This window comes from Lepidochelys olivacea (genome assembly GCF_965140295.1).
Source record: "Lepidochelys olivacea isolate rLepOli2 genome assembly, chromosome: 8".
NCBI classification, from domain to species: Eukaryota; Metazoa; Chordata; order Testudines; family Cheloniidae; genus Lepidochelys; species Lepidochelys olivacea.
The window spans coordinates 12,727,624-13,015,981 of NC_140418.1; the positions used below are offsets into that span (position 1 = coordinate 12,727,624).

At 42.3% G+C, this 288,358-nt stretch overlaps 3 protein-coding genes across 8 annotated transcripts; 2 read left to right on the forward strand and 1 right to left on the reverse strand.

The window, feature by feature from the left end:
* The first annotated feature begins 12,450 nt into the window (after window positions 1-12,450).
* On the forward strand, window positions 12,451-36,591 carry PPP2CA (protein phosphatase 2 catalytic subunit alpha). Its single transcript, XM_084636768.1, has 7 exons — window positions 12,451-12,783; window positions 30,340-30,549; window positions 32,639-32,812; window positions 33,039-33,128; window positions 33,608-33,769; window positions 34,316-34,434; window positions 35,854-36,591. Exons 1-7 carry the CDS (start codon window positions 12,682-12,684, stop codon window positions 35,924-35,926), a joined length of 930 nt encoding a protein of 309 aa, XP_084492894.1. The 5' UTR covers window positions 12,451-12,681; the 3' UTR covers window positions 35,927-36,591.
* Window positions 36,592-57,321: 20,730 nt separating this feature from the next.
* Window positions 57,322-78,392, forward strand: SKP1 (S-phase kinase associated protein 1). The gene is made up of 6 exons (XM_084637266.1): window positions 57,322-57,456; window positions 61,315-61,411; window positions 71,563-71,636; window positions 73,260-73,403; window positions 74,118-74,258; window positions 77,141-78,392. The coding sequence occupies exons 2-6, from the start codon at window positions 61,315-61,317 to the stop codon at window positions 77,174-77,176; spliced, it is 492 nt and encodes a 163-aa protein (XP_084493392.1). The 5' UTR covers window positions 57,322-57,456; the 3' UTR covers window positions 77,177-78,392.
* Window positions 78,393-84,854: 6,462 nt separating this feature from the next.
* Window positions 84,855-210,211, reverse strand: TCF7 (transcription factor 7). 6 transcript variants are annotated; one of them, XM_084637260.1, is made up of 13 exons: window positions 209,982-210,211; window positions 209,788-209,854; window positions 209,007-209,113; window positions 117,599-117,731; window positions 113,841-113,931; window positions 109,293-109,379; window positions 106,489-106,599; window positions 105,921-106,083; window positions 104,903-105,010; window positions 98,985-99,074; window positions 95,991-96,039; window positions 94,065-94,137; window positions 84,855-86,505 (listed from the first exon to the last, which is right to left on the reverse strand). In XM_084637260.1, exons 1-13 carry the CDS (start codon window positions 210,177-210,179, stop codon window positions 86,172-86,174), a joined length of 1,611 nt encoding a protein of 536 aa, XP_084493386.1. In that variant the 5' UTR covers window positions 210,180-210,211; the 3' UTR covers window positions 84,855-86,171. The 6 variants fall into 6 exon arrangements, with proteins under 6 accessions (XP_084493386.1, XP_084493388.1, XP_084493387.1 ...); XM_084637262.1 differs by lacking the exon at window positions 98,985-99,074 and having other exon boundaries at window positions 84,856-86,505; XM_084637261.1 differs by lacking the exon at window positions 109,293-109,379 and having other exon boundaries at window positions 84,857-86,505.
* Window positions 210,212-288,358: the final 78,147 nt, after the last annotated feature.

Consider the following 288,358-nt stretch of genomic DNA (forward strand, 5'->3'; position numbering starts at 1 on the left):
TTATCCAACATTTCCCAGGAAAGGGGGAGTGCAAGTGTTGGGAGGATTGTTCATTGTTCTTAAGATCCAAGGGTCTGGGTCTGTAGTCACCTAGGCGAATTGGTGAGGCTTTTTACCAAACCTTGTCCAGGAAGTGGGGTGCAAGGTTTTGGGAAGTATTTTGGGGGGAAGGACGCGTCCAAACAGCTCTTCCCCAGTAACCAGTATTAGTTTGGTGGTGGTAGCGGCCATTCCAAGGATAACGGGGGTAATATTTTGTACCTTGGGGAAGTTTTAACCTAAGCTGGTAAGGATAAGCTTAGGAGGTTTTTCATGCAGGTCCCCACATCTGTACCCTAGAGTTCAGAGTGGGGGAGGAACCTTGACATGGTGGCACAGTGGTGGGATTAACCTGAAATCATTTTGAGATCCAGTTGAGATTTTTTGAACTAGAAATACAGATTTTAAAAAGGAATTTTTAGGAAGTCCAGAAGGCAGCTTTGAAACTGAAAGCAGCTTGGTTTCTCTCTGCTTTGTGGCCAAGCAGAGACAAAAGGGGATTATCTTGTGAATTGCAGGTTTTCTTGCCTGGAGGCAGGGTACTTAACTCCTGCAGGGAAATTCACAGTCTTCCAACCCAGAGGTTTTTTTTTTTTCTTTTCTTCCTAAAAGTAAATAGGGGGTGTGTGCTCTACCCATTTGCCTGGAGACAAAAGTGGCAGGGTTTTTTTTTAGGATTTTGATTTTTTTTTTTTTGTTTTACAAGGAGCACAGGTTTGAAAAGAAATTTTTTTTTTTCTTTGGGCTGGGTAAGCAGTTTTCCAAGTAGTTGGAGGTTTTTTGCTTTAATTTGGGCCCAGAGCAGAGACAAGGGAATTGTCTTTTTCTGTAGGCTGACAATCACTATCAGAGAATAGGTACTCTATTCCAGCACAGCAAAAGTTTACAGCCAAGTTTTGTTTGTTTATTTCTAAACCTCGGGTGTAAAGTTAGTTAAAAACAGAGAGGTTAGAATGGCCAAATCCTCAGCTCGACTACAGCTGGAATTAGCCAAATTTCAGGCTGAGGAAAAACAAAGGGAACATGAAAGACAGATAGAACTCATGCGGCTGGAGAAGGAGGTACAGGAGGCTGCCCACAAGAGGGAAATGGAGGCAAGGAAGCATGTGGAGGAGATGGAGAGGATAAAGGCCCAGCAGAATATACCAACAAACCCTAGCAATCCTTCTCCAGGTACCACTTCCCATCCCAGAAAGTTCCCCACCTACAAGGCAGGTGATGATACTGAGGCCTTCTTAGAAAACTTCGAAAGGGCCTGCCTTGGGTACAACATCTCTACTGACCAATACATGGTAGAGCTGAGGCCGCAGCTCAGTGGACCCTTAGCTGAGGTGGCAGCTGAAATGCCTAAAGAACACATGAACAAGTATGAACTGTTTAAATCCAAGGCGAGAGTCAGAATGGGGATAACACCCGAGCAGTCTCGTCGGAGGTTCAGAGCCCTAAGGTGGAAACCAGACATGTCATTTACCCGACATGCCTACCACATTGTAAAACATTGGGATGCCTGGATATCAGGAGCAAGTGTTGAATCTCCAGTAAATTTGCCCTTCCTAATGCAAATGGAACAATTCTTAGAGGGTGTTCCTGAGGAAATAGAAAGATACATCCTAGATGGGAAACCCAAAACTGTAATTGAGGCAGGAGAGATTGGAGCCAGATGGGTGGAGGTGGCAGAGAAGAAGAAAACTGGTCGCAGTTGGAGCGGAGACCAGAAGGGACCACCCCAGACCACACCCTATTACCGGGGGCCGCCCAAAGCCCCACCTACCTCCCAAAGAACCCTCCAGACCCCTTATCGTCCCACCACCCCGTTCTCCAGCAACCCACCTCGCCCCGGTGACCCGTCAGCTGGACGATGTTTTAAATGTAACGAGCTGGGGCATGTAAAGGCCAACTGCCCCAAGAACCCCAACAGGTTACAGTTCATTGCACCGGAATCACACCAGAGGTCCACAGGCCCAGATACCTCCCAGATACCCTTGGAGCGGAGGGAAACTGTGAGTGTGGGTGGGAAGAAGGTCACCGCGTGGAGGGACACCGGAGCACAAGTGTCAGCTATCCATGCTTCCTTAGTGGACCCCAATTTAATCAACCTAGAGATCCAAGTGACGATTCAACCCTTCAAGTCCAACTCTTTCAATTTGCCTACAGCCAAGTTGCCTGTCCAGTACAAGGGCTGGTCAGGAATGTGGACTTTTGCAGTCTATGATGATTATCCCATCCCCATGCTGTTGGGGGAAGACTTGGCCAATCATGTGAAGCAGGCCAAGAGGGTGGGAATGGTCACCCGCAACCAGGCTAAACAAGCCGTGAGGCCTAGCTCTGTTCCGGAAACTTCTATCAGGACCCAGTCAGAGGTGATGGACCTGGACCCCAGGCCAATGTCTGCAACAGCAGTAGTGGATCCAGTCCCAGAGACCCAGACGGAACCAGTCCCAGAACCGGAACCAGCCAAACAACCAACACCAGACCCCGTGTCAGCACTGAATCCAGTACTTGCAACCTCAACACCAGAGGGCCCCACCGAACCTGAACTGGCAGCAGCCGATAACCCTACACAAGAGGCTCAGCCGGAGCCTGAATCCCAACATAGTGCACCAGCGGAGAGCGGTTCACAGTCAACAGAAACAGCTCCATCCCCTATATCGCTTCCAGAGGGACCAAGCCTAGGTCCACAATCCCATGAGGAACTGATGTCTCCAGCATCAAGGGAACAGTTCCAGACCGAACAGGAAGCAGATGAAAGCCTCCAGAGAGCTTGGACGGCGGCACGGAGCAACCCACCGCCTCTCAGCTCTTCTAATAGATCCAGGTTTGTTGTAGAAAGAGGACTTTTATACAAGGAAACTCTTTCTGGGGGACACCAGGAAGACTGGCATCCTCAGAGACAGTTGGTAGTTCCAACTAAATACCGGGCCAAGCTCTTGAGCTTAGCCCATGATCACCCTAGTGGCCATGCTGGGGTGAACAGGACCAAAGACCGTTTGGGGGGGTCATTCCACTGGGAGGGAATGGGCAAGGATGTTTCTACCTATGTCCAGTCTTGTGAGGTGTGCCAAAGAGTGGGAAAACCCCAAGACCAGGTCAAAGCTCCTCTCCAGCCACTCCCCATCATTGAAGTTCCATTTCAGCGAGTAGCTGTGGATATTCTGGGTCCTTTTCCGAAAAAGACACCCAGAGGAAAGCAGTACATACTGACTTTCATGGATTTTGCCACCCGATGGCCGGAAGCAGTAGCTCTAAGCAACACCAGGGCTAAAAGTGTGTGCCAGGCACTAGCAGACATTTTTGCCAGGGTAGGTTGGCCCTCCGACATCCTCACAGATGCAGGGACTAATTTCCTGGCAGGAACTATGAAAAACCTTTGGGAAGCTCATGGGGTAAATCACTTGGTTGCCACTCCTTACCATCATCAAACAAATGGCATGGTGGAGAAGTTTAATGGAACTTTGGGGGCCATGATACGTAAATTCGTAAATGAGCACTCCAATGATTGGGACCTAGTATTGCAGCAGTTGCTCTTTGCCTACAGAGCTGTACCACATCCCAGTTTAGGGTTTTCTCCATTTGAACTTGTATATGGCCGTGAGGTTAAGGGGCCATTGCAGTTGGTGAAGCAGCAATGGGAGGGATTTACACCTTCTCCAGGAACTAACATTCTGGACTTTGTAACCAACCTACAAAACACCCTCCGAACCTCTTTAGCCTTGCTAGAGAAAACTTACAGGATGCTCAAAAAGAGCAAAAAGCCTGGTATGATAAACATGCCAGAGAGCGTTCCTTCAAAGTAGGAGACCAGGTCATGGTCTTAAAGGCGCTCCAGGCCCATAAAATGGAAGCATCGTGGGAAGGGCCATTCGTGGTCCAGGAGCGCCTGGGAGCTGTTAATTATCTCATAGCATTCCCCACCTCCAACCGAAAGCCTAAGGTGTATCATATTAATTCTCTAAAGCCCTTTTATTCCAGAGAATTAAAGGTTTGTCAGTTTACAGCCCAGGGAGGAGACGACGCTGAGTGGCCTGAAGGTGTCTACTACGAAGGGAAATGTGCTGGTGGTGTGGAAGAGGTGAACCTCTCCATGACCCTTGGGCGTATGCAGCGACAGCAGATCCAGGAGCTGTGCACTAGCTACGCGCCAACGTTCTCAGCCACCCCAGGACTGACTGAACGGGCATACCACTCCATTGACACAGGTAATGCTCACCCAATTAGGGTCCAACCTTACCGGGTGTCTCCTCAAGCTAAAACTGCTATAGAACGGGAGATCCAGGATATGTTACAGATGGGTGTAATCCGCCCCTCTGAAAGTGCATGGGCATCTCCAGTGGTTCTAGTTCCCAAACCAGATGGGGAAATACGTTTTTGCGTGGACTACCGTAAGCTAAATGCTGTAACTCGCCCAGACAACTATCCCATGCCACGCACAGATGAACTATTAGAGAAACTGGGAAGGGCCCAGTTCATCTCTACCTTGGACTTAACCAAGGGGTACTGGCAGGTACCGCTAGATGAATCTGCCAAGGAAAGGTCAGCCTTCATCACACATCTCGGGCTGTATGAATTTAATGTACTCCCTTTCGGGCTGCGAAATGCACCCGCCACTTTCCAAAGACTTGTAGATGGTCTCCTAGCGGGATTAGGAGAATATGCAGTCGCCTACCTTGACGATGTGGCCATATTTTCGGATTCCTGGGCAGACCACCTGGAACATCTACAAAAAGTCCTTGAGCGCATAAGGGAGGCAGGACTAACTGTTAAGGCTAAGAAGTGTCAAATAGGCCTAAACAGAGTGACTTACCTTGGACACCAGGTGGGTCAAGGAACTATCAGCCCCCTACAGGCCAAAGTGGATGCTATCCAAAAGTGGCCTGTCCCAAAGTCAAAGAAACAGGTTCAATCCTTCTTAGGCTTGGCCGGTTATTACAGACGATTTGTACCGCACTACAGCCAAATCGCTGCCCCACTGACAGACCTAACCAAAAAGAAACAGCCAAATGCTGTTCAGTGGACCGGAAAGTGTCAGAAGGCCTTTAACAAGCTTAAAGCGACACTCATGTCTGACCCTGTACTAAGGGCCCCAGACTTTGACAAACCGTTCCTAGTAACCACAGATGCATCCGAGCGTGGTGTGGGAGCAGTTTTAATGCAGAAAGGACCTGATCAAGAATTCCACCCTGTAGTGTTTCTCAGCAAAAAACTGTCTGAGAGGGAAAGCAACTGGTCAGTCACTGAAAAAGAATGTTATGCCATTGTCTACGCTCTGGAAAAGCTACGCCCATATGTTTGGGGACGGCGTTTCCACCTGCAAACCGACCATGCTGCACTAAAGTGGCTTCACACCGTCAAAGAAACTAACAAAAAACTTCTTCGGTGGAGTTTAGCTCTCCAAGATTTTGATTTCGACATCCAACACATCTCAGGAGCTTCTAACAAAGTGGCTGATGCACTCTCCCGTGAAAGTTTCCCAGAATCAACTGGTTAAAATCGTCCTTGAGATGTGGAAAATATTGTTAGTCTTTATGTACTTGGTAGTATATTTAGAGATGCATGTGTCTTATTAACTCTGTTTTCCTAGAGCTCCAGGAAGAAATCCCAGCCAGTGTTTCACCCTAGCTGAGATTTGGGGGGCGTGTCATAAATATAAAGGGAAGGGTAAACCCCTTTGAAATCCCTCCTGGCCAGGGGAAAGCTCCTCTCACCTGTAAAGGGTTAAGAAGCTAAAGGTAACCTCGCTGGCACCTGACCAAAATGACCAATGAGGAGACAAGATACTTTCAAAAGCTGGGAGGAGGGAGAGAAACAAAGGGTTTGTGTGTCTGTCTGTAGTCGTCTTGGCCGGGGACAGAACAGGAATGGAGTCTTAGAACTTTTAGTAAGTAATCTAGCTAGGTATGTGTTAGATTATGATTTCTTTAAATGGCTGAGAAAAGAATTGTGCTGAATAGAATAACTATTTCTGTCTGTGTATCTTTTTTGTAACTTAAGGTTTTGCCTAGAGGGGTTCTCTATGTTTTTGAATCTAATTACCCTGTAAGATATATACTATCCTGATTTTACAGGGGGGATTTCTTTATTTCTATTTACTTCTATTTTTTATTAAAAGTCTTCTTGTAAAACACTGAATGCTTTTTCATTGTTCTCAGATCCAAGGGTTTGGGTCTGTGGTCACCTATGCAAATTGGTGAGGCTTTTTATCCAACATTTCCCAGGAAAGGGGGAGTGCAAGTGTTGGGAGGATTGTTCATTGTTCTTAAGATCCAAGGGTCTGGGTCTGTAGTCACCTAGGCGAATTGGTGAGGCTTTTTACCAAACCTTGTCCAGGAAGTGGGGTGCAAGGTTTTGGGAAGTATTTTGGGGGGAAGGACGCGTCCAAACAGCTCTTCCCCAGTAACCAGTATTAGTTTGGTGGTGGTAGCGGCCATTCCAAGGATAACGGGGGTAATATTTTGTACCTTGGGGAAGTTTTAACCTAAGCTGGTAAGGATAAGCTTAGGAGGTTTTTCATGCAGGTCCCCACATCTGTACCCTAGAGTTCAGAGTGGGGGAGGAACCTTGACAAGGAGTTACAGCTCACAAATAGAAGTAAAATCATGTATTGTCTTGGCTAAATTGTGTCTTGCTCCTCTCTGTTGCCCTTGGAGCTGGGCTATAGAAGCATAGCTATATAAGAAAGGTGCACTGGTGTTTTGGATCTGTAAAGAGCAGATCCAGGTAGAAGGCCTGTGGGACTACAGGGGGAAGGGCAGTGCTTTGCATTCTTTATATTTGCTGATGAAAGGTGCAGCATATGCTCGTCCTGGGTTTATAAAATGGTAGGGGGAAGGAATCCTGGTCTCTTTGCCAATTTAGCTGGCTCCTTAGGTCTATGAGGCATGCCTGATTGCATTAGCCAGCTGCCCTCTATGTGGGCAGGAATCACTAATGCCTGTGTTTTGCCTCAACCCTGTTCACTGGGATAGGAAAAGAAGATACTTTCTGCTCCTGCACAGGTCTAGCTAGAATTTAGACCTTACATTTTGTTTGAGGTTGACTTTAAAGGAAGTGAAGACCACAGCCATTTAGCTACGGTAGATACATTTAAATCCTACATAATTTGGATTTCTGTAGTTGGCTGTTTCAGTTAGAAACAGTTGTCATTCCTTTATATGTGGGCAGGAAGAGCAGAGAAGAGATTCCATCCAGCGCACAAGAAAGATTAGGTGGGATTTATGTCTGTACAATGCATGTGGTAGGTGCCAAGTGTATGTTCCTTGCCATAAAAACCTGTAACATATTACTTCCATGACAACTGGCTGTTTATGATCTTTTCCATGTTCCAAGAGTTTAAAAGAAGCTTCTGGAAATGATCATCAGGCAACAGGAAAGCATTTATTGAGAGAACTGGTGGTGTGAAGTATGTTGATGTGAGCATGTCAGCAAACCTAAAGCGGTGTGAGACTGATTCAGCAGAACACTTAAGCATGATGTGCTTAAGTTTTTTGCTGAACTGGAGCCTCTAAACCCACCACTGTTGCTGACTCCCCCTGTGGCAAGATACTTACAGAGAAGGAAACTGAGATAGAGAGGGTAACATAGGGAAGTAAGCATTATTACCTTATCTCAGAGTTGCTGCAAGATTAATGAGAGAATGTCTGTAAAGTGTTTTGAAGATTCAAAGTGTTAAGTAAATGCTAAGAATATTATATTCAGACCCAGCTGTGTGTTCTGCAAATAATTAGGGGAACACCTTGAACACAACCTGGCATGTTTTCTTGTGATGAAATAAAAAATATGGGGGTGAGGGAGTGCAACACTGAATAACAAAAGTATGTGATTTGAGAGATTTACTGTTGAAAGGACTAACTTCATTTGGAAGAAAATGTGGGTGCTATGTGATTTTGAAACTCAGATCCACTGTTTCTCAGGTTGGGGACGCAAAATTTGAAGTTGAAAATGTTGGGCCTATGATTTTGCCTAAAGGGGGGGATATATTTATACTTGACTTTGTCCTGGGTTGTGTGTGTGCGTATGAGGGGGTTGTTTAGATTTTGTTCTATTTGGTTTTATGTTTGGATGTGCACAAACACAAAGAAATTGTTGTATTTTTGAAAAATAAAGGAATAGGGCCACCCTCTCCTTGCTTTCTGGCCAGATTAACCAAAAAGCTCATATTTAAAGTGTCCTAAACATACTGATATTTTCAGAGTAACATTTTTTTAATAAAGTGTTTAGGTTCTTCACAAAAGGGTTTATATAGGAATGTAACATTAGCCAGACCAGATCTTGCCTCCTGCAGTAATCCATGCCTGCTGCTTCAGAGTAAGGCAAACATCCCCTTTAATGCTCCCCGTTTGCTGTATGCACTCTTCTCTACCGCTTGATACTTTGTCATACTTTGCAGGCCCTTATTTCTGCTTACTGTTGGCTGGAAGGATCTGGTGGTAGCAGATTCATCACTCTTATCAACAGCTGTGGTCATGAGGCCTAAAATTATTTTTAATATAACTCTTTGGACTATGATGGAGATATACCCAGGAAGAATTTGGCCTTGCATTCATAATAGGGGGAGCCATGTTGACATTGTCCCTTTTGTGATGCTCATCAGTGAGGATTTGCTGCTCTATTTTTGCTGCTCTTCTCTGATACTTTTTTCCAAAGATGCTTATATCCTCATTATGGGGTGAATCAGATAGCTCATAAAGTTTGCAGTGCCCTGCCGGTGACTAGTGACCACAATGGCAATTTTTTTAACATTAATTATGATGCATTTAGGCATTTTTACAATACCACTGTTGGAAACATCCTCTCCCAACTCTAATATTAGAGCCCTGGAGGTGTCACTGTAGGTCATGTGTTAATTAAGTTGAAAGATGGGCACTGTCACCCATTAGAGGAGCAGGTAATTTACACTTATAAATGCTACATTTATTGTATTTTCCCATGATAGATTTTGTTCCAGTATGAAGAAAACAACAAACCCCTCCCATGACCTGTTTAATAAAAAACTTTAATTTTCTTCCTAGGCAATACTAATGGGGGGGGGGGGGGCGAAACCCAAACTCTCACAATTAATATCACCTTCCAAATAAGACTTTCTAATAATGGCAGCGGTGACCTGAGTGCAAGCAAAGCTATGTCCGGCAATCAGTTGGCTCAGCTTGACTCAAATACTACTACTTCAGTGTTGTCCTGAAACTTGTGAAGTCATTTAAATCAGTCTAAAGTGAGCATAAAATATGTTGGCTCATATTAAAGAAGTTCTGTATTAAAATCACAAATGAGTTTGATTCCCCATAGTTTAAATTCCAGGGTATTACTAATTAAGAGGTCTTTTGGTTTTTGGTACTGTTTCTCTCCCTCTATGTGTGAAACTTGCAAGCTGCTAATTGTGTTAGTACATTCTAAGACAGAGTCTGTTCTCAAAGCAATTCTTTGTAACAACTACTCACACAGAGAGAGACTCAAAGCAATACTCTGTAACAACAGAAACAGCACCCAAAGACTCCCCGCCCTTTTGTTGTATTCATCTTGCTTTGTTAACAATTGTGATTAAAATAGAGATAGAGGATGTATGTGGATGGATGCTTGGTGTGGATAATAACTGAATGATCAGGGAGGTGCCAGCCTAAGAATGCAGTGTCCATCGGCTGAAGAAGGCGTCAAGTGGAAATAACCAGAGGACCCCCGGAGGGCAGACTGGAATCCACCCAACAGCCTCAAGGATGGGAGAACCAAAGAACAAGATAACATCTGGCAGCACGGAGCCGTCAGGAATGTGCCATCTGCTGATTGATTCAGCAACAGCATGACGAAGCAATTCCCATAGACTGGCATAGGAAGAAATTCCTATAAAAATAGACTCTAAAAAGTGAGAACTTTGGGGTCTGATTCTGCAAACCAACTTCCAGGAGCATTGATGAGCATCTGACAAGGCCCTGCTCCCCCCTCATGTCCAGGCCACCTGGCCAGTGGCTTGGCATGAGCAACTCTAAAGCTGGTAACTATGATAACAACCTTGCAGAACCTGTGTGTGTATGAATGAATGTGTGAATAAATATGAAATTGAATGTAATGTTATAGCTATAACTAACTGCTTACTATGATTCTTTCTGTATTCACAATAAATGCGGCACTTTGCCTTTTCCCCTTTAATAAGATCCTGCTGGTTTTTATTTTATTGGTATAACAAATACAGTTATCACTGTAGGCTGCACCAATTTTAGCCTTTCTGTGGACATTTCATGCATCCTCAGCTAGAGTGTTATAGCAGTCTAATTCAGTGGCTCTTAACCTTTCCAGGCTATTGTACCCCTTTCACGAGTCTAATTTATCTTGCATACCCACAACTTACACCTCACTTAAAAACTACTTGCTTACAAAATCAGGCCTAAAAATGTAAAAGTGTCACAGCACATTACTGAAAAACTGCTTATTCTCTCTTTTTACCATATAAATTATAAAATAAATCAATTAGAATAAAAATATTGTACTTACATTTCAGTGTATAGGATATAGAGCAGTATAAACAAGTAATTGTCTGTATAAAATTTTAGTTTGTACTGCCTTCACTAGTGCTTTTTTTGTAGCCTGTTATAAAACTAGGCAAATATCTAGATGAATTGATGTACCCCCTGGAAGACCTCTGTGTACCCCCGGGGTACACATACCCCTGGTTGAGAACCACTGGTCTAATTCAGAGATGATGAAAGTTAAAGAAGGACTCACAGTGACTAGATTCTTACCTGAGAGTAAGGGGCACAATTTTGTTGCCAAATTAAAATGAGAATAACATCTTCATAACAAGTACTATATATAATAGTACTAATGATTGAAGATGGCTCAAAGGCTTTTCAGAAGCTTTATTCTATGGTCTTATTCCCCCGATCATGGGTGAGGCTAAACTACTGGCAATTTCTTCTAAGTGGTTCCTACTAAAACCAATCTTGGTTTACACTTGGGCCATCAGCTCCTCATCCATCTGCAGACAGTGAGACACCTTGCTGATGATGAAAGCTACATCAATGGAGATATACAGTTGGAATAATATTCTCATTAAGGGCACATGAATCTGTGCAATCTTACCTTGAAGTGTTATAAAGGTGGTAGGAGAAGGGATAGAGTACTGAGCCAGGGGGGTCTCTGTAAGAGTGACTTTGCTAACAAGGACCATGTGCCCACCACAGCCCTCTGTGACTTCTCTACTAGAAATGAGTGGATCCAGCAAAGGGCAGACCATTCACTCCCGCGGGATCTCATACATGTCATTAACACTGTATGATCAACAGCATGAAATGCCCCAGCAAGGTCGAAGAGGATGAACGTAGAGACGGGCTCGATCTCCTCGGCCAGGAGCAGGTCACTTTAGTCCTAGCTTTCCCTCTCCTAGACAAAAGAATGCTTTTCGCTACGTCTCACTGGGCATGCTGACCCTTCCTTGTAAACTGAAAGCTTCATACCGCTTCCAGCTCATCAGCAACTTTACCCTTCTGTTGTGTCATGGTGACTCATATCAGCTGCATATCTGATGCTCTCAGGAAAACCACATAGCTGATGACAGGTTTCAGAGCAGCAGCCGTGTTAGTCTGTATTCGCAAAAAGAAAAGGAGGACTTGTGGCACCGCAGAGACTCACCAATTTATTTGCGCATAAGCTTTCGAGCTACAGCTCACTTCATCGGATGCATAAAAGTGGAAAATGCAGTGAGGAGATTTATATACACACAGACCATGAAAAAATGGGTGTTTATCACTTCAAAAGGTTTTCTCTCCCCCCACCCCACTCTCCTGCTGGTAACAGCTTATCTGAAGTGATCGCTCTCCTTACAGTGTGGATGATAATCAAGGTGGGCCATTTCCACCTTGCTATCCTACGGGCCAGGTGAGGAACAGACACCAACGTACGGGCTCCCTGGAGCGGCTGCGGAGGGAGTACCCTGCTGGGGGAGGGCGGAGTTGGGCCGGTTGCCTGGAGTCAGGGGCGGCACCCTCTCGCGAGGGACGCCTAACACCGCTCTAGTCTGGATCCCGGACTCCGCGTGGGAGCCCGACTACAGCACCTCCAGCTGTACTGCGCATGCTCTGATCGTCTCCAGTCGCTCAGTTCAGGCACCTTCACCCGTCGCTTCGTTATGGGTGCTGCGCATGCGTCCCTCTGCTCTCCTCTTCCTTTTGCTCCAGCGGTGCACATGCGTCCTTCCATTCGTCCGCACCTCGCTGTGAGCATTGCGCATGCGCTAATCCTGACATCGCTTCGGCGTTGAAGTAAGCGTGCGCTGATATTTCGGGCTTCGTCCCTGTGCTACGATCATTACGCATGCGCTGTCTCTTTTCGGCCGGCCCCGCCCCCTCACTGTAGGTATCACGCATGCGCTGCCTTCCCGTCCACTTCTGTGCATGCGCTGCGTTACCCCTCCCCCTCCGAAATGAAAGCAGAGGGGGTGACGTCAGGGCGCGGCGGCCATTACACGGAGGGGAGCGGAGAACGAGTGAACGCTGGAAGCGCTGCCGGGAGCCGGACTCGAGCTGTGGAAGCTGCTAGCGCCTCCCGCCGCCGCGCCTCCCCTGTGTCCTGTGAGGCCGCGGCCGCTGCCTGGAGCGGATCGTAGGGGGTGGCGTGGCAGAGCCCAGCGGCAGGAGCCGGTGAGGAGAGCGAGCGGTCGGTATGGAGGAGAAGGTCTTCACCAAGGAGCTGGACCAGTGGGTGGAGCAGCTCAACGAGTGCAAGCAGCTGTCCGAGGGGCAGGTGAAGAGCCTCTGCGAGAAGGTGAGTGGAGGTGGGGGCCGGGGAGGCAGGGAAGAGCGAACCTCTGCGGTGAGGCGAGACCTGGGAGAGGGAGTCTGGGCTGGGGGCGCGAAGCGGAGGGGGCGAGCAAATGGAGCGCCTCTGACCGGGTGAGGGGAAGGAGGGGGCTGGGGAACAGCTTGTGGGAGGGGAGGGGGGGGTTGGCCTCTCCGAGGGGCAGCTACGGGAGTCCCTGTGGAGCACGGCAGAGTCGGGGAAGCGGTGTTGGCCGGGGGGGGGGGGGGGCTCCGTGGATGAATCTCCTCCGGCGGGGCCGATGTTTTCTAGCGCCGCTGCGGCTGCCTGAAGCTGTCTCACCCCGCGGGGATAGCGGGTCCAGGAGCTCCGGGGCGGGCGGGCGGGCGCGGGGTATCCTCCTCCCGGGCAGCTCTGCGCCTCCTGTCGCTCCGCTCGGAGACTGACTCCTTCGGCTGCTCTTCGCTGCCGCCTAAAATGGCGCCTCTCGCCGTGATCCTCCGGGCGAAGCGACTCCTGTGTACATCAGCCATCCTCGGCGCTCAGGGTATTTCGCTCTCGGTGTCATCGCCTACCTCTCATTGGCTCCGTGCTAGACGTACGAAGGCAAAAAATCCGAAAAGCCACCTTTGCACGTCGTCCAAACGCTAGCCCTCTTCTCCCCAGTGCCCCAGCCCCGCTTTCCATTTTAAAAACGTGTTTGAAATATCTTTGGAATTGCTCAATTGTATGTCCAGAAGATGGGAGCGTTGTGGCCACAAATTTGTGTCTTCTGGGTTATGATGCTAATCTCCAACCCATTCTGTAATTGTTGCCATGTTGGAGCACCTGGGAACAAGATGCCAGTCCCCTTGGGGCAGTTAATACATGTTTGTTTTTCTTGTAACAGTCTGTCAAAATAGCAGGAATTATAATGGAAGTGGAAATTTTATTTTAAGGTGGTAATGTAACTGTTCCCATCCCCCAAAAGTAATTTGAATTTGGGATTTTCTGACTCCTTCATTGCATTCATTTTTATTTTTAACTTCATTATGTGTTTGGAATGGCCTTTAAAATGTAGCTGGGAATTAGATTAATTTGAGGTATTGGTTTCTGGTTGTAGGAGTTTCTAAATTTTGTCTAAAGTAAACTTAAATTTAAGAAGTAACAAATTTACTTCTTGTTTTGTAACTGGAGTTGTTATGGGTGTTGAGGATTGGATGTTATAATCTATTTTGCAGGTTGTTCCTATGCTCATGGTTTTCATAAGTTTAGAAAAGCCCTGCAAAATTTACCTAGAGAATAATCATTTAATACTCTACTTTAAAAAAAAACAAAACAAAACAAAAAAAACCTAGTGGTTGGACAGGTACATTTTCATGACATTTTTGTAAAGTTGTTAGAGGATGTACAATTTCTTGCTTTTTATTTCCCCTTCAAAGTGTGCATTAATGCCAGAAGGTGAAAAATTTATGCTAGTGCAAATTATTTTGGTTTTTCTTAAACCAGTCTATTTCAGTGCAGTGGCTTTCTGACGTGTTGTCACCAAAATCTTACATGTGTGCAAATACAGTAACTCCTCACTTAACGTTGTAGTTATGTTCCTGAAAAATGCAACTTTAAGTGAAATGATGTTAAACTAATCCAATTTTCCCATAAGATTGAATGTAAATGTGGGGGGTTAGGTTCCAAGGAAATTTTTGGGGGGCAGACAAGGCATTATATACTGAACTGTACTGTGGTTGGGAGGTGCCCCTAGCTTACTCCACACAGGCACAGTCCACTGCAGACGGTGAGGCAGGCAAGGATGCTAGGAAGCATCTTTGGGCAGCGGCAGCTTCTCCCCAGAAGAACAGGCACCGACTTTGCTGGGGGATGCTCCAGGCCCACTTCTTCCCACCCCCACTCTATGTCCTCCCCGGAGCACACCGTGTCCCCGCTCTTCCCCCTCCCTCCCAGTGCTTCCTGAGGAGCAGTGGTGCTCCTTCCTCTCAGAAAGTCCTAAGCGCTGCCAAACAGCTGTTTGGCGGCAGGGGTAGTGCTGGGAGGGAGGAGGAGGTGGCAGAGAAGAGGAACTTGTGCAATGCTCCCTTTACACACAACTTTAAACGAGCATGTTCCCTAATGGAGCAGTGACGTAACTTCGAAACAATGTTAAGTGAGGAGTTACTGTAGGTAACTCTTAAGTAAATGGAAACCTGCACAATGGTAAGATCACTTGGAGCAATTAATGATGAGGCATTCTCATTCCTGGGTTTTAGAAACACTTTTTGTGTAGGTCACAGTACCCTCTGCTTTAATACCGACCTGCCTTTCACAAATGGCGTTCTAATTTTGAATACTGATCAAGTTATGTTGACTTACAATCAAAAAGTTTTTATGGCTTAGCATAAGGATGTGCATGTAATTCTAGTGTGGGGGAAATATTTGCGGAGTGTGAGAGACATCACTGATCACCTACTGTAAATACTCTTACTTTATCACTAATACTGAAGAACTACAGTGTGTTGTTTGAATCTGCTTCTTTCCAGAGGATTCTTTGTGATCTTGATAGTCACTGAAAAGAACTTTAATGTGCACTTGTCTATTAATGTACTGAGTCCAAACTTTACAACTGTGAAGTATTCCAACGCTTTAATTTTGTTCAAATAATGGCACATATTTAATTCTCTGAATTATAATGTTTCAAATAGGTAATAAGACATATGTGCAAAAATTAATTTTAGTCATATGATGCTTGAACACAATATACTAATCTTTTTCTTAAATTAATCTTCCAAGTGATGTATAAAGTGGTATCCTGGTAAGTGAGTTGATGCCTGTACCTATGCTTTAATACTTGTTAAAATAATGCATAATGTTTTACAAATACACAAGACTAGTTAAATTAAACACCATGACAGTACCTGAGTTTATCCATCTTGCTGCCAAATGGAATCCACATCCCTGAGTTAAATGCCCAAGCTTCCCTGTATGATGCATGGGGAGAGCTAGGTGCTTAAGAATGGAATCCATAGAAGCCGGCAAGTTGAGCATAGAAATGCCATACCTCCCCCGGCATGAGTCCCACTCCTCAAAGGGAGTTATTTGCCAAACTCATTTTTGGGGCTCACAGCCATGAACTCTCTCCTAGAGTTAAACACCCTAAGCCAGGGGTGGGCAAACTACGGCCCTACAGCCATTTTAATCTGGCCCTTGATCTCCCACTGGGGAGTGGGGTCTGGGGCTTTCCCTGCTCTGGCGCTCCAGCCAGGGAGCAGGGATGGGGGGCTGCTCTGCGTGGCTCCCAGAAGCAGCGGCCTTTCCCCCCTCCTGCTCCTATGCATTGGGGCAGCCAGGGGACTGCACGCTGCCCCAGCAGCTCCCATTGGCCGGAAACTGCAGCCAGTGGGAGCTGCAGGGGTGGCACCTGCTGAAGGGGCAGTGTGTAGCAGAGCCACCTGGCTGCATAGGAGTGGGGGGGCATGCTGCTTTTTCTGGGAGCCACTTGAGGTAGGCGCCACCCAGAGCCTTCACCCCTGAGTCCCAGTCCCAGTCCTGGTCCCACCCTGGAGCACCCTTCTACACCCCAAACCCCTCATCGCTAGCCTGACCCCAGAACCTGTACCCCCAGCCTGGGCCCCAACCCCCTGCTTCAGCCCTGATCCCCCTCCTACCCTCTGAACCCCTCGGTCCCACCCTACTACACCCCAAACCCCCTAGCTCCACACCAGAGCCTGCACCCCCACCTGGAGCCCACACTCCCCCACTCAGCCTGGAGCCCCCTCCCGCACCCTGAACTCCTCATTTCTGGCCACACTCCGGAGCCTGCACCCCCAGCCAGAGACCTCTCCCACACCCCAACCCCAATTTTGTGAGCATTCATGGCCCACCATACAATTTCTATACCCAGATGTGGCCCTTGGGCCAAAAAGTTTGCTCACCCTTGCCCTTAGCCATTTCTTGCCTCCTCCCTCAAAAAAACAAACTGAGGAGGAGATGGTAGTGCCCCCTTATAACCTTTAGCCTGGTGGTTAGCGCCCTCACGATGTGGTGGACAATAGGTTCAGATCTCCTTCCCATCTGATTTGTACCAGAGATTTGAACCTGTCTCCTGCCTCTCAGCAGAATGCCCTAGCCACTGGGCTAAGTGGTATTCTGGGGTTGGTATTTCAGTATCTTCCATTGAAGCTGTTCCACTATAGATAAATTAAATATTAATTGGGCCGGAGAAAGTGACTATAGTTCAGTGGGTAGGCCATTCTCCTGTTGGGTGGGAGATATGGGTGCAAATCAGAGGAAGGAATTGAACTCAGGTCTCCCGCATCCTTGCAGAGTGCTATAACCACTTTTTTAAAGGTTATATGGGGTGAGCACCATTATCTTTCTGTGGGGTTCTGTATGGGGCCTGATCCAGTAGATGTGCTTTAAGGCTAATTCTAATAATGCCTACTGGATTGGGCCCCTCAGGGAAGGTAGTGGTGGGAGAACACCTCCTTTAAGGTCCTGCTGGGGCTTTAGGCATGAGAGAGTCCTCTGGAGTCAGGACTGAAGCAATATTTCCCTGTTTGCTGGTAGGTTTTTAGGTGCTGCTGGGACTTCACGAAAATAAACGTATGGACCTATGGTATTAGGCGGAGCTGCTGAATGGGTGTTTTGAGGATCTAAATTTTGGACTTAGGTGGCCAGAGTGGCAGTTAGATACATTATTTCTTCCTTTATGGATCTTTCCCACAGTGCTTATGTATAATGGTGATGAAATACCTCTTATACTGCTGGTAGGAAAGATGACATGCTCAAAAAGGTACTCAGTACATGTTGATGTAGTCCTGTTGGAAAGAATACTGTGTTAACATGCACTACGAATCTTTTAGAGTGCATCAACAGGGCCTACATAAGTCAGGTAGAATTCTTCCGTCGACCTAACGCTGTCTACATGGCTGGGGTTTGATTGGCTTAACTGTGTTGCTCAGGGGTGTGGATTTTCCCTATGTCTGAGTGACTTAGCTGGGTCTACCCAACTTTTTAGTATAGACCAGGCCCTACTGACTCTAAAGGTAGTTTCAGTGAGAGATTGGAGTGGAAATGAAGCTTCCTGGTGGTTCCAAGACATGAATAGAAGGCTGGAGAGGGAGGGAATAATTGAAAATTGAATGGGATTAAGGGAGGGTTTATTAACAAAATGGGATGCTTGAAAGTGGGAGCTGAATTAAATAATAATTTAATTATGTCCCTTTTAAAGGGGAATGGTAGTATTGACTGTATAGTATGTTTTACAGACTTCTTTTAGTGCTGTGGTTAGAAAAATCAGTTTAGAATGGATTCTTGTATATTTTGTCCATAGCTTATATCTGATAAGGATCTTCAGACTTTGAACTCTGCCATCCAAGAAGTTGTATGCATTGTAAATTGGAGCTAGTGAAATAGAAATAAGCCTAAGAGTTCTGTTCTTTCCTTCTTCAGCTCTCCTGGTTAAGAATACATGTCTGTTTGCATTATTCCATGCTGCAATATGATGACTCTGATCTAGTTGCTCCATTAATATACCACTTCATAGTATTGTGCCTGGTCATATGGCTAATGGTGACTATGCTATAACTTGGCAAAATGTCCACTGGATGTGTGAAAGAAATAACTCCTTGAGTAGTACCAGCTTCAAAAAAAAAGTTTAAATTAAAAATACAACTTCAGTAATGAATGGTGATCAGATTTTTTCAACAGTTGATATTTATTCTGAGATGAGTGGTTTCTTAGTGTATAACTGACACATTTTACAGATGTTGCTTTGCATAAGTATTCCATAGGCTTGAATTCTTAACAATATATTAAAAATTTGGACACATCACTTAAACCATAGGTTGTTGCTTTTTGGATGGCTATGCTGCTAATGTTAATTTTGATAACATTGCGTTGGGTGAAAATTCCTTAATGTGTTTATGTATTGAGGGCAGTATAAATCCCCCATGATCAGGTTTAGACCAGCTCTTACGTGAGTATGCAATGAAGGGGAAAGCAAGGCATAAATTAAGTTCTGGAACATGAGCTGATTTTCATACTCCTTGGTGTCCACAGTGCGTTACTGGGAGAAGGGGCAATGGTCTGGTTGCCCCCTGGCCTGTCGCAGACAAAGTATGCTGAAAAGAGATGTTGCAGGGGTGTGTTGTGTAGCTTCAGGAGGTAGGATGCCACCTTATAGATACATTAAGGGCTGAATTATAATACTATAGTTTCTAGAAACACCAGTCAGTATCTTGTTTATATGACAACTAGCACAAAATAGGTATGGTCCCTGCCCTGGAGATCTTACGGTTTATAATTTGGCTACTCTTTAGATTTTTTTTTTTAAGGGGGGAGTCCATTATGTAGGAAAATCTTTTCTTAAAGGGTAGTTGTAACTGCTTTTGTTCTACCTCTGTATTTCTGTTGCTAGCAAAATTAACTAGTAATGAATAGGTACAGTTAAACCAGTACTGAACATGGATTAACTGCAGGTGTGGCAAGAGCAAACCGCATTCAGCACTCTTTCAGAAACTTTGGTTCAAACCTGCTCTTACCATAGTTTCGGAAACAGTTTGGAACACTCTGTCCTTGGCAACACTTCTACTTAACCCATGTTCAGCACTTGTCAGCAATAGATAACTTTCCTAGTGTAAACAGGTTTATAAAGCCATATGAACTCAATTGAACATACTTTTGTAATTAATGGCATAATTTACTTGTTACAAACTTTTTCATTGAGTCAACTCTTCATAGCAATCTAAATTTGAAACCTAATGTGTACTTCTAGTTTAGTTTCTGACACTATTTACAATTGAGAACAAACCTAGAAAGCAGGTAATTTATGCCCATTGTTAGACCTCTGAACTTGACTGTCCACTCAGCTTTAATTGAAGTGGTGGTGGTGTAGGTTGAAAGCACAATCCGTAGCAACAAAGCTTGCTTATGGATCCTGAAGGCTAATTTAATTTGATTCAGGAATGCCAGGCCACACATCTTGTATCTTAACTTTATGCAAAACTGGGTAGCTCATCAAATTGTCTGAGAGCTCTGTAAAAATGAGCTTGCTTTGTTTGAACTTACTGCAGGCAGCTGAAAAACTGTGCTAAAGGGGCAGCCGGGGATTCCTTAGTGTAGGTGGCAAGCCAGCTTTACGTTCTTTCCCTTCTTGTGGGGCTCACTACAAGAGCACACCTTGAGCTTTGGAAGCTTGGGGGAGTCTGTTTAGCTATTTCAAGAGAAATGGAAAAGGTGATTAAGCGCTATCCTTGCCTCTGCCCCCTTGAGCTTGGTACAGCTGAGGACTGAGTCATTGATGTGGAGGGCATACTGTCACAGCTTGCACTTTTAAATAACTGTTGGTGCTTTGTGGAAACCATTTGATAACTAAAAATGCCCTGCTTTATTCGGCACTGGTGAGGCCTCAGATGGAGTACTGTGTCCAGTTCTGGGTGCCTCACTTTAAGATCTGGACAAATTGGCAAGAGTCCAGAGGAGAGTGCACACACACACAAAATTAAAGGTTTAGAAAACCTGATCTGTGAGGACAGGTTTAAAAAAAGTGGGCATGTTTAGTCTTGAGAAAAAAAGCCTATGGGGGTACCTGATAAGTCTTCAAATATTGTATAGGCTGTTATAAAGAGGACGGTGATCATGTTCTCCATGTCCGCTGAAGGTAGGCAGTAGGACATAAATCTGCTTAATCTGCAGCAAGGAAGATTGAGGGTAGATGCTAGGAAAAGCTTTCTAACTGTAAGGGTATTTAAGTTCTGGGAGTTTTACAAACTGGTTGGACAAACATCTGTTAGAGGTGGTCTTGGTTTACTTGGTCCTGCCTCAGTCCAGGGCTGGATTTGATGATTTTTCGAGATCCCTTCCAGCTCTGTATTCCTATGATTAAACACTTTTTTACGAAAACTATCTTTTCACTCTTTAAAGTAATCTTAGTTCTTATGAAAAATAGTGGTTGCTAATATAATGCTGAAATCCTATATCCACAGAACAGGTATGTGACAGCCAGCAGCAGTGTTGGCTTACCCACAATGTCCTTGCCATGTACTTCAACCCTGATCTTGGGTGTGAGTTATTGTGCTTCAAGCATTTAACAGGCAGGACTGAACTGCTGATTCCAGTGGCCATATTACCAAATCAGTGTTCTGCTGAGAACTAACCTTAGGGCTCATCTACATATGACAGTTGCACTGGTTGAACTAAAGGTTTGACTTTTAACTAGTAAAATTGTGTGGAAATGCTTATTCTGATTTACTTAAGGTGAATTAGGAATTGGTTTAAGATAAATAAAAATAAGCCATCTTAAACTGAAAAAAGCATCCATGCAGAGGTTTGCAGTGATTTAACTAAATGTTTAAAAGTCGACTTAAGTTGAAGCAATATAACACTTTCATGTAGACAAGACCTGAATAGTTGGCTTCATGTACTACCAATCTGTTTTTGAACCAGTCATCTAAGGATGAAGGGGTTGTTTACTTAATTACCTGAGCCATCCATTCTGTTGTGACTCTTGTGTTAAGATTTCATAAACTTGAGTTCAAGGATGGGGAAAAGCAGCATGACCTTTGCATGGTGGAAAACATAGTGACAGTTGCTTCAGAGGAGCCTGTTCTATTGACATTTCTGGACAGGTCAGCTGTTGATGTTAAGGGAATGTGTTTCTTCCCACCCCCACCCAAAGTCTTTAATTTAGTCTAGTAACTAAAATGAATATTTTAGCAGGATGATGATGTTTCTGTGATTTCCAGAAGGGGAGGAGACAGAAATACATTAAAACTATTTGCAACCTGGATTAAATCTATTGCTTGGAGTTAAAAATAAAGGGTGGAGAGTGCTTTGGCAGAATTGAGCTTGAAAGCACTGTAGAAGCTTTTTTCCTTCAGAGGGGGGAAAGTCTTCCAAAGCATGAGGAGTGAAAAATAAATTGCCTACCTATATTGTAGAGTATATTCGCTTGATTTTATTTTCTAGTTAACATTCTTATGAATGAGTTGTTTGTTAACCTTGCTTCTATCAGTGCAGTCAGGTTGGTTCAGTCGTGCCCTCTGTTACTCAAGCAAGTAGCAATCTGTGGGCAGGGAAGTGTTTGTATCCTTCAAGATTGAGGATTGCTACTCACTTCAGGCAGCTCTATATTTTGTTACCGTGCCTTCAATTGGAATGGTCAGCCTCTGGGTAAAGCTTTTGAACTCCAGTAGTGGTTCAGTTTACTCATATTTAAAGTTAACCTACTATCCATATCCTTTTTACAGCTTTTGTTTTTGTTTTCACCCTAACAATAAAACCATAGGTTGCATGTAACTGTTTTGATCCTCTTTGGCACCTTTCTCCATGTCCCTGGCAATCATTAAAAGAAAGGGCAGCAAGTACACTGTATGGCTGTACTGTGTATTGTTGTACCAATAAAATAAAAACCAGCAGGATCTTATTAAAGGGAAAGGCAAAATACCACATTTATTGTGAATACAGAAAGAATCATAGTAAGCAGTTAGTTATAGCTATAACATTCCATTCAATCTCATATTTATTCACACATTCATTCATACACACACACACACATACACACCCACACACACAGGTTCTGCAAGGTTGTTATCATAGTTACCAGCCTTAGAGTTGCTCATGCCAAGCCACTGGCCAGGTGGCCTGGACATGAGGAGGGAGCAGGGCCTTGTCAGATGCTCATCTGATGCTCCTGGAAGTTGGTTTGCAGAATCAGACCCCAAAGTTCTCACTTTTTAGAGTCTATTTTTATAGGAATTTCTTATGTCAGTCTATGGGAATTGCTTCATCATGCTGTTGCTGGATCAATCAGCAGATAGCACATTCCTGATGGCTCCAAGATGTTATCTTGTTCTTTGGTTCTCCCATCCTTGAGGCTGTTGGGTGGATTCCAGTCTGCCCTCGGGGGGGGGGGGGGGTCTCGTCTGGTTATTTCCACTTGACGCCTTCTTCAGCCGATGGACACTGGATTCTTAGGCTGGCACCTCCCTGATCATTCAGTTATTATCCACACCAAGTATCCATCCACATACATCCTCTATCTCTATTTTAATAACAATTGTTAATAAAACAAAAGGGCGGGGAGTCTCTGGCTGTTGTTTCTGTTGTTCGAGTATTGCTTTGAGTCTCTCTCTCTGTGAATTGCTTTGAGAACAGACTCTGTCTTAGAATGTACTAACACAATTAGCAGCTTGCAAGTTTCACACATAGAGGGAGAGAAACAGTACCAAAAACCAAGAGACCTCTTAATTAGTAATACCCTGGAATTTAAACTCTGGGGAATCAAACTCATTTGTGATTTTAATACAGAACTTCTTTAATATGATCCAACAGTATCGATAGCATGTGTATTGAAGGGCCAGGCTTGCATTGTTTCATTAAGCCCTAAATATTCACCATAGCTGGAACTGAGAACATCTGGAAGTTCAGGAAGCTCACAATATCAAGGAGAGGCCAGAACAGAGTATTTTCAGTTCCAAGTAGTAGCCTGGCCAAATTGCTATTCCTCCCTCTGGATGGGCGTCTACTTCCAACTTAAAAGCTAAAATATGAACTAAAAGGCAAAAACCCCCTGGGGAGAGCCTTATCTCTTGATCTGACTCCTGCACATACCCACAACTTTCTCATCAGCAGTTTCTAAGGTTCAACATAGGTCACAATTGGCTTGTTAGGCTAAATGGCAGAAGAGGCCAACATCTGCATTCTAAGAATGTTCATAGAAGTGCAATTTTTTCAACGGACTCAGGTATTTATTATGTAGTCAAAAGATCCTCACAGCTTTTAAAATCCCCCTGATCAAAACTTACTTTTCCTTTCTCCTCTCCCACCCCCTGTGCTGAAACGTACAAATAAGGAATCTTTGCACACAAAGAAAAGAAATAATGTCCATCAGTGAATGGCCTTGCTTGGAATTGTGGTCTAGTACCAGGACCTGAAGCTGTGAGCCAAGGCCAGTCTTTATTCCATTCAGCTGATCATTTTGGCTTTAGTCATATCCTGTGTAGCCAATCTAGGGGAGGAAGTTGGAGGAATGGGTGGTGTCTTCAGCCTGGTCAGAGCATCCTCTTTCCTGGTGACTGAAAACAGCACATTATAGAAGAGCTGTTACTGCTGAAACCAGTCTCCATCTTGCAAGACATGCCAGTTTAACATGCTGGGGGCATCCAGGGGAGCAAAAGCAGCTCAAAGATTTGGTCTCCTAAAGGAGAAAAAAAAACAAATATGCTAAACTGCTACACATGGAACAGGCCTACAGAGGAAATATCTTATTACTACTCAATGTATGCAACTTGGGGTTTGTGCTTGCATGAATAGCTCTGACTTCTGTGCAAAGATTGGGTATGCATGTTGACTTGAAATCATGTCTGTTAGGGATCTAAGAGGCTGTGATTTCTTCAGAATAAGATGATGTATGCAGATCATTTTAAATAAAACTTAAGATCCAAGCTCCTAGTTGATGTTTCTGTTACCTGTTGTTTCTTCGTGGCGTACACTGTGCTGTATGGGGTTTTTTGGGTTTTCTGCATCTACAAAATTCAAAGTAGTTCCTGCATTATTCTGTTTCATATTTGTATTGGGCATTTAGTCTTCAAGTTTCTCAGAGCAGGGATCCTATTTTGTCTGCAACGTTTGAGCTGTTGTAAAGTGCTACGCTTACTAAATGATATTATAACTGATCAAATGCATTGGCTAGGAACTTCTGACTGGAAAACCATGAAAGGACCTGCAGAAGGAAATCCAGGAATGATTGAAAAATGATTGTGCCTGACTGGAGCACTCTGGCAGTGTAAAAAGGCTGAAAAACAGGTGAATCTAGGGAAATTCTCAGATGGCCAGAAAAGAGAAGCTCTGCTGGAGCAAGGCTGATATACACCTATGTCAAATTCATGTGGCCCCAGCATAGAGAGGTGGTAAATGGGGCAAAGCTGGAATGCAGTGTGCCCCAGCTACGCCCAGCTGATGTATTTTTAGAGGAGCTCCTGGGTGTTTTGGACTTTGGCAGGGCTATATCTGCTGAAAATCTACCCTGAGAATCAGGAAGCTGTAAGAAATGCATGCCAGTATGTATACATACACATGATCCTTCCACACCCATGTCTGTTGCATCAAGTAGAAATTCTGTGCACCAAAGAATGTGGGCCACAGCCTATGACTCTTGCTAAGTGAAACTATCTAGCTGCTTTTTAATAGCGGTGGCAGGTGCAGTTGACCCATCTTAAAACCAAATTGACTATTGGTAATAGTTACTGAAGGTCAGTAGACCCATAATTTGCTCTGTGCCTTAAAAAAATGACCTCCAACAAAATATTTGCACTGTGTATTTAAAATGATTGTTTTTGCAGAAAAGTGATCTGTATTCAAAAGCAAATCTAAAGAATAGTACTTCATATTTTTGTCTTCTTCCTAGGTACTGAGAGCTCATTACAAACTGCATAGAGTAGGGTGAGCAATAATCCAATAGTGTGTTAAAAAATACCATGTTAAATTTTCCTCTGATCATACTTGTACTACAGCATGTTGCAAACCAAATTCCTATTTTTGACTAAACCAATTTTGAGTCTCTTCCATTTGTAGTCTGAGGGCTTACTCTGTCATTGTCAAATTGCTTTTGAGAAAACTGGCTGGGTAAGCAGACAACTCAAATGCCAATTGTAAATGAACTTTAGTCACAGTATGACTAATCTGAAGTGTATTTGATAAGTGCTGCTTATGTCTTGAGCTTTTGGATTGCCCTGCTGAGTAAAACGGGTGGAATTCTCCATTAACAGCCTACATTACATCATGTTTTGGTGACTTCTCCCTCTGCCTCTTCTCTTTAAAGTGGAAATACAAATTTTTCTGTAGCAGTGTACTTCTGTCCAAGACTATTGCTTCAGCATAGGTTTTTCATAAAATCTGTGTTCATCTTGAAATCTTTAATTCTTTTCATATTCTTGAAATCTGTACCTCTGTGTTGTGGCTTTAAGACTGGAAAACATAGCTATTGTTAAAGTATGGGTATGTGCTCTTAAGATTAAACAAATATGGGTCTTGGAAAAGCTGACTAAGGGTGAGTTTAATATTTGAAAGTGATTTTTATCTCAAAGATAGGGACAACAAAGAGGTATGTGCAACTTTGATGTAAAGTGATGTTAACCTTGGATGAAAAGTTCTTAGCAGGATCTTCTTTGTAGCACTTGTGCTATTTTTGCGTAAAACTGCTTACACATTCTATTACAGCTGAAATTATTCCTAAGGACATTTAGTGGCAAATTTGTGCACCTTAACACATTTTTGTTCTTACAATGTTAACTTTAAACTCTAGTCAGGAAAAGAGATGTTTAACATAATGGTGAAGGTAATGTTTTTGAGAGTGAGGTTAGCAAGGCTTGATGGAAATATGCTCTCTTTTTAATGAAGAAATCCAGTTAGTAGAGAGACACCATAGGGAGTGTTTGAACTAATAACATTCTCAATACTCAAATTAACAATTGTGACAACTTCCTTGAGTTTGATCCTGTTTGTTGTGCATGATTATGCATAATCAGTTACTTTTGGAAAAGACAAATGAGCCACTTCTGAATGAAAATTTTTTTGTCATATTAAACATTTCATATTAAAGAACTGAATTAAATATGAAAACAATATTTGGCAACTAGCATTTTTGAAACATTGACTAAAATCTGTGCTCTGAGTTAAAGTAACTTAAGCCAATATTCTGTCCTAAAGTTCCCATACCAGTAAGTAGCCACCGCCAGCCTTGTGTGACTTCAGTCTTGGACACAGCATGAGTAGATGCCACCAGCTGACCCAGGTTTCTTTTATGTCCGTTTGAATGTCTGCAAACTGGATTAATTTCATGATATGGATGTGTTATTTTCTAAGGACAAAGAATTCTGTCCCTCAGGTGAGCTTTGTGTATTCCGGGATACCTATCACCTTTTTGCCTTTAACTACTTTCCAGGTTTAGATGAGATCTGGTGAGTTAGATCTTCCTTTAATATTTAGTTAAAGTTTAATCCTCTCTGGCATTGCTTTGTTTAAAACTCTGTTTTATAGGTAATCAGCTGGATGGTGACTAACCTGAAATGTTATCTCAATGTTCCTGGATATTATCCAGTCTAGCAGCTATGGTAACAATGTGGAAACTTGGATATACAGAAGCATATTTCATATCAATGTTTCTGAATATAAACAGTACATTAAATGAAGGTTGTTGACTTGAGAAAATGTCTCTAGTTCCCTAAACTTTAAATCTAATGCTCTTTAAATGGACACAAATTAGTTCTACCTACCATGCTTTCAGAAGACTTCTTTGTGCTTGACAAAATAAAGTAAACTGGCACATGGGTCTAGATTGTCAGATTTTCTGTTTAGGACTTCAAACTGACCCTAAAGTGTAGGTGAGCTATTAGAGTTGAAACAGACTGTTCACGGACAACTTGAAGTATAAACTAATATCATTATATTTATATTTTAAGTAATCCGTGAACAGAGTTGAAACAGAGCTGGTGTACAGATATGTCACCGCTAGTTAGGCTATTCTTGTAAGCCTATTTATTGTTTCAGAACTGTAAAGCAAGATACAGATTGGTCATTGTAGCTCTACATTTCTGATTAGTTGTAGTGATGCATCATATTAAATAAGTATATTGGAGCTACAGAAGTTAAACTGAAATATCAGGGAGGTCTTTTGTAGAGAAGTATCTTGTTTATATTGCACATATCCCCTTGGCTTGGGAAGTAAAAAAAATTTTTTGGCATATATCCTGTGCCCAAAATGAGGACAAACTATGACAGCTGGCAGCAAGATCTCATTAAACTAATGCAAGGAATTGAATGCTTTAAGATTTTCTGTGCTATATTTTACTACTTTTCATATGAACTGATGTCGTCTTGTATGAAGCCTTTATGTAGGGCATACAAATGGCAGACCTAATACCTATGATACTGACATAACATTCTGTTCCTCCTAGTTTCCATACAGTAATGCTGCTTTTTTAAATTTTATTTTATTATTTTTGATGGAGAAGGAATCATTCCTTTATTTCACTGTGGGGTATTGCTTGACATCCTTTCCCCTAAGAGATCAGAGTAATGCATTTCTATTTAAATAGTCTCCACTGTGGAAAGAGTTGGGTTTTCCCCTCACAACCAGGAAGGAAAAATAGAATTCTGGGTCATATTTTTTTAAATTTTAGGTCTGTAGCCAAGAATCTTTGTCCTGTGCAGTACATTAGATCTAAAGTATAAAGCGGAGAACCTAGATCTACCTTCATCTGTCTTTATTGCCACTGAGTAATTGAATGTGGAGGTTTTGGAGGGGGGATCTGAAAATTGTTTAACATATTTACACACTGCACAAAATTTAAAAGAATACTGTGTCAAGAGAGTAGGATATTGTTTTCTATGATGCTCAGAAAAGTTTGGGGGTGGCTTTAGTTTTTGGTATTGGCAAAGGGATGCATTTCTTTTGGGGGGGGGGACAAAAAGGGTAGAGATTACTTTAAAGTTAGAGAGGGTTATGAATTTATCTGCTAAGCCCAGCAACCATTAACACCAAGTAGCTGCCCCAGTCTCCCACAGCATCCAACAATGATTGATTAAGCTTAATGTTTCTGCTAAATGATGAGTAATAAAGTAACTGACAATTACAGTATGAATATTTTAGTGTATCTGCACTAACCCATTGAGATAAATAGTTTGTGTTTCTCTGAGCTGTTGTTCTAGGCTGTCTGTGGACATTGCTCTGCACCATGTAAAGGTCTCCAGTGGCACACTTACTTGCATGATGTCAGTCTTAATATTTCACAGTAGTCAATTGAAAACTTCTCCTTTGATCATTGTGGTGGTATACGTAGTGATTGAGTGGGATGAAGCCAATGATGTTACATGACAGGGAATCACTTTTCAGAATCTTCTTTTGAGCTCGTGACTTAAATTGGAAATTAAGCCAGAAATAAGTCTTTGATTCCAGTTTCCCCTAGTTGTAAGTAATATTGGGATTGATTAAATCAATCCGTTATCACAAATTTGGTGTGTTTCCATAAACTACTTCTAAAAACTAAAGTATTACATTTTGCAGAACACGTTAGAGTATATTTCTAGTTAGAAATCTTTCTAAATGCAAAAAAAAATTGTTCTTGAATCTGCAGGCAGTCTGAAACAATGATGTGTTACCCATTTATGTTGATATATCTCTGAAACCCGATAATGACATCAGAAATGTTAGAGAGCTTTTTCATGGCTCATGATCTCTGTAGAAAAAGGTGGTGTGTTTTACCCAGTATCTGGATTTGTTTAGAAAGATGTCTGACAGGAAAATGGTTGCAAATTGTAAAGGTTGAACCAATTGACTTTTTTCAAATATTTGATTTTTATGTCTTCAACATAGGAGTACAGGAGGGTGTGGAAGTAGATTAATTCTAAATGCATTGGAAGATCTGTGGGATGAATAAAATCTTGTGTATAGCGGAACCATTTTGACTTAAATATTAGAGTGAATAGTTTTGTGTTCAGTGAATTTATTCTAAATTCCTTGATATCCATAAAGATTTTTCCAAATTAGACACAACTTAGATTTTCAGTGGCCATAGTATGGTAGCCTTGTTGTGAGAAATAGTGTTAATATGATATGCTTTTAACTTGACCCACGTTTTATTTCTTTAGAAAGCCACCAACCTTCTCACTTCTAGGGTAGTACTAAAATAAAACTGCTTTTTTTAAAAATTGCCAAAGCATTCCAAGAAGGTTCAAGTCGATAATAAACAGGAATCGATTAATTCACTAGTGCAGGGGTTCTCAAACTTCATTGTACCGTGACCCACTTCTGACAACAAAAATTACTATATGACCACGGGAGGAGGGACAAAGCCTGAGCATCACTGCCCCGGTGAGGGGTCCAAAGGAGAAGCCCAAGGGCTTCCACCCCAGGGAGGTGACCTATAACTTGAGACCCGCCACCCAGGGCTGAAGCGCAGGCTTCAGCTTTCGGCCTGAGCTCCAGCATGTCTAAGCCAGCCTGGCAACCCCATTAAAATGGGGTCACGACCCACTTTTGGGGTCACGACCCAGAGCTTGAGAACTGTTACACTAGTGACATTGTCTTCACGGGGGCAGAATACATGAGCTACTTACCAGTGCGAATCAATACTGAACAATTTGAAAGCAACAAGGGAAGAATACCGTCTCAGAATCTTGAAATTACACTGCATGTTAGGCAGAATCCAGACTCCTTGATACTAGACCAGTAATAGCAGTGATAATGCTGCTATACTTGTAAAAGGTGCTATGGTATAGTAGGACCAATTAGTTTTCAGGCATAAACTGCTGGAACAGGCTTAATGTCTGCTTTCAAACCCCCCCTCCCACCCCCCACAACAACACAGTATTAAGCAGAATGACATACTTTGAGTTGAGTTATTTTAAAACTACTTTAAAAATAGTAAAGCAAGAATATGCACTTAACAAAATATTTGGGGTAAGACAGATCAGCCTTGAAAAGGCCTCGCAAAAGTACTTGAAGGGAGCATACAGTAAATGATCTGGGAATGGTAGAGCAGAGCTTTAATATCATGGCTGTTTGTAGACAATTTCTTAACTATTCTATTCCAGGCTAAAGAAATTTTGACAAAAGAATCCAATGTACAAGAAGTGCGATGTCCGGTCACAGTCTGTGGAGATGTCCACGGGCAATTTCACGACCTCATGGAACTCTTCAGAATTGGAGGCAAATCACCGGACACAAATTACTTGTTTATGGGGGACTATGTTGACAGAGGATATTACTCAGTTGAAACAGTCACACTGCTTGTAGCTCTTAAGGTAACATTTCCCCCCCTCAAGTTTATTCTGTATTTATGACTATATTTAACTTACTAAAACTGTTTTTATAATGTATACTTTTTGTGCTCTCTACATCTAACACTCTTGATAGATGTTACCTCTGTTTTATAGATGTAGAAACTGACACTGACTAAATGACTTTCTTAAAACCACAGTTTGTCACCAGCAGAGCTGGAACTCCTGAATCCCAGTTCTTTGCTCAGACTAGACTATTCTTCCTCAGCAAAAGTTGTGATTTCTAAGAATATTTTCTTGAAAACCAGTGCTGTATTAATTAACTAGAGTAACTTGCACTTCATGTTTGAAAGGGTTGGTTTTATAATTGTCAGTTTTCTCAAGTGTGTGGGTCTTGCACTGCTGGGCAACGACTGGGGATGAATTAAGAGGGTTGGAGAGACTATCTACAGGTAGAGGAGAAAACTTGGTGTTTCAGGCCTGACTAAAGTATCTTTAGGCTCTCCCTTTTAAGTTTAATAAAAAGAAAAGGAGTACTTGTGGCACCTTAGAGACTAACAAATTTATCTGAGCTAAACTTTCGTGAGTTTCAGCTCACTTCATCGGATGCATTCAGTGGAAAATACAGTGGGGAGATTTATATACATAGAGAACATGAAACAATGGGTGTTGCCATACGCACTGTATTGAGAGTGATCACTTAAGATGAGCTATTACCAGCAGGAAAGCCGGGCCGGGGGGGGGGGGGGTGTCACTCTCACAGATCTTGGGAGACAGGCCAGCCCTTGCTTACAGACAGCCCCCCCAACTTGAAGCAAATACTCACCAGCAATCACACACCACACAACAGAACTACTAACCCAGGAACCTATCCTTGCAACAAAGCCCATTGCAAACTGTGTCCACATATGTATTCAGGGGATACCATCATAGGGCCTAATCACATCAGCTCACTATCAGAGGCTCATTCACCTGCACATCTACCAATGTGGTATATGCCATCATGTGCCAGCAATACCTCTCTGCCATGTACATTAGCCAAACTGGACAGTCTCTCTACGTAAAAGAATAAATGGGCACAAATCGGACGTCAAGAATTATAACATTCAAAAACCAGTCGGAGAACACTTCAGTCTCTCTGGTCACTCGATTACAGACCTAAAAGTTGCAATTCTTCAACAAAAAAAACTTCAAAACCAGACTCCAGCGAGAGACTGCTGAATTGGAATTAATTTGCAAACTGGATACAATTAACTTAAGGCTTGAATAGAGACTGAGAGTGGATGGGTCATTACACAAAGTAAAACTATTTCCCCATGTTTATTTTCCCCTGCCTCCCCCCCCTCCTCAGACGTTCTTGTCAACTGCTGGAAATGGCCCACCTTGATTATAACTACAAAAGGTGTTGTCCCCATCTCTTCTCCCCCCCCCCCCCCCCCCCGCGCTCTCCTGCTGGTGATAGCTCACCTTAAGTGATCACTCTGGTTACAGTGTGTATGGTAACACCCATTGTTTCATGTTCTCTATGTATATAAATCTCCCCACTGTATTTTCCACTGAATGCATCCGATGAAGTGAGCTGTAGCTCACAAAAGGTTATGCTCAGATAAATTGGTTAGTCTCTAAGGTGCCACAAGTACTCCTTTTTCTTTTTGCGAATACAGACTAACACGGCTACTACTCTGAAACTTTTAAAGTTTAATGAGTCAGGGTTAAACTAATTGGTTATAAATCTTCTGAAAATAGTATACTAAACTGAAAGCTACTAGGAGAAAGCAACTGAGAGCAGATAAAAGCTTATGTGAAATCCATGAATGGTAGTGGCCACAGATCTTATCTCAGCTCAGTTTGGGCCCATAGTAGGTCTTTGGCAGCTCAAGGTCTTTTATTAATACATCTTCTGCTTAAATGTTTTTACTCTTAGCTTTCTGCAGATTACGTCTGAAGAAATAGAACTGGTCTAGATAACTCTCTTCTGTTGGGCATTTCATGAAAAATATAATCTAGCCCTGTTCTCCCTTGGTTCTGACTTTTCCTTCTGGGAAGACTGACTTTTTTTTTTTTAAGGGAGGGAGTGATACTTGATAGTCATAATAAATGCTTTGTGTTGTAGGTCCGTTACCGTGAACGCATCACAATTCTTCGGGGGAACCATGAAAGCAGGCAGATAACACAAGTATATGGTTTCTACGATGAATGTTTAAGGAAATATGGAAATGCAAATGTTTGGAAGTACTTCACAGACCTTTTTGACTATCTTCCTCTAACTGCCTTGGTGGATGGTCAGGTATGTTGAAATTAGTCAGACAGTTTTTAAAAAAAGCTGGGTTTTTTGTTTCTTTTAAGAGTTGCTTTCAAGAGGTGTAGAGTCGAGATTAAATCTCAGAGCTCTTTCCTTACTGCTCATTTCTCTGTTGCAGTCTTGCTGCCTATTATATTTTACTAGCATGTTTATTAATATAAAATACTCGCAAATCAATTGGATGATTCTAACAGATGTACAACTCTTCCAGATCTTTTGCCTACATGGTGGCCTCTCACCATCCATAGATACACTGGATCACATCAGAGCACTTGATCGCCTGCAAGAAGTGCCCCACGAGGTATTGATAGATCTATTATCAAAATGTGCTGTTTGGACACAAGTCTTTCCATTTCAGCATACTTTCTTTATATCCTTGTGTACTTATATAAACAGTTCAAGAATGAAGTTCATGACAGACGCATGTTATTCATAGTGTGACGATGTCTGTGTCCCTGCAGACTGTCTGAAGGAAGGTAGTGGTACGCATACATTATTCTTGCCCGTGGTTTAGAGAATAAATTGGAGAAGGAGATCATACTACCATGCTGTCATAGCAAGCCCTTTTAATCTGAGGTCTCCAGTCTCTTCTTAGAGCAATTCCATTCCTCACAAAGATTCTTCACTTACTGTAATCAGTTGCCAGGGTTTCCCAAGTGTCAACTATGCGGTTAGTACATTTAAGTGAACACTTGAGTCTGATAGATATACACACAGATAGATAGATATCCCCCATAGGTCATATGGCTGAAAACTCATGACTTTAAAAATGTGTTACAGGGTCCGATGTGTGATTTGCTGTGGTCAGATCCAGATGATCGTGGTGGTTGGGGCATTTCTCCTCGTGGTGCCGGTTATACATTTGGGCAAGATATTTCAGAAACTTTTAATCATGCCAATGGCCTTACGTTGGTTTCAAGAGCGCATCAGCTGGTAATGGAGGTAAGTATTGTGCAGTTTTGTTTTAAATACCCACAATTTGAGCAGTTGATACTTAGATGCCATTATCCTAGTGCTTCTGTTTCAGAATGGGCTTCTATGGCAATACGCCGTCCTCCTCCGATAGGAGAAAGTAAAGACACCCAGAAGCTTCATCCTGAAATTGGAAGAGCATTAAACTTCTGTGTAATAGTTAATGTATCTAAAGTCAAATGCATTGCAACTACTAATCTTCTGCCTTGCTTTTGAGAATTCATTGCAGTTTTACAAAATTAAGATTTTTGCAGTTGACATGAGTAAATGTCACACAATAAAATCAATTACCTATGTCTGTTGCTGAATCTGTATTGATTAACTACTTCTTCTGATTCCTCACTGCTTAGATTTTAATGTCCTTAGATGTTCTACCTAGAAGGGTTCAATGAGCCATAATCTGTGAACCACTGAGACTGTCTAGTTCTTACAGCTGCATACAGAGAGAAAAAACAATGGATGTTTGAAGGACACCTTAATAAAGACTTATTTGATTTTTGTATTTTCCCTCTTTAGGGGTACAACTGGTGCCATGATCGGAATGTAGTAACAATTTTCAGTGCTCCAAACTATTGTTACCGTTGTGGCAACCAGGCTGCAATCATGGAACTTGATGATACCCTAAAATACTCCTTGTAAGTATTTAAATATCAGATTCTCATTAAGCAATGTAGTTAAGAAAACAGTTGTAAAAATAGATCCCTTTATATTGCTGTGGGGGAGAGGAGTATGGTAACTGTTAAGACTAATATCAAATGCCAAATCTAAAAAGGGCATAGTGAATGGTGGCTGTCCAGGCATCAAGTAGAGTTAATTCTTAACTGCAATTCTGAAACTCTTTAAAGATAAAATTAAACTTCAGTAGCTCTACAGAGCTGTACAAATAGAAAGCACTTATATGAATGTTGAATATTAAGACTAGATAATTTGAATGTGGAAGGAGAAGGATTGTTAAACACTGATTCCGGAAGTTACATTTCAGACATGACTGAATTAAACACTTCATATTGCAGCCTCTCTCTCTATATAAAAAACGTGACTTGATATTTACTATTTTAAACTATTTTTTTTGTTTGGTTGGTTTTTAGAATATTAGCCCTTTTTCTTATAAAGCTGTCGTTGAAGCTCAGCTCAGATCTCTTCTCTGATAGTTCTAAATTCAGAAAGTATATTTCTTCCAATGTTTGCCCCACATCAGAGGTTATTAGAGTTCTTCATACGTTTGATTTCTGTAGGGTGGGGTTATACATTGAAAGCATTTAGTTATAACAGTGGTTTTCAACCCGGGGTCTGTGGACTATATATCAGGGGTCTGCAAAAGGTGACTCTGACAGTAAAGCTTCAGATCCAAGAAGAGGCATTCCAGTTTTCTGCTCAATCAAAAGTATGTGAATACCCCCACTTACAGGTCAAAATCCAGAAGTGGGTGGTGTTACCAGAGAAGCCCACAGGTTAGCGCCCTTCCTCATGTTGCATCAAATGCCGTGCTGAGCATACACAACATTTATAGTTCAATTCTGTTCAGTCAGTCTAAGACTTCCATGGTAGGGATCCGTGAACCATAGGTTGAATTTCCAACCTCTGTTCAAAATTTATTAGGGGTCCCCAAAATGAAAAAATGTTGAAAAGCACTGAATGCTTGGAATATGAAAGACAAGTGAGAACCTGGAAGTGTGGCATACTGCAGCAATGATGTTGGTACCTTGTAGACTTCCTAAATGCACCCTGGTTTGTGGGTATTGTAGAGAATACATTTTAGTGGCAGCCTTGGATTTTTTTCACCAGTCCTCAGTTCATATTGACTGTAGAAAAAACCCATTTAAGCTATGGGCTCCAACTTTGGGTTTAATATTGAAGAAAAGGGTACTTGAATATAATGTAAAAACACTTCAGAAGACCTTCATAGCTTGAATAAGCAATTCTTTAAGAAACACACACACCACCAGTCCCAGAATTCTTATGGGGAAGACAGCTAATCTGGTATACATATGGTAATTATGAATTCAAGTCAACAAAATCTGTAGCAATTTGAATAAAAACGTGTTTTCTTTCAGCTTGCAGTTTGATCCAGCACCACGCAGAGGTGAACCACATGTTACTCGTCGCACCCCAGACTACTTCCTGTAAAGATTTTACACTTGTACAGTATTGCCATGAACCATATGTTGACCTAAAGGAAATGGGAAGAGCAACAGTAACTCCAAAGTGTCAGAAAATATTTAACATTCAAACTCGTTTTCACATGGACCAAAAGATGTGCCATAATAAAATACAAAGCCTCTTGTCAACAACCGTGACCACTTTAGAATGAACCAGTTCATTGCATGCTGAAGCAACATTGTCGGTCAAGAAACCCGTTTCTGGCATAGCACTATTTGTAGTTACTTTTGCTTTCTTTGAGAGACTGCAAATATTAAGATGTAGACATTAACACCTCGTGAATACATTTAACTTTCCATTTAGCTATAGCTTTATTCAGCATGACTGTAGATAAGGATAGCAGCAAACAATCATTGAAGCTTAATGAACATTTTTAAAATAAGTACCAAGCCCGCCTCTTATTTGTGTTCTGAATCTGTTCTGATTTGTTTTTTCAGGGAATACTGTTTAATTTAATTGTATTGATTTTTGTCTCACTCATTTTTTCCTTCCCCATTCTGCCTCTCCTTCATTGTCCCTTGTAATTGTCCAAGCATAGTGAGTTATTTTGAACAGAACTGTTTTTTTCTGTAAAATGATGTTACTGCAGGAGAACATTGCAGTGTTTTTTCATAATAAACTTGTGAACTAAGTATCTCAGGTCAACTCTGTGCTGGTTTTCGTAAAAGGTTGATTAGCATGATGTGTTTTAAGTAGCATCAGGGTAGAAGCATGTTCTGCAGTGCTCTTTAATCCATAAATAGAGAGGGGTTATTGAGCCATGCTTTAGTTCAATATCAGTTTTTTGGGGGTTTTTTTTGCTTTGCAGTTTAATAGGGATTTTTACAAGTAGCTTGTACTCTGAATTGCTTTTGCTCTCCTTCCTGTCCCATGTTTGTAAACACTGGTCTATGGAGTGAACTTGCTACCTGATCTTAACTGACAACATTCCCTGCTGTCTCACCAGTCCTTCCTTGTTACGTAAATAGGCATGTTGGATTTTCTGTTTCAAGGAGGTGCAAGGCAGCCTGTGCAGAAGCATGTGAACAGAGCAGGTAACTTGGTGACATTCTATCTGCAAATACACAAAAGCAGCTCTCACGTAAAGTCAATGGGTGCTGCATAAATAGATCTAAGCACAGAATCTGAACTAAAATAGTTTTTTGCTTTTCTCCCTTTGCATAATCATCCAGATCTTTCTCTAAGGCCTTTCTCTAGTTTCTCTGCATAATCTGTCCTGATTTTAATTACTTGGAAAACCAAGGAGAATGTAATGTGTGTTTCAAGATTCCATGAACATGTTAGAATTGGTCTTCATAATGGGGTGGTTTAATTGAAAATTGGTGAGCTACATGGCATCATTAACCATTTAAAAAACCTGTTCAAAAGATTCCAAAGGAAGAAGTGCTTGCCTATTTAAAAATGTAAATATCGCTATTAAGTTACCTTCCTACAAGTTTGACAAATAGAAGCAATTGGACAGTTGTGTTACTTAGCACCAGAGAAACTGACAATTCCCATAAACAAAACTTAGATTAATTTTGAAGCTGAGTTGTCACTTGCTTTGGCAGAGTAAGTAATGTAAGAAATGAGCTGCACACCACATTTAAGGTGGTAGGAATTACCGTGTGTTTCAGTTACATACAGACAAACTATGACTTCCTGTTTCTCCTTTCATAGAATCGTAAAGGTTTGATTTTTTGCAGCTCACATTACGAGTTAGTGCATGAGAACCAGAAAGAATCTGAATAGTCTATTACCATGAGTAAAGTGTTCTGAGTTAAAACTTTCAGTTTTAGTAACTTAAGACACTAGGAGCACCAAAGTCTTGTAGCCCTGGTCTATGCTCAGAACGTAGGTCAGTCTAGCAACACCATTCAAAAGTGTGTGAAATTCATGCCTCTAAAATGTAGTTAAGCCAACATAAGCCTGGTGTAGATATCAGTAGGTCGACAGAAGAATTCTTCCCTCAACCTAGCTACAGCCTGTGAATGGGGTGGATTTACTACAGCAACAGAAAACCTCTTCTGTCACTGTAGTAAATATTTTCACTACAGTGGTGCAGGTGCAGTGCTTACCTGTTGCGATTAGTGTAGACATTACAGGGACTTTTAACAGAATAAAGGGCTGTCTGTGAAGCACTATCACGTCATTGCCTTTTTTTCCTCCATTACTAATTGTGTAGTACTAGCAGCATACTTGTTGCTTTAGACAGGTGTGAAGAGAAGATCTCTAGAGCTTAACATACTGCTAAAGCTGGGTGAAACCTCTTTATGGGTAGAGTTAAAGCTTCATGAGACTGATAGTGTGAACTCAGCCTTCAATTAACATAACTGTCAGACTACATTAATCATAACCCCTTTGTCCTAGGCAGTGAAACTGTCCGGGAGTTTGGACTGAGTGGGCAGAGGGCTGCTGCTGCATATTTAGTATTTGTGTGTGCCTGTATAGATGAACGTCAAGACAGAACACACAGGACAGAAAAGAACAGAGAGCTAGAGGCAAGAAAGCCTGTACGCACAGTGTGACCCTGGGAAAAGCTAGAAAGCTTTTGGGTCTGTTGGCTAAAAAGGCTTGGGTCTAAGAAACTGTTCCTTTTATGGAAGGAACAAAGAACATTTGGAGAAGTAGCATTTTGTACAGTTCTTTGTACAGTTCAATAAACAAGATTGCATCAAAGAAAATACCAGACTCCATCAACCTCTACTCCCAACTGGAACATCCCCAATGCCCGAATTTTTGGTTAGCCACTTAGTTAGAGAGGGACAACACTGTGAGAGAAGTGGGGTTCGAGTTTCCAGGGAGCAAGACTGAGTACAGTATTCCTGTTGAACCAAGATGAAACAAATTAGAAATGCTTGTAAATATCAAAAACATTCAACCAAGGTTTAAATGAGGAGCTCAAGACTTTGCAAAAGGAATTAAGATTACCTACAACAAGCTGAAAGTTTCCCAGAAAGGACTCTGACTTGCAGGCTGAAATGAGATCCCTGTTGGAGCAGCAACTACAAAGTGATAGGACAGATTTGGAAATCCAGCAACACAACCAGGCTGGAATAGTAAAACAGATGGAGGTGACCAACAACATGAGTTCCATAGTCCAGAACATTTTCCACAAAACAGAGACCAAGCAACCTTTTGCCAACTTAGAACTTGCTAATAGATGAGCTGCAGCAAGGACTTAAGGAGCTGAAAATTCAGCTCCAAAAGGAGATCAAAGTATCACAGATCATAGTGGAAGGCAACCTCTTGGATGAGGAACTGAGTCAGCCGGAGGACTTGGGTAAGAGCAGACATTTACAACAGTTTTTGTACCCTGTTTGTAGTTGAGAAGAGAGGTTTGGCTGTCCCATCCCAAATGATGCAAAAGACCACTAGCTTTTGAGAGGAAAAAGTCCTTGAGAGGCTTATTTGGCTCAATTCAACATTAGAGATCAAATGCAGTGGGGAGCTGAGAGATCCTCTGGGGCTGTGGCCCCCTCCCTTTTTGCTATAACTAACCACTGAGTATACTGAACAAATGGCTTATATTCCTAGACGTTTGTTATAGCAAGGGTGTACTGTATTAATTTGTCAAAATTGAACGAACTCATCCGATCTTGTGATACTTACGTTGCTAGGAGACAAACAGTTGTTTACACACAGTACAGTACTTCCATGAGTTTAAGCAAATGGCAAATCCCAAGACTCAAACTGCAAAAATAAATAAAATCAGTGCCTTTGATTGTGCAGAGCAGCATCCCAAGCAATGCTATGCTGATGGAGGAAAGTTGCAACATCACATTAGATCACACATGTGAGTCAAATACTGATGCTCTTAAATTCTGATCGGCATCATAATGCCCAACACAAAGTAGAGGCAGATCTGACATCAAAAGCAAAACCTCAGACAACTGCCATATCTTTTTAATGGCAGTACCAAGAGTCGTGATGCTCAAAATGTGGCATATATTGAACTTGTCGAGGCATTCTCAAGTGCAAATATACCTATCCCATTGGAGAAACTGGATAGCCCAGTCTTAAGGGAGTTTTTTCAGAAACAAATTCCAAACACGGGTTCTCTTCCTTCTGCTAATAAGCACCACCAAGATTACTTACCCAAGATGTTTGAAGTACACAGAAAGGAGCTGAAAGAGCATATGAAAAAAGCTGATTCTATGTGCACCGTTTGACAAGTCAACAGATGACAAAGATAATTATGTACTGCATATCATTGCTGTACCCCAAATGAGTGGCTCAGAAAAGCTACAATCATTTCTTTTGGACAGTTCTGTTCTTAATCTGGTAAATTATTCACCTTTGTCACAAGCTGTCACCAAACTGCCTGACGAATTTTTATTAGACTTTAAGGTGTCTGGGATAGTAACAGACAGTGCAACGTACTGTACTTGAGCATATACTCAGGTTCAACAGGGCCTGCTTCCTAATATGGTGCATGTAATGTGCAATGCATATATTGTAAGTCTGACTAGCAATCAGCATTATGTTCATTTTTTCTAAAATTGACTCATTGCTCCAATGAAGAAAGTGTTTAAACATTGCCCAGCTCACAAACTGTGTTTCAGGGCTTTCTTTGCAGGAAAAAAAAGCTTAATCCTGACCAAATGCTTGTGTCCAGAACTAGTCGTGACACAGTGAAATTCACGGTTTGAAGCAGTTAAGCAGTTCTTACCATGCTGAACATGTGATTACCATGAGTTCATTGAAAGTGAAATGGAGATTTCACCTGACATTCAGGTAATGGACACACTGATCTTACTTTTAAATGACATGACCTTGCCACTTCACATAGTAATTGCTTGGAATGCCAAATCATTGATGAAAATCATTAAATCTTTTGAGATGTTCTGTTTCTATCCATCAGTCGTACAACACTGTAATGGATTTGATGCACTGGGCAGACTCCAATGCAAAAGAAAAGGACAGTGAAGATGCAGAACAGAATGCATTCTTAAAAGGAGTGTTCACGAAAATGGCAGACAAACCTGAAGGATTACTACTGCAACACAAGAGAATGTTGCCAGACCAGCTCGACAAGGACCAAGGTTCATGCAGCCTGGACAGTCATTTATGAAAGCAGTTTGGGTATTTGATGTGAAACAAGTGCATATATTATCAGAGCAGGCACTCCCTCTGCAGACAACACCTATGTTTGGCCATGAAACTAAAGCATATCTTGTCCCATACACATCTTGTCCCATGTCCCATATCTGGTTATCGCGTGACCAACCTCTTCTCCCCCCGCCCCCCCTGCAATAGCAGGCATAACGTAATACTTGAGTGTTTATATTGATCCAGCAAATTTTTCTTAAAATAGGTGTACTCCAAATTCCTGCAATTAATAAAGGTCCATTTTCACTTTTCCATTATTTTCCATGCCTTGTCCGCAATTCAGCCACAATTATTGAAGAAATCTTGTTTTCTGTTTGCATTAGAAACCCTGGCACCTTCTCAAACGTTCTTTCCAACTTTTTTCCTCCATCTTTTATGCTCCATTATCTTGCATTTGAAATGCATCTTGAAATGTTCCCCACCATGAACTTAAATATTGTCAATCCTATTTTAGCCAGCAATTTTGGACTAGTTTCACTACCACTGAAATGAACAAAGTCCCCTCGCTGTGGTTGCTTTACATATCCCATGAGAACACTTTAACTGCAACACATGTTCCATCAGTGATTGACAAGAAGTGCTGTATGCGCAAGTGTAAGCTCGCTGCGAGGTAAAGCAGTGGAGATGGATGTCCATTCAGAATTTCTGTTAATGTTAACTTGCTTCCAGATCTTTCAGCCATCCCCCATTAAAGGATATTTAAAATATACATGTGACTGGGTGGACTAGACTCGGAGGCGTCCTGCCACACATGGCCCAGAGAAGAAACAGTAGAGCTAAATACTCCAAGCAGCTTAGAGACACTGCGAAGGAAGCAGCCAATTGGAGGGTTGCAGGCTAGTATAAAAGGAGCTGCAGTTCAGACTAGAGTTAGTTCCTTGCTGGAGCCAGAGGAGTGAAGGTGGTGCTCCTGTCTGGCCAAAAGGAACTGCAGCACCATGGGCAGCTCAGTGCTGGCAGGGACCAGGGGGAGCAAGGAGGAGCTGCTGGCTGGCTGCTGGGCCTGAACATAAAAGGGCCCCGAAGTAAGGGTGAAGCTTTGGTGAAGGCTGGGGCCACAGAGAAGTAGCCCATGGAACTGAAAGCAGTTTCATTAAAGGGACACAGTGGTGAGTGGCTGCTATTCTTAGGGTCCCTGGGCTGGGACCTAGAGTAGTGGGTGGGCCTGAGTTGTCTCTGCCCCCTGCATAGGCCACTAGGAAAAGTGACTTATAATTGGACAGCGATAAATCCCCAGAAGGGGATCTGAACTATATAGTGGCCCAGAAAGGGCAAAATCATTGCCTCCAAGGAGGAAGCCTTGAGGATATGGCCCAATACCAGGGTTGGGGCTGTTTAAAGACTGAAGACACACTGAACCAGAAGGGGCGCGCAAGAGGTAGGTGCCATGCCGTTACATTTGGTACCAGAAGTGGGGCTTCTTTCAGACCGACCCCTGATCAACCAGGGGCATGACCATTGAAGAGGATTTACCTGTTGGCAGCAGGAGTAGCAGCTGTGGACCCAGGCCCTCCTGATGCAGTTGATAGAGAACCTACAGAAACAACAGGAAGTCCAGTTTGTGGCACAGCAACAGTGGCAGGATATACACTCCAACCTTCAGGAGTGGATACACAAGCGGTTGGATCACACACCACCTAGGAACCCAGTTCGTGATGGAAATGGTGATTGGTTTGGTTCTAGGCCTGGCAAAACTCAGACCTGATGATGATCCAGAAGCCTTCCTCCAAACCTTTTGAGCAGCTGGCAAAGGCAGCAGGATGGGAAGAGTCGACTTGGGATCGCCCGCATAGCTCCATTCCTGATGGGCATGTTGCAGGCGGCTTGCCAAGTGGTAAGTGATGAGCCGCTGAATTCTTACCCACTGGTGAAGGCAGCCATTTTGGATCAGCTGGGGTTGACTCCGGAGGCATACAGGCACAAGTTCTGGACAGAATCGTTCCCACAAGGGGCGCACTAGTAGCCCAGAAGTTGAGACCTGGCAATGCACTGGCTTTGTCCAAAGACCAGCTTGGTGGAGAAGCTTCTAGAGCAATTCCTAAATGCCCTATCAGGAGGGGCACAGAGTTGGGTAAGGCATTTTGAGCCAGCCTCCATGTGGGAAGCAGTCGAGTAAACTGAGGTCTAATTTGAGGCCGAAGGAGGGGAACGGCCCAAGCTGTTTGGTAAGCTGAGGGGGGTTCACTAGAGGGTGACCCAGGGAAGCTCACAAGGGGAAAAGAGCCTGAGAGTTCTAGACTCGGGATGCACTGCAACAGCAAGGGGTACGGAGAGCCCTGCAGCCTATGGGAAGTACAAGTGGGAAGCAGCTAGGAGACCCGGTAGTCTGCTTCAGATGTGGCCAGCCCAGGCATATTAAAAGGAACTGCGCAGTAATGGAGTGTGACTACTTAAACTGTTACAGTAGACCAGTTGCAGGGTCTACTCCAAAGATCAGGGTGGTCCCACTGTGGGTAGTGACAGGCTGGGAGGAAGTTGTTATGGGTCTGGTAGTTTCAGGGTGTGGGGCACACCTTGGTGTGGGAAGACCAGGAGAGGGCAACTGGCCTGGACTGACACCTCCCAGTAAACATCTTCTGTGTACATATGGAGACTTGAGTCTATCCCGTGCCAGAAGTTGGGCTGGACTCCCTGTTGGCGTGGTCAAGGACCTGCTGCGGCCCATAATTTTGGGAAGAGACTGGGTGGGTTACTCAACCCTCCTGTGGGAAAGACCAGGACTGTGACCCTGGACCAAGAGGGTCTGGGCCCACCTGGGAAGGGAAAGCAGGGGCTAGGAGCCAGGGTATGGAGACCCTGGAAAAGAGCCCGGAGGTGAGACCAGAATGGCCCAGACATAAGGGACTCGCTGAGGAAGTGCCTACAAGAGTTGGACAAGGCCAGCATCTCCCAAGGGAAAGTCATTAGCCGGCTGGTCCGGGTAGAGCAGTAGTTGGCTCAGGTGCAAGTGGAAGCCAAGGGGAAGAGGGAACAATGCTTGGCTTTGCAGGAAGCATTGGGTCAGGGAGAAAACTCCGCGAACTGCAGCAGGGACCCAGACAGAACCTTGGGCACGGCAGGATACCATAGAGACCCAGACAGATTTCAGAGTTCAGCAGGGTACTATAGGAACTCTAGCTAACATACCCAGTGTGCTTACTAGCACAGAGGCTCAAACAGAATCGCCCCAGCAGGGAGCGGCGAAAGCGAAGAGCTAGGGTATAGAACAGGACCCTAGGATAGGGAAGGGAGTAGCACAGGCAGGCTTTATGAGCTCCCTCCTAAGAGAGGGTGACCTGGTGAAACGATTGGAGGCAGCAGAAAAGTAACTGGAGGATCTCAAGTTCAAGTACAAACAGCTGACCGAAGATCTCCAGTTCACTGAGGATGAAAAACAGCACTTGCTCCACATGGTATGTGATTAGGAGATGCAGCTAGAAGCTCGGTGTACAGACACCCCGAAATCCAGGAGAAGAGAATGAATCAAAAGACCATAGACACGCTCTTCAGGTAAGAAAGATCTGGGAGAGTAGACCCTGAGAGACCAGGGCAAAGACCAGGTAGAGGCTCTCCAGACAGAGCTGTGGGAGGGAAAGCCCTGACTGAAAGGGGCAAGGACTAAGACAAGCTCTCAAGGCAGAGGCCCAAGAAAAGGACCCTGGCAGATGGGAGCACAGAGACTATTACTAGTAGCTCTCCAGACAGAGAGGTCTGGGAAGGAGAAGACTCTGCCAAAGTGGGGCAAAAGAAGGGGTAATCAAAGAGATTCCTTTCTATAGAACTACCAGCCCAAGCCTGTCTGTCCTGTTTCTTAGCCTATAGTTCCAGCTATGCTACTAATAAGAAATGTGATGGGTAAATCGGTAAAGGCAAATCAACTCTTGCACTCGCTTATGTAAACTTTCAGAAGAGCAAGTGGGTGGAGGGAGGGAATGAGGAAGATTTGTTAGCATAGTAGGAACCCTGACTGACTCTTAGTCTGTCTATTCCTTCCCATCCCATGGATAATTAGAAGCCAGCTTTTCTGACCCTGCATCCCTGGGCTGAGTTCTCTTTAGATCTTTAAGAAGGCAGGTTGCAAAGCAAGTTTCTGAACCCAGATAAACTTCTTTTCTGGAATCTGCCATATTTGCAAGCAGCAGTAGTTTCATTTCATTCTTCAGAAGCCTTCACTTGCGTTGTCACTGAAGTAAACAAGCAGTTGCTAAGATGGCATGTGATTCTTTGTTTAAAATGTATGAAATGTAACAGCTTTCCACCATTTTGTGCAGATCTCTTCGTGAGTCCTTTCCTAAATTCCCTCTAATGCTCTAAAGTATGTATTGTATTTGCTCTCTCCTATTCTATTTAGTGAGCATTAGATACAACACCCAAGTGTGGAGTCTGTCTTAATAAAATTATCTCCACCATTTCACTGCAATCTTCTATCCTTATAGGTCAAACAGTCCTTCAGGCCTACAGAGATTCCCATAGACAAGGGGCATAGTGAAGGGAAGGGTATGTGCTCAAATGCCATCTGAGAGTAACTGGGTTGTTGGGAAGAGGGCAGTGATCAGTTCTCAATGTCCACTGAAAGTAGGACAAGAAATAATGGGCTTAATCTGCAGTAAGAGAGATTTTAGGTTAGCTATTAGGAAAATCTTTCTCATTATAAGGATAATTAAGCCCTGGAATAGGCTTTCAAGGGAGGTTCTGGAATCCCCATCATTGGAAGTTTCTTAGAACAAGTTAGAAAAATACTTGTCAGAGGCAGTCTCGATACACTTTGTCCTGCTTCAGCAGGGGGGACAGACCAGATAATCGCTTAAGGTCCTTTTCAGCCCTACATTCAGAGCTGTAACTAGGGCGGGGTGAGCGGGGCAGCTGCCCAGGGCACAAAGCCGATGGATGGAAAAATGAAGTGGTGCAGGATCGGGCCCAGTGGTGTCAGCCAGAGCACTGTGATCTCAGTCCCCACCTCCCCGCCCCAGAGTTGGGCCCAGCAGCAGCTGGAGCCCAAGGTGCTTAGTGCCATCCCCCTCCCCACAGGCCCAGGAACCTTGGCTAGAGCAAGCTTGCCCCATGGCGCTAGGATTGTGTCAGCAAGTGGGCAGGGCGCTGAGTGCTGCCAGCTCGGGGAGGGGGAGAGGCCCACAGGGAGGTGCTGACTGACAGCCTGGTACTGCGTCCTAGACCTGTGCCAGCCGCCCTGCACCCTGCTAGGGAGCACGACACTACCTCCCTCCCACCTCCTCCAGTGGGTCTCCCTGCTGCAAGTACCCCCTCCAGGACCTCCAAATACCATTTCCAGTGCCCCTCAAATCCCCCCTCCCACTCTCCAAGTACACGCATACCCCCTCCAGCCCTCCCCACCTGAAACCCCCTTCCAGCGTTCTCTCCTCCTGGCAGTGTCCTCTATTTGGGAACTTGAAATATGGTTATTCTAGGGGTTGCTCCATTCTCAGGGCCTTGGGTTCCAGAGCTGGTGAGAATGAATCTGCCCTGCCAGCAGCAGCTGCCTGCCCTCAGTGCTTGGGCTGGGCACCGGGCTTGCCTGGCCGAGCTCAGAGCTTGGGCTGTGCAACCACAAGCCCTGCAGCCATGGGGCTGGGGCAGGGGAGCAAGGGGCACCACAGTTTGAAATCCTCTGTAGTAAATGGAAGGCAGAAATCTGGGGAGGGGCACAGACTGCATGCCTCCTCAAATGTCGCCTAGAGGGGGTGCAAATATGCTTGCTTGCCCTAGGCACTAAAATGATTCATATAAAGTTACGGCTCTGTCTACATTTATATGATGATCTAATACAGCAGAGGTTTGGGTAGGCAGGACAACTGCTATGTTTTAGAAAAAAGTGTGTGTACATGCACGCGCTGTGGGGGAGCAGTGTATGTTGAATGAATGGTTCCCCTTGAGAACTCCAGTACTGAATTAACGATCTCTGAAACTTCCTTTTACAGCAATGTGGAATACTGGCAACCGGCCTGTTATCTGGGTCTACCTAATTCTGAGTCTGGCACCATCTGCTGGATAAAACTAAATAACACATTCATCCTCAGCCATTTACTTTGGTGCTGCTTCTCTCTCACTTAAAGATAAACACACACAGCACTGGGATTGTGTCCATTTTCTCAGTGGGTAAGGATAGCTTGAAAGGGTTTAAGATTTCACCCCCTTGAGGAGAAGAGGCAAATGCAGCATTCATCACTCTTTCATCCCCCTAAACCTGAGAGCAGCTGCTGCTGCAACCTAGAGGATCCTCAGAACTGCTCTAAATTGCAGTAGCTGGGTTTGGAGATTTGGGGATAAATCTGTATTACTCTCTGCACACGGTGGACATCTATCAGGGAGATATCGTTAGCAACTCTATGGCTAAAGTTGTTTGTTTTTTCACTTAATTCCATATTTTAGGTATTTATGTGGCCCTCGTGCCTACGTTATCTGAGCTCAAACAAATCTCTTGATTCTCAGTGGAATGTAAGTTTCGTCACCAGTCTTGCACCATTTTCTCTACTAGCTATATGGTAACAATTCTGTAACCTATGCATGGATGTATGTGTAGATATCCCATGGTGGTAATGCTGAGACTAAGATAGTGTGGTATAAATACCAAGTGAGGGGGATGATAGGGTTGGGCAACACCCATTATAGATGCATTCAAGGTACAGATTTATTTTTTTCCTTTTTAAACAGTCATGTAAAATCATTTTGCATGTCAAAGCATTACTCAATCTTTCATTAATTCTCACAGAACTGTAAGAGATAGGTAAGTAGTATTATCCTTAATCTACAAAAGGGAAGTGACTTGCTCTTAGGCTTTACATAAAGTTAGTGGCAGACCTGAGGTTAGAGGTTTGGGGTTCTTAGCTTCCAATCCCATGCTCAGTCCTCTAGACTGAATTGCTTCTTACCATAATCTGATTTCTTTTTCAGACTTGTTAATATTTATGCTTTGTATGTCTAGAATGCTTACACTTATACTGAGGATGTTTGAACCTGCCATACACCTAATATGGTGAGACAAACTGCATCAGCTGTTTAACTGCTGGCCCACATCTCTATAAGAGGAACATGATGCTCTTCAACTTACTCACAAGATGTTACTGTCAGATGGTGTTTTTGAAGGGAAGAAACTGTGGTAGTGTGGTTACTGTGGAGGAGCATTTTTCTTTTCTCCTCAAAGCTTTTTAAAACTACAGAATAGTCTTTTTGCATAAAAATATAACAGGAAACACATTAAGACTCCATGGTAGCTATACAATGGCTCAAAGTCTTGTTTGAAACAATAAATAGTAACATAGGTCTACCTATCAGCTCCATAATAGTCTGACAAATAGTACAGCTGAATAATTCAGAGTGCATATGATTTTCACAGCCACTGAGCCAGTGGCTCTTTTAAAGACAGCAGAGGTGAAAGTAAGCCAGTACACCCCGGTACGGCGTACCGGCAAGAGCCGGTGCACTGTACTGGGACCGGCTTTCCCAGACGGCAATTTAAAGCCTTGGGGTAGCAGTGGCGGGGCTCTGGCAGGATTTAAAGGGCTGGGGCAGTAGTGGCTGCCGGAGCCCCAAGCCTTTTAAATCCCCGCCTGAGCCCTGCTGCCCGAGCCCTGGCGTAGCGGTGGCAGAGCTCCGGTGGGCATTTAAAAGGCCCCGGGGCTTCAGCCCCCGCTACCACCCTGGCCCTTTAAATCCCCGATGGAGCCCTGCTGCCAAAGCCCTAGGGTAGTGGCGGCAGGGCTCCGGAGGGGATTTAAAGGGCCAGGGTGGTAGCAGGGGCTGGAGCCCTGGGGCCCTTTAAATCCCTGACGGAGCCCAGCCACCGCTGCAGCAGGGCTCAGATGGGGATTTAAAGGGCTCAGGGTGCCGGCAGCCGCTATCACAGTGGAGCTTCAGGTCCTTTAAAGCTCTGTCAGAGCCCTGGGGTAGCGGTGGCAGCCAGGAGCCCCCAGGGCTCCTCAGTGATTTAAAGGGCCTGGGGATTTAAGGCCACACCTCTTCCGGTTGAGGCCATGCCCCCTGCTCAGGACTCCGGCGTACCGGTAAGTCCTTTAACTTACTTTCACCCCTGAAAGACAGTCTCCCATCCCATCCATCTTTGATCACATCACTGTCCTCAGCACCCTTTTCAGCCTTCCTCCTGCATGCCATCCCACTACAACCTCTAAATCTGCCTTCTGATATTCTTCATTCTCCCCATCCATTTTTCAGTGTCTCTGCTATGCCTCACAGTCTGTGTCTTTTGAGCCCCCTGAACCATGGAGAGGCAGCCATTTTGCTTTTGGGTCTGGGTTTCAATGTAATTGCAAAACAATGAGCGTTGGCAGCCAACTTTATTATAGGCAGCCTCACTGCCACATTCAGATAAACTGTATGGAAACAATGGCCATCTTGCTGGTTTCAGCCCCATTGACTGTAACAGGAGACGGTGACCATTTTGAATATGTGAAAAATTGTGCTGGCAGCCTTTCATCATGTGTTCATGAGATAAGTTAAAAAAAAACAACCCCAAAACAAACACCTAGACATAAGAGAAAATTGTGAGAGTTGGCAATACAAAGTGTGAATTAACGATTCTGAGAGGGGGTAAACACCTCTGCTCCTTGTTGATCTGATGAAAGCATCTGCTCTAAAGTCCAGTGATGACATTTTGATAACATTAACTATTTCATGGCTGATTAGTTGCTGGAAAGGGGGAATTTAGTAAGGGGGAATCTGGAGTTTTTGTAGGGAAGAAAATGTAGAAGGAACAGTGGAAACTCACAAAGGCATAGAGTTAGGAGGATGTGGGAAGAAGAGATACAAAGGGCAGAAATACACACCACCCGCCGTTGGGCCCGCTTGTATCTTCTCCTTGGGTGATAGATGCAATGACAGGACAAAGCACAAATAATAGATAATACATGTTTAGTTACACCATAAAGGCTGTATTCTCCCCTTGATATCTGTGCAAACCTTTCATTAATACCACTAGGTGAACTGCTGTACAGGGTGAGGGGGTGGGAGAGACTATGTTCTGAATTTATATACATACACCCTGCCATTGACCATAATTAAGCATGGATGTAGGAACTGGTAGTATATTGTATAAAGAACAAACACAACATCTCCCAATGGGTCTGACCTGGTTTAGAGGGAGAGCTTACAGTCTCTCTTCTGGCAGGTGGCTCCCCACTTTTTGGTGTCAAAAAAGTGGATTAGGTTTACTGTTCCTTCAGAGATGTAACAAAGCAATATGAAAAACAGACCAGCTATTACCATTGTCTGATCCTCTGAACCATGTTTTTTAATATAACGTGAGTTACAATGGAGAAAGAGGAGATGGATGCAGGTTGATTTTTTTTTTAAACACACTACTTATTCCTATGACAAAGTTCCTCAAGAGTAGCCCCTCCTTACAAAAATGTAGGCAAAATTAGATATCTCAGAAAGGAAAACGGTTTTGTCCAATCCAGATCTGGATTTAGGCAATCCGAACTCTGTCCACATGCCATTGCCCTTCCGTCCACTTGGAGCAGTGATTAGTGAGGGTTGCCCTGTCACCCCTCTCAGCCAAGTACCGGCAGTAGCATGCCCTCACATCCCTGGCAACAGGGATCCCCTCTCCTTTTGTAGAGGCAAGGGTGTTGTGACGTTATTGACATAAATTGTGACCGTATAGATCACTGTTGCAACCAGGGTCCTATGGCTGTACTAGTTCTTATACAGAGGAGGCCAAGTGGGGTGTCTATGGAAAGCTTGTAGTTTGCTAGTTATGATTATGCTGTCTGTATGTGTATCATTTTTGTATTTGAAGTTATGAATATTGGCTATGTATTTGTTTGATTCTAAGTAGCCTCAGTGAAGCATTTGGTCAGCTTCTTGAGAAAGGACTATTCTCAGTAAGTGCCCAATCAAGAAACACACAACTGAGAATGGACTTTGGGAGACGCCAATCTACATCTGAACTTTCCCAGGAAAGTTCAAACTAACACGTAAACAATGGTGTCAGCCTGCAAAAAGCTGAATCATTCTCAGACATATGACTTGCCCAGGTGGCTACAGACTCCATCTTGTTGCTGTGATCTTGCACAGGAGAACAAACGGGGTTCCACCCACAAGAGAGAGAATATAAAAGGCCCTGGAAACCCCTCCATTTTGTCTTCATCTGGCTCAGAAGATAGCCTCTTTACCCCAAAGAGATGCCTGAAAGAAACTGGAACAAAGGACAGTAACTATGGGGGTGTGAGTGATTGCTGGACCCAGACTAGGAAGGAGTCTAGCTGTGAAAGAAGCTTATTGCAACATCTCTGAAGGTGAGATTTACCTGCATTTAATTTCCTACTGTATTAGGCTTAGATTTGTGTGGTTTTTTTGTTTTATTTTGCTTGGTAATTTACTTTGTTCTGTCTGTTATTCCTTGGAACCACTTAAATCCTACTTGTTGTTATTTAATAAAATCACTTTTGTTTATTAATTAACCCACAGTAAGCCATTAATTCCTGGGGGAGCAAACAGCTGTGCATCTCTCCCTCTATCAGTGTTATAGAGGGCAGACAATTTATGAGTTTACCCTGTATAAGCTTTATACAAAGTAAAACTGATATATTTGGGGTTTGGATCCCATTGGGAACTGGGTATCTGGCTGCTAGAGATAGAAGCACTTCTTAAGCTGTTTTCAGTTAAGTCTGCAGCTTGTGGGGGACGTGGTTCGGACTTGGGTCTATGTTTGTAGCAGGCTAGTGTGTCTGGCTCAACAAGACAGGGTACTGAAGTCCCAAGCTGCCAGGGAAAATGGGCTCAGAGGTAGTCTCAGCACATCAGGTGGCAGTCCCAAGGGGGTCTCTGTGACCCAACCTGTCACAGGTGTATTGAGGTAGCCCTCAGTACTTACTCCCAGCAGGTGGGGTGGATGGTTCATGGTGGTTGTACTCTTCTTCTCCAACACACAGGCCTAATCTTTACTAGGAAAAAAGTGTTTATAGAATGTGTGTTTAAAACCTTACTTTAGAGAGCAATTTGTATTTTCATACGTGTTAGCTGCTCAGGGTCAACCCTAAGAGGGAGCCTAGGTTTAATTAATCCAGCTAATGTGTTAGAACTACTGCTTGTCTTATTTATGCGGGGGTTTTAATGCTACACTATGGTTTTATGTTAAGAGGTGTTAAACACACCACTTTTTCCCCTAGTATAGACATGGTTATAGAATCCTCTGCTGAGATGGTGTTGGTGGGACCCCCTGGAGTCTGGGAGCTAATACCTCAGGGAGATCCATGGAGCAATTCTCATCTCTGAGCTATTGTTTCAGGCCGCCTGAAGACATCGATGCATTGGTCCCACATCACGGTTTCAAGCTTTTCTTTGTAACCAGGAGAACAAGAAACTTGCATTCACTTTCATTTAAAAAAACAAAAAAAGGTCATCACATGACTTCACAATGTGGGCTCTAGGCCTGGGCCTATGTTGTGTATGCCTCAATAATCTGGCCATGGAAACACTTTTCCCTGGTGGAAGTGGCTGGTTGCAGACAGCTTCAGAAAATTATATGCTAATTCTCTTTTTGAAGACTGGTAAACATACAAAAAAAGATTCATCCCCTTGGTATAACATTTGGACAGACATTTCACTTACCCACAGTATTTCGTGATGACATCCTCCCACCTCTACTTGCTTATTGGGGAGTAGTTCAACAAAATACCAACAAATAACAGCAGAACCAAGTTAAGTATATGTGGTTTATTTTCCCATCCACTGACTCCACAGGCATCTTTATCGTTAATATTTTCTCCCATCTATCCTGTTGGATGTGTTTATGCTATTGTCTTAGTATCCAGGAAGTCTGTGTTCTCTCTCTGGTGGCACCTTCCTGCTACATGGGACTGGTTCTGCTAGTTCTAGGAAAACAAGGCTCTTAAAGGCAATTAGTGACTTTTACATCTTGGAGTGTGACAGGATTTTCCCACCTTCGGTCTACTGTATTTATACTTGGGCTAAGCAAAGCAGATTAACAATTCTAATAATAGAAAGCGAAGATAAAGTGCACAGGACAGGTATAATAATTAACATAAATTATGTATTATGACAGTATCACCCAGAGGCCCTGATCAGGAATTCATTGTACTGGATGCTATATCAACCGCAAATAAAAGCTAGTTTAAAGAGCTTACTTTGAAGGGACTAGTGGCCCAACATAGGGACAAGACCAACAGGGAGTTGAAGAACACCGTGAAGGTGGTTGGGGAAGAAGACAAGGGTGACAGTAATAGGACCACAAGCTTACATACATTAACTGCAGTTTAGAGGCTTTTCTTTCTTTCAGGTGGATAGGCACTATTAATGAATTAGGCCCATATCCTCAAAGGTATTTAGGTGCCTATCTGCCTCTTTAGGTACCTAAGTCCACCATTTTTTCAAAAGGTGACATTTTCAAAACTGTTGCCTAGCCCTGCAGGCACCTGTGTTTCTGCTGGTTGGTGTTCCCAGAGTCACCTAAGTGCTGATGCCACCCCAAAGCTAATGAACCACTTGGAGGCCTAACTCAAGCCAAAGCCCTGGAGACCGTGAAGCAGGATTCTCATATTAAGTGAGGGAATGGCTATCTTGCCAGTGGGGCCTGATCCTGACTTCATGACTGGAAGACCTCAGCAGAAGGGCTGGATGCAGGCCACTACTAGGTTTAGGGGCAGTACAGTGTGACACTCTGTACCTCAGAGTAGCACCCTGGAACCCCCATATTCACCACTGTCATATAATTATGTTGTGTACAAAGTATGCTTTGTGAGGTATCATTTTGTGAGGTTCCCCATTCCCAGCCAAGGGGAGCTGCAGGGTGCGGTGCCTGTAGGCAAGGGCAGCATGCGGAGCCCTTGCTCCCCACCCCCAGGGGCCGCAGGGATGTGGTGCTGGACGCTTCTGGGAGTGGCGTGGGGCCAGGGCAGGCAGGGAGCCTGCCTTAGCCCTGCTGCGCCACGGGGCTGGCAATCCGGTGGGCCAGATCCAAAGCCCTGATGGGCCAGATCTGGCCCGCGGGCCGTAGTTTGCCCACTCCTGATATACACAATAGACTGCTTGACCAGTAAGGGCGGACCCTCATGTCACAAGCATATATCTAAGAGGGGAAGTGACATCATCACTTGACCTCTCTTCCCCCCTCCCCAACTCAACACCTGAAAGAAACGTCTGGCTGACAGACTTTGAACTGGTCAGGATGATCCCAGACTGGAAGAGAGTCCCACATGTTTATTGAGGATTGTTCCATCTGTCAGGGTGAGACACTGCTTCATTCAAATCCTGTTTAGTTTGTAGAACTCAGACTGCGAATTTATTTTTGTTTAAGTAACCAACTTTGATCTATATGCTTGCTACTTATCACTTAAAATCTATCTTTCTGTAGTTAATAAATCTGTTCTATATTTTACCTAAAAGAGTATATTTTGGTTGAAGTGCTTAGGAAATCTCAGCACAGATTACAAAGGCTAGTGTGTGTCCTCTCCGCAGCAGGGGAAGAACGGACTGGGTAATGAATTTACAGTGGTCAGGCTTCTGAACAGGGCAAGACGGTACAGTTCCAGGGAGCAAGGCTGGGGAGCTGGAGTGGTGGGATCCTCTCTATTATTGGTTCATGAGTGGCTGGCAAAGCATCCATGTAATTCAGTTGAGTGTGTCCTTGCCTGTGGATGTCTGTGTAAGTGCAGTACCTGCCAGTGATTTGTGGCTTAACAACAACATCACACTGTAAGAAGGATGCCCCAGGTTGGTGGAACAGAGGGCTCAGTGGTCCCACAGTCCATGTTGCACTCTAGGAGCCCCATCACACACAGCATCTGCAAAAAAGCTGGTGGTAAAGGGAAATGTAGGGTGAGCATGAGAGCACCAGGTCAGCTGCTTAGAATCATAGAATATCAGGGTTGGAAAGGACCTCAGGAGGTCATCTAATCCAACCCCCTACTCAAAGCAGGACTAATCCCCAATTTTTGCCCCAGATCCCTAAATGGCCCCCGCAAGGATTGAACTCTCAACCCCAGGTTGAGCAGGCCAATGCTCAAACCACTGAGCTATCCCTCCCCCATCCTTTGCTGGCTTCTGAGGATCCCTTGCTTAGGTGCCTAACTTGTTTCCTGCATTGTATATGGAGTCTGGGCACCTTATGGTTGAGGGTTCTGCTAGGCAGCAGACGGCCCTAGGGGTTAGGTGTTGCAATGCAGAGCAGAACAATACCTAAGTACTTTGAGGTTCTGGGCCCAAGGCCAATTACTGCTATGAGCTCCATGCTGGCAGACTCTCCTTCATAGACATCAGTAGGATTCCACTCAGAGGCAGTGTTCCGTCCACCTGCCTGGAGCTCAATGGAGGCCTGGGGTTTAAATGATTAATGGTCTCCAGTTAGACTCAAATTTAACTGTGTGCCACATAAACTTGTGTGAAACTGCTATCCAGTCGTCATGGTTATAAATTTCCAGTTTAGACTAGCAAACCGTTGTCTTAAGCAACAATTTAATATTATCCTCAAGATCTCCAATACTATTTTCTTTAGTTAAAGACCAAATTTTTGCTAGTCTGCTGAGTGGTTGCATAAAGCAAGGTTTTATTGTGTTTACATCTGAAAGGGTGACTCAAGAAACTGAAGTAATACAGACTGAATCCATTATTTTAAGCTTCTCTCACCATTATTTTTCTTAGATCTCTTATTTTGAAATTTTACATCACACTGAGGCTTTGAGAGGATGACAGGAACCATACAAGAAGGCCCTTAAACTGAATCAGGGTTACTCTGAATAGTGTTTTATTCTAGTACTAAATAATGTGAAAAGTGCCTGAGGGCTCTAGGCCGTTTGTTTGCAAGAGATGGCACTGAGCCAACCTTCCTTAAGAAATCAAGTGCTGCAGTAGAGGCATGGCATTTCCCTTAGTGGAGATGGGGTTTAATGTAACGATTGACAGCATTAACACATTAATGTAAGAGGATTTTAGCTGACATACAGCTTTTAGATTAAAGTGCTGCTTAGCAAATTTATCCTCAGCCCTCAACATTAATTTAATAGCCTAGTTTCTGTCAAGCTCCCTTCATTAGACAATAATTGTATCCCTAGCTCACTCACAGTAATTGACAACAGTGAGTTTCTTTGTTTTACACTCCCAGTCCATGCAGGTAAGTACAATACCTTGAAAACAGAGGTATGAATTTTTGCAGAGTTGACTCAGCCTTCTGAGGTATAGAGTAAAATATATGTAGTTATGCAATCCTAATCCTTTAAGTAACCTTGCCCTCAACAGGATAGAATCAGAACCTCTCAACTATGCGGCATAGGCTCTGTACTGCTGCCGGTTAATGAAAATCATGTACCTTCAGAGGCACAAATGTGTGCATCGGAGAATCAAAATGAAGGACACAAAAAGGATTCATACAGGAATCCTAAAATGTTATAGGTTTCATCTTTTTATAGTGAAAAGAACTTTGCTGTAACCTGTTTTAATAATTTTTCTTCCAACAATAAAAATGAGGGGACACCAATTTGTGTAGAAGGTAGGGAATTTGGGGATTAAATCTCTGAAAATGAGGTGCACTTGACAGAGCTGATAAAGATTTCCCTTTAGTGCAAGGGTTAGAGGTCTTTGTGTTTTGGGGTAGAAGGCTGAATTTTGTTCCTCTGAAGGCTAGAGTAGCTGAGGTGTTTAGGTCAGTAACACTCCCCATGTCCAAACTGGACTGAGCTTTGTTATAATATTCCTCCAGTGCAGTTTTCAAGATGTAACAGTATTATCTATATAGCATTTGCACCTAAGCGATCTGATCACAATCATGCTACAACTAGGAAGATGTGGTCCCTTCCTGACAGGTATTAATGAATCCTGCCGTGGAAATATCATCACTCCCATTTTGCTAATGGGGAATGAGACATGCCAAGAACTGGGAACAGAACCCCGGGGGGGGGGGGGGGGGGATGAGAAGCTGCTGGCTAGAGGCTGGGCCCTGGGAACAGGGCAACATGGGCCCTAGCCCTGGAGGCCGTCTACACCACTAGCAAGGGGCATGGAGGAAACACGTGCTGGCGTGACCCCCTCCATCCACTATGAGGCTGTTGCCGTTGCCATGTGAGGCAGCTTTTCTGGCAGGGGCACCCTCTGCCTGAAAGACGCCGTGGCTGTTGCTTAACTCCCCCAATCTGTTTACGTGCATGAAATCCCTTCCCCCTCGCCCCACCCCCCCGTATCTAAGGTGGAGGTGAGGAGGGCGTTTGTGTCCCGCGGGGGAGGGCTGCATTTTACATTTCTTGGCGATCACTCAGGCGATCTGCGCGGACACCTACAGTTGGTCTGTGACGCAGCCGGGAGGGGTCCTTTGCCCTCCACCTCCCGGAGTCCCGCCCCGCCCCGCGCTATAAAAGGCGTCGCCGCAGCCGGGCCCTAGTTGTAGCTGCTGCCGCCGGATCTCGGTCAGCGCGGAGGGACGTGGAGCCGGGCGCTGTCTCGCGGTGAGGGGGGTGGGGCTGATGGCTCACGTCTCTTCCCCAAGCTCGCCTGCGCCTGCCGGCGGCGGGGCTGGCAATCCCGGGAGCGGGGCGGGGCCGGGCCGAGGGCTCTAGGCCAGGCCGGGGCTGGAGGCCGCAGCGGCCGCTTGGGGGAAGCGGGGCCTGGCCCCGCGCGGAGGAAAGTGGGGAGGTGGTTGCTGTGGGCTGCTGCCTGGGGAGCCGCCTCTTCCTCCAAGTGGGGTGGGGAAGCGCCTTCGGGCCAGGGGGCTTCGTACCACTTGTGGCGGGGGGAGGGCCGCGGGCTTCCCTGGGCGAAGGGCGGGCGGGCAGGCAGGCCGGCCGGCCTCGGTCAGCGCGGGGTAACGCAGGATCCCTGCCCCCGGTGCTGCTCAGGTAGAAGGACGCCTCAGCCCCTGCCGCGCAGGCAAACCCCGGGCTGCTCTCTGCTCCGCTGTGTTGTGCGTTGCCCTGGGCTCCACGGAGCAGTTTCTTAGTGTGTGTGTGTGTGTGTGTGTGTGTGTGTGTTTGTTTGTCAGACCTTAAGCAAGTGTCTGAAACGTGACCCTTTTTAATGGCTGTTGTGTGGGAGCCTGAGAAATACAGGGGACGAGCCCGGAGTACGTCTTTTAACAGCTTCGCAGGGCGCAGAGCTGGCTAAAGATACCGTAAATGGTTCAGCTGAGCAGCTGCTCCCGTAATATTTGAGCGCAGTGCTGTAATTTAAGTACATCTCTTTAATAGTAATACTAAAGTGCTACCTGATTAAGTGTTCTCAAAATACAGGATCTGCACTGTTCTGCTTAGTCACTGAGCTGTACTGGTGTTTGAGGCTAACTTGTTTTCCAAGTTCTCTACTGCAAATGATATTTCTCTTCTAGGAGGTACTCTTTTTACTAACGAAGTACAAACCCTGATCTCCATAATAATGATAATGAGAATTAAACTACTTAAAATGTCCTTTTGATTAGGACTTTCTAACAATAAAGCCCTGTTTGTGACACTGATGTAATCAATGTGTATTTGAGTTTTGGACTTAAACTGATGTGTGAAACTGACCTTAATGTAAATAGTATTGCATAGACTGAATTTGATCAGGCAAAATCTATGGATATATCCCATTGTGCAGAATTATGTAATAATCCTAGACTTCTACAACCTAGGCATGTATGAATATTAATTTTACACTTCTCGCATTTGTTGCACCTTAACATGACTAAGTTTTGGCTGACTAGATCCAAATAGCATCTTGACATTATACCTATGTCTAATTTTAAACTATTCATTGTGTGAAAATATTCTGTGTGGCTTAATGTCATGTGGTTAATCAGGTCGTGCTAATAACTACTCAACCTATTGTGTCAATGCACTGAATATACAAGAAAACTTGATGCTGTCACTCTAATAACAAATGTAAACTTGAAATTGCTCCTTTCAAAAACATTCACATGAAGGGAGAAGTGTAAATTTCAGTTTAAAGAGAGTCTTGTATTTCCTGATCGCAATAAGCAGCAATTTCTATATGACATCATGTAATCAAAATACTTAGATATATGAGACTCTCCCTTCACTGAATATTTCAGCTTAGTTAGACTGAAAATAGGGCATTTAAAAATACTGCTGACTCAGTCTGCTTATGGAACAAGCAGTGCTATGATGTAAATCAAATTACACTTAGTAGAAATTTGCTGTATTGACACTAAACAAACTGTAAGCAATAACTTAATTCCAAAATTTCAAGGAAACTAATTAATAAAATGCAGGAAGTCTAAATAGTCAAAAGTAGACTTCGTGTCTTGTCAGTGCTTTCCCTCCTGGCCCCTTCCCCCCCCCCCCAAAAAAAAAGTAAAAAGGATTGCGGGGTGACTGTTTTTAGATGTGAAGTTATATTTATATCTAGCAAATAAGCTAGATTTGTACTTGAGGGAATCTTAACTTTTCATTGTAGGACTGGTCTGCTTAATAATATTGAATGATGTAACTTTAATCAATATTCAGCAGTCTTAAAAGAAAAACCATAGTTGTAACATTGCAGCAATAAATTCAGTATCCAAGTTCAGTGAGAAATGCAGTGCTCATGAGTCTGAGTCCATCCAAAAATACCCATACCACTTAAGGTATAGTAACATTTTCATATGGGGTTAAAGGATTGGCTCGAACTCTGCCAAACATAAATTGAGATGAGGTTCTATATTCAGCTTGTATTCTGCTTAATAACCTGCACTGGCTGGGCTTCATTGGGCTGGGTTTGTTGCAGTACTCCGGATCAGCAGTATTGACATGCTAGAGTCTGCCTTGTGGAGCAGATAATGCAAGCTAGCTGAAAGAGCGACATCCAGTCAGCTGCTTTAATTGCAGTAGATCTTGGGTCTGTGGAATCTTAGGCCCCCTAACCCTTACCTTTTGTCCCCAAAGCTTTTTCCAGCAGGTTTTTAATTGGATTGTCTGACTGTGTCAAATGATGCATGACTTAGCTCTCTTATATCCACTAATGGAGCTCTAAACTGTGATATCCTTCTGCAAAGCAAAATAACAAAAAGGTAATAAATGACCAAAAAAGGTCTTGAGACATGGAAGGCACTAGGGCTAATGACTTCACACAGGCTCTTCTCCAAGTATAGCTGCCTTCAGAGACCTTTCCTGTTAACATAAATTGCTTTCACAGCTAGTATAGAATCAATTAGTCTAGACTAATTCTTTAACACTGCAATAGAAGCAAGCTTGCTTTCTTCTTCTATTAGCTGTTAACTGGAGAAATTCACTAATACAGCTTACATATTAATTGTAATGAATTAAAGTCGGTTTCTAAAATTTGAAGTAGCTTGGCTTCAGAAGCACTCTTGAAGGACTTGTGTGTGTGTGTGTGTGTATGTATGTATATATATTTTTTTAAGGCACTGAGGCACCATTATCATCTCATCTGACCATCTTCATAGCCATAGAACCTCACCCATTGTATTTGAGCTGTAGCATAACTCTTAGGAAGATCAGTTTTGTGAGGCTTGATAATCAGACTCCTAATAAAAACACCTCCAGGAAACTCAAACGCACATGCTGCAACAAGTAATCTTACAGTTTATTATTGTTGTTCCTGAACTTGTTAAGATTTATGCTCTAAAATCCTTCCCTCCTCCTTTTCCCCCCACCCCCCGACCTAGCAATGTATTAAGTAATGTCTTGAACAGTAAGTGTGGTGGCAGGTGTGAAAAGCTTACCCAGTATCTGTTCTGAAAGCTCTCCAATATCAGTAATATGTCAAACTTGTTTCGTCTGCGGGAGACTTGTCCAAGAAACCAGAATTTTGAAAGTGCCATGGGATCTAACTTCACCTGAATAGTCTCCAAATCTGCTAGCCCCTTCTGCCATCTGAAGAAATATTGGTATTTGGGAGTACTTGGAAGTTTTGGTGCGTCACTTAAAACCATATTTAAGATCAGAGAGGGATGCTACTGCAGCTTTAGTATTGCCAACATATGGCTGGCATTCATTCACATTGCATCATTGCCCTAAAACTTAAATGTGAAATGTGTTGGCCTCTTGTTCAACATATTAGACACTTCCTAATTGCTTAATCTTAGAATACTACTTTTCCACTCTCACATCCTCAGCTGCTTTTCTCTAGAAGTAGTGAGTTAAGACTTGCTTATCCAAACAGTAAATTTTGTGAAGATGTCTCTGATTGTATGGGGGACGCTTCATTTGCCCTTCCATATACAATGGTGTGTCCCATCTTGATGGCATTTGTCTTGAAGAGGCAATATGAATGGTAAAGATGGCTTTTGTAACTTGAACAGCACTTTGTATTACACTAACTTCTCTGCAAACCATTGCATGAAAATAACTGGTGACTTTCTTGTGTTGTAGATGCCTTCCATTAAACTGCAAAGTTCAGATGGAGAAATTTTTGAAGTTGACGTTGAAATTGCAAAGCAATCTGTAACTATCAAGACTATGTTGGAAGGTAAGAGTCCAGATTTGAGCGAAAAGCTTATTGCAAACTAATGTCCCAGGAAACATCACTCAAATCAGAATTTTTAAAAACTGAGGTGCATTACCACAATTCCACTTAAATGGTTCTTGGAAGCACTGTCTTAGGCACAAATATAATAAGAGAAGGGATTAGTACAACCACAAATAGCAAAGCAAACAGTTATATAAGTAACACTTAAGTGTGGGTTCTTATGGTGTAGTTGTAAGGTAGAGGTGAGTTTTGATGTGCAACTTACTTGGCTATTTAGGCCTAAAGTACAGGTACTGATTTGTGGTGGTAGGCAAGTAGCACAAATTGATTCTAGGCATGTGATCATGCTAAATAGCTGATTTCCACAAAACATTTCTATTCTGGGTTGAATTTACTGGCTTTGTGTGATGGCTACTAAAGTACAACAAACGTAACTTAAACATCAAAGCTAAGAGATGAAAGTGTGTTTAAAAAGTAAAAAGAAGTAAACGGTGACGGGGATATCAGACTGGCCCTATTGTCTGAATCTTTAACTTAGCTGTTAGCTGCTGCTGCTTTTTTAAAACTGAAATACCCAGTATGTCTCAAGGTCTCATTTACATTAACCTCCCACCGTTGGCAGCTTACAACAGAGGACAGACTGTCAGTGCAAGTCTACCAAATATCTTCCAATTGATGTGAAAACTATCTTTTGTTTGACTTTCTGTTGTAGAAGTTTTGTCATCATAGCCTCTGCAAAACGCACCTCTGTATTTGACATGTCTGTGGTATGAATGTTTCTCTTAAACCTTGTCTACAACTTTGGGGGAATTTTGCATCATGGCATGTGGGTAGAATTCATGTCCCCCTCAGATTTCTTGGCTTCCCCATGGAAAAATGATTTTCTCATGGGGGAAGCAAAGGGAAACTGTAAGAGCGGTCACACACCCCTCCCCAGCAGCTCGGGCATGTTGTTTCAGGCGTCTGGAGCAGCTGGTGGAGAGGAAATGCCGGCGAGGGGATGCCAAGACTGGTGGCACCTATCCTGCACCTTATCCTTTAGTCCTGGCTGGGCTGTGAGTACGGAGTACAGGCCTTCCTCTTCCCCTGCAAGGAACGGCGGGGCTGGGTTAGACCAACCACCAGAAACCTCCCCTGGCTGCTGGAAGTGCTTCATCTCACCCACCCTAGCTTCTTGCTACCATTGCTCCTTCAGCTGTGGTGGGAGGGTGAGTCACTATACAGGCAGCTGCTCCTCCCTGCATAACCCCTTGCTGACCTCCAGCCACCTTCACCTGGACCCTCCTGCAGAGTCCCATTGCCTTTGCACCCCAATGAGCTCCTCTGAATCCAGATCATGCCCCCGCATCCAGCCCTCCACTCAGCTGCCTGCACCCAGGTTGCCACACCCAAAGCCCCCTCACCTCACCTGGATCCCTCCACGCTTGGATCCTGCCAGTCTGAGCCTGCCCTGGTTCGGAGGCGCCAGGCCTCAGGGTGTTTTTGGACAGACTGGGCACTTGCGATGTCAGGGTCGGGTGCAGCCTCACCGCTGTGTCCCATGCGAGGGGGCTGCAGGGTGATCTCCCACCTTTGGGTAGCCAGTGGCCTGAGCTCCCTATAGCTATGCTGGAGCCTCCATTTATTTATTGACAAATAAATTTGGAAGAGTTTTAAAATACTGTGTGCAGAATTTTCATTTTATTTTTGGTACGGAATCCCTCAGAAATAGTCTACATTAAGCTTCTTTGGCAAAAAATTGCCAGTTGGTGGAAGCCCTGGTATATACAAGGCTTTAGCACCAGAGTCCTTATCAGTGTTGCTTTTAGCCTCTTTTGAGCAGACTGATGACATGGTATTAAGTGCCAGTGGCCTTGTGCAGTGTCTGCCCCAGGGTGTCTGTCATCAACCTTCACCTGTGAAACCAGTGGCACTCTCCTTCCAAACTACAGTCCCTCTTGTAGATGTGCTGTAGTCTTTTTTTTTTTTTTTTTTCCAGTCTGTTGGCTCACTTTAACTGGCACTACTACTTCAAAGAGAGGGCCTATACAGTACTCACTTGTGTCTTGTTTCTTATTTCTTATCTTTTCCTAAAGTGTCAGAAAAGATGCTTGTTTCTAAATGCAGTTATTTCCTCAAGTGTGACACATTTGTCAATGTCAAATTCATATTGAATACAGTTGAAAATAAGAAATGTTTTTATAGGCAGTCAGCTGTTTTCATGGTTGAGCTGTTTTGGTCAGGGATCGTCTGAATGGCAAATTTGCATTCGTCATCCTCAGGCTGACTGTTAGAAGTCCTCTTAAGATGCTAATTTGGACTTCTGCACAACTAATTATTGCAGTGCGGGTGTGGCAATATGCTAGAAACTGGGGGCCTCTCTGATATGCTCTGTGCCACCAATATTAGTGCAGAGAAAGGATACATATCTAAAACTTGTAAGATGCTGCTTTCTCTAGTATACCTCCTTCAGAGTAAATGTTAGATTATGCATACCATTTCCCTTGTTCAATTTTCCATGTTAATGTTGGTTTTATTTAGGCAACTTGTTTCTTAGATAGCTTTCCCGTTTTTGTCCTTGAGGTTTGAAGGCAGATGGGGAAAACCTCAATTTAATCACTATTTCTACATAAAAGTGCATTCTTGTTGGTGGTTATAACCTTAATACATATTCTTCACAACTCTTAGATGTAGATTTCATTTTTAGAAGGTGTACACTATATACATTTTTAACGTGATTTATTTTGAAGACTTTTCAGATTAGTTTTACAGCTATATCAGAAAATGAATCATTGTTCGGTTATTTCATTTACCGAAGGTAATTGAAGCCCATAGTTCACCTCCCAATGACTTCATAAACATCTCCAATTCAACAGGTTAATCATTAATATTTGGAGGATTTTCTTGCCAGGCTGTATTAGGAGGAGAACATCACCAGACAGACATTTAAATTGTTTTGTTTAACTAAAACGACATTATTATGTATTCTGGATTTTTTTCTTCAACAGCAAACGTATAATATTTTAACAAAACAAATGAATTTTCAAATTTAGTTAAACATTCAAGTTTTTTAAAATCAGGTTTGTTTGTTTTTGTCAGCCAGGTCAACATGAGAAACTTAAAATATTGGCTTATGCAGCTAACTCTGTCTTCACCTTCATTTTCCTGTTTGTTCATAATCTGGAAAAGAAAAACAAGCTTTCCTGCTTTTTCAGGTCCCAAACGATTTCTCAATTTGGAATGAATTAGTCCAAAGGAAGAAAATATTCTTTCTACACTGGCAGAAGAAGCTACTGCTGTTAAAAGTGAGATTATCACTTCAACAGTCTCTGAATCCAAGTTCTTAAGTGACTTCCACCAGTTCACTGGTGTGACTTCCTTTAAAATATCATCAGCAAACATATATTTCTTGAATGGTTCTTATTCCCGAACTGGGTCTCTTTTACGGCCTGCTGCCGTTATAGTTTTTCCCTTCTAGTGAGAGAATGGTATGGTAGATCTCAAATCAATGAAGGCTACACTCAAAAAGACCTCAAGACTTCTGGAATATACTGCTCAAACAGTTTCACTTTTATTTCTACTGCCTGTCCCTCATTGAACTTTTTGAAACTTTGTACTTTTAGAGAGAGGTAAGGGATTGACTCTGTGTACACAAATTTGCAGAGGGACAATAGGGTTGAGGTCTGTTGTTTCTCCCCTCTATATATTTGTTTAAAAACATTTTTGCTGTTAACAAGCATGTTATCTCTGGAGAGTCCTATCCACAGTTTGAGAACTGCAAAACTAAGCTTCTCTGATGATATCTTCTAGACTGAGCACTGAGTCCAATAGGGTAGATTAACCTAAATAATCTATACAGAAACCCCTGGAGCCCCATAAAATTGGGTACCTAATCCATGAACTATTGTAACTCATTTACAAAACTTTTCTTAAACATTACATGAATATATTCTCCTACTATAGAATTAGAAGTTATAATCCTTATTCCATGATGAGATATATTTGAGCTATATGACTTATGAGGAGAGACTGAGGGAACTGGGATTGTTTAGTCTGCGGAAGAGAAGAATGAGGGGGGATTTGATAGCTGCTTTCAACTACCTGAAAGGGGGTTCCATAGAATCATAGAATATCAGGGTTGGAAGGGACCCCAGAAGGTCATCTAGTCCAACCCCCTGCTCAAAGCAGGACAAATTCCCAGTTAAATCATCCCAGCCAGGGCTTTGTCAAGCCTGACCTTAAAAACCTCTAAGGAAGGAGATTCTACCACCTCCCTAGGTAACGCATTCCAGTGTTTCACCACCCTCTTAGTGAAAAAGTTTTTCCTAATATCCAATCTAAACCTTCCCCACTGCAACTTGAGACCATTACTCCTCGTTCTGTCATCTGCTACCATTGAGAACAGTCTAGAGCCATCCTCTTTGGAACCCCCTTTCAGGTAGTTGAAAGCAGCTATCAAATCCCCCCTCATTCTTCTCTTCTGCAGGCTAAACAATCCCAGCTCCCTCAGCCTCTCCTCATAACTCATGTGCCCCAGTCCCCTAATCATTTTTGTTGCCCTTCGCTGGACTCTTTCCAATTTATCCACATCCTTCTTGTAGTGCGGGGCCCAAAACTGGACACAGTACTCCAGATGAGGCCTCACCAATGTCTAATAGAGGGGAACGATCACGTCCCTCGATCTGCTCGCTATGCCCCTACTTATACATCCCAAAATGCCATTGGCCTTCTTGGCAACAAGGGCACACTGCTGACTCATATCCAGCTTCTCGTCCACTGTCACCCCTAGGTCCTTTTCCGCAGAACTGCTGCCTAGCCATTCGGTCCCTAGTCTGTAGCTGTGCATTGGGTTCTTCCGTCCTAAGTGCAGGACCCTGCACTTATCCTTATTGAACCTCATCAGATTTCTTTTGGCCCAATCCTCCAATTTGTCTAGGTCTTTCTGTATCCTATCCCTCCCCTCCAGCGTATCTACCACTCCTCCCAGTTTAGTATCATCCGCAGATTTGCTGAGAGTGCAATCCACACCATCCTCCAGATCATTTATGAAGATATTGAACAAAACCGGCCCCATGACCGACCCTTGGGGTACTCCACTTGATACCGGCTGCCAACTAGATATGGATCCATTGATCACTACCCGTTGAGCCCGACAATCTAGCCAGCTTTCTACCCACCTTGTAGTGCATTCATCCAGCCCATACTTCCTTAACTTGCTGACAAGAATACTGTGGGAGACCGTGTCAAAAGCTTTGCTAAAGTCAAGAAACAATACATCCACTGCTTTCCCTTCATCCACAGAACCAGTAATCTCATCATAAAAGGCAATTAGATTAGTCAGGCATGACCTTCCCTTGGTGAATCCATGCTGGCTGTTCCTGATCACTTTCCTCTCATGCAAGTGCTTCAGGATTGATTCTTTGAGGACCTGCTCCATGATTTTTCCAGGGACTGAAGTGAGGCTGACTGGCCTGTAGTTCCCAGGATCCTCTTTCTTCCCTTTTTTAAAGATTGGCACTACATTAGCCTTTTTCCAGTCATCCGGGACTTCCCCGGTTCGCCACGAGTTTTCAAAGATAATGGCCAATGGCTCTGCAATCACAGCCGCCAATTCCTTCAGCACTCTCGGATGCAAAGAGGATGGATCTAGACTGTTCTCAGTGGTAGCAGATGACAGAATGCGGAGTAATGGTCTCAAGTTGCAGTGGGGGAGGTTTGGGTTGGATATTAGGAAAAACTTTCCCACTAGGAGGGTGGTGAAACGCTGGAATGCGTTACCTAGGGAGGTGGTGGAATCTCCTTTCTTAGAAGCTTTTAAGGTCAGGTTTGACAAAGCCCTGGCTGGGATGATTTAGTTGGGGATTGGTCCTGCTTTGAGCAGGGGGTTGGACTAGATGACCTCTTGGGGTCCCTTCCAACCCTGATATTCTATTATTCTATAATGTATCGTAATTAAAATTATCTTTAGGTAGGTTTTTCCTCAAAAAGCATTTTATGAAAATCTGATTTAGATTAAAAAAAAAATCAGATTTAAAAAAAAAATCATTGATTTTTTTTTTCCACCTGCAGCTGGCTGAGGCAGTCACTTAAAAGTGCCATCCAGATATTGCCTGCAGCCAGTAGGGATATAAGGAAAACTGGCATTCCCATGTGAAGTGGTAGGAACAGAACCAAAAGTTACAAATGTATTCATGTTTAACAGCAGTTCTGTCCTAGGTCAGGTTATCACATCATTAGCATCTTACTCTTTAACCAATAAATTCATTTTTAATTTCTTTTTCATTGGTACCAATGACACACCTAAAGATTGCAAAATCTTATATGATGAGATAAGTAGCTCTATGGATATGGGGAATGTGGTGGACATGGTATACTTTGACTTTAGCAAAGCTTTTGATGTGGTCTCCCACAGTATTATTGCCAGCAAATTAAAAAAGTATGGATTGGATGAATGGACTATAAGGTGGATAGAAAGCTGGCTAGATCGTCAGGCTCAACGGGTAGTGATCAATGGCTCGATGTCTAGTTGGCAGATGGTATCAAGCAAAGTGCCCCAGAGGTCGGTCTTGGGGCCAGTTTTGTTCAATATCTTCATTAATGATCTGATGGATTGCACCCTCAACAAGTTCACGGATGACACTAAGCTGGGGGGAGAGGTAGATATGCTAGAGTAGGGTCCAGAGTGACCTAGACTTATTGGAGGATTGGGCCAAAAGAAATCTACTGAATTTCAACACGGACAAGTGCACTTAGGATGGAAGAATCCCATGCACTGCTACAAACTAGGGACCAACTAGCTAAGTGGCAGTTCTGCAGAAAAGGACCTGGGGATTACAGCAGATGAGAAACTGGATATGAGTCAGCAGTGTGCCCTTGTTGCCAAGAAGGCTAATGGCACATTGGGCTGCATTAGTAAGAACATTTCCAGCAGTTCAAGGCAAGTGTTATTCCCCTCTATTCGGCACTGGTGAGGGCACATCTGGAGTACTGTGTCCAGTTTTGGGCCCCCCACTACAGAAAGGATATGGACAAATTGGAGAGAGTCCAGCGGAGGGCAACAAAAATGATTAGGGGACTGGGGCACATGACTTACGAAGAGAGGCTGAGGGAACTGGGCTTATTTAGTCTGCAGAAATGAAGAATGAGCGGGGATTTAATAGCTGCCTTCAACTACCTGAAGGGGGGTTCCAAAGAGGATGGAGCTCGGCTGTTCTCAGTGGTGGCAGATGACAGAACAAGGAACAATAGCTTCAAGTTGCAGTGGGGGAGGTCTAGGTTGGATATCAGGAAACACGATTTCACTAGGAGGGTGGTGAAGAACTGGAATGGGTTACCTGGGGGGGGGTGGAATCTCCATCCTTAGAGGTTTTTAAGGTCTGGCTTGACAAAGCCCTGACTGGGATGATTTAGTTGGGGTTGGTCCTGCATTGAGCAGGGGGTTGGACTCGATGATCTCCTGAGGTCTCTTCCAACCCTAACCTTCTATGATTCTATGACTCTTAGACAAAAGCCTTTTAAAATGTTTGTCCCCTGAATATTCTAGTCTTGTGTAGTTCCAACACTTTCCCAGAAAGGAGGTTCACAAAAACATAAGCCACCTACCTTCATTTGCATCCAGCCTTTGCTTACTGTTGTAATATGTTAAACTATAGTAGATAATGCTAAGATGGACAGACCAGATGGCTTGGTCCGCTCCAAATACAGTGGATCTCTCCTTCGTATGTTGGAGCACTGGAGGAGACTTCAGAAAGTCTCAATACATGAAAAGTAAAGCAGAAACAATGTTTCACATTTGTGAAAGCAGTTAAATTATTCAGGATAATGCTTAGCTCTGATCTCCCACTGACACAAATTGCAAACAAAAACATCTGTGGAAGTCTACCAGATGGTCTGTATGTACAGCAAACTATGCCTAATCCTCCTAAATAGGGATGCCTGTCTGTGCTCTTACATGCTAAATCACAAACATTAGAAATGAGTATGTTAGTGCCTTAACTTCTAGAAATGTCTCTTATAGATCTAGTTGAACAGACTGGATGGCTTCAAGTAGAAATTGTTTTTAGCAATGAGATGCACAAGATAAAATACTATAGACCTTTAAAATTGTATTTTTTTACTGTTTGTCCTTCATTCCCACCTTGTAACGCCACCAAAAGCTGCTTAGTGTGATGCTGCTCTGCATGACCAATAAACAATATTGGAAAACACGAGCAGGAAGTTATAAAAGTTCTCTCAGCAGGTGGCAGAGAATGCACTTGCTCGGTAAGCCCATCCAAAGGGATCTTGCCACTTTTAGAGTTCAGAACATTGTTAAACTCTTCAATGTTATCAGTGGCTTTTGGTTTACATTGAAAATCAGAAGTAGTGCTTCTAAACAAATCTATGTAATACCATAAATAGCACACTAGACAGACCATGTATTGGGAACTCTGGAATCACATGGCACTGCCTCTTACTGCTTTAGAATCCCTTGTGCAAATAAGACACTCGCTGTTGCTCCCAGACATCTGTGCTGCAGCTTCATATGCTGATAATGCAGAATTATCTTTCTAAAGGGGAGCAGGAGGAGAAACTGGAGGGCTGAAAGGGGGATGGAGGGACAGGTAGGGTTTTGACACCAAGAAAGCAGGAGGCAGTCTTTCCTAGTTCGGGGGTGCTAGAGGCTTCAGCCAGGACACATCTGCTCTCTCCCTTGGAGTGTTTAAATTCTTTATTCCACAGTCCAACACTTTGACAACTAGCTTCTCTCCCTGCACCTATATATGTCATTGCATTCAATGAAGTATATTTGAAGTTTCCAATAAAATGATCAGTGAAATACACAATACCTGTTACAGCTCACTACTGCAAGTAGACTTGGATAACAATAGCATTTCTGTTTAAAATCTCCCAATAGTGGTAATGCTGGAGTGCCAGTGTAGGTAGGACATTGGCATGTTAGCCACTGTGTGTAGGCTTGCTTTGAGGAGGTGGAGGTTGTGGTGATGCAGCAGTGGTGTATTCTAACTCAGTTAATTTCTTAATGTATTTGGATGATGCAGATCAGTTATTCATCAAATGCATAGATAATTTTATACATCACTTTACATGGCTGCATAACCTTACACAGGGCACTCAAACTAAGGTAACATACCAATTCTGATATCTTGATTTGCAACAAAATGGTATGGTGCATCATTTAATCAGGGCAGTTACCTTAATGTGGTATTTATCCTGTGTAGTTCAATCCAGGTATGGATTAAAGTCTACGTTGTGAATTGCATTGTGCTTTCAATATTCTCTACATGATGATGTTAGTCTCTTAGTTTTGAATTTGATGACTCAGTAGAGCATAAATGTGTTTAACCATGTCTCAAATATACTCTGAATTTTTTTAAACAGTGGTTATTGGTTTTACCACCTTCCCTAAAGGATTTTTCTTAACATGTCAAGTGATCTGTCATTGCCTCAAATAGAGTGGAAATTAACTTAGTTGTATACAGTGTTGTAGCTGTATCGGTCCTGGAATATTAGAGACACAAGGTGGGTGAGGTAATATCTTTACCCACCTTGTCTCTGGAAACTAATATGGCTTTTATGTTTCAATATACAATGCCTTGTAAGCCAAATACCCAGAATCTCTATGGCTACAGTATTAACTGCTCCTGCAGAGAGGACAGAGTATTGTCTGTAGTTCATACAGTAGCTCTTTAAGATCTCACTTAATAGTAGATTCAAAGGGAGTTCTTTTTTGGAACACTTGTAGCAAATTCGGGACCTAAAAGCTGGTACTGACAAAAGAGTTTTCCTTCCAATTATCCAACACTGTTAATAGTGGGATTACATTGAAATAGGGATGAACAGAACTTCTAATGGCAATTTAATAATCTTGCAAATAAGGAAACATAAATGCATCAGTGTATATAGAATATAAATAAAAATACTAGCTACTTGGGTATGATGAGCATTCTGTTACGTAGCGTGTAAAAGTGATGCAGCCGTGGTATTATGAAGCCTTGTCGAAGACTGCTTAATTTGAGCAGGAGAACCATAATCTGAATACAGATTGAGTGGATTAGCAACATTCTGTATCAGAATTGTATACTGTAGTTGTGGATTGAAGAAACCATCTGAATTTCAGAAAAATGAGTGAATGGCAAGTTACAGCATCTAAATCCTCTTTCCATTCTTAGATCTGGGAATGGACGATGAAGGAGATGATGACCCAGTCCCTCTTCCAAATGTTAATGCAGCTATATTAAAAAAGGTAAGATGCTACCCAGGTGCTGTTAGTAGCTTTGAACTACAAAAATGTGTAGACTGAGCCATCGCTTAATGAGAACTGGAAATATTAAATTTAAACACAAACTTTCTTGTGTACCAGTTACCTTTTTTTAGAACATAAACTGTTTATCAGTCAAAAGCAGGATTTGTTGAACTGCAGTTTCAATTTCTAGATAAGATTTTCCTGTAAATAATACAGATACACTAATTCTTTTCATATTAGTGCTCAAAGGGTGTGGGGCCAGTAGCAGTGGTAATAGCTGTTGCCAGACATACTATACAAGTGCTGTGCACCAAACTCACGATCCACACCCTCATTATTCTTGTCCAGGGGTTCTCCAGTTGTAGACTTCTTGTGGTATTATCTGAGGACTCACTTGAGCGCACCAAATTGAAATGAAAGATTGGGAGGCTTATGTTCAGATCATTAAATGCACTGGCTGGAATCTATTGTTACTAGGTGAAATGGAAGGAGGAACAAATTTGCAGGTCAGGGCTCTTCAAGGATCCTGTCTGCATTGTGTTGGAAGAGTTTGAACCAGTTTAAATGTTTGAAATGAATTGGGTTAGTTCTATAATAAGCAGCATTTGACCAGTGAGGCTAGGACAGTGCGTTATATAAACTCCTAGCCAGAGTGCAAAAGGCGACTGTAAGAGCAGGCAACCCCTGTTCCTTGTGCAGTGCTTAGGTAACACTTCACTAGTCAAAATTCAGATGAAATAAAAAATGTAATATTAGTAGACTAACTACTTGTTTTCTCCCTGACACAAATGCATAACCATTTATGCAGAGTAGCACTAATGCCTGACCGTACTGTCTGCTAATAGTTTTCTTGTTAAGCAAACCAAATACCACCTATCTGCATTTCTCAACTATCGTCAAAACTGTATGGAGAAGGTCGTACTTAAACAGTCTTGTGTTAGCGTTAACATTAAGAGCACAGTTCTGTGTGTCTGTGTTGCTTAGACCGGGGTGGCCAGCCTGAGAAGGAGCCGGAATTTACCAGTGTACATTGCCAAAGAGTCACAGTAATACGTCAGCAGCCCCACATCAGCTCCCCCATCCTGCCTGCCAGCAGTCCTGCCAATCAATGCCCCCCTTCCCCTTCTGCCCCGCAGAAGCTTCCCGGTGCGCAGGAGCTTCTGGAGGTGAGAGGGGGAGGAGCGAGGGCTTTGCAGGCTTGGGGGGGGGAGGGGAGGGAGGATGCAAGGAGCTGCGTATTAACCTCTGAAGAGCCATATGTGGCTCCGGAGGCACAGGTTGGCCACCTGTGGATTAGACCGTGCACTAATGCAAATGTAAATCTGCTCAAATACCTTCTGGGAAATCTCCAGAACCAGAATGTCTGACATTCATTACCCAGGCGCACTCAACGGGATTTTAAAAGGCTTTGAAATTCCAGGGTCTTGTAGTTAAGACTGGGTCTGTACATGTCTTACTATCAGGTACAAATAGCACTCTCACAGCACATTGTGTCCAAGATTTTGTGCATTTTTTGCAGTTTTGGGAGAGTAACTGTTCCTGTAATCTGAAGTCAGTCTAAACAGAGCTGATGAGAATGCTTAAGAACAGTTTTTTATATTGATTCTAATGTCTTAATATCAGGTGATCCAATGGTGCACCCACCACAAGGATGATCCACCTCCCCCTGAGGACGATGAGAACAAGGAAAAACGAACAGATGACATCCCTGTATGGGACCAAGAATTCCTGAAAGTAGACCAAGGAACACTTTTTGAACTTATCCTGGTAGGGTGTCCATGTTCCATTAGATGCTCTCTTCAGCACATAGCCACATTCTCTAGGCTTCTGAACTTTATCTTGGTGGTGTAGATAGAAGTGGTAGAATTGGTCTGACTTTCCCCACTTCATAGTAAAATCATTCAAGATAATACGTGTTGTGGACACCCTTCAAATACTTACTAACTACTAAGCAGCCCAATCTACGCTTGAGGACCGAAGTACAAATTTGACGTTTAGCTTTGCACTCAAGTTCAGTAATCCGGTCTTCTACTTGAGTCAAGTTTGTTGCAAACACGGTAACTTCCTTCATTTGAAAAAGGTTGTGTACTAGATTCTGTTCAGCAGCCTGAACCCACTTCAAAAGTCAGTCTTAATGTTTTGAGGCCTAGTTCCTCCTGACCCTAATGGTATGTAAGTTGGTGTGCACTTAAGCAATGTGCTGTATTGCGTGGCTAGCCAACTGGCTGCCCAAAAGACCTCATTGTTCATAGGCTTCTGTAAGCCTTTTCTAACAGGAATGTCTCAAATTTTAAGTTTGCTTAGAACTATTCTGAACTGTTCCACTAGGACTGCCCTGTCAGATATACTTAAACACTTGCTGTAATGAGCTACCTAATCAAATTAGTTTATCATAAAATGAAGGTAGTCTGTGTTTGGTTTAAGTTGTACATCCACAGAGGCAGAACGTTGATTTTAAATCTGGTGACTCTCTTTTTGCAGGCTGCAAATTACTTAGACATTAAAGGTTTGCTTGATGTCACATGCAAGACTGTTGCAAATATGATTAAGGGGAAAACTCCAGAAGAAATTCGCAAGACCTTCAATATCAAGAATGACTTCACTGAAGAGGAAGAAGCACAGGTACTCCGTAGTCTGGGTTTCATTAAATTCTGGATTGCTTATATACTGAAGTAGCCACGCTAGTGTTATACACGTTTACCCTGATATAATGCTACCCGATATAACGCGGGTTTGCATACAAGGCAGTAAAGCTCCGACACACTGCTCTGAGCAGTGTGTTAAGGGCGCCAGACCGGGGCGTTGGATAAGGGGCAGAGGGTCTTGAGGGCGGTCGGGGCGCTCTCTCTCCCTCTCCCCCCCCCCTCCCCCGGGTCTGGGAGGCAGGAGCTGTGGGGGGCACTTTTGGGGGCCTCATAGTCCCAGAGTGGCCCAGGGGATTAGCAGGGGGCTGGGAGCAGCCCGATCTGCTTCCCTCGCCCCAGCTGTGTCACTCGGGGGAGTGGGTATGGGGGAAGGGATCCCCCCACACTCACTGGCAGCGGCGGAAGTGGAGCAGCCCAGCCCCAGCGTGCTCCAATCTGCCAGCTCCCAGCCGCGGCTCTCCGCTTCCCGCTTCAGGTGAGTACAGGGGGCATCCTTTCCCCAACCTTCCCGCACTCACTGGTGGCAGGAAGCGGAGCACCGCAGCTGGGAGCTGGCGAAGTGGAGTGGGATGGGACTGTGTTGCTCTGCTTCCTGCCATTGCCGGTGAGTGCCTGTCAGGGGGTGTGGATAGGTGTCGGGACAGGGAGCAGGGGGGTTGGGTAGGAGGTGGGGTCCTGGGTGTGATTAGGGACGGTGGTGTCTAGAGGGGGTGGTCAGGGAACAAGGAATGGGTGGGCAGCAAAGCAAGTTAGATATAATGTGGTCTCACCTATAACGCGGTGAGATTTTTTTTTTGGGGGGGGGGGTCTCCTGAGGACTGCATTCTATCAGGGTAGAGGTGTCGCTAATGTGTTTCAACTCATAGACTTCCTAGCTAAAACTAGGATTTTTGGTCTAAATATTATAAAGTGTAATGCAATTGTGCTAGAATTGTTGCCTCAGTTAACTTGCCACTTAAGTTTATCCCTGTGTAGACATACCCTGTGGCTGGCCCAAATCAGCTGACTCTGCTTATGGGGCTCGGGTTCTGGAGCTGACAAATCACTGAGTAGAGGGTTGAGCTCGGGCTGGAGCCCGAGCTCTGGGACCTTGGGAGAGTGGAGAGTCCCAGAGCTCAGGCTCCAGCCTGAGCATCTACAGAACTGTTTTTAGCCCCACAACCAGAGCCCCTGCAAGCCCAAGTTAGCTGAACTGGGCCAGCTGCAGCTCTGCTGCAGGTTTCTTATCCCTCTCTAGATGTACCCTTACAGGTTAATGTTTAGCATGTGGCTTTTTTCACAAGTGAATTAATATCATTATGTCAGACTTGCAAACTTTTTTGACTGAGGTCAGTTAAAATGTAGATTGACCTATATCACTCGGGTGTGGGGGAAATAAAATTACCCACCCCCTGAGTAACGTAGCTGTGCTGACCTAAACCCTGGTGTTAGCTGCAGCTAGGTTGAGGGAAGAATCACTGAAGCTAAACCAATAATAGGACATTCTGGGTTGCCATAAATAGTTCTTTGTTGCCCTTTCCAAAGCCTCAGCAGTAAAGCTGTAGGTGTGTTGGGGCACCCACCTAAAAAGATTCAAGCTACTCAGAATTTCCCTAATAAGGCCTTTCAAAGAGTTAATTAAAACAAGCTGTGCTTTATGGTCTACCTTAAAATGATCATTAAACAACCATTTTTAAGCAGAGTACTCTGGAAGCTGCAAACTTATTGAACAGGTTATAGAACTTGAGTGTAAAGTCAATGCACTTCAGCTCTTCCTAAATCCTGTATAGCAGTGGTCCCCAACCTGTGGAGCCTCTGCCAGTCAATCACTATCTCCGGGCCGCTAAAATCTGGCGGGGCTCAGGCAGGCAGGTTGACTACCTGCCATGGTCCCACACTACTCCCAGAAGTGGCTAGCTGTTCGCATGTCTCTGCAGCCCCTGGGGTGTGGGGAAGGTGGCTCTGTGGAGCTGGCCAGTGGAAGCTGCAGGGGCACTGCTTGTGGACACAGGCAGTGTACAGAGACCCGTTGCCCCCCCCCCCCTTTCCTCCAGGGGCTGCAGAGATGTTTCAGCAGCTATCCGCATCTGGGAGTGGTGTGGGGCTGTGGCAGGCAGCCTATCTGAGCTGAGCTGCACTGCCAGCCGGGAGCCACCTGTGGTAAGCCCCTTCTGGGCTGAAGCCTACACCTCTCACCCTGTCCTGTGCCTCAGCCCGGAGCCCCCTCCTGCACCCAAACTCCTCCCCCCCCCCAGCCCACACTGCTCACCCCTTGCCCCAGGCTCAGCCAGTGCATGCCCCACAGTTGAGAATGTTACACTGATTTGTGACAGTCCCTGAAGGATTTTGGTTCCATAAACCACAAATGACACTAAATAAGTAAAATTCATGAACTGTCCAGTGGATTCTATGAGATAAGGTGCAGTGTGACCATATGATCCCTGCACCCCCTCCTGCCCCAGCCCAGTGAGAGTGTGTGTGTGGGGGGGGGAAATGGAGTGAGCGGGGCGTGGCCTCAGGGAAGGGGCAGGGTAGATTCTGGGTTGATCTTAAATTCAAAAAGTGATCTTGTATGTTAAAAGGTTGGAGACCACTGATGTATAGCAAGTTGACCAGTTAACTAGCTATTCATGAGTAGAACATGCAGGCTATTTTAGGAAGTGGTTGGAAGATGCATATATTCAGTAACTTCTCAATCTGCAATGGTAAATATTTTACGAAAATTAGTTTCAATCATCCAAGTAAAAATCTGGCATTTCTTCCAATGTCACCCTTTTTGTGGGAAAGGATGCCACTGGGGCTGTTTTTGTCTAATTAGTTTTTAGAAGTTCATAGCATGCGTATAGTACTACATCTAATTAAAGCTTTATCTTGTTTAAGGTACGCAAAGAGAACCAGTGGTGTGAAGAGAAGTGAAGTTTTGTGCCTGACACTCTAACACTGTAAGGATCGTTCCAAATACTAGTTGCACTGCTCTGTTTATAATTGTTAATATTAGACAAATGCAGCAGCAAATGAAGTTGTATTAGCAGGATATTGTTCCCTTTGCATGTGTAGTGTTTTTTTGAGTACAGATTTAAATCCTATGGTTGAGTTTTTACCAGTGTAATCAGATGTCTTTTTACTTTACTCAGCAATGAATAAAACTGAACTAAGCGTGGATTCTGTATGGAAATAGCACTTCAGGTTATCCTGTTCATGACTCTTAACTGTCCATGTCCAGTTACAATGTTACCTTGAGATGTCAGAATTTAGATAAGCATTTAAACTCCACTGTAAATAAAACCACTTGCAAAAGTTTTCTGAAATGGAATTAACAAAGCATATTTTTATTCAAAGAACTCAAGGGTTTCTTGGGGAACCAGGCTGAGTGAAGAGTTGTTGAGTTTCCTCCAAACTTCTAAATATGAACGATAATTACCCTTGGAGTAAGTTAGTACTTGACACAGTTCTTAGTTGGTCACAGGCAAATACTTAGGCATTACAAAATCTCTTCAGTGGCTAGTACTTTCTAAGTCTGTTTTGGTTTTGCCTGCAAAAGACCAGTCCTAGCACAAATGTGGCTTTGGCAAAACTGGGTAAGCTAGTTACCGTTAACCTGGAACTCTTTAGCCATGTAGCTTAAGACCTGCCTCTAGCTGGTACAAAGCAAAATCTGAACTGCTGTAGGCACAGGAGAGTTATGAATTTTAATAGGAAAAGCTAATTCCCAGTTTGACCAAAAACATGACTGACTTTACCAAAGTTAAACTTATTGATCCAGCATGTTGTCAGTAGCTGGCTTTAGGCAATTCTAAACCCGCTTGTGATGTAGCTTTATTAAACATGGCTTCCTGTGTCTGCAAGAAACATTTCACCTATGTACTGTACACGAAATCACAGCTTGTAGACTCTTCATTATTGCATACAAAACAAAGCTAATGCTGTATCTAGTGTGACTTCTTTTGGACAAAGCCACTTGCAACTAGTTAAACAGTAACTGGTTTTCTGACTTTTACAGTTCCCTTATAGGGAGTAGGAGATGGTTGTGTAGTAAACATTTGAGGTGTGATCTTAGCTTATTGCATTCCATTTTCTGTATAAACCTTAGTCTAGAATTAACCTTAATAAATGTACTTCTCTTCATTTTAAAGATCATGGTGTTGCACTAAGTGGTGTTAAAGGGTTAATGATGGATGTGTTAGAAAAATCTTGTTAATTTAACAAGAGCAACTTGACAGCCTCTAGAACACTCCGTGAATAGCACGTCTTACTAAACAGTAAAACTTGAAATTGCTGATAAACTTCAATGTAGCTGCTGCATAAACAAAATCTATGTAGAGAAAATTTTAACATCTGACTGTGTTGACTGACTGCCAGTTTGCACTATAAACAGTTTCTCCAACTACAGTCCATGGAATTGTCCAAACAATGGAGAGTTGGGTATAGCTATTAAGAGGTGGGCAACAGCATGAAAAATTGGAGAGCCTCTGCTGTAGCACCCAAGCAAACTTGCTCTCCACCCATCCCTTAACTTGCTTCCTCCAGCCTGCCACAGCCTCTCCAGAGGGGTTGCTGAATAATGGGTCCTACGTTCAGGGTAATGGTAGCATCATTGGAGCATCCTAATGCTACCAAAAATAAATTCTCTTGGTGACAAATGGAGCCTCTTCTATGCAAGCAATGCCGTTAATCTTAGAAATGTTAACACCAAAAATCTTCTGTGGGAAACAGTACACTCTTTAGGAAAGAAAATGAGACCCACTGCTACAGTTAGTGGCGTAAGTTAATCCTGTTTCGAAGACTAATATTAAAGCGAGGTCATGGGTCCTTAGATGTTCAGTTCCTTCCTTAACACAGGTATCAAGATGAACTTGTGTTTAGGGCTTTGTTGTTTTATGTTGCATCCAGTAACAAAGGGCTTAAACTTGCTTAGTGTATCTTCTGAGACAAGGGTTGGCCACCACTTAAAAAGTGATGTGATCTACCCTACTTCAAACTGATTCTTCTTTTTGGTGGGTGGAAGAGAAACTACAGTCCTACACATCGGGGCAGTTCACCTCTCCTCTCATTAAATGTTCCCTTCCCTTATCTTCTGACTATGCCTTATGGCAAGAGGCAAACCTACATGCAGCTCAGCTGCACTCTTGCTGTCTGTAGGTATATCCTGACCTAGGCTTGGAGCGGGTATCAGTGCTCAGCTGTACCATAAGGTGAGGACTGTGGCAGGGTTTAGGATGGGGAGGAGGCAGAAGTGTAATGCCACATAGTAGAATGGGAAAAGTGAGGGGGGCAGACTCAAGAATATGTATTGAATTGCCCTAACTGTGTGTAATGCACCTGAGAAGAGACCTCTTCTCAGACTGGTCTGAGAATTGCTGATCTTCATTGGAGGGTTTATAATCCAAGATGTTCGTTCATTATACTAACTCATGTTTGCAGGATTCTTATGACCTCAGAATAACAAACTCTAATCTAAAATGCCACCTGGAGCAATGGTGGTCTGATATTCTAACTAGTCTCAGTAGTGCTTAAAAATAAAAAAAAATCATAGCATAGTGCTGGAAGGCTATAATAACTTCAGTGCTTACTGAGACAAGGAGAAGCGCATCACCATTTCTAATACAAAGAAATAGTGTTACCCAAGCCATTCCAGGAGCAGTTGCAGGCATTCAAGATTGGCTTGCTGTTACTTAAGAATCTCTAGCTTGTAAGTAGATATGAAGTAGCTTGCTCTAAAATGACTTCCGGCTGTGTCTGTACCAAAGTTCGGGGAAAGTACTGTTTTTCTCCAACATGCCTTCTGAAAATGCTACTTGCTGCATTAAGTGATTTCAAGTAGCAAAGCTACAGAGGGGAGTTTATGGGTGCCCTTGATTTGGGGCACTGTCAGCAGAAATCTCTGTGCTAAGGACCATGCTACTGGGGAAGATGATTAGCATAGGCAAAATTTTGTCTTTATATGTGTGTGAAGGGAGAAGCAATGTGATAAGTGCTGTGGGGAGGTCTTTGCAGAACAGGCCTAGTTAAAGGGACTATGGTAGGAAGCATACTCAATGATACTCCTAGTAGTTCTGAAAACTAGAAGGGTGGGCTGCCTCATAAAAATAACTGATTATGCCTCTGTTTAGGGGAACAACTCTTCATGCTATAGCTGGGGCTCTAATCTACTGCTCAAAAAGCACTTGCTCTGTGACCCACTGTGTTCCTGTTTGGGTGAGCTGGAGAAAAGAACCCTGCCCGTCCCACCCCTAGCACAAGTCAAGATAGTTTTGTATTAGTGGTTCCCCTACCCCCCAACTTTCAGGCTGTTGGTAATCGGCTACTGTAATCTAATCTCTCTACTCTTCCAGTTTTAACAAGATTTAAATCCAACACCTCATCCTTTAGCCTTTACACATCTTCCTTTATAAGTGTGCATTAGAAATGTCTCTTTGGGGAATTGACTGGCTCAGGAGTTATTACAGGACTCCAGGCTTCAGCTTCTGCAGTGCCAGTTCAAAACCAGCCAAGGGCTGCTAGCCTGTGAAATGTTAGTTGTCATACTTTCAGCAGATAAGGTAGGGTGAACTTAATCAGAGTCAAAAAGGGATAGGAGGTTTCTCTGGATATCAAGAGTAGCTAGGGTTGTTATAAGTAATGGGAGAGGGAGGGGAAGCTTTGGAAGAGAGATCTATAAGGCTCACATTTCAGAGCTAAAGCCAGGCTACTAGAGAGCAGGATGAGATTGGGGGGAGCGGGTAGGGATAGTGCATATTTTATAGCAGCCTACTGCAGAATTCTTATACCTTTCTCTAAAGCATCTGGGTTTTTGACTGTTTGGGCCGGGGGTGGGTGGGAAGGGAGGAGGATATACTAGACTGCTCAGGTCAGTCATTCATGTAAGGAGTGGGAGAAGGAGCTCCCCTCATACATAAAGGTGATAGATCTAGTTATTGGGACATAGCATGTGTTGAGTAGAATACAGGAGGCAGTAGCCCAGGCTTCTAGCAGAGATGTGGATAAATGAACGTTTTTTACCAGCACTGCATTCATTTCAAAATGCCATAATAATAAAGTGACTGCTTATCTGACCATTCTGATTCTTTAAGGGCAAGTTATGCCCATGTTCTTTTCTGTTTGACTTTTTCCCCTTGCCATGTTCAGTAACAGATACAGCTTTTATTGGCTGAACCAAGGTAAAGGGTGACTGAACTAGGCCCTTGTGCATGGAAAAGAGGATTGGTGATAAAGAAATCTGCCTCAGCTGCTAGCATTCTCCATGTCATTCATATACTCACAGTTGGCTATATGCAATTAGTCTAAAAGCCCTGCTGCCTACAAGTAGGGAAGAAACACAGGAATCTTTAAAATAGTAAGAAATGAGATCTTACAATATAATTGTATAGGATTATAACCCCCCAGTGGCCCTTTTTGAAGGGCCAGGCTGGCACACTTCTTTATTTATAAAGCTATAAACATATTTTGAACATAAAAGCCAAAAAATACAAACTCAGTGATGTAAAAAAAAATTACAGTATAGGGTGGATAGTTATTGGACAAATGAAAGTACAGCTGCAAAACACTTATCTGTGCTACATACATACAGTGGTTTTACTTGACTTAATGAAGTGGTATTTCTGTGACTTCTACATTCAAACAGAAAATCAAATGGGTAATTAATAAAAATGAAACTGTCATATGAGAACTAAATCTTGCTGCAGTAAAAATGTACAGGCAAGGTTGTTTTTTTTTAAAAAGTAAAACTTCCTATAGCATATCTAAAGACTTTTTTTTTGGTATTTAAAAAAATTAGGATCTCTGTTTTGGCTTCCTAGGGCAAGTTGTAAAAAGTGATAACATTTACTCAATATTTTTTCCTTGGAATGGGCAGCTTAAAGGTCTCCTTGCATGTTTCAAGAACTAAACAATCGAAGTCTGCTCTGTTACACACACGCATGTGCACTCTCTCTCTCTCTCTCTCTCAGTTACAGCCCTCCACCTACAGGGCTTACTGAATTTAGCCTAGTATCTGAGAGCAGAGGATAGGGTCAACAGCTGAACTTGTACAACTAAAGCAGGGCAAATTATATTTCGCACAAAGTCAGAACAAGGCTAGAGGTTAAGGGCCACATTTAGTGATAGTGTACAGCAGTCAGAAAATGGGTGTAAGTTGCAAAGGGATCCAATGATCCTGGTTCCACAGCTATGCAAACATCACTTGCCCACTTTGGATAGAAGAGGAAAAGCTGTAGCAGGAACAGGCTGTTAGCCAGAGTGCTACTAAGCAGATCCTGCAACAGTGGGAAATGGAAATCAACTGAGTAGACTGTGATATCAGGCAGCCCTTCTCAGATGTTGCCAGGCACTTCTGGGGTCCCAATTAGCATTAGACTAAGTGGGTGCCACTTCCACTGAATGCTGAAGTCAATGGTAGTGGTGTCTGTTTACTCCAGCATTGAGTTTGGCTCTTGGTCAAATGGTGCCATTTATATACTGCAGAACTTTCTCCCATAGTATCCTGGAGTGTTAGCTAGCCACAGCTGTTTGTCCATTTGTACTCTCCTGTGATGGCTGCTGAGGGGGTCGGTTACATTTGTTTTGCACAACCACAGTAGGTGCAAGTTTCACTTTACACCCAATATTTTGCTGAACATACCCAACCACTAACCCGTGCTATAGCTGAACCATATCTTGTGGTTTTAATAATACTACTGCTGGTCATGCCCACAGCACTTTATATCTGAGAATCTCAGAGCACTTGAAAAAAGATTAGCATTCTCATCTTACAGATGGGGAAACTGAGGCACAGAGCGGTGAAGAGACTTGCGTGAGGTTACAGTCAGTGGTTAAGCTGCAATTAGTCACCTACCTCAGCTTTAACCACTTTGGTTGGAAATCATTTAAATGATACTAGTTCAGATATTGATCCAGTGCTAGATAATTAACCACGTGGTGACTGTCAGTATATGCTTTTAATATACATGTGTGGAAGTGCAGACAATGCCAGTGGTCTAAGGGTTAAATAGGCTCTTTTGGATTTGTGCATGTAACTTCCGTTAGTACCAACAGAGGTTACAGTTGCACAGCGAACAGAGACTAATAAAGCACCAGCTTTAGATTTTCTTGCAAAGAATTTGCATGGTTTTCCTCTTCTCCCCACCCCCCCCCCCCCCAATCTACAGCAACTTCAAGCAAAAGGAACTGAATGGGGAGGGGGGAACCAATAACTATAGTGCTCTACACTATAAGCAGCTTTCTAATCTTCAGTCTCTGATATAGAAACCTATTAAAAAGTTGGAATAAACATATATAAAAAAAGTTTTGTTGCCTTAAGAAAAAAATACAAAAATAGTTTGTATATCAAAGGTTCTTTTAAATTTCTTGCAAGCCTATATAATACTACTTTAAGTTTGTATTCAGTATTCTAAATCCTATCGTGTACAGTAGAAAAAATAGCCCCCCTCCCCCTAATGTTTTATGGTACTTTTCTCTTCAGTCTAGAATAGGTTTTTATAAAGCAGGAAAAAAACAAGGGTCTGGATTCTGATCTTAGTTACAATGGTATAAATCTGGAGTTATGCCAGTTCCTTTTGTGCAGTAACTCTGGATTTACATCAGTGGAACTGAGATCAGAATCTGGCCCCTAAAGGTTTATGTTTACCAGGCTCAAAATATAAATAAAATATCAGAAATCCATAGACACTTTCAAGAGCGAGAGCCTGTATTAATGTTTGACAGCCACTGGATGGGAAAAGGAGTAGAGAGGAAATAATTTGTATTGTAAAATCTACAGTGTAACTAGCTAGTAGACACTGTATACCAGCTCATTTCACTTATAACCACATTTAGAGCTTGATCCTGCACTGCATAGCTGCAGAGTGACATCTGAGGTTAAAGGTGATGGGCAGGGAATGTGGGGCACCAAACCCTACAGCAGGGACTCTGTGATCTGCCTCAAAATCCCTGCCTCCAAGGGGAGAAAGGCTGAAGAGGGAAGAGTGGAGCTAAGTACCTCATGAATGTGATGAGCATCATGCTCAAGCCATGTCCACTCTCTACGCTACCCTGGGTTTGTAAGAGTAAGGGAGTGAGTGCACAGGGGCTTGAGTTACAGCAGCTCTGTGCAGCAGGCCACGCTTTGACCTTACATATAGCCTCTATTTCAGGGGTGGGCAAACTTTTTGGCCCAAGGGCCATATCGGGGTTGCAAAACTGTATGGAGGGCTGGGTAGGGAAGGCTGTGACTCCCCAAACAGCCTGCCCCTGCCCCCCAATTGCCCCCCTCAGAACTCCCAACCCCCTTGCTCCTTGTCCCCTGCCGGGACCCCTCACCCCTCTTCAACCCCCCCGATCCTGTTCTCATGAGTATCTCAGAGTTACTGATCATAGAATATCAGGGTTGGAAGGGACCTCAGGAGATCATCTAGTCCAACCCCCTGCTCAAAGCAGGACCAATCCCCAATTTTTGCCCCAGATCCCTAAATGGCCCCCTCAAGGATTGAACTCACAACCCTGGGTTTAGCAGGCCAATGCTCAAACCACTGAGCTATCCCTCCTGGTCCCAGTCCCCTGACTGCCCTGCCCCCTATCCACACCCCCACCCTCTGACAGGCCCCCCGGGACTCCCATACCTTTCCAACCCCTACTGTTCCCTGGCCCCTGACTGGCCCCCCCCACCAGAACTCCCACACCGATCCAACTGCCCCCTGCTCCCTGACTGCACCCCGGACCCCTTACCATGCCGCTCAGAGCAGCATGTCTGGTAGCCACGCCGCCTGACCGGAGCCTGCCATGCTGCCCTGCAGGACTGTGCAGCCCTGCTGCCTAGAGTGCTGCCCACGTGGCTGTGAGGGAGGGAGGACAGTGGAGGAGGGGCCAGGGGCTAGCCTCCCTGGCAGGGAGCTCAAGGGCCAGGCAGGACAGTCCCGCGGGCTGTACTTTGCCCACCTCTGCTCTACTTATACTTGGGCTGATTCTTAATCCCGCGCACCCTGCTGCAGCTATTATGCAAGGACTTGTAGGATCAAGTACTTAATGGCAAATGGGGTCTACTTTGAGCCTTTGCAAGGTCCTTTACTGAAGGAGTCTGACTCTCCAGTGTTTACTGTGAACAACCTGAGCAGCAAGGAGGACTCTGCACTTGACTAACATGTTACTATTGTATTTTAGCCCTAAAACAATGAAACATTGGATAGATAGACCTTCAAGCAGCCAGTCCAAGCTTCCTTTTCTGCCTTGAGTGCTCTCACTGTTCGTCTGCCATTCTGTATGCTAAGAGAACTTGACATGTCTGCAAAGACCTGTTACCTGTAAACAATATTTTTCTGTCCTCAAACAAGAAGTTGAACAATATTCACCTCATTTGCCTATATTTCACTTTTTTCTTATGAGCCAGTCAGAGTGAAATCTAGCTTCCCAACATTTAGCTCTCGGACAGAGACGGGCTTTTTAAAAAACTCCTGTACCAGCTTTCCTAACTCCATGGTGAAATAGCTACAAGAGACCTGTGACTGACTACAGTTCAAAGCTGTTTGGGATGCAAGAAACAGAAATGCTTAAGATTTATAGCACCTACCATCTACTGCAACAAGCCAGGGAGTTAGCTTTCACTTTCAGCTACTTGAGCAGATGATGCAGTAAAAGGAAACTCAGGGTGGGGATGAAAGATTTGTTTACTGATTGGCATTTTTAATTTTGGCGAGTCCTCATTTCAACCTTTTTATGGAGGGAGACACCATTTTTCTATCTTTGCTCCAGATAAAAACGTTGACTATTCCAGCATCTTTGAATCATTTTGGGGCTCAGGACACAACTGCCCCTTGACTTTGAAAACAGTTGTACAGCATGGTGAGTAATTTGGGCCTCCAGTCCATTTCAATGGGCAGCAAAACCACTTGGTAAAAGCAAAGTGCCCAATGCATTAATAAGTGTTGACTTGTACAACGTGGCACTATGTTCCTGTTGATGGCACACTGTACTCTGAGGAGTCGCTGGATGTTACTGACACGTGTGGCATGGATGAGCACCGAGTGGATGAGCAGTGAGTGGTCAGTCCAGAGGAGCATGGAGCGCTTTTGACATGAATAGAGGTGGGGAAAGGATTGCTTTGTTCTTTGTGTGCGAAATCAGCAGGAGTCGCAAGCTTGTCTGAAGTAAATGCAGAGGATATGCATTGGAGTGTATCCAGAGGAGAGGGAGGGGAGTCTATAGCACTTCCATCGGAAGAAACTGGGCTGGAACAGCGTCCTTCTCCTTGTAAGTACCGAATGCACTTCTTTTTCCTCCTAAGAACAGTGAAGAGAGTTATCTGTAAATAAAGGGTGAATTTACAGTGTCATATTTAAAATGAAAACATTACAGTATTCACTGTAAACAGGGCACACAGCAGAAATGAGTGCTAAAAACAGAACATCAAATTACAAAAGAAAAAAATCCAATTTATTTAAATGCTGAGCCAACAGCCCCTCTCTTCTGGGCCTGTAAGTCTTGCTCTCTGCTACTCTTTGTTAGATAACTGTGTAACTGGACTGTCCAACTCCATAAAGTATTTGGAGATAGCCTTTGGCTGACAGCCAGTGTGCAGAACAGAAGTGGAGGACCAAATTCAGCTCTCAGCTGAACTGGTATAAATGCAGAGTAACTTTAAAACGTCGGTACAAACCGGCATAACTCAGAGTAGAACTGGGCCTGTGTTCTCTTTGATTACCTTCAATTTCCAATCATTGTCACTAGGTGGCAGCATAACAACAGAATTCAGCCTTACTTTATTAGGCTGATGGATAAAGAAACAAAGGCCCTATCAAATGAAGACCATCCTTTCCCAGTGACAAGAATAAGAATGGACAATTAGACTAATCCAGAATGAGCCAAGAAATAAAGCTTCAGCTGACACCATTATTCTCAACATCTTGAGTGTGGTGATTCAACAGGTGCACCCACTTACATCAGACCTGAATTTGACCCCAGTCTAGGGCCTGGTCTATACTTTGGATTAATTCCAATTCAGATGTCAGACCCCAGCAACAAGTATGGCTGCAACAGCTGAAACCCCTTGTAGAATCAGGGAATGCTGTGATTGGCACTTCTTGAATTTACTAGCTTGACACTGGGGTGAGCTGAGCAGATGCAGATTGTGGCTTTCCTTGCCTATACCTGGCATATGCAACCTTGCTGACTTCCTACAAATGAGACCCAAAACAAAGCCTAGGTTTGTGGAAATTGTGCAAAGGCTTATGGTCAGCATGAATTGCCATGCAAAGTTCAAATGTGAGTATGGACACCCTCCCTCACTTCTGACAAAGGGGTGCGTGTGATGACTGCGATGGAAGTGCTACCTTCTGTTTTAACTTGGAGAAAAGGGCTGATTCTCAACTTTGTCTTCCATGTCTAGCCCAGGATCCCAGGAGGAATAAAGGAGCTGGCCAACAATGTACTGAAAGTACTAAGTCTAAGGAGCACTTACTTTGTGCCTATGTAGCCCAAAGTCATTTCTGGGAAGATGGGCAGTGTTGCATTTGTATGAGAAAGCTGGACCTGGCTATGGCTGGGAAAGAGTCACACCCACTACAGAAGTGGGTCACCCTGCAAGGGGAGACAATTATGAAGCAGCAGCCAGGGCAGATCCCTTCAGTAAGAGGGCGCTCAGCCTTGATAACGTGACAATGAAACGGAGGCACAGAAAGGGCTGCCGTTATCTGGTCCAGACAGCAGGTCCTTAAGTGAGGGCCCCTGTGATAGGGTGTAAAGCCCACACTGGTTCCCAGAGGGTTAGCAGGAGTTTGAATGCTCAATTAATGGACCTGCTGGCACTAGAGAGGTGTCAAGTGGGTAAATTAGCAGGTCCACCTGGAAGTGAGTCAAGTTTCCTTAAAAGGCTTGAGAGGGCTCAGCTGGAGACAACCCTGCTGTCTGAAAATGGGCTGATAGATGTCGAGAGAGAGAATTGGGAAAAGCAGTAAGAGGGGAGCTAGTTCTGGTGGTGGGTCTCAAACCAGGGTCAAAGCTCTGAGGAGACGGTGCTGGTGTTCAGCTGAGGAGCAGAGTATTGCAGAAGGCTTGTGAAGAACTCCAGTTCAAGCCCAGCACGGACAGAAGTGGTTTAAGTTTGAACTTTTGGTTGGGGATTTGGAGAATTCCAGGGGAATCCTGCAAGCCAGGCCCTGCAGGAAGGGTAAAGCCTGAGACCTCTGGGAGCCTAGGGGGCAATGTAGGTATGTGGTGAGTCTAGGAAGGGGCTGGTATGGGGGCCGATGTCCTGGCTGAGATAGGAAGAAGCTCAAGGTGGAAGCAGATGGCCTGAATAGAGAGACCTTGCCTGCTTATAACAGGGTCTCTGGGCTGGAGCTCAGAGAAGCTGGGGGGCCTGGGTTCCCTTACTGGCTGTCAGCAAAGGTTATGCAAAGACCCTGCAAACCAGGAGTGGAAGGACTAGCAAGCTGGGACTTGGGTCAAAGAGTTGGCTTGAGGATGCAGGACTATTGTTTGTTGGATTTTTGGTTTCCCTGGAAGAGAAGACACTTTAAAGTGACCTGGCTGGATGGGTTGAGTCACCAAAAGAAGCATGTCTCCACAGAGCCGGAACAGCTGTTGGCAGGGGGCACAGAGAGCACGCTATGCCACAACCAGCCACAAGGGGGTGTGCCAGTGGTGAGTCCTCTTCTACAGCTTCCTTATCCTTTCCAGTCCTGTAAGTACTTTGAAATACTGGTTTTACCAAGTGGTAGGAAGTGAAGGACTAATGAGGGTGTTTGGACAGCCTACCATGCAATGGTCTGGCACTCAGACCACACTAAGCTGAGATCTAGCTGGACCACATAAGCTAAGCAGGTACGTGGCTAGGATACAGGGAAAGCCCAAGTGCTGTGGGAAGTGAAATGGTGCTGGTAATTCAAAGGGAAAAGTGTCACCTACTGAATCCAGACTGAACCACTGCCCAGTCATGTTCTGAGATCACTGCTGCAACTGGTGGTTCTTTCAGATCGGACGTAACGCTTTCAGATCACTCACGGCCTTCTCCCAAGAGAGTGGGTGTTACCCCAGTTGGATTTTGTTGCTGAGGTTAATTGTCTACCTCCTTCCCTGTGGATATTTCAGTTGGACATAGACTCTCTTTCTCTTTCTTTTCCAAGTTGTTGAGTAGTGTTAGCGTGGGCTGTGTGTTACCCCAGAGGTGGCTACGCTTGAAGCGCAGAACAAACAGATTTCTCTCTATACATGTATCTCAAACAATCAGTTGTAAGACCTGTAACGTGTTCAACATTTGTTAGTATTTACGAGATAATTTTTATGGTAGCTTGACAACCTACCAATAGTTCGTTCTGAGAACCCAACAACGATAGCATGTTGGTAACATCCCTGTTCAGTGAAGGAGGAGGGGTGCACCAACCTGAACTCTTCTACAGCTATAGTTTGAAGTGGAAACAAAGGCACAAGGAAGAATGATTTGGGAACAAAGTAGTAACTGGGGAAACAAGGAAGGATAACTACAGCATTCTGCCCTTCCCCTTTGGGATTAGCCAGTGGAAAGGATGGCAGTTTCCCCAGAGGATTGAAAACAGGCCAACATTTTCAAAAACTGGACTCTAATTAGCGGTAGGGCGCTCATGTCCCTCCATTCTAGCTGCAGTGTCACTCACTGAGTTTCCTCTACCTGATCCCCCTCTTGTGGCTCTGCTTCCTCGGCAGAGACAGCCTGAGGCATAGCAGATGGCCACCCATGGCTCCTCCTAGAAGAACAGATGTATCACCAGTGCCATTCTGAACTGTTTCCTACATCTGCCCACCCTGGTTCCTCCTGAAGGGGATCCTTGATCCCGCCTAGGCCTCCACAGTGTCTCTGGATCCCAAATTCTTTGCACTGGCTGTGCAGTTTAAAACACATTTAAACTCCATTTAAAGCACAACCACAGAGCACTCTGGGGCATATCTAAGACTGAAACATGTTCAGCTACCCATGGCCGAGCAGGAACAGGGACCACCTTTTGGAGGAGGAAAAACTGCGAGGTACGGGACTGGGTGGGTTGGCCAGAGGAGGAAAGTGGTCAGAGGGTGCCAAATCCTTTCAAGTCCGGGATGGTAATGAATCTAGGGCCAGCATTGTCCCTGCGGAGGTGCCTGGAGAAGGAGGAAAGTCAGCAGAGTCAGGAATAAATATAATTGTCTGGCCTGTGAGGTTTCTGGAGGGTAGAACTGTTTATACTGGTGTATGGGCCACTTGCAGTTGTTGTTTTAAGACAGCAGCTGTCATGACAACTCCATTGCTCACACTTCAACCAATGTACCTTCTGGGTGAGGAAAGCTCACCATGAACTGTCCCTGTAAGAAGCTCAGACACTGGTAAGGAGTGTGGTGGAGGTAGAATAGGGAGAAGTGTTTTTGAATGAACCCCTAACCAAACCCTTGATTCAAAACTTTGCTCAATGGACTGTGATTAAACAGCTGGTCAGAGGTTGAAAAAAATCCATTCTAAAATAAAGACAATAGGAAAATGGACAAATTCACAGCAAGTATTCACTAAAATATTCCACTAGCTCTAGCCTCACATGACCACAGTCTTATGGACCAGATCCCTTTGTAGGACAAACTTTAGCCACTTTGAAAAGCAAACTTTCACACACATCCAGGCAGAAGAAAAGGGTACTTGAGGCGTGCAGTCCACCCCATACATCACTGCAGAAGAGTGTCTCCATGGGCCCTATTCATTCACGTACTATGAGGATGGATGCTTCAAAAGTGCATGTACTAATAATCATCTTCTCTGTAAACTTACTTGGCAGTGCATCATTGACAGGTTATCCATTGTCCAATCTACTTGGAAATGCTAAGATTTAGCCTATGTTTAGTTATCTGTATGTATGCAGGACGTTTAGTTAACTGTAAGTACGTAGGAGGAGTTAAGCTAGTGTTTTCAGTGTTACAGCAAGAAGGCCTGGACTAAAGTTATCACATTGCCCCAGTTCACCTGGTCTCTAGGATTTCTATATTCAAATCTCTAATTTCTCTTCAAACAGGAAGACATATTTTTATAAACCTTTTATGCCACCTATCATTGGATCCTCTCCACTTTCTCTCTATATTGTTTAAAACAGAGCCCTTCGGATGTGATCTCGCATGTCCTGAGGGGAACAACTCTTTCCTTGAAGATACTGGTGATTTTGAGTTTAGATTCCCAGCTGAGAGGGTAGAAAAGAACTTTCTCCTACCTATTGTAGTCAATCAAGTTCAACCCCCTGCTTAGGTGTCCCACTTCAGAAGCACAGCTAAAATACAGTACTCTAGGGCAGGCATACATCTGTCTCTGAGCTTGCTAATGAAAAATGGCCTTGTGTTAGAACATGTATTAACTAATATGGTATTAAACATGACTTTGCACTCACTGCTGCACTTATGTGTCAGTGTTGTGGTTAACTTTAGGGTGAACCAGCTGGCATGGTATAAAACACGACAGTCCTTGTGTAAACTGAATGTTCACCACCGGTGTTCGTTCATGTGGGTTCTAACAGGAGAGAATTCTCCACTGTAAACAAGCCCATGGTGAAGTTGTTTCCCCATGCCACCTCAGGCACTTCCTGCTATGCATGAGGGGGTGCAGGAAGAAAACTGACTGCTGTATTTATACTCCATCAAAAAATCTGTTTGGGGGAGAGGGAAGGTTAATGAATTGAATGAATCTCTTTAAACAGTAAAATTATAAACAATAAGGAGACCTGCTGTGTCTGATTCGATACATTAACCCTCAAGGCCTAAAATTTACATGTATGCTATGCAACTTAAAAGATAAATGGACACACATACACCTCATGACTTAAGCTGTAGAGACTTCAATGGATTGATTAGACTAGGTTTACTAACTAAATAGATTCCACCATCTTTCCTCTAAATGTTGGATGGAAAAGGAGTCTCATAGGACCAAGCTTTCCCATTAGGATTTACAGATTATACTAGCAGAGCCAGAGGAAGATAACAACCTCTGAGGGGACAAAGCATTTTAATCAGTTAAATCTCTCCCATTTTGGAATGGATATTCTCTGGAGGTTTCTGTCCGAGGCAGAAGTCAGTGATGAGGAAACCTACATTTCTGAAGCCTCCAAGTTGGCTGTTGTGTATTAGTACCTGGAATTGCAGAACAGCTGCTATTAAATAGTACGTGAGATGTCAGGGTAAAACATTAGAAAGCATGCTCAGGTTTTAGGAGCACTCCAGCAATGCGTGTTAGTTGGTAAGCAATGTCAGGCAAAGCAAAGTGTTAGCACGGCATCCTAATTAAGGGATCTCAAATAAACTTGGGAGTAAAGATACGAAGACTGCCCAGACACCTAGTAATTGTGCTCTTCATGGCTGTATGGGAGACCTGGATTCAACACTTTGTCCTGGTCTGTCAATTCTCTGACTGGCACTGCTGCTAGGAAAGGCCTACATCACACAAGAGGCTCTTTGACCAATTTTAAGGTGCAGCATTCAGGGCTGCCAAGGGCACCCCTGTCTTCCAAGTTCAGAAAGATGGTGATTGTAGTGGCATCATGAGGGTGTGTTATATTAAAAATGAAAATGAGGAATTTTCAGGGCTATACAAAATTCCCCAGTTGAAAGATCAGATACAAACAGGGAGCCATTTTGTGTAGGAGGAGAATACAAGGGGTTAACTAAGCCTCTTTAGGACCAGTGACAGACTGGTCCAATTTCCAGCATAACTACATGACTTGCATGAGGACGCTGCCAGTTAAATAGGAAGGATAGCCAGTATCTGACACCCTGGCTCAATCACAAGTGATTTATTTATTTTTCAGCCCCAATTTCCAGCCAAGAATGTACCAGCATCACAAGCTGTGATCAGCCAACGTCTAGGCCCCTCATAGCTGCATATTCCCTTACATTAAAAAGCAAATAATCTGAATCTCTAATGCAAATAACTTTCAGGTTTTGCTAGACAGAAGCTAAAAGATAGTACTATAATGCCCTGTGGCTCGCAGATTATGCTGAGAACTATTCAGACACTACTTTCCTGTACACACCTCTCCTCTGCTCAGGCTGCATTTACTCCTTACATGGTTGTCCAGAAGTAGGTCATGGGCCTCCCATGCCTGGGAATGTTTAATGACCCTCTGACCCAGGTAATACTCATTCTGTTCACTTGTCAAGCTATTTCCTCATTCTATTTCCACATTCGTTCCTTAGAAGCCCGAGTTGGTGGAGTCCTCAGACCATCTCATTGCTTGGGGCACTACGTGGTCTTGTGGCCGTGTGCTGCTGTAATGGACACTTTTAGTCCCAAATGTAAATAGGTAAAGGCAGCCCTTTGGGTACACTCTAGGGCCCCTCAAAGCAGTGGTCATGTAGGGGGGGAAAGGCTCCACATTAGGTCCCTCTTCGGAAATAGGAAGATCGGGGGCGGAGGGAGAGAGCAATAAGCATTTGTTTTCTTCCATTCCACACGTGCACCAGTGTGTAAGGATCTCTCACCCTGTAGATCAGCCTCTCAAGAACAGCGAAATAGGAATCTTAATAAAAACCATGTAAAATATTACATGTGCTTCGCCAACCTGGTATAAGAAACATATGTTGACTTTTGGGTCTAGCAACCTTGACAACATACTCTCTTTTCTCTTAGACATTGAAAGAATTTGGGTAGAACCTTCAGAAATACCAGCCCACAGCAATGATACCCTGGGAAAACCTTCCCAGTTTGGAAGGAACAAATTTTAGCAATGCCAGTAGTTTGTTTTGTGTGTTAGGAGCCAAGGGCACTAGAAACATGCATGGAAAAATAAAACCACATAAAAGGGGGGGAAAACAACGTGCTCAGGAAAAGGCACTAAAAGCAGAGTAGAGTTTCTCTGATACACACCTGCATGGGCCGCACCAGTCCGTTTGTTGGTTGAGGCCAAAGCGAGCTCTGCATTTCTTAGGAGAGGCGGGATCTGAACACAGAAGCATGCGTGGCGGAGAATGGGCAAGACAGAGGCACAAAGAGGAGGAGGAGGAGCAGGAGGAAGAAGAAGAAAAGATGCAACATCATTTCAGCCACTTAAGACAAAACTAACAGACTAAAATCCAATTCTTCAACAACGGAACTATTCAGACACCACTCTCCTGTAAAAAAGGGATGGTTAGGCAAGTATCAGAGAGATTACACCTGGCGGGTGGGGGGAGAGAAGTTTGGGAAATGGCCTCAGTTACAGATGTTGGAGACTTTGTTCCCTCCCACCTGTGGTGCTCCCCCAGCTCAACCACTTCTCCACAAAGCCGAGTCCAGGCAGTCAGAGTTCAGCTACAGGAAAGCTAGGAATTTACCAGGAATTCACTGCTTCTTATTGAATCTCTGATTTGGCAGCATTTCAAAACTAAGAAATTTGACAGCCGCCCATTGCCTCCTGTATTGAAATCCTTACTGGTTCCCTGGTTAAGTGGCCGGCCAAAGAACTCAGTCCTCATATATTTATATATATATATAATATTAAAACAGAAGAGGAAAATATTGCAGAAGCAGATTGAAAACAAATAGCACCAATAAGACCCATATGGGGCAATTCCATTCTGCTTCCCTAAATTCTCTCTCTAGTGCTAATGGACAAGCTACTCTTTTCTGCATGTACTGCCCTAAAGTCCTGTGCAGTGTTGCTGTGTGACATAGGGGCTGATTAGAGCAGTGCCCTATTTTCATTTAGATACATGTGAACTTTTTTGCACTAGTGTAAATGAGATCTGAGGAGTACCTTTGTGTCAATGTCACTCTCATAACTGCCAACTTCTGTTATGTGCTGTTAATTGGCAGCTGCCTTCCAGCGCAAAGAGGGCTGCATTCCAGTGGTGGGTGAAATTATTATTTTTACACCACGTATATTACATAAAATCTTACACTTGTTATCAATCTAGGCAACAATTGAGATAAAAAGTTAACTTACTGTAAGAAATGTGCAGTTTAGCTTCATGAGAGACACAAAGCAGATGCCTTAACGTTTTCTCTTGATGTGATATAACAAAGGTCCATTAGTATTGCTAAATTAGAAATGCTTCCAAATCTACGATGTGAATAACTTCACTGTGTGTATAGATGTGTGCGCACACCCACACCATCCAAAATCTGCACAAGGGTCCACTTCCAATAAAGAGCACTTGGTAGTAAGCAACCACGTTAAAATACACCATGGTTTTCAGTGCAATTTTGTTTGACTTTTAGGCTACTTCTACTACAAAAAGATTTGTGATATGGTCCCTGGGGTGGTCTTTAAAGAAGTTTCATAGCTCTTAGATACGCAATATTGGTGCATCTAATAGATAAAAGCATCACTTTTGACTACAGAACATTGGTGCCTCCTGTCACTCACAACCTAGTGGAGCATTTCTCCTGCATATCTCTGTGGCAGAACAAATTGTAGACGTGACTTCTATTAAAAATGATTTTTTAGCCACAATCTAGTTTGACTGCAGTGTTGTAGCTGTGTCAGTACCAAGATATTAGAGACCAGATGGGTGAGGTAATCTCTCTTATTGGACCAACTTCCACTGAGTGAAAGAGACAAGTTTTTGAGCTACACAGAGCTCTTCTTCAGGTCTGGAATCTCTCTTGCTCAGTTTTCATGAATGCCATCCATGTTCTGGTCCACATGTGTTTTTTAAGAACAAGATAGTTAAATAACTTACTGTGGCTTTAAAATATACCATTTTTTAGCTTTAGAAAACTGACTGAATGAGCTAAAACATGGATGGCAAAATACAACACCCAGTGATAAGCTACGGAGTAACATGCTGCATTCAGTACCAATTAGTTTACCTGAATTGGAGTCTTGCTGCTTTTCTCTTGCTCGTCTTTTCTTTTTTCCCTAGGATGTAAGAGGGAAATAATATTAGTTCACTTCTCAGAGAACTGGTGGAGGCTGCTCAGTATTATGAATACAACAATTGCAAGGGACTGTCATAGGGCATAAGTAAAATTCATGAAGCGTCACAACATCTGGAGTTGTTGTTGCCCGTGAGGACTGAACCAAGCACCTTTGGAACTAAAAGCATGAGTCTCTCATGCTTAAACTAAAAAAAACCCAAAAATAACCAGGTCCATTAGCTCAGAGGCAGTAGCAAACTCAAACCTCCCAACATGACCTGCCCAGTCTGATATGTACATCTCCCTCTGTCATTTCAGTCATCACAGATGATGCAACGAGGGGCCTTGTACAGAACCAGACAGCTTTCTGTGTCATCTGATTGGCCTTTGCCCATCAGTAATCCACACACTAGGAATTAAAGGTGTGTGTGTGTGTGTGGTTTTTTTTCTTCCCAAAGCTATGGTTGATAACTTCTGCAAAAGGTTGCTGGTAAAACCAACCCTTCCTAGCGTTTGAGATATATGTACAGTACTTCCCATCAGTCATGGTTAAGATACAGTTTAGCAAGTCATGGGAGAAACCACTGCTTCATTTTCTGTCTGGTTTAGAGCTATCTGTCTTCACAGTTTCCAGAGATTATCTACTCTTTGATGTTCATTTTGAACAACCTTCTTGACAATTAGGGACAGCAAACTCTACTATGAAATAATACCATATTTTTAAATACAAAGGAAGAGACACAGATTCATGAACAACAACTGTTATACTTTGTCTCCCCTTCAGTGAGAGAAGTGCCGAGGCAGCACAGAGTGGGCTTTCCTTTGCCAGCCATATTCCCAAATGAAAGCACAGACCAAAACCAGTGATTTATTCCACAAATCAGACTAAGCAGGCTTAGGCATCTTCCACAAGGTAGCTGCCAAGAGGCCAGCTGAATCTTTGCAGGAACGAAACACTGCTTTTTATCTATATAAATGCCAACTCAACACAGATGGAGAGACAAAAAGATACAGCGCAAGCCCTCATGGAAAGGGAACACACTGGTAACAATTTAGGACAAGTATTTCAGCATACACTGGAAGTTACAGGATGCAACACACAATTTTTCAGAATTCACCAAACAGCAAATCAATCTCTCTCCACATACAGTAATATATATGGTGTATAGACAGACAGTTCTGGGGATGTAGGGCCAGATTGTGCCTTGATGATCTCTGAAAGTGCCAGGGGAGGGAAGGAAGCTATAAGGTGCCTCCTGCTTTGGGCCCCTGTGCAGCAGAGAGTCACCGTCATGGCCCGGCCTTGCAGTAGGGAGGGGCCTGAAAGAGCATAGAAGCTTTGTGCTCCTCTTGTGCAGCAGGAAACTTGGAGATGGAATTTCCTCTTCCTGAAGCTCCTCTTGGAGGAATGTGCCTAAAGACATGAGTAAACCGATAGGAAGGGATATCACAAACATAGGTAGCAAATTCTATAGAGAGGCTGGGCCTTCCTTAACTGTCATGAGGGAGTCACTAAAATGAGAGGGGATGAGCAGTTACATCAGTTCTGAGGATGCTAGTTATAGATAAATAATTAGCTGTGACACTCTAAGTACCTTTCCCAGACCAGAGGAAGAGCTCTCTGTAAGCTCTAAAGTTTGCCTCTCTCACCTACAGAAGTTGGTCCCATAAAAGACATTACCGCACCCACTTTGTCACTCTAGATAAATCATTGTCAAGTAGTTAAAGAAGGAAATGCCCCAGTGTGGCAAATCATAGACTCCAGTCACAGGAGAATATGACCCCCAGTTAGACCAACAAAACACTTGATCTTAACCGGAAAAACAGAGAAGTGGTGGTTGGATTTTTTTTCCATTCCAAGGCTCAGTGCTAGGCACATGGAATGGAAATTGATGCGGGTGACATGGCCGAACAGTTTGTTTATACGAACACCCGCTTTTCCATCTACACATTCTGGTCCCCTTGAGTGAAACCATAGCCAGTGTTTTTTAAAATAACTACAAAAAAAAGCTTTTGCTCAACTATCTAGGGCCTGTTTTTCACATTCCACAAATCTATTTTCTGGAATATATTTTCCTAAGTCCTGGAATCCAATATCATAAGCACTTTGATTATTCCACAACAGGCTGCAAAGATGGTGCATAAGATTTACATATAATTTAAGAAAAGTGATTAAGAGTTTGGAGACCACTGAGGCCCTCTCCACACTCTAGCTTTTACTGTGCTCAAACATGTTTAGTGTTAGCAAGGTGCTAACACTGCGTCCCTGATAATTGTGGGTAAGGTCAAAGCATGTTATGTAACTCTAGTCTACGATCACATCCACATTATAAATTCAGCTGCACTGAAGCAGCTGGTTAAAACACAGCTGTAACCCCTCCTCCTTTGGACTAAACTCCATCTGAGCGAAATAATGCTGGCATTTTAAATCCAGGGCACTCCATTCAGTGTTGCTTGTCAATGAGTGTCTGATGCCAGCTGCCACGGTGGCCCAGGCTTGACTTATGGGTATAAGTCGCTGGATAGTTTTGAATGCTCACCTTCAAGAACATTAGCTGGAATATCAGGAGTAAAGATACCAGCACTACTGGGCTGGTCCTAGACTGAACTTTTTCAATACCTCAATGGAAAAAACACATCGTCCATTTGTTGCAATTTCTTCTTGTCTGTCTCTGTTCTGTTATGTTCTGTAACAGAACAATGTCCAATGACATACTGGGCATTGACTTTAAAGCAACATTTAGCCCACACTGTACTCTGAAGTGTAGTGAAAGGATTAAATAAATTCCATAGCCAGTGAGCGATTCCATGGCCATGGAAGTGTGAAAAGCTCAGGGCTCCTGGAATTCTGCAGCTAACACTGGAGTCGGTGGGTACAGAGTGGCAGACAGCTATACGTTCTCACTGCTGCAGAGTTGACTAACATTCGCTGCAGAATTCTCTTACCCTTGCCGCAGAAACTGGCCCTGAAGTGCCGCAGAATTCCAGGGGCCCTGAGTATAACTGAGTGTGTTCACGGGCTGAAGAGCCTGAAGACTGAAGAGCAAAGTATTAAAATAGTAAAAATGGTAAAGTTTTAAAATAGTAACTGATCTCTAAATAAATCCAATACATGCATAGAAGTTAAACAGTGTTGTCAATGCCCTAGACTTTACTACAAGTCTCACAATGGTTGTTTTTAAAGTCCCAGCTCATAGAATTATGGTATGAGAGAATCTCAGCAGACAAAAATGGCCCTCATGGTTGCAGGGAGAAGCTTGAAATCATGAACCTTAAAAGCTCAAACAGCAGAAGGCAAATAAAAAGAACCCCAAATGTATTACTTTCAAAATATCAGGAGTGGGTTGTGCGTGTGTGGGGGTTGTTTTGTTTTTAAGGTATGACTCTTGACTGCTTGGGGTTGGCAAAGCTGGGTATAAATGAGATCCAAAGAGCAAAGTAATGCACTGTTACTTGATTGACAATACGGTACTAGTCCCATCCTTAAGTCACTAATGGTTAATCAGCAAATCCCTTCTTGTTGCCTCCCGGTGTGCCAAAACTGATTCTGCAAAATGGCAACTGGCTGGTTAAACAATCCTAAGAGGTATCTTCTTTCTCTCAGTATGTAGATGTTCGAGAATATGGTCAAGATAAATTCATATGTTGCCTGTGTTAATAATCTACTGTGTTGTTTAGTATTTTCTTCAAACTACCTCTCTTATCTGGGTTGCCAACACCATACGGCGATATTTCAATTGAATCCTTGCCTCCCCCTTCCCCCGTGTTTTCACTGGAATTGTTTTACATACTGATAGTTCTATTCACATTAGCGTTGGGTCTAAACTACTGATCAACACTCTTTAGCTCCTCCCAGTGATTTACACCAGCAGTAAGTCTGGCCCTTTTTTTTTTTTTTTTTTTTTTTTTAAGACCAAAATATGCCCATGCCCAACTGAGGCACAGTGTGATCTTTTTACCATAACTCTGGTCATTCCTCACAGCTTCCCTTCCTATTGCTTGTCACCTCACTGCATCACACAGAAAATGAAACTAAAATCTTTTGCAGAAGGGACCATGCCTTTTTATGTTTCTGCGCAGTGCTAGGCGCATTTTAGAAACTTGTAAAAATAAAATATATTTTATCTTCACGATAGTAAAGCAGTGCACTCTAAAGGAAGCCTATGTTAAGGCTGAGCAGAAGAGCTTCCATGGGATGGACAGTATTCTGTGCTGCTGACGTATCATGAAGAGAAGATGCTCTTCTTAGTGTACAATATTTGGTAATAACAGCCATGACCACATTAGTGTTGTTAAGGACTCTTAAAAATAGCCAGGTTTGTGTTTCAATTCTTTCTTCCACTGCTCTGGACCTGCCTATCAATTCTTCCGTTTCTTCTGCCCATTAATAAGGAAACACATTTTTATCCTCTACTTGCTTCTCTGACACAGAATGCATAATAACCCCCTTTGTGTCCCAGTGAGTTCTATTAACAAGTGCCCAAGAGCTGCTGGAGCAGATCTGTCCTGTATGAAAGGGCTGTTTGCCGTGCTGGCTTTGACCTGTGACGACTTATATGACTTCTTGTGGTTTGAGTGAAGGTGGAAAGCTCCGAATCGCGGTGAGCTTTTCTTCAGTGTGGGAGTAACTGTATTTCCTGTCTCATATCAAGGCACATGCCAAGGGCGTTGACCCAGATTCCTCCTCCCCATTTGAGTTACAAAATTGGGAAGACAGAAAAGCATTTGTTGTAGATACAGTGAGAAAAATCACAAAGCAGCCGCTTCCTGGCTTTGGGCACTTCTGTCCCAAAACAACTTTGGATGATCTGATCACCAGACTGCTAGAGCCTGGATGGCCAGCAGAAGATATGGGGTTACTGGAGAATTGCAGGTAGGGTGAGAGAATGTTTCCAGAGCACAGATGGCAGCTTCCCCCCACCCATTTTTGAGGACAAAAGATTCGGTGAGAGAAATACACAATGAGGAGATTTTGTTAAAGGAAGCACTCCATCCTGGTGTGTGTGTGGGGATGCAACCTGCTGTATTAGAGGCTGCTGGTATTGCCCTGGCTCTCATAACACCGCTGACTGCTGCTTCGGATACTGGTTTAGCAGCCATCCCAGTGGAATACATGCCACTGAGAATCCTGAAGAGCTACATGCAAAATCAGGAGATCCTTGGCTGAGGTTGGTGGAGCGCCGCAGAGACAGGTGCAGGCTTGTGGAATGAGGCGTCCCGTGGAGAACAGCCTTTTGGGGAAGCCACAGAGTGGCTATAAACACAGTGGTGGTGTGATCATTTATCTTATCAGCACTCGGAGAGAAGGGAGCAGCTAAAAGAAAATGCAAGACTCTCATTGACTGCAATGGGCTTTGGGTCAAGTCCCAAGCTAACTAGTTAGGCATTTCTATCTAGGATCAAAATAAAGACTAGAAAAGCAAAGCTGAATGTTCATGTTTGTGTAGCACTCTTATGCCTATAAAACCACACTTACTGGGGTTGCCTCGTAAATGGTCAGTACAGCTAAGAGAAAATGGGGGAAATGATTTATTTTTATAGTGGCTCTTCTCAAATGCACCACAGATTAGAAAGTAAAGAGGTGATGGGACTGTTTCAGACAGAAAACTCTACATCGGGGCTTGGCTACTGGAAGCATGTACTCACTTGAAACTTAGTAGTCACAGAAACATTCCTGGAATGGTCAGGAGGAAAAAAAATCAACTTAGAACACAAAGAAAATAGTGCTAAAGGGACATCAGGATTAATGTGTCTGCTTTAAAATATTCTTTAGGGTCTAGTTCAAATAAGCCTTTGTGTTTCAAACTTCTCCCTTACTTGATTCCAGTAGATTTATCTCCTGCCACCTAAGGATGACCTAACTCTGTTCCCATTGAAGTGGATGGTAAAACTCCCCTTGATTTCAATGGGAGCAGAGTTTAGGCCAACAGGGAGCATTTTTGAAAATCCCATCTTCTGTAAATAGAACAACCTAATCAGATTTCTAGACAGAACAAAACAAATGACATTTCACTAATGTCTAATGAGTTGATTCAGAACTGCTACCAAGGCTGCTGGATCCTGCTGTTCTAGGAATCTAATCAAGAAGAGACCAAACATACAGAGAACTGGCGCGCAGTTAGGCTATATCAGAGATACTCAGATGTGGCTTGTTTCAGAGTAGCAGCCGTGTTAGTCTGTATTCGCAAAAAGAAAAGGAGGACTTGTGGCACCTTAGAGACTAACCAATTTATTTGAGCATGTGGCTTGTGTGACTATGGCTTTGTCTACACTGGTGGTTACGGCATGTAGGGTGTGCATAGCTGCAGGCTGCGTCCATATTGCAGAGTGTAGCTACACCCATCGGGGAAAGTCTCTGGCAGGGGGAGGCGGCAGGATGCCACACTGCTATGAAGGCATGGCTTGGGTGTGTAGAGAGCCATGTTGGGTACATACGCCGGAACCTTAGGATGTCTTTACTCTACTCACCTAAGCAGTGCCTTACCAGCTACTCTGCTATTTATACCCATGCTAGGCCGCTTTGCAGTGTATGTACTCTACATGCCGCCCTAAGTGTAGACATAGCCTATGGGTACTTGAAATCCCAACATTCAGTATGCTTCATGACCTTCCCCATCGGTTACTTCAGATCATGCTTCACATTGCCAACAACCAGTGGGGAATGCTGCTCTGACACTGCCATGTGTTGAATCCAGCAGTGACAGCTGAGATGTTTACGGAGCAGATTTCTTGGTGGTCTATTCAGCAACCTTATTCTGGACGCTCGTTTGAAATGGTCATTTAAAATACAAAAACTGCCTCTGGTATCCCTGCTCTGACAGGAGAATCATGGAAGAGTTAGGCTTAGTCCCCAAGCTGTCAGTACAACCGCTGGTGCTGCCATGTTTGGATATTCTTGTTTTAGTTGAACACTGTGAACGTAACATTTGTTTGCGACCCCTTTAGAATCACAGGGTCGGGCAAAGACCTATTAGATCAGGGAGTCAATCATCCTGCAAACGCAGCATATGAGCCCTGATCAGACAACATTGTGCTTACCTTGATGTAGGTTCATACCCTTATTTATGACAGCAGAATCATGAATGAATTGAAAGTTCACCCAGATAGGCTGCTAACCTAAGGCCAGGACTAGAATCTGTACAATGAAGATCATTACCTCCACTGTTGTGGAATTCTCTCCTAATGAATGGCAAGCCAAACAATATTGGAAAAAGTCCAAAGGCCACCAACTCAGCTGATGATAAAGGTGTTATAATAATGGCCAAGAGAGGATATAACCATGGTAAATGGAATTAGAGTAAAGAAACAATAAGGATCCCATTTGAAATTCCCCAAAGCTCATTAAAGTTCAGTAACTTTCACTTGTTACAGTATCTTTATAGCTAATTAACATTACTGGTTAATTGTTATATATGGGTGGGAAATACAACAGAATCAGCTTGTGAATATTTTATACTCTGTACAGTTAAGGAAACGGAAAATACAGACACTGATATTTTCAGTAACTTTAGGGCAGTGACTGATTCTGGGCAACAGAGCTGCTTCTGTACATTAGGCCAGAGCTGGCAAACTTATAAAAGGACTTTGTCTAGTTTCACACTGGTGTAAATCAGGAGCAATTCCTGTGACATCAGTGGAGTTACTCAGGTGTAAAACCGGCTTAAGTGAGAGAAGCATCAGCCCCAGAGCAAAATGATATTGATGTTACATGTCACATCATTCAGTAGGAATATTTCTAATTTTTTAGATTAAATAAATAGTTTTTAAAATTATGATAGAGTACTATAAGGATAGGTGAGAGACTGCTTAACCAGAAAGGGAGTTCATCTATAAAGCGTGTATACTTTCCACAGTTAAGGCACTCTTGAAGACCTACTGCCACCTACAGTAAATCTCCTGACAAGCACAATAAAGTAAAAGGAAAGAAAAAAGTGTGTTTCCTATTACCCCTAACCTCTGCCGACTGCTCTGTTGGTCTGTCTTTAGACTGCAAGCTCTTTAAGGCAGGGACCACTCCATCTTACCAGCAAAGTAAGTGCTACCATCAACAAATAATAAAAAATGAGTATAAAGTCTTTAAACCATTAAATCTCCACAGGGGAGGTAGCCATATTAAAGGAGAAGGATTTTCTCTCGGTTATTCCTGAATCATAAAGCTGATCCCCCTAAGGAATTCAGGAAAAGGGCCTAACAAGCACATAGTGAGTGCTGTGGAAGTCATTGCATTTATCAATGTCTTAGGCCAGGAGTTCTCCAGATCTGTCATTCAGAGGCTGAGATTTCCTCCTAGACCCACTCCTTTCCTAACCTACGATGTGGTTCTCAAAACGTTCCATTCTGTGGATCACCATGAAATGCTCCTCTGTTGTCCATGGACCATAGATGGAAAACCATTGACTGCCTAAGGCCACACATCGTAGGAGTATATTTCCGTAGGACTAATATTGCCAATGACCACTCAAGTAATTTAAAAATAATTTTGATTTCTACTTATTTTTCATCTGAACTTGGGGTATTTTTATTAGATCTTCTAAGCTTCTATTCTAAGACAATAAGTAAGCAAACCTCCTTCATTTAGCAGCTGTTGGGAAATGTGACATGCTTGCCAAAAGTATACATTAATCCCCAGACGACAAAATGTAATATACTGCTTACACATATATTCTTATGTCTACGGGTATATGAATACCCTCCCCTCTATCACCTATCTGTATGAGTGCATTGGTGCGCCCCATGGCTATCAGGAGATACGGTATCAGGGACAGCTGTTAAATAAGGCAGGTGACATTTTCAAGTTCAACTATAGCTTTCTAAACATGCTGCCAAGATGGGGTCTTTAGTCCCTAGCTGCATTAAGCACTCACATAGTTATCTCTAGCAGACCAGCCTGGGTAGAGCTGCATGTGAAGCTGCCGTTCCTTCCGGGCCAGTTCATAGTACTTGGCCTGCTCCTCCCGTGACAGTGCGTGCCACTGCAACAAAAAGATGCGTCAGTTGTGAGACTCCTCAGTGCATTTCATCACCATCCCTCTTTGCTGCCAGAACGAGGTGAGGGCTAGACGGGCTCTCCTTCCATTATCCCTGGTGTAGTGACACTCGTGTCAGCTGAGTTCCGTCAGGGTAATTGGATGCTGGGTATTTACAGTGGCATAAGGACAATGTACACATTTTTAAAAGTGAGCCGCTCGCTACCTGCTTGAGGAAAACACTGGTATGTGATGCAAGGCTGACCCTTGAATCTGCAGTGGTATGGCTAATTGGCTTCCCCAGGGAAGGAAGTGAAGGTTCTCTATGTAGCTAGCGGTGCTCGGAGCTGGTCTGACTGGCCCAGGGGCTGCCTGAGTTGCTGGGCGGACCCAGAGCCAGTCGCACCGGCCGCTCCACAAGTCACAGAATCTGTGACCTCCGTGACAAACTCGCAGCCTTAGTCATAATACCCCTTAAATTAGGACCCAGTGTCGGAGTGGTTTGTTACCGATAGACCAGTGATGTGTAAACTATCTTGTATTTCCACCCCTCTGCCCTCATACATTGAAAGGGGGTTTGTAAATGTTCATTTAAGTAACAGTACATAAAAGGCACCTACCCTGGTGGTTTAAAAATGTTATTTAAAAAGCACTAGTAGAGGAGACACCTTCCCATGGGCTTCATCCCTCTAAGGAACACCCCCATCCTTCCTACTGTTTGCTCATCTAAACATTTTATTCTGTGGAGTCACTAGTACACAGACCACATTTAAAGAAACACTGATTTTCCACAAAGCCTCACAGGTAATAGTTTTGTTGTTAAGTAGCTGATCAGTTCTCTCTCTCTCTATGGGATTGTGAAGAAGAGAATGGCTTTGCTTAGAAGCAAGCAATATGTTCTGTTCTGTGGTCTTACCCTCCTTCCTAAAATCTGATTGATAGCTGCACTTTCTTTCAGGGTGCACTCAGCAATGACTTTTGCCCGCATTTCTTTCATATACAACATGAAAGCATTCAGGGGCTTCTTGATAGTGGGCTTCTTGGCTTCCTTCTCTCTCTTTGGTTCTGGTTGGGGTTTCCTTGACAGAAACAAAACAGTCAGTAACAATCACGCTCTTGCATCTCCGCTATCTGAACTGAACAGTAGTCAGAAGAAACTGTTCCTCGTGAAAATATTAAATAGTAAAACACTTGACCTCAAATGTAGACCAATGCGTATTTTATGCAACTAGGGCACGGACCCTTCTAACGATCATGCCCATCATTACGTTGGCGCCTTTCAGTTGATGGGGCAACAGTGTAGTGCTGCCAACCTTGCTTGTCGAATCGACAGAGTTGCAAACGTTCCACAAGTGGCCTCCACAGGGTTTTACCACCCTAAGTGTCCCCTCCCATACAAACAGTGGAATAATTGAGACTCGGACTAAATAGTTAAGGAGATCATTTTGATAGTCTCACCCTTGTCTCAAGACTTGCTGACTTACATGCTCCGGTCGTAATGATCCATTTCTTGCTTCCCAGAGTGGGGTACTATGGCTGGATGAGGGATTCCAGTGGTGTGCATTCCAGAGCTCAGCATCAGGGGATGTGTAAACCTGCAACAGAGGGCATGTCAGTGATCACTGGGACTTTCTGTGTAGCACAACCCTCCCGCGATAAATGGCTGGATTCAGCTCTTAAAGGAGGATTCAGATATGGGAGAGAGACCCATCTGCAGAACATTACTGCCAGATGAACAGGAAAAGGGGTGGCTGGGTACAGCTCTTTCTATCAGTAGTCACGTCTGGCAGATGGAGAACACCTCTTTTCTCACTAGATGGCACTCTTTGAGTTGTTTTTAAGTCACAAGAACAAATGCTAAACTGAAGTACACAAAGCAAATCATTGAGATACATCCCTTATCTTATGCATCTCTGAATTTTGTAGGGAAAGCATTCTTCCTGAAAGAATAATAGGAGTCCATGTAGGGATGCCAAGGTGCTGCAGATCTGCCACGCCTAACCCAGGACTTTTCCATCCCTGCTGGTGCTCTAGCAGTAGTAGTTAAATAAAGGCAGCAGTGCTTCACTTGGTTTCACCTGAAGAATGACACTTACAAAGTTTCTGAATCAATGAAAACAAAGGGGAGGTGTGCATTTTGCCTGGGGTCTTTGATGCTTCTCTTTGGCTTCATCCATCAATACATCCCTTGCTGAGTATTCCTCTGTCATGATGACAGCGGATGAGTGGATAACATAGTAGCCAAACTGATAGCAGAAAAGATTTGGAACAGCATTCCATGGGTCTTTTTTAATAAAAATTAATTTGCAATGTAATCTAGACTTACAGCGATCAGCAGCTTTTATTATTTTTTTTTTTTTTAAAAAAAGGCATTTTCAGATCTCGGTGGTCACACTATTTTTGTTAGTGTTACAGCAAAAACCAAAACCACACCAACATTTGGATTTGAATTAGGACCCCCATATACCTCTCTCTCTCTCTCTCTTTTTTTTTTTTTTTTTTTTTTTTAAACAGAAAAGGCATGAGTCTCAGCACAAATCAAACTGCAACCCTTGGAGGTACACCCAGCCCTAGCCACGTTCTCCACCAACACAGAAATGAGTTCATAAGAGGTTTTACTAGCTTACGAGCTTCCTTAGCTCTGTATAGATTTTTGAGATTATAGCCAGGCTTTGCCAAACTTGCCATTTTATGGCTGGAGCTTGGAGAGAGCAAGAATTTCCCCTGGGAGATAAACAACTGTTCATGAGATATGTTCATCACACACAAAAAAAGATGTTTTGATTTGATCCATTGGCCACACTGAAGTTTGATCCTCCTCTGACAAGGTGTTCTTTTTTGTCTGCAGTATTGCAAAACCTGTCCCACTCTATAGTATATGTGAAAATGCCAACACCATGCAAGATGAGATTTTTGGGCAACTATTGAGGACTGTAAACTCCTCTCTATCATTTTATAGTCTATTTAGATGCTCAGACAGGAGAAGTTGCCTCAGGCAGCATGGTGGAAAACTAAAGTAATAGGCTGACTATTTTCCTGCCACTGTTCCAGGGATAAGTCCCTGAAGAAAGCCTTCAACAACAGTTTGAATGTTATCTCCTACATATCATGACAACACATAGCAGAAGCAAAAGCTGGAGATGCGAACAAATGTTGCTTGCACATAAACTCCCATGGGGCTTAATCTATTCTAGCTGAAGAGACCAACAGGAGCATAGGGGCTTGCTGTCGGTTGGCGGAAGGAACAATGCAAGCGTTTGTAATGAACTCTTCATAATTTTGTCCAAACATGTTTGTAAGCGCTCTAGTGCTATGTAATTGTAGGACAAATCCACACTTAAGGGGCAAATTGTGTTAACAGGCATGCCTGTGCAGTCAGTGGACACTGTGCACATGTATATGAAGGCAGAGTTGGGCCCGACATGTTCATAAATCTGCCAGGGTAACGTATGGAGAAGAGAGGGACATTGCAGTACTCCAATGTCCTAGGCTTGTGTTACAAAATGCAACTTGCTCTGTATGTAAGTTTTATTGTGTTCTAGCGGCCAGATCCTCAGCTGGTCTAAACTGGCAGAGATCCACTGAAGTCAATGGAACTACACTGTTCTATACCCGCTAAGTACCTGACCCTAGGTTTTTAAGTTTTGTGGGGAGGCTTTAATAGGGGTTAGCAAGGAGTTAGTTCCAACAATCCAGTGATGCAGCATAGCAACTCCTCATCCTTCTACTGGAATGCAGGGAAGTGCAGTAGGAGACAAATGGAATTTAAAAGGCTCAGATGTTCAAATTTTGCAGTCATGGGGACAAATAAAATCACTGGTAGTGATCATACTCTCCGCCAGCTTTACAACCTGACCAAGAGCCAGTAAAACATGTCAGTCTCCGCACAACATACCTCAGTCCATTATACTGAGGAAAGGAACATTTCTATCTCTAGTAAAGATTACAGTTCAAGGTAAGGGAGCTGTTTGGAGTGGCTGCAGTGACACTGTATATAAAAACTGGACCTCATCCAATCTTTATAATATTGATAGTGGGGGATTTTTTTTATATTTGGTTTTAATCAATAAAAAAAGTATAAAAATAAAATCTTTGTGGCTTCTCCATGGAAACTCAATGTTTTTATGATTTTAGAAAGACTTGACTAAAAGCAAAATTCTTTCCCTGCTCCTGCCATCTGGAAGCTTGACAGCCCCTCCCTGGACGTTTGCAGTCTGCTGCAAGCTTGTATGGCGCAAGCTGCGAGACCAGCAGAGCTGCTGTCTTGTCTCACACAGCTCATACTTACCTGGAGAAAGTAGCCCCAGCAGAGAGCGCTGACGAATACGGCTGTCTAAATCCACATGACGGAAGCGGATAGACAGACTGGCTCTGCCTGGGATCGGGAAGAAAGAGTCTATAAAGCATCTACATCCGTGTGGCTTTTCCTAAAAATATCCTCTATAACTGGACTCATTGCTACTCAATAATGTGAAAGCCTTAGTCGCTCTGGCGGCTAGAATGTATGCCACAAGCATCTGTCTTTTCCAACCTCAGCGCAGAGGTAATGCAGATGGACCCAGATTGCAAAGTTCAGATCTGAATGTGGATCCCAACTTCCCCCAAATGTTGAAAAATACTAGAGCATTATGTGAGTGTATCACTTCATTAGCTCTAAACAGTTTAAAATCTGCTATACAGGTATCAAGATGAAAGGTTCAGGTGGATTATTACTATAGGAACACATTGTTCAGCAGTGCGCACCCTAACTGAAAAGGTGTTTACAAGGCATAGACACTTGCTGTGCAATACCAAGATGAACTGCCAAGTTCAAAATCAGCCTCTTTCCCACTCTGGTGATTAGGGGAATGGTCAACCAATCAAATATTTGCACCTGGGATCACTGGAGTAGCAGGCTTTGGTAGATCTTTTAAGTCAGTAAGGAAAACAACACACTGCATTATACCGTTTTAAAATGATCTGATTTCAAAAGTAGGAGACAAACTCTCAAGTGGTGAAAATTGGTGTAGCTCCATTGAATTCAACTGAAGACTCTGACTTCAATGGAGCGATGCTAATTTACACTAGCTGAGGGTCAGGCCATATATTTCTTCAAATGAAGTAACGCTTACATTCCAGACTCAGGACTGTGTACGCGCCAGGTTTGGAATCCGAAGCTATTTTTGAGTTACTGGAGTCCAAACGTCCGAGTAACGTTCTTAATCAATGAAAAACCTTTTCATGCTCAGATAGGTTAAAATACCCCCATCAGAATGGATTTTCTACACACTTTCCAAAAATTATTTCACCTCTGGCTTAAAGTTGGGCATGAAGTTTCAAACTTAAAGAAACTGAAATGAGAGGTTTTTTTGCTAAGCACAAGCAAATTGGGGTTTAGAACAGAAGTGCTGCCTCATTCGTTATTACTGAACATGATCGGTATTAACGGCTTCAATTGATTTCCCACCCTTCTGAAAATGAGGTCCATTATTATTATTATTATCCCCGAAGCATCCAGATGTCCTGCAAAGGACTGGGATTGCCTTTTGCCTGGTGCTGTTCAGACAGAGGTAATCACGATGCCTGCTCTGAAGAGCCATCACTGTGGAATCATGGCACTTAGCCCCTCAACCCGAAAGAACAAGGTTGTGTTTATGGCACTCAGGGAATTACTGTGTCTCAGCTTGATGAAATCTAAAAAGCTCTGTGTGTATTAAAGTTGCAAAAAAGAAAAGGAGGACTTGTGGCACCTTAGAGACTAACCAATTTATCTGAGCATAGGCTTTCGTGGTGCATATCCGATGAAGTGAGCTGTAGCTCACGAAAGCCTATGCTCAGATAAATTGGTTAGTCTCTAAGGTGCCACAAGTCCTCCTTTTCTTTTTGCGAATACAGACTAACATGGCTGCTACTCTGAAACCTGTATTAAAGTTAGTGTACATGGTTGAGAACTGGCCTGCTCTGTTTACAACCTGCCAGTCAAAAATCCCTCTCACACTCCTTAGAAGTTAGTAGTGTATAAACATGTCAACAAACAGCCAAGTGCTACAATATATCAGGAACCTAAACAACCTTTGAAGTTTAGCATTCCTGCCCCAGGGGTGAGAAAACATTCAAAGTTAATCCAGAAGTGACATTCATTACTCTAGGGGCCAAGATATCTGAATATAAAAGGATCATGGCACTGAAGCCTTTATCCAAAGTGATTTTGACATGCAAATTAATTCAATTGCAAAACCAATCCATGATCGCTGGGAATGTACAATTAAAGATTTTATCACCCCATGATGAGAGAACAGCTTTTAGACAAAGGGGAAAACATAATAATGAGACAGCAGCAAACCTGGTGCATAGTTAAGCTGGTGAGCTGTGCAAATGACACAGTTTACAAGGCTCTTGGTTAAGGTGTGTTGTCAGGCTCCAGCGATCAAACTCACTGGACTGGACTCTAATTCATTTTTATTCGAAGTTCCTGACTGTCATCCCAGCTAATTAAAGAGAGAGTTATTGCAGCTCCTCTTCTCAAAATGCTCAGCAGGAACAAAGACCATTTCTGCTGAACTCTTGTTAGGCAGCTTGCTAAGGAAAAGCTGCTTCCTGTATTAAGACCGCTTTGCGTTTGAAGTCAGCTTCATTCCAGAACAGTGAACCTTAAGAACTGTCCACATACCACAGCACTAGTTATTGGCACAAGGAGTCTCTGCGGTGTTTCTTCTCCTACACAATTAGTTTCCACACTGTTTAAGCACCAAACCTCTGTAAAAGCATAAACTGGTGACCTATCTCTTTGATGAAACATTTGAAAATATCAGTCACACTTCCCTGAAGTGCGTGGGGAGAGATACAGCATTCGGGTTGTAAACACATACAGAAGTCTAAGCGGACACAGCTGAGAACCATCTTTGCTTCTAGGCACTTCTCAAATGCAGAATTTCTTCATTTACATAACTCAGAGGCAGTTCTGACAGGGAACTCCCTTTGGGAGGCCCATCATTCCTCTGGGGGAAGCCAAGCTTGAAACTTACTGGAGCTTACCATGTGTTTCTGTTCACAACACATCTTGAAAAATAAGCATCAAACTAAAGTTTAGGACTGGGAAGTGGTTCTATGGAATTTTGTAAACTTCAAGCAGACAACTATTTTAAAAATTAATATAAAATTACATACATTTCCTATTTGTAAAAGTGCTAATTGAAATGTCTGCTCTCTGATCCACAGGGCTGTTTTTCTATTTGTCATTTTACCATATCAGTTTCATTAGTCATTAATGAACTTGTCTGACTAGCTTGGTTAAAGGCGCCAAATCCTGCCAGATGCCGGCTGTCAGCAAAATGAATTTCCTGTCTGACCAGCAAACAAACAAACAAACATTTTGAGAAAGAGATTTTTTCCATGTAACTAGGCTGCCTTTAACTGTTTCCCATTCTCCCAGCTGTGCCTTTGGCCGAGTAGCTGCTTTTTCCTCCAATTTTTTTTTTTTTTTTTCATGTTACAGCACAGTCACTCCTGCAGTCTCTATTTGTCTGTCCTGAGGAGGAATCACATTGTCCAAGGAGTTAAACCATCGGCCAAGAGCAGCAGGTTTAGGACAGAAAGCAAAATTTAATCTCACACCCAAACCTAAATCTAAGGCTGGCCTCCGTCTCTGTTTCTTTGGGGTTAAATATTTGGAACACTAACAACAAACAAAAATCTAGTTAACATGTCACATTGTTCTTTAATTGTTTCACCTCTCATTTTAAGATACCTACATGTCTATATCAGGTTTTTGCAAGAGAAACAGTCAGGAAATTTTTGGACACTGCTGTCCATTGATTATTTCACCTTAAGATTCCCCCATGCAAATGGTCAGTGATGTATGTTCCCAAACTCACCCTACAGCTGTAAATCTTGCCTCATGTCTCTACAATTTCAATACATTATCAGGAACTGGTGATGGGACTCACTGACAATGTTAATCTAATTTGAAGAGAGATCACGCAAAAATGGCATGTCCTGACTCACCAGATATGCTTCCTATGAGTACTCAAAGTCACTCAGTTTTAATGACAAAAATAAAATATTAACTAATAAGGAGTGAAGGATTTACATAGGTCTCTGGGCCACTCAGAATGCAGGATTCCAAGAGATCATGGGCTGAATAATGTCAGAACACACACATACTGCTGTTGGGTGAGCAAGCATTCTGTGTACTCCGCTGAGACAGTTCTCTGCCATACTGTGTTTTTCTGTCTTACACTTTTTGAAAGGCAGCTTCTGGTGGATTGAATGCAGGGCTGGGACGCCAAAGTTTGATATGCTCAAAAATAGCAGCCCATGGCTAAATCCAGAGCATGACAGAACTAGATCCCACTCAAAACGAGAAGCCTTGATTACATCTAGAGCAGGATGGGCAATGGACTGCTGACCTAAGCAGCTCTCAATTTTTTTATTTTATTTTATTTTATTATTTATTAAAATCCCTACAAAATGTCATGTGAAAGGCATCGGGAAACGCAGAGAGATATCTAGCTAGTGGCCCAGATTCCCAGTCCCAGCTCTGATGCTGAGTCACCTGGGGCAAATCCCTTTGCTTCTTTGTGTCTCTGCTTCCCATTTGTAAAATGGGGGTGATACTACTTGCCAACCTCACAGGGGAAATTAGGCCTTGTGAGTCCACAGGTGGGGCCATTGTGAAGATTAAAGAGCTAATGTTTGCAAAGTGCTTTGGTAAACAAATTGTGCACCAGTAAATTACACTATTTAGAGTGGATCAAAGACCTAGAGAGTAAATGGACCTTGGTGCGGCTTAGGATGCAGGTGTAAGAGCAAGGCTCAATTTGCCTGCTGAGGCCCTGGATAAACTGTCAGCACTTACCATCCCATAGAAGGTGTTATCTGTCCAACCCCACTGGGAGGGAGGGAGTAGAAACCAGGGATATCCGATGTTTGGGAAGGACGGTGCACACCTAAGCAGAGGATCAAGACTTTAGTTAGAGAAGGAAATTTGGGAAGAGCAAGCAGTAGCATTTCCAGGTTTCTGGTCATCCATATGTTTTCAACTTCTATATGTACTTCCATGTACTCCAAGGACAGCTACTCAGTTAGGTTTGCGACTCGCGAGGGCAGGTCGACGCTACCGCTTAAGCGGATGTAACTTATGTTGCTCAGGGCTGTGAAAAAGACACACGCTCGCCCCTCCACGAGCGACGCAAGTTATAGTGACCTAAGCACTGTCCGCACGGGCGCTACGTCCGCGGGAGACGCTCTCCTGCCAAGGTAGCTTCTGCGTCTCTCAGAGGTGTAGTAATTACGTCTCCCGTCAGCATACAGCTGGTTCACCGGACGCGCTGTAGCGCTTCGAGCGCAGACCTGCCCGCAGAAACGTACGTGACAAAAGTATTTTCCTTTGCACAATCATTTCCAAATGACAGGGTACAACAACTGATCCCTTTTAATGGTTTGGTTGGGTCTACGCTGCATCTGGGAGCAAGCCTCCAAGCTCGGCTCCACAGACTTGTGCTGGGTGGACTCTCACTAGCGCTCTGAAAATAGATCTGAAGCCTGGGCCGGAGGAGAGTGGGGCTTGGGAGTCCAAGCTTCAGCCTCATGGGCAAGGTCAAAGCACCACTTAGCCAGCTATTTTTATAGGACTAGCGTGAGCCCTGTTAACACCATGGATCAGGGATGGGAGGCTCCCTCCCATGCATGCCCTTCGGTGTAGCCCTTTGCTGCGGGGCAGGGCAAAGTGATAACCTTCAAACATTACTGCAGAAAAAAGATGACGACTCTACTCATGTTTCGTTCATCCAAAGGCCACAACACTCACCTGCCAAACAACACTGTGCTTTGCATTTCAGCTCCATCCCAGCAGTTTCTATTCCTCTCTTCCCACTCACACTGCTCCTGCTCATCACAGATAAACTCTTCCTTATGGGGTGTCACGGTAATGCTGACCAATGACCCCATTCAGGAGCAAGGCCTTCCTTCCCTGTGGCTTCCTGCCATTTCATTATGCACTTTCTTTATCCATAATGACTTTTTCCATGCGCTTCCCTCAGGGCCATTTCTCTAAGCGTCCCTTGTGTATTCCATTTCAGAGAGGTCTTGATTTTAAGGGCCTGATTGTCTCTTCCACCACAACCTATTTGTGCCGCTCTGTTGGTGTCAAGGGGCCATAAACTAAGTTCATGTGGCCAGCTGGGAATTCCCCTTTGCTAATGGGATTCCCTGGGTGCTCTTCACAGCTGTCAGTAACAGAGTGTGGTTAGAGGAAAGGGGGTATGGCCGGAGTGTCTTTATACATTGGCTATTTTTCTGGCTTTCAGGACAGCTTCTCTTGGAGCCTTGGGCAGCTGGGAAGAAGTTAGAGCAGCCTTGAAGCTGCTTCTACACGGAGGGCCAAATGGGTCTTCAGCTGCCCTCAGAATTGGGGAACAGAAAAACATAAGCACCCTGCTTTGCTCTCATTGCACCTGGCACAGGATTAAAACCCAGAACCAGGCTTTAGGTATCTACCTCCAAAAGGGACATGGGGAAGAAAGATCCCCAGATTAATGTCCCCCATGTGGGAAGAAAGAGAGCGAGCGTGTGTGCATCTGTCTGTGTGATGAAGAGTGAGATGTTGCCAGGGAAATGCCTTATGGTGAAAGGATATGAAATGAATGATCCCTTGAACACAACACTGACCTTTTGTATAGTTACCTGGTGACAACAGAACATCAAATAACCTTCCAGTTATGTATTAGCCAATAGATCCTTGCCCTGAAGGACACTGAGGATGTAGTTTGGCCTATCTCCAGGAGGAGAGCACTCTAGATTCATGGGTCTTCAACAGAGGTTTATGCTGTGGGACTATTAGCAGCTCCAGTGCCAATCTTAATTTTCATGAAAGGACATAGGGCAGCTGCCAGTCCCTGGGGTAGGCTGGTGCTCTATTGTTTAAAGCTTTACATACTAATAGGAAGTCCCTGAAGCACACTCATAGGCAGGGACTTTCAAAGGCCCTTGAGGAGCCATGGAGCTGTGTTCTGCAAGTAGTTTTCAAGGGCAGCCTGATATAAGGTGCATTGTGTTATATTCCCTCAGGAGCCAAGCAAGATTGGAAAAAAATAAAAAATAAAATCTTCCCTCGCCACTTTTGTGAGACTTGGAAATCTGCCATTAGCTATGCTTCTAATAGGTTTTAATTTAACTTTGTATTTTTCTGATGACTTTATTACATGCTGGTGGCTGGCAAGCAATCTGCTGTCTGGAAGAGACACCAGACATATTCTGGTATCTGTTCCATGAGTGTAAATCCTCAGCAGTCTGTGGACTTACTGAGGGTAACACTGGTGAGACCAGAATGTGGCCCCTAGGGTTCAAACTGCTGACAAATCACCATCACCTCCTTAGCCATTCCCCTTACTTTATCACACATTGTTTGGCAGCACTTGTAACTCAGCTAAACTATCATTTTGCAACATGCTCAGAACCTTTAGAAATTGAGATTATGTGGACTGGTGACTGTTGTATGAAATTACAGAAAATTCCCCCACTCCAAAAGGTGAGCAACAATAATGTGTGGGTGGAACACTTCATTTCTTTACCTCTCAATGGGGGTGTTGGCAGGATAGCGTCACATAAAGTTTAGAACGGTAGGTAGCCATGTGGCTTTGGTATGCAGGGCTTTGCGTGAAACACACCATCTTGTGTATGCACCTGGAGTTTTCCACTGACTTCCAGGTTCAAATGAACCCAAGATCCCTGCCAGAATTTAGGTTGACACAAAGCTGTAAATTAACCTAGTTTTACTTGAAACTATGCCCAGGGTCTGCCCAAAGTTTGTGAATCTTAGCAAAGCTTTGGATGAATTTGGAAGATTTTGAGTCTGTTGCACCAATACAACATATAACAGCAGCTTCTCACTAGCCCCAAACCAGAAATGATTTATGATAAATTCACACATGTATTCACTTTTCACAGTACAGGGACTAACCTCTCCTTATCGTACTTTCCTCTATACTCTTCCTGAAATGATTGTCTGCTATGTATTATATTAACAAATAAGAGAAATCTAAATACTCAAACTGTATGACAACCACATACGCACGGCTGCAGACTGTAAAAATCCAGCTACACACCAGACACAGATCCCAGTTAGTCAAAATATTTCCTGTTTCAAGCATTTATTTTCTCATAATGACAACCTGACAACTGTTCGGGTATGAGTCAAAAGAAAGGTTACTTTCCATTTTCTGGTTGACTTTTGTGAATCATCCCCAGACTCTGGTCTATTCTAAGGCTACAAAGGGAGTTATTACACGGAGAATTAAGCAAAATGGATGATCAAGGCAGATACTTTTTGATGTTCAAGCCTCTCTTGGCCATGACTGCAAAGCATCCTCAAGGAGCTAAATCCCAAGCAATTCCCCTGCTAGCCGATGCCCCTACCTGCCCATGGCTCGCTGCACTTAGTGTTTGCATTGATGGTCATTTATTTTTTAAACTGGACATAGGTTAAAGAATCTGACCATGCTGGAAAAACACAGGCTATGTAGCAACTCTAATTTCAACAGCTTATGGCATCAGCCCCCTCTTCTAAGTCTTCATGAGGACCCCTGCCCCAACAAGCTTATGTAGGATAAGAGTTACCTTGTTTCTGGTTGATGTCGGCTGGCAGGTGTGGTGAATGGGAGCCATGGCTGAAATGTTCGTTGCTGTATGGAATGAGTGGGGTGAGTGGATGGACTCCGTGGGACGGCTGCACTACAGGAACCTTGTTGGACTGTAAAATACAAGGGGAGGGGAAAGGCTTCAGCAATTTATGCCTTTGTGCTTTACAATCCAGGTATATTGAGTATCTGGTATTACGTGTCTAAGCAAATATCATTAGAACTGCTATTCCTAGCAAAAGCAAAGGTCTGGATCAGAGACTTCACAGGGGGGAGGGATAGCTCAGTGGTTTGAGCACTGGCCTGCTAAACCCAGGGTTGTGAGTTCAATCCTTGAAGGGGCCATTTGGGGATTGGTCCTGCTTTGACTAGATGACCTCCTGAGGTCCCTTTCAACCCTGGTATTCTATGATTCTATGAAAGCAGCCATGCCTGCCTAAGACTGCAAGTGCCCTCTGTAGGCCTGGCTTTGGAAGTGAGATGCTGAGAATTATAATAAATCCTCTCAAAGACAGAGCAGAAAAATATCTTTACCTAAATAAATAAATGCTACAGTCCCTTACAGGAAAGATCCACACCAGCAGTGACGCTGGTGTATTTTGGACCATCACAGTAAAATAAAACACTGTTTTGTAATATTTATGATGTTACCCTGGACCAGCACAACCAACATGAAGTTTTCAAACTCTTCAGTACTACCTATTCCACACAGAATTTCTCAAATGTGGCCACCAGTGGCTTTTCTTGTGGCCACAGCCTCCTGGGCAGTGATGAGGGATGGGGGGCAAAGCAGTGGTCCCTCCCTCTGGAGACACAAATGCTGGAGGAGCAGGCAGCTAGTGAGTTCCCAACCTTCCTGGGGACAGTAGGGTTGGGCTCCAGCCCTGGGGTGGTGGGCAGCAGGCTCTGGCCACCGGGCTCCAACCCCAGCTGTGGGGCTCACACCCCCATCATCCCTGACCCCCTGCTGCCTTCACCAGCCTGTCATGTTTCTCCCACTGTCTCCCTATCGACCTCCCCATCCAAGGCTTAATTTGTCCCTGGGCTTGCCAGGACTGAGTAAGTCTGCTGATGTGAAAAGTGATATTTGTAGGTTTGTTAATATCACTTTTCACAGCAGCAGACTTACTAGCTAGCAAGTCTCTTTAAAAAAAGGAACCAAAAAAGCAAAAGAAACAACAACAAAAAAGACAAGAACCAGCAGAGCACCTTATTTGTGTTTCTATTCTGTGTAGGTTCAGTAAACAACAGAGACAACTACATTATTTTTATTATTGAGTCTGAAAAAAGATTCAATAAATTAGAATGATTTGGACACGTGTATACGCCTATTTATTTGTTTTTCCTAAAGTTAATTCAGTATTTTAGGAAAAATTTGTCAGCGCGGCCACCACCAAGAGTTGGTGGCCACACATTAAGGCCACCAAAAAATTTGTTGCGAGAACCCCTGGCCCTACAATACCTTCTTTATCTCAGGATGATACTGAGTATGTTAGCAAATGTACTGCTATCCTAGCACCCTCTGTTTTGCCCTATCAGTTCCCTCTGCTGAGGCACGTGGCAGGGGTGTGCTCTCTCTCTCTCTCTCTTTTCTAAATCTAAATGTGAACATGTGTTTTCTAAAGTAAGCGACAGGCCTGGTGTGTTTATATCAAAGGTGCTCACTAATACAGAGACCCAGCCCTCTGACTCCAGGGGCCCCTCAGTTTAGCAGACTTGAAGCATGCCTATTTCTTGGGCTCTCAGGCGTCGGAGGGAATGAGTCAGACACGAAGCAAGGAGGTGGGGGGAAACATGAGGTCATGTGTGCCGCCTCCCCACCCCCCCACGAGTTGCTGCTTGTCTTGTGCTGAGCATGATCGCACGGACTGAGCATGCTCAGTAACATCCGGTGAAGCCACTGCCCTCACTCTGTCCCCGTCTCTGGAATAAGTTTAGTCACCTTTGTTAGTGTATAAAGTGCTACACTTTACATCTAGCCACTTCAACTACCAAATTCTTCCCTATTGGCAGAAAAACGTAATCCCTTGAAAGAAAGCTGAAAGATCACACAGCAAAATGGTTTCAAGGAAAGGGATAAATTACCCCTTCTTAGTTGCCCTATATGACAAAGAAAAAATGGCACAGAAAAGTGTAAAAAGAAAAGGAGGACTTGTGGCACCTTAGAGACTAACCAATTTATTTGAGCATGAGCTTTCGTGAGCTACAGCTACATCAGATGCATCCGATGAAGTGAGCTGTAGCTCACGAAAGCTCATGCTCAAATAAATTGGTTAGTCTCTAAGGGGCCACAAGTCCTCCTTTTCTTTTTGCGGATACAGACTAACACGGCTGTTACTCTGAAACCTCTCCTTACAATGTGTATGATAATCAAGTTGGGCCATTTCCAGCACAAATCCAGTTTTTCCTCACCCTCCAGCCCCCCCCCCCCCCCCAAACTCACTCTCCTGCTGGTAATAGCCCATCCAAAGTGACCACTCTCTTTACAATGTGTATGATAATCAAGGTGGGCCATTTCCAGCACAAATCCAGGTTTTCTCACCCCCCCCTCCCCTTCCAAAAACCACACACACAAACTCTCGACCAGAGAGAGTGGTCACTTTGGATGGGCTATTACCAGCAGGAGAGTGAGGGTTGGGGGGTAGAGGGTGAGAAAAACTGGATTTGTGCTGGAAATGGCCCAACTTGATTATCATACACATTGTAAGGAGAGTGATCACTTTAGATAAGCTATTACCAGCAGGAGAGTGGGGTGGGAGGAGGTATTGTTTCATGGTCTCTGTGTAGATAATGTCTTCTGCAGTTTCCACAGTATGCATCTGATGAAGTGAGCTGTAGCTCACGAAAGCTTATGCTCAAATAAATTGGTTAGTCTCTAAGGTGCCACAAGTACTCCTTTTCTTTTTGCGAATACAGACTAACACGGCTGTTACTCTGAAACAGAAAAGTGTGTGACTAAAGGTAAAGAATAAATAGCACAAACTGCCGTTCTGTGCTAATTTGTACTTACAAAGACACTTCCCTGCCTCAGACTCTGCTAAACCATAGGCAGTGGTCTTTTTGAAGTAGGGACAGGTGTCAAATGTAGAGATTCTGGAAAGAGCACAATCCCTTCAGCTGCCGGTGAAGAAAGGAAGGCGCAAAAAAGGAAAGGAGAACAATAGGAAGCAAAAGGACAGTGTGTCCTGGGAACAGGCCCTCCCGATTCCTGAGCTATACTTTGGAATACCTAAAGGAAAGACTGGCCGCAAAGATTCCTACATAGTTTTACAGAGTCACGTACATTCCGGGACACAGAATTTAGGAGCTTATAGGTCCACACTTTGGAACACTCTGGGTTTTCACTTTGGAACACTCTGGGTTTTCACACGTACTAGTCACTGATTCTAGTTGTTTTAGGTTTTCAGCACCTCTGAAAATCAGGCCCAAAATGTCTCATGGATGGTTCTCAGAAATGGAGAAACCCGTATTTAGTAGACGCTTTTTGAAAGCATTGGCTTTCCTGAGTGCTGTGTAAGCACTAATCCAGAACAAACATCAACTAATTCTATACCTTCTACCCCACCAAATCTGAGTAAACTCGGAATAGCTTCATGGTAGCCATGGACAAATCTGAAGGATGCAGCAAACAAAATTAAATTCAGAAAAAACATTTCTCTCCCCCCCTCTCTCTGTTTCACCATCAGAGCAATCAAGTCCTGAAATCTTTGTGAAATCAGGCTTCTGTGTTAAGCACAATGCAGAATATTTCTGCATGTTGGAGCACAGAAAAGGGAACTTGTTTAAAACAGTTGCAGTGCTTTAAGGAAAACACACACACAAACTTTGCTGTCTGCCTCAAGCATGTTTGCCATTTCATACTTGCCCAGTTTCGCCCACAATGCCTTTAAACCCAAACTGACTTCACCATGATTAGGGAAACAGTCAGGATTTGTCCCAGGGAAAATCTGCAGACAACATTAGGACTGATAATAGTACAAGTTTTCGGAGGAATAAGAGTGGACCACATACAAATGCTGATCAGTAGTTAAAGGAGGGGACCCCGAATCAGCTCTCCTGGGTTCCATTGCAGCATCTACAAATGATTTGTTGTGCAAGTCACTTATCTCTAGGCTGGATTCTCCACTACCTATCATCTGGTTTAGCATTTACACCTGTACAACGTGAGTATAAAACATGACTTTTCTGATTTCATAGCCGTTTCACACTTAATCTGCACAGGTAGAAGAAAGTGTAGAATCAGGCTTCTGTGTCTTGGTTTTTTTCCATCTATAACAGAGGATAATAATACATAATCCACAGCAGTCTTGCAAAGCTGAACTTGTATAAAGTATTTTAAAATCCTTGGGTAAAAAATACAATATGCATTTATATAGCATCTCTGTATGAATTGGAAAACAAATAATCTGTGCTAGTAGAAACTGTGTTACTTCACATTTGTATACACTACCAAATGTTTGCTCAAGTAAATAAAACAAAGCTGCACATAAAATTTTATTTAAGAAAGAAAGCAAAGCAACTCTCCAAACTCAGAGTGTTTAGTCAAACACTGGATCTTTAGGTTCTACCATGAAGCACTGAATTTTGACCACTCTGGATCATGAGAGGAAGTCTGGAATAGTTTTTCAGGGATATTTCTGAAATTGGCTATAGTTAAAGCCTAATTAAGTGCTGGACTTTCAAAGTTAAGGATATGCAACTCTATATGCATATCTCCACGTTCCTAACTTAATACATTAATACCCAGCAGGCTCGTGCAAATCAGTTGTCTGTGCACACTAAAAGCCACCCTTATACCCATGTGCTTGTACAAATATTTGATTTGTGCACACAGCTAGTGCTTTATCTGCAGAACTTAGGCACAAGCAAAATTATATGTGCAACTTCACCTGCCTAACTGATAATCCAGCCCTTGATATATTAAGGGTGGGATTTTCAAAAATGCTCAGTGGGCCTAATTCTGCCTCCTTCGAAATCAGTGATAAAACTCCCATCGACTTAAATGGGAGCAGAGTTAGACTAGTGCCAAATACTTTTGAAAAATCTAAACCTAAGCATTTCTGTTGTCCACAAAAGGGCAAAATTTTCACTCTTTCACATCCAATCTGGTCCAAAGTGGAGCATCATTCTACTATTTGATCCCGGTAGGAGGTACAGTCCTGTGCTCTTCTGATGTGTGGACTGTGGGTTTCTAAAGCAATGAGTAAAACAGCTGGCCATTTAAAAAAATGTGATTCATCATTATTTTAATCCCCAATATATATAAAAAGTAACAAAACACAAAGGTCATGCAGTCACAGCAAAGGCACAAACTGACAGTTGTTTTTTTCCCATTAGATGCAAAGCAGGACACCAGGGCTGGGCATACAAAAGGGCTGCAAATCAGTTACTCAGATTTTCTGTCAGTTCAGATGGAAAACATATTGCGTACACCAAGATAAGTCCAGCCTTTCCCCCCCGCTCCTGTTAAATTACTCCTTCACCTGGCTGTAATACCCTTTCTTACTACTCCTGGCCTGGCAACACATCAGGCAGGCCAAGGCCCTAAGCAAGCAAGCAGGCAGAAGCATGTCAGTAAGGGACTGCCCAGGGGTGCTGCTTCCTCTCTAACAGCAAGTTGTCAATGGGAGCCTGTTTCCTGAGCTAGACAAACAGAGAGAAGGAAGGAAGGTTCTGGGAAGATGCTGAGAAACTGAGAAGGTGTCTTCTACTTTGATTCACAGCTTTAAATATTTCAGTCCGTATTTGTTCACAACCAGGAGCCACCTTCATGGTTACTAAAAGAAAAGGAGTACTTGTGGCACCTTAGAGACTAACCAATTACTCCTTTTCTTTTTGCGAATACAGACTAACACGGCTGTTACTCTGAAATCTTCATGGTTACTTGTCACCATCAGATTCTCTATAAGCTGCCAGGCACTGCAAGTTGTAAAAACAGATCTGACGGCTACAAAAGCCTATACTCAAGACAGGGGCATCATTTCCCCTTTTGATAAGGCCTGGATTTAGTTCCTGCAAACAATACATTAATACCTGAGAGAATCTTGAAGGTAAGTCTGAAATTGCCAACCAATAAATTGCCTTATGCTACGAAAACTGACCTGAAGACAAATGTTTCCACAAGCTGAATTGCATTTAATATAGGAGTATTTTAAAAATTTTAATAGTCCCTCCAACCAGGCCCCTATTTAACCTTCAACCTATATTAGCTTTGAGAAGACAATTTGCAGGGAGAATGCAGGAGAAATAGAACTGTTACTGGAGGACTCTGAACAGTACTGCTTTGCATGTATTTTTATGTAGTTTAAATATTTCACCTGGAAAAAAAAACACTGAAATGACATTGTAAGGGATGTGGTGGTATCAGAAATAGGTCTATCTAGAATGTCTCTCTAGAACACAGGGGAAACTGGGATGGGAAAATGTAAGTTATACTAAAAATATGAGGAACTGGATGACTCTGGGATTGGTGAAGGGGCTCTATGAACTTTCGTCAAAAAGTCACTGATTCAAATTCATTTTAGGTCAGTGGTGGCGGAAAGTTTTTAGTTATCAACTGAGGGCTATTTTAGATGCCTATCTAAAATAACCTGTCTGGTTTCAGTCCAGCCTCCCATGCACAGATGTCTACATCAAAACCCACCAAAACTGGAGTCTTTGTTCGCAGTTTCAGTAGAGGCCAAAGAATGAATGGGCCACAGAGATTAACATCTTCTCACCCTTAAAAGTGGGACCATTCACACGACCCTACAGGACAGCTTACACTGCTCTGCTACTCACACACGGCCTGTTTTATGGACAAGAGGATGGACACAAGAACTGTTTTTTCCAAATGGGACACAGTATCTGAATGTTCTTGTGTCCCAGATCCCCATTTTCTCTAACAAGTTTGACATCTCAGACTTGTCTCTAAACACATACTTTCTCAAGTGTGCAACTGCGCATTCTCGTTTTGTTCACCCTGGTAACCAAATAACACTGTGTTCTGGTGCAGAATTCCTGTCACCGTCATGCATAATCTTATACTGCTCTTACTTATAAGTAGCCACACTACTGAGATTACTCAGCCTCTACTAACCTGTGTGAAATTGATTGGGGGGGGGGGGGAGAAAAAAAAAAGACCCAGACAGCAGCAGCTATCACTCTGAAGCTGAAAAGCCACCTTCCTAACTAATGTAATTGGATGGGCAGTGCAGAAATGCAGGTGCATTGATTATTAAGGAAGACAAACTGCTGGCAAGGGACAATTATGAGACTTCCTCCCTCACATATAGGTGTGTCCAACTTCAAGAGAAGCTCTAGGCTAACTATCAAATTCTTATTCTTGCTGAATGGACATAAAACCAGAAGATTCATCATCACCACCACCACCGCAGTATCTTTCCCTTCACAGCAGGATGAAGGGCTGGGCAACTCCATCCTTGGCCAAACGTGACCAAGATGCATGTGCAAACGGGTACCATTTATCCCTGGCTGCCCAAGGTTCCTGAAGCCACCAGCGGTTTTACCACTGCATTATCCAAAACTGCTCAAAGCAGGTGTTAAATCATTGACGCAGTGCTGAAAATGCTAACAGTCACAGGACCCTTGTCTACACTTGGAATCCCAGCATTGCTGCTGCTGGTGGAACTGCATCAGTGGTAGCAGGTAGAGGACATGTTTTAGAAATATTCCCTTGTGTAGACAAGTCATAACTGAAAGGAAGACACATAATGCTGGTGGCCCTTAATTCACTAGGGGCCTGAGCCAATGAAAGCCTTTTTTATTAACTTCATTGGGAGTTGGAGTAAGCACCCAGGGTCAAAGCCCTCAGCTGGTCTGCAGACATGAGCTGTAAACTCTGGATATAGCATTCAGCATGATACCGAACTTCCTATGGATTCTCACCTGAGATTCCAGGTCTGTGCTTTGTTGCTCACACATTAAAATAAGAGAGAATTGCAGGTAACACAAGAATTAATACATTAAAGCAAAAAAGCAAACGCATCCAACCACAATTTGAATTACACAACAAAGACAACAGAGGATCTGTGCATGGGGCATCTTTGCTGGGACAGACATTTGCACATTTGATACAGGTGCTAATGTTTCAAGGTTTCCCCCCACCCTCCATTTTGAACAAAATAGAACTAGTACAAAGATGTTTAATAAAACTACTTAAGTGGCGCATCTCCTGTAAGAGGGAAACTTACAAAAGTCATTTCTTAGATTTCCCTCTGTTTGAGAAGAAACTAGCTGGAGGATTTTGCTGACACTTTATAACAATCAGGCCTAGCAGCAGGTTACTGACACTCCCAGCTGAGATAAGCAAATTTCAGAACCTGCAATGTCACTCTATCCCCACTCGAAATGAAGAGGGCTAAAACTAACTGATCATGCACTTCAGATTCCTGAATCCTCAACATAAGGGTGAGGATTTATAATCAAAGTTTCTTCCATTACACTTTTGATATTTTAAATAATACTCTGCCACTATTCTGCCCTGCTAGCTATTTTTTTTTTAAAAAAAGGACTGCAAAGTATTCCTGAGGCTTTGGAAAACTATAGTCAAATGGCAGACTCTGCAGTTACAGACCAGTCTGTTAGCACTTCATCCAAGTAAGCCACTACAAAATATCCCAGTAATATAAAATAAGTAAAACAGTAAGAAAGTATCTGCTCTCCAAATTTATGTTTGAGACATCATATGAAATATCCTAACCTCTGGCTCCCAATTCCTATTTACTACCTCAAATCTTTTCTTTAAAGCAAGAGCCTTGCTCTTGTACTTTCTTTCCTACACTCTCTTTCAGGGAGGAACAGTAAGGGAGCACCGATCATATTTCAGTTATTGCCCTATTGTAAGAGTCATATATTTTATGCCACCTCTGGCTCCCTGGGGCTGCCGTGAATTGGTTTGGGTTCCTGGCATAAATTAGAGTAGCCTCAGGGCTGCTCTAACCTGTATCTGTCTTCAGCAGGCCCTCGAGCCTATTGCAGTAGCTGGAGATCACTGGAGCATAGCATGCTCTGGCTACACCCCTTCCTGTTAACCTCTATGCCAAGGGCTGGGAGGGACTGTGGTGTCAAGTTGGCTGAATCAGCTCTGTGCCACCTGAAGATTTCCCTACACTAGCCTATTGTAAGGCTGGTTTGCAGCTACAGAGTAGAACACAATGGGCTCATCTGGTCCATCAGCTTCAATGTTTGAAACCTTGTAATGTGAAAACGATCTACATTTAAAACATTTTAATTTCCTTCTGACTTTTCATTCCATTCACTAATTACTGACTTTAAAATGAGTGGGTAAACTGCAAGGAGTGGATGACAGTTGACACTTATGGGCTCCAGACCTTACCAACATGTCAGCCATAAAGGAAACAGAAATCACGTACTGACCGCAGGACATTTCTACACTGACCCTTTGGTAATTAATTGTGCCTGTTATGGAGGATCTGGCTCATGGAGCTTCGCACTGCCACATTCTGTTTCCTCAACATCCAAATGGAAAAACACAATAGGTCTTCTTTAGCAAAGGCAGAATTAATGATCATAACAACATATTCACTTACATAACGCTTTCCATGCCTAGATCTCAAAGCAGTTTATAAAGGAGGGAAGATCATTAGCCCCATATTACAAATAGGTAGGCACGGTGACTTAGTTATAATCACAGAGCAAGTCAATGGCAGATTCATGAATACAACCAAGATCCCAAACCCCTGCCCAGTCCTCAGGACAATACTGCCTCCGTGGCTTCCTGAAAATTAGTTCGGCAGACACCACAGAAAATGCCAGCCTTCTAAGCAGTGTAAATCTGGGAGGAGGGTGGTTTTTCCCCAATTTTTTTTTATTTAGACAAACAAAAAAGTAAAATTTCCATTTTTGCTACATAATTGTTTCCCTGGTGATGTCGCTGCTGCCTTATAAGTATATCACACACCATTCTTCAGGGATCATACGGTCTCCTTGTGATCACAGAAATATGCCACATGCAAGAGATCAGTAGGAAAAAAAGACCATCAGCGAGGATATATTTACGAATGGTTGCTGCTTACTATAATACTTTGCCTTTCTGTAGCTCATTTCATCTCAAAGTCTTCAGATGTGCCCTTTTTTTTACAGATGGGTTACAGAGGCACAGTAAGGTTAAATGACTTGCCTGCTGTCATACAGTAATGCAGTGGCAGAGTTGGGACTTGAATCCAAAGAATCAGTTCCTGGTCCTGTCTTTTAACTAGTAGACGTCACTACCGATGTTATAGATATGTATCATTACAAAAGCTTGCTGTGTACATTGTCTGCATTTCCCCTCTCCTATTGCACCTACCCACCTTGCTGAAATCTCTTTGTGTTCTGATGACACATGCACATAGCAGTGAGCTACTACCAGTGAGCTCTAGTCACAAGAGGCGCAAATCTGGAAACACTCCCCTAAGTTTTTGTATGACTAGTCCCTCACTGTCACTAACCAAATACTGTACACAAGTTTGCCGCTGCCACTGCTGAGTTGAGTGATCACTGTGGTTTCTAGCATTCGGCAGGGTAACCTAAGCAGCGGTAAGTGCAGATTAGTCATATCACTTTCAAACTTTCCCACATTGCTGGCCCCAGAAATAGCTCATTGAAAAAGCAGCAGGCAAGTCTGTCAGCTCCAGTAATCTTTGGGGAGACTCTCCATGACTCCATGAGAAATTCTTGTGAATGAAAGTCAAAAATCTGGGCAGCTCACTCCATTTTATTTTTGTATTTTACCAGATTGACTTTAATTGGCAGAGATAGACAAGAAAGTTATTCAGACAACTGAAGGAAGGATTTGATTTTCCATCTAATGGAAGGGAAATTGTGGTTTTGGGGATTGAGCAAAGAACTGGGAATCCCTGCCTGGCAAAATAAAGAAATAGCATGGAATGAGCTGCCCAAAATTTTGAACAAAGATCTCTTTCCAGCTCTAGTGGTTAGTGGCTGCTGTGTCGCAAGTCACTGAACTGCCCTTTGCCTTAGTTTTCCCGTCTGTAAAATAAGGATAATAATCCATCTTTGCTAAGTGCATGAGCTCAATGGAAGAATGAAAACCACCAGATAAGAGCTAAGCATTGTTGTACGTGTAGGGTGACACTTTCAAAGTCACCTAAGTGAATTGGGAGCCTAAACCCTGTTTTTCAAAAGCGACTTTGGCACTTGGAGACTACATCCCATGACTTTCAGTGAGATGTGCCTTAGGCCCTTTTGAAATTTTGACCCTCTAACCTCTAGATCCTAAACAAAGTTGAGAACCTGCACAATTCCCTCCTTTTTTCCTCTCACCACTTGTTCAAACATGGGACTGCACTGACTCGTATTGGCATCTACACTAAAACAAAACAACCCAAAACCCTTGGCAGCAGGTCTTAAAGCCTGGGTCTACAGACTTAAGCATGCACTACAGTGCTAAAAATAGCCAGGTAGATGTTCCCTCTTGGGCTCTGAAAGTTGGCAATGGGGATAGGCCTCAGAGCCTGAATGAGAATGTCCACACGTGGCTATTTTTAGCACCATAACACGAGCCTCGCGAGATCCAGGCTCTGAGGTATGCTGCCAAGGATTTTTTCCCCATCCTTAGAGCACTATATGCTGTTCCATATCCTGCTTATAATTATATGTATTGCCTGGATTCCCCAGTCCAAAAAGCTGAACTTAAAGTAGCTGGAGATTGCCCCTGGAGAATTGCCCCTCTGTAGGGAGGTGGTCTCCATCAGCACGAAGCTGGAGAAGGTGAGATTGCTGCCACCTGCACCACCTCTGTAGCCATCTGGGCTGGAACACCGGGGTGTCAGGAGGCGAGGGGAGTGCTGGGGCAGGGAAAGGGTTAGGGAAGGGAGTGTCAGGGCAGGGAGAGGAAGATCTGTTCCTCTATACACCCAATTTTCCACTGATGTTAAGGACCTTACATGTGAGTTAAAGCTGTCCTGCTCTGGAGCATATCAGGCTCCCTGACAGCCTCCCCTCTCCAAAACACGCAAGTAGGACTCAGGGCGGTGGAGAATCAAACCCAAAATATTTTAAAATGGATTAACTTTTCCTACTCGAAGTAGAAAATCCGAACATATACCACAGTTAGTGTAGGTCCTACACATAAACACAGCTGCACATGTTGATATGGATGGGAGACTGGCAATAATCAGAACTCACATGAATATTCATGTCACTCTCCCATAAGAGCCACATAAACAAGGACAATTGTAAGCCGTACTCACTGAATAACCTTTTTTCATAGTCCATCTGGGTCTGCTGGAAAACAGCAGTCTTCAGCAGCGGAGCCTTGACTATCTCAAAAGCCCTGTTATCTGAAGGGGAGTTGTGTCCCCTGGACAATTCAGATAAGAAAAGTTTGGATAATCAGCTGAGCTGGCTTCCCTGAGGCTAGCCTGCTCACAGGAGCTAAAATCTTGCTTCCTTTGTTTGCCCAGTCGAAAAGAGAAGCTCCAGTTCTGTAGAATTTTGTATATGTGCAGAGCTTAGTCCTCAGAGCCTAAGAGTTCTGTATAGCTGTTCGTTACACTTGAGGTGGCTTAAGAGGAAAAGACTCTGAAGCCTGCATGCAGACTTGCTGGGGAGCCATAATCTGAAGTAAATGGATATCTCCCACTTAAGACTTTAGAATGACTGTGGTTCTAACATACATGCTGCAAGCTATGCAGTCAAGTCAGGAAAAGTCATCCGATATGTGTTTGTCATATTTCACTTCTCAGGGAGAGATGAGTCCACATTTAGGCCATGAAAAACAAAATGCATGAACATTTACTGTTGCTGATTCAATGGGGAATTATCTTTTTTCTGTAAAATTAGTCATCCGAGCCCAGCTTTTGTGCTTGAGAAATAAAGCTATAAGGTCAGGCTGCAGTGAATACGAAGCACACTTTGCACTGGAAGAAGTTCCCAAGCTCAGATGGGGTATACCCTCATGCCTTTGCTGATTTCATTTTCATCTCCTTGCACTGTAATCAACTCAAATTAGTGCAAAAGCATTAGGGATGTGATCCATGCTGCAGATTGAAAAGGAGTACTTGTGGCACCTTAGAGACTGACCAATTTATTTGAGCATAAGCTTTCGTGAGCTACAGCTGACTTCATCGGATGCATACTGTGGAAAGTTTAGAAGATCTTATTATATACACACAAAGCATGAAAAAATACCTCCTCCCACCCCACTCTCCTGCTGGTAATAGCTTATCTAAAGTGATCACTCTCCTTACAATGTGTATGATAATCAAGTTGGGCCATTTCCAGCACAAATCCAGGTTTTCTCACCCCCCCCCACACGTGTGTGTTAGAACACGTTAGAACAGCATGTATGTTAGAACCACAATCGTGTGTGTGGGGGGGGGGTGAGAAAACCTGGATCCGTGGAGAGTGATCACTTTAGATAAGCTATTACCAGCAGGAGAGTGGGGTAGGAGGAGGTATTTTTTCATGCTTTTTGTGTATATAATAAGATCTTCTAAACTTTCCACAGTATGCATCCGATGAAGTGAGCTGTAGCTCATGAAAGCTTATGCTCAAATAAATTGGTCAGTCTCTAAGGTGCCACAAGTACTCCTTTTCTTTTTGCGAATACAGACTAAACACGGCTGTTACTCTGAAACCTGTCATGCTGCAGATTGAATCTGAAGTTCATTAGAAGCTCACAGGGGTGGGTGGATGTGAGTTTGCATGCAATGTTCTGATTTAGGCCCACTGCAGGCATTGCCCTGAACAACCTAGCTCAGAACCAGATCTGAACAGCCCCATGGTATGTCTAGAATCTGGCTGCTTTGCCAGTTTGAGCCATTGTGTAATAAAAATAAAACAAATAGGATTGTTCTGATGCCTCTAGACACCTTAAGCAAATGTCTCTTTGTGCTATTGCATCACAAAAACTTTACTGATTGAAAATATCACACCCAAGGTAAAAATTCAATATAATTTTTGTTGTTGTTTGAAAGCGTGTGAGCACATACCACTTGAATATAGCAGTAGCAGCCGCCGCCACCTCAACTCTCTTAGCAACTGGGCTACCTCCAGTGTCAACTCATTTCACATCTCTGTGCACTTTTTCTCTTTTCTCACTTTTGCTACACTGTCTCATATCTCCAGCCCACTGCTGTAGCAGAAAGGAAATAAGGAAAGTTAATGCCGCTCACACTTGGGCGCTACTTTCCGTGGCTACGCTGCTCCCTTCACCAAATGTAGCGGGGAGGGGGGTTAGCATCTCTGGGGCTGCTGCTCTGTTCTGTGTCACTGAGGTACTGGCTATCAGATATGGCTTTCTGGGTTCGCGTGAGTACTGGCCTCTGACCTAGCTAGAACAAATGGAGGCCTGCCTGCTTCCTCTAATGAACAAATGATGAATGCTGCAAAGAGCTACTAGATAGTGGATATGAACTAAAAGGACTGGACGAGTGATGAGTGGGGTGACAGAAACAATGGCAAGTTGCTGCTGCATTTTGAAATCCTAAGGTACTCAGATGCTAAAGCCTCTGGGCCAGATTCCCAGCTGCAAGGTGCCATGAGTGGTTGGAGAGGGCAAAAAGGAGCTAGTTTAACGTCTCTGATTCTGAGGTGAACTATGCACTAGCCACACAGCTGGTGCAGATGTGCCTGGGGAAGCTTTAAAAGATGATAGTTGGCTGTGTCCCTCAAAGGGCCATTGCCAGCTCAGAGTTTTACACTTCATCACTGCCCTTCTCCACCAGAACAAACCCCCAAGCCAGAGGGAGCCCTGCTTAACTTTCATATTGCAGGTTGAGTTTTCAGGAGATAAACTAGATAAACCATCATTTTACTGATAAAATTTGCCTTTAAAATTAGTAAGATGACAAGCATGGAGCCCTATGAGAAGCAGATGGAACAGATCTCAGATTTCTATTTATTTTGCATGAGCCAGAATAGAATTCAGCTTACTCTCCAACTGCTGTGTTGTCCTCTTACTCTATGTATGTTCAGCACCTGACACCTTGGGAGGCAGGATTCTGACTGGGGTCCCCAAATGCTATTGTAATAGAAATAAATAAGAAAAATAATAAGAGCAGCAGCAAGAGTAAAATAACATTGTAAAAAATTTAGTTTTGTCACTAAAGTGAACAGCGTGATGTTGCTGAGAAAAAGGCAAATGTCATTCTGGGATGTATTAACAGGAGTGTTGTATGCAAGATGGGGGAGGTAGCTGTTCCACTCTACTCAGCACTGGTGAGGCCTTAGCTGGGTACCATGTCCAGTTCTGGGGCCACACTTTAAGGAAGTCATGGACAAATTGGAGAAAGTTCAGAGGAGAGCAACAAAAATGTGATAGGTTTAGTAAAAATGACCTATAAGGAACGGTTGAAAGAACTGGGCATGTTAGGCTAAAGAAGAGAAGGCTGAAGGGGACACGATAAGTCTTCGAATATGTAAATAATTGTGATGAAGCGGAACGGTGATCAATTGTTCTCAATGTCCACTGAAGACAGAACAAGCAGTAATTGGCTTAGTTTGCAGCAAGGGAGATTTAGCTTGGATAAGAAGAAAAACTTTCCAAGTATAAGGATAGTAAACCATTGGCACATGTTATTTAGGGAGTTTGTGGAATCCCTATCTTGGAAGTTTTTAAGGACAGGTTAGATGAACACCCATCAGGGTTGGTCTAGGTACTTTAAGCCTGCTTCATTGCAGAGTGATGGATTAGATGACTTCTCAAGGTCCCGCTCAGCTCTACATTTATTTCTATGATTCTATTATATGACTTTGAATAGACAAAGAAAGCAGATCTGTTGAGTAAGAAGTTGCTTTATTTACCTATTTTTCAGAGTTACAGGTGAGTCGCATCATACGCGCATTTAACTTACACAAATTCAACTATATGCACTCGCAAAAAAAAAAAAGAAAGAAAAATAACAAGATACCTGAAAATAGTGTGGGCTATTCCGCTCACCATTCCACTCAATGAGTGTATGCCCCAGAGTGAGCGTGAGATGGGAGACGTGAATCTGCTGTTCCCTCAGTCGGTCTCAGTTCCTGCATGCCTCTCACAGTGTGAGCATCTGCTGCGCTGAGTGTGAGTCTAGTGTTTAAAGATACTGTACGTATTTTTTGTACAACATGGCCCCTAAACGCAAGCTAACTACTTCATTTGGTGCTCAACCGAAGAAACAGCGATCTGTTCCAATGCTAGAGGAAAAACTGGCTGTGTTGGACCTATTGAGAGATGGTATGTCGGTCTCCAACGTGGCGCGTAAATATGGCCACAACTAATCTAGCATCCATGCCATCAAGATTCAAAAGAGAGAAATTCGTCAAGTCGTGGCATCAAGTGCTCCAATAACTCCTAAGGTGATGAGCCAGGTGCGTGATAAGACTTTAGTGAAGATTGAAAAGGCATTCAACTTATGGCTGGAAGACATGAACCATAAATGTGTGCCTATCGATGGCAACACATTGCGAGAAAAGGCTCTTAGCCTCTATGCGCTGTTCAAACCTCCCTCTGAAAAGGGACAGCCTTCTGATGAGAAGGAATTCAAAGCCAGGCAAGGTTGGCTTAACAGTTTTAGGAACCGCTTCAACCTCAAAAACGTGCAGACTACTGGTGAAGCTGCATCTGCCAATGAAGAGGCAGCAAAAGCCTACCCCAAACAATTAAAGAAAATCATAGAAGAAAAGGGCTATCTTCCGGAAAAAGTTTTTAATGCTGACGAGACTGGGCTCTTCTGGAAAAAAATCCCCAACCGCACTTACACTTCGAAATCAGAAAGACAAGCCCCTGGCTTCAAAGCAGCTAAAGACCATGTGACTGTGTTGTTTTGTGCCAATGCGGCTGAGCATTTAATAAGGCCGGGCTTGTTCTATAGGGCTGCAAATCACCGTGCCCTAAAAGGCAAGAACAAAAATCTCCTGCCTGTGTTCTGGCAATCAAATAAAAGGGCTTGGGTGACGGCAGCATTATTTCTGAATTAGTTCCACAAGTGTTTCATTCCGGAGGTCGAAGAGAAAGGACTTGACTTTAAAGTGTTGCTGATCGTAGACAATGCTCCTGGCCACCCTGCGGCACTCCGGTTTGCGCATAACGACGTTGAAGTCGTCTTTCTCCCCCCCAATACCACCTCCATCCTCCAACTTCTCGACCAAGGCGTGATTCACTGTTTCAAGGCCACATACACGAGGCTTACGTTCTCACGGATACGTAGTGCTATGGATGCTGATCTCCATCTTAATGTGATGGAGTGTTGGAAGTCTTTCAACATTGCCGATTGCATCACTTATATTAATGGATGCAACGGATGCAATCAAGTCTGAAACAGTCAATGCATGTTGGCGAAACCTATGGAAAGAATGTGTGAATGATTTTAAGGGTTTCCTGACCATTGACGCTGTACTTGAAACTCATTGTTCAGGTAGCCAGGCAAGTGGGTGGTGATGGCTTCGTCGATATCCTTGAGGAAGAAATTGAAGAATTAATTGAGAACCATAGAGAAACACTGACTAACGAAGAGTTAGAGGAACGGATAAAATTGTCTACAGAAGACAAAGATGATGACAATGAACAGGAAGAGCCAGGAAGTTGGAATCCTCATAAATTTGCTGAAGTGTTCCAAGCAGCGAAACACTTGAAAGATTTAATTTCTGAATACGATCCCTCTGTGGAATGAAGCCTCAAAATCACATGCAGTATTACGGACAATTTGAGACCGTATCAAGAAATGTTTGAGCAGCTCAAGAGACAACGGCGACAGTTGCCGATCACCATGTTTTTCAAGGAAAAACAACCAGCAGCAGATGAGCCTACGCAATCAACTTCTTGAGCTGAACCAGAGCCAACCACTTCGTCTACGACTCGCTCTCCGTCACCCAAGCTCTCCATCACCTCCATCTCCTGGATCGACATCAAGCCCTGACGACCCCCCTGTAATTACCTCCCTGTAATTATCCCCTGTAATTAAAAATACAGTACTGTAAAATTATATTTTACATATGTACTCTATTATATACTGTAATTACTGTATACATTTTACATTTATACATATTACTATACAGGGCTGTATACACAAAACCTGGTACAGTATACTGTACTCTATGGGCGATTTAAGGGATTTTCAAGGGTAATTCTGACTGAACGTGATTTTCGCCTTACGTGCTGACTTTAGAACATAATCCCCGCGTAAACTGCGACTCCACTGTAAATTGCATTTAAGGAGCAAGAGGGATTGACTTAGGAGGAAAGACTAAAAGAGCTAAATATATATAATGTGCATGGCCAAACAAATTAAGGGGTGGGGATGTGATGATCATCTGCAAAATACCTGAAGGATGTAACCACCAAAGACGAGAAGAATTGCCTCGGTCCAAAGGTCGATAACTGGGAATAATGGGATGAAATGCAGAAAAGGGAATTTTTAAGCCATATATCAAAATAAATGTCCTATTAGCAAGAGATCTCCAAAGGAAAGAGGTAGAAAGCCTTGCATATCAGGGCATTTAAAACTTGATAGGATAACACATTGATGAATGTGCTGAGAAAACAATCCTGTGCTGAGCCTGGATAGACACGATGAACGGATAAATCTTTTCCATATCCAATTTCAAAGCCATACATTAGAGTAGCACTCGCTGCACTAGGACACTGAATTTCTCTGCTATTGTTTCAGAAGGTGGAGGAAGTAACTAGGGGGACAGCAATTTTAGACTTGTTTCTGATTAACGGGGAGGAATTGGTTGAGAGTCTGAACACTGAAGGCTATTTGGGTGAAAGATTTTGAAATGACAGATTTCAGGATTCTAAGGAAAGGAAGGAGTGAGGGCAGCGGAATAAGGACAATCGACTTCAAACAGGCAGATTATAACAAACCCAGAGAACTGGCAGGTAAGGTGCAAAGGGAAGAAATCTAAGGGAAAAAAGGAGTTCAGGAGAGCAGGCAGTTTCTCAAAGAGCCAATATTAAAGGCGCAACAGCAAACTATCCCCTTGCAAAGGAAAGAAAGGAAGAATAATAAGAGGATAAGTATGGCTTCATTAGTTAGCTGAAAATCAAAAAGGAATCCTATAAAAAGTAGAAGCATGGACAAAGTGCTAAGGACGAGTACAAAAGAATAGCACAAGCATGTAGGGACAAAATCAAAAAGACTAAAATGACAAAATGAGTTACACCTAGCGAGAGACATAAAAGGCAAATTAGTAGAGATTTTATAAATAGAACCAGGAGTAACGGAAAGATGAAGGAAAGCATGGTCCTCTAGATAGCAGGGAAGGAGAGCTAATAACTAATGACATCAAGGCTGCTAAGGTGTTTAATGCCTATTTTGCTTCAGTCTTCAATAAAAAGGTCAATTGTGACCAGATACTTAACACAATGAATATTAGCAAGGGGGGGAAGGACCATAAGCCAAAATAGGAAAAGAACAAATTAAAGAATATTTAGATAAGTTAAATGTAGTCAAGTCAGCAGAGTCTGATTAAATTCACCCTAGGATATTTAAGAAACTAGCTGAAGCACCACTAGCAATTATCTTTGAGAACTCATGGAAGATGGATAAGGTCCCAGAGAACTAGAGAAGCGCAAACATAGTACCTATCTTTAAACATGGGAACAAACAGGACCTGGGGAACTACAGACTAGTTAGACTATCTAGGATAAGATACTGGAACAAATGTATAAAACAGTCAATTTGTAAGCACCTAAAGGATAATGGGCTTATAAGTAATAGCCAACATGGATTTGCCAAGAATAAATATTACCAAACGAACCTAACTTCCTTCTTTGACAGGTTTATTAGTCAAAGATGGGGGGATGCTGTAGATAAGATATAGCTTGATAAAGGCTTTTGACGCAGTCCCACATGACATTCTCCTATACAAACTAAGGAAATGTGGTCTAGATGAAATTACTATAAAGTAACTGGTTGAAAGACTATACTCAAATAGGTTTCAGAGTAGCAGCCATGTTAGTCTGTATGCGCAAAAAGAACAGGAATACTTGTGGTACCTTAGAGACTAACAAATTTATTTGAGCATAAGCCCACGAAAGCTTATGCTCAAATAAATTTGTTAGTCTCTAAGGTACACAAGTACTCCTGTTCTTTATACTCAAATAGTAGTTACCAATGGTTGGCTGTCAAACTAGGGGGAATGTATCTAGTCTGTTTTCACAGTGTGTTGTCCTGAATCTGGAACTATTCAATAGTTTCATTAATGACTTGGATAATAGAGTAGAAAATATGCTTATGAAATTTACAGATTACATCAAGATGGAAGGATTGCTAGCACTTTGGAGGACAGGATTAGAATTCATAATTACCTTGACAAATTTGGAGAATTGATCTGAAATCAACTAGATGAAATGCAATAATGACAAGTGCAAAATACTATACTTGGGAAGGAAAAATCAAATGCACAAAATACAAAATGGGTAATAAATGGCTAGGTGGTAGTACTACCGAAAAGGAGGTGGGAGTTATAGTGGATCACAAATTGAATGTGAGTCAACAATGTGATGCAGTTGTAGGAAAGCCAATATTATTCTGGGGTGTATTCTGGAATGTTGTATGTAAGACATGGGAGGTAATTGTCTTGCTTTACTCAGCACTGGTGAGGCCTCCGCTGGAGTACTGTTTCCAGTTTGGGGCATCATACTTCAAGAAAGATCTGGACAAACTGGAGAGAGTCCAGAGGAGAGCAACATAACTGATCAAACATTTAGAAAATTTGACCTATGAGGAAAGATTAAAAAACTGGGCATGTTTAGTTTTGAGAAGCCTAAGAGGGGGACCTAATAACAGTTTTCAAATATGTTAAGGGCTGTTATAAAGAGGACAAGATCAATTGTTTTCTATGTCCACTGAAGGTAGGACAAGAAGTAATGGGCTTAATCTGCAGCAAGTGAAATTTAAGACAGATATTAAAAAAAACTTTCTAACTATAAGAATAGTAAAGCTCTGAACAAGCTTCCAAGGGAGGTTGTGGAGATTTTTGAAAATAAGTTAGACAAATACCTGAGGGATGGTCTATGTATACCTGGTCCTGCCTCAGTGCTGGGGGCAGACAGATGACCTCTCAAGGACCCTCCCACCCCTACATTTCTATGATTCTTGAAAATAATTTCATCTGTCCTAAAAGTTAATGTTATTCAATATTAAAGCAATACCAACTTTGTTATTTATAAATAGCTCTACGCATGATTGAGGAAAGAATTGAGCAACCTTCTCAGTTGTCTATATATTTCTGGTCAGAGCTCCACACCTGTTCCAACACTGGCAAAGTTTAAGTTGCAGATGACTTTAACTTTTCCTAAAAGAACAAAGAGCTAAAATGCTCTGAGCTTGCTGTTGGCATGAGGTTCTTCTGTCTCAGAAAAGGAGCAGTTCACCAGTGAGGTTCATTTTACTGCTGTGGGTTTCTGTTTTTAAATGAGGATGGTTATTATTTTTAAGCTACACTCAGTAGGGGAAAGAGCTGAACTTCTCACTGCTTACGGGCACAGGAAGAGACATTTCACTTCTTGAGTATTTATCTGTTGAGAGAAAGATGTAGGTGGTTCTTTGCAAGAAAGAAATTAAAAAAAAAAAAAAGAAAGAAAGATCAGAAAGGTCCCTTAGTGGCTACTTCTCTCCTAGAGTGGCAGGGACAAGTACTGAGTTGATTACATCCTATCAGAGAAAAGGAAAAACCCTGCAAAGTGAACTTTTGACATCATTGCCCAATATTGACAGTCACATTTAGAAGAAGAGCTACCTCACTTCGAGAAGCCTTCTTAATGGTGCAGAAAGTCCCGCTGCTCTCCACTCAAATTTTGCCTATGAAACACTCCACGGCTGCAATACTAATCAACTTAATCAAACTCACACTAATGCACATGTTCAAGGCGACCTGTACACTGTACCAAAATTCCCTACAAGTGTAGTGACGTGCCAAAGTAAAAGGGCCATTCGGGGTAATGGAACAAATGTCACAGTGGTACAACCACACTAACTGTATTGTAACAGAAAGCAGTATTTAATCCATTGCTTATTTCTACTTCAGTTCTGTAACATCCATCTCCACTTGGGTCCTGAGTGCCTGCTTCAATGTCACGTGTGCCATCCTCTAGGCCACAAGTTCTCAAACTGTGGTCTGCGGACCACCAGTGGTCCGCAAGCTCCATTCAGGTGTCCGCAGACAGTTCCCTCTAAGGTTTGCCCCGGGCAGCTACACTAATTAGGTGCCTGGACTTTGGAGAAGACGTACCTGTAAGGTAAGGTAGTGGCCTTGAAGGAAATAGGGGGTAAATGGGAGGGGGCAGTGAGGTGAGAAAAGGGGGTGGGGGGAATCTGGGATGTGCAGGGCTGTAGAGGCCAGAGAAAGAGGCGACTTTCCCCAGCTCCAGGGCTGCTGCTGTGAGGAGAGACGGTCCTCCTTCCCAGCCTCAGCTGTGGCTGCTGGGATGGGGGACAGAGAGAGATCCCCACTCCTTCCCAGCCCCAGCTCAGGGGCTGCCATGGCGGGGGAGAGAGGGCACATCCATCGCATTAGAAATGTAAGATTACTGATACTAAAATATGAGTTGTGTGCTTTTATTTGTAGGGAAAAAAAGGTTAATTATTAAGGTTTTTTTAATATAGTGCTTTTATCCAAAGTGCTTTACAATAGTTAGCTAACTGTACAAACAACATTTGGAAAGATCATTAAGTGCTCCACCAAGACCCTCAGCAATTTTCAAGGGGTCCTCAAAAAAAAAAAAGTTTGAGAACCACTGCTCTAGGCTACACGGAAAACATTTGTCACATGTATCTTCTGAAGCATTGAGTGAGCCCCAACAGAGCCATATACGTGCTGCCTTTATAGGCCATTATGCAGTTTTGTGATGTTTGAAATAAAAACTTTGCAAAAATAAAAAGGCACCTACCTGACCCTCAAAGGCTGTTAAGATCTGGCCTCTCTTTTATGCTAAGAGTCTGATAAAGGTGTGAGATCTTACTCAGAAATAATCAGGAAAATATTCAAGAGAGAAGGGGAGGAAAGCAAAAACAAGAAAGTAGGAAGCGTAGCTATTTATTGCATTATGTTTTAAGGAGCCGTAAGATAGCCATTTCATAAGGTACTAAAGGAATTATTTTGACTTGCTATGTATGTAACATCATCAAGACAGACAAAACAAGAAGACAGATACTCTTCGGTGAGAACTAGAAATGGGCTTCAACCGCAAGACCTGGATCCGGATTTCAAACCATCTAAAAGTTCAGATCCAGGGCTTAGTTTACATCATTCTGAAGGAGACTTTATAAAACATGGATCCAGATATGGGTTTGAATCTGGAACAAAGCTAAAGAGGTTATCAGATTGAGGATCTGGGTTTGGGTCCATCTTTAGTCAGGATATGCTCTAGCAGGGGGATGGCAAATTTTTGAGAGATTTCTCAGCATATCTATCGGCAAATACCTCATGATTTCCTTGTCTGTTATCAGCCTGTTATTTTCTGCCACTCATTATTTGCTAAAATGTTGTCTTTCCACTCATGACAAGGCTTGCAACTGCTTAGATTTTTCCCCCCTCCCCATTTAAAACAAAAATAAAAACAAAAACCGCTACTTCACTTGAAAGAGCTGAAGGGAAATTTAAAAAAAAACCTGATGCGATTCACGGTGTTTCGATTTTCCCTAACATCAGAGGTGGTGAAACTTAGCCTCTTCACACAAGTGACAAGGGCTGCACCGATCTGACTCACATGAGTGCTTCTTGGTGATGCACCCATTACTGACACAAACACATGCTGGGTAAAATTGAAGGCGTTAAGTGGAGCAGCTGAAAGTTGGCTGGCCTTGTATATAAATTCAAGGGTATGAATGGCTGCAATCTGTTGGGTGGTGCTTCAGCTAACTGCTGCACAACTACAGCCAAACAGCAATCATCTGAACAAAAATCTCTCAAATAGACTCACTTACCACTGTAACCTGCTCCTCTCCAGCCTCCCTGTGCTACCTAATGTCCCTTCAATCCCTCCAACATGTTACCACAAAGATCATCTTCACCATCAGCCCTCCTGACCATAAAATTTGCCGCCTTAAATCTCTTCACTGGTTTCCCTTCCCTATTCACATGAATTCCCTCACCCACCTGGCTTCACCTCCAATTTTATTCTTGCCTATACCATTCCCACCCACACTCCATTTATTCTACTTTCACCTCACCTCTTCCTTTGACCAGTGTCTGCTCACATCTGTATAATTCAGTTGGCTTCACCGGAGTTACCCGCAACCCCTGTCTTACACCAGGGAAAGGAGTTACAGGTCCTGGTGTGAGAGAGAGGTTGGAGGTATCAGGCCTTTTGTGTCTTTCTTGGGATATCTGATGCTTTTCTTAGTCCCAGCTCATGAAGTCATGTTATTATGTGAAAAGAAAAGGAGGACTTGTGGCACCTTAGAGACTAACAAATTTATTTGAGCATAAGCTTTCAAGTGAGCTGTAGCTCACGAAAGCTTATGCTCAAATAAATTTGTTAGTCTCTAAGGTGCCACAAGTCCTCCTTTTCTTTTTGCAGATACATACTAACACAGCTGCTACTCTGAAACCTGTTATTATGTGAGAATCTAAAACAAAACAAAAAAGTGTCTAGCCCCGGCAGGAGAGAAAAACTTGAAACTGTGAACCCTAAGTGCTCAAAAGCCCAAAGGCAAATAACAAGACCCCCAAATTTATTATATTTTAAAATACTGAGTTTTTCAGGTCTGACTTATGATTTTTTATCATCTGTAGTTGGCAATATTGAAATGTCCTCCCTTCTCCTCATAAAGTAGCTGTCCATTGGGAATCATTAGGAATGGGATAGATAAGACAGAAAATATCATATTGCTTCTATATAAATCCATGGTATGCCCACATCTTGACTACTGCGTGCAAATCTGGTTGCCCCATCTCAAAAAAGACATATTGGAATTGGAAAAGGTACAGAAAAGGGCAAAAAACATGATTAGGGGTATGGAATGGCTTCCTTATGAGGAGATATTAACAAGACTGGGACTTTTCAGTTGCAAAAGAGTCGACTTAGGGTGGGAGAGAGATGATAGAGGTCTATAAAATCTGACTGGTGTGGAGAAAGTAAATTAGGAAGTGTTATTTACTCCTTCTCATAAGACAAGACATAGGGCTCACCAAATTAATAGGAAGCAGGTCTAAAACTAAGAAAAGGAAGTATTTCTCCACACAGCGCACAGTCAACCTGTGAAACTCTTTGCCACAAAATGTTGTCAAGGCCAAGACTATAACAGGTTCAAAAAAGAACCATACAAGTTCATGGAGTATAGGTCCATCAGCGGCTAATAGCCAGGATGGGCAGGGATGGTGTCCGTAGCCTCTGTTTGCCAGAAGCTGGCAATGGGCAACAAGGGATTGATCACTTGATGAGTACCTAATTCTGTTAATTTCCTCTGAAACATCTGACAGTGGTCACTGTCGGAAGACAGGATACTGGGCTAGATGGACCTTTGGTCTGACCCAGTATGGCTGATCTTATGTTCTTACATCCAATCTGTCCTCTCTCAGATCCCTTCTCCAAAACACACTTCTCAAAGTCTATCATTATTAACTCTCCACCAAAAGAAGTGTGGGCAGTATCTATTTAAAAAACAGAGAAACAAAATCCCCTCCTACATCACTCTACAATATCATTTCATCCTTGACTGATGCTTTCAGTGTGTTGTTGTCTGCTGTTTTTGTTCGTCAGCTTCACAGCACATTTCCTCCATGTTCTGCACAGTGTTAAGCATGCTGATTGCACTCAGCAAAAACAGTAAGAGTAAAATAATGATGAACTAATCCTGATGTCCCTTTTAGATCCCTATTTCACACATTTCCTAAGGCTACATACTTACACAGCGTCAGATGACATTAGAGTGAGGTCACTTTAACATGCAGGACATGGTGCTTCATATCACACCTACATTCTGTGGTGTGGGCTACTGCCTAATTGAAAGATAATGAGGTACAGACAACATGGGATAGTAATTTATAATCATTATTACATTTCCTTGGTATATATTTTATTGCTACGATGAACTCCTTCGATAATTATGTGGATGCCAAAAGCATTTCCACTGTAAATAATCATGAATAATTAAATTAGGGCCTGATCCAAATTCTCAGTGAAATCTCACAGAGTCCAGGGCAGAAAAAGAGACACAGTGGGTAAAATCCTGGCCTCAGTGATGTCAATGGGAGTTTTGCCATTGGCTTCAATGGGACCAGAAATTCACGTAGTGAATATAAGAGAGAAATTGACAGCATGGTCCTACCACTGACATAAATGAGTGGAACTTTGTTTGTTTTACTCCCTCGGTGTTGCCTCTGCTTATGCCAATTGTGAACGTGAATGCCCTCTCTCTCCAATATGGAAAAGGCCTTGTACACACCACGATTCTGCTGCCATAAGACTTTCTGCAGACCCCACCCCCGTCACAAAAACATGTTCCAAAATCTAATCTGTGACATACTGAAAATTTAAAACTAGGGGGCAGAATTACATTTATTTAAGTAACTTGGTGAACGCCCTGTGAATTGTATTACCCATTCCCATGTTTAATTCAATAAAAACTTTGTTTTTGTTAATTTATCTGAAACTGCTGCAGAATTTCCACTCTGCAGCACTGCACTGCGGCAGAATCTAGGCCCCTCTCTGAAGAATTTAGGCCAGTCTTGTGACAGCACACCCAGAGCTCTGATTGTGGAATGTTGATTGCTAAAGTCTAAAATACTTCCTTGAAGCAATTAAACTGAAATTCAGAAACACAAAATCAAATTCACGAGCATGGCCAGAAATGAGAAGCTCTGGTACATATAATACGTCCCCAACACAGGGTAGTGGAGAGCCACTCTGTGACAGGGATAGCAACCCAGAACAGTCTCTCTGCTCACAACAACAACCATATTATACTAATCTGCACTAATGGTTTTTTCTCAGTTTCTTGCTTAAACTCCTCTCTTGAGGAGGCAGAGGGAAGGTAATCCTCTTTGGAGTCAAATGAATCTTTTATTGATACCCTACATCAGGAAAGTGATAGGAGCTTTCCCTGTTACTCACTTTCAAGGATGACATGTTTACAAAGAATGCCACTGTCACTAATCTGGGATGATACTATAGGTCTGCCTGGGAGAAATCTTAATTTTCTTGATATATGGAATTAGTTTCTTTAATGCCTAACACCCTTTTTTCAGTTGAAAGCAAGCATGCTTTATTGTGCCAAATGAAATAAACACTTTAATTAAAATGTAAAAATTTTTTACAGCTGAATTCTTGAAAGTCCCCATTGATATGTCAAACCCCACTTTCCCGTTTTGATTCTCTCTCTGATCTCTTGATGAGAATGGCCGAATTAAAACCTGTGCTTGATGGATTTGCATAAAATTAGACAGCCAGGGAAATTAACAGGGAATTTAATGGCTGCCGCCTCTGCCACATCTGATGCTTTTACCAGATTAAAGACAAAAGAGTTTGATTTTGTTTTTAAACCACTTTAAAAATGTATTAAATGTTACTTAAACTTTTTGTCAAGAGGGGAGCAGCAGGAAGGGATAAAAATCCAAACATATACATATGGTACCAAATACTTCCTACAGTGAGAAGCAAACGCCCCCATTGCTAGGTTTAGAAAAGAATCCCAACTAATCTCATTTTGCCACTTGGCTTCTGGAAATTCCTTCAATGTTACCTACAATTTAATTTAAAACAAGGAGCAGTTTGAAGACTGGTCAGCTAATCCCCACTGCAGGCACTATTCAGCCATTGTTACTGACTCCTTATGGGCCAGACTGTCACAGGACCATAGGAAAGCCTTGAGCAGGGGTAGAGGACAGACCCCATGTAAGGTCCAGGGAAAGCTGCAATTCTTGTGCTTAGGCAGCATAGGCAATGCTCCCTCTCTATGTCTCTGGGGGTATAAATGGAGCCAAAATGAAGAGTGGGGAGAAAACAGGGCACAGAATCTTAGAATGATAGATGTGTAGGACTGGAAAGGACCCCATAGATCATGAAGTCCAATCCCCTGCACTGATTTAGGACTAAGGGCAGATCTTCACTACCCGTTGGATCAGCGGGTAGTCATTGATCTATCATGTCTCATCTAGACGCAATAAATTGATCCCCGAACGCGCTCCCCGTCAACTCCGGAACTCCAGCTTGCAAGAGGTGGAAGCGGAGTCAATGGGGGAGCCGCAGCGGTCGACTCACTGCTGTCCTCAATGCCAGGTAAGTCGACCTAAGATACGCCGACTTCAACTACGCTATTCGTGTAGCTGAAGTTGCGTATCTTAGGTCGAGCCCCGCAGCGTAGACCAGGGCTAAGTATTATCCAGGCCAACCCTGACAGCTGTTTGTCCAGCCTATTCTTAAAAACCTCCAATCATGGAGATTCCTAAACCTCCCTACGTAATTTGTCCCAGTGCTTAACTACCCTGACAGTTAGGAAGTTTTCCAAATGTCCAACCTAAATCTCCCTGGCTGCAGTTTAAATCTACTGCTTCTTGTCCTGTCCTCAGTGGCTAAGGAGAACAATTTATCACTCTCCTCGTAGCAACCTTTTACGTATTTGAAGGCTGTTATCAAGTCCCTGTCTCAGTCTTCTCTTCTCCACACTAAACAAATCCAATGTTTTTTTTCAATCTTTGGTCATGTTTTCTAGACCATTTATCATTTTTGTTGCTCTCCTCTGGACTTTCTCCAATTTGTCCACATCTTTCCCAAAGTGTGGTACCCAGAACTGGACAAAGAACTCCAGCAGAGGCCTTGGAGTTGACTAGGCACTAAGAGGGGAGCACAGTGCACCTTCCAAAGGCCCTCATAATAATCCCTCCCTCCCTCCCCTGGACCCATATCTCCACCATTTTGGCACAATTTGGCCCTCTGTTGGTAAAACTCCCTATGGACCACATTTTTCACTTAGATACAATCTATGCAACCTCAATGACTTGAATGGAGTTGCACTGGTGTAATGAAAGGTCAAATCTGGCCCAATGATTTAAATAGGGTTTCAGTTACTTTTAATGAGAGCTTTGCCCATGTTGGGAGTGTTGAATTATACATTAGGGCTGACTCAATGTGCTCTAGATCACCCAGATTTAAACAACAAACTGTTTGCTCCTTTTGCTTTTCACCTTTCTGACACAATGAACCATTTTTATGGCTATCAATCAAGCCTGACTGAAAAACAGATTTGAGAGCAGTTCTTACTTGTGAGAACACCCCAGTTAGCCAAAATGGCAATTGTAATTAAATTGAAAATATAATAGTCTCAACAGGCAGTCTCTGCTATGCTTGCTACTCTTTGCATTCCAGGGCAATGCGTAGTGCCGGTCCAGCAAGGCCAATCATTCCATCCGCACTCACATGTAACCTTGCATAAGTGTTTGTTGATTTCTCTCTCACCCTGCATGTAAATTAACGCCTTGCCTCCTCTTATATTTAATACTCAACCGGCAATAAGGGGGAAATTGTTTCAAATGCTTATTTTGGGGGTGGGGTGGGAGGTCGAGAAAGGAAATCAGGATTGTATTTTTAAATTAGTTTATTTCAGAAATAAAGAAAAAATGACAAAAGGAAGCACTTAGGTTTGTAGACTACCGTCTCTCAGCTACTTCAGAGTAAATCCACAGTCAATTACATCTGCTGTAAACCCAAGTAACTCTATTGCCAGTCATCAGCACAGAATAGGCTCAATCCAACTCCCACTGAAGTCAGTGAAAATATTGTCACTCAATTGAAAAGGAGCTCGATTGAGCCCTTAATCTGGATTTATACCAGATGGAATTTTTCATCAAAATTCCGAATTTTGAAAAATTTCAACCAGCTCTGTTAGAGAGACAAGGTGGATAAAGTAATATCTTTTATTACTTCTGTTGGTAAGAGAGACAAGCTCTTCAGCTTACACAGAGCTCTTTTTCAGGTCTAGGAAATGTTCTCAGAGTATCACAGCTAAATACAAGGTTGAACAGATTGTTTAGCATAAGTAGCTAACACATACTTCAAAGGACCAGCTCTACTGTTAATAAAATTACTATGTTACATTTCACACCATATACTAGTGGACACATAGTAAAACAAACATCAGCAATCTATGATATATTAACTGCCAGAGCAATGTCTGCTGGAAATGGCCCACCTTGATTATCACTACAAAAGGTCCCCCCCACCACCACCACCACTCTCCTGCTGGTATTAGCTCATCTTAAGTGATCACTCTCCTTACAGTAAGAAAAGGAGGACTTGTGGCACCTTAGAGACTAACCAATTTATTAGAGCATAAGCTTTCGTGAGCTACAGCTCACTTCCTCAGATGCATCTGAGGAAGTGAGCTGTAGCTCACGAAAGCTTATGCTCTAATAAATTGGTTAGTCTCTAAGGTGCCACAAGTCCTCCTTTTCTTTTTGCGAATACAGACTAACACGGCTGCTACTCTGAAACCTCTCCTTACAGTGTGTATGGTAACACCCATTGTTTCATGTTCTCTGTGTATATAAATCTCCCCACTGTATTTTCCACTGAATGCATCCGATGAAGTGAGCTGTAGCTCACAAAAGCTCAGGCTCAAATAAATTTGTTAGTCTCTAAGGTGCCACAAGTCCTCCTTTTCTTTTTGCGAATACAGACTAACACGACTGCTACTCTGAAACCTGTACCTACACTTGACATTTGGGGATTTCTGAGTTCTTTTTCTAGGTTTTAATCAGTGTTGTCAATACATTCCATTTAGAAACATTTATTCTGATATCATTTTGGGTGTGGGAGTGATAATAGGATGATATTATAGTCAAGGAACAGCATGAAGTCAAGAAAACTTAGTTCTATTCCTTATTGTTTTGTACCTCAGTTTCTCAGTCTATAAAATTGGCATAATAAGGATTACCTACCCTGACTCGTATTATGTCACTCATACTATAAATTAGATCTCGTCATATATCATCAAATCCTGTTTTTCAGGTATTGAGATTCCTCAACTGGACTGTGTAATGTTTGGTACAAAAGTGCCAAGTGGTATGATCATTTCAGTTTATTGGTCTTTGATATAAAACCAGGATTTTGAGAGGCTGTTTGCTTCTGCTGTTCAAACCTCGGCTGAAGTTATAATCTCCTGTTTGTGATACCAAAACAAGTTGCTGGTGGCAAGGTGACATTATAAATGGAGGATTATGACTGACTAGGAGGAGAAGAAGCAGCAGATTAATTATTCTCCTTGCTTTAAGTTAATTATTAAATAATGAGGGAACAGAGTTAGAATTGCTTCAAAGCAGAATTTTTTCTAAGGTTCCAGCTACTGCTTGAAGAGGCGGATCATGAACTACACTCTGGGGATAACATGGTTTGTAGAGCCATGAAAAACTTTCACTATGAAATCTGAGACCACACAAAGTGTGGCTGGCCTTGGGTTTCATTACAAACATGAAACTCAGCCTTGGCTCATCAAAAGGTTCACAAACTAGGACTGATCAAAGGTTTCATGTTGAAACAATGTGAAACTTGCAATTTCATATGGTTTTGATGAGAATTTTTTTTTCCCTGTGCAACGTTGCTCTTTCAACTTGATTTTGCTTTGAGTTTGGGGTTCATTTGAACATGAAACACAAAGGGTACAAACCCACAGGAAACTAAATCACGGAATGTAGTGCAGTCCTAGTGATCAGATCCTCACAGTGGGAGCCAGTCACCCGATTTAGGAACCACTGACACTACAAAGTCAGCCATGTCAGGGAACTTGATTAGAAACTGCTAGTCTGCAAACACATTTAAGACCTAGCTTCAGCTTGCAGTACAGATAAGGATAGATAACCATTCCTAAAAAGAGGACCGAGAGCGGTGGACCTCCTGTGTCCATACAGATCCCCAAAGACTTCAGTGGGTGTTCACCTGTGTCATCTCTTTAAAGGATTATAGTTATAACATACTTAGTTCGGTCGTGCAATATAGACAGACCTGTCTCATAACCATGTCAAAAGACAACTGTGTTACAACTATAAGTTCCCCCTACATGGTTGATTTTGTAGTGTAGACAGGCTCTTAAGTAACAGCTGTTTGAGGGGGTTAATTCCTTAGAAAGCTGAGGGATACTTTATTAGCTTTTCCTCATTGCTATATCTCCGCTCTCTGTGACATTGTCTTTTTCTCACCTTGTGGGTGTGGCTCACTGGATGTCCCATGAACAAATGAAGGGTTGTGCTCCATGGGTAGAGGCTGGTCTAAGGCAGAAGGAGCTGAAGTGACCTGTGCAAGGTCACACTAGGAGCTATTGACTCAAATAACAATAGGACCCAGGCTTAGCCAGGTTCCTACAGTCCATTGTGCTAACCTGCTAGGCCACACTGCCTTGAGAACAGATTTGAGTCTATACTATCAAGTCATTATGAGTCATTATGCAAGGTAGCCTGTTTCCTCTTGTTTTTTCCTACCCCCCCCCCCAGATGTTCTGGTTTAACTTGGATTTTAACTTGAAGAGTGGTCAGTTTGGATGAGCTATTACCAGCAGGAGAGTGAGTTTGTGTGTGTATGGGGGTGGGGGGGATGTGAGAACCTGGATTTATGCAGGAAATAGCCCAGCTTGATTGTCATGCACATTGTGTAAAGAGTTGTCACTTTGGATGGGCTATCACCAGCAGGAGAGTGAATTTGTGTGGGGGGTGGAGGGTGAGAAAACCTGGATTTGTGCTGGAAATCACTTTAGATAAGCTATTACCAGCAGGACAGTGGGGTGGGAATAGGTATTGTTTCATATTCTCTGTGTATATATAAAGCCTGCTGCAGTTTCCACGATATGCATCTGAGGAAGTGAGCTGTAGCTCACGAAAGCTCATGCTCTAATAAATTGGTTAGTCTCTAAGGTGCCACAAGTCCTCCTTTTCTTTTTGCGTATACTATCATCATACTCCTGAGTTAAGTGTGCAGATCTGAATATGCAAACAGTCTGATCTAAAAAAAAAAAAAGATATTAATGTGTATGTAGGAATCTGAATCCTTTTAATAGCAGAACTCAGAGAACTGCTGAGGGGTTTTCCACTGCTGTAGTTTACTGTACTAAAGTACTTGGGCATTATTTTGTGGCTGCTTTTGCCCTGAAATGCAAGCTCTCATCCACTGTAACAACTTTAGCAGCCAGATTTGTTCCAAAAGGTGGATTTAAAACAAAAAGGAAGACGACAAATTACAATTCTGGTTTTTAGTCCACACACCAAGATTGTAGATATTTTGGAATAAGATTTTCTCTGATGATAGAATTATACATGCTTCTTGCCAGACAATTAACTAATTTACAGAAGCACGCTAATAAAATGGCAGAGACCTACTGCTCAGCTGTAGATCATTTTGCAGCATGGAACTCATTTTTGAACTTACTTCGGATTATCCTTGTTTTATTACTGTAATTGACAGTGGCAATATTGAACGCTGAAACGGAGGTTATACAGAACATCAATAGTACTCAAGTGGTATACCTACCCCACCCACCTCCAAATCATTTTCAGATCCATATGCTGCTATTTTTTAATTTGTCTCTCTCTCATTTAGGGCCTTTGCCATACACTTTTAAAAGGCCTGTGTGTTCTACACCTGGATCTCTGAAAGTCTGAAAATCAAAAAAACCCTGAAAATCAAAAAAACCCTCTCTATGTTGGGAGCATGCTCAAAGGACAAAGGAAACTTGCTATAAAGGGACACGCTATGGAGCTGAGGCCTTAATTGAGGTTTTATAAAAGTTAAAAATGTTCTACAAAACAAATGTTTTCAGGATTTGTTTTAAAAAATCCACACTAAACAATGTTTTATTTGGTTGGGATTTAAATATTCCATTGGAGTGTTTGCAGTCCAAACATGATAATTTTGTGCTAAAACATAATTTCCAAAAATGAAACTGACTATTCTGCGTCCACTGTCTAAGATAATTTAAAAGCAAAAAGGAAACTAACATATAAATGATGAACGGCTAGATATTTTTAAAAGTTCTTTCAGTTTTTACTAAGCTAAGGCATCCCACAGAGAAAGCCATTTACCCTATACATACTGCTAAGCCTAACCATACCCCTTTAATTTGTTGCCTACTTTCTGGTACTGTTTCAGATGATATAGGAGACTGAGCTGGGACTTTTTGAAGAAATACATCCTCATACAAGCCAACCTCTAGTTGACAGCATTTAGGAAGAAACATCTCAAGTATGGGTTATTCCATCACTGTCCACTATGAGGTTTCTTGCACCTTATTCAGAAGCATCTGGTACTGGCATTGTCAAGAGGGTATATGCTAGACTAGATGGACCAGTTTTGTCATTTATCAGATTTGTGGCTAAATGAAAAAGTGACCTGCGAGGCTGGGAATAGTTTAATCTTTTTTAAGACATATTTTCACAAGTGCTCAGCATTGGCCTAACTGCTCCCACTGAAGTCAGTGGGAATTGTACCTTTAACTTCAAGGCACAGAAGGGCATATTTTCAAAGATACGGAGGTGTCATAAATATAAAGGGAAGGGTAAACCCCTTTCAAATCCTTCCTGGCCAGGGGAAAGCTCCTCTCACCTGTAAAGGGTTAAGAAGCTAAAGGTAACCTTGCTGGCACCTGACCAAAATGACCAATGAGGAGACAAGATACTTTCAAAAGCTGGGAGGAGGGAGAGAAACAAAGGGTCTGTGGGTCTGTCTATATGCTGGTCTTTGTCGGGGATAGACCAGGAATGGAGTCTTAGAACTTTTAATAAAAATAGAAGTAAATAGAAATGAAGAAATCCCCCCTGTAAAATCAGGATGGTAGATATCTTGCAGGGTAATTAGATTAAAAAACATAGAGAACCCCTCTAGGCAAAACCTTAAGTTACAAAAAAGATACACAAACAGAAATAGTTATTCTATTCAGCACAATTCTTTTCTCAGCCATTTAAAGAAATCATAATCTAACACGTACCTAGCTAGATTACTTACTAAAAGTTCTAAGACTCCATTCCTGGTCTATCCCCGACAAAGACAGACACACAGACAGACACAGACCCTTTGTTTCTCTCCCTCCTCCCAGCTTTTGAAAGTATCTTGTCTCCTCATTGGTCATTTTGGTCAGGTGCCAGCAAGGTTACCTTTAGCTTCTTAACCCTTTACAGGTGAGAGGAGCTTTCCCCTGGCCAGGAGGGATTTCAAAGGGGTTTACCCTTCCCTTTATATTTATGACAGGAGGTGTCTAAAGATACAGCCCAATGGGTCTTTCAAAAGCGCCTAAGAAGATTAGGTGCTCAACTCCCATCAAAATCATTGGTTTCAGAGTAACAGCCGTGTTAGTCTGTATTCGCAAAAAGAAAAGGAGTACTTGTGGCACCTTAGAGACTAACCAATTTATTTGAGCATGAGCTTTCATGAGCTATAGCTCACTTCATCAGATGCATACCGTGGAAACTGCAGCAGACTTTATATACACACAGAGAATATGAAACAATACCTCCTCCCACCCCACTGTCCTGCTGGTAATAGCTTATCTAAAGTGATCATCAGGTGGGCCATTTCCAGCACAAATCCAGGTTTTCTCACCCTCCACCCCCCCAACTTGGATTTAAACTTGGAGAGTGGTCAGTTTGGATGAGCTATTACCAGCAGGAGAGTGAGTTTGTGTGTGTATGGGGGTGGGGGGGATGTGAGAAAACCTGGATTTGTGCAGGAAATAGCCAGACTTGATTATCATACACATTGTGTAGAGAGTTGTCACTTTGGATGGGCTATCACCAGCAGGAGAGTGAATTTGTGTGGGGGGGTGGAGGGTGAGAAAACCTGGATTTGTGCAGGAAATGGCCCACCTGATGATCACTTTAGATAAGCTATTACCAGCAGGACAGTGGGGTGGGAGGAGGTATTGTTTCATATTCTCTGTGTGTATATAAAGTCTGCTGCAGTTTCCACAGTATGCATCCGATGAAGTGAGCTGTAGCTCACGAAAGCTCATGCTCAAATAAATTGGTTAGTCTCTAAGGTGCCACAAGTACTCCTTTTCTTTTATCAAAATCATTGAGACTTAGGGCCGCGGCAGCGCTTTAACGTGGCTTGTGTAGTCGCGGCACAGCGCTGGGAGAGCTCCAACCACCTCCACGAGGGACGTAGCTACCAGCACCGTCTACACTGGCACGTTACAGCACTGAAACCTGCAGCGCTCGGGGGAGGGAAGGGGTGCCTAACTTGCTCAGATGTTTGAAAACCCCATTAGGCACCTATCTGCATTTTCAGGTGCCCAAGTAACTTTGAAAATCTGACCCTGAAAGCACGTCCTGAAAATCTCACCCATAATGTGTGAGGGGGTGAACAATGCACAGTAACAATCATGTTCTGCGTGCTGGACGGTTCAAATATTTTTTTACATTATATTTTCTTTTTTTCTACTCTCCTGAAAGATGCAAAGTGCTTTAAACTAGTAAAACACTCAGCCACTATGACAGGTTTCAGAGTAGCAGCCGTGTTAGTCTGTATTCGCAAAAAGAAAAGGAGGACTTGTGGCACCTTAGAGACTAACAAATTTATTTGAGCATAAGCTTTTGTGAGCTACAGCTCACTTCATCGGATGCATTCAGTGGAAAATACAGTGGGGAGATTTATATACACAGAGAACATGAAACAATGGGTGTTATCATATACACTGTAAGGAGAGTGATCACTTAAGATGAGCTAATACCAGCAGGAGAGTGGTGGTGGGGGGCGGGGGGGGGGGAGAAAACCTTTTGTAGTGATAATCAAGGTGGGCCATTTCCAGCAGTTGACAAGAACATCTGAGGAACAGCTACTATGGTGATATGCATGGCATAAATATCTAAATAGATAACAAAGATACCAAAAATCACTCTGAAGGTCTTAACAGGAATATACAATTTTATTTTATTTAGGACTACAGTGTCCTATTTAGACTTTAGTGTATTCCTTTTAATCATTCACCTCCAGGTATAACTACTTCAAACCAACTGCACCACTGAAAAGCCACCTGCTTTACCAGGCTAAAGAGCAAACCAGGCCTAAAAGCTGCTTCAGGCATGAAGGTAACAGCTACAGCTCTGCTATTTCTTCAGAACATCTGCAAAGCTACTTCACCTCTGCTTTTTAACTGATAGTATTTTATCCTGGTTCCCAAGAGAACCACACTAAAGGAGTATGGTTTCATACAGGTGTATAGAAGGTACTGTGCACGTACAATCTTTTTGCAGTATAACCAACTACCTTTTGTGAACAAAGTTCCTGTGTAAAACCTTGAGGAGTCACCCTTAAGCTTATCACAAGATAAATCCCTGTCTATAGTATTGTGAGGCTACCAGTAACACAGATAAGTCTGGTAATACATTGCATTAAACAGGGATAATCTTATCTTCATAGCTATCCCCTACAGTTTGCGGGGGGGGGGGGGGGGGGGAGGGGGAGGGGGGAGGTGTGACTGCCCGGTTTCATACAATAATAGCTCAATCACAACTCATATTTCTCAGCTGTTAAGTTCTTGGGCCAGGGATTGTGTCATCTTATGTTTGGAACACCTAGCTCAATACGATCTTGATCTTGAGTGGGGCCTTTGCATGCTACTACAATACAAATAATAATTCAAATTAGGACTCGGCCTTCTCTATGTACTGTGAAGAAAACGACAATCCTCCCCCTAACCCCAAAGTACTAGAATAAGCTGGAAGGACTCCAAATACACATATGCGTATGTGCTATTTGTCAAGCCCGTCATGTTTAGCTAAAGTAATCCTCTCAAATGGTGAGACTTCTCTAAGGATCTCAAGCCATTAGGCCAGCTCAATAGGAGGTATACTGCACTAAGCACTTTATTGTGATGTGTGTTTGTGCAGAGAAATAATTGTGTTAGAAACCAGATGACAGAGTCTGTCGTCAGGCTGTTTTAAGGAATGCATAGTTCTGATGGAGACAATCAGGCTAACTGTTTCCAAAATTCTTGTCACATCACAATAATGATCATGTGCAAAGGAGTCATATTTTTATGCCTTCAACATCTTGAGTCTTGAGCTAAGCACACAAAGGGAGCTTGGAAGAGGCTTAGTCTCAGCTCTGAAAGAAAAGGAGGACTTGTGGCACCTTAGAGACTAACCAATTTATTTGAGCATGAGCTTTCGTGAGCTACAGCTCACTTCATCGAATCATGGGGAGCCCAGGGAGGTCATTTTGGCAGACAACCATCTCTCTTTTTGATTAATGCGTACGAATGATAACTACATGTGGTTTCATGACTCGTACCAAGAAAGGTGAATCAATTTATAATTGGTTGTAATTAGCGCTCCCACAAGGAGTTGTTACATTTTATTTTAAACTTTTAGCTAAGCTGCACCCAGAAAGGTGTGAAATTCTTTCAAGCCCGTGAAAGCACCACAGAAAATCACCTCCCTATCTGATCCTTACAAACCAAAAGCCAGATCATTGATTAGTAGCAGAGAGGAGTAAACACCAGGATCAGAAGCCATGGGACAGAAATAGCATTCTGGAAAGTAAGTCCCCTTGCGGGTTGGCAAACAGAGAGGCTCTGTCTGCACTGAAATCATACCACTGAAACTTCCAGTGATGGGACTTGAAACACTGCTACTTACCACTGTGCTCACACTAACCATGTTTTTTATTTTTGTTTTTTGGGGTGGGAGGTACACTAATATGCAGTGCTCCCTGCAAAGTCTGCAGTGACAGTGCATTGTGGATTCCTATCGCACAGTTCCCAGCACAGCGAGCTGAAGTAGGTGCCCTGCAGATGAACAGCTGGTAACAGTATAGTGAACACATTTATAGTACAGCACAGTAAATGCTGAGATAATATTACATTCTATGTCTGATAATATTGAATAGCAATTAACAGCATAATAACAGTTATGTATGGTACTATATATGCCTTTATTGTGTGTGTGTGTATATATATATATCTCAATCATTTGATTTCCAGTGCTTTGGTGTTTGGCTGCAAATCCAGAACAGTTTATTGCAATGTTTGGTTACAGTTGGCTACACCCTCACACTCCTTCATGTGGTTGGATGGCCAGGATACTCCTTCTCCTCCACTAAAAGACTTTGGGCCTGTCACTCTAGAAGCTAATTGGACAAGCACCTCCACCAGCAGACAACACTGCTAGAGGATGTACGTTCACTATTCTGTATCTTCTGTGCAGATCTGCAGGAAAATTTCCTCTTAAAGTTCTGTTCTTTTCCATGTCTTGCCATTTTCAAAACTCACTACGATTCTCTCTCTCTCTTATGGTTGCTCCTTACGAACCAAAGGTGGGGCATTCTGGGAGCCAGGGACCTCCACACAGGCTTAGGGCAGGTCTACACTACCGCTTAAGTCAATCTAACTTTAAGTTGCTCAAGGGTGTGAAAAAGACACCTCCCTGAGCGACGCAAGTTACAGCGACCTAAGTGCTGTCCACACCGGCGCGATGTTGGCGGGAGACGCTCTCCCACATAGAGCGTCTTCACCAGACACTAGCTCTTCACCTGACCTTAGTTCCCACTCCCTCTGCCACATTTGTGGCATTGGTCTGCTGTGGGATCACACAGCCCAGCCAGAAGCACAAAGGGAGACAAATGGTGGCTGGAAAGCAACCAGATGGTAAATTAAACATTTTGTGGACTGGGGAGAGTGTTCAGTAGACTAGTGACGCAACATATAATTTGCTATTATACTAACTTTCCCTTTTTTTGCTTTCTCTGGCATCTAGGACCTATAAACTAGTAGTTTTCTTACAATCTTCCCGTGTGGAACTAATGCCCGCACAACACCATTGGTGATCGTAATGTAGACTGCTAATGGAGACTGTCCGCCACCGTTTTAACCACTGTGTCATTCTAAAAGTTAAATAATATTCTGGTCTGGTGCCATGACATAAATATCATCACGTCACAACACAAGTAAGGTATAAGACCAAATCTCTTCAGATTTAGTTGCTCCCAAGTCTGCTGGCACAGATGTCCTGGAAAGATTGACCAAGGTCACTAGTGGCTACCATCTTGTCTCTTGTCAGTTAAAATTAATTTCACAGCTCCTTTTAAAAAACTGCCTCTGGTTATAAGAGTTGTCTGTGCTCCGTTCTTTCACACTAGTGACATCTGACAGATGATGGTAACAACAACTGTTTCAATTTAGAAAACCTTTTGCCTTCACACCTACAAAATGGAAGAGAATTAATTAATATGAATGTTTTTAGTATTATAAATCTTGTCTTTACACACCTAACCCTGTTGTTTGCCATCCTGTAGCTGTACGGTATCTAAAATTAGCCTGTAAACTTTCCAGGCATGGCCCTTATCTTTGCATGTGTATCTCAAAGTCACCTAGCACACTTTTGGGTGCTGTCCATGCAATACATACACATTTCTATGAACACTGTCCTTTAAATATCTGTATCAGGAGTTAAAATGAAAAACAAGAGGTAAGCCAATACAAAAGGCCTCTCCTTTTGTTTAAGAAGGTTGTGTTATTAATTATTATTATTACTTCTACTACACAAAGTTCATCTATTTTAAAATTTCAGCTAAGGTGTTTTTCTGTAGCACCTGTCACTATACATTCAACACAGAAAGCATGATTGCATCTTTAACATGATTTCTGGCTATATTATGCAATGGTTTTGTTAGCATATGTCTTTCTTCCTTATTAGTAACAATAATGTTCAGCATTTAGATAGGGCCAAATCCTAATGTGCTTATTAAAGCAACATTCTCATTGAAATTAATAGGTGCTTACCATGAGTAAGAACATCTGAATTTAGCCCACAGTGTTTTTCCTGTTTGAAAGCCCTGTACAAACATTGACTAATTAATCCTCACAATAGCCTTATGATGTAGGTGCATATTACTCTCCCCATTTTATAGACAGGAAAACTGAGACACAGAAAATTTAATTACTTGCTCAAAGCCACACAGGGTGCTTGGGACAGAGCTGGAAATACAACTAACACCTCCCAATGCTCCACTCTGTGCTTTAGCTACTGAATAATGCTTCCTCTCTGTAAAATGCAGGAGAAATTACTCTCCTCTGGCCCCTCAGAAACCCCTCCCTCCCCCCCCCACCAGTCACCCACCACTTAAATACTGGTATACACAGGATGTAACACCTTTAAATTGTGCTAAATCCCATCTGCAGTAGTGCTTAAGATGTATTAGTTAAAACGTGTTAGTTAACACATTTTTAAACATGACTGTTTTCTGCATAAAACAACAAGGAGTACTTGTGACACCTAATAGACTAATTTCAGAGCAGCAGCCGTGTTAGTCTGTATTCGCAAAAAGAAAAGGAGTACTTGTGGCACCTTAGAGACTAACCAATTTATTTGAGCGTCCGATGAAGTGAGCTGTAGCTCATGAAAGCTTATGCTCAAATAAATTGGTTAGTCTCTAAGGTGCCACAAGTACTCCTCATCGTTTTTGCTGATACAGACTAATACCTATTTTTTGAAACCTATTTTCTGTATCTAAACAAATCCTAGGGGACAATTTAAGCAGCCTCTTTTGCAATGCATTTTCACGGAGTAAGATGTTTTCCAACCTATGTTCACATCATTTCTGATCTAGACTGTAAACTCTACTTCAGGGATGAAGTCCTGCCACTACCAAAGTCAATGGGAGCTTTGCCATTGACTTCAGTGGGGCCAATATTTCACCCCAGATGTTTAACAAACCATACTATATGCAGAATTATCCTCCCCCTAAGAGATGTCCACTTGGACTGATTCACCAACACATCTCTAAACGACATGTTTTAAACTGAAAAGGAATTAATGTGTATTAGCCATGTTGTCGTAGGTTTTGATATTAGGCCCTATGATTTCAGAAGAGTTTTCAGCAGGTGGTGAGGGGAAGGGTAGGTGTAAGAGAAATTACCTGCGCTTCCTTATGCAGTTAAGTCCGGTGCTACTCACAGAATTTTGGAAAGGAATACACAGCTGGGAAAATGAATTCAGACTTGGCATGTCTGCTACATGGTCCAGATTAGCATAATTAAGTACGTTTCTGCTTACATATTAAATTTTAATATTAAATCCGATATAAAATAACTAATTTAACTTGTGACATATGAGTCATAAGTATTCCATGGAAAACAACTTTACTGCGTGGTATGTTACACCCCAGGCGCATCTCTTAAATTAGCTATCCCTAACTTCCTTAACCTGGATTTCCCAAATACAGCAATGAGATCCAGTGATCATTTGATTTTTTCTTAAATTTAATTTATAGGATGGTTGTTAACTGAACTTGTGAACATCTTTGTTCTCATCCTCTGCATCCTAATCTGCACTGGCTACAATGACATCTGCTGGTAAGTATAAAGCCATGCAACTCTCCCAAATATTTCTATCCATTCATCTTCTAGGAAAACTGAATAGGGATTCCTGTACCTCTGTTTCAAACCAGTACAGTGCAGATCCATAGGATAGGTCTCAAAACCAAAAAAGTTATGCTAAAATCAGAGAGCCAAAGTTCAAAGGCACCTATTCTTCCCCACCCCAAAGAACTCTGCAGAACACAGTGATGCATTGTAACCCTTTGACAGTGGTTTCTTTAAAAAAGTCTATTTAGTTTTTTTCAAAAATGCGTGCGTGTGTGTGTCACAATAATGGAGGAATCATATCAGCATAATTATAATTTACTAGACCACTGCAAATCCATTGTAGATAGAAGCATTTCCAATGACAGATAACCTGATCTGTGTCTCTGGCTGCCTAAGGTGCAAATCCTTTGGCGTACAACTAGAGAAGTACAACTGCAAGCACAAATCCTTTACATTTTGATTCTTAAAAGACCTCTGAATTCACACACCAGAGCAACACAAGTTGTTTTCCCCTACACCTGGGGAGGCTCTTGTGCAGACACCCTGCACCAATATGGAGTTGCACTGAAGTCTCCATTGCAGGAACTTTGTAAACAATTTTCAAAAGCACCTAAGTGACTTAGGAGACTCACGGCTTATCTACATGAATATTCAGTTTGCGGCAAGCTGGGATATGAAACCCATTTCAAAGAGGACTAGATTCAAGCTCATTAACAAACTGTCAATACGCACCAGCAGGATGCACGCGGATAGTCAGTGTGTTGCAGGTGAGCGTGAGGTAGATTCACAACCTAAACTAAATTTTGTGTGTAGAGATGCCCTAAGTCCTGTTTTCAAAAGTGAATTAGGCACTTAGGGCCAGAGTTTTGAAGGTATTTAGGATTTTCAAAAGTGCCTAGGCATACTGAAATCAATGGGAGTTAGATAACTAGGCATTTAGGAAAATCCCACTTGGCATGTCTTCACTAGCAATGTTAGGTTTCAGAGTAGCAGCCATGTTAGTCTGTATTTGCAAAAAGAAAAGGAGGACTTGTGGCACCTTAGAGACGAACAAATTTATTTGAGCATAAGCTTTCGTGAGCTACAGCTCACTTCATTGGATGCATTCAGTGGAAAATACAGTGGGGAGATTTATATATACAGAGAACATGAAACAAAAGCACTCCCGCTCCCAGCGCTATAAAAAAAACCCCACCTCCATGAGGGGAATAGCTCCCAGTGCTGTGCACTGTCTACGCTGCCACTTTACAGCGCTAAAACTTGCAGCACTCAGGGGTGTGTTTTTAGACAAGGTGTAAAAGTCTTTACAGATCTATCTCAAAGGAACCTAAATCCTACTGAAAGTCAATTATCTTTCTGCTAGTACTACAGTGTCATCTTAAAATTCATTTTCCCACCAGCATTTGTGCTGGCAAAACTTTATTGCACCAATGTTTAAAGAAAACAAAAGGTTATGAGGAGAGCTGAAGCCAATTCATTAAAAAACTGAATGAATACTGTAGTTGTCAACTTGAAAAGAAATTTGCCAGGGACAATTCTCTAAATAAATCAGTAGTTTGGGATCCACAGAAGGGTCATGTTTGCATACTGGCCTCTTGCTGTGAACAGCTGAGAGGCAGCTGGTTATGCTACAGCAACATGGTCCCTGTACATAAATTGTGGCATCAGTTATCTGTCATGAGCTTTAAAAGCCCAGGATTGTCCATGCCAAACCCAGACTGTTTTCGCCTCTGGATGATACCTGAGAAAGTTTTTGCAGCATTCACTGTCACTAGGTATTTTTCTTGTCAAAGGTAAAAAGGAAGACTTTCTAAAAGAAGATAGTTCTTCAAAATTGTTTGAAAAAAATTAAACCAAACTTTAGTGTAAAGTGAGGGGAATTTAGTCTGATATCACAACAACCCAACATCATCTCACGGGGTACAATAGAGAAATATTTCCTATTGCCACCTATTGTCTCTGAAACTCCTTAAATGTGACACCTCTTGTCTCCTTCTGTGAAACTGCAGGAAGTTAGATCAACAAATTCTGGAGCTAACAGCCTCCTGATTATAATGTAAGGGAGCTACAAGCAGGGTTCTCTCACAAAAAGCTCCTCAAATATGGAATTCACTCCACCCACTGGGTTGACAGACCCACGGTCTGTTGATTTTCAGGGCCTACTGAGGCAGTAAGCTGTGTCGGTGGGTCCAATCAGGGATAGTGGGTGGAGAAGGGTTGCTCAATTTGTTATGTATTTTTTAAAAAATGTCTACGTGTGTCTTGAGCTTTGAAGAGGTGCATTTTTAAAAATATAAAGAAACCAAAATTAATTAATTAAATGGTAGCCAACAGAATGCACAGTTAACATTTTCTCACATAGGTTGGAGCTTGGATTTAAGTTAGATAGCTTATCTTCAAGATGGATCCTGATGCTTCATCACTTACTACTTTAGGAATTAGGATGCCTCCAGAAGAAATGTATTAATAGATTCCATGAGTATATGCCATGAATGGAACACTTAAGGGTGTGACGTCGGCGTGCAAAAAAGACCAACTGCAAGCTCAGTGAATCAAAACAGCATTTCTCAACCTACATCTTCCAGGCGTTATAAAAAGATTCAGGGCCTAGACAAGACTATGATGATGGAGACAAATTTATCTGCCTCATCAGTGGTATACAACTTTAAGAGTACAAAGGGCCTCATAGGCAACTTGCCCGGAGGCTGTGGCTGCAACTAGTTTGCATATAAATTTAAAGAGGATTTTAATAACCATGAAATGCATCTGATTTTTTATTTATAGTAGGTGTATACAGCATTTCACAAAGCATGTAGAAAGAAAAAATACAACTGGAAGCCAGAAGTGGAAGGAGTATCAATGGGAAAACGATCATTGTTTTTCAAAACTAGCTTCTTGATGTATTGCTTTATCATTGAGGTGTCCACAGGCATAATGGGATGCAGGTTTGAATCTGTGAGAAGACTTCAATCTTTTGAAAGGCTTAATGTCAAATCAGAAAAGATGAGCCCCAATATGTAAGTTCTTCATTTGTCATTCAGCCACTATTTTTAGAGATAAGAAAGGAGTGGACTGGAGCACAGAAACTTACTCAATTCTAGGTGAACTTGGCCTCAAGTTTCTTTGGGGTCATCTGAAAGTGGGACTGCAAACAATTTGATCCCTTTTTTTGCCCTTCTGAAAATATTTGAACTGTTGATCAAATGAATTCTGAAACTATTTTATTCATGCAGAATAGGGGCAACACTCACATCTGGAAGGTTTGCTGGCAAGCTGCAAAGTGGGAAAGGTCATTCTGTTGCATATGTATACCTCCATGAAAAAAAGCATCAAGGTTATTTGCAAGCAAGATCAGAAAATAGCTGATTCTTGTGCTGGAGTTGGAGACTGAACTACTTTTAACGTGCAACGCAGTATCCAGGCAAAATACAAGATCCAAAGAGCAAACTGCTATCTTTAGAGCTATCAATAGATCCTGCACACTCCGTATTAAAATGCCTTGATCTCTTCTGAAAGTCAATAGAACTTACTAATGCTTTCCCTCTGCTATACGACTGAACCTCAAAGCAGTCGATCTGCTCACCTTGTTCACTTTTGGAAAAGATTCTGGTCCAGTGGTTTAATGAAGTTCACTATAGTGATGACAATAGATATTTGTGAATGAAATCTAGATTTTTCCAAGAAAGCCTTTTTTGGTAGATGCTGAAATAGCACCAAAGTTTCCTTCATAAATCCCAAAGCAAAGTCAGACAATGAAAAGGAACACTCTGCTGCTTTGTACTCCGACCACAGAAAGAGCATCCTCTGTTGTGATGCTAGCAAGTTTAGACAGTCCCATATCCAGAAAATGCACCTTCCATCAGAGCAGATCCTTGGGAAGGCCAAATACTTTTAGTTGAGCTTGAATTGAAGCTAGACCCATTTTAAGAAGAGTTGAAAGTAAAGGAATCCACATGAAGGAAAATACTCAGCCAGTATCTGATTGCAACCGCTGTATCACACAAGGAAAACGGCTTGCTCTAATGTAGTCAGGACCCTAATAATTTATGCCTTTATACCACAGGTCAAAACCAACAACCTAAGTTTCACCCAAAAATCAGTTGTATCAACTGTGGAGTGTCTTGTTTCCTGCATTAAATATTTTTCAACAAGCAGGCTGTCATATTCAGCACCATTTCCAAATGGTCTGACACTATAGCCCGATGTCGAGCACATTGCAATAATCCACTCTGGAGGTTACAAAGGAATGGATCACTGTGGTAAATTCCACGTCTGAGAGAGAAAGTAACACACCTATTGCCATCTGAAAACTAATGCTCTCTCTCTACTGCTGCTAACTGATCATCCAGAAGCAACTGAAGTGAAAGGTTCCACATTCTATTGGCAATCCCCAGAGCTCATGAAAAGCATGTTCATGTGTGAGAGAGGGAGAGGCTGAATACATTTTACTTAAGGTTTATACATTAATATGTGAAACCCACAGCCCATTCTGAACTACATACAGCCTATAAAGTTAGGCCAGAAAGAATCGGAAATGAATGCAGTTCTGAATGCTGGGGGAAGTTATCTGACCCATATGTCTTAGACACAGTCATAAAATGAATCCAGAAGATCTCATCGGCATGATGTCTGTTGGGTTTCCCTCTCTTCTGATGCAGATTGAATCTCCAATATCAAACCAGAAACTTACAATCTCAAATGATTATTCTTAGACCTGATCAGTCATAATTTTATTCCTGACACTAATTAACAGATATTTTAGAATGAATAATATTTGTCTAAAATGAATTTATGTGCTGCACATCCCTTCACTGCGGGCCTCAGACTCTCTGCACTTTGGAGTTCTGCTCCATGGCGCCTGATCCATTGTCGTGCAGAAGGTGTTTGGAGGTAGCACAGTCGTGGGTTACGAGGTACATGGTGTGGCCTGTGTACACCTCCTAACTGGTGTAGGAGAGCCTCACACATGCCCTTCCCACGCTGGTCAATGTAGTGCCATCAGGGTACTATGCTCAAGTACATAAGCCTTGCACTCAGGGGATGCAAGAACTGCATTTATGCTTCATCCCTGAGCAAGAGCCCGTGGCAAGCAATAGTTTAGTCTCCTGAGAGCTGTAATACTTTGGTCTAATCCTGGTTATTGGGCTTGGTATGGATGTGGCTGGGTGGTATTTAGTGGCCTGTGATATACAGGAGGAGGTCAGACTGGATGATCTGGCTTTCCCTTCTAGCCTTAAACTCTATGGCTCTAAATAAAAGACTTAAGCCTTCTCTACACACGGATTTTGTACCAATATAACTATTTTAGTCAGGGGTGTGATTTTTTTTTTAATGTACTGATACGGTTGTGGATTCAGTTATATTTATTAAGAGTGCTTATATCAGTAGAGCTTACTCCTCTTACACTGGTATCACTATGGCAATAAGCAATACCTGTGTATGCACTTTTACACTGGTGTAAGTGCATCTACACTAGGGAGACTGTACCACTTGACCAGTACTTTTGTGTGTAGACATGGCCTTATCTGTTCGAATGTATTTAATTAGGCGATACAAGACAGATTTTCCTTATAAATTCTGTCAGGTTGTCACCAATTCCTATTCACTAGCGACAGTAACTGCCCCCACAAGCTAAAATAGTACATATTAGGAAATTACCTGAGAGGAGCTGTGTGTGTGTTTGGGGGGTTAATTTTAGTTTCATGCCTGAAGTTACTTACTCTTCGATAGTGGTCTCCTCTACTGCAATTTATTTGTAGTGTAGCTCAAGTGAAAAACACTACGTCTCTATTTTCCATGGTAAACCACAATGAGTTTAAATTCACTTCACTGTATTTGCAAACAAGCAGCTCCTGCATGCAGAGAAATCCTAGTTTCATTTCAAACCCTAACCCCTGAACGGTCTTTGTCAAAGCACTTTCAAAAACAAGAAAGTTAAATTCTCAACCACAAGCAAAAAACCTCAGAGCTGGCCCCATTGTGTCCTGTGTAGCCCTAGCAGAATTGGAGCTTGAATTTTGGTTTCCATGCCATGGTATTTTTCTGGGCCAAACACCTGGTCTGTCTGGGTTGGTTAAGACCAGATTCTGAATACAACTACCCCTGCACTCTCCGACTGCTTTCCCCAGCACCTCCATCTGAGATGGAATTCAGCCATACTCTCAGGTACTAGACTAATGAATACCAATCCTCTCCCCAACCCCACGGCCTGCATCTAAACACTGCCAACTTGCTGTCTAAATGATCACTCCCATTCACCATCCAACATGCAGCAAGAAACTTGGCAGGTTGGATCTTTTAGATTTTAGGGATCAGATCCTAGCCCCAGAGCTCCAACCACTTTGTGATATTATGGTGGTGCAAAGGCAGATTCCTAAGTCCTATGGCTCCTAATCAGGCTTTTTATGTCTCTCCTTTATTAGGAAAGTTGTCTATGGGATGGGAAGCAGCAGAAGGGCTCAAAGGGCTCCTCTGATAGAGCAGTGGATGTTATTCCATGTCTTATATTGTCTCCTTGTCAGCTGGTGGATAAAACAGAAGCCATGGGGTGGGAGAAAGACAATAAAGCCATTGTGTAAGTGGCCAGATATTCTTATTTGCAACTGTTGCTAGTCTCTCCCTAAGAAAGTTGCACCATTTAATCTGGCTCGCCTACATTCTTTGTAGGTACAGTAATCTTTCTTTAAAGGAGTCTATTGCTGTCTCAGCACCATGATTACTCCCTACTACAAATGTCAACTTACTGCCACAAGCAGCAAGATAGACAAGACTTCAAAAATCAGACTTGGCAACTGATCTCTACCACATGAGATGAAAAGAGATTTTTTTTTTTTTTGGTTAGTTTCCCCTGGTGGAGATTAATAAAAATGGGGTCACTTGAACTACCTGAGTGTCCCTGGTCCATCCCAGCGTGGTTAGATGTTTGGCTGTGTGTGTGTGTGTGTGTGTGCTTCCTGTGTGCTGCCCCAGCTCTGCACTGACAGCCAGCACAGCAGACCTCGAGCGAACCGCCCAATGACCACAAGATCTGTTAAGGTACGAAAGCACCAGGCCAAGTTTATTGTCGACAAAGTACGGTAATAGAACCTGGCAGACTCTACAAGGATACTATGTATGCCCGTGACAATGGGGATGCAGCTCAGTGAACGGTGGGACTTTCAATTCTCCCCTTGGCTGGACAAAGATAGTTCCTTTGAGACAGATATTTATACCCGGATACAAACAAGTTATGTACTGCCTCTGACATAGTTAGTTACTGCCCCCTGGCGTGGCTAGTTATTACCCATCACCTTTACATGTTGGTTTGATTAAAACATCTCTATTACATACGGTCATCCTGACCTTATCTTTTAGGAGCAGTCAGTGTGTTCCTGTTATCTTTGGGGAATGTTTTTGTACCATCCTTGATATTGGGATGTTCTGGTAACACTTGATATCGGGATGTGTTTGCATGAGTACTCTGTGCCTAGAACTTCTTAGGAATGTCTATTTTGGCAATATCAGCCCTGTGTGACGTTGCACTCTATATGATTTTATAAAAATATGCTAATGAGTGTGAATATAATGTAACTGGAATATGCTTCATGGAAAAGGTCTCTTGTAAGGTGTAATTACAAAGCTTATAATCTACTGAGTGTGGTCATCCTATCTGTATAAATGTATCATTCTTGTATCTGAAACTAGAAATATAAAATGACAGGTTTCAGAGTAACAGCCGTGTTAGTCTGTATTCGCAAAAAGAAAAGGAGTACTTGTGGCACCTTAGAGACTAACCAATTTATTTGAGCATAAGCTTTCGTGAGCTACAGCTCACTTCATCGGATGCATACCGTGGAAACTGCAGCAGACTTTATATATACACAGAGAATATGAAACAATACCTCCTCCCACCCCACTGTCCTGCTGGTAATAGCTTATCTAAAGTGATCATCAGGTGGGCCATTTCCAGCACAAATCCAGGTTTTCTCACCCTCCACCCCCCCACACAAATTCACTCTCCTGCTGGCCAGAGTGGAGAGTGAATTTGTGTGGGGGAGTGGAGGGTGAGAAAACCTGGATTTGTGCTGGAAATGGCCCACCTGATGATCACTTTAGATAAGCTATTACCAGCAGGACAGTGGGGTGGGAGGAGGTATTGTTTCATATTCTCTGTGTATATATAAAGTCTGCTGCAGTTTCCACGGTATGCATCCGATGAAGTGAGCTGTAGCTCACGAAAGCTTATGCTCAAATAAATTGGTTAGTCTCTAAGGTGCCACAAGTACTCCTTTTCTTTTTTAGAAATATAAAATATAACTCTGAGGTCCTATTGTAGTTATGCAAAGTGTGGGCCATTAATGGTGGTTTGGAATCTTAATGGCTCCCATTAACCAGGACAATTGACTGTAGATGGCTCTGTTTTACTTGTAAGTCTTCCTGTGTGCTGGCAAGTGGGTAATGAAGTCTTACAGTGACATGTGATCATGTCACCTGAACTGGAATCCATCTTTAACCTGGTGTTTTTCCACTGAGAAGGAGTGGTGGGAACCCAAAGGGACAAAGGATTCCCACTTTATGCAAAAGATATATAAGTGAGTGGAACAGAACAAAGAGGACCATCATGAGAAATCCCCTAGCTACCACCTGAGCTGGAACAAGGGCTGTACCAGGGGAAAGGATTGTGCCCAGACTAGGAAGGTGTCCAGTCTGTGAAAGAAACTTATGGAAACATCTCTGAGGGTGAGATCTTATCTGTATTCAGTTTTATTACTGTACTAGACTTAGACTTGCATGTTTTATTTTATTTTGCTTGGTAATTCACTTTGTTCTGTCTGTTACTACTTGGAACCACTTAAATCCTACTTTCGGTATTAATAAGTAAAAAGTGATTTTATTAAATTAACCCAGAATATGTATTAGTACCGGGGGGGGGGGGGGCAAACAGCTGTGCATATCTTTCTATCAGTATTATAGAGGGCGAACTATTTATGAGTTTACCCTGTATAAGCTTTATACAGGGTAAAACGGATTTATTTGGGGTTTGGAACCCATTGGGAGTTGGGCATCTGAGTGATAAAGACAGGTACACTTCTTAAGTTGCTTTCAGCTAAGTCTGCAGCTTTGGGGCACGTGGTTCAGACCCTGGGTCTGTGTTGGAGCAGACTGGCGTTGTCAGGCTCATCAAGACAGGATGCTGGAGTCCCAAGCTGGCAGGGAAAGCAGGGACGGAAGTAGTCTTGGCACATCAGTTGGCAGTCCCAAGGGGGTTTCTGTCATCAAACCTGTCACACCCTGTTCTTGCCAGATTCTGTGAGCAGGTCCTGCCCCATACCAGGCCTCTGATACAAGGGCTTATGTCTGATGCGCTCTTCCTACTACACCCAGTATCACTTCTTTCCACCCAGCGTTCCAGGGAATTCCAGAGGCAGTGTCCAGTGATCTGGAGGTCAGATGGGTTGGCAAAATACCAGTCCTTACCATTAGCTTACAAACACCGCCCTAAGGTGTCCCAATGTGTAATATGCATCATGAAGGGTTTACTCATGCATTACTCACAAGTACAAGAGTAAGGAAATATAAAACAAATAGTTTTTGTTCATATAAACTTGTTGCTGAGATTATTAGCTAGATTGAAGAGGAAAATTACTATTTAGTTATCTTGTAAGATAGAAACATATGTTAGGAGGAGCAAATAATGGCTTTGTTTAAACCAGGGTTCTCCCTAATTTTTTTAAACTGTGGGCCCCTCTTACTAGACAGATTGTCTCCAGGACACTTCTACACCGATTTGTGATTGTGCAGACCACCTGCCAAGCCACCTGTTTCTCCTCTTCTCTTCACACATTGCTGAGCTCTCTTCTCTCCTGCTTTGGACGTTCCTTTCCCCGCTGGTGGCTGACCACTCCAGTCCCGTTGGTGACCCCAGTCCTTAAGGAAAGACCCTGTTACCTCCCCTCTTCCTAGGCAGAGGAGCCTAGTAGAGGCAGCAAGACTGGCTTCTCCTTGTTTCCAGCTGCTTTTTTCGACTTCCACACTCTTCTTTGCAATGAGCAGCCTAGAGACCTGTAGAAGCAACTATCAGAGAGCAAGAGAGCAAAAATCATGTGATCAGGCAGCTCACCAGTCTGGCTACCACCAATGGTCCACAGACCACAGTTTGGGAACCACTGGTTTAAACAGTAAATGTAGAAGTAACTGAAGTTGATGTTCTGTTATTTCTCAGTGGTTCTCCCGACTGGATGTTCAGAGAAAGCAACATATCTCAGGCGAAGACTGCAATGGGTGGATATATTGCAATGCCAGTAACATTAAATGGAACATGATGTTGTACAATAAACATTCTGAACATAAATCCTAGAGTCATTTTTGTTGTATGTGGTTGTTATAATCGTCTGTGTATTGGCTTGCTTGGCTTACCATAGCTCTTTCCATAAGGCTGTTCATTAACACATGTACTGAACCTATGCTATGGTACAACAAGGTGCATGAATGGTCTGCAACTGTACAAAGTGCCATAGTTTTTACAAGATGAAATTATTCAAAGGTAACTTTATAGTTGAATTTCTGAAAAAAATGATTTAATAATTTTAAAATTTCCTTTTAGTTCAGGTGGACATCATGAATCTCACATTAAATGTGGGTTCATCTCCAAATAGTTAGCACATTTCACATTTAAAGTGTGGGTTTGATAAGTGGCTTTACAAAAATAGCCATGAGGTGTTCCGTGTTTATTGCCTCTCAGTGACTTCAATGCACATTTGCCAAGTTTACAAAATAAAATTATAGTTTTTCTACATAGCCATCCTGCAAACTCATCCTGGGATCTGAAAACCAAGCTGGGTTCTTCCCTTGCACATCATCACCAATTCTAAAGATTATATATGCCAAATTCTACTCTGCCACACTGTCCAGACCTATCATTTTCAAATTATGCCCATTACCCTGTTCAACCCAGCAATTTTGTATTTTAAATCCAACCTTACTTGAGGGCTGAAAAACTCAGGATTTGCATTGGTCCATAGAGACATTTGCTTCAAGGTTGTCAATTTGAATCCAGCCCAGATCAGTAGTGACTGAAAGTTGCTTTAATCTGAGAGCTGTCTGATGGCCTTTGAAAAATGAATCCAGCTTCCAATACCCACTCCACAAAAACACAGCACCACAGTTGTCTCAACAGAGAGGCAAATGATAGTTAATTTCATGCCCGTTCAATCTTCCCATCTCTATGCAGAAAATAAAAAAAGACTTCAGTCCGCAGTGCTCTTAATACAACCCCTTTCAATATCTTTAGCAACAACCCAAACATCTTCATCATTGCATAGAAACTCTACAGTTTAGGACAATTAGCAAAGAATATCATACCCACAAGAAAATGCAGGGAAGGTTTACGGAGACTGAATATAATTATTTGAGTTAGAATCTGACCAAGACATTCAGACAGCTGCAGCGGCACAGGAGCTAGCAAACAGAGCTGTAAACAGAGGAGTTTCAGTGGGAGTTTGTAAGGGCAGTTTGTCTTGTGGTGCTTGTTTGGGGTTTGTTTTTGCTGTGGTGGTGGAGTTTTGGTGTGGTTTGTGTTTCCCAGATTAACGGGATTTAGGTGGGAAGGTGATGACAGATACAGAGGCAGCAGTGGGAGTGACTCATGTAGTGGAAGACACAATGAAGATGACTGGATGTGGAAGCTGCAGTATGTCCACGATCCTGGAGGGGGTACCTGGCAGGAGTTTTGTCTGCATGAAATGCCGTCTGCTCGAGCTGATGGAGGAAGAGATGCAGGTGGAAAGTCTGGTTGAGTTTAGAAAGGGGTTTGAGCAGATTATGGAGCACAGACATGAGGTTTCGGAAGGGAAAAGCTCAGACTTGCAGATGGTAGCAGGACTGAGGAATTCTGAGGGGAAACTGGGTGAGGAAAGTGGTCAGTGGAAGCATGTGACTAAAAGAACCAGGCTGAGGAAAAGACGGGCTAGTAAAGGAGAAATAGAGCTTAAGAACAGGTTTGCAGAGTTGGAAAATGAAGAAGGCTCTCAGCAGGTAGTCACTGAAGGTGGAAGGGCAAGGAAGAAGAGAAGAGCGGCTAGTCCTATAGGAAAAAGGGAAGAGTCAATGGAGACTACACCAAATATGAGCCCCAGAAGGATACAGGATGGGTTTAAGAGGATTACAAGGGAGAATAGGAAAGGAAAGAACTTGCAGCCAGACGGAACAGGGGATAGACTGGAGAATAGCACCGTCACCAGGAAAAGGCAGGTCTATGTGATCGGGGACTCTTTTTCGAGAAGGATAGACAGGCCTGTAACCAGAGCTGATCCACAGACTAGAAGGGTGTGCTGTCTTCCAGGTGCTAAGATATGGGATATAGACCTGAGGTTGAAAAGGATCCTAAAGGGAGCAGGAAAGAATCCCCTAATTATCCTTCGTGTGGGAACAAATGATACGGCTAGCTTCTCGCTGGAAAGTATTAAGGGAGACTACGCTAGGCTGGGGAAGACGCTTAAGGAAATCGAGGCTCAGGTGACCTTTAGTGGGATTCTGCCTGTTCCTAGAGAAGGGCAACAAAGGTGTGACAAGATTATGACCATCAACAGATGGCTTAGGCAGTGGTGCTATAAGGAGGGCTTTGGGATGTATGGCCACTGGGAGGCATTCATGGACAGAGGACAGTTCTCTCGGGATGGACTTCATCTGAGCAGGGAAGGAAATAGACTTCTAGAATGGAGGCTGGCACAACTGATTAAGAGAGCTTTAAACTAGGAATTTGGGGGAGATGGTTGGGAGATGTCCAGGTAATCTCCACGCCGGATTTTAGCATTGTGAGGGAAGAAAACGAAGTAAGAAAGGATACAGCCGTGGGTAGGAGAATGTATATAAGGAGGAAGGGCAGTGTGGATACTAGTCTAATAGGTCATACTGGCTGTAGAATAACCATGCCTAATAGGGTACAGAATGTGAGCGAGGCCAAACAGCAAAAATTAAGATGTTTGTACGCCAATGCGAGGAGCCTAGGTAACAAAATGGAGGAACTAGAGCTACTGGTGCAGGAAGTGAAACCAGATATTAAGGGACAACAGAAACATGGTGGAATAGTCGTCATGACTGGACTTCAGGTATTGAAGGGTATGTGCTGTTTAGGAAAGACCGAAATAAAGGTAAAGGTGATGGAGTAGCATTGTCTATCAATGATGAGGTAGAATGTAAAGAAATAAGAAGCGATGGAATGGATAAGACAGAGTCCGTCTGAGTAAAAATTACATTGGGGAAGAAAACTACTAGAGCCTCCCCTGGGATAGTGCTTGGGGCGTGCTATAGACCGCCAAGATCTAATTTAGATGTGGATAGAGCCCTCCTTAATGTTTTTAATGAAGTAAATACTAATGGAAACTGCGTGATCATGGGAGACTTTAGCTTCCCAGATATAGACTGGAGGACGAGTGCTAGTAATAACAATAGGGCTCAGATTTTCCTAGATGCAACAGCTGATGGATTCCTTCATCAAGTAGTTGCTGAACGGCCTAGAGGGGATGCCATTTTAGATTTGGTTTTGGTGAGTAGTGAGGACCTCTTAGAAGAGATGGTTGCAGGGGACAATCTTGGTTCGAGCAATCATGAGCTAATTCAGTTCAAACTGAACAGAAGGATTAACAAAAATAAATCTGCAACTAGGGTTTCTGATTTCAAAAGGGCTGACTTTCAAAAATTAAGGAAATTAGTTAGGGAAGTGGATTGGACTGAAGAACTTACGGATCTAAAGGCAGAGGAGGCCTGGGATTACTTTTAAACCACAATTTGAGGACTTCAATAGCTCAGACATAGGTGAGAGGTTTTTCGCAGGAGTGGGTGGGTGAGATTCTGTGGCCTGCGTTGTGCAGGAGGTCGGACTAGATGATCATAATGGTCCCTTCTGACCTTAGTATCTATGAATCTATTAAATCAAAGCTGCAGAAGCTATCGGAAGCCTGCATCCCAAGAAAAGGGAAAAAATTCATAGGCAGGAGTTGTAGACCAAGCTGGATGAGCAAGCATCTCAGAGAGGTGATTAAGAAAAAGCAAAAAGCATACAGGGAGTGGAAGATGGGAGGGATCAGCAAGGCAAGCTACCTTATTGAGGTCAGAACATGTAGGGATAAAGTGAGACAGGCTAAAAGTCAAGTAGAGTTGGACCTTGCAAAGGGAATTAAAACCAATAGTAAAAGGTTCTATAGCCATATAAATAAGAAGAAAACAAAGAAAGAAGAAGTGGGACCGCTAAACACTGAGGATGGAGTGGAGGTCAAGGATAATCTAGGCATGGCCCAATATCTAAACAAATACTTTGCCTCAGTCTTTAATAAGGCTAAAGAGGATCTTAGGGATAATGGTAGCATGACAAATGGGAATGAGGATATGGAGGTAGATATTACCATATCTGAGGTAGAAGCGAAACTTGAACAGCTTAATGGGACTAAATCGGGGGGCCCAGATAACCTTCATCCAAGAATATTAAAGGAATTGGCACATGAAATTGCAAGCCCATTAGCAAGAATTTTTAATGAATCTGTAAACTCAGGGATTGTACCGTATGACTGGAGAATTGCTAACACAGTTCGTATTTTTAAGGAAGGAAAAAAAAGTGATGGGTAACTACAGGCCTGTTAGTTTGACATCTGTAGTATGCAAGGTCTTGGAAAAAATTTTGAAGGAGAAAGTAGTCAAGGACATTGAGGTCAATGGTAAATGGGACAAAATACAACATGGTTTTACAAAAGGTAGATCATGCCAAACCAACCTGATCTCCTTCTTTGAGAAAGTAACAGATTTTTTAGACAAAGGAAACGCAGTGGATCTAATTTACCTCAATTTCAGTAAGGTGTTTGACACCATGCCACAAAGGGAATTATTAGTTAAATTGGAAAAGATGGGGATCAATATGAAAATTGAAAGGTGGATAAGGAATTGGTTAACAGGGAGACTACAGTGGGTCCTACTGAAAGGTGAACTGTCAGGCTGGAGGGAGGTTACCAGTGGAGTTCCTCAGGGATCAGTTTTGGGACCAATCTTATTTAATCTTTTTATTACTGACCTCGGCCCAAAAAGTGGGAGAGTGCTAATAAAGTTTGCGGATGATACAAAGCTGGGAGGTATTGCCAATTTAGAGAAGGACCAGGAAATCATACAGGAAGATTTGGATGACCTTGTAAACTGGAGTAATAGGATGAAATTTAATAGTGAGAAGTGTAAGGTTATGCATTTAGGGATTAATAACAAGAATTTTAGTTATAAGCTGGGGACGCATCAATTAGAAGTAACGGAGGAGGAGAAGGACCTTGGAGTATTGGTTGATAACAGGATGACTATGAGCCGCCAATGTGATATGGCATTGAAAAAAGCTAATGCGGTCTTGGGATGCATCAGGCGAGGTATTTCCAGTAGAGATAAGGAGGTTTTAGTACCATTATACAAGGCACTGGTGAGACCTCACCCAGAATACTGTGTGCAGTTCTGGTCTCCCATGTTTAAGAAGGATGAATTCAAACTGGAACAGGTACAGAGAAGGGCTACTAGGATGATCCGAGGAATGGAAAACCTGTCTTATGAAAGGAGACTCAAGGAGCTTGGCTTGTTTAGCCTAACTAAAAGAAGGTTGAGGGGAGATATGATTGCTCTCTATAAATATATCAGAGGGATAAATACCGGAGAGGGAGAGGAATTATTTAAGCTCAGTACCAATGTGGACACAAAACCAAATGGATATAAACTGGTCATCGGGAAGTTTAGACTTGAAATTAGACGAAGGTTTCTAACCATCAGAGGAGTGAAGTTTTGGAATAGCCTTCCAAGGGAAGCAGTGGGGGCAAAAGACCTATCTGGCTTTAAGATTAAACTCAATAAGTTTATGGAGGAGATGGTATGATGGGATAACATGATTTTGGTAATTAATTGATCTTTAATTATTCATGGTAAATAGGCCCAATGGCCTGTGATAGGATCTTAGATGGGTCGGGATCTGAGTTACTACAGAAAATTCTTTCCTGGGTATCTGGCTGGTGAATCTTGCCCATATGCTCAGGGTTTAGCTGATTGCCATATTTGGGGCCGGGAAGGAATCTTCCTCCAGGGCAGATTGGAAGAGGCCCTGGAGTGTTTTCACCTTCCTCTGTAGCATGGGGCCTGGGTCACTTGCTGGAGGATTCTCTGCTCCTTGAAGTCTTTAAACCACGATTTGAGGACTTCAATAGCTCAGAAATGGGTGAGAGGTTTTTCACAGGAGTGGGTTGGTGAGATTCTGTGGCCTGCGTTGTGCAGGAGGTCGGACTAGATGATCATAATGGTCCCTTCTGACCTTAGTATCTATGAATCTAGATTTACACTCCAGGTTTTATGAAGAGCAGTTTGCATACAAAAATATTCTACAATGGTCTTTGGGTACCACTATAAGCCATTATAAGGAGACTACAAATCTGTGCTTGAAAACCAAATTGGTGATTAAATAAGTAAGTGCAAAGGACTATATTATCATGATCATCAACAATTAATATACCACCACACCCTGTGCTACAACAGTTTTATCATTTGGGACATCTGCCCTCACTCACACTGCCACCAATATACATTACGCTTACAGAATGTTTAAAAAAAATATTGACCATGATGTACATTTCCAGAGAAAAAAGATGCTTTGTAAAATGTATGCTATGGTGAGGAAAGGGCGGGGGAAGGAAGGGGAGAATATGGAACCAAAAATTAATGTAACTCCTCTTGCTCCCCCCGGATTGGTCATCAACAAATAGATTTTGATAAAATTACATGCAGGTACATGATAAAAAGTACAGAGTTTGGATGCGGTAAATATCTTAAAGTCTAAATACACCAGGCTACACAAACATCTACAAGTCTCTGATCTTTCCTTCCATTCTTTCCCTGGGTTCCAGCTCCCCCATCTGTTGGTTATCTTGTTGTGTGGGAGCCTAGATAGCAAAAGTGCCAGGTGTCATGCATTAGATAATACAGTCCAAAGACTGGGGAGGAGGCTGCCATTCCATCCAACAGATGTCAGCCCATCTCCACTATAAGTATAATTTCACAATGTATCTAAGTTATTGAACTGACCCTCCTCTTTATAACTTGACTGAAAACTACTAAGTCCGCTGCTGTCTTTTCTCCTTCTTTCTGCTCCCTCCGCACCAGTTCAATGTCTTACTCTGATTTTAGCACCAGGCAAGTCAATTATAAGATAAAGTGAAAAACCTCCACTCTGCCTATTGAGGTGAACATTTTAAAGCAGAAGGGAAATTCTAGAGAAAACTAGATGAGGACAATACAGAGAATTTTAAAATGATGGCTTTTAGGTTTGTTTGTCTGTTTAGTCGTAGAGTGCATCAGGCATTGGTCAGTGCTGAAGGCAGGATTCTAGACTTTATCAAGGCAAATTCAATTTTTTTTCATAAACTAAAGATTACAGTTTTGTAGCATGCGAAGACTTCATTTATTTCTTCCAGCAGCCATAGTGCATTGCTGACAATGTTACAGATTTCAATGTTACAGATTACGACTAAGAAAAAAAGCATTTAAAATGTTTATGGAGGGAAAGTGTGTGCATGTGGGGAGGGGAACTTCTGTCCCTCCAAAGAAAGGTTTATTTTGCTGATGTAATTGGCCTACATTGTGTGCTCCAGCAGATTGCAGGCTCCTGTTGAATTTGGAGAACCCAGTGTAAGTATTGCCAGCTCCTAGACCACATGAATTGTGAGTTAGGACTTTCAAAATCAAAGCGTTCAGGGAAAAATTATCCCCTTTGATACCACAGAAGGCCTAAAAATGTCTTCAAAACTGAAATTTAGCTTCCATTCTGGGTACTAGTTGGCTATTCAGCCTACTGGTGAAAACTCTTCCCAGTGCACTATTTTGTAAGACATCAGCAATAGACTTGGAAGATGGTTGCAGTGAAATTTACTGGGATAGTTGCCTGGATATCGTTCAGACCCCAAAATGACAATGAAAACAATTTTGTCCCATATTACTCAATTTGTCTTGTCTAAAGAGTTGTAAGATGCTAAACAACTGATCAGACCAGATGAAGAATTATCTCATGTATATAATGATTAACAGCAAAATCCATAAGTTTCAAGATACTGTCAGTCAAAATGATGTTGTAGCAGAGTATTAAAATAATCCAGATGCAAATCAGCATAATTATAGTCTTTGTTTAATTGATCATATTGAAACAGGCCATGGGTGAAAGTATACTCCTCAGTTCTATGCAAAATCTTTTCTTTGGCTATATAAAATTGTATATTGCCAATTGTATCTACTACATCTTATATTTGGTTTGCCTCCTGGATTGAAATTAAACAATTTTTTACTTTGTCATAAATTATAAAATAATACTAAGACCTACAATTTTCAAAGGAGCACCAGATAGGTGCCTGAATCTCACTGAAATTCAATGGGAACTGAGCATTTAACCACATTGGGATCCTTTGAACATCCTAGCCAACACTGTTATTAGTATTTACATTTATTCTTAAACATTTTACAAACTACCTCCTGGATGCTGCAAACATTTATACGTGTGTATAGCCGATTGCAAGATTGTCCATGTGCACAGAGTTACTTATAAGCATGAATGTTTGCAGGGTAGGAGCCTACGTACATAAAATACACAGAAATTTTTAAGTCACTTGTGGAGTGGAAAGTAGCAACCAACTTTAAGGGAAGTTGGAACTAGGGGCTGTTTCTGATAAAGGACAGTGTTTCAGAACTCTGCTTTTACTCACAATGCCATAGGGCCTTCAGACCCAGATCTAAGTACCTAAATCCCATTGAAATGGGAGTTAGGCACCTACAGATCTTGGAAGCTCTGCGCCTTAGCATCCATAAAGAACTGACAGTACCCTGAATTTTAATAACTACTGCAAAAGATTGAGCTGCATAGATCTCTGGCCTTGTCTACATTGAGATTTTAGCCATTGGTGAGATAACTTTTTACCTCATGCACGCCTCCGCCATGGAGCCGGGAGCAGCGTCACAGCTCCAGGAAGGGGGCACGCGGATGGAGTAAGGGGGCCAAGGCTGGGAGCAGGAGCGGACTCTTGGCCAGGGGCCAAGGCATATAACCACAGCTGAGTGCAGAGCCACGCCTGTGTGCAGAGTCCTGGGTGTGGGGTGGGCAGCCGGGACCCTGGGCATGGGACGGGCAATTGCGGCTGGGAGCAGATCCCCGGGTGCAGGACTGGCAGCCAGGACCCCAGGACCGGGGCCAGCAGCCAGGGCCAGGGCCAAGAGCGGATCTGGGCTACAACTCCCTCCCCACCCCTGTGGGGGCTGGGCCAGGCCCCAGCCGCACCCCCCTGAATGTTACTCCACACCCCCCTGGGGTGGGGGGTTGTGCCCCACAGACTGAAGATCTCTGCTTTAGGAAAAAGTCATACAGAATTTAACAGGGACAAAACCGACCGAGTACTACAGACATTAAATAGGATTCTATACGTTTTATCTAAAAATCTACAGTATTTTGCAGAGAACTCTCTCCTTTCTCTGAAGTATCCTAAGCATTGTGCAGAATGTAATATAGAATTATATCCCTGTATCACTGGCTGGCTGGCTGTTTAAGGGAAGATGGATCTCTCCTCACCTGTGCAGCAGTTAATTCCCCTCACCAGGTGAAGAAAATGAATATCATGTGACCCAATCAGGACTCTACCTTTTCCAGTCCAGAGGCTTGGGGAGAAAGGGTGATAGCAGATGGCGCTGAGGAAAACACAAAGCAGGCAGAGGCATGGGGAAGACTCCAGGTAGGAAGGTTTGGGAGTGCTTGGGAAGGAGCAGCGAGCAACCCAAGGGATGGGCTGAGGGGAGAGCTGGAAAAGAGCCTGGGAAGGGCTGAAAGCCTAGCCTGGATGGCTGGCAGAGTGATTAGCGAAGATGTTGGGCCCAGTCTGAGACTGGGTCAAAGACTTTGTACTTTGTTTTGAACATGGACTAAGGAACTCTATTTCCCTGGAAGGGATGGATTTTTGTTAAGGACTTAGCTGGAGGGCCAAGCCACTGCAGCAGCCAACCCAGGTTTTGGGGTTTATCTCAGGAGCCCTGAGAAAGTGGAGGAGGGGGGGCAGAACTGAGGCAGGGCTGCTGCAGAGCCATCCATTTGATGAGGGGCGCTCTGGAAGTGGTGACCGTGTCATACCCTGCTATACAAATCTGTAGTCTGGCCTAACAAATTCCAAAGAAAAGTTATCTATATCTATTCAATTCCTAGGACTTTTCCATAATAGTCCATCATAAATAAAAAGTACAGATCCTTTGAGATTACCAGCCTATTAGTCTCCCTGGTGACTTATTCCATATGGTGGAAGAATGATCAAAAAGCAAGAGGAACTGCTGCTGTAGGGAAACAGCAAACCATTGCCACAAAAATCAAAGCTAAAATATGAAGCTGAGGGTGGTATATTACCTGCAGTCCCTAGATGCTGGCAGTATAAAGGCCATATCCTTAGCTCATGTAAGTTAGTGTAACTCCATTAACTGATTTACAGCTGCTGAGGATCCAGCCCTGAATCTGCAAAGGCATATATCCAGGGATGTCACAGATCAATTATGAAACAAAAGAACATCATCATTGTTGCCACTGATGTGTTCTGCACCTAGACAAGATGCTCTTTACAGTACTTTAAGCTTTTGCCCTTATTTTAGTTATTTTGTGTACCTGGCAGGGGAGCGAGTTTGTTCTTGATTAGATTCAGCATCTCTGTGAAGCAGTAATGATGACGGCAAATTGTATTAGAGGGGTTGTAAGTTACTTATTTACATACATCAGAACCATGCTAATTACAATGGTGACTGGTGACTTCAGTGCAGGTTACCACCTTTTGTGAATTAGCAACATGCCAACACAACAGACTGCAAAAAATCAAAGAGCTTACATTGTTGAATCTACTTTGTTCAGCTCTTCTGTTGAGCTATGAGAATATTTTATATTATACTAGTGAATATACTGTACTATAGTTTGTAAAAGTAACAAAACTTTGGCAATAATCCCTGATGTGCTATGAAGTCTCTGCGGAGAAGGGAAATGACTGGGCATTTTATAATTATGGAAATAGGGGGGTTAAGTGAAGGAGTGTGAGGTACTACTCAACATGTTTATATTTTGTGAACCAAGCTGTGGTGTGTTTGGGGGACAGAGATAGGTAAGGACAGGGTAGTTGTCTGAGATGGGTCAATGAATGGAAAAGCTGGAGACCCCCTGGTCTGGCACTGGTTCTGTTTAGTGACACAAAACCAGACAGTGCAAACATGGAACCCCCTGCCCTTGCAAAAAGGAATAATGTCTTTTCACCAGCTAATCACTTGCATGTTGTGTGGCGAATACAACTCTCAACCTTCATCTCCAAGGAAAGAAACTAATGGAGCAGCTCCACTGGATCAGTCTAATGAAGGAATCTCTCAGGACTCAGGCAAGGGTAACCCACTCCATCTGTAATAGGAAGTGGAGCACATGTACACAAAAGAGTACATTATATGTTCTCCGCAGTGAAGACAGTTTGCCTTCTGAATATATGAACTTTACAAGAAATCAGTCCATCCAGTGCCAATTTGCAGTGACGCTTGGTTGCACTGGCAGCCCTATTGCTAGCGAAGGGTTTGATCCTGTGCTCGCTGACGCTAAAGGCAAAGCTTCCTGACTTCAGTGGTGCAGCACTAGGCACTAACTGCGTGCACGCAGCACAGATCTCATTCCCTTCAGCCCTCAAAACATTCTATCCAGCAAGCCGAAGGAGCAGTACCACTAGCATCAGCCACAGCAGCGCTCACAGGTGTAGTTTGACTTCTATATTAAGGGGGACAGTCAGGCCAATTAGCTCCAGTCAGGCCAATGGGGGGAGCAAATTCCACACTTGCCCGAGGCTTGCAGTTTTGGGGGGCAATGCTCCCTGACCCCCTCCAAACTCTGTCCATGGCAGCACTTATCTACCTCTATCATCTTTCTAGGCCAGTTACTGAACGGCAAGGCAGTTTGACTTACTCTGTTCCTTAATGGGGAGAAGGATGTATGCATAAATACTCCACTTTAATTACACACTAGAATGGCAGATATAAATTTAACACTAATACTTTGTACTTTTTAATCACAGATTCTAAAACCGTTCACAGAGGTGGGTGAGCTTTGTTGTTATGATTATGTAGCGCCCTAAGGTGTGTTCGTTACTTAGGCACACAGATGATGTGACTTGCCAAAGGTCACACCACAGGTCGGTGGCATAGCAGAGAACAAATCCTGTCTCCAGACTCCCAGACCTGCACTCCCAGCTAGTTGCACAACTGTTAATTTTATATCCAAGCTATGTCTAAATAACATTTCCAAGACACGGTCCTTCCTGTAAAACCATACAGCTAAAACTCTCATCTCATCACATCTTGATATACTGCAGCATCCTTTTCTCTAGCGTTGACAAATGTAATCTTGCCCCGCCCATATCCATTCAGAATGCTGCTGCAAAGATCATTTTCCTAGCCCATCACTTTGACAAAGCCATCCCCCTCTTTGAATCCCTCCACTGGCTCTGCCTTCTCTTCCTCATCAAACATAATACTTCACTCTCAAAGCCATTCTCAGTCTATCTCCACCCTACCTGTCCTCTCTCATTCACTATCAAAATGTCGACTCCCACCTCTGATCAGCCAGTGATGCCAGCTTCTATCACCCACTTGTTACATTTTTCAACAAGCGCCTTCATGCTTTCTCTCATGCTGCCCCTCATACTTGGGAGGAACTTCCCGTGAACATAAAAGTTACCTCATTTATCCTCCAACTCCCTCCTTAAAACTCTCCTTTGCCATGATGCCTAAAAAAACTTGACTATAGTTAGGCTGTTAATGCACCAAGACCACTGTGTATAGGCTGAACAATCCTGTTCACCCTTTCCTTTTATTCCCCTATCCGTCGTCTCATCTTATACTTAGAGTGTAAGCTCATCGGGAGAGGAAGCATTTTTTTGTTCAGACTTTGTACAAAGCCGAGCACAAAGGGTCCTGGTCTAGGAATAGGGCTCTTAGGCACTGTGGAAATACAAATAATAAATAACTATTGCCATTTAACCTGCTTGCAACACCACAGCTGAACTGTTGAAAGTAGAGAACAGGTATATTCCATCCTCCATCTAAGGCTCTCTGTTATAACACTCTCCTTGAGATAAGACTCTCTTCTGCATTAAATAACCCTATATTTTATTATTTTACTGTAGCCCTACTTCATTAACTAGGATTTCATGTTCACTGGGATTCAGTGGCTGCAGAATTTGCTGTAGATTCCATCTTGGCTTCAAAGTTAGGGTGCAGAATCAGCTTTTTTGTTTGTTTGTTTGTTTTTGTTTTTTAAAGTTTTTATAGCTTTATGGTTGCTAAGATTATTGCAATAGTGCTTAAAGGTGCCAACTAATTGCGTTGGCTGTTTGTATAAACATATTGTAAAAGTCCCTGTCCTAAAGACTTATGCTGGATACATCATAGAAGCAAAGGGATCAGAGAGATGGGTAAACATACTGAGAACAGCTCCTCTGTCTAATTCCAACCCCCCCACTCCCGCTTTTTTTAAAAGAACAAAGGTATCCCTATCTGCCTTTCTAGCTACTCTACAGGTTTCAGAGTAACAGCCCCTGTTAGTCTGTATTTGCAAAAAGAAAAGGAGTACTTGTGGTTAGTCTCTAAGGTGACACAAGTACGCCTTTTCTTTTAGCTACTCTACAGTTCCTCAACCAGCCCATCTTTAATAACTAAGCTGGACTACTTTTCCACCTCTTACCCCTGCTTTCCTGCTCCCCAAAGGACCCCTCTCTCCACTGAATGCATCCGATGAAGTGAGCTGTATCTCACGAAAGCTTATGCTCAAATAAATGTGTTAGACTCTAAGGTGCCACAAGTCCTCCTTTTCTCGTTAAACTAGATAACTGCAAATGTTGACATTCAGTTCACCACTATGAAGTTTTGTGTGAAACGTGAAAGAAAAGTAGCCTTTTCGAGCAACTTTTCATTCCATCTTGGCCCCTCCTTTTGGCACACCTCCATAAGTTAACTGCTCTTGGGCAAAATGGCTCTATTTTACGCCCAGTTCAAATGTCACCTATCTCCCAGTATCACCCCTTGCAGTTAATTAACTCCCCAAAGCCTCTGTGACTGACGGCTGGCGGGATCATTACAATCTGGTACAGAGCGAAACAAACGTTAACACAACATGTAGGTCTGTGCCCTAGATCACAAAAACTGATAGGCAAAGTCTCTACAGTACTTAACAGTGACAGTTTCCTGTGTCCTAGCTTCATTATGTCCAGTTTTGAAGACCGATCACCTCATCCTAAGTAGGTCATGTAAGTCTGGAAAATAAATCACTGTTGACCTGACATTTAGGCTAATGTTGAGGACACTTTGTCCTGAAATGCCTCATGTGATGTGATTATCTTGATCTCATTCCAGTGATCACATATTTTCTATTCAGTTGATTAAAAAGCCTGGTAGGTCTGCATGCAATAGTAAGCGGGCCAGATTCTGATCTTAATTACACTGCGTACATCCGGAGCAATGCCATTGAAACAACCACACCAGTGTAAAAACAAAAAAACCTTGTTTATTTTCCTGAGATTGCCTGGGTAGTTAGAAACCGTTACATATCTTCACCCATGTTTAGCCTAGCTGTAACCTCACACTCCACGCAATCTGTTTACAGACGTTTTTCCGAGGTCCACCAGGTGTGGATGCGGTTACCAACTTTGTGACTGTTTACCTCAGCTTTCTTTCTGCATCACATTGTCAGACTGTGTATATTTTTTTTAAAAAAAAAATCAGATAACAATGGTACTTCGGTCACAGCAAGCTCAGCTTCTGCATACTAGACTCTCTCATGCACTGAAGGAGGTGGTTCATATACAGTCCTTTAGCAAACCACATACGCACTGGTGCAATCAAATATCTGCCTTATCTCTCACTTCACTGGAGTAAATTATACTGAATGTTTTTTTTACCCTTTCAAAGCTAATACACAAATGACAGGATGTTGTTGAAGGAAAATATGAGCTTTCATAAGCTATTATTATTAGCACATGCGCACCTCTCTGTTGCTTTGATCTTACTGTAGATGCATATTTACTTCTCCTGACTCCATGGTGGCTGAACTCAAACATGATGTCTGCACTGATAGAGATGATGAACAATTAAAGTCAGATTTGCTAGCCACAACATCACTGAACCAGAACTCTCAAGTACCTAATACGCTGTACGCCGTTTTCCAAGCCCTCTCAGAAGCAACTAGGTGCCGGCTACAGAACGGAAGGGCGGTAATGTGTATTGAATAAATGCTCTTTGATATTCAGAGTGTAATTTAAAGCAAAACTGTGCTTCCTCCATTGTTTTCTGTTCAGAAAACAAAAACAATGTTTGAAGTGCCATTCTACACTGACTATGTCAAAAACTGTCCACCTCACTCAACAATTCAGAGACACAACAGCTGGCTTTAGTGACCAAAAATAAGTTAGTTTAAAAACAAAAACCCTCCGCTAGCAATGCAGAGGCAACTCAGAGAAAGCTGGATTCTATTCCTCATGCATCATCAATAGAATTGTTCAAGTTCCAGTCATTCACATATATGCAAACCCAGCAAATCATAGAATATCAGGGTTGGAAGGGACCTCAGGAGGTCATCTAGTCCAACCCCCTCCCCTGCTCAAAGCAAGACCAACCCCCAATTTTTTGCCCCAGATCCCTAAATGGGCCCCTCAAGGATTGAACTCACAACCCTGGGTTTAGCAGGCCAATGCTCAAACCACTGAGCTATCCCTCCCTCAAGGCAATAGAGGTTTTACAGGTGAGACTGAAGGCATAAGTTGTCCTGTAGTATTTCTATTTATTGATGATAATGCACAAGAAGGAAAGAACTTAGCTTGATACTCAGATCTGAACCTAAGTTTTCAGGGCTAGCAGTCAAAAAACAAAAAAGTTAATTTATTGAGCATAGATTATTTATGTGCATTACAGTTGTGCCCAGGGGCTCCACTGTGGAGCAGGGTTACATGGTGCTTGACAATATGCAAGCACACAGCAACAGACAGCCTCAGCCCCGAAGAGAATACAAACTGAATAGACAAAACAGAGCAAGTATGTTAAACAACTGGAGGGAACAGGAGAAAGATGAAAAAGGGTAGGAACAAGCAATTATATAGACTAGCTTCATGCACAGTTAGACAATTTTAGAGTCCACTTTCAGAGAAGAATCGCATTTTAATACCTCACTAGGCCAATTATCATGGAAACAAAGTAATCAAGCTCCTAGCCATGGAAGGCAGCATGCCAAAATAAAATTCAATAAGCTATCTAGGAGGCCAGGTTTTGAGTGATGACCTGACCCCACTCACTGCTTGCCTCTTTGAATGCACACTTACTGCATGATGTGGGAACCAGATTTTAATCCAGTTCCCTTTTCCATCACTATATTGGTCTGCACTGGCAGAGACTCACTTTCAGGGTGCCATACTGAAACTTCAAAAACTCTCAACTAGCTGTATTGGCTCTGGAAGGAGAAATAAGAATGGGAACAGTCAGAGGAGATCTACACCTGTTCGCAATGCTGAGCAATTGTTTACACGTATTGTTGGCACAACACTTCATTATTGGATCAGGGTGGATTAGTTAAGTTTTCCAGAGAATACACTGACTAATAAGTTGTAGTTCCCCTAGACTTTTTAAACATTCAACAATACACTTGAAGCTTGTCTTTAGCACTGAGACATGGTAGTAATAATGTAAGCCACGTGCATTCATTTCGGGATATAGTGGTGTACATAAGAGAGTAAACAGTGGGGAAGAATACATAATTTCTTTTCTTTTGGAGTGCTTTGTATGCCTGGAGATCTGTCGCTGTCAGTCACTGGGGACTGTACTGGAATGAGCCAGATGTTGGATGTGGTGAGCATTGGGTGTACTCAAAAGGCAGTCAGAAGCTACCTGGGAAAACTCCATTGAGGGTGAGGAGCATGCCAAGTAACTGTGAGGAGAGGAGACTCACCAGCTGCACCACACTAAGACACGAGATGTCCACTGACAGCGCCAGTCCATTTGGATCCAGGCAGTATTCCCTCCCTCTTCCCCCAGGGTCACAGAAGGAGACGGGATGAGTACTCGTTCCACGAGAGAACTGAAAGGAAGTGTATGTGAGGGGGTACCAGTAAACATTCCCTCAACATTTTGTCAGAGCAACAAGTGTGGAAGTTTGGGTGAGAAACAAAGGGCTGTGTCACAATAGTTGCTTAGGAGAAATTCACAACCAACTCAAATAGGATTTGTAGATGACTTTTATTCAATGTTGTGTTTTTTCCTCTAAGAAATTGTGTCAGTCTCTCTCCGAAGTGTAACTCTATAGAATAAATCTTGGTCATGAAAAGCTGGAGCTCTGGCCTGTTAATCAGGAAACTGAAGTGTACGGGAAATCAGCACATCTTGTCACAGCGTACCCGCAACTCACTGGAGTCACTCAGAGTTTAGGGCACTGAATATCACCTAAAATCAGAAAGCTTAAACACCATATTGCATGCATATGATACTTGTGCCACTTTATAAGAGATGGGTGTCAAACTCATTCTGTGGAGGCAAGATATAGGCACAGATTGTGTGTGTCACTGGGCCATTCCATCCTGGCTCTGCTGGGGTAGCATCAGCTGAGTTCCCCCACACAGAATTCTCTGCTCAGTGAATCAGGGGCTGAGTTCTCCTTGCACTGAACCGGACCCTAGAGCTCACATGAAGACAGGAATGGATGGTCCATGGACATGGGAAAGCCTAACCTGCCAAAAGAGGAGGGGTGATGATAGGCAGCTCTTGTGTGATTACTCCCTGCCAATACCAGGTGAGGACATGGGGGGGGGACACAGATGGGTGTGCCTAGGGCTCTGGATGGTCTTAATCCATCCCTGTGTGAAGAAGGCCACAATTCCATTTTTAATTATGGTCCTGGGTATAAATTAAGGAATCCACATTCACCTCAATCCACAGAAGATCTTCCCTGATGTCCCTAAAAATATGGCCTTGATGTTGTAACTAAACTTTTTTAGTTACCCTCATTATTCATGGTATGCTTTGTTGTCACATTCTGCACTGCTCAGTAGGAAAATATGCTCTCCGGAAGGAGCACTACTATTTCTTCCCTTTGATTCTCTTCCCTTTCCATCCTCCTTGCTTTACTTCTTTCTGGGTTCTCCCTCTGCATTTCCTTCCCTGCAGCAATGTCCAATCCTCCATGGTTGTGAGTTTTGCCTTAAGGGCTTTTTTCCCCTCTGCTTCTCTTTGTTTGTTTGTTTGTTAGAAATAGCAGTGGTATCATACCTGGTTTTGCTAGATGACTCAACTTAATTTTCAGAGAAACGATGAGCTTTCTCAGCCCTTTATCGAAAGGGCAGGATTGCAGAATTTTAACAAAATTGCCTTTTCTCTCAAGTACTTCTCCAACAGATCTCTCCAGAGAAACAGAGTTTTAAATAGTCTGAATAAAAGTCACTCTCCTACACTTTGACTCAGTCAGGTTTTCACTAGCATGGTATGTGTGAGGGCATAGTCCTACCAGTCCCTTAGTTACCTTTACAATTTTTCAGACAAAAACTGGCATAGGTAAGATCTGAATTTCTAAAGTATCTTTTATTTTGAAACACACACCCCTGCCTGCACCCTCTTCTCTGTTGCTTTGTACAGCCTAAAAAAGCAAACTAAAACAACTAAAGGGAGGCACTCTCCCCTTTGCAGGTTACCTTTAAAAGAACAAGCACTCCTCCGCAGTCTCACTCCTCTTGGCCTTTATGCCTCTGCAGGTCTTGCTTAAACATACAAGTTGCACCAGTTTAACGTAAATTTTTTAAAATTATTTAGTTATAGTGATGCAAACCGCTGTGTAGACACACTTGTAACAGTTTAAAACGCAGTTATAGTGGTCTAGCTTGCACCAGGCTGTTGTCAACATGGGGACATGGCATTAGTGTAAATCAATGTGTTATTTAAAAAAAAAATTAGTGAAACTGGTGCAAAAGCATGTGTGGACCTGTGTATTTTGGTTTAGTTTTAAGTCAATTCCTGAAACTGAAATAAGCCTGGTTTAAAACGAAATAAAAGTAGCCACTGAGCAAGTCTTTTGCACCAATTTAAGTGCATTGATTTAAAAACTGATGTAAGTTAAACAATGCAATTTCTCTGTGCAAGAAAGACAATGGCCTTTCAGGTGCAAGCTAAATCTGTAAAGACAAGTTTAAATTGATATAAAGATGTCCCCACACAAAGCTTCACTAGTTTAACCAAATGGTTTAACATCACACCTTTAGTTAAACTGGTGTAACTTTGTTCGTAGGCCAGGCCTTTGTATACAAATTAATGATACAAAACTCTATAGTATTAAGAGAGAGATGAGACTCCCTCAAAGCTAAAAAGGTTAAGTTGTACTTGACTCCTTTAGTCTCCATTCCTCATCAGCCTACCCGGAATTCTCACCTGGAAAATACACGGCAATGGGCCCCATTTGCAAGATGTATATTACATCAATTATACAGTATTTTCTCCATGAAATAACATCACTGTGGGCCTGATCCTCAGCTGGTGTGAACTCGTGAAATAATTGGAGCCACACTGTTTTACACCTGCTGAGGACCTGGTCCACTGGATTCTGTGCGATAGAGCTGCATACCTACAAAATTTCTTGACCGTGAGTTGAAAGAAACAGAAATTTGCTGCACAAAATTGGTAGAGCTTCTTAACACATCAGTGCAGACTGCAGTTTAGAAGAAGCTGCGGGAGGAGAAAGGTCTTTGAGTTTGTATTTAAGGTTGGCAGCAGCCATTAATTTCTTAACTGAAACTTGCCCAACCCAACTGTGCCCAAATGTTTTAATTTGCTTACTGCTACAATATGCAAGGGAATTGGCAGTAATGTATTTGAAATTAAAACCAAAACTGGCACAGAAATTGCAAAGCTGGCAGAAGAACTAATCTGCCTGCCATGCATTTGCTAATTACCCTTGTACTTGGTTCAGAAAGACTTATACAACAAAATAGCTAGTGTGAACCACATCCCTGCATCCATGAAACTAGCCCATGTAGGGTCCATACATGCCACTTAAGTCATTAGTTTGACTGGAGGAGAAGGGCGAATGCAAGTGGAATGACTGTGAAAGGGGATCTTCATTTCATCTGCATGCCAGGTTGGTGGGGAATGATTAAACTTGGTGCCAGCCCTGACTAGGCTGGAAGGGATGGGATGGGATGATGGGGGAAATTGCAGTTACATGGCTCCAGCACCCTTAGCATCCTACATAAGTAGCATGGGAAGGGTGACTGAAAACACCACTCAAGCATATAAATTACAGCAGCATCCAGGGATGGGGCCCATAGCCTTGCCCTGGGCTTGGGGTGTGGATTATACAGGCTTTATGGGTGAAATGACTGTCACCAATAAATAAATTAGCACCTAGTTATTCACAATCCATCCATTTCTCACATACTCAGAGCCAAAGAGATGCTGAATGTGCTTCCATTAGGTTCAGGAGGACCAGCAAGTTACATTCCATACTGTATGTTGTTGTGTATTGCAGCTAACCATGAAAGACACTTCACACACATATTGCCCATGCAAGTGGAATCTTACAAGTTATCGTCAAAAACATGGGAGGGGATGGGGAAATGGAGAGAAGACGTTAAAAAAAAAAATCACATATCAGTATGAGCGTGTTAGAACTATAAGAGCCTTATCCTCTCCAGCAATGGCATGGGGCACCATGAAGAGCAGCTGTCAACTAAGCGAGGGCACGTTAATGAGGCTATTGGATAATATGGTGGTCCCAAAACAAATGTAGTAAAGCTAGGGATCTCTGGTCTGCCTGATGGATCAACAACAGCTGCAGTGAGGAAGTGCAGAGGGAGTTTAGACAAAGATTCCATAAAAGTTAGGAAAGAAAGAAAAGACTGGAAAGTTGGCAAGTGAGAGCACCACTGCGAGAGATACAAAATGCTACACATTAGATAAGAAGAGTGAAAGCCCTGGAAATGTGGTGGTGTGATTTTAAACCCTTGGAGCTGAAAGACAGAACCTGAGATGAGATCCAGACTTTCATTGTGCTGTCTACAGATCCCAGAACAACTCTATTTAGAAACTAGCTGAAAGAACAGTATTGCACAGCAGAGAGAGGACAGAATAATAAGATTGAAAAGACATTCATTATACCTTACGGAATGTTCTGGGACTAATGAGTACGTAAGGAACACATGAATGAAAGACTGCTCCATTTGTTGATCTAACCTTGAGTGCAGAATATATGGAAAAGATTTCTGTGCGTGTTGTGTTTATGAAGCTTTTGCAGAAATCACTGTGAAAAGAGGTAATGTTCATGGAAGTCCAGAAAGACTACTGGTGGTTGACTGAAACATATGGAATGTATGCTTAGTTACAACCAAAAGACCATAATGGGGGACCATGCCTGTTATGCCCAGAAGACCATGACATAATGGGCCCAACAGGGGAGAGGTGGTGAAAGCATATGAGGAAGAACAATAATATTCAGGCTATCACTAGAGCTGTCAAAGGGGTGAGCTGTGATGAAATTCTGAGGTAGCAATGGCTTTGCTTGGCTCTGTTGATGAGGTAGAAAGGACAACTTTCAATGTGAATGATGGGTATTCCACCCAGGTACCAATATGGTGCAATTACAGAACCAGTTTAAATCACTGTTTCTGGGATCATGGAATGTCATATTTCAGGAAATGGGATCCAAGGCATTGCTTGGAGAAGTTAAGTGTAATTGAGATAATTAGAGCAACATGAAGCATGAGTCAAATTGCTGAGTGGAGCAGTGCTTCAAAACTTGGTTCGAAGATGAGTTTATGCATCTCCACCTGCAAAACGAGGGTGTCTTAAACGAGACTGAATATCCTTGAAATCTGCGCTCATCTCTTATCATAGGCGTTCAATACAAGGGACTCAACACAGAGATAAATGGGTGAAATTTAAATGGCCTGTGATGTACAGGCAGTCAGACTAGATGATCTCATAGCCCCTTTTGACCTTAAACTCTGACTTTAAAGCTGTTGCTATTTCCAAGTGAGATATAAGGAGTAAAAAAAATTTTAAAGGAATAATTCAACCACATTTTTCTGAAACACCACTTAAGACCAAATTCCTCTCTCATATCCACATGGGAGTTCCTGATGGGAGTTCTGCACCTGTAGGCAGACCCGGATATCAGAGTTAAGCTCTGCTGCGTGGATCTGAAAGGAGAGTCTTGCCTTTTACAAGACACATACATTGTCTTTTTAAAGTAATCTACAAACCAGTTCAGTAAAAGCTGACTGCATTTGTTTCCACACTTTTGGCTCTGTCCCAGAACTCAGTCCTGGCAACACAACGTTCCACAATAATAAGCCAAATCTTCCCTCTCATGGCTGTGCTCCTAAATCTCCGCAGGGTTCAGCTCATTGAGTTACCACCCTGTTTTCCCCTCAGGGGAGGGAAGGACTGCAGCTGCAGATGGGGGTATCTTCAAATCATATGAAGGCCAAAAATCTGTGGGGAAAATCTGGCTTCAGACACACATCTTGGGGGCACGGAGAACCAGCCTATCTGTAGTTCTGTCTAGGTCGCATAACTTCTGGCCACATAGCTTGCCTGTGGTGCTACTGATCTCTTGGCAGCATGTACCCCTTACCGCCCTTGGTGCAAAGACAGGATGGAATGGAAGATCCTGCTGCAGGAAGCAGCATTAATTTCTGCTGGCTTTTGTGGGTTACCAGGAGAGCTGCTGCCTATGGCAGCTATTCCCCACCCTTGCACGGAGACGGAGAGGTTTTAGAGTAGACCAAGTAGACTTTTCTACTCCCCTTCTTGTGAATTCTGGGCCATATCTGCTGCTTGGCTTCCCTTCTGCACAGCATCTAGCTGAACGTACACAGAAATTTGAGGATGTAATTGTGCCTGGGATGTTCTTCAGAAAAAGAAGCAGATAACTCTTGTTAACTAAATGAAAATAGCAGCCATGTTTTTATTTAGAAATGATACGATCTGTACCTTCCATTTTCTGCTGCTATGAAACCCATGTGGGGTTTGGGAAAATTTTGCCACAGACAAATTCTGAAGTGTCACTAAAGTTGGTTTTGGTTGATTCCTCCAGTGGTCTGAGCTGTGGGAGCTCTCTGGACCCAGAAGAGAATCAATGTGCTGCAATGCAAGAGGTGTCAAGCAATGCGCAGACAGCCTGCATGAACACATGTGTGCCTGCATGCTCTCACCTGTCGCTCTTGGTCTGAAGTACAGAGAATTAAAAGCCAAAACATAGGCATGATTGATGGCTTTAATATTTTACAAACAGACGTGCTAGCAAGACTCACTTATGCAGCCAAATAACTCCTAGTTCCTTCATGTCTTCAAAATTTGGTTCATATCCAGTTGACAGAGTCCTCTAATATTTTCATTATAAACCTTTCTGTGCCATATGAAAGGATCCTATTTGCTTCTGACTTTGCCTCAAGCCATTAACTGACAGACTGGCTGCTAACTACAGTTAACAAATGATTTCCCAGAGATTACTGTTTAAGTAAAAAATGTTCCAAGTTAAACAGGCTTCTTTAAAACAAGGAATTTGAATTATGCATCCAGAGGTTTGGTACATGTGTCCAAAAAGTATGTAGTACAACTCTTGAGGTTTTTCTCATCAGCATGTTACAAGCTGGTAAATAAGCAATGACACTTTGTTGTCAGATTAATAACACGGATTTGTATAGTCCATGTATCTTAAAATATTTTGGGATCATACATTCACCACAACATTTCTATCCCGCTACCACCACCCTATGGAATTTATCATTTATGTTGGAAAAGCTATTTGTTTTTTCAAGGGAAACATAATGCCCTTTGCTTGTGAGGGAGCAGTGGTTTGGAGCCACCTGCAACTTGCTGAAGGATTATGAAGTTGCAACTGGTTTAATATTCAAAAATACATGCTGTAGAAGGCAACAGTTGGGGTTTTGTTTTGTTTTTTTAAACCGTTCTGAGTATTTCTAAAATGCCTATCATCTTAGTAGGTTGACAGTGGGTTTTGGACAAGATATTTGTTTTTAAATTTGACATGGCTTTCCTTTCAGTGCTTCCTAACCACCTTATAAAACGGTGAATAATTAAACCTCAAGGAAAACTGAGGCACGGCAAAGTAAAGACCAGTGTCACAGGGGGAGTTAATGTCAGAGCTGGGATAGGACACAGGTTCTCTGACTTTCAGTCCTGTGCTTTATTCACAAGGCTATCCAATTTCTCTTCCACAAATCTTGGTAACATCCCTCACTACTTACGTGACTGGAACATTCTCCATTATCCCATATACAACTTCTATACTAATGCACATTCATTAGATGTTTTACATGTTGTGCCTATCAGGCAAAGCGGCTGGTACCCTTTGATCACTCAATTACAAATAAAAAAATATGAACACCTTACTAGAACCTATATGCTATACAGAGGGTCAAATCCAGCCCGGTAGAAGCAGGCACAACTCCTTTGAGTGTGTTTCATGGCTGGGATTCACAATTCGTGTATTTGCTTTTGCATTTTTTTTCCAACTTGGGCCAAGAGTGACACACCTAGCAACCATTTTGAATGTAATTGTATGAATGACACCAGCCTCTGTGCTGGACACCTCTGCTTGCACACTTACTGAAGCCAAATCTGGTCTCATTGTTTATACTAGTATTCTGCCTTAATCCCTTAGAATATATTTTTATTTACATGCACTTCCGTTCTTTTCCTGCTATTAAACATAGTCTGAGAAACAGTTTTCACTAGTCCTGCAAACGTCCACAGTTCTTTGCAAGCATTGGACTTGACTTGGCAATAACCATGGTTTTGACTGAATTATAAGTTAAGTCACAAACAATTTGGTTTCTAGTTAGTCCATTTGTTCAAATAGATGTGACTTAACTTCTTTATGCAGGCCTATAATGTAATCATCATTGGTCTCACCTGGCAATGTTTTCAGGTGACCCTTTTGAATGTTTTGCCATCCTTTCCATGCTCCCAGTGGTTTTAGATCTTCCAGGTCTGCCCTCTGCAGCAGTGTGGAGGATTCCACCCATTCCAACTTCTTGACAATACCAACTGCTTCCATTAAAAATTTGGAAATGGTGCAACCACCTCCTCCTGCTCTGTGCCAGGTTTCCTTCCAGCTGAGGGATTTGGGCATCTTAATTATCTCCATTTTACCAGATATTTCATTTTCTTCTGACACCATATAACAGAGTGACACACAAGTGTTGGTAAAAGACTGATCTTCACTTCCTCCCTCCAGTCACATGACAGAAGTTAGTCTCCAGGGGTGGATCTTAGCTCTTTGTTCAACTGTCACTTGTATAACCAGATATGTGGCCACCTCCCCATCAAGTATCCTGTGTCAAACAATTTCTACTGTTTGCTTCAAGTTTCATTTTTTCAAGCTTATGTGTGAGGTGAGTAGTGATACATCAGGTTGAACAATCATTCTACTCTCCTATTTGTCTTCAGCATGGTAGCCAAAAGAGTAACTGTCACAAAAGTGAAGATGAAAGTCTTATTTGTGAGACAGTTGGCCCTAAGGGTGTAATGCAATCCCCTGTGTTAAGCAGAATGTGTTAAAACTGCTCAAGTTCTTATTAGTTTGCAATGGTCTCACCTGCTAGTGGCAGGAGGTCTAAAAAAGGAGAAATGCAGTGGTGTCGCAGCTGTATTGGTCCCAGGATATTCGAGAGACAAGGTGGGTGAAGTAATATTTTTAATTGGACCAACTTCTGTTGGTGAGAGAGACAAGCTTTCAAGCTTACACAGAGCTCTTCTTCAGGACTTGAAGAACTCTGTGTAAGCTTGTCTCTGTAACCAACAGAAGTTGGTCCAATTAAAGATATTCCTTCACCCACCTTGTTTCTTCAAAAAGAGAGAGTCAGCTATAAGGCAGTGGAGTAGTAGAGGCCAAAGTTGTTTAGGTTTTTTTGTTTTTTAAACCAGAAAAATCGTGAGTTAAATTCCCACCAGGCAACGTAAATTAGGTTTAGCCAAGACCTATTGTGTTCACTCATATATGTGGGCTGGGCTTAAATTCTTACAAAAAATAGTGATGTCTCAATTTTTTGTACCATGCGTAGTAGTATAGGGACCTGACCCTCTAGGCACTATAGTAATACAACTCCTATAATTTTAAATATATTACAGTCATACCATTGCAAGCAGGTTTACAATGTTTCTAGTTACACAATAATTTCAATCAACGCCAAACACTGAAAACTGTAATTTGATGTAATGAGCAACTCTTTCTTTTGAAAGTAAGAGTAAAATTGTCTCTACGTTAACTCTTGCATTCAAGCGCCACTAAGAACTTCCAATATTCAAACATAACACCAACCTAACATGTAACCTTTAGGGGGTTCGGCTCATAAAAAGTACCCCACAAAGTTTCCCTGTACCAGCCCAGTGGAGTGGTAGAAAACCTAAACACACTTATATTGCCAAATGTGACCTTGGTCTCAGCCATGAAGTTAGTCATGGAAAAAAGCAACCAAAAAGAAGAATTAGGCATAATGTTAATTTCACACCACAAAGTAGTCAAAACCTTTTTAAAAAAACGTTATATCTAAATATAAGTACCAGATACTTTATACAGTGTATTTCCCAGGGTGTGAGCCTGGATTGCTTACCACTAAGATAGGAATATACCCTTAAAACACTGTTTACTTTATGAGGCTTGTATAAGTCCAAATTCTAAGGACTATTTCATCATGGTTTTTTTCCCTCCTTGTTTTAAGGAACTACATTAGCAACAGCTAACAGTTATATGATATCATTTGATGGCAACTGATTCTCCAAACTTACTGAAGGCATATAAAAATTCAACAGCTTGATTAAAAAGTTCCTGGAAAGGAACTCTGAAGCTGGACAAGTGACAAGATTTACCCTTTAAGTTAAAACACAATTTGGAGGCTGAATAAAACTCTCACTGTGAATCACTTAAACTTATATTTCCTAAAGACTTTGTCATCTATACGATTAGAACCACAGTTACATCTGATTTGAATGAAACTTCAGACTTAATGGCTTTCATACCAGCTACTTTCTTGAACACCCTATTATTTTGTGTGATATCTCCAAAGCTTTTCTCCCAATCCCTTAAGCAAACTAACTTTTAGAGAAATAAATAGTTTCCAGTGGGTTTAGAGGAGACATACAGTTAAAGGTAGGGATGGGCTTAAGCCACAACATTCAAAACACTCCCATATTTGAAGATTCTTGAATCCATGGTCCAGATCTCTATTTACAAAAGAAAAAAAATCAATTACAGATCAACACCTACATTGCAAACTTTTTTAAAAAAAGAAATACCCTTCCAATAGTGAGGATTTTTTTTTTTTAAACAAGGGAAGTTCAGCTGATGTAAATTGACCTAAATAATTATTTTCCATGGAGCTATGAGAATTTACACTATCTGAGGCTCTGCCCCCCAGATTCCAAAGTTTGGAGATTATAAACTCTCAGGCTTCAAGGCATAAGCCAAGCTCTAACTGATGAAGTTAGGAAGAAGCTTTCCTTTTGGACAAGTTATTCCATAACTGCCTACTGGTGACTCTTGCACATTCCTCTGAATACTAAACAACATGGTCTGATTAGATTTGGCAGTTCTTAAACCTAGAGCACTAGGTAAGAATATAAGTTTTGACAGCCAAACTTCTGAATATCAGGCAAGTACGTGCTTTGCTTCTATGACAAACTGAAAACTTAATAAACCATACAAGAAAAATATGACTGTTTAAGGAAATTATATTGACAATGCCTGTGAGAAGAACTTCCCTGTTGAGGGGAAAAAAGAGGAATAATTCAGAAGAATGGTGAAAGGAGAACACAGCTGATGTTTTCAAGCACTGAGGCTGTCAAATTGATGACAAGGAAAGAGTTTTCCTGTGAGAAAGCAAATCTCTACTGATTACCCATTTTTTTCAATAAAACTAGTCAGAGGAGCAGGAATAAAAGCAGAAAGAAAAGGCTATAGATGGAAGACTATTTATGGGACAATAATGTCCCATTGCTAAGTATATTCAAGTCAGAGCACTCTGTGGGTGTGCATGCATGTGGATGTCAACGCAACTATTTCATGATTGCTAAAATTACTACTAGCCAGCATCCTCTGTGAATGGCTATTTTTAGGACCCAGCTTTTCATGTGGTATAATGATGTGGATTTTACAAGAGTATTTATAATGTGTTTCATATGGTGTAGAGTCCTGCTCAAATCGCTTTGTATCAGAGAAAGTTTAAGAATTTTTTTCATTTCTTACTTAAAAATTATTGCTTCTGCTTCAGATTTAGGGTTAGCATTTGTTTGTCCTAAGTGACAAAATTGGTTGTCACGGCATTTCATCAAATCAACTCATGAGTCCAGAAAACATTAGTAGGGACCCAAAAAATCTGCTTGCCACTTAGTGTTCTGATTTCAAAGCCCACATTGCCACCTGTTGTAAGTTATGGCATGAAACCACAGTCCAAAGGCCAGATTTTGATCTGCATTATACCAGTGTCAATGAGGTTGTGCCAGCCAGTGTAACGGAGAGCAGAATTTGGTCCAACATCTAAACAGCCAAGTCATATTAATCTTAAAAAGAGGTTGGATGCAGAACATTTTTCAGCAGGAAACAACTTCTTTTCTCTTCCAACTTAAATGACACACAAGCATTTGCTAGTGATTTCCACGATGCAATATTTTAGGAGGTCCAAATAATTAACCATTCCATACCGTAGAACATGAACCAATTTTCACTTGGTAGATCTTAGGAGATTTTTATCTCCCAAACATGAAAACAATATCTAAAGGACCCCTCTTCTGTTAGAACACAGGTTCATTTCAAGAAGCTTGCGTGAAGAACATCAACAATTATTTTAAAAACATGCTCATTTTGTTGCCCTTTTGCTGAGTCAATAATACTTTGTGATTCTAGCTTCTCACATTTTCCTTTTTGTGTATGTCACATCCCAGAAGAATCTCTGTTTCCACTAACATATGCCATTCCAAAGAATCAACCACAGGAGAAAATAAATTCAGCATACAGCATAGGGTTTGAATCACGTTTTTAAAAAATATACTTATTTGGTCAGTCCATGATTACTGTGTGGCTCTTTTACACAGATGTGTATTTTGTGTATACAGTTCAAATGGCTCAGTGGAACAAAAGAGACACTCAGTGTTTTTTGCCTAACATTTGGCCAGACTTCAAACTGTTCTAAGTGGATGTGGAAAGTGCTTTAGATTCTAAATACGTAGTTTTAGTTTATAGTTAAAACCTCGCATGTTAGTTTTTAAGGGAATACTAATTTTGGGACCGAGTAAAACAAAATGGACCAGATTCTTTGGTGCAACTGAGCTGGGCTTAGCATGGGACCGGAGTTTGGGGTGTCAGCCACCTTAGTGACCCTTCAATCCTGAGCTTCTGGCCAGTTTGACAGTCCGGGTACCAATGGCTCCAAGAGGCCATTTTGTCAGCTGGGGCTTGCCAGAGTATGGATGCACCCCCCAACCATGACCCCTTTCGTATGCCACTGAAAGGCTAGAAAACAACTCTCACTTGGAAGGAGAGAGAAGACCAGGAACAATCACAAGATATTTAGAAACCTAGAAACACTGAGTGACCATTTACACCAATATCATATGAACAATACTACTAGATCATCACAGAGGATTAATTAAGCCTTCTAGTCAATAATTACAGCAAACAGTCAGTCACAGATCCTCTAGAGAATTTTTTAATACTCACATGAAATGACTCATCACAATAACTAGGCTTCGACGGATTAGATTTTTATCTGTGAATGTCAGTAAAACGTCAATTTGACCACACACACACAAACTGATGAAAAATATTTCCACTGATGACTGAAATTTAGTTATAGGCAAATAAAGAAAAATGCTGCTTGAGAAGTTAGTTTGATTTAACAATATTTACTTGTACAGTTTGACATGTGCTGTTGACAATTTTGTGTTTTAACAATTAAAGTTTTAACTTTTCGAATCTCAGCATCTGCCATTAACTGTCTGCCCCCCCAATTCTGACACCCTCCATAAATTTCCCACAACTGTGAATTTAAATTGATAAAAATAAATGCTTAAAAAACCCTGATATTAGCTGTTGAAATTATAAAAAAAAAAAAATTTTGAATTCTGCAAAGCCTAACAATGCAGCAGCTATCTCCTTTGAGAATCATCGTGTTATATACATTTTATCCTTTGACACTTTCTAATAGTTCAACATGAATCATGTTTATATTTAAAAAAAATACGCACCAAGAGTATCAGTAACTCACTTTATTTCTGACTTTAACTAAACACTCCATATATCAGGTGTGAAGAAAAGAGAAGCAGATGGGCTTCCTAACTAGAGGTACCATTGCTCAGAGCTAAACCACAAAGGGCCTGTTCAAAGGCTTATCTTTCCTGGACAGTCAACTGCTTCCTTCTCACTCAATGACTTACGTCTACGAGTTAAGTTAGGGGCCAGTTTCTGCCATCCTTACTTACATTAAGTAGTATCTCACTCTGAGTAATCCCACTGATTTCCATTAAACTACTCAACTTGAGTAATGGTAGCAGAATTTTGCCCTCAGTAGCTTGGAGCGTGGTGTTGATTCATAAACATCTAAATGCAAACAGACAGAAGAGGGTGGGTCTCTGCGGTGATTATGCGTCACATGGTGGGGAGAGACCAATGCACAGTGAGAGATATTTGGCCAATTTAGTTTAGAGGAGACTGAGAAAAGGCCTTTGTGTGCATATGGATCCTCAAGGCTCAAAAGTATATGATGCTGTGATTTCCCTTACAAAAACAAAGCAGGAGGATGTAATGCTCATAATATGTGCTGAAGTGGTTGCCCTTGAGAACGAAGTCCTCAGTTTATGCACACAATGGTTTTGGTGCAGACAACATGAGGTGCTGAGTGTGCCACAACACTAACATAGCAGCGTGAGAAGACATTCCATAATCCAGATCATTCAGAAATTGGTGTCGGCTGGGATGGCTAACCAGCCCGCTCAACAGCAACAGTGGCTTTTATAATGCAGGCACAAATCCATCAGGAACTGGATTAAGATGTCCAACTGAAAGGAGTTAGTGCTGTGGTCTATCAGATAGTAATGGTCTTTAGGTCTCTATGATCCAGCTAGATTAGAACTAGCAACCACAAAGTGAACAGCTCTGTAGCCCATTAAAAGTCCTCTGAGTCATCAAGTCCTCCTATTGAACCTTTGTTCCATTTTCCAGATTCAGGAAGATTAATGAGTAAATATCATGTTAAAGCTTTTTTTTTTTTTTTAAATTTTTCTTGAGGAGCTATTTGAAAGAAGACAGCATGAAAGTCCACGTGGGGATATTCATGAGATCCCACTGTAGCAGCAACACAGGACATTGTGTACAGTGAGAACTTTCCCCTAGAATGGTGACTCCTTTAAGACTCTGACAAGAGTCATGTACATACTTTCCTGCCTTTGTGACCTCCACCCACCACTGGTAAACTGAGGCAACAATATAGAGGACTCTTTGAGAGATGCTGACAGTACCAATAAAAAGCACCAAGATAAAGAAGTAAGCTGCAGTGAGAGAGGCATAAAAAGCTAAAGAATAGCAGCAGAGAATAAAGGAATGAGTATTGTCTGATGTTGAGTCACTTTAAGCAAGGCCATGCATCAAGGTAGCAAGTGAGAGGGAAGATGCAGTTCTGGTTGTAGCAATACCCTACCCCAGGAACCACTACAGCAAAGTATTTTGTGGATGGCCAGCACTACAGCTGAAGTGGCCCATTGCAGAATCAAAGCAACAATGAATGCATGAAACCCTTGGGGGGTTTCCATCAGGACTCATACCCAAGGCAGAAGTCTTGACTGAATGGCAGATCCACAGACTTTATTACAACTCACACAAACCCACTCTGTCCAAGAAAATGTCATTCATCTCCCTACAAAAATACTCACATCATTCACTTAAATTCTATATGAGCAGAGGTAGGGGACATTGGATTATGAATTTCCTTTATTTTCTCTAAGGCCACAAGTGAATCACTGAAAGTGAAATGCTAAATTGCACTAAAGGAACTTTAAATTCACTGTAATACTTACAGTCACTGTAATACTTACAGTACAAATATAAACAGACAGAACTGTATAGGTGAAATAAGCATGAGTGATAGACACTTCCTTAAAAACAGTTTGTATGTGTCAGGGTACAACTGTAATCTGACATTTTTACACATAGACAGTAAGGATCAGACTTTAATCTTACGTGTGCAAAGCACATAACCGCACCTTGAAAGATCTGCTATACTAGCAGATTTTCTAAGATACACAGGGATACAAGTTGCTCATATATCTATTAAAATCTGGCCCATCATAGATACACTACGAGAATAGTAAATATAGTCAGCCATACAGACGTGTTAATGTGTTTGCATGTTTAGTCACATAAATGGTTACATGTACAGGTAAACAAGAGAAGCATTCTGGCAACAACTCTGCACTGATGGTTTTGTCAGGATTTCCATGTGAACACAGAGGTTTAATAGGGTCTGTAAATCGACTGTGAAAAATTGACACTAGGCTGAAATGTGTTACTCTTGAGCTTGGAGCAATATCGTTTTAAAGATTTTATTTTTTAATCTCAATTTGCAAAGAACTAAATGGTGAGTCTTAGGTTGAACAAGTATATTTCCTTGTTTCAGATACATTGTATCCCTGATAAACCTAAAAATCACTTTGTTCTTCAAAGTGAAAATTTCCAAGACATTAATCATTAACATGGATGAGCCTTGTGAGTTTTGGTTTAGGTTTGTTCTTGTTTTTAAAATATTCACACAGCTGATTTAGTAACACTTTAACAGACAGCAACAACAATAATCCAATCTGCATGGGTGGTTACTTTAACATATGTCAAAATTAACATAATTACAACTACATATCAGGTTTCAGAGTAACAGCCGTGTTAGTCTGTATTCGCAAAAAGAAAAGGAGTACTTGTGGCACCTTAGAGACTAACCAATTTATCTGAGCATAAGCTTTCGTTAGCATAAATTGGTTAGTCTCTAAGGTGCCACAAGTACTCCTTTTCTTCTAACTACATATCAGTAAACTATGCTCATGATTGGTGCAACAAGTGACAAGGTATCCTATTAAGGAATTGTTGTGACACCCTTTAAACTGTCGAAAGATGTGCAAACAGCTATTCACAAGCAAAGAGTTATACAAAAAACTTTTATTTGTTTCCATGTGAGATTTTTCTTCACCTTTTTTTGGTCAAAATTTTTTTAAAAGAAAGTTTTATTACCAGGGGGACAAAAGGCCATATCTTGTCATTGCTTCTTATGCAGAACTCTCTAATTTATTTCAGATAGTTCAATTATTTCAACTATTGCTTCAAATACAATATGGTGATATAATGTGAATCCCCAGAAATTAACACACACACACACACACACATTTTCCTCAGGATATGACCACAGCTGAACCAAACATAAATAGACTACTTTGGAATCTCTCTTAGTACATTTGACCAGCTGATATTTCACTTTGAATATAAAAAGAACTATTTTCACCCTCATCTTATCTCAAGCAAGGTGAAGAGCTGGAAGATGTGGTTTGGTCAGGGGAGAGCAAATTAGTCATCTGCCGGCCTGCTCAGATGTCCCTTGGCCAGGCAGTTGCTCAACTATCTCCTTTCCCTTCAAGTGACAGAAGCAGAATAACCAGTGTTGGCATCTGCAGGGGAAGAGCACTGTCCCACTAGCGCCCAATAGAGTGGCACCTACTGTCAAGAGAAACTGATTGATTGAAATCATGATGGCTCCATTGATTTCACTCAGCAGCAGGCACTAGTGGTAAGGCACAGATCTACTTTTCCTTTGCAGCTGCTAGTCTGAGCCGATCTATCTAACCAGGTATTTATATGGCCCCGAGCACCTAAAGAGATAGATAGTGACACATTATGATCACACTGAACCATTGATTGCAATAGGACCAGAATCTGCCCCTAATATTTTTTAATCTCAAACCATTACAATATTTGCACCAGTCGGAATGTGAACCACCAAAGTTCCAGATTTAAAATATATTTGAGTAGCTCACTGAACTACATTTACACATTAATTTGTTGGCCACTTCTTGTAATACTTCTTTCCTGTTCATATTCTGGAGAATTAGGGATCAATATTTTGCTATGTGATACTTTGGCACAGCAAGTGGAGGGAACTTGCTAGGAACAGGACTAGATTTTCAGACACTGAGAACGCAACTTTGCATCTCTGAGCAAAAGGCACTAGAATAGAATTTAGCCCTGTCTTGTACTAGTAATGGAGGAGACACAAAACGGACTGGCTTGTCTAGAAAACTCTGGACTCCTCCCAGGTGAAATGGACTATAGAGGATAATTCTGGGGAGATTCTTAGTATGTCTTGTTTGGTTTAAGGAGGATGGTCTTCTTTTTATACTGAGTAAATGCTAATGTATTCTACAAAAATGGTTAGAGTTTGTGTAGCACTGCCTTCTACTGAATGGAAACTGAACTGGTTCGCTGTGTGCCATAGATGTCATACTGCTAACAGCTAATGGAGATTCTCTTTTAGCTCAAACAGATTCTGATAGTCTCACATGACTCCTAAGAACTGGGGCCATAGGTATATGCCTTGCGTGGCTATGCCTTAATCCAGCCTTGCCCAAGGTTGTATACAAACCCCACTGAGAGAGAACCAAATCTGAGGAGCCCCGCAGAGTTACAGGGAATCAGATTTTGAAAATCCACACAATCTTCTGTCAATGGCATCTCACTGTGGCATGTCAAGTGGGTGACGCTTAGGATAGTACTTCTACTTCCCCCCTTCCAATTTGAGCTTTGGTTTAAATATCTATTCTTAAATACTTTTAAAGAGATTCTGCAGGGTGTTTGCAAAAAGAAAAGGAGTACTTGTGGCACCTTAGAGACGGACTAACAAATAAATAAATTTGTTAAGTCTCTAAGGTGTCACAAGTACTCCTTTTCTTCTTGCAGATACAGACTAACACGGCTGCTACTCTGAAACCTGTAGGGTGTTTGTTTTCCAAATAACTGGGTGCACTGAAGCCTCAGTTTGCTGGAGTCCAAAGAATGGGAAAGCCTCTCCAGAGTCTCAGCCTTGCATTTGAAAAGCATTACTTATTCCCTAAGTTACCTTACAAGCCCATCAAATCCAACCATTTTGCATGGAAAATGATGGCAAAATTTGGCCCAAAGAGTAGATGGCCTGATCCTCCCCAGTTAAAGTCACTGGGAATTCTGTCACTGACTTTAGAAGCGCAAGGTTGGCCCCTACACACTTCCACTACCACACAGTTAATATCCTTATTTTATATTCCCATATACAAAATACAGGAACTTATCAGTGCTTCTGAAAACCTTTAACTACCATGCGCTACAAGATGTAACAATGTTCAGAAAACTCCCTCAGGCCTACACTCAATTATACAACCAGAGCAAGAAGAAGATTTTAATCTGATCAAAGTTTTAACATGTTTAACTTCTACTGTTAGTAGTTACATCTGTCTTTTAGGTCGTTACAAAGGAGGCACCTTAATTTGCTTTAAAAGTCATTTGTACTATTTAAAACAAGGATATACTTTTATGATTTGATGTTTCATTTGGAAAAATACTTTCTGAACACATTCATATTCATTCATTGGAAGTTTCATGCAGATTTGTAACTGACAGAGTCTACACCTTCTGTTCTGGGAAAAGCCAGGGCCTTCTCAGAGGAAGGAGTGCAGGGTCAGTCCCTGGATAGACATATGCAGCACCAATGTTGATGATGCTAGTCCAGAACATCTTATGACCTAATACAGCCACACTCTGTGGAAAGCATGCTCAAGCAGGTATCAATATGACAGATCATAATCACATTAAAAGAGCCTTGTCAGTCTATTGCATGGGCAGCCTGAATTTGGCCAGACTGCCAAATAGCTGACCACAGGGCACTGAAATGAGGTCTTTAGTAGGGGTGCTGGAACAATTTGTATAATGAGGGTGCAGAGAGCCATTTGTAACTCCCATATATGATGGAAATTACTTCAAGCCAGGGGGTGTGGCAGCACCCCCAGCATCCCTAGTACCAGCACCTATGGCCTTTAGTCACCATCTCGCTGTAAGGGGAGAGCAAAATTCATCAACTGGCGCATTCTGCTGCTGGTGAACTCAAGCACCAAGTCACTTTGAATTCATGGTTCAAGAAAGGCACACATGCACATAAAAACAGGGATTGGGTGCATTTCAATAAAATGTATCATAGTATGTTTCCTATATATATATACGAGGTTTTGACAAGAGATCAGTTCAAGGCACACCTAGTCTATTACTTCAGTTACCAAGCTATGACTGAGCCCTAAGGGAAACTGAAACACAACTGGGGCTAATGTGAAAATAAATTTAAAAAAGTTAACGTTACCACAGTAATGCTTAAGTTGTGACTTGTTCACAAAAGCAGAAATACTCCGAACTAATGCCAGCCTTAATTCACAACAACATGTCTAAGTAAAGTAGAAATCTACAGACAATATGTAATTTTATAATGCACTACAGTGCGGGAGTTCAACTTTCAGCCTGAATTCTGAATGCTCTTGGATCTTTCAGGGAGCTTTGCTGTGCCTGAGATATTTTTTTTCCAACCATTAAATGCAAAACTCCTCTGACAGTTTGAAAAAGCACTGCCTGGTTCATTCTCTTTTTGGGGTGGGGGTAGGGGGGCGGAGAGGATTACAAAATTCATCCCAGCTGCCTACAAATGTTCACAGGAAACCCCAGTTAGAGAAAGCGCTTCACTATCAAGTACATGCACTGTAGTGATGTACAACCCCATTTGTTCACACATTAAAAGAAAACAAACTCCATTTCCTTAACCTGGCAGAATTTTAATTAAAAAACACAATATTTTTCTTGGAGGATAAGTATCCCAAATATTCAGTCATAATACAGATCACACAATCAGTGGGAATAATCATTAGATCAAGACCTACTTCTTATAGAACATGGACAGTATTAATATAATCACAAATGATAGTAATAAAAGTACTTACTAGGTTAACTTTTTATAATCAGTCAGTCAATACCAGCACACACCAAATTGCCCAGAAGAAAATATTAAAGTTATACGTATTGTACCTTCTTTACAATTAGAGGAAGACTAGCAACTTCTCTTTGATTTAATGAAGCACTCTTTCCATATTTCTTAAATAGGTTTCAGATTTTTAGATAGAAAATTAAATCACCATTTCAATCCACCAAACCGAAGGCACTGCACAATCTGTATGGCTTGATTAAAAGATTTCCACTGATTTAATGGGCTTTGAATCATGCTCGCTCGGCTTGTCATTTTTCACTCTTTTGATTACTGTACTGTTTGTTTTACCCTGTCTTCCTCGAACTGTAAACCTGTACTTTTTTACATTAGCAGTGGTGGGAGGTTCCTTAACTGGTTCACTAACCAAAAGCCTATTTCTTAACCACATTGCTAATAAATAGGCTGCCACAGTTTTAACCAATAGAATAAAATCTGCAAAGGGTTAAGATGGATATAAATATTCACAGAATTCTGAAGCATCTGAATAGCTGCTGTGCCAACATAAGTGACAGCTCATCCAACTTCTGTACCAGGGAACACAAATTAACGCTATTATAAAAAACAGCTTTAGTATCACACTTCAAAATGTAATAGTAAAAGAAGGGCGTTATCTGTCAGAGAAATGAGAGGATTAACAGGAACCTGGAGTAATGGGTAGGGGGATAGGAAGCAAGTGACGAGATGCATATACAATGCTCCATATTGGCCTTGCCTTGCAAATATATCATTTATTTTCGAATAATGAAGAAAATTATAAAAACGTAGAGGCAGGTCCTCAGATGCTGTAAGCTGACTTCGGTGGAATTACGACAACTCCACCAGCTGAAGGTCTGCCCAGTAAAGTGTAACTGCACTGCATACACAAGTAGATTTCAAAAATAACCAGACACCACCATTACCCTAAAAGCTAACTACTTTAAACCTTGTGATATTGCAATCATTTGGATGATGCACACAAACATTATTATATTACACCTTCACTCACAGATTTTCATAGTACCCCACCACCAAAGCATTCTTCATAGCAGCAGTTTTTGTATTCTTACTTTTCCAGTGCACACATGATTGAAATTTCTAAATTTAGTAGAATTTCAATGAACCTCCAGTTTGCATTAAGGAGGTCAAAATATATTGTTCAAAATCTTGTAGCAGTAAGATCAAAACTAAAAATGAAAACATATTCTGTTCTCATTTACACAACTCCAAGTCCAGAATAATGGTTGAAACCCATGCAGTCACTCCAGATTTACAGCAGTACTAACGACGGCAGAATTTGCCTCTTTGTGTTTGTTAGTTGCAATTTCTGTTGGAAAATCTGCTAGAGGTGGCTATGGATAGGGATTTTCTGGCAAAACCCCTCCCTAAATAGCATACTATATCAAATAATTCATTTAGCACAACTTACAGTAAGTACTAACGTGTACCTAATTACTAGAACTTACTTGATATTTCTTTGTAAAACTTCCGTAAAATAAAGATTGGATCAAACATTGCCTGCTAGTAACATTAGACCTTTGCGTAGGATCAATAGCAATTAATTAAATATGGTAAAACATCCATCAGTATGGAGATCATCTACAACTGAACCCTTTCATTTGGCGCAGGGGGGGAGGGGGTGGCAAAGCAAGCCATTTTACAAGGGGAAGTTGAACTGGGGCTAGATTCTTAAACACATACATCACAAATTATCATCTAATATTTAAGCAAAAATGAAGGGGGCATTCTGGAGGCAGCTCTTGCTCTTTTTGATGAAACACTGGAGATGAAACTAGAAGCTGAGGTGATCTGAAAAGAAACCCCTCTGGATAATTCAGAACTACACCACCGTCTTACGGCTGAGCATCATTTACCCTCTCTGATCTTTTTCCTTTAATTTCTTTAGGCCACCGTCTTAGGCATTTTACGAATAATGCTACATCATGTCAGTAAAAGCAATGGCGTCAAGTGATTGCCTGGCAGACAGCAATATACTTCAATTGCGAAAGGTTAAAAAGTCTCAGAAACATCATGAACTCACCAAAGGTGACATAGATCCATTTGGCAGATAAGGGTCTGAGAGCATTAGAAAAGGGTAGCCAGAATAAGCAGATCCTTTGTACATCCCCGTGTCCTGATGCTTTATACCTGTTAAAATTAAAGTACTTCATTAGGACTTGCCCTGCAACAGGTCATTCCTCTGCCTGTATGAGGTGCTTGTAGTTTACAAACAGAACATTACGTGCACCATGTATTTTTTTGGTGCCTTCTCTACCAGTAGAATTATTTCATGTGCATGGTTTGCCCTTAGGACTTATAAACGCTCTGTATGGTCTACCTGTGGGACCAGCCCACCCTCAACAAGGGCTCCGACTTGGCTTTAGTAATAAGGCCAAATAAAAGCTTTTCCCTTTCGCACACTTCACACAGCGGTAGTATTCCTGGACCATCCCCCCGGCATCACCGCCGCCTTGCAAAACTTGCCTCCCAGGACCCCCACCAAGAGAGGAGCAGATCAATAATATTTCAAACCCTGTGAGAAAGGGGAGGATTGTTTACACGTTAAATGTCAAGGGAGTGACTGAAAGCCCCTTGTGTTGTGGCAATCCAATGTATCAAGCACGCAAGGGCTTCTTCATCTGGCGAATCAAAGTTCCTCCCTGGTTTTTTTTTCTTTTTGTCTGCTCTGATTTATAGAAAGAAAACGAAATTTCTCTTCTCCCCTCCCAGGACTCAGCACATCACCCAAGTGGTTGCGGGCGGGGGGAGGGAGGCTGCAGAAAGAGGAAGGGCAGGAGCAATGAATGGTTTACGAAACTAACCATCTTCCATGTGATCCGGGAGTTTCTCCTGATAAACCCTTTGAGGATCCTGCACACGCCTGATCGCCTGTGGGGGAGAGAAAAGCACAGCAGGGGAAAGGGGGAGGGAGACAAAGTTTTATTCGTTGCAATAAACCCGAAGGGAGTCGGCTGGGAGGGGGCAAAGCCCTTGGTGCGGGGCGGGGGGCTCTCACCTCCGGATCGGCCGCCGCGGCCGCGGGGCTGCTGTTGCTCTCCGACTCGTTCACCAGCGAGGACTTGAGGTCGGCCAGGTCGCGCTCGGTGAAGGCGTTTTCCTGGATCTTCTCCTCTTGCTCCCCTTCGTCCTTAAAGGCGATCATCTCGTCATTGGCCCCCAGGTCATCCCCGCCGCCGCTGCTGAGCTGGGGCATGGTCCCCACCCCCCCGCGTCCCCGCCTCGCCCCTTCCGAGCCGCACGGGAACTTCGCCGGCTGCAGCCGCGCTCCCCCCACCCCCCGAAGATCAAACCCTTTTGGGGGGGAAGGGGCGGGGGCAGGGGGGGGTTGCAAGGCTGCAGCCTGGGGGGGATGGTGAAGCAGCAGCAGCAGCAGGATCCCGGGGCCAGCAGCAACCCCCCTCCCCGCCCCCCCCCCAGCCAGCCCCCGGAAAGTTCAGCGAAGTAGCAGCCTGGGGTAGTGCAAGCCCGAGGCTCCGACCGGGAGAGACACGGCTCTGGAGCGCCCGGCGCCGAGCGGTGTGTGCGAGCGAGGCGGCGGAGCCTCAGCAGCCAAGGGCTGGAGACATCAAAGCAGCCGCCGGCTGATTGACAGCGCCGGGGAGGGGTTGGGCGGCTGGCGGGCTCGCTCGCTCGCGCTCTCTCTCTCTCTCTCTCTCTCGCGCGCGCTCACATAGAGCCCCGCGCGCCGGTCTTAAAGGGCCCGCGCTCGCCGCCCGCACGCCCCGGCGCGTCCCCGCGGAGCGAGCTGGAGCCCGGCTGGGCGTGGGGGGCGGCACCGCTCCTCCCCCCTCCCCGACGCCCTGGGGGCGCAGCCCGTCTCCGCCGCTGTGGGGCCCGTGCGGCTCGCTGTCCCAGGGGCTGGGCGAGGTCTCCCTGAGGAGAGGGGGGGGGTTTGAGGCGGGCTCGGGGGATTTCCAGAGCGAGATTTTAAGGGGCTGAAATGTAACATTTCAAGCCCCCCCCCGCCCTCGGGCTGCCCCCCTCGCTCGCTCGGGCGGGTGGCCGGCCGCGGAGCCGCTCCCGGGGTCAGTGGGAGGCGCCCCCGGCTCACACGGGGGCAGCAGGATCGGGCCCGCCCCAGAAGTTTGCGTGGGGGTTTGATTGGTGAGGCTGCTCGTTTGCCGAGGCAACGTGCCAAACCTCGAGGGCTCGGTCAAAGCCTCTCCTCGGAGGGTACATCTCCCTCCCCACGTCCCCTCTGCCCAGCCCCGGCGTCCCGCCTGGGTCCTGGGCGGCCGCACTCGCCTTGGCGAGTCTTGCAGACCCCCCTCCCCGGTCTCGTTAGGAACACAGACGTGACGTCGGATTTCAGAAAATTATTAGTTTTCCTAACTTGTCCGGAAACATGAAATTAAACCTCTTCGCAGCCACTTTCCAAAGACACGAGACACGTCTGTTCTGGCGTCAGTGTGAAGAAAAAAACAACAACAATCCCACAGTTCCCATGGAAAGGAGACTCCCCATCTCGGCTGGTCAGAGACAACAGGTCTTGTGCGTGTCTCTGGTAGCTTAGAAAAACACACCGTTGTTTGTTTTCCTTAATTAAGATCGCATAAGGTAGCCTGGAGTTTTGGAAGGTTTTTCTACAGGCTATAACGACGCCGGCTGAATTGGTCTTTATGACCCAATATAGCACATATTTGTCGCATTCAACACTTTAATTAAGGAGCCGAAAATCTGGGTCCCTATTTTGCCTGTTAATTAAGGAGCTTATTGCTGTGTATGGCTTTTTTATTGCTTTTTGGGATGAGAATAATTATTTGGTGCCACTTTAAAAAGTAATCAATATATTTAATTTCTAAAAACCACTCTGACCAGATATGTGACTTTTTTAATGTCACAGAATGGTTGCTACTTTTTTATGGGGAAAAATAGATATGTGAAAGGATACTATACCTGGTACTGCTTATACTTCTCCTTACTCAGGTAGTCAAACCAAATTAATGAAAGTGCTACAGTTTAGGCAAATCAGTTTGTACATTTCCTTTCTTTTTCAGATTATATTTTAAAATAATCAAAACCTGCAATCACTGTAAGGAATAATTTGAATGAAATATTTGCTACTTTAAATTTTCCTTTCTTTCAGATGATCCTCTTGTTTTGCATCTGAAAAAAAAATATCGTCTGAGATTTACAGCCCTCCCAAATGGAGATAAAACCTTGGCAATGAGTTGGAAACCTGTTGTAATCTGTGATCCAGGAAACAAAGAGCCTCATTAATGCAGAGATTTTGGTGAGCCTTTGATGTTAGCTAGCATAGCATTCACTCTCAGTTCCATTTGCATTTAAACATTCATAAAAACATCATCTCTGCTTCCTTTGCCTTAAGCAATTTAGGAGTAAAGTATAGCTTCTATTTAAAGAAACCCACTATGGTGAGGCTTAGAATACAAATATCACATAATCTTCAAGCAGAGCAAATATTTTATCCTATATCTCTCTGGTGGTAGGCACATAATATTGTATTTAAGACCCAAAATAAAATATCTATCTTATTTTCATTAACCTTGACCCACACATACAAAAAAAAGGGAGGGGGGCAGAGAAAAGCCTTTTAAATCCTAAATACACCAGTGAGTGAGTAACAGAAGTTTTTAAAAAATCCCCAAGATTTATATTATTCACAAGAGCCAATTTTTAAAAAAATCTGGGTGTCTAAAGCTAGGTTACTAAATCCATATTTAGGCACCCAATTCTGAGAGTATTGGCCAAGATTTTTTTTTCTTTATTTGTAGAGACTTCAAGTTGCTGAATCTTCACTCGGTTATTAAAATAGGGTCTAAGGAAAGAGACTTTTATTTTTACAGTCAAATGTGAAAATCAAATTAACACCTAAGCTTGACTATAGTAACAAAATAACCAAAGGAGTTCACAAATCAAAATAAAATTAACACACACAGAATTTTTCGTCTAAAGCAATTCACTGCAGTTTGCAGAGTATATTCTGGCTATTTGTAGAAAGGAAGCATGTGGTAAAGTTGGGAAGTCATTTAGAAAACAAAGGCCTATCCACTTTCAGAACTATAGGTTCAAACAATTATATCTAAGAGAAGGGGAACAGTGCTAAAATATTTCAAGATTCCGAGTCAGGTTGTGCAAATCCAGAACACACCATTAAAAACAATCAGATGATGCAGAATCTCATCAGATGGCATAGTTTTGATTGTATTTCAGTCTTCGTAGCAAATATAGGAATATCTTCATGTTTAAGGCTATGAGTCAGTTTAGTTAGGCTTGTTTTTTAAGCACTATAGGCAATTTTCCCATATGATAAATGTCTACAATTTAAAATTGAAATGGAAAATGGTTAAAAACAATTTTACCTTGGGTATGTTTTTGGAGCTGGATCAAAGTAAAATGAAAAGCCTGGCTCACTTGTCAGATCATATCTACACTGAACCTCAAGGTTTGATTTGTATTATTTACATGGAAAAGGTCCCAAAAGACCAATTTGGCACTAAGTATCATCATTACGTTGTTTCGCTTGTATGGGTGATTAAATCAATCCAGCTTTTCCATTTTAATGTTTTTGGAAAGGTGCAGTCATCTGTGAATTAAGGAACCTTTTCTGATGTCATCTTTGTGCCTCTGACATACTTTTTTTTTTTTTTATAAGCAGACACATAAAGTAAAGAAGCACATCTGCTGTCAGCATCGTTACGTTTTCTAATTACCTTTTTTTTTTTACAATTAAACATGTACAATAACTTTTCAGAATATTGTCACTTATGTGACTAAGTCATGGATGATAACTGTGCGTTTTAAAGAATAAAGAGATCTATTTTATCAAATCTAATCATCCCACACTTATCAATATGGTGTATTCTGAATACTGTACAAATGTGTTCAATCAAACAGGTAGAATGTTCTGTTGGTATCACAGTGTGGATCTTCATCCTCACTGGGTGAAGTCCTGACTCTACTGACGTCACTGGGAGCGTTGCCATTGGGTCCAGGATTCCACCCATTATTCTGTGAAAAGAAGCTTCAGATGGAGATGGCTGAATCTATTTATCAGTGTTACCAGCTGTGGGGATTTCTTTGAGAGTCTCAGGAGTCTGGGCTGGAGCCTCTCTGCCTGAGGGGGAGCCCCTCTACTATGCCTGCTGGGAAAGACAGCCAGCCAGAGCTGCTGCAGGAAGTAAGCAGAGCTCTCTCACACACCCTTGCTCCTGACACCATTCTTATAGGAGGGGATGGGGGCAGCTCCCCCACCCCTTCTGTGAGCAAGGGGACTGCTCCTCTGTTTCTTTCTCCCTCTCCTCTTCATTCCTGCAGCTCCTGGCCTGGGAAGGGGACTCTGGAGCTGCCCCTGTAATATTGCCCCTTTGCTGAGGTTTCTGTCCCAGGCAATCCATAAGGGTGCTCAGCACATGCTACCAGCTGTGCAGTTCCAGGGGCTCAGGAATCAGGATCATTCCTATTGGTCTGTTTTTTTGTATCTCCGTGGTGGCAACCCCAGTTACCCTCCCCGCATCCTGGAAGGTGAAGAAGGAACCCTGCAGCCACCCAGGCCTAGGGAAGGAGGGCGAAGAGCCCCAGAAGGAGCAGAAGTGAGGCTAGGGGGAAGGCCTGAACTGAGGGGGAAGGCTAAATGGGGGGATGGAATTGGGCTGAACTGGGGAGTGACTGAGGGGCTGAACTGATGGGTGGGGTTGATGAGGTGCTGAACTAAGGGGTCTGAACAGGGAGCTGGGAGGGAAGAACTAATGGGAGTGGGATATGCAGGGCAGAATTATAAATACATTTGGGAGCATTGGCACCAATAATGTGTGTCACACACATTGAGTGTGGTTAGGGGGAGTTCAAATATCAAAAGCAGATCAAAACTAATATATAAACTATCTTACAGGTTTTGGGCCAATCTCATTATCTTTTTGGGGTCTGACTCATGATTCTAGAACCTGGGGGGGAGTGGCAGTTCAGTCTTGTAATTTTCTCTTTTTTTTAATTGTTTTCTTAAATATTTTTTCATGTCTTGTATATCAGTTCTGATTAGGTGATGTAATTAAAACAGACAATTAAGTAACAAATTGAAAAGAAAAATGGATGCTGCATGTGCTTGTCCCCACCTGCTCTATGGTTTGGGAACAGTGGGTCTTACAGAGATGAAAGAAAAGAAAATACAGGTAGTTGAAAGTAATATAGTAAGGAGAATGGCAGGCTGGCAGAGGAAGGAAGGAATTAGGGAAAGATGAACCTGGAACTCTTAGGGTATGTCTAGACTGTGATTAAAAAAAATCATGGCACCAAGTCTCAGAAACCAGGTCGACTGACTTGGACTCGCAGGGTTAAAAATAGCACTATAGCCATTTGGGCTTGGGCTGGAGCCCTGGCTTTGAGACCTTCTCCCCACATGTGATCTCAGACCCTAGGCTCCACTCTGAGCCTAAACATTTACACTGCAATTTTTTTATCCCCAAGGCCTGAGCCTTATGAACCTGACTCAGCTGACCCATCCATGCCACAGGTGTTTTATGCAGTGTAAACATACCTTCAGTGATAGCACGGAGGGTGCACTGAGGTGGGTTGGACATGTGATAAGAATGAAAGAAGAAAGACCAGCAAAGAAATCCTGGGAGGAAGAGGACAATGAGAAAGGATGTGAAAGACTGAGGATAAAATGGAAAGACTGTCAAGAAAAAGTTTGAAGAGAAAGGGACTGGAACTCCAAGACCTCTGTGCCCTGGACCAGAAGGAGTGGCTAAGAATGGTGGACAACTCAGACGCAAGGTAAATGGGAAAAGGAGTTAAGAAGTTCAGTGGAGTTATGATTAGCTGACGCTGCTCTCTTTTGACACATTCAATCCTTCATTACACCAGTGCAGCGCCGTTGAAGCCAATGGGTGTAAGTAAGGGCTAATTTTAACCAATGTTGGTTTATATCTGTATTCATACACTTCTCTCTCTTTGTGTATATGTCTTATTGTTTCATCTTATGTTGGGGCATATGTGTGTCTGTCATGTGCATACAAAATTACCCTGAAGGTTTATTTTAAAAAGACTTGTTTACAATGTTTTTCACAGAAGATTGGTTAATTCTACCATTAGCGTAAGTGTTTTACATGCTTGAAGGGGCTGCAAAAATATATGGAATTCTTTTTTGGAAACATTTGTACAAATTGTTGATATTTATTGCTCATGAAAGTGCAGGATTAAGGCTCTGCCTATACTGTGGTATCTTACAGTAATGTAGTTATGCTGGTATAAATGCCAAGTACAGATGAGCTGTACTGTGTAAAATGGGGTTAATATCAGTGCAATTTATCCTGATAAGTTACCAGAGTAAATCAGACCACTGCAAGTCCTCTTTTGCACAGTAGAGGGTTTACATTGGTGTAACTATCTGATGTAGTTACGCCGGGGAATGTTCCCCTGATCTAGACAAGCTCTAAGAAGGAGGATGAATTCATCAGTTGTAAACTGCAGCTTCCCCACATAGCTGTGATAAACACTGCACCTCGTTCCTGAGCTGTAGCACCCCACTTGCTTATCGCTCCTTTGATTCCCATTCTCTTGAACAGGTCTTGACATGACAGGGTTTTGTTGTATTTTGGGCACCTAATGCCTGATCCAGGATTTGAACCCTTGATAAAAAGGATAGGTAATTTATCAGTCCATCCCCGCACTGAGACTCTCTCTATCCATGATGATTTTTTCAGTATTTTAAGAAATTAATTTGACCTAAGTGACAAGTTTTTAGGACACACACTGATCTGGTAGATGTAGTTAAAGGATTTGCCTGAAGCGTCCAGAAGGCAGTTTTTAAAAGTACCCACAGAAAGTTACTCCTCCCATATTACAAGTGAGGCTGCTTTATAATGACTAAACACTTTTCTGTATATATCAGAATTATTCCTAGATACCATGACTGAGGACTCTTCTTTTCTTTCTCTTGGCAGGCAATCAGCCAAGACACTGTAATCTGTTAGTTGGGGCCAGCGTTCTGCCTTTTCTAGGCAATCCTAGGATAAGGAGAGAACAAAGGAATGAGAATAGTCTTTAAAAAGTCACCGTCAGAGAGAAAAACCATAGAGTGAAACCTATTCCAGTCACCATCATTATTAGCTAACGACCTGTTTTGTGAGAACAGGCCATACTGTTGTCAAATATACTGCTCTACCTGTTGTTACAAGGCTACCTCCATTGAGCCACAGAGTTTTGTTGGTCCCTTGAGCAGTGCTTTCTGATGGTTTTCACTTAAAAATCCTTGATCCTAATACAAACCACACCTGAGATTATTAAAATTGAGATGATTTTACAAATTCTCATTCATTTTTCACTCTTTATGTATTGTAGTCACTTCTTGCACGAACTTAGTTGTCATTGTGTTTATTGTCAGTTTCTAGACAATTTTACTATCAGGATCTCATGCACTAGCCCAATGCTGCCAGATTTGGCAAACAGGAAAGGGCATATTTACTACTTTGCAAAAATTGCTGGATCCAGTCCTGCATCCTTTAGTCACACAGTCATACAAGCTGTCCCTCCTCACATGCATTAAAAGGACTCAGAACCTGCAGAATGAAGCTCATTGTTTCCACTGAATTTTTTTCTTAAATCATTATTTTTATTTGTACAAAGCCAAAGTTTTGGATCAAGATTGACCTCACACCATCCCTTTAAATATTTACATATTGCTATGTTAAATATATGTGTCATCACTAGTCCTTGTGCAATCTATTTGAAGCAAGTCCATCCATTTAGTTTAGATGAACTGTGGCCAAATAACTGTACTGAAGCTGCCTTCAGAGTCTGTTAGGTAGATTTCTTTGACAGAAATTGCTTGAATAGCTCTTCCATAACTACATGCAAACAGCCGTTCACCCTCCCATTGTCAGTTCTTTGACAAAGCACCATATAGTAGAGATGCTTTTCCAGAAAGGGAGAGCCCTTTTGTTAAAAACATGCTGTTCATTGCAGCTATTCCACCTCCAACTGTGGTCTTGTCAGCTTTCATAAGCTCAATAGAGGGTTGTGCCTGATTAGTACTTAGGTTTCCTTGGAGGTCTACCTTCTAAGTGCTGCAAGGAGTGGTTTTGGTGATTCAATAGGTGGCACGCCTCCCTTTGAGTCAGTGCTGATGTCCCAGCAGGAGATTAGAAGCGCTGGAGCTGTTGATTTTTGCAAACTGAGATATTGGCCACTTGCTGTCATTAAAAATCCCCTGATACTTTTTGCATAAGGAGAGGTGTTAGCTTTCATTCTCCCTCCCTAAATCCTTCCTGTAGTCTCAAATATATAGGTTATTCCTCCCTTTCTGCCTGTGTAATGTTGCTGTGAACTGTTAAAACAGTGCATTACACCTCCTGGATGGCTAATTGATCCTTGGATATAGTGTCTATATAAAAGGAGGGTCATTACTTTTCAGAAATTATTCAAAATGGAGTTTTATATTTTAAGTGAATTTAGTGCTCATTAGCTTGTCACACAGACAGACCAGGAGTCTGAAGTCCTAAATGCATTCAGAGCTAAGACAGCACTTGTACAAGCAAGCCACACATTAGCTTGCTCCTGTGCATCTGTCCAGCTCTTTGTCTAGTGGTGGGAGGGGATTGAGCCTCCAAGGCTGGGTCAGTCTTTGTATTCTCTGCTGAGACCACCAGTTTTGGTGGTGATGGTGATTTAGTGATGTGGCATTTGAGGCCTGATTCTGAAAAGTTCTGGGGATCTTCAGTTCCTATACAGGTAAATGAACCTGTTCCTTTATGGTGTGTGAGAGGGACTAGGCAAATCCCACTGACTTGAGGGCAGGCAGCACTTTGCAGGTCAGGCTTTTTCCAGTAGGCACTAGAATGAAACCACCAGTTCCTTTCACAGAGGAAGTCACTACCAGATTGGTTTGGATTCAAGCCACAGATCTAGAGCTGAAAGGCTCTGTATCCCAAGCCCCTTGCGACAAGTAGTCTCCTCGGGCAACAGTCATGTGCTTTCATCACTCTACAAATGTGCAAAACCTATACAGTAATATGAGCTGTATTTCTGGTGGAAGTTAAACAACAATAATAAAGAGCTTAATAATAAGTAGCAGATAAATAAGAGGTTTGCTAAAATGCTTGCAGAGGGAGAAGGGACAGAGAATAAAACACAGAAACAGTGATTTTAGCAGGACAAGAAGAAAAAGTACATAAAATTCATACAGGTATTTAAGGACAATGAAGGCTAAACATGAATTATGTTATGAAATGGTTGCATCTTGATGCAGCCTAACGTGCCTTAGCTTTTCATATATAAATACTTTTCTTGAAGCAAAGTCACCTTTATTGGATGTAAGACCTATTCCATGTAATTTATTTTAATGCTTTAATATATTTCCCCTAGTTAACCATTGCTATTTCTAAATGTAAATTTCCTTTCAAGTTGTTTTAAAATGAAAGGGCCTGCTTCACTCTTTGACCTTCTGTAACAAGCAGACCCTTGAAATTTAGCATTTCCAGAAAGCAAGCTGAGGGAACAACAGATGGGGTTAGTAAATTACAGCCTACAAAGGAACTGTACAAGGAGTAGGGTTGGGATAGATGGAGGGCTTAAAATACCCTATGAGATTTTTCCATGCTGCAGCCTGTTTCTTGCAGTTGAGCACTGATTGTTAGATGTATAACTTCTGTGACATTAACTTTCTGCCATGATTGATTTGTAGGAGTCACTCCACCCCAAAATACCGGCTCTCTGGGTCACAACATTCAATAATACTCAGCCAGGGGCACGCATCTTCTAGGTATGTTTCAGTGGTTTGCACTTTCATTTATTTGCTAACGATAGTCTGATGGGTTTATTTACACTGGTTTGCAAATTCCAGATCTGTGTGTGGTTTTCTAGGAATTTCATAGATAAATCAGTGCATATCTATTTCAGGATAGTAGTGGTTTAGAATCAAAGTCCATTTCCCATAACAATAATCCTAAACTGTATCTGTGATTTTTTTTTTCTTCCAAAGTGTTCATTCTCTTTCGGATTATCAATTCAATTTTCAAAATCCTGGGCCTAATCCAGCAGCCCTTATTCTCACTAGTAAGTCTAATTGAATGAATGGGACTGCTCAAATGTATAAGGCAGAGGAGTGGGCATTAATTGATATATATTTACATGATGTGATTGCTCTAAGGTTTGCAGCTCCATAACATTAGTATTTGATACAGACTAGCAGAAGGTTGTCATTGTGATCAAACAGAAAGCTTCTATAGGGAAGAATACATTCTTTGCATAGGTGTGATGAGTATTTGATGGGAATTTGGTAAAATGTATTTAGGACACTGTGAAGGTTCCTGAAAATCTTCACCGTCATACCTTAATTTTCTCAGTGTTGAAATTCCAAAACTAAAAGGGACCTTCTTTAGCTGCATTTCAAGTAGACTGAGGTTATTTTTATAATCCTTTTTACAAGACCAGTCATAAATCCTTCAAAATTCATATTTTTAAAGGAACAGTAATAATCGATGCTCAATCCTGCCAACTCACACGAGTAAGGATTACTTGTGTGAATAACAGTTTAGAGACTCTGTCCCTCACTATGCCCAAGAGAATCTTAACATGTTTTACAAACTTTACATGTGTTGGGTGTGAACCTGTAAACCCTTGGGTCATAGAATCATAGAAACGTAGGGCTGGAAAGGACCTCAAAAGGTCTTCCAGTCCAGTTCCCCATGCCAAGGCAGGATTACGTGAGAATAGTTCATAGTCATGTGAGTGAGTTCAGTGAGCCTCCTTGTATGAGTCAGGATTACTCATGTGATCAAGGGTTTGCAGGATACCTCACCGGAATCACTTCAGCTGCCACTGAAATGGACCCTCTTCTGGAGAGAAAAGTTGGAGCTGTTTAGGGCATGTCTCTGCAACCTTAATTTACAGAAGTAATCCTTACTCAACCAAGTAGTCCCATTGGCCCTGTCAACATGAGGGACATCCCAACATTGCTATCGCCAATTCAACACTACCTCTGGTAATAGCACCGGGAGTGCTAGTTTAGATGGATTGCTGGCATTCTGAGCACTGTGTTATCAAAGCCGGTCTAACCAACACAGTGTTTAAAATGCTGGTGGCAGCTGGTGGCCAATCTACACTAGGCTGGCTCCCACTCTTACTAACATTGCTGCAAAATTTGCCTAGTGTAGACAGGCTGTTGACATTAATGGGGCTATTTCCATGATTAAAGATAGCAGAATTAGACCTTAAGCTGCTCACAGCAAGACTATATATACGTATATATAAATCTCATTCTGCGATTAAACACTTTGCAGTTGGACAGGACACCAAGGTTAACACGTTTCATCTTGATGTAAGATCATTAATGACCACATGCGGTCAAGACCTTGGTTTAACATTGGCAAGACAGCACCTCCAGCCTTGCTGTGTCCCTAGCATCATGCTGGAGTATTGGTTCAATACTAGTTCAGAAGGAAGAGTGTTTTTTCCCCACCAGCAACACTTTGTGTCACCTGGATTTTCCTCTGAGAATTCCTACCCAAATGCAGCTGACCCTACCAGAATGATAGTTAGGCTGGTTGTACTACTGATGTAATTTCTGTTTCTTGTAAACTGATCTAAATCTCTGCCATCCTTACAAACTGTACAAAATGAGTGAGAACTTCATAGTGAGCACAGTGAGAACTTCATAGTTTCTGTTTGCTTGCTGAAATGATGAGTAGAGTGAATCAGGCAATGTGATTTCAGACATCAATAAAGACAGGCAGTAATGCCAGCAAACATTTATGGTTTCAGTGAAAACGCTGAACAGATTCAGAGTTATTTTATGGCAATCAAACTAGACAAGAGAGAGCAACACACCAGGTGCTGCCTCCGTTTAGTAGGAAACTAGATTCACTCCAGTGGGATTACTTGTGTGAGTGAAAATCTCAGGATTGTGTCTCAGCATGTAGCACTTAGTGCAATCAGTGAAATAAGCTATATAATGACTTCCTCGTGCAGTGAAAATAATTTGGAAAGCATATGGAGCAATTTGAATGGTCTTTGTTTAAGGAAGAAATTTGTTGTAACATCTGTGTCAGTCTGCTTAAAGCAGGGAGCTGCTTCCTATTGTCTTATACACCCATTAATCCCTCTAGTTTAGAATCTAAGTGGAATAGGTTTCTCTTTTTGAACATTCAGTAACTTAAACTTTCTAGCTCATTATATATGCTTAATTGTAACCCTCAATTATGAAACCTACATTACAGAGGGCCTTAAATGTGTCTTGCAGAAGATCAGAAGGTTTTAAATATGTTTTCCAGCCTCCACACAAGCATGGTGAAAAGACAAAAAGAAAAGAAATGAGGAAAACAGATCGGGAAGAAAATATAATATTCCTGAATTCAAACTGAATTCAGATTGTACTTCCTTATGGGCAGGAACCAGCACTTCTTATTCAGGGAAGGACTCAGTGATTGGTAAGGGAATTTTGTCTGAATAAGGAACACAGAATTAGACCCTAACTCAGGGGTGGGCAAATTTTTTGGCCCGAGGGCCACATCTAGGTATGGAAATTGTATGGCAGGCCATGAATGCTCAGGGTTCCCAGCCAATGGGAGCTGTGGGGGCGACGCTTGGGGCACGGGCAGCGTGCAGATTCCTCTGGCTGTCCCTACGCATAGGAGCCGGAGCAGGGACATGCCGCTGCTTCCGGGAGCTGTGTGGAGCCCCGGCACGTGCAGAGCAAGGCAAGCCCCGGACCCCGCTCCCCATTGGGAGCTCGAGGGCCAGTTTAAAATGTCTGAAGGGTCAGATGGCGCCTGCGGGCCATAGTTTGCCCACCTCGCCCTAACATATTGCTCCCATAAGATGCACTCCCCTCTGAAAGGTGATGGAAAGCCTCAGCCCAAGTGTCAAGCTGTTTTGCCACACAGAACAGTGTGTAGCTCCCATCCAGCACTTTCTGCCCTTAGATCTCAAAGTGCTTTGCAGCCAAGGGTAAGTACCATTATCTTCATTTTACAGATGGGAAACATGAAGCCCAGAGAGCTGAAGTGACTTTCACGAGGTCAGTTGCCGAGCTGGGAATATGCCTCAAGTCTCCTAGCTCCCACTCCAGCACCGTAGATATTTGGACCACACTGCTGAAAATGAGGGGGAAATTGGTTTGTGTGGCTGTTTTTCAAAATGATCTCAGTACAGCCTGTCTCTCAGCTCAGTATGAAAGTTCATGAGTTTTAAATGACACTTTTTAGCTCCTATATACTGGAATTTACATTATGACCTTAACTACACAGATACAAATTCAAACAAAACAGCTCCTTTGGGAAAAACGTATTCAGTATTTTTGGCTAAATTCTCCCCCTTTCTCCTGTGTGAGCATGGAAAACCCAGAAGGGTTTGGAATCTTCCAGAAATGAGTGGCAATGCACTGTCAGTTTTCTGAGGTGGAACTGTGCTGACCCATGAGGAGCAGAGACCTAGCTAATGTGTGTGTGACTATGCACATCGCCTGGACAAATCAGCACATATCTTGTATGGCACCCCCGGCTTATTTGGGTAAATAGTAACTGGTAAAATGATTTTTGTGACTTGCAGATCATATCTGTATATTAATGTTGCCTCTAGATCCTCATCCCATTCAGGTCAGTGGCAAATATCCCACTGAGCTCACTGGGAGCAAGATTTGGAATTTGAGCTTTCTGGCATCTAATATCTCTCCCCCCCCCCCCCGATAAATCAGAAAATAATTTTTTGAGAATATTTTTGCGCATGTGAATTTATTGCTTGTGAAAGAAGTTGGTAGATATCACTGGAGGCAGATGTCTTCTGTTTAGCCACAGAGAGGGTACAGCACTAGTAGCAGCTTCCTTATTCCCCCCCCCCCCGCCCTTGACTCCCCCTGCATGCTATATTCCAGGTAAAGAAGAATAAGAAGGGAATTCATTCTTCATGCCCTACTCAGCTCTTGGCATCTCCACTGAGTCTGCCAACAAGTGACCAACTATTGTGGTGTTTTCTGTACCATGGAGATGCATTAAGGGCTCTCATCACAAGCACTTCGCAGCTTAATGAGGAGGTGTAAGTCCAGCAGTTTAGCTGGGGGTAAAGCTGGGTAAATAGAGTTTGCTCACTTCTCATTTAGGGAATATGGAGGTTAGTTTAGTTTACCCACTTGTTTTTTTTTACTACTATCCCACTGTGTAAGTCTACCTTTGATGATGGCTTTGTCCAGGCCAACAACCTTGGACAGTGCGTGGAATTCACCAACACGAACCTCCCCAAGTGGCATTTAAGCAGAGTTGGGCTGACCAGCTACTTGTGTACTTAAAGCTGGGGAAAGGGCATCTTCTCTTTATATCCTGGGCCAAATAAGGGCTTGGCTTGTGTAGTGGTGATTGCACACCTATCTCCTGGTGCTGGTTACCCGCATCATAGGTAGAAGTGGGTTAATGGAAGCAAGCTCTGTGGGGCTGCTACATCCCCAACCCCTAGCACAAGTGGGCAGGAGGGGGCAGGATGATGAGGGGAAATGGTGCCGAACCCACCCTCCAGGGGTTCTGGTGGAGTAACTGCTGGCACATCCAGTGTAGACCTAGTGTAGTTTAATCCTTCCCTGGAGCAACAGGGGAACTGGGAGGGTGATTGTGGTTCTCCATTAACTCTGCACTGACCCTTCGCCCCTTAATCAGGGAAGAGGGTTATCTCACAATATAGCTCTCTATAAGGTAAGTCCGGAGCATACAGTAAATAGAGCCTGGGGGTTGGAACTATATTAAGTCTTTTGCTGTTTTCCAGGCTAGCTATGTGAACATCCTCAGTACATGTTCTCATATTCTGTACTACAGAGCAAAATGGGGTTCCTATACGCTCTCTGAGGGAGCAGGATCTAGGACACTGCATAAGGATGTGGGGCTCTTTGTTGAATCATCATGGTGTCAGGTACTGAAACCCAGCAAACAGATGCATAGTAATTCTGCTGACTTAGCGTGGCAGGCAGTTTTAATTAACTCCAACCAGAATATAAAAGGAGTTGGATAGGCTTCTGTGGGAAGGTCACTGGGATAGAGATGGGGTTCAGGGAGCACCTCTGGGACCAAGCCAGGCTCAGGAGGAGGTAGCTTAGCTTTTGTTCTTACTTAAGTTAACAATAAAGCAAACCTCAGGAAGAGGGTGCATTTTGCATTCTCGTGTGTGTGTTGAGAGAGTCGGGTGGGGGGCACTACCTGTTCACAATATATATAACAGTGAAATGCAAGTAGAACTAGATCTGGATAGCTGCTGCCTGCTGTAATTCAAAAAGAAAGTATCATGACCTATTCTAAATTTGGATCAGCACTTTTCTTTTCACTTGGAATAACCGTAATATATTTCTGGACCCAAATATTGTTCAGAATCGTCCATGGCTATATTCTCACTGACTTCAGCTGGAGCAGAATCTGCCCCCATCTCTCTGTGAGTGCTAGTTTAATAATTCCATATGTCTGGGCTTGGCAGATTTTGCAGTTTCTTTAGAAGTAATAAAATGAAATCCAGGCTTTTCCTTAACTGATATTATGTAGTAGCTCTGTGCTTGTTCATGATGAGTATGCGGTTAGGCCCATACGGTGCCATCAGCTATTTCAGGGCAAATCCTGGAATCCTAGACACAGGACTTGGCTGGCAAGTAATTGGGAAATGGACTGTCAAATATTTTGCTGTAAAATGTATGAAAACTTTAAAGTTCACATATAATTTTCCTTTGCTGTGGTGCCTACAAAAAAACTTGGCAATGTTTAGGCTGCTGGTATGCTGAGACCCCACTGCCTCTCATGTAGACTAATGTGGTCTCATTGTTCCCTTGTGCTCTCCCATCCGTCTGTCTATATCCACATGCTGTCTCTTGACTTATACTTCGATTGTAAGCTCTTTGGGGCAGGGACAGTGTTTTTGTTCTGTGTTTGTACAGAGCCTACCACAATGGGGTCCTGATTCACAAGTGGGGCTCCTAGCCCCTAACACTATACAAATCATCATCATCATCTAAGTCAATAGGAGTTTTCTATGTTCAGGGGATACAGGATCAGGCCCATATCCTGTTAGGGTAAAATTCAGCCTAGTGCAGAAGGCCTACTTGGCTCCATGCACTGTTTAAGCCCTTAGAGGCAAATTCGCCTCTCTGGATAGGGATGTCCTTCTGCATTAGGACCTGAGGGAGTCCCCGTGTCTGTGGGGAGCAGCAGCTTGATTTGATGTACCTGTGCAGGAGTGTGAACCTGATGTGGCATGAAGCTCAGCTCTGCAGAATCCCTACTTGGTAGTATGCAAGCTGGGTGGGCATAGCAGGGGAGGGCTGAGGGTGGAACCAGAGGATTCACCATTGGGCAGTTGCCCTGCCCCACTGCAATGGCTGTCATGTGTTGGGGCAGTGGATGGCACTGGCTGAAGACTCTCTAGAGGGTAGGTCTATGGATGTCCCACAGCCAGTGGCGAGTATTCTTGGTCACTTGGGCTGGGCCCTGAGTCCCTAGCCTACTGCTTGAGTGGGGCTTGTGTGGTAGAACTGCGCCTGTGGTGGGTTATGTGGCCAGTTGTTGACAGCCTAGACAATCAGGGCTACCAAGGCTCAGGCAGCTCCAACAACACTCACCTGAAGGCCCTGCTGGGTCCTCACTCATCCAGCTGAGCTGTGGGCAGGCTGAAGGCATTTACTTGCTGTTGAGCCTTCTGCCACATGGGGCTGCTGTAGTGCTGGCTGAGCTGGCAGCCAGGTGTTTTCTCTTGCTGCTCCACCTCTCTGTTGGATCACAGCCAGGCATGAACAGCAAGGAGAGGAGGAGGAGGAGGAGGTGGTGGTGGCGGCGGTGGCCGCAGTAGCGGTGGAAGAGGCGAAGGGTTCCCACTCACCGACAGCTGCACCAGGCTCCCCCATCACACACCTCAGCAGCTCCCACAAACAATCCCCACGCACCCACAGGCAGCCGCTGCGCCCCCCCAGGCATCTCACCGCTCTCAGCAACCCCTCAGACAGTCACCGGCGTCTCCCAGCGTCCTTCCACCTGCCCCGTTTTGTGCACTCCTGTGTCCTACCTTCCCCAGCTCACAGGGCAGGGTTAGTCATAAGCTGAAGTCGATGACTGTGTGCAAACTAGCTTGTTGATTTGCATGGAGCTGCACAAGACTTGGCCACTGTGGACAAGATCTTGTGGTTGTTTAGAGACCTTAAAGGGGTTTCGAGTTCTTTTCACGCTTTTCTGTTCTCAAGATGTTAAGTTTACACTCTCAGGTCACTGTTTGGATAGTTGGGAATGGTATTTTTCCTTTCTGTTGTTTGTGTATCCTTGATGAAGCCTGAAATATTTTATCCTCTCTCGCAACATGCACTCTGTCACCAAGTTTGTTTTTTTCTTTTGTTTAACATCGTCTGACTGACCTTCCTATGTTTTGAATGGAACAAAAATTAACATGGGTGGTTTTACTTAACAGTCCATTTTATGTGACATTGTGTCAGGCTGAAAGGATGTGGGGATTCCAAGGTGGTGAAATTGATGCTTCTCCAATTGAAAAGAGACAAAAACCAAAAGGAAAGAAAAACTGCTTTGTAGGGATCAGCTGCTGGATCTTACACTCCAGGTCTGTTGCCCTTCATTTTCAGGAGGCTGAAGGGATTCTTTGTGACCCAAAACTATATCTTCATCTCATGACTGGCCCCTCTCTGAATCCAACCATTTCTGAGCTTTGGAGGATACAAAATCTTAGCCTGGGTCCAAACTTTGCAGGTCTGCTCTTTTAAAGTTTCTGAGGAGTGAGCACAGAAAACAGAGAATGCAAAACAGTAATTTGTGTACAGATAGTGATTAAGTGATTAAGCATCAAACATGCTCTATAGTTGTTCTGTACCCATAACTGCATATTTCTCATTTGAGATGGTACATAGTGTTACCCATCGGCCCCTGATCAGGACCTAGGCTCCTTCATTTTTAATCTGAAAACTTCAGGCCTGATTTTCAGAGGTTCTAATCACCCACAGCTTGTGTTAACTTGAGGTGAGAGCTGAATTGCAATGCACTCTTCTTGGCATTTTGTTTGCCACCTACATCATGAACGGTTGCAAGAAGTGCACTGCCCTTCAGTTTTCTGTTAAACTGAAACTAAGCACCCGAAGCAGATTGCTGTAACATCCACAGGTTACTAAGTTCGTTTTCAAGCTTTGTGAACTGTACTAAATATTTCCAGCTCGTTTGTTAGTCATTTCCTATTCTTCCATATAAACGGTCAACAAAGAAAAGTGAAAAAAGCTGCTAAGCAAACCTAAGCACTGCCCTTGCCAAATTTACCCAGATTTTAAGAGCAGCACAATGTTTGGTGCATTTTGTATACAAATATGTAATATTATTATATTTTGCTCTTTCCGTCTACAGGTATCAAAAGCCATTTTTATGTTGTATATGTATATTACAGTACAAAGGAAGGTAAACATAATTAGCTCCCTTTTCCAGATAAGAAAACTGAGGCACAATGTGGGAAGGGCGAGATGCATTAACCTTGGTTGTCAGGGCACCCATCTGGGGGTGGCGACATTGAGGTACCAGCCTTTGCTCCAATGAATATTTAATTATATCTCTCTCTATAGATGCACACATACAGTGGGAAAGATTGAGAGAGATCTGTCTTAGAATAAGAGCCAGTGCTCCAGGCTCTAAAGGGGAGGTGGCATACCTGATTCAAGGCCCTGCTCTAAATTAGGCAGAGCAGAGAGACTTGAACTTGGTTCTCCCACATGGCAGGTGAGTACCCTGACCACTGGGTATAACAGAGGCAGCACCTCCTCAGCTGTGTTTTGTGATTGAGCTCTGCAGGTGAGAATACACCTAGTCTAAAAATCCCACTAGGGCTGAGGTATGAGCTAGGCAGCATCAGGACATATGGCTTTGCACTTGTGTCCTGGCAGACATTTTGGCCGTGGAGAACTTTACAGGTGGAAACTTAGGTACCAGCTGAGCAGGAGGTTTTGAGGATCTCAGTGGCATTGAAATGTTGGACTTAAACACCTACATCCCTTAGTGGATCCAGCCCTCAGTGACTTGCTCCGGGTTAGACAGCAGTAGCTCTGTGAATAGAACTCAAGTCTCCTGATTCCCAGTCTAGTGGCCTGTCCACTGAGCCATGTCAGTTCATATAAGAAGTAAGCTTTTTGTCTGAGATCATATCTTCTGGGATTTTATAACTGTTCTTGAATTATAAATGATTTCTACATACAGTTCCCCTGCATAAAATGCCAGTACTTTTCAGCCTAGTGGTGAAATAGCAGTTATGTACAATGTTGTTAGGTGAAAACAAACAAGTTTTTCTCAGTCCCATCAAACGCTAAGTCAGGGACAAATTGAATATTATTGTTATAGGGAATCCCCATCAATAAGTCCTTATCTGTTTCCTCTTCCTATGCCCCACCACTGCATCTGCAACAGAGCATGGAGGAGGAATAGAAAGGTATTTGCTCTAGTTACTTAAGCTGTGGTTGCAGTGCTCCATACTAGAGATGGAACCAAACCAAATACTCAGTTACAAACACCTCTGCTGGACTCTGATGAATTTTGGAGCTGGATCCATACTCTGTATGCGCCACCCCTCCACACCATCTCTCCAATGGGCTGAACCAGAACTTGGGCTCTGAAAAACCCAGAGGTCTGGGGAATTTCTGATCTGAATCCAAACTGTGTGGTTTGGATCCATTTCCACTACTTCAAACTACGTCTGTGCTGTGATATCTTGAAAAGGTATGGTTTTCATTCCTACTCTATCTGTTTCTAATATGAAATGGAGTCTGTAGCTGATAGTAAGTAGTAGCACATGCTGAAAAATCAAAGAAAAATGGTAATAATAATAATAATAATAATCTACAATGAGCTACTTCTTTCATCTACAGATCTCAAAGCACTTTACAAAAATAGATAATTGTCACTGTCCCCATATATAATGGGTTGTTCAAGGTTATACAGGAAGTCAGTGGTGGAACCAGGAATAGAAGCCACATTCTCTTGGAGCTAGCCCCTTTCCCCTAAATATTGGACAATGCTGCCTCTTTCCATGTTGTCATTTTTGAAAAAGAGATATAGTTTCAAATTACATTGTATTGTGACAATAATGTATAATCTCAACAATGCTAAAATACCTTCCATCCAAAGGTCTCAAAGTCCCTTACAGAGATAAATTAAATCCCATGCGCCCCCCTGCCCCCCCGTGAGTTAGGTAGGTAGATATATGTATATGGCTATACCGTGACCCACCTTAAAATAAACTTGTGATGACTTCTCTCCCCCCCCCCCCCCGAAACTCCCTTTTGGATCAGGACCCCCAGTTTGAGAAACACTGGTCTCCCCCATGAAATCTACATAGTATAGGGTAAAAGCACACAAAATACCAGATTTCACGGTCCATGACGTGTTTTTCATGGCCGTGAATTTGGTAGGGCCCTACATATATGTATCCTTTTTCCAAGGATCTCCATTCTCATAAATTATTCTAACTAAATAAGACTTTACTGGCCTTACTGCCAGGTGAAATAGGTGTTGCTATGCCCATTTAACATCCGGGCAAGCTGTAGCAAGGAGAGGTTACATAACTTGCCTAAAAGGGCTCATTGTAGAGCTAGGATTAGAACCCAGGAGTTCTGCATCTTAATCCCGTGCTCTAATAGCTAGGTTTTACATCGCTTCTAGTAGTGAAGGGGGAAAAAAGAACAAGATGAAGAAAAAATAGTTAAAGCAACCCAGACTTGCTACAAAGCCTGGCAGTTATTAGAAATTTACCAGTCTGTTAAATGCAGAGGGGTTATGTTTATTAGATGCTGCGTGCAAGAGGATATTTTAACTGAAGGACAATTAAACCATCATGGAGTACAAACCAATATAAATCAAATTAAAAAGAAAGATGAAACACTTCTCAAATTGACTTTTCTTGTCATACAGCAGATATGCAATGTTTATATTCTGTACATAACCGTGTGACATGACAGCTGTTTAAAAGATGTAATGGCCTCTGGCCAGAGGCACAGGGCTGTGCAGTAGAGGAACAGGGACTTCTTGGGAACTGTTAGGCAGGTAGGACCTCATTGTGTTGAAAATCACAGCTTCCATGGTAAGGTGAAGATACTTTGCTTTTCCACCCCCTGGTGGTGGCTAGTTGCAGAATGGTCTGACAGTCTTTCTTCCAGATAAGTAAGGACTTGATCTTCCAAACCCTTATCGCAGGAGTAGTTCTTACACGATTTTGGGCTGCTGCAGACCCTGGAGTGACTTAGCAAGATTGTAGGGTTGCCTAAATTATGGCAACTTGTCCCCAGCCACCTATGGGCGGCTGCACCCCTTGGAATGCCTAGTCTTATATATTATGGCCCTGCCCTTTGTCATTGCTGATATGTCCCTCCTGGCCCCACCAGTGTGTCGTGGACCTCAGAGGGCAGCATAAGTCTCTGCCAGGGGAATTCTCTCCTGACTGGATCTGGGTCTCTGATGACCCCTTTATGCTGCCACAGCTGTATAAATAAGCTGTAGTAGAGGGAAAAGGCCTTCCCTCAGGGTGAAATTCACCTCTGTGCAGAGGGTTAAAACTCACGTGAAGTGGTACATAATCCTTGTACTGGCCCTCTGCACAGGAGTGAATTTCACCCTCAAGTAGAGTCCTATTGAAGTGGGAAAGACAGGAGGTCAAACTAGAAGATCTGGTGGTCCCTTTTGGCCTTTAACTCTGACTCTCTAACTACTCCAGCTGAGGAGGGACTGTGCTGGTGAGCACGTGTTCACGGATGCAGTCCCAAAGGGTCTGCTCCTGCAAGGTGCTGTGAATCTCGAAAGGGGTGCTCAGTGCCTGGGCTGCCATCCCGGTGCAGGATTGGGCCCTACGTGAGGCACACTGGTGTGATAGGAAAGAGATAATGGAATTATACAAAGGAGGAGGAAAGAGCAGTGCAAAATGAAGCTTGGGGCCACTACAACAGCACATACAAAACAAAGATTTATAAGTTTCTTACCTGCGATTGTTGTCCAATCAGTAATATGGAAAGAATTCTAAGAGGTCCACCTTGCCAAAAGCAGGCGGATATGAACACGTAAAAACATAGCAGTTGTGGCATGTGGATTTACTCGGGTGTTCAGATCTTGGAAAAGTGAATTGCTGTATTAATGTATGACTTTAGCAGCGATATGCAGCAGTGGAAATAGTATTACTCTACTATGAGAGCTTTCTGCCTCATGGCAGATGATTTAATCAGGGGATTTTTTTTTAAATGAAAATTAAAAAGTAAAATAGAGACAAATAAGTAATTAAACATAGGCTCTCATATTTTTGGTTTTCGTGTAAACGTACTTTTAGTTGTAAACCTCCTGTCATTTGTAAAGAGATGCATATAAAAAGTTATATGCATGAAATTGTTCATATTCTTGTGTGTTTGTGTGGGAGCAATGCACCGACAAAGGGTGCCACAGTGGTCTACAGTAATGGTACAAATCACCGCATCCAGTTTGGAGAAATTGCTGTGGTTATTTTTACATGGGCATATTTTCAACCCCATTTCCAGCATTTTATTTACCTGGAGATAACGTGGCTAAAGCAGCACATGTTGAATTGAGAGTATGCCTTTTGGCCAGGGCCTAGTCAAAAGCACGGGCCAACAGAATGGCTTTGCATTGCTCTGTGGTCTAACACAAGCTTTGCAACCCACAAGCTCTGCCTGATCCTCCTAACTGACAACTCATGTCTTATGACCCTAATACTCCTCTGGGCAGCTTGAGCCTGAATTTACTTCAGCTCTTGCAAACCATAAGGCCATCTCTGCCCTTTGTTTGTTATCTTGACTTAAGCTACACAAGAAAATATATTTTTAGATCCTGCTCCCATTAAGTCAATGGAAGTTTTGTCATGTCCTTCAGTGGGAGCATGATCAGGCTACTTGTGATTTTATCTAAAGTGTTTGGCCCCAGGCAGAAAGACAGGATCTTTGAAAATGACAAATTGTAGGTTTTGGAGAGGTCATTAACATATTTGTCATAGGGAGAGAGGATAAATAAGCAACCTTAAAAGAAAGATATTAATTATGCTTTAGACAACGTTGCTGTTTACTGATGACATACCGTAGCTCTGCAGACAACTATAATTTGCAAAGTGAACCCAACCAGCATACAAGCTGAGCAATTAGTTCTTTGTGAGTTGCAAGAGTGACATCATGTGTGCAAAACATGCCTCAGTCTTCAACAAACAACACACACATTCATTTATTCTTCCTGTGAAGTGCCTCTGTGCTGCTAAGGCACTAAATCATACTTGTGATGGACTTTTTATCACTCAAAATTCTGTGACTAAGGAACCTAAAGTGCAGATGAAGAAAGCTTCATCCCAAAGCACTGGTTTAAAGTTTTAACATAGACAGAAACAAACCAATTCAAATTCAGATATCTGATTGAGCGCCATATTACTGGTACCCAGAAGCCTTATGTCTTTTAAAGAACTAAATGTGTTCTTGTGAAAATCTTGAAAATCTAAGATGGAAGGAGCCCCACTGTTTGCACCAGCTGAAGAACTAGCCCTATAAAATCAAAATATTATTATTCCGATGCAATTGTTGGGAAAGCCTAGCTGTTGGTTTTACAATACATTATTTAGACATTAATAATATACATATAGGAAATATAACCTAGCAGCATGAAACAATCAAACAATGAGATCTATTAAAGATTGGGAATGACCCAGTGCAGACTAAACTGTAAGGAACCATCTGATACAGACAGAGGGATGAACTAAAGCCTGAATCCATCAAGACACTTAAGCTCATGCTTAACGTTAAGCAGGTATATAGTCCAATTGAATTCAACTACTACTCATCTGCTTAAAGATAAGCATGTGCTTAAGTGATTTGCAGGATCAGGCATTAATTGACTTCAAGGGGATTTTTCAGCTCTATTGTCTATGCTATTAAAGGTCCCATATAAAATTGTTTTATTATAGGTACTGACATTTTTATTGGACTGTTTTTTTTTTAAAAGAAAAGGGGGGGCGCATTGGTAGGCTTGATTTCATATGTGCGTTTTCAACATGTGAAAAAAATTAGTGTATCCGTTCTTTCATACCACGCTTCCGTACAGGTGAAGTTAATTTGGCACCACTGCTGTTTGTATTTGATCCTATAGTGGTGCAGAACGAAATAGGAATGGGCATAATGAGTTTTGGGTTCATGCAGGATTGGGACCTAACAAACTAGCACCACTGTAGTGGATTAGAGAGACCTGAATCATATCTAAGTAGGCTTCTATTACTGTAACAAAATACCTTTTCTGTGTTGCATTATATGTTTCCATGGACAAGTGTAAATATATGCCCAAATCTCCTTTCCTTTTTGTTGTCCTAATCCTGTGAGGTGTGCAGTGCTCCTAACTCTGTGTGTGGATCATACTCAGTATCTTGTAGGACTGGATGTTGTACTAGGATCCCACTGATGTCAGTGGAAGAGACTCATTCATTTCAGTGGGGGTTGGATCACACCCATAAAGATTTTCATGTTGAAATTGTATCTACTTTTCATTTCAGTATGAATTTCTCCCTATAGCAGGATACTTTGAACCCATCATCTACATCACATGCTCTTTTCAAATGATTCAGTCATAACTCTGGTCCATATTTTTTCAGCTGGAGGCCATATTTACATTGCCCCTGGGGGATTTAAAATCAGAACCTTTTGAAAAAGCATAAACTGTTCTCTGAAGCCAGCAGTGCAAAATAGCCAAATAAAGGCTCATGTCCAGACTTGGGAAACAATGAGCAGATATCATCAGAACATAAGAACGGCCCTACTGGGTCAGACCAATGGTCCATCTAGCCCAGTATCCTGTCTTCCAACTGTAGCCAATGCCAGGCACTTCAGAGGGAATGAACAGAACAGGGCAATTATCAAGTCATCCATTCCCTGCTGTCCAGACCCTGCTTCTGGCAGTTGGAGGTTTGGGGCCTCCTGGAGCATGGGGTTGCATCCCTGACCATCTTGATTAATAGCCACTGTTGGATCCAGGACCGGCTCTAGGCACCAGCAAAGCAAGCCTGTGCTTGGGGCAGCACGTTTCCAGGGGCGGCCTTCCGGCCCTCCTTTTTTTTCAGGGCAGTTGCGCTCTCGGAGCTGCGCCACTTAGATGGAAGGGGAAGCCCCAGCCCCGGGATGCTGAGCTGCCAGGGCCCAGCCGCTACCTGGGGAGGAGAGGGCGAGTCCTGCTGGGGAGCTGCTGGCTGCACCACCTCCTCTGCGCGCTGGCTGCTGTGCTGCCTTGTGCCACCCCTTATATCGGGGCTTCTGGGCGCAGCCGGGCGGGGGAGGGGTAAAGTCCCTGCAGGTGCTGGGAGAAGGTGACATCACTCCCTCCGCTTCCAGCGCCGCCTGCAAGCCCCAGCCCTGCCTGAGCTTGGGGCGGCAAAAAACCTAGAGCCAGCCCTGGTTGGACCTATCCTCTGTGAACTTATTTAATTGTTTTTTGAACTCTGTTATAGTTTTGGCCTTCACAACATCCCCTGGCAACAAGTCCCACGGGTTGACTGTGTGTTGTGTGAAGAAGAACTTCTTTTTGTTTGTTTTAAACCCGCTGCCTATTACTTTCATTAGGTGACCCCTGAATTCTTGAGTTATTTACTCCTTCACATAACCTTTACTTATTCACTTTCTCCACACCATTCACTATTTTATAGCCCTCCATCAGATCCCCTCTTAGTCATCTCTTTCCAAGCTAAAAAAGTCTTTTTAATCTCTCCTCATACAGAAGCTTTTCCATACCCTTAATCATTTTTGTTGCCCTTCTCTGTACCTTTTCCAGTTCTAATGCATCTTTTTTGGGATGGCGTGACCAGAACTGCTTGCAGTGTTCAAGGGTGTGGGCATACCATGGATTTATATAGTGGCATTATGATATTTTCTGTCTTATCTATCCCTTTCTTAATGGTTCCTAACATTCTGTTAGTGTTTTTGACTGCTGCTGCACATTGAGCAGATGTTGTCAGAAAACTATCCACAATGACTTCAAGATCAACTAATTTAGATTGCATCATTTTGTATGTAGTATTCGGTTTATGTTTTCCAATGTGCATTACTTTGCATTTGTCAACATTGAATTTCATCTGCCATTTTGTTGTCCAGTGAACCAGTTTTGTGAGATCCCTCTGTAACTCTTCGCAGTCTGCTTTGGATTAACTATTTTAAGTAATTTTGTATTGTCTGTAAATTTTGCCACTTCACTGTTCACGCCTTTTTCCAGATGTTGAACATCACTGGTCCAAGTATAGATCTCTGGGGCACACCACTACTTAGTTCTCTCCGTTCTGGAAACCGACCATTTATTCCTACCCTTTATTTCCTGTTTTTTAGCCAGGTACTGATCCATGAGAGGACCTTCTCTCTCAGCTTACTTTGCTTAAGAGCCTTTGGTGAGGGACATTGTCAAAAGCTTTCTGAAAGTCCAAGTATACTATATCCACTGGTTTCAGAGTAGCAGCCATGTTAGTCTGTGTTCGCAAAAAGAAAAGGAGGACTTGTGGCACCTTAGAGATTAACCAATTTATTTGAGCATAAGCTTTCGTGAGCTACAGCTCACTTCATCGGATGCTCACGAAAGCTCATGCTCGAATAAATTGGTTAGTCTCTAAGGTGCCACACGCCCTCCTGTTCTTATATCCACTGGATCGCTCTTGTGCACATGTTTATCAAAGTAGTTGCTGTAGCTCTGCTTTAGTTTTTCATGTTGTAACCTGCCTTGTTCATGATGTGACCTCTCTTGTGCCCTTAAAAAAATGGTGTGGCAATATAACAGCACCTAAGAGGTGAAAATCAACCCGAAAGAACTTTAAGAGTCTGACCCTAGTTTACTTGTCTGTTGCTGCGGATGTTTTATACTGGCTACTCAGACACGAAACCATGTTGCCTTCTATTGGGTGAGTATGTTTGAGACCTGTGTTTTCAGAACAGAAGTTCTTGAGGTTGATTTCTGCTTATGACTGAGTCCATGTGGTCGTTACAAAGTTATCCTACTATTGATAGAGAGAAAATGACAAATGCTGCCTTGCTTTGTCTGTAGCGCTCCTCCTGGCTGATCACAGGACTGGAAGGCGGTAAGTCAGCCATACTGTAGCTCTAGAGGACCCATGCAAGGCTCAGAGCTTTGGTGCGAGAAAAAAATGCTGCCCCACTTTAAAGGATGTTACAGTCTTGTTCCCCATGCTTGAATGCTGGCAATTTCCTTTTAACTGAAAAACTGGGGGCTCTTCATATAAAGCTGGTAAGTCAATTCCCTTATCTGTAGCTGCCAGTATGGCCACGGATGTGATGTGGGAAACCATCGATTGTGGTGTTGTGGTCTAGGGGAGGAGAAGAGCGCATTTGCATGAGCTCTCCTCAGCTAACTGAGCTCTGTGGTGCTTACAAAGCAAAGCTGAAGGAGTCAACCTCCCACAGAGCCAGAATGTGCTTGCTTCACAGACCATTCTGGTTGAATTATTCCTCTGGCAATGTACCCCCTAAGTTAAAGCTTAACAACGTAAAGCAGGCGGAGGGCTTGCTAAACTTATATAAAGCATGGGTTTGATTAATTTCCTGTCTTTTAAGGGTAAGAATGTGTGAAACGTGGTCTTTGCTGGACCTTACACCGCTGTCTGCGTGCTCACCACCCCTCTCCAGCATGTGCATCTTTCTGGCCTGGCATGCTTCTCCATATTTTGGAAGAGAGAGTTTGGACACTGCGTACTTGAAATCATGGCATCCGTCCTATTATTTATTCAAAATCACCCCCAAAAAGATGAGCTATGTGGACTTAAGTGGGAACACAAAAGAGCTTTTAATCTACCCAAGAATCATCAGGTAAGATGAAAACAAAAGTGTCATTATCAATCCATCAGTCCACACACACACACACACACACACACACTTCCTTGCTATACACTGACATACAGCATGTGAAAGACCTAAAAGAAGTTTCTCTGTTTCTCACACACGCATGCTCGCACGTGCACAACCCCCCAAACACCCCTCCACCCTCCCACAAAGCATATAAGAAAGAATCCCCTTGGTGGTTTTTAATGAAAATGCAGTTTCATAGCTCTAATGGCCAACAGCTGGAAAAATGCATGCCTTCCTTCTTCATCATCTCTAGACTTATTTGAAGGATTGGTGTTTTGTGGCTTTACTGGGTGACTTTCCTGATGATTTGATTTAAAAAGTCATTTAATTTCTTCTAAGGCCACTGTGGTTACCATAGAAATATATTAGCTGCAAGACAAGGAATAATTAGCTTACCTTTGTTCCTTTCTTTCTCCTAATTTCTTCCATTCAGAATTTTATACATGTAATTAAAGAGATTATTCATCTTTGTGATTTTTCCCCCTCCTATAAATTCATTTAAAGACCAGACTCTGATGTCTTCAAAGCATAAATAATAACTATTATATTTGGTAATTAGTCCAACCTGTTTGTCCATAGAGCAGAAAATAGTGTGTTTTCTATTGAGACACTGGAATTTAAACGAGGGGGAACTCTTAGTTTTCACAGATTGCAGCACTGTGCGTTATCACTTACTTTATTATTGTAACTAATTAGCCTCAGGTAGGCATTATTAGATAGCTACATATTGTCAATGTGAAGTGAAATGGTTAGTAATTGTTCTGAATATGTTGCGTGGTTATGAATGCAAAGCTAGCTAAATTGCTAATTGTGTCCAAGGCACTAATGCCAGAACTGTTTATCTATATAGGGCAGGATTTCCAAAAGCGTTAAGGGCCTGCTCCTACTCCCATTGAAGCCAGTGGTTTAACTTGAACACTATTGACTTTCAGACAGACTTGTACTCCTATATCACTGGGAACCTTTTGAAAATCCACCTTATTTTTTATACGGAATATATGTAAACAATAGGCCTACACAATAAATATTACAGCCTATAGAATGTCTTTGCTACATTAAATTGGTGGTTAGCACGGAAACATTTTATAAATTAAACAATATGTTTTAGGGAAAAAAATCTGTTTGCATGAACATCATTGCAACTGGACCTGAATTAGACAGAATTCAGCTCTAGTTACACAGGAAAAACTCCGGCTAAAATCAGCTGGATTTTGGTGTATGTAACAGATGGGAGAATTTGATCCAGCATTTTTTTGAATTTGTTTCAGTTATAAAGAAAAAGTTCAAGTGACAGGGTCCACTAATTTTTTTATTGCTTTTCCTATTAAATTCTATGATTACTTCCGAAAGTGATCTAGTATATCATATAGTTAATTTACAGATCACCTACAAAGAAATTTCAACTGGCCAGTATTTAGTTCATAATTTTGAGCTGAGAGTTGAACTTAAATACAGATATTAACAAGAATCCCTAATGGTTCTAAGTGATGGTTCTAAACAGGAGAATAGTCTATAAAGATTATGGCTGGGGTTTTCAAAAGGGATTTAGTTTGAAAAACCTTATTGATAGGAGCTGGGCAGATTTGAAATCCCAGCTTGCAAGGCCACCTTTTAAACATGGGCACCTAAATTAAAGTTACCCAGGCTGTAATCTGTATGTCAGTGTTTAGGCATAGGGCCCCAGATTTTTACAGTTATGTAAGCATTGCACCAGCTGAGGAACTAGCTGTACTCAATGTTGCAATGCCTGACTGATTTAGGAGCCTCACTCTCATTTTCAAAAGGGATTGAGGCATTAAGGAGCCTAAATCCCATCGACTGAGTAAATGTCATTGCCTTAACTGTAGGCAGCCAAGTTTGAAAATGTTGGCCATAGATGCCTAAAATGTGTACTTGCCTATGTCCCAATTTGAACATCAACACAGTGGGGAATAGAAATAAACCTCAATGAACCTGGTACCCTAGTATTATAGTTCGTCGCTCAGTCAGATTTTCCACCCTCTACTTTTCTGTTAACTGCTTTTCCACTTCTTGTACGTAGATCTGTGGTAGTTTTAGATCATGAAGATTATGTTAATCCCATCTGACAGATTCTAGAGTAGAACCATCATTGCATCCATGACCTCACGGCAAATTCAGGCTATCAAATTAAAGATGTTTGACAAGCCTCCTATAAACCATCACTCCACACTATGGCAGGCAAAATTCAGGTCAGACTTCCCCTTTGAAGCTTTTAAAGGCCAGCCTAGTTTTGTGATGGTCACTCACTGATGTTTAAAGACTCATCTGTCCCTGAAGGTGCAGTGCATAGCTTTGTGTGTCTGACCAAGGCTCCATCTAGTGACTGACCCCTAGAATTATAAAATCTTCCTTATTGAGAGCTAATGGGCTTGCTTCTTAGGCTCAAGTGGTAGGGGCTGGTGCTTAATATATTGGATTTGATCAGCTCTGATGATCATGGTATTTAGGTGGATGCGCTCATGGCTTGTTACAAGATAGCACCCTATATGGGACTTGAATTCCACTGAACCTCAGATGTTCTGGACAAAGTTGTCTAATGGCAGGAATATTCACACTACCTGAGTGTGTGTGAATGTGACTTCCCCTAGTGATGGTTCTAGCACCTGTAACAGCCTGCTTTTAACAGCTAGTAATAACCAATTTAGCTTAAGTAATAAGGGTGCGTTATTTTGGTGTGGAAGATCCTGGGTTAAAATTCTGCTGATGACTGTGGTGTCTGTATGTATGCAGTGGTGGTTCACTACATATGGAACTCTCATTGACAGTAACAGGAGCTGTGAACAGAGATCATGGGCACTACATGGCTATAAATTTTCGAAGTCCAAACCTCTAGTTCTTCCTGACTACAGCTTCATATAGTACTGGCCTCATACAAATCTCATTTGCATAAAGATTTCCAGTCAGAAATACTGGGCCATATTTTCAAATTGTTCTATTGTTTACCTAATGGTTACCTTTGCGCATGCTCTCACTGACTTTTGCCTATGCACACAGGGAAATTGCACCCTTAATGACTCAATTTATGCTTGCCTGTATGGGGCTTTTGCACACAGAAGGACATTAATAGAAGCTGTTTGAAAATATGTCTCCTCTGTCTCTTTCTACCTCTTATAGGATGACAGGTAAAATAAAATACATTTCTTTACATCAACATGATTTTTCTGATAGATCATCTGCAACAGTGTGAAATATCACTTTCCAGGAAGTTCTAAGACTGGGCATTGAGATCTACGCTAAAGCACACTGCTTAATGCTGTTCTGCACAGCTATGCATCATCTGAATTAAACATTATCATGAGAAGTACTAAGAAAGTGTAGAAAATCCATTGGGCTTGTCTACATTGGCACTTTACAGCGCTGCAACTTTCTCATTCAGGGGTGTGAAAAAACACCCCCCTGAGCGCTGCAAGTTTTCAGCACTGTAAAGTGCCCATGTAGACGGTGCACCAGAGCTGGGAGCTACTCCCCTCATGCAGGTGGGTTTTTTTTTTTTTTTTTTTTAGAGCTCTGGGAGAGCCCAACTGTCTGCAGTTGGTTTAGGGAAGTCCTGAGAACTCTGATCTTTATCATAGCGTAGGTCAAGTCAAGACCACTCTGTTTATCTCACAGAGGTGACACTATAGTTTAACCAAGGCTAATGCTATAGCACATTAATGTAAAGGAAATGTACAAGTCTGAACTTCATCTGAACCCTTTAAACGGTACTTGGCAACAGGCAGTCAACCAGCAATGGTGTGTATTATTCAGGGATCTGGTTATTTTTTTCAGAGTGTAGAATTTAGCAATTATCTCATAAATATGGTCGTCTTTTTGCTGTCTTTGATGTGGCAACTTTTGATTCTCTGAATGTTGCTGCTTACATTTACTTTGCTGCTGATGTCACTATGAATGCTGGGCAAATGTCATGAGGCCCTCTCTAGATCTGTATAGGTCAAGATAAGGAAAATAATTTTCAACATCCAAACCATTATCCTGTGGTAGAAGATACACTTTGACCTTGGTCTTTAGTGATCCTTGTCAAAACTCCACTGGAGTTCAGGGAGTTTCAGCAGGGATCAGTTTTGCCATATTACACTGGAGTTCCAAAAAGTTGTTTCCCAAAAGCTTTAAATTGAGAGTGTGACCCTATGTTGCATTGTGTCCCATGCTATAGTAAGATATAAATAGAATTTGAGATACTGGAACTGGAAAAGACTTAGCAGGTCACGCAGAGACCATCCACCAGCACCACAAAGGATTCTCCCTACCAAATATTTATTAGTGCTTTATCTTGCTTGCTTTTAAACATTGCCATTGATAGAGTTTCCACAGATTTCCTTCTCATCCCTAGTTTATTCTGTATTCTAATTTTCTGCTGTAATTCTCTTTTTCTCAGGTTGAGTCTAAATTTATCTTCAAGGAATGTCATACAATTGCTCCTAGTTATCCACCCAGTCCCACCCTGAACAGTTCCTTTTCCCCTGGGATGTTGATACCTTTCAGATGTTCGTGGGCCATTTCCTTTTCTCAAAGGCAAATATATTCAGTTCTTCTAATCTTCCCTCTTTCATCTATTACTGCTAAGCCTGTCATTATCTAGATATCCTCGCTTGAACTGCAACTCATTTATCAACAGCATTTTGAATAAGATCTCCCAAACAGCACGTTATTCTCTGGGCCTTATTCTGTCCTCAGTATACGTGTATAAGTCCCGTTATATTGATAGGAGTCGTGCACGTGGATCAAGTTGGTATATTGCCCTATCTGTTGGTACATCTGTGGAAGAGCCAGAGATGAACTTAAAGAGAATATCACCTCCTCTAACTTGTAATGACATTTTGTACCACAAATGAGTAGTAGAGTTTGTTCCATGGTTACTGGCCATAATTAAATTTTTGTCAGAGAGAAACACTAGAGGAAGGAATACATGCATGATTGATACAGGAAAAGAGGCTGTGTTTGCCTAGCATTTTAGAGATTTTATTTAAAGAAGCTTCCGATGCCAGTGAGATCTCTGCACTACAGGAGCCGATAGCGGGAGCTAATGCTGCCCATCTACACCTATAATTGATGTAACTGACTTTTTAAAATCGTTATATATTTTGCCTTCAAGAGTTTGCTTATTTAAGGTTAGCTCCTCCTCTTTCAGAATGTCCACCTTGCCCAGTTTGAGGCTTCGGCTTTTATGACAGGTGAGTCTCTGTGTGTTTCTTAGGTCAAGTTGTGAATTTGATGTGCTCCTTTCGTGTGTGCGTCTGCGCTCACCTGGCAGTGTTATGTGGAAAAATAAGTATTTAGGGAGATCCTGCAAGGAAAATGCTTTTAGAGTACGTAAATTTTGGCCCTAAAACTTTGCTCAGTGTCTGTTTAACATAACTTTAAGGTTTCATGCTGTGATGGGCCAGGAAGATTGCAGAAATATATGTTTAGGAGTCTTTTTATAGCAAACAAATTATGCTAATACACAGAACAGAAAACAACTTGTAAAACCACTAAGTACTAGCAATAAAATATAGTGACCACTGACTATTTCATTTCTGAAAATAAACCACTATAGAATTACATTTCAAATGCTTTGCAGGCTGAACATGCTTCTAAATGTTAGCAGATTTTGAAATAAAAAAAAGAAAGAGTTGAACAATAAATCCTTATGAAAAATTATCTATAAGTAAACAACATGGAGTTAAGAGAGGAAAACTGATCACTCCTTATGCATGCAGCAAAATTTTAACAATAATAATAATAATAGGGTAAACTATGGCTGAAATGGATGGCCAGGTCCTTTGCTGGTGTAAATAGACATCGCTCATTGACTTCAATGTCAATTTACACCAGCTGAGGATTTGGCTCTTGCTCTTGGGTGCACTGCATTGTAGGAACTTGGTTTAGTCTTTTTCCCTCTTGAAGATGAATTGTGAGAAGAATCAGATGGATATGTACTAAGAGGAGGAATGATTGAAATGATTTTCCCTTAAAAAAGGAACTAATGTTACAGAAAAGCCCAAAGAGGGTTTAATGCCTGGATGCCAGAAATGGGGTAGAGGGCAAAGGGCCATTATCCCTCCCTTCCCCGCAGTTTTGAGAACCTGAACTCAGCAGGGCCCCCCATGGTCCCTGAGTGGAACTGGGCGGCCCATCGGCAGAGCCCCTGCTGGTTGGATGGAGGGGCAGAGAGAGGGAGGGGCAAATCCCAGAGAGAGGTAGGGGCAAAAATGTCATTGACTTCAATGGGATTTTTGCCTGAATAGAGACTGAATAAAAGGTGTGAGCCTAAATGTGCCATGGAAATCCATGTAAAGAGGGGACTCTTTGTCAATGGATCTTTTCCTCCTCCCATCCCCAGTTTCCTTATTGCCAAGCCCTGTGGAAGGTGCTCTGTGACTCGGTGGATCCACGCATCAGGGCTCAAATGCACCCTTCTTTAATGCTCTTCCCCCAAGTCTACCTCTGTACAGTGGAGTTGCACCAGTTTCACTGCCAGAGGATCTTCCACAGCCATAAGGCTTTGTGGCAAGATGAGCTGCTAACTGAATTTAAATCAAATAAAGGGAGTTTACAAATATGCAGAAAATTGTACCATTAAAACATTTAAAAATCCTGCAGTTGCCTTGGGTTTGGTTTAGTGCTCACCTTGACATGTTCAGAGACCCTGAACTATACCCAGTTGCACTAGGGGCGGCTGAACGTAGCACACCTAATTTTAAAGCTTCTGAAACTTTCTGGGGTTGAAAACTGGGCTGTGGACTCCAGCCTTTCTAGGCTTGTGTTCTGCCTTGGCCTGACCAAATGGGAGGTTATTTTCCAGCTGAAAAATGAATTGTGTTTACTCCCAGTTCAGAATGGGGCCAAAAGACTGGAAAGAACCTGAGAGCTGCTGTCTCATGTAATTTCCAGCCCATAGAGACTGGCTTCTGTGTGTGTGTGGGAGCCATTGTGTGGAAGGGCTCTGGAAGGCAGCAAACTTTTGAATTGAGTGTGTGCTCAGAAGCCCTTGAAGGCAATGGAAAATCTTCCATTGCTTTGAATGTGCTGTGGCTCAGGCCCATGGAGATGGGCTCTGTTTAAAACAGCAGACGAGGGAGAAAATACATGATTTAAAGAAAGGGGTTTGATAAAAGAGGAGAGGGGAGGAAAATACTTTTCTGGCAAGGGCTGTGGGAAAATATCGGTTACAGAAATGTGTGGGTCTGTTAGAGAAATCCTCCAATTGAGGGAAAAAAAAAAAAAAGGACAGGGGCTGTGAGAACATGGGCAAGGAGGAACAGTGCAGAAGAATTAAAGGAAAAAAAAAAAAGCCTTTTGAAAATCCAGTGCTGCACAGGGCCACCCTTTCTGCCACCATAAGGTTTTTGTTGAGTGAGTTTTGTTCCTTTTCTGAATAAGGGAGATATTCTCTGTGCCACTGGTTGTGACTGGCCAGCCATCCTGAGTACTGCAGCAGCAATGGCTGTGAAATTCCAATAAAAATACCGAGGTATAGGGAACGAACATGTGTTAGTTACTCTGAATGTCTTTGGAAAGTGTCAAATAATTTTAGTGTATGGGAGACCACAAACTAGCTATGCCACATGTTTGTGAGGTGTTCCTTCCTCAAGGCAAATAACATTCATGCTATACCCCTTTTTTCTGTCCTGCTAATTGCTGCTCTTCAGTTGTCCATTTGCCCTTATTAAATAAAGGCACCTATTATTTGTGCCATTGCTGATTGTGATGGGGTATGTACAGTTTCCTCTATGTGTCCGACAGGCAGACATGATGTGCCTCCTGTTGATCTGTCTTCAGAATTGCTGATCAGAGGCTCTTCTTTTGCTCTGGTTAAATAATGGCACTGCTTTTTGCGTGTGTGACTGTTCTAGAGTTATGTGAACACATGCCCTGATTGTAAGCATTTTCTGTGCATGTTTTCACATGGCAGTATATCAGTAGTAAGATAACAGTCATATGAGGACAGCACCTTCTGTGTAAGTGTCCTGGAATGTTATTTAGTATCCAGAGGTGAAAGTAAGCTGGTACACCCCGGTACAGCGTACTGGTAAGACCCGGTGTGCCGTACCAGGACCGGCTTTCTGAGAGGGCAATTTAAAGCCCTGGGGTAGCGGTGGCGGGGCTGCAGCGAGGATTTAAAGGGCCCTGGAGCTCCAGCCATTGCTACCCTCCAGGGCCCTTTAAATCCCCGCCGGAGCCCTGCTGCCAAAGCCCTGGGGTAGCGGCGGTGGGGCTCTGGTGCGCATTTAAAGGGCCGGGGCGGTAGCGGCGGCTGGAGCCCCGGGGCCCTTTAAATCCCCGATGGAGCCCAGCCACTGCTACCCCAGAGCTCGGGCAGCAGGGCTCCGGCAGGGATTTAAAGGGCTCGGGGCTCCAGCAGCCGCTACCACAGTGGAGCCCCAGGCCCTTTAAAGCTCTGCCAGAGCCCAGAGCACCGGGGTAGCAGTGGCAGCCGGGAGCTCCCAGGGCTCCTCAGTGATTTAAAGGGCCCGGGAATCCACTGCGGTAGCGGCAGCTGGAGCCCTGGGCCCTTTAAATCACCCCTGAGCCCTAGGGCTCCCAGCCACCTCTGCAGCTGGTAGCTTGGGGGTGATTTAAAGGGCCCCGGGCTCCCAGCCGCCACTACCGCAGCTGGATCCCTGGCCCTTTAAATCAAGATTTCAAGGGCCGAGGGACTTAACACCCTGCCTCTTCCAGTTGAGGCCACGGCCCCTGCTCAGGACTCCGCCGTACCGGTAAGTCCTCTAAACTTACTTTCACCCCTGTTAGTATCTAATAGATGTATGTTGATTGCTTGTTTCAATAGTGAGGAGTGTAAGTAACTTAGAACACCGCAACACTTGCAGTTCCACTTTCCATTATTGGCATCAAAGGGTTTAGGAGAGTTTGTATTTCTAGAAGTTGTTACAAAACACACACATACACATGTACAACATTGCCTAGAAAAGTATGTATTGTAATACACCACCTAGTACACTGCCCTCTACTGGATGGATTTAGAACTGCTCAGTTATGTGTTCCAAGTTTTAAAGGCCAACAGAGATTCTCTGTGCGGGCAGGTGCCTGTGTTTTTACAGCAGGAGACTCATAGTCCTATTCTTGATGTCTCTGTGAAATTTCATGTGGCCACTGTGTGCGATCAGAATGACAGCTGTGAAGTTCCTACATGACTGGTGATTTATAGACATGAGCCTCAGTCATGCAGCAGGGTTTACATAATTGCATTAAGTATATATGGGACTCAGTAACAGAGAGACTTTTGCATGTGTTGGTTGAAAGGCATACAGTAATTTTCAAATCCCAAAGGCACGGGTGTGCCAAAAATGCATGTGGAAAAGGACAGTTAAATGACTGACCAGCCCCTTGTGTACACATTACCCCGATTTGCACTTATAATTACAACTATATGCAAAAGTGTGAGTGCCCTTTTGTGCCTATGCTTTTTCTGTGCATAAGCCTTGTGTATCTATTTTAGAAAATGTGATCATATACAACCATGAGGACCAAATACACGCCTAGCATCAGTGGGTAGTGTAGTTCAGTGGAGTTGTGCTTGATTACCTCAGTGATGACATTTTGTATACCCACTGAATGCCAAGATGGTGCAATCTGCATCACTTTCCAATATTCTTGAGGCAATTTAGATCCCATGTATCACATATACAACGTACCCTACTAAATTTGGCCCTGACACTTCCAGGGGTTTGCACCCGTTTACTTCAGTCTGAATTTGACTCTGACAGACAGAATTGAAAGCATTCTGGCTATTTAGAAAGTGCTCAGTGAGGTCAATAAATAAGTGCACTTAGACTAGAAACACATGCAGAGCTGTAGCAATTCACACGTTGTGGTGTGACCCTTCTGTTTAAATTTTCATTCATCTCTGCCTATATTTAATTGTCCATGAAGAAGATCAAAGTTTGGGAAAGTGGATGGTTAGTATGGGACAAAAATAGCCTGTATTTAGAAACACTCAAATAGTTTTGATTGTTTTGCAGAACTTGATAACATTACTGCTTTTGTGCTGGACTTTTAGCTACTAAAGTGTTAGTGTTAGAATGTGGATGTGAAATTCCATGATGATCCGACACAGCATTTGTGATTTTCTTACATTTACCAGACATATGATAGGTTGTATTAAAAAAAAAAAGATAATGTCAACATTAAAATTAGTAAGAAATGTACTGCCATAGAGAGCCCTGAAATAGCATCAATGGGAGGCCACATGCATTCAAGGGATATGAATAGCCTTTAGTGTGGATAAAAAGGAAATATTTGCACAACACAGACTTTAAAGATGAGCAAGAAGAACAAATTCATGACTGAAGGGAAAAGGGACATTGCCATGTAGGAGAAGCCCCTTGCTTAGAAGAGAGAAGGATACTTACTAATCCATTTTGCTTCATATCACAGATTTCAAAGTGAAGCAAGGAGAGGCATCACAAGGCAAGTGCACCACTTAAAGCCCACGTACAAGCTTCAATGGATTTAAGTGGAAGGTCGTGGGCTGATTGCTTCTTGGGGTGAATTTCACACCCAATTAATTTACCACATTTTTGCAATAAATGAACCATAGTGTTATAAAATACAGTAAGCACTTTATGATCAAACAAAGGATCTGATTCAGTATTCCTTGCACTCCCAAATCTTCCATTGAGGCAGTAGGCATTTGAGTGCTGCTAGGAATATAGGATCTGGCTCTAAATCAGGAAGTTATCTTAACTGCTCAAGAAATACTATAGCTTCTAAACAGACTTTCAAAACTGTCATAGAAATTTTGTTGCCAAGGCACAATATCCCCTCCCTTATGAAGATGATAATGGTAATAAGAAAAAAAACAAATGCTATTTTACTTTCATGTTCCATCCAAACCCTCCTACCCCCCAAAAAACCAAAAATCCTACCCTAGTGAGCAAACAGAATATTTGCAAGACTTTTTTAAAAAGAGCATAAACCCAAGTAAATTTGCAGTCCAAGAGCTGTTGAAATCTATATTAGATTACAGGAGGGGTCCTGGTGTTTATGTCCTGGAATCTGAATGAGTGGAGCTCACGAAAGCTCATGCTCAAATAAATTGGTTAGTCTCTAAGGGTGCCACAAGTACTCCTTTTCATTCAGCCACTTAACACCCACTAGGAGTTTGCATTGCACTTGGCATTAATAGCATTTGCCTCTTTTACCTTATGCTATCATATCATTGTTGTTTGGATGCTTCAGTTGGAAGAGTTTATGTGTTTGGGTACTTATCTTAATAAATAAATTTTAATCCCATTTAATTTTTCTACAAAATTATAATTATAGGCTCTGGGATGTCTCACTTTCCTTTCTCCGCATCAGTATATTTAACATGAGCCCAGATGAGGAAGTCAGAAGATAGGGTTTCAGGGCTTGGTGCATATTATATTCACTTGTCTGCTATGGAAAAGGACAAACATCAATGAATGGCCATTGATTTTAATGGAATACACATGTAAAACAATAACAATACAAGTGTGTTTCAATGGAGGATCTTAAAGTACTTTACAATGTCATTAATTAGGCTTCACAACACCCTTGAGGGACTGTAGGGAAGCAGTATTATCCCACTCTACTGATTGTGAAACTAAAACTCGGGGCAGAAGAAGGGTTGGATCTGGAGGTGCTAGGGAACAGAAATCCACCTGTATGGCTCAGAGCTGCGGCTCCACTCAATTTGCTGGAGTAGCCCCTACATGCCAGTCAGATGGTGTTATGATGCCACAGGATGTGAGTAATACAGGCAACTCTTGGACTATCCTCATCACTACTCTCTGCACCAGCCAACAGATAGATTGCAATATTTGGGGGCCCATTTACTTTCAGGGTGCTTTTCAACCTCCCTGGAATCTCCTATTTTTCTTTCTCCTTTCTAACGGATCCAGTGTCATGCTGGCTCTTCTCCTGGTAGAGGAGGGCTGGATGTGACTGTGTCTGCCAGAGGGGTTTGCTAGAGAGTGGAGTAGTCTATCACTCAGTCCACTCGTATGTGGGAAGCAGTGGTGGAGGTTCCTAGTCAATGCTATGTTGACTTTCTGTTTATACAAAGAGCTTTTATTGACAGAGCTTTGCTTTATGAAATTATTTACAGTACTCAAAAAATTAAATATAGTCAAAACAGAAACCACATTGACTGTGGGGAGTGGAAAAAAGACTTTGAGCTGCCAGACCCCTTTAAAAAGGTGCTACCTTTGACATTAGTCATAGCCATTGTCTGGCTTTCTTTGGATTTATTTATTTTGCTTTATTATTTTTTTTAAGTTTAGTTGCAAAGAAATGCATTTCCTCTTTGGCATTTCATAACCACTGGAATGAATATTTAACACTTGTGATTCCCAGAGAAAGCTTGAGTTTTGAAACATCCAATGTCGTAGCTATTACAAATTAATGAACATTCTCTTAAATATTTCTGTTTAATATCTTTGCTGCCTTAAAGTTCTGCTAGAGTAGGGAAAAAGAAAGCTTAATAAAAAAGAAACAAGTTGCTTTCAGTTTGTTGGGGAAAAAAGACTGACTTCTGGAGAAATTTGGATGGCTTTTTATTTTTAATAGTACAGGGGCCTGATATCAAGCCCATTGGAGTCAATGGAAGGTCTCTTATTGATTTCATTGGTCTTTGGATCAGGCCCTCAGATCTTCAACTTGTGTGAGTTTTCATAGCTCAGTTGAAGTCAATGGAGGTGGGACAATTTATAGTAGCTGAGGATCTGCCTCCCTAGGTTCTTAATAACTTTTCTGGAGCTAAGGCTTTACACTATATTAACATGGAGCAGTGTTTAGTGGCAATTAGTAGAACTCTTGACAAACATAAGTACCCTGAGAATGATCTGCAGCAGGAAGTTAACAAAAATAGAGGGAGACAAAAACTAAACAAAAGATTGTGGGTGTGTTTGTGTTTTGTGTAATCTATTAGGCATTGAATTTCTCTGATTTGAAAGAGGTTTGATTCTGCTTCCCTTTGTGTTGACCTAGATTAATTTGAAAATGTTCCCGTTGATGATGTTTAATAAATCTGTGCCCTTGATATTATTAATGAAAAAATAACGTACAGGACTGCTCAGGAGTATCCCATTTTGTGACTTCAGGTTTTTAATGCTTAATGTGAAAAAATGTAATGACAAATTATGAACAATTTTTTTAAAGGATTGACTACTTTAAAAAAAGAGACTTGAGAGTGACATTTTTTCAAGGCTTGCCACTTTTCAAAGTTTGCTGCTTTTAACTCTGCTTATGATTTGCTTTTTATTCTTTGTCACAATCTTCTCATTTGCTAATTCAGAAATGGTTCATCTGTTAAATAATCTAGCACTTGATGCCAAAGAAAAGTTTCAATTTAATATATTTATTTCATTTCCGTTTTTATAAATTCAGTTGTATTGTAATGAATCTAACAAAGCAAACCACAAAGAAATATAACCTGATCTATCAAATAGTGAATTCACAGTAGCAATAATTAGATGCATTTACTTAATAAATCTGTATCTATATCTAGTGCTGTGTGACAATTTCTCACTCAAGAAATAAAGGTGCTACATACACACCAAAGCTACAAATTTCAGAAGTTTCCATTGTCTACTTATCTAATTATGAATCTATCTCCATGCAAACACGTCTACTGCAGGTAAAAATATATTTAGATGTCTATCTTTGTTCCACTGTACGCTTGCCAGTAGATAGCTATACATAGAAACATAATACAGCGTGTATATCCTTCTATCTTTTGAAACTTACAGAAAATTACCAACAGTTTTTTTTCTGTAGTTTGCTTTCATGTTTGTGAATATACAGAACTAAAAAAAAAAAAAATTAAATACTTTGAAAATCAGTTGCTTGGTTAAAAACATATTTCATTAAATAAGCAACCGCATTTTTATGATTTTCAGTCTGTGTTTGCAGTGTTATTTGATAATATATTGACCTTGAAATTAGGCAATATTGCTGTTAAAAATTAAATTTATGTAGCGTTCATTGGTAGGACTGAAGTCACGTACAGTGGCATCTGATTGCTAGAATTTAAGAGCAGGTGTGGTGGGTTTCATAGAAGTAGATCTGCACCACATGTATATTACTAAAGAGAATATGGATGTAATAAATTAAGATTTTCTTGGGAGCACACACAGTTTTCTTGCTTCTTCTGAACTTTCTCCATACCAGAGTGCAATTCAAATTAAAATGAAAAGTCTTTGCAGGAATATTAATTTACATTTTTAAAATTTAAGTAAGAATGATAATATTTTCTAGCAGTACTTTAAAAATGCAGATAATCAAAAATAATTAAACACATTTTTCTTCATTAATGAGAGCATGACTGTTTTATATTGTGATTTGTGAATATAAGACAACACAAACAGTCCTTGATAACTGCATGCTGTTTTAGTGATATGTTTAAAGTGGATGAGTCTCAGTGTTAATCAGACTTGTTCACATCTCCTGGTTGTTTGATCCACAGTCTGATTGTCCATTAATATTCAAAATCAACAAAGAGAGAAAACACCTGGCCTTATTTTATGTTAACACATTCTGACAAAGAGAACATGATCAATATGGTTATAACAGCAAAGCAGTATATGGCACTTTGAATTTAATGGACAGTTCTACATTAATAATTAAGGAATCAAAGGAGGAGTGAAAGTTTAATGAGTTATTTTAAACTGTTTTGCCGGGGAAGGTATTGGTTTTTAAAAAACCACAAAGATTTATTTAAAAAAACTGTCTTCCCAGGACCCAGGTTTTATGATGATGTTGCGCTGTACATAAACTGAGCAAAAGTTATTCCTCACTACAATATCATTTCAGTGTTTGTTATTATTTCTAGTTATAATCCTATTAGGTTTTCTTGATCTCAGTATTGAGAATTTTCATTCTATACTATATTTCAGTAAAAAAAAATTTCTGCTAATGTTGATGTTAGTTCTTCTAGAAAATGTGTATCTGTCTGATGCTGATTCCAATGACTTCAATGGGAGCATGATTTTAGACTCTCTGTTTTCTTTGTAATTTATGGTCCTGATCCAGGAAAGCGCTTATGCACATGCTTAACTTGAAGCATGTGCTTAAGTCCCAGTGACTCAAAGGGACTTAAGGATCAGAGTTTGTCTTAAATTACTGCATTAAAATTACATTTCTTTGTCAACTGTGCCAGAATATCTGATTAGAATCCAGTTGTCAAAATCAATTCAATTATTTAAAAGGTAATTAATAATTTTGTTCACTTAATTTACAAGAACAAATCATGTAAATTACTGATTTTTTTTTGTAAAAAGGGTCATATCAGAACTAAACATACATTTTTCTCTTCCATTTCATATCTTGAAAGGCTATGATTTTTTTAATGTGCTTTGATTCCATCTACACTGTGTTATAATTAGAGGTGAGTGACTAATTCATAAGACATGATTCAGAATCCAGTGAATTTAAACTTTTTTCTGTTCACAAATTCTCAGATTGTGATTATTCTCAGATTTATTGGTTGCTTGAAATCACTTTAAAAAGGCTCAAATTTAATTTAATCTGTGATTTACTATTCCAAATCCAAAATTCACACTGTGTTGTTTAGATATGACTGCCACCCAAACCAAATGGTATTGTTTCTCTCCTGTGATTGGAGGGGTCTAACTTTAACATGTGCTTTCCACGTCTATTCCAACATGTGAGATTAAAATTAGCTTTCTCTTATCATTCATGCTAGCATAACTGTATCACACTAATGTTCATGGAAAACAAATACAGAAGGGGCATGGGAATAGCCAAAGCAAAGCAGTTACAAATTTAAACAGACTATATTTTTTATTTTTATATTATTTATTATCTTATTGTTTTAGTATTTTGCATTGTTCTCTAGAACTGCAATACAGCTGGGGTGCGCCTGTGTTTCCGCCTGCATCTTGAAACTCAGTAAATGTTTAGTGCAGAAGGGGTCACAGTTCCAGAACAGCAAGCGTTTTTTAAAATAAGTTAACCTCTGCCATCTCATCAGTCCAGTATGTTTCAGGTAAATATTGTGTATCATCACCTACATAATCACATCCAGGTGTGCTGGTGTCTGTCAGAGAGTTCATGTAGGATCTGTCCCTGTGAGATGCTGAGCACCTTCAATTCCACTGAAATTGAGGGCACCTACATAATTATTAATTAACAGATAGGATCCATAAAAGAGTAAGGAAATGTACAAAATACCCTGAGGTCTACTTTGCATAAATGTATTCACAGACTTGATTATTTATTAATCTAGTCTAAGGGAAAATTCTCCTTTGTGGATAAATGCTTATTCTGCATTGATTCTTTGTGCAGAACTGCTGGTGGTGTCAGTGGAATTTCTGTGTGTGGAATGAGCACAGGATATGACAGAGTCCAGAGTGTGGTTAAAGAGATCTGAAGGTGGCAGTTCAGAGTTTTGCCTAAGGGTATTAAGAAAAAAGTTATGTACTAAAATATTCAGAGATTAAGTTGTAATGTGAAAACATGAACTAAACATATCCCCCAGTACGCCTTAGATTTAGCAGAGCTCTGGGAGGCCTTTTCCATAGTAGAATATTTGAAAATATGGTTTGCATTAGGGGGTGTAGAAAATTGAGACTTAGGGCTCTTGAATGTACAAAGGTACTATAATGCTGCATTGGGGTGGTTGACTAGAATGAGAGTTCAAAATATGTAAAAGCAGAAGTAAATGGTGGAAGTTAGGGGATCCTGCTGTGACAGGGAAAGGGGTCTAGGTGGCACCTTAGATAAATGTTTTTGCCTTTTGCTTTTGCAGACCTTGGTTAAACAACAAGGGACTGCACCAAAGACTCCCACTGACTTCAGTGGTGTTTGCATCAGGTTCTAGGTGACACAAATCAGATGTCGGAGAACACTTCAATCTCTCTGGTCACGCGATTACAGACATGAAAGTTGCGATATTACAACAGAAAAACTTCAAATCCAGACTCCAGCGAGAGACTGCTAATTAGAATTCATTTGCAAATGGGATACAATTAACTTAGGCTTGAATAGAGACTGGGAGTGGCTAAGTCATTATGCAAGGTAACCTATTTCCCCTTGTTTTCCTAAACCCCCCCCCTCAGATGTTCTTGTTAAACCTTGGATTTGTGTGGAAATGGCCCACTTTGATTATCATACACATTGTAAGGAGAGGTTTCAGAGTAACAGCCGTGTTAGTCTGTATTCGCAAAAAGAAAAGGAGTACTTGTGGCACCTTAGAGACTAACCAATTTATTTGAGCATAAGCTTTCGTGAGCTACAGCTCACTTCATCGGTATGCATCCGATGAAGTGAGCTGTAGCTCACGAAAGCTTATGCTCAAATAAATTGGTTAGTCTCTAAGGTGCCACAAGTACTCCTTTTCTTATTGTAAGGAGAGTGATCACTTTACATAAGCTATTACCAGCAGGAGAGTGGGGTGTGGGGAGAGAGAACCTTTTGTAGTGATAAACACCCATTTTTTCATGATTTGTGTATAACAACAAACATCTTCTGTATTTTCCACAGTATGCATCCGATGAAGTGAGCTGTAGCTCACGAAAGCTTATTCTCAAATAAATTGGTTAGTCTCTAAGGTGCCACAAGTACTCCTTTTCTTTTTGTGAATACAGACTAACATGGCTGTTACTCTGAAACCTTTCTAGGTGACAGTGAGCTTGTAGGTAAATGACAGTGAGCTTGTCGGCAGCCTACAGGTAAATAGATGAACAATGTCAGCACTTGGCAGGATTGGCACCCTCTGCTCATGGGAAGCCAGGACTTGGATGGAAGGAGGTGTTGTAGGGCTTGATTAACTTGTATTGGCTGTGCTGTCTGGGGAAGCCTATATATTCCTGGATTTGCAGTCTGCCAAACTTTATCCAACCCACCATTTTCAGAAGCTCTGGAATGCTTCACTTTCAGTTCAGACAAAACCGAGTATTTATATTAAATCTTTTCCAGGGTTCAGTTTACTTCACAAATGACCTGCTGGGTAGCTCTGTTGGCAAGATATAAAGTTTTGATTCAAGCTATTACAAAAAATAAACTGGCCTGGAAAAGTACCAAGGTCCTTTTGCTGCCATGCAGCATGAAATGGAAATAAAGGTAGCCAGTGTGTGTACTTGACAACACTGTGACATGTGATGTTTTCAGAGGTATCTCGGGAGCATCTACCACATTTTACAGCATGAGAGGCATGTCATCTGGAGCCGTTTTGATCTCTTCGAGCCTGTTCACAAATGCACATATTTCATAACAAGCCCTACATCTTGATAAGAATCTCTGAGTTTCTTCTACGAGGTACCTGCAAACAATTCAAAGCTCTTCTACACAACAAATGTGAGAACCCCCTGACCACAGGCTGCTTTTAGAGCAGACCAAGATTTGACGTTACTCATATCTTCCAGTACCTGTCAAAGTTCAAACAGGAAACCTGGTTTTTCCTCTAATGTCAACAACTTTTTTATTTAAAAAAAAAAAGAAAAAAAGAAAAGAAAAAGCAAGTCTTCAGAGGCAGGTTCAGAATCTCGAGCAGTGGAAGTCCTGTATTTCTTCAGGACAAAATACACTTTCTCTGGTACGTCATTTATTTGTGACATTAACAAGAGCTGAATATGTGGTTTTAAGTGAACCTCTGGGTGCTTCAGTAGAAACGGACACATTGGCTTTGAACCACCATGCACCAAAAGACCCATTAATTCACACAGGAAATAGATAATATATAGCAGAGGGCTCACTTTAAATAGTACTTGGCTTGGGAAAGGTCAGGAAAATACCTGGTTTCTTTACTTTCATGCTGCTACATTAAATGCACCCAAATTTGAATGTATGACACCACTTCCCATTAGTGCAAACATATATCTATATAGTTTGTATGCTCGACTGAAAGTTTAAATACAATAAATAATTGTATTTACTAATTATAAAATACCTTTCTTTGGAGGATCTCAACCATTAATTAATTCTCATGGCATCTCAAAAAACTAAGGAAATATTCTGACACACACTTTGCAGCAGGATTAAGAGACTTGCCCAGTGTCACACAGTGAGTCATTGTCACAGCAGGGGACAGAATGTAGGAATCCTAGCTAAGAGCAACCTGCTCTAACTACTATAGAAAATTCCCAGTCTTTAATAATAACAATTAATATAGTAAATGTTGCAGCTCTAAGCACTTTACATCCCAGGATTCAATATGATTTATAGATATTAAATGAATTAAGCCTTTCAGCACCTGTGGGAATGGGGAAAATGTATAACAGCCCATCATTCTTGACATCAACCAATGTTCATGATGGAAAACATTCACTGTATTAGGAAACCTACTACGCTGGAGGATCATTTTTCTCTTATGATGTGTGCTTGGCAGATGAGAAAAACATCACAAATACAGCTGCATTGTGAAAAGAACACAGGCATTTCCATTACTTTCATCTTGCTTTGTATTTGTCATTATAAAATATGCTTTTGTGGCATGCCTAATTAAGGGACAGAACATATGGTAAAGACTTCTTACAGTAAAATGTCCATAAAGTTAAATTCTGTAGCTGGATTTTAAAAACATCTGGATAATATGATTAGTAATAATACTTACAGTGAGTGATACATTCTAAAATAGTGGTAAGGAATTAACATGGTCCATGATATAAGCTGATCCTTGCAGGGGTCAGGAAAATTTTTGTTTCTCTGTGAACAGAATTGCATGAAAGACTGAATGTGTCAGGATTTTTTTTAAACTGTTCCATGACTCATCAAGCATACTGAACCTAATGGACCAATATGCATATTCAACCTTACAAATCCATGTTTCAGTCTAGTAACATACTGTCTGCTGCTCTTTACTTCCAACCTTGCAACAGAGTCACTGCACTTGTGAAAGGAATTTAATTATTTCAATTTACCCAGGATTCAAACATTTCTCATAATTTAAAACACAACATTCAAATCAACATGTAAAAACTACAGTACAATTTATTTGATTATCAGTCTGTTCCATATGAAATGTGAAACTAACCCACCCCAACTACAAATGGACAGGAATCTTCAATTCTCAATCCATCAAACTGCTGCTATCCTAATTGCCCATAAATAAGAAGATGGTAAGAAGAAAATGATCAGTTACTGTATCAAACAATTATAACCGCTTCTACTATGCTTTGCAATTTAGTAAAGGGAACAGTTTCATTTCTAAGATGCATTTTATTTCTAACTCCTAATAGCCAATGAAATATCAATGGCAAATAATTCCAGCTATGAGCCAGTTTCTTACGGCCCTGATTCAACAAAGCACTTATACAACGTGCTTAGATCACATGCTTGAAGTGAGTACATGCTTAAGTGCTTTGCTAAATCAGGTCCTTGAATGTGGGCCACTTTTAAGTTCTGCTTTGATAGCAACTCAGATTAGCAATAAATATTAAAGTACTGACAAGCTGCATCTGCCCATGTGGCTAAGTTTGCTATCTGCATCGTGCCTTCCATATCCATGTGTGTTCACTGGCTCGAAATTCACTTTATCGCTGGAAGTTCAGTCTGCAGAGTGCAGTACATACAGGAAAAATTCTGGAGTCAGCCAATATGAATTTCTCGTGCTCAAGCTCTGATCCTGCAAATCTGGCTGTCTGGCCAGAGACATAGCATTGACCCCTGTGGAATGGGAAGCAAGTGATCTGTTGTAGTATGGTCATTTATACGCTTATACCAAGAGGCATCCAGTAGGGTGGTGGATACTTCTGTTTTGAGAGGTGTCTCCATGTAAATACTACAGCATCACTGCCACTGCAGTGATATGCTAAGATCATTGTGGGCATTTCTGTAAATATATATAACTACATTCAATTCAATTCACTACTTAAAGGCATATGGATAATAAACTGTCCTTTCATAGTAAATGTATGTTCTGTAGCTATAGGCACCTTAATAGTAATTGTATGTACTGTAGTTGCATTGTGTATTTTTATGGTTACATATAGACTCACCAGGTCCTGGATAATAGATTATTGTGGTTGTTCCTTATTTCAGCCATGGAATAGATAAACTATGTTTGTTTTTCATGGCCTTTTAATGCTGTAAATAGCAGTTGTGATTCCTCCATACTCTTGGAAAAATTCATCTCCTGAGGTAAATGGGTTCACACTGATGCAAATTAGGTACATGCGCTGAGGGCTGTGTGGATCCGGTACCTAGGTGTTCAATAACATTTCTGATGAGCATTTGCATTTAGATTTATGGAGGGCTTTTTTATTCCTTGCACTGTGCCATGGCAAATGTGAAATCCCACTCAAAGACTGCAGCAGGTTTGCCAGCCTTCAGGAGACCACAACAGGGATATAATTATTAGACTCTGAGCGTATAACAAAACATGTTCCCTGCCACTGTGAGCAAAGCTTTAAAACCTCACTACTTTTAAAAGTTGATTCCAAAACCTCTTGGTTCCTGGTTTTACCTGGGTCATTCTGAGATTAAATTGTCAGGGCTCAATCCAGTATGTCCTCTGCATGCAGACCTATTATTTAAGCCGTGGGAGCTCTGCATGTGTGGTAAGATCCACTGTACCTACATCATGTCGCATAGCAGGTACAGCAGTGCAATCTTCCCCCTCCTGTGTTTCCTTCACAGTGCATCTCCATTCTTACCACTGTGGTAAGAAAGACTGTTAGAGTCCTGTAGCCCACTTGGTCTTTGACTTCTCTGTTGTGACTGCCAACAAGGAACTGAACTGAGGCTCCCAAACTCATTTCACATCAGCCAGCAAACAACCTTCAGATGGTAAGAACCTTTGGTCACTACTGACCTGAGTTGGATTTTATCCAGCAACTTAAAACTGAAAGTTTCTGTTTCTCAGTTGCATTCCCCGTAGCCCCTTACTGTATTGCATTGTAAGGGAAAGAGAACAACTGGCTGTGTTAACTCAGGTGTTTTCGAGACTCTGCCCTAGAATTGCTATGAATCTTTTCAGGAGCTTTTGTTTGATTTTTCAGAATTAACTTGATCATGAAAGACGCTTAATTTGTAAGGGCTTTCTGACTTTTGGAATTACACACATACAACAATGGAATTCACCAACAAGAAACTAGCTGGTACATTTATAGATCACCAGGTCCCTTTGGAAAAGAGCTTCATTAGCATCCTCTGTCTTTTCATATATAATGACACTGTGACACTAACTTCTTTATCTCACATACTCTGGTTTTATATTATGGCTGTAACAGCGTCTGATGCCTCTCCTTGGATTAGATTGTAGCTTTTCCACAAACCCTGCCTGTGGGGCTGCATGTAGCTGCGCCTACTCAGGAACAGTGCCTGGAGGGATTGATTCCTCAGAGATGCACAGTTACCTCCCTGCTTTGTCCTTGCTTAACATGTAGACGGGGAGAATTAATGTGCTGCTGGTATAGGACAGCTGCAAAGACATCCCCTGTATTGGCTCAGATGTTCTGAAAACTACATTTGGGAGGGCTGCAGAGCTGCTCCAGGCTGCACCTGCTCCAGTGATGTGGGGAGTAGTTGATTGTTCCTATACACCTGGAGCCATCATGTGGGTATCCCATTGCAAGGCATTCCTTGCTTCCTTTTATATGCTCCTCACACAGCTATGCAGCTTTAGTCACAAACTATCTCATAGTGTCTGTGCAGAATGGTCAAAGACTTCACTTGGACAAAATGAGCATCTTTTCCTTCTGGGTCTAATGCTATTTCACATAATATCAAATGCAGCAGTCATGTACCGCCCCATCATTATTCATGCCAGTGTATAAAGCACAAAGATCCTTAATAGCCAACATTGGAGGAGAAACCACTGTTGTGTTATTCCTATATGGAGTCATAGCAGAATAAAGTCACTTTTAGTCTAGAATAGAGTGTCCACATGGGCAGTACTACTGGTCAATTTCCCTGCGCAGACAAGCCTTAGGTGTGATAAGCAGCATATAGTCAGATCTGGCTGGAATGGATGTGGTGGAGAGGCACCAGCCTTCTGTGAGCAGATGGTTGGTGTATTCTGCACAAAATGAACTAGAATCATAAACTGTGTTTTTATTTTTCAGCAGAAGGTAAAACATGGGACTGCGATTTAGGAGATCTGAGTTCTATTCCTGACTCTCCCGTTGACTGAATGTGTGCTGTGGTTAGTCATTTAATCTCTCTGCCTCAGTTTCTCACTCAGTAAAACAGATGATGATATTCATCATCCTTTGGTAAGTGCTTTACAATCTATGGAGGAAAGGCTTTATATAGGTACTCAGTGTTGTCGTTATGTTGTTTTGTTATTAGGACTTCAGATTACTCTAAGGGTCAAGGAATTAGATCTCCCTAATTTCAAACAACTTTAATGTTTTGGGCTCAAAATTCAGAGCCAAATGTTTATTGAGTTCATATTCCAGTACAGAGAATACACTATCTTTACACTTTTTTTGATATATGACTTACCACAAAATTCTGTATAATAACTGCTGTTTCACTGTAGTGACAAGATGCAATTCATGTACTTTGTTTTGTAACAGCATGTACATGGTCCTGTTAGTGGAATACATAAGGGTTTAAAAGTAGCTTCTTTCTCTCACATATGTTAGTTTCGTATGATGTTGGTAGCAGCATGTGTTTCAACCCAAACACTCTTTTCTTTCTTTATTTTTTTAGGTACTTATCTGGCCCTTGTCACCATAGTATCTGAGCACATCACAATCTTTAACGTATTTATACCTCACAGCACCCGATTAGGTAGGAAAGTACTATTGTCCCCATTTAACAGCTGGGGAATTGAGGCACAGAGAGGTTAAGCCCCAGACCCAGAAAGGTATTTAGGTGCCTGACTTGTTTTGTCACACCCGAAGTCTATGGATGAGCAAGGAATTGAATTTAGGTCTCTCGGGATACGTATACATGGGGACAAAAAACCCATGGCTGGTCTGGGTCAGCTGACTTGCGCTTGTGCGGCTTGGGGGTCCGGGGCTGAAAAATTATTGTTGTGGATGTTCAGGCTCGGGTCGGAGCCTTACTTCTGGGACCCTGTGAGGATGGAGGGTCCCAGAGATTGGACTCCAGCCCAAGCCTGAACATCTACACCAGTGGTTTGCAAACATTCTGAGCTGAGCCCCCTCTTCAAGTTACAATATTCGGTTGCGCCCCAACCTAGACAAAACTAGATATGTACAAAAGTATGCTTGATCTCCCACTCATAAACCTAACATAGACCTTCACACAGCTTTAGTTAAATTACCTACACCTGTCAATTTCAAAGAGCAGATACTTATCAATGGCACAGCCAAGGCTTCCTCAGCAACAGGCTCATGGGTGGTGGGTATAAATAGACCAGGGAGGCTAAGCCTCACCTGGCTCAGCCGCCACTGACCTGCCGCCGGATGCCTGGGCCGTAGTGGCCCTGCCCGTGCTCTGCCTCTTCCCTCTCCCTGTTCTGCCCCTTCCCTGAGGCCCCTGCACTGCCTGGTGAGTCCCTCCTCTCCTCCATCCCCCTCCCCCATGAAGCCCCCACCACCCAACATCCCTTCCCCTGTGAGGCCCCCACCACCCTGCCTTCCCCCTCTCCTCCACCCCCCTCCCTGCAAGACCCCACCACTCGCCACATCTCTCCTCTCCCCCACACCTCTACAGGGGAGGTGGTTGGAGGAGAAGAGGGACAAGGAGAGTGTGAGCAGTGGGGGCCTTGGGAGGGAGAGGGGTGGAGGAGAGGAGGGATGCAGTGAGTGGCGGAGAGTGGGGGGGTCAAGTGGGGAGGGGCGGGGCCTGGGGCAGAGTGGCTGTGGAGTGTGGGCTGGGCCATGGGAGGAAGAGGCAGGACAGGGAGCTAGCTTCCCCCAGGGGAAGCTTCACCCGCCGCCCATGAATGGGCACATGCGATGGTCTCTGGGGTGGAGCCAGCGCTGGGCGCAGAGGCTGCTGGGAGCAGAAATCAGCATGGCCATGGCTGATGTTGACACTGATCCGCAGGCTGGGTGGGTCACTGAGATGAGTCGGGGGGGGGGCTGACTTGGGCTCTGCTGTGCAGGGCTGGCAGGAGCCACCTAGTGTTGCTGCTTGCTGCTAGGGGGGCCTGACTCACAGTTTGAAAACCTCTGATCTACACAGCAATTTTTAACCTCACAGCCAGAGAGCCCCATGAGCCTGAGTCATCTGACCCAGGCCAGTTGTTGTCAGGCTGTGAGGCTTTTATCCGGTGTAGACATACTCTCAAGTCCTAGGCTAGCGTCCTAACGACTGGACCATCCTGCCTCATGCCTAGACGGCTAGAGAACCTGAAAATGAACTTGACTAGAAACTGACTGTAAACAAATATGAAATTGACTACACTGTGAGAAATGCAAAAACAAACAAAAAAGCATAAACCGTGAAACATAAATTTGATTTTAAAAATTTGTCGTTTTTAATAATCTAAGCTATTATTAGAACACATAGGCAAGGAAATGTCTCTTTGAAATATTATTTCAACTAGATAAAATCCTTTTAATTAGTCTGAAATTTCTGCATACGTTTTACAATAACATATTCCCATGCCAGAAAGCTGGGAAAACATGGAAATCAGTGACAGGTTGTAACAGTCACTGACAGGATTCAGCAGATTATTGTAGTGAAGGTAAGATAAATGCTATACGTGTAGAAACATTTGTTTGGTGGTCCCTTGTCTCTGCTTTGTCTTCTCACATTGCACATCCGCTTTGGAGCGGAATAAATGCAGCCAGAGTTGAGAACCAAGCTGTTTCCATGATGCAATATTTAAATGATTTTATGTTTCCATAAATTAAACTTATATGCTCGGAAAAAGAATTATTGTCTGTGTAGAGCAGATTTCAATAATAAAGTGCTCAAGTTATTCCAAACTAGCATAGGTCATTGTAGATAGTAGTTCTCTGAGACCTTTGCACTTGAGCTCTTTGGGTAGAGACTACATCTTCCTAAGAGTTTGTTCAGCATCTGGCACACTTGGGGCCTGATTCTGATGAGAACCTTTGGGCCCTTCGCAATGCCAATAATAAATACCAAGCACAGACTGTTAATTCACACTAATGACTGGGAGACCTCTTGTGAATGACTCAATGTTGTGAATTGCAAAGAGGCCTTGATCCTGCAAGTGCTCAGTGCTTTCATGGCCCATAGAGATCAATGGGAATTAGGTGCCTAAATACCTTTGTAGACCTGGGTCTCAGTACCTTGCTTAACATGGGCAGATTCTATGTAAGGAAACTATTGATCAAGAGTGAGTATCCCGAATCGTACTTTGATCATGTATACGACCATTGCAATTTGATTTTAATTATTTGTGAAAATACTTCACAGTATGGAGTGATGTATGTAGCTTTATACCAGGTATAACGCTGTTTCCATGCACTGCACCTTGACACGTCTAAAGATCCGTGGTTCGCAGGAGACTGGCAGCCATTTTTTGTTTTGTTTGGTGCAAACTGTTACAAGAAGGTCATTACACAATGTGTGAGCTGTCCTGGAGACAATACTTTTATTCTTTCTCTGATGTTGTGGTTTTAATGTTTAAAAACAAGTAATTTTGACTGCAAGTGGTATGGTTGCTCTTTGCTAATGAAGAATGTAGAATGTAGAACAACATCAGGAATGAATTTGGCCCATTAGGCGGTGGTAATAGGAGACCTTTGTTGCATTTTTGCCGAGAGTTGGGCAGACTCCATATTTTTTTTGGGGGAAGTACAGGTTGTGTGCGTGTAACCACCCTCTGCCATGGGTTATCTGTAGGGATTGAAACAAGGAGCCTCAGCATTGAAAATATGAGCCTTTAAAGCTTGAGCTAAAGGAACAACTCTTCTAGCCACTGGCAGAAGTAGACTCTTAACCTCTTTTGTGAACCAGCCTCTAGTGGTAGATAGAGACCCACACTAATGTGGATGATGTGTAAATTAGCAAAGTACAAGGTAGCAAAATTTTACTGTAATATTTTTTGTGTCATTATAGTAGTTTAAAAGTGTTTTGTTTTCAGACAATGAATTGGCGCCCAGAGAGCCAATAGTTAGTGATCTCCGCACTAGAATAGGGAGCTGGGAGGCAGGGTTCCTCTACCTGACATTGATGTTTGATGTGACCTCAGGTAAGTCACTTGAGCGCTGCTTATAGTTACACTGGTGTAAAATCAGTTACTCCATTCACTTCAGTGGAGTTCCTCTGGATTTATAGCAGTGTGCGAGAACAGAATTTGGCCCTCTGTGCCTAAGTTTACCCATCTGTAAATGGGTATAATATTTTTCTCAAGGGTGTTAGGAGGATGAATTAACTAATTTTTAAGAACTGTTTTGAGATCCTCAGATGAAAGATGATACAGAAATGCAGAGTATTCCATAGTCAGGTATTTCTCTTAGCAGTCAGCTCAACTGTTTGATGCCTCTGAACTGCTGAAAAACTGCTACATGAGCAGGGGAAGGAATTCTGAGAAGTCTTATGTTGCCAAGAAACCCACTTCTTTGGAGTCCATATGTCTTACATTGCTTCTTAGTTCTCAGACTTTAACAACCTTGTGGTGTAGCTTTGGGGTTTTTTTTAAAAAAAGAACACAACAGAAATACTCTAACGAAAAAAGAAAACAGCTTTAAAATACAATGCGATGTAGGCTGACTTTCAGTAGAATTTTCTTGCTGTATTCTTTTTTGTTAAGACTGTGTGTGGGTGGCTGCATATGACAACGGGCATGTTTGGGCTCCATTTAATGGCGTGGGAAAAAAATGTTAGTGAAGTTAAGAGAGAGCCACAAAATCAATTCAGATTAGATGTTTCTGATGTGGACTTCCTTTGCTACTAGCTTGGTTTTATCTCCATAAATGTTTTTTTCCTTTGGTCTCTCTCTTTCCCCTCTAGAGGGAGCTTCTATGAGTAAGTGGAATCTTTGTCCCCCCGTTTATAGATACAATCCATTTCAAAACAATTTGTCCACTATCTAAAGGTAGACATGCTTCCAAAAGCTCAGATGTCTTTGATCTGAAAACCAGGCTGCAAATCTTAGAAGATCAGCTGTCTCGCAAGTTTTCAAGCACCTCCTCTGTTTTGGCCATACTCGAAATACTCAGGATTAAAAACAATTTAACGGGAATGTTTTCTGTTTCTGTCCTAAATTTTTAACAGTTTTTTCATTTTTACTTGTGGGGGCAGGAATATGATGTCAGGAGCGAGGAAACTTCTAATTCTGTGTTAGAGAGCTGATTGGTTTGAGTAAAATTTGGCCAATTTTTAAGCAAAGGAGATATGTAATGCAAATATCCAAATTTTCAGATTTTTATATGGTTTGATGTAAAACTACCATTTTTTGAAGGTTAGCAAACAGGCAACAACAACAAAAAAAAACCCATAATATAATTTTGTGGTTGCAAAATCATCTGAAAATTAAAATATACATGTTTGGCAGATTCTCCCTCCTGCCCCAGATTTCACACAGCTGTAGATGAGATATGTTTTACTTCTGAAGGCCTTGATTCATATGATTTATATTTGCATCATTTGCCATTTCTTTTACACTCTAATCAACTTACTGGAATGCACATTTATTCTACTACATATGAATATTTGCCATAATGCTGATGATGCTAAACTGGTGTGATTTTTTGCAATTTTATTAATGGCTCTATCTTGCCCTATCTGAGTTTAATGAGAGTTTTGCCAGCGACGTCAAAAGAAGTGGGCTAAAAGGCCCTAACTTTGCGCATATCATCAGAATTTCCAAAGATCTGCTGCAGTTTGCACTGATGTGTAGTGTTGCCGAATCATGACTCTGAATGCATTGAAGTCAGTGGGAGTTGAATTGAGACCTAATTGCAGATATTTATTCCACATTAATTCTTAGTCTTGTTTATCAGTATTGCCGTAACTTTTTCACCTTCCTCTCCTGGAGAAAGTACATCTTACACCCATTTTTGTCCATCTTTTAACTGATCCTGTAGGTGTTCTGTCAATTTGACAGCCCCTTCCTTCCCTCAATGCTACAGCTTTGTTCAGAAGAACAGAAATCACCAGAAATGTGGATTTGCTGCCTGCTGTATAGTAATTACGATTCATCGCTTCAGTGATGCTCAGTGTTTCACCTTGGCAAGCTGAGAGTTAGCACAACTGTAATCTGCAGCTTCAAAAGGGTATAAACAGCAGGTCACATCATGCATATGGATTATTTAGGAATCTGGGTATTGTAGTTTTCTTTCAAGCTAAGCTCTTTCTCATGTTTAGCTGGTGTTTAGATAAGAGAACTAGGGTAACAAGACAGCCAGCCAAATGTAAATCAGCTTTTATTTTTATCCATCATTATTTGATCTGTCATGACACAGACTACTAGATGCCAATGGAAAATCCCGTCTCTGTTGCCAATTTGTTGAAAAACTTGAATTTTTTTGTAGTGCAGCATTTAGATTTGTCTTTTGTTCTATAATAAGATCTGTTGTCTTTTGATTCACAAAGTTTTCCGATGCCAGCAAGGGAATGTAGCATTAGAATTCAGTTCTAACACAACTATTTGAGTTCAGGAAAGCCGGTAGATAGCCTGACTTGTCTCTTTCTCAAATGGCTTTAATAAAATAATTATGGGAAAACATATATTAGAAACCTTTGTGCAGCAAACAAACCAACGTAATCATTTGTGCGCCCAATCTCTGAGTTAGTAGCATAGATGCTAATAAAGTCTGTTGATTTTTAAGTAAATATCCTTTCGCAAGAGAACTTCACTGTAATTCAGCTTTAGTTAATGGACAGTTAAAGTGATGCCGAAACCTTCACGTGAAGGTACTTCCAAGCTTGAAACACCGCTATTACAAGATGTCTGAGCTTTAAAGGATTGTAAATTGTGACAACAGTCCAGGGAAAGTATTTAGATTCAAACAGCTCCACAGTAGTGGCTTTTATGCATGCACCTCTGGTGTGCTGTTGGAATAATTACCTGTTACATAAGGCACTCTGGTTTATAAAATCATCTGTCCCGGCACAAGGAAACAAATGTACAGTAGTTTAATCTGAAATTATGGTTTTGATGCAGGAATTACTGGATGAAATTCTGTGGCCTGTGTTCCCACAATAGGTCAGATTAGATGAACATAAGAGTCTGTTATAGCCTTAAAATCTATTAATCTAACACTCCTGTCTTATATAAGAAACAAGAAATGCAAAACATTTTCTGAACAGCATTTTAGCTTTGTGATGGTACTTCTATTCTAGGTCTGCTTCTTTTTTGGGCCTACAAGGAGTGGTGGGTAGATGTATATCTCTGGGCACTGCCACCACATAGTGGTGTCTTACTATTGGTCTTCAGGGTCAGCTGCTGTATTATCTTCCTATTGCATTTTCCCAGTGTCCGCTCTGTTTCCTCACTTATCAGTGCTGGACAGTTACTGAGTTTCACTTTTACAGGCGCTGAAAATTTGGTTGCACCTGGAGCTCTATCCAATAGGATATCCCTTTGTTGAAGTTAGGAAGCAGCAAACCATAGACTGATCTGAGTAAAAAGACATCAGCCCTAAATTATATTTTTTAGAAAGATGAAAGTGAGTTAACCCCAGGTATCTAGGTTATCCCCGCCTGGTGATTAAACCACAACGTCATCCCTTTGGCAGGGAACATTCCATCTTCCTGCGCAATGAGCAGCTTTTCCTGTTTAACCCCCCAAACAAGCTGTGTTCATACTGGCTCCAACCCCTCTGCCTCCTGTGCCTCTCTCAGGCCTTTAACATCCTTTAGCAGTTTGTAAGGTGATTTCCCACAGGGGCGGTTGATCTGTTCTCACACGCTCCCCACGCAAGAAATGGAGGCAACATGTGGAGATGTCTCACCTTTAAAGGGTTTGTTTCCCAGACAGGAAAATGACTAATAGATCCATTATTCAAAGCAATAATTTTCGCACTCCAAGGCCATGAAGGGATAATGAGCAGTCCAAGGTTTGTGGCAATCTATCTGCGTTTTGTGGACTTCCCAGAAATAATTTTCAGCAATACAGATCCCACTCACTTAACATAATATTGCAACTTTTAGACATTTTCTTCCTAGTTGTAGCTTTAGTTTGCATTTTCTTTGGTTGCCCATCACTAGTAGCTCATAGCCTGAGCATCCCCAGAACCAGCATGAACAGCCATTATGTTGCAAATGCAAATCTTCATCTCTTCGATTTAGCTGTCCCTCAAGTCACACACAAACCAGCAAGTTTTCAAGGTGCTCTGGTGCTACCGTAATGGGGAGTCATTAGCACTAGGACAGAGAGGTAATGTTGGAGTCTCTGAGGAATGGTTAATTGTACTTGACACAGTATCAATTCCTGAGCAGCTCTCTGCAGTCTCCAAAGGATCATGCCAGATGAGGGCTCTGCAGCCTTCTGCCCTGGCATGCCTTCTACTGACACAAGGAGCCCTCTGCTAGTGGAAGAGAATCCTCTGCAGGTGCTGTTACTGCTCCCCATATTCTGTTTTCACTCCCGACTCCTCTGACCTGCACAACTGCCGTGCATGGGTATGCGCATGCACTTGCTTGTGTACATGTGAGTTCTCAATACAGAAGGGGCTATACAGAAAATATAATGCAGCTTCTGGCCTCTTGGCTTTACTCTGTTACGGTACTTGTATGGCTCCCATCACCAAAGTATCTGAGCATCTTAATGGCAGGAGCAGGTACTCAGTCTGTCAAGGAGGGGCTCAGCATCTTGCAGGAAAAAGCAGATTTTCACTTTGCCATGCTGACTCCATCAAGAAGACAAGTGCAGGGTCTGTGCCTACAAAGCCTCCTGGTGCACAACTCTCCCTTTCCTACAGTGAGGGATGTGCCTGCTAGTCATCTGCAGGATTGGGGCTCCTAATGCCTCACCCAGAGTGAAATGTACCCCCCTGCAGAGGGCCAGCTTGATGCCTACATGCCACTTAAATCCTACCTGAGCCATATGTTGAGAGCTGTGGTAATACGAATGCAATGACCACTTTCTCTAATTTCCCAGGTTTCTATTGTTATCATAAGTATACTGTACTATATCAATCTACCTCCCCAGTAACCTAATGCTCTGTAAACAGGAGAGAGAAAGCAAACAAGGGACCATTCTCAGAAAAGCAAAGGTAACCACATCTGAAAAACTAAAGTGTCACTCTCATAAAGAAGGGACAAAGAAAACCGCTTTCGGACCAGTTGAGCTAACTGATTTTTTTTTTTTTTAGTAGCCTTGGTTGGAGCTCAGAAGTAATGAAGTATAGCTAAATGGAAAACAAATTGCCTCTTTGAGATAGTTTTTCTGCATTGCAGTGTGTGAAAGATCACCAGGGAAATAGGACTGGAACAAACAGGGCACTGACTGTTTTGATTTTCAGTGGACAGGCTGGGCGTTTATCAAATGAGAGATCAGTCACAACGCATCTCCTGTGTTTCCTCCAGAGTGCTTTGCTGCCACTGACTAATTAGTGCCATGGCTGACTTAATTCCATTTGAAACTTATTTTAAAAAAGAGAAATTATTGTAGATGTTCATATACATCCTCCCCGTGCACCCACCAGTCCTCTTGTTCTCTCTGTGTATACATGTACGTACACACCCACAGACACAAATACTCTATAGTTCAAGACTTGCTCATCCAAAAACTTTAACATTCCCATTTAATATTTTATTTTTTTTGGGGGGGGGGCTAGAGGGGGCGGAAGAGATATTTTGTTTGTTGCTATACCTCGTTTATTTATTTACTTTTATTTCTATTTCTAATCGGGGAAGCTCCTATATTCCCCTGGTGTTTGGAATTTGTATTCTGTCCAGCTTGGCCCCCCTAGGGCGCAGTGAAAACTCCATCTATTTACCTGAGCTACCGAGGGTGAGGTGCGGTGAAGTTCAGGGCAAAGGCAATTGGTAGATATTTAGAGCTAGATTTCCAAAAGGGTTCAGGGCCAGCCCCAGGGTTAAGCCAGTGATTTTGGTGCCTTTGTGGGCGCAGAACTCTATTGAAAATTTGATCTCAGCTGTGGGTGGTTTCACCTGGTGAAAAGTCTTGCTTGTGGCCAATTCTTTATACTATGTTATGTGTTTGGATTTGTGGGATGGGTGCCCATGGCAGAGGAAGAGCACCTGTTGCTATTTTTTAATAAATTTGAATAAATAAGTAATAATAAATGCATGAGCATACATAATATGCTGATAGTAAAGTTCACTTAAATGTGCAAGTCTCGAAACTTCATGTGCATATGGCAGAGACCCTTGCTTTTTGTGATGTTAACACTCTGAAAAGCTTTGTAAGATTCCACTGGAAAAAAATTAAGAATTCTAAGATTCTGCACAAAAACATCACCACACCCTTGGTATGAGAGTTTTGCAATTGATTTCCATGGGACCAAGACTTGGCTCAGTAAAATATAAGCTGATCCTAAGAACCTTTCAAAACACTTCATGCCAAAATCTTTCCTCAGATACATGCATTGGGTTCCCATTAACTTCAATGGCAGGTGTGTGTGAGAGTATCTAAATGAACATTTTAGCCGTAATTAACTTTTCATCATTCTGGAACAGTACAGGTTTTGAAGTATATGGTTGAAATCTTGGCTCACTGAAGTCCATGGCAAATCTTCCATTGACTTTAACAGGGTCAGAATTACACCCTATATGTCTACTTATCTCATTGTAGAGGAAGGACAGAATAGGCCACATAATGCTGGGAAAATATGTAATGTGCAGTCAATCAAGCTGGAGACCGAGCGAGAACAAGCACATAGTCCTTGTGAAATAAGGAGGGCATTTTCACTACGTTGCCATGGTGTTTGAGAGGAATGTGTTTCTTAACAACATTGATGGCACAGAAATCTCAGCTTCAAAGCTAGAATTTACCTTTCATTTTCCTTTTATTGACGTGCTTTTTTAAAAAAAGAAAGTGACTGTATTTAACAGACCTACATTCTGTGTATTGGGGATTAAACTATATAGCATGTTCTGTTCTGATTGGAAACTTAGCTACATACTGAGGGCTCTTAATGCTAAAAGGGTTGAAGGAAAAAGCATATATATCCAGAGCATTAGAGAAGTATTAATCTGCTCTAAGAGCTTTGTTCTTTGAGGCCACATTCTAATCTGAGGTTTCCTGGGTGAAAGCCAGGGTTGAGTTTGGAGCATGGTGTTTATATTGAATAACTCAAAATATATTAAGCAGCTCCTCATTATTTTCGAGTGCTATTACTTGTATATAGAGCTTTTTACCACAGAGAAGCCCAAAGAGCTCACATATGTATCCAGCTGAAATGCACACGATCTACACAAGTTACTTCAGTCACCACTGAAGTGCAGGATGAAGTAAGGCAACTGTTTTAACAGTGCACAACATGGGTACATGGCATTTTAGAACCGGAAGTGAAGATTACTTTTGTTGACACTGCACAGGAAATGTAAAGCCAGAATGTAATTACCCCATTGGCCAGGATACTGTGGTTAACTCTTCTGAAAAGGGTCTTGAGGACTTTACTGACCACAAGGACCTTGGTTTTACATCTCCTCCATCATACCGCTCCTCCAACAGCTCATTTTTCCTAACCAACTGCTCGATGTCCCCTAACAATAAGTCCAGGCTTTGGTCAGTCTTTTGCAATGGACAATCTTTTCGGCATAACATCATAAGCATTGGGGAAAAAAGCCACTTACCAGGACTGTTGACATGTCTGAAAGATTAATTGGAGATCTACTCTGACATCTGCCTCCAAGTTTCTGATTCTTCTGATTGAAGTAAGAACCAGTGTGCTGTATCCATCTGTGGAATTTAAATTATTTAATCCCCCCTATGACAAAATAAAAGCATGAAAATGTTCCAAAGAAGTATATTTTTACACAGGTGCTCTCTAGAATCTGTTTTTATATCATTTATGAAAGGAAGTTCAGGGGGTTTGGCTTGGTTTCAGTTGACATATTATTACCACAGAATCATGGCACACTTCTCCGAAAGCCAGAAATGCACAAATTGAACAGTGAGAACTCATATATAAAATTGATAGATTCATATGCATCAGTCTTTTAGTACCTTTTTTTATTCACCTATTTTTGTTCATAGTCTTTCATGTAAAATAAAAATTCTGGGGAAAATTTTACAGTGTGCAAACAAAAGGAAATCAGCAGTGACTGAAAGAACAGATTTGACAGCTGAGATCCGTAAGGACAAAACATTTTATGTACACTATAGTTTGTTTTGTTTTAAAAAACCTTTGTGTCCAAAGCAGTATGTTGTACTGGGAAGACTCAGTTTAATGCTAACGTGATGTTCCTGTTATCCTGATTGTATGGTAAAAGGTGTATTATGAACAAGAAATAAACATGCAGATGGGTGGGTGGTGAAGTTGAAAGCCAAGAACCTTCAGTCACCTGGGAAATGAGGACATCTAGTCTAGTATGCGTTTACTTTTGGAAGCATATTAAGCATGATTTACTTGTATACAATGATTGTTTTGGTAACTGAGACCTAACTTGCACCATGCAGTTATGCTGGTTCCACATACAGTTGGAACTTTCATTAGCCAATCAGGTTCTTCCTTTCTTCATGCCTAATGCCTAATTTAACATTATTAAGCTATGTTGGGCCAAGGGCTAAATTACAACTGATAAACCATTGTTAATATCAGAAACACAGTGGCATAGTAAATTACAAAACATCAAGAAATATGTTGGATGAGAAAACATTTTACCACCCTTTGATATCATTGCTTCAGCCACAGAGGCAAATAGTTTCTTCCAAAAGAAGAAATGCTCCTTTTTTTCCCTCCCCAATGACGTACTTGATTCAAATCTTCATACCTACAAGCTTTTCTCATATTTTGTTTGTAAAATATAACATGGGCAATAAATCTGTTTGCTTGTCACTAATATTCTGAAATATTTCCTGTCTCAGCCAATATTCCTGCTAGCGAATTTGTTCAGTAAGACAGGGAATTTTGAAGGGGCCTAATGCAATTTAGGCACCCAATTTCTATGGAGAGTTTAATGGGAATTGGGTGCCTAACCAATTCCCTTAGATTCCTTTGAAAATTCCAGCCCAGAATATTTGTGGAAATCAAATACGAAAGGCTGCGATTTCCAGCCGAAGCAAATTTGTTTAAAGATGCAAATGAATAGTCTTGGATTTTCTGCAGTAGTTGCCCAGCTCTGTTACTGATCTACGAGATCAGTTGAACGTTTCGCTTTAGCAATTGGTGTTACTTTGTCAGGGTGAAATTCTTCCATGTGCAGAAGCCCAGAACACAACTTCTATTTTGAGGGTTTAAGTGAGACTTAAGTGATGCTCAAGCCTTGGGCTGACTCTCTGCATATTGGTGAACATAACTCAAAGTGAGCAGGGAGAATTGTTATTGAGCCTTTAAGATTAATGGTTTATGTCCCATGAAGAAAAGCATCCAGGGCCTTGGCCAAGTGCTGATATACAGTTCAAAGGTCCAGACTGTCTCTCTGACATCCCAGCATGGGAGGAATTGTAGAATTTAATAGAAAATTATAACGTCCATAAGTTTTTGAACCATGACAGAATTGAATAGAGAATTATTTCCCTGCTATAGAATTTCTGTAGGATAGTTCAGAACAGAATATCATTAAATCATTTAGGGTTTTAGGGTAATTTCTATAAAACCTTATTACACTTATATAGCACTCCATTGGTTTAATCCGTTACATAGGACTTTGCCATAAACTGTGTCCTGGCCATCAGGAAACTCAGGTTCTATGTCTACGTGTCAGTAAATTCAAGACTATGCTGTCATTGCATGGCTCCTGCATTTGCCTACTCAGTCACTACACTCTATGTATTCTCTTCCTTCTGTGAGTCTGCACCGCTGCTCTGAGCTATTGCTCCCTTTCTTTACAACTAGCAGCTGTGATTGCTGAAGCAGCTGCTTTGACACTGAGCAACAAGTTCAGACCTGGCATAAGTGGATACAATTGCATGGAATAATTACATCGGGTCTGAATCCAGTCTCAAGTTGGACGTGTAGGAAGAGTAGCTTTGAATATGGCAGAGTCCTGATCTTGTTCCTAAGTGGATATGTCAAGTTGCAGTGGGGGAGGTTTAGGTTGGATATTAGGAAAAGCTTTTTCACTAGGAGGGTGGTGAAACACTGGAATGCATACTTAGGGAGCTGGTGGAATCTCCTTCCTTAGATATTTTTAAGGTCAGGCTGGACAAGCCCTGGCTGGGATGATTTAGTTGGGGATTGGTCCTGCTTTGAGCATGGGGTTGGACTAGATGACCTCCTGAGGTCCCTTCCAACCCTGATATTCTATGATTTTATGATTTGTTTTTTCTCCTGTGAGGAAACATACAGTGTGATGGGCAGAACATGACACACAAAGAGAGTTGTAATATAACTCCTAAAAGAAGAACTGTATCCTCTTTGTAAAGGAATCCAGCCAGAAATCCTGGAAATCACATGGAAAATGGTTCAAGCAAGTGGAATTTTTGTTTTTTTGCAATTAAAATTAAATAGGCAATATGGAAATATACTCTTTTAACAATGCTATGTCCATTTCTTACGTTCTTACAAAATTAGTTTTGGCATAAGACTCCTGTCAAGGTTCCTTCCCCACTCTGAACGCTAGGGTACAGATGTGGGGATCTGCATGAAAACCTCCTAAGCTTACTTTTACAGCTTAGGTTAAAACTTCCCCAAGGTACAAACTATTTTACCCTTTGCCCTTGGACTTTCGCTGCCACCACCAAACGTCTAACCGGTATTATTATTATTAGGAAAGAGCCCGTTTGGAAATGTCTTTCCCCCCAAAATCCTCCCTTACCTTTACACCCCCTTTCCTGGGGAAGGCTTGATAAAAATCTTCACCAATTTGCAGAGGTGACCACAGACCCAAACCCTTGGATCTTAAGAACAATGAAAAAAACATTCAGTTTCTTAAAAGAAGAATTTTAATAGAAGAAAAAGTAAAAAGAATCACCTCTGTAAAATCAGGATGGTAAATACCTTACAGGGTAATTAGATTAAAAACATAGAGAATCCCTCTAGTCAAAACCTTAAGTTACAAAAAGACACAAAAACAGGAATATCCATACCATTCAGCACAGCTTATTTTCTCAGCCATTTAAAGAAATCATAATCTAACGCATATCTTGCTAGATTACTTACTAAGTTCTAAGACTCCATTCCTGTTCTGTCCCCGGCAAAAGCATCACACAGACATACTCTTTGTTTTTCCCTCCCCCCAGCTTTTGAAAGTATCTTGTCTCCTCATTGGTCATTTTGGTCAGGTGCCAGCGAGGTTATCCTAGCTTCTTAACCCTTTACAGGTGAAAGGTTTTTTCCTCTGGACAGGAGGGATTTTAAAGGTGTTTACCCTTCCCTTTATATTTATGACAACTCCATACAATCTAGCTGGTCCTTCTACTGCTGCCTTTAGTCTTGACATATTGAGCAGGAAACTGTCCATGAATAGGACACTGGGACGGGTTCCCATGACACATTCCTTACAGAACACAAAGATCCTGAACCACCAGACCTTGGAAAAGTAGTTGTGAGGAGATGGGATCTTCAGACACTAATGAGAAGAAACACCTGTTAGTTCCTGAAATTACATAGAACTATTGCATATTGCTCACTAGGAGCTGGGTCCAAAGCCCACTGAAATCAATGGGAAGATTCCCACTGGCTTCAGTGGATTTTGGATTAGATCCCAGATATATTAGTTGATGTTTAATGAATGTCTCAAATCATGCAACAAGCACACATTGCAACACATTACTCCTTAAAACAAACCAGTTAATACTGAATATGAGCCACTGAAACATTACCCTATTGAGAAATAAAATACCTTATTAAGAAAGAATTTAATTACAAGCGATCTTATAAAGATCCATAACTGATGAGTAAGCTATTAAAAACTACACTTTATGAATGGAAATATATTATTGTACATGTCAACTCATTTTAAACTTATTTGATATGAATTTTTAATATAATATTGGTGTGGGAATTCTTTGTAATTTTAGCAAGAGGTCATACTTTACAATGAATGGAGTTTTCCATTAATTTGCTTCTAATACTTTTCTTTTCATCCTCTTGTAAGTAACAATATTTATTAGTATACATAGCAGTGACTTACTTGATTGTTAGCCAAAGTATGGTACCACCAGAACACCCTGGTAGTTACAAAATTAAGTAGCAATGACATCCAGCAGCAAAGTCGTGTGGGTGAATATAACTGATGCCACTCCCATGACACATAAGAACGAGCACAGTAAATGATAGACCCCAAACTTTCCAGGGGAATCTGAAACAAGAAGTAAATCTTCGGGGTTTGCTATAATACAGGAATCAGCATACAATATTATGTCTACGGTGTCTGTCTACTGTCTTCTAGTTTATCATTTACATTGCCGTGTGCGCTACAAGGATTTTGTCCATGATTTTGGAACCATCACATTGACCATGAGTGGTAGAGTCACTAGAAGGCTATGCTGGTTATCCAGACAAGTGGAAGTAACATTTTAATAGCACTGCACATCATTACATAAAGTAGAAAATTAATAATCAATATTCTATGTGTAGCTGTGTTCAGTTCTGGGTTTTATCCGAAAAATATTGACTAATTAGTGGGAGTCAGAGAAAAACATAAAATATTCAGAGGTACGAACTGAGGAGGAAAGTTTAAAACTGCTAAATAAGGCTAGATTGGCTAAGTAACAATTAAGGTGGGACATAGTCTACAAATATTTGAAGAGGTTTAGCATCAGTAATGTAAACACATTATTTAGTGGGATACATTAGGAGCAATTTAGTGGGACATAATTATGAGTACTGGGATGAAATTAAGAAATGGAAAACTTTGGCTGAATATTAGGAAATCTTGACAGTGAGATATGTTCGCCCATGGAATAGTGGTCTGAGAGAAGTGGACTTTGGACCATCACTTGAACCTTTTAAAAACTAGATTGGACAAAGTACTAGAAAATGTGTGATGGAGCAATTCTGCACTGGCAGAGGGAGATGGACTGGAGGAGCCAATAAGCCTTTTACACTTATAACTGTTGTGATTTTTTTGATCCCGGGGCATCAGAGGGCTTACTTCCAGTATGAGTTTGGCCCAGTCTTTGCAATAGCTTGAAATCTATACCAGGTTTTGTAAAGAAAGCATTTATGTGATAACAACAATGGAATTTGTGTGTGTATGTGTATATGTATATGTGTGTATATATATATAAAAGGTTCCATTTACACACACACATCGTAGTAAGCAGCAGTAATAGGAAAGCAATCAAAGAAGGGATATCAACGAGTTTATTGGGGGGCTCTTAGTAAAAAACAAAACAAAAAACTGCCTAAGTGCATTGGCAAGCCTGACATTTTTAGTCAGGAATGGAGTTGTACATTTGCAAGCAAAATGGTGTCCTCCATGCAGTGTGACTTTGCACATACAGTGCATGCGAAGCCACGCTGTGCAGGGGACACCATTTTGTTTGCACGTTTGGGGACCAGACTAAATTGTCTTGCGGGTACAGCTAGTCCTGGGGCATGCGACGTATTCCTTGCATACACTGATGGCATGCCACTGCCTAAGTGTCATTGTTTGAAGGAAGCCTGTGAAAAGTGCTCATTTGGTTAAGTGGTTTTATCCGCGACTCAGCTGTACTTACATTCTTTAATGAACATATAGGTAAGAATCAGACTAGCTGCATGGCCATTATGCACATAATCACCACAGAACCTTGGGGATCGCTGAAAGAATCCACCAGTAGATACTAATTTCACTGTCTGTTTTAGCAGAAGTTTCCAGTCTCCATCAGGCTAATAGGGAAAACAAAACAGAAAACAGCAGCTCTGTGATTTGTTGAGTATCACGTTCTAGATTCCTTGACAAATTTGGAGCATTCATCAGTTGATTTTAAAAAAATCTACTTGAATCTATATTTCAGTAATATACCCTATTAATATCTTAACAAACAAAATCTTTCCTTTTATGGTGTTTTCGTTGTGTCCTTTTCAGCCAGGCAGCAGGAGAGGAAGGTGTGACTGTATGTGGAGTTTATATAGGGTTTACGGTATGTAGAATATAGGTAGTGTACCTTAGTGGAAGAACATTGGATGGGGAACCAGGAAAGCCTAAATTCTAATCCCAGCTCTAGCACAGATCTTCTGTACGAACTTGGCCAATTCACTTATTCATTCTGAGTAAAATTTTCAAAAGTGCCTCAGTCCCACTGGCTTCAAAAGTCACTGACGGTCACTGACTTAAGCTTCTGAGTGACTTAAGTGCTTTTAGAAAAGGAGTACTTGTGGCACCTTAGAGACTAACCAATTTATTTGAGCATAAGCTTTCGTGAGCTACAGCTCACTTCATCGGATGCAGTGCTTTTGAAATTTCCATCCTGCATGCGTTTGCTTCTCCAGGTTATAAAATAGGGATAGCTCTTAGTTATTATTCATATGATCACAGTGCCTAGGCATCCCTGTCATGCACCAGGACCCCACTGTGTTAGGTGCTGCACAAACAGAGATCAAAAAGATGGTCCCTGCCCCAACAGTACTCTCCTGTTACCCTGAGGTGTTAGTATTATGGGCATGTTCCTGCCCCCATTGAAGTTATTGGTAAAATATGATTAATTAAAGGCATTTTATATACAGTAATGGTTTGAAATTGATGACAGTATGAGAATGCTGAGATATTTGCATACGCTCATTCATTCTGTGTTTGCATGTCTGGAGGATCATGCAGAATTTAATAAAGAACAACATGTTTTAAAACATATTTTCAGAATTGAAAGTGATGTGAGGGGCATGGTTTGGCCTCTCTGAGGACACCATAGCAATATGTGTGCCAGCACCAGGCACCCCTTAACCTCTATTTTGAGCTAAATTAAAATGGCCAATTTGAATAGAAATGCTGACTCATCTTTTACTAAGCCTGGCACATATGCTGCAAGGCTAAATCTGGAATCCTGTTTTTATATGCTCTACAACTACATGCTATATTGCTCAGCGACTTCCCCACTAGATCAGCATGCCCATCAGGACAGGAGTATGATGCCTGCAGCTTAGGTTGGCAATAAAATGTGTTATGTGCTTCCCTCATCACCCATTTTCCTGTCACACAAAGATGCACATTAACCAAGAATGAAGAACCCAACATCTTGTCACCCCGTGCTGTTTATCTGGTTTCTGGTCTGCCTTTTACAACCTGTGCCACTAAAGCTTTATCTTTTCTTCACAGGTAATGTCAGATGATGGGACAGTCAGAACCGTGACATATATAGTCAAAGTCCGTTATAAATGCAAGGTATAAATGCAGAGTCCTGCACTTAGGACAGAAGAATCCCATGCACCGCTACAGACTAGGGACCTATTGAGCTACACCAATTTGCATCTGCTGAGGATCTAGTTGTTTCATTTTATCGAATTTTTTTGCCACCCATTCTTTTTGTGTAAATCTCTGACCGCTTTGTCCCCACCATGACTCCAGGAAAAGGAGCAAATTCCCCATGAATTCCAGGCTGGGGAATAGCCAAAAGCTATAGACTAGGGACTGGCTCGGCAGCAGTTCTGCAGAAAAGGACCTAGGGGTTACAGTGGACGAGAAGCTGGTTATGAGTCAACAGTGTGCCCTTGTTGCCAAAAAGACCAATGGCATTTTGGGATGTATATGTAGGGGCATTGCCAGGAGATCGAGGGATGTGATCGTTCCCCTCTATTCGACATTGGTGAGGCCTCATCTGGAGTACTGTGTCCAGTTTTGGGCCCCACACTACAAGAAGGATGTGGAAAAATTGGAAAGAGTCCAGTGGAGGGCAAAATGATTCAGGGACTGGAACACATGACTTATGAGGAGAGGCTGAGGGAATTGGGATTGTTTACTCTGCGGAAGAGAAGAATGAGGGAGGATTTGATAGCTGCTTTCAACTACCTGAAAGGGGGTTCCAAAGAGGATGGATCTAGACTGTTCTCAGTGGTAGCTGATGACAGAACAAGGAGTAATGGTCTCAAGTTGCAGTGGAGGAGGTTTAGGTTGGATATTAGGAAAAACTTTTTCACTAGGAGGGTGGTGAAACACTGGAATGCGTTACCTAGGGAGGTGGTGGAATCTCCTTCCTTAGAAGTTTTTAAGGTCAAGCTTGACAAAGCCCTGGCTGGGATGATTTAGTTGGGGATTGGTCCTGCTTTGAGCATGGGGTTGGACTAGATGACCTCCTGAGGTCCCTTCCAACCCTGATATTCTATGTTTCTATACCAATAATGAACAGGAAACGGCGCCCAACGATTGACCTGGAAGATATGGCAGGGGCTAAGGAAAATTATGTTGCATACTGTGTGTTCCCACGAAATTAGTCCTTTCATTATTTAATAATGACACTTTATGGTTTGTGTACTGGCTGTCATTTCCATGACATCCTTGTTTGGGTTGCTCAGTGATAGATTCTGGAGGCAGCTGGAGGGAAAATTATGAAATGATCCAATCTCCAGTGCTACAGACTCACTCGTCTGGAAGCAGCTAAACTGTGAGTATAGGATTCTTACAGAAGTTGGTTGCAAACAATGTTTTCAGGGGGAGTTTAGCAAATCTGCTACAATCAAAACAGAAAGAAAAGGAGGACTTGTGGCACCTTAGAGACGAACCAATTTATTTGAGCATGAGCTTTCGTGAGCTACAGCTCACTTCATCGGATGCTGCATCCAATGGAGTGAGCTGTAGCTCACGAAAGCTTATGCTCAAATATATTGGTTAGTCTCTAAGATGCCACAAGTCCTCCTTTTCTTTTTGCGAATACAGACTAACACGGCTGCTACTCTGAAACCAATCAAAACAGGTTTTCTTGGACATCACAAGCTTGATTTGCTGCCTGTTGGTATAAGGGAGTATAGCTTGCTGCCCTGTAGCAGTGAGGGAAACTGTATATGACAGGAAAGGCAGATAAGGTTGGCACCAGAGCCCTCCCTGAGAGTTTTCCCATGAGAGGGTAGCTTTAAATTGTAGTTGTGTCTCCATAGGTGCCTTGCTACTGGAGGCTATGTGGGGCAATGCTGAATTAGTGCATCTCTCAGGTGCCCTTGCCACACCCTTTCTCTGGCCCGCTCCCAAAGGAACTAATCCTGGCTTTGCCACTGATACACCATCTGGCCTTGCACAAGTCACTTAATCTCTCTGTCTCCATCCCTGTCCTTCTATGTAAAACAGGAACTGATGCTTTCTGACATACATGGCAGGGGGATTGGGAGGTTTAATTAAGGTGGCACTTTGATAATTTTAAATAGCTATTTAAGGGCTCAGCTACTATTGATGTCAATGAAATGCCTACTTGTATCGGAGTAAAAACCACTGGATGGACCACAGTATTAACAGCATGAGGCTGCTGACTTCAGAGGCTTTAAAAGCCCAGTCAGCATGTCCGACATATGTGGAAATTAGATCTGGGAATGGTGAGATCACATATTTTGCTGAGGACCAGTTGTTGACAAAAACGATGATGGAAGATGATAATAACAAAGAGCATCCAGCATAGAGGAGCATAGCAAAAGTCTTGTGCCACTCATTTGGGTATCTGATACCCACATCTATCACTTGTATGTGAACACTCTTGTGTCTTCTCTGAATATCTGATTCTGAACTCTTTGCATCAGATGACAAGCAAACAGAAATTGGAGGATCAGGAGATGGAGGAGGCATGCTGCGGTCCATTCGGAGGTGGATGGTGGAATCTTGATTACGCTCCATGGGAAGGAATCTAATCAAACATAGCTTTTACCCTGGTCAGATGAACTCTGCAAAGATTAGAATACAGTATGTATATTTATCATAGTAGTGATTCTCTGTACTTCTAAAACTCCTCCGTCTGAGGAATTTTAAAAGCATTTCACCTTAATGCATTGTGCCTCACAGCACTCTTGTGAGGCCCAGCCAATAATTATCTCAATTTTACAAATAGGGTACCTGAACCACAGAGAGGCTGGGCAACTTACCAGAGGTCATGCAGCAAATCAGCAGCAGGGACAGGAATACTTCCCGGATCTCCTGACTTTTGGTCCTGAGCTTTCCCGACTGGAACGGTGATGAATCAGAGAAGGGCAATGGAACGACTCCTTTGGATGTGTGACTCAAATGCATATCACTCTTCATCCTTGAAGTGCCTCCTTATTACACAGATCTGCTGGTATGGGGAAAGGGACAAGGTATTTGGTTCAGGTGCCTCTTAGAATATATTAGAGAACTTTAGCACAAACGGCCAGATCCTCAGCTGGTATAAATCAACATAGCTCTGTTGGAGTCCATGCAGCTAGACCAGTTCACTCCAGCTGAGGATCTGTCCCATAATCTTTTATGGACTAGTTTGTTCTTGTAATATGCTTTATGGTAAATGCATTATGCATTTTATTTCCTGGTCATAATGAGGGAAACTCGCTTCTCCAGAGAGAGCCAACACCACTTAAGTGCCACCTAAGCCTCAGCACAGGGGTAAATATCACCTCATTCCCTGTTTCCAGAAGTGTGATACAGATTTTGTCAATTGGGTATCAGTTGGGGGTGTGAGGGAAGAAAGCTTGGGGTGGTGTGATATTTTTACAACCTTCTGAAGGAGTCCTAAGTTTTCAAAACACTTACATCCCCCTCCCCCCTCTGGGGTTTCTCTTTTGTGAAATTATTTAATAAAAGCTGTTTTCAGGTGTTTTAGTGAAGCTGTAGATTGTGGCCATACTTTCTCAAAGTTTGCCATAAAAGGGACTGGGAATTGTGTATTGCTTAGGTCATTGAACAGACTGGGAAAAGTTGATTGGGAGGTGCAAGTAATTCAGGGTCAGCAAGTGTTCTCATTTCTACATTTTAAATGAGCAGCCTCGGGCCTCTGAATCACAAGGAGTTTTGGCTACACAAGTACCACAGAGTCAGGAACCTTAACACCACTTTATAGGCAGAAAAAGGTCCATAAATGGCTTTTGGCTATTCCCCAGCCTGGAATTCATGGGGAATTTGCTCCTTTTCCTGAGTCATGGTGGGGACAAAGCGGTCAGAGATTTACACAAAAAGAATGGGTGGCAAAAAAATTCGATAAAATAAACAACTAGATCCTCAGCAGATGCAAATTGGTGTAGCTCAATAGGCCTATACTGATTTACACCAGCTGACGATCTGGCTCAAAGAGAGTAACTAAATTTACTGCAAAAATAAGGCATATGGTAGATTTCACAAACTGAAAATGGGCTCAGCCAGTGAGTTTTCCTCCCACCACCTCGTTAGAGTGTCACCACTACAGCTGAACACGTTAAAATGGATTGCTCCCTTCAAAAGTTAGTTTAAATCTACAGAAGCTGAAGCAAGAGTGGGAGGATGATATAGGTCAAGTGCTTCAGGAAGATGCCAAGCAGAATGTTTAAACAACCACAAAATGTGTTTCTGTTAACGTAAGAAATAACTTACTGCTTTTTAACTATTGTCATGGAATTTATGTGACACCCATCAGAGGAATCCTTAAAATAAACTTCTCTCCGGTGCTACATGTGTGCCACAAGAAGAACCCTTATAAAATGCTGATGGTGAATATTAGCCTGTCTGCCCACAAAGCCTGAAATATTGCAATAATGTTACTAACGCTTACTGTAGTGTAATTTCTCCAAAGAAAGGGATGGTTTGCATACTATGGGTCACATACAATCTACAAACCATGGAGAAACTTCTATTGACATGTGTATCACCTTACACAGGCCACCACTGAGCTCAATATAATGGGAAAATACTGAAGATAGGCGTGTTTTTGCAAAACCGATGTGACTCATAGAATTAACTGTGTTGTTAGACTCAGTGTTTGTTGCAATTTTTTTCTCTCCTTCCAGGACATTGTCTTTCTTTCTCACCACTTTCAGGGGGCACTGGTCAATGGTATGACTTCCCAGTGCTCCAAAGCTGTTTCTGTGGCCTGTTTTTTCCTGGTTTCAGAGTAGCAGCCGTGTTAGTCTGTATCTGCAAAAAGAACAGGAGTACTTGTGGCACCTTAGAGACTAACCAATTTATTAGAGGATAAGCTTTTGTGGGCTTCAGCCCACTTCATCGGATGCATAGAATGGAACATATAGTAAGATAGATATATATACATACAGATAAGTTGGAAATTACCATACAAACTGTGAGAGGCTAATTAGTTAAGATGAGCTATTATCAGCAGGAGAAAAAAACGTTTGTAGTGATAATCAAGATGGCCCATTTAGACAGTTGACAAGAAGGTGTGAGGATACTTAACTTAAGGAAATAGATTCAATATGTGTAATGACCCACCCACTCCCAGTCTCTATTCAAACCCAAGTTAATGGTATCTAGTTTGCATATTAATTCAAGCAGTTTCTCACTGGAGTCTGTTTTTGAAGCTTTTCTGTTGCAAAATTGCCACCCTTAAATCTTTTACTGAGTGGCCAGAGAGGCTGAAGTGTTCTCCTACCGGTTTTTGAATGTTATGATTCCTGATGTCAGATTTGTGTCCATTTATTCTGTTGCGTAGAGACTGTCCAGTTTGGCCAATGTACATGGCAGAGGGGCATTGCTGGCATATGTCACTTCACTGTTTGTTCAGCACAGCACAGTCTAATTAGCTGACTGAGAAAGATAAGAGGAAGGAGCAGGGTGGCCTTAGGCATAGCCTGAGTAGGTAGATGTCTGGTAGACCATAGCTAAGGGGACCAGAAATTGTCCTAAAAGATATGGGCTTGGTCTTTCACAGTTCCAGTCAATGGGCGTTTTCCTGAATGGGAGCAGGATCAAGCCCATACTCTAGTTCAATCACAAGTTATTGGGCTCAATGCAACAATCACTAGGTCAAATTCTCAGGCCTGCGTTATGCAAGAAGTCAGACTGGATGAACTTAATGGTTCCGTCTGGCCTTAAAACCAAACTGTTGGGCAAAAGTCAACATGGTTTCTGTAAAGGGAGATCATGTCTTACTAATCTATTAGAGTTCTTTGAGGGGGTCAACAAACACGTGGACCAGGGAGATCCAGTGAACATAGTGTACTTAGATTTCCAGAAAGCCTTTGACAAGGTCCCTCACCAAAGGCTCTTACATAAATTAAGTTGTCATGGGATAAGAAGGAAGATCCTTTGATGGATTGAGAACTGGTTAAAAGACAGGGAACAAAGGGTAGGAATAAATCATAAATTTTCAGAATGGAGAGGGATAACTAGTGGTGTTCCCCAAGGGTCAGTCCTAGGTCCAGTCCTATTCAATTTATTCATAAATGATCTGGAGAAAGGGGTAAACAGTGAGGTGGCAAAGTTTGCAGATGATACTAAACTGCTCAGGATAGTTAAGACCAAAGCAGACTGTGAAGAACTTCAAAAAGATCTCACAAAACTAAGTGATTGGGCAACAAAATGGCAAATGAAATTTAATGTGGATAAATATAAAGTAATGCACATTGGAAAAAATAACCCCAACTATACATATACTATGATGGGGGCTAATTTAGTTACAACTAATCAGGAAAGAGATCTTAGAGTCATCATGGATAGTTCTCTGAAGATGTCCATGCAGTGTGCAGCAGCAGTCAAAAAAGCAAACGGGATGTTAAGAATCATTAAAAAAGGGATAGAGAATAAGTTGGAGAATATTTTATTGCCTTTATATAAATCCATGGTACGCCCACATCTTGAATACTGCGTACAGATGTGGTCCCCTCATCTCAAAAAGGATATACTGGCATTAGAAAAGGTTCAGAGAAGGGCAACTAAAATGATTAGGGGTTTGGAATGGATCCCATATGAGGAGAGATTAAAGAGACTAGGACTTTTCATCTTGGAAAAGAGGAGACTAAGGGGGAATATGATAGAGGTATATAAAATCATGAGTGGTGTGGAGAAAGTGAATAAGGAAAAGTTATTTACTTGTTCCCATAATATAAGAACTAGGGGCTACCAAATGAAATTAATGAGCAGCAGGTTTAATACAAATAAAAGGAAGTTCTTCTTCACACAGCACACAGTCAACCCGTGGAAATCCTTGCCTGAGGAGATTGCGAAGGCTAGGACTATAACAGGGTTTAAAAGAGAACTGGATAAATTCATGGAGGTTAAGTCCATTAATGGATATTAGCCAGGATGGGTAAGGAATGGTGTCTCTAGCCTCTGTTTGTCAGAGGGTGGAGCTGGATGCCAGGAGAGAGATCACTAGATCATTACCTGTTAGGTTCACTCCCTCTGGGGCACCTGGCATTAGCCACTGTCGGTAGACAGGATAGTGGACTGGATGGACCTTTGGTCTGACGCAGTATGGCCGTTCTTATGAGTACTGGGACCACCCACTGTAGTCACTCAGCAGTAAGGCAGTTTTTGGCAGGGAAATCTGACTGTCATGGCTTTTCAAATATTTTGTTTTAGCCCATGCCTGTGTTTGTAATTTTAGCCGCACATAACACATAACAACCATCATACAGTACCTCACCAATGCCTAGCTGTCCTTCTAAAAGGCTGGAACATCTGTTTTCAGATACCATGGCAACTAATCCAAAAAAGTAAGATTATCTCTGTAATCCAAAAAGCAAGAAAAGAACCAACATAAATAACTGCTGGGTGAAATTCTGGCTCCAAAGAGGTTGATAGGAGTTTTTCTATTGACTTCAATGGAGCCAAGATTTCATCTATCATAATTTAACTGAGATAATCCATATGTTTATTATTACACACACAGGGCTGAATTCTGAAGGCATAGGGTTGTGCAAATGTAAAGTCAGTATAGCATTTAGCCCTCACTGCTGCATGCTAGCTGGTCTCTCTCTATAGGAGTGCCTAAAGGAGGCTATGGTGTCCTATAGTGTGACCTGTAGATGCCCTCTGTAGGTCTAGACAAAGCTTCCCTACTAGAGGTTTTTAATGGGTGGTAAATTAAAACAAGTGATTTCTGTTAATCTGTCAAGTAGAAATGGACCTACACCAAGAGCCTGGATGCAAACAGCATTTCATCATCTCAGACTCCAATGCTCCAAAGACTTACAGACATACTTAACATTAAGCAGCTGAGTATTATTATTATTTGCATTACAGAGACCCTGATTACAATTATGGCCTTCTTTTGCTAGACACAGTATATACAGGTGATAAGAAACAGTCCCTGCTTCAAAGAGCTTATAATCTCAATAGATGAGGCAGACCAAGGGTGGGAGAAAGCAAGTTCTTTCTCTTGTTAATATGTCAAAGGAGCAACATTTTAATGCTAGCCCCACTGATCTCAATGGTATAAAGTTAAATGTATGTGTAAGTCTTTGCAAGACTATGGCCTAACTTTGCAGAAGTTTGGATCGGTAGCTAAAGTTTGCAGCTGAGCCATTTCTCTCTTCAATAGGCTGAACACGTGAGCCATGATCCTGCAATCAGATTCACATGGATGAGTTCCACCAACATCAGTGTGGGCCTGTATGGGCACAAAGGTCTGCCCACCTGGACCTGAATTCTGGATTCAGTCAGTTGAAAACCTCACAAACTCAATGTAGCTTGTGGCACCTTAGAGACTAACCAATTTATTTGAGCATGAGCTTTCGTGAGCTACAGCTCACTTCATTGGATGCATACCGTGGAAACTGCAGCAGACTTTATATATACACAGAGAATATGAAACAATACCTCCTCCCACCTTACATATTCTCTGTGTATATATAAAGTCTGCTGCAGTTTCCACGGTATGCATCCGATGAAGTGAGCTGTAGCTCACGAAAGCTCATGCT

Coding starts and splice junctions, on each gene's coding strand:
- PPP2CA (XM_084636768.1), top strand. CDS start 12,682: ATGGAGGAGAAGGTCTTCACCAAGGAGCTGGACCAGTGGGTGGAGCAG. Junction 12,784..30,339: donor TGAAGAGCCTCTGCGAGAAG/GTGAGTGGAGGT, acceptor ATTCTATTCCAG/GCTAAAGAAATTTTGACAAA. Junction 30,550..32,638: donor CACTGCTTGTAGCTCTTAAG/GTAACATTTCCC, acceptor TTTGTGTTGTAG/GTCCGTTACCGTGAACGCAT.
- SKP1 (XM_084637266.1), top strand. CDS start 61,315: ATGCCTTCCATTAAACTGCAAAGTTCAGATGGAGAAATTTTTGAAGTT. Junction 61,412..71,562: donor TATCAAGACTATGTTGGAAG/GTAAGAGTCCAG, acceptor TTCCATTCTTAG/ATCTGGGAATGGACGATGAA. Junction 74,259..77,140: donor CTGAAGAGGAAGAAGCACAG/GTACTCCGTAGT, acceptor ATCTTGTTTAAG/GTACGCAAAGAGAACCAGTG.
- TCF7 (XM_084637260.1), bottom strand. CDS start 210,179: ATGCCCCAGCTCAGCAGCGGCGGCGGGGATGACCTGGGGGCCAATGAC. Junction 94,138..95,990: donor GCAGCAAGACTCCAATTCAG/GTAAACTAATTG, acceptor TTCTGTGTTCAG/ATCCCGCCTCTCCTAAGAAA. Junction 86,506..94,064: donor GACTGGTGCGGCCCATGCAG/GTGTGTATCAGA, acceptor CACTGTTCTTAG/GAGGAAAAAGAAGTGCATTC.